The 239397-nt window shown below is 38.4% G+C and overlaps 2 protein-coding genes across 8 annotated transcripts; both read left to right on the top strand.

Annotated features, from left to right (window-relative positions):
* Positions 1 to 13850: 13850 nt before the first annotated feature.
* CPB2 (carboxypeptidase B2) lies at positions 13851 to 66743 on the top strand. Its single transcript, XM_045796790.2, has 11 exons — positions 13851 to 13999; positions 30727 to 30802; positions 32941 to 33065; positions 34581 to 34689; positions 38129 to 38230; positions 40503 to 40607; positions 48960 to 49070; positions 52297 to 52390; positions 57388 to 57590; positions 61523 to 61610; positions 65980 to 66743. The coding sequence occupies exons 1-11, from the start codon at positions 13926 to 13928 to the stop codon at positions 66162 to 66164; spliced, it is 1272 nt and encodes a 423-aa protein (XP_045652746.1). The 5' UTR covers positions 13851 to 13925; the 3' UTR covers positions 66165 to 66743.
* Positions 66744 to 66921: 178 nt separating this feature from the next.
* Positions 66922 to 164420, top strand: ZC3H13 (zinc finger CCCH-type containing 13). 7 transcript variants are annotated; one of them, XM_087865135.1, is made up of 20 exons: positions 66922 to 67272; positions 72954 to 73076; positions 73389 to 73498; positions 76085 to 76196; positions 91348 to 91456; positions 101430 to 101569; positions 102386 to 102546; positions 108067 to 108264; positions 128251 to 128561; positions 131013 to 131477; positions 138118 to 138309; positions 142324 to 142407; positions 142756 to 143311; positions 146320 to 146423; positions 146767 to 147957; positions 148717 to 149238; positions 151639 to 151791; positions 152830 to 153030; positions 158418 to 158581; positions 163570 to 164420. In XM_087865135.1, exons 2-20 carry the CDS (start codon positions 72960 to 72962, stop codon positions 163738 to 163740), a joined length of 5061 nt encoding a protein of 1686 aa, XP_087721261.1. In that variant the 5' UTR covers positions 66922 to 67272; positions 72954 to 72959; the 3' UTR covers positions 163741 to 164420. The 7 variants fall into 7 exon arrangements, with proteins under 7 accessions (XP_087721261.1, XP_087721264.1, XP_087721263.1 ...); XM_087865138.1 differs by having other exon boundaries at positions 72951 to 73076; positions 142324 to 142377; XM_087865137.1 differs by having other exon boundaries at positions 72951 to 73076; positions 151642 to 151791.
* Positions 164421 to 239397: the final 74977 nt, after the last annotated feature.

Genomic DNA, 239397 nt, shown 5'->3' with positions numbered 1-239397 from the left:
GAAACAGTCTAAGGAGAAATATTTTAGCTAAAAACGGAAGAATAAGCTGGCGTTAGACAACTTGAGCCCAGTTGTGAACAAAAACCAGATGTGGGGATTGGTGCAAGATGGCTTCTAGAGCGATTAGAGATGGAATCTTTATGGCTAGCGGTAACTGATGTCTGCCGTCTAGCCTGGGTGTCCTCACTTGGGCCGGCAGGGGGCACGGTGGGGGAGGAACATGGGGAGAATGCTGAGGAATTTCGCACCTGCCAGCATCCTCTCAGGTGGGCCGCTGTGATGGAGAAAGGTCTATTCAGCACCGTTACGTCCTGACCAGCAGACGATCCACACACCCACAGGCCTGCTAGGAAACTGGGTTTTTGTGCTCACACCATGAGTCCCAGCTTCACCAGCAGCTTCTTTCTGGAACCGGCTCTTTCCTAGCCTGAACATTCCTGCAGCTTCCACATGTAGGAGGTAGCTGCCTTCTCTACCTATCAAGAGGCTACAAATCTTAAGTGTTCCTTTTTGTACAGGACTACATTGATACATCACCTAACAGAAAGACCGACCAGGTATGGGAGAGCAGAAACAGGTGCTCTCAAGGAAAGAAAATTAAAGCTCTTGGAGAAGAGAAGGCTAATGGCAATCTAATCATGATATTCTTCTAAATTTGAAAGTTTGTTACGTTATAAATAGTCAATCCAAGAATGGCATCAGAAATTCAAATTACACCAAAGGGGCTACAGTGGATAGGCCACCTTCCCACCTCTGTGTGGAGATGTGCTTTGAAGCCAGCTCCTATCACCTCACTGGAGCCAACTTTGTGAGCCCATTGTTAAATCATCGTGAGCTTGAAATTGGCCACAATGGAGGTATTTACACCACAGCTATGATCAAACTTTACACGTAGGGTTTTCTTCTTATACCCAGAGAGTTGGTTTATCAACCCACCACTCCCCCTGCCCCATCCCCAGTTGCCCTCCTGGTCAGCAGCCACTGTTATAATTCCTTTTATATCCTTCTAGAAATATTTTATGCACATAATACACACATAGACTTTTTTTTTTATTACAAATATTAGCATTCCATACCCATCATTTCGCATCTCACTTTTTTTACTTAACACTGTATCTCGGTGATTGTTCCATGTTGATACATATAGACCTGCCTCTGTCCTTTTAGTAGGGTATAGTATTTTATTATCTAGGTATCCCAAACTGCATTTAACTAGGGGCTTATAAATAGATATTTAGGCTGTTTGTTTCCCTCAGCAAATAAGGTCACAGTGAATAATACTATATCCACTTTTTGTGCACAGAATGTTCATTTTAATTTGACATATTTATCAAGTTTCTGCTCTATCAAAGGTATTAACATCGGATAGTAAAAACGTAGATCCTCCCTTAAGTTCTTTCAAATTATGACAAAATAGACCCTCGAGCTGATGCCAACTTCTCCATGTAATGCCTGTAGAAGCCTACTGATCCAGCAAGGAGATAATGGGTGCACACATGCACACACAAAACATAATAAAAATCAGAATGTGATAAATGCTATAACAAATTCATAAATAAAATATGGGAGCTTAGGGGAAAATAATTCTGAATGAAGGGCTACATTGGCAGTTCAGTTGGCAGAAGAACTGAGCTCCAAGGAATGTGAAGGCAGGAACCATGCCTTACACACGTCGAAATCCCCCACAATGCCAAGCACTTTTCTGGACTTTCAATAACATTTTAAACATTGCTAAACGTAATAAGCATTTTAAAAATGGGTTCGTTTTAAACATAAATAAGTGTTCCTGACCATGAGAAATGCCAGAGAGAGGTGGGGAAATGTGGTGAAACAGACTTACCTACCAAGATTTTAGAACGGAAGGGATTCCTGTGTGTCTGGAAATTATGACATTCGAGTCTGTCTGATGCAATGTGTTGGACTAGATGAGCTTTTAAAGTCTCAGCCAACTGAGTGATTTCATCCACCTACACACACACACACACACACACACACACACACACACACACACACACACACTATCTAGTCTGTCTCTGGAAGCAGAACTGTGGTCTTGATCGTAAAAACTACATAGACTCAGCCTGCGGTACACAAGCCTGATTCGGACAGATGCTTGATGCATGACAGACATTTCCCTGGATGGCTCCCGTTCCAACCTTCTTTACAGTTACTGTGCCTGTTGTCACACAGCAGCTGCTGAGGCATTATGGACTTTTGTTCTCTGTCTACCCCAGTGACCCAATACACTTGGATTAAATGCTGGCAGCATTCTCCGTGAACTTGACGTCTTGCCCAGCACATTCCTGCAAGCCTCATGATCCAGAAACCAGAGCTGATGCTCATGACAAGTTAGCATTGACTCTTGTGAAATCTAGTTATTTTGACAGTTTCCTAATAAAATTCCAGAAATAAAGGCAGCTGCCAAAGACTACACTTTACTCAGTGTCCTGTCTCCCCATTTCTGAAAGACAAGAGTTTGCCATCTGAATTTGTGCATGAGTGACAAAAAAATAAAAAAGGAAAGAAAATTATGTAAATGTTTTCTCATATATGTATTCTGCATATATTTAATACCCACCTTTGTCAAGCACAAAAACATAGATAATCTAGTCAATACCCACTATCTCAACATTAACAACTTGGGCAGGTTGATAAAATGGCAATAATTTTTGTAATCTGGTATGTCAAAATTGGGGATTTCCATTTAAATAGGTATTTGGGTTAAGAGAGCTATCATATGTCATTTTTGGGATAGAGCTTTTAGAGGATTAGAATGCATGCAAATATTTAATTATAAAGCTATGTGTAATGCTCAAAGGTAAACTCAAAATGGGTGAAAGACCTAAATGTGAGATAGGAATCCGTCAAAATCCTAGAGGAGAACACAGGCAGCAACGTCTTTGACCTCGGCCACAGCAACTTTCTTGCTAGACCTACGTCCAAAAGCAAGGGAAACAAAAGCAAAAATAAACTATTGGGACTTCATCAAGATAAAAAGCTTTTGCACAACAAAGGAAACAGTCAACAAAACTAAAAGGCAACGGAGAGAATGGGAGAAGATATTTGCAAATGACATATCGATAAAGGGCTAGTATCCAAGATCTATAAAGGACTTATCAAACTCAACACCCCCCAAAAAAAATAATCCAGCCAAGAAATGGGCAGAAGACATGAACAGACATCCAAATGGCCAACGGACACATGAAAAATTGTTCCACATCACCTGGCATCAGGGAAATACAAATCAAATCCACAATGAGATACTACCTCACACCAGTCAGAATGGCTAAAATTAACAAGAGAGGAAACAACAAATATTGGTGAGGATGCAGAGAAAGGGGAACCCTCTTCCACTGTTGCTGGGAATGCAAGCTGGTACAGCCACTCTGGAAAACAGTATGGAGGTTCCTCAAGAAATTAAAAATAGAACTACCCTATGACCCAGCAATTGCTCTACTAGGTATTTATTTCAAAGATACAAATATAGTGATCCGAAGGGGGACCTGCACACCAATATTTACAGCAGCAACATCCATAACAGCCAAAATATGGAAAGAGCCCAGATGTCCATCGACAGATGAATGGATAAAGAAGATGTGGTATAGATATACAATGGACTATTACCCAACCATCAGAAAGGATGAATACTTATCATTTACATCAACGGGATGGAACTGGAGGGTATTATGCTGAGCAAAATAAGTCAATCAGAGAAAGACAATTATATGGTTTCACTCTTATGTGGAATATAAGAAACAGTGCAGAGTAACATAGGGGAAGGGAGGGAAAACTGAATGGGAAGTCATCAGAGAGGGAGATAAACCATGAGAGACTCTTAATGCTAGGAAACAAAGTGAGGGTTGCTGGAGGGGAGGGGGTGGGGGGTGGGGCAATTGGGTGATGGGCATTAAGGAGGGCTCGTGATGTGATGAGCACTGGGTGTTATACGCAACTGATGAATTACTGAACCTACATCTGAAACTAATGATATACTATATGTGGCTAATTGAAGTTAAATAAAAATTAATAAAGCTATGTGTAATGTAATGTAAAAGTTGATAATTTGGTAGGCATTCCTGGACTTGGCTATCCCAAGGGCCCAATGATGAGTCCCCAATACTCAAACTTTCTGTTCTAAGGGTAGTACTCAGGCCAGGGGTACCTGGACTCTGGTTAGCCCTTGCCACAGACCTATTAAATTAGAATCTGCGGTTAATAAGATTCTCAGTTAATTCATGTGCACATTAAAGTTTGAGAAACACTGTCCTAAAAGAATAGAAGCCTTCTTAAAAGACTTACAGTTGATAGGAGGTTAATTTAACCAGCTTCACTTAAGAATCCCCTGGGGAGCTTGTTAAAACACAAATCTCCCAGATCCCACTGCAAGATTCGGTGCCTATAGAGGCGGTGGTCCTGGGAGTCTGCATTTTCCACAAATACCCTAGGGGGGTCCATGACTCACAGACTGCACTTGGAGCACTGGTCCAGAGCAGCTATTCTCAACGCTGGCTGCACATTGAAATTACCTCAGGGCCTTTAAAAAAAAAATGCTGATGTCTATACCCCTCCCTCCAAGATTCTGATATAATTGATGTGATGGTGCAGCCAGATATTTAAAAGATCTCCAAATAACTCCAATATGGGGTCAAGTTTGAGAAACACAGGTCTATAGCTTGGCGTACTCTTCTAAGGGCATGGCTGGGTGAAGCATGTTAGAAAGTTGGGAGACCAATACAAGGTATGATGATTTATTTTTTAAGATTTTATTTATTTGAGAGAGAGAAAGAGCAGGGAGAAGGGAAAGGGAGAAGCAGGCTCCCTACTGAGCAGGGTGCCCCCAATGCAGGGCTCGATCCCAGGAGATCCCAGGACCCTGAGATCATGACCCGAGCCGAAGGCAGACGCTTAACCAACTGAGCCACCCAGGCGCCCCAAGGGATGATGATTTAGAAAGGGGGAATGAAGAGATGGAAATTTCCAAAGACAAACCTTGCTCTGTTCACAATTTAACCATCCAGTCAAAATGCATTTGCCTGTCTGGGTGCCCGTTAAGCCCCTCGGTGCCCCGGTCTCAGGCTCTTGCTAGCCAAAACAAGGGAATCAAAACCTGAGGTACAGTTTTCTGCCTTCATAACTCAAATCCCTCTCTTCAGTGGCTTTGGAGATGGTATCATCCTTTCTTCCCTTTAGAAAGGTTTGTCCAGATATGCCAAACCTTTGTGCAAATTATAAAAATGCTTCACTCTTCATGAATAAACATGAGAGCTAATGTGTGGAGAGAAAAAACATTTATCAATTAAGTGTCTTCAAAACCTCCCAAGATTATGCAGCTTTAATGGCTGAGTGATTTTGAAAGGAAAACTTGTAAATTGAGCTGTACCTGAACTCATAATAAAAAGCCATTGAATTAATTGACTCTTTTAGTGCTCACCTAACAATAAGCCTGAGCTGTATATCCACGTGAGGCCAGCTGAGATCACTGTGGCATTTACCCTGATTCTCAGGCTCCTCCAGATGAGAGAAAGGCAAAGCAGACCAGTCCTCACAGGGGAAATTCACTTCTTATGCAGTCTTAACAAAGGCGGAGGGTTAGGGCTCTTGAAGAAGCACTTGCCATATTATTTTTGCCACCTAATGTTCCGAAATGGCTGGAGAACAAATATATAAATTAGATGGGTCCCAGGGGACATGATTCAATTAAATATATCCCCCAGAACTAGATTGGCTTCTGGGTAGGCAACTCATCACCTCACTCTTCTGGGAGCATCAGAGGAAGAGGACGAGCTGTACCCAAGGTCACGATGAGCTAGATAAAGCTCCGGGCATAGAACATGTTGGCCCCCACCAACCCCTTCCTGGTTTATCTTTTTAATATAAGTGGGGCATTTTGAGCACCTGTTTCTGCCAGTTACTTTCACATGTTATCCTACTGAATCCTTAACAACAGCCTTCTGATGTAGGTTATTATTAATCTCATTTTTCGGAAGAGAAAACTGCACCTCTGGGAGATTAAGAGATTTGCCTGTGATCTTAGGGTGGGTCCATCTGATCAAACTTTGTATTCTTTTCATTCTTCACAAGAGGTGCCAAGATCAGAAATCTCAAGGAGAGATGCAGAACAGGGAAAAAAACTTGTCTCCATTTTTTTCTTTTTTCTCTCCTTCCTTTCTTCCTTCCTTCCTCCCTCTCTCCCTCCCTCCCTGTTTCCCTTCATCTCTTTCTTTCTTCTTCTTTCTTTTTCTTTCTTTCTTTCTTTCTTTCTTTCTTTCTTTCTTTCTTTCTTTCTTTCTTTCTTTCTTTCATTATGAGTAAAATTGCTAGAAATAAAATTGCTCAACTTTTTGAATATTCAGCTGCTATGAACATTCAGGTGTTTGCGTAGACATTGCTTCCTTTCACTTGGGTAAATAGCCAGGAATTGAATTTCTGGGACATATATAGTAAGTATGTTTAACTTTATAAGAAATTGCCAAACTTTTTCAAAATGGCTATACCATTTTGCATTCCCACGAGCAATGTAGGAGAGTTCAAGGTGTTCCACATCCTTACTATTACTTCATATTTTTTGTCTTTTTCATTTAGTAAACTCCAGGGAATATATAGCCTGTGATCCAGTAGGGAACTCCAGAGGTGAGTAGTGACATATCACTGTGGTTTTAATTTGCATTTACTCAATAATTAATGATGTTTCGGAAAATGTCTGTTTAATCTGCCCATTAAAAACATTTTTATTGTCTTATTCTTGATTTACAAGTGTTCTTTATATGCATCAGATACAAGTCCCTTACCCAATATGTTTTGAAAATATTTTCTTTCAGTTCATGGCTTGTCCTTTAATTTTGTTAAAGGTGTCTTTTGAAAAACAAGTACTTTTAATTTTGATGAAGTCCAGTTTTTCAAGTTTTTCTTTTGTGATTTGCGTTCTTTTATGCTCTAACTAAAATACCTTTGCCTGACCCAAGTTCTTCAGGTTCGGCCATAAGAAGCCCCTGCAGGAAAACAAAGGAAAAGAAGAAAGTGAGGTCAGAATTATTTTTCTTCTAGTTTCTTCCCTGCAAGAGTAGGAATGACCATTTGAGTCTCTCATTGAGAAGTCACAGTTCCTGTCTGTTAACCCTCTGCATATGGCTCTATTCGCAGGTTCTTATCCTTTCTGTGCCTTGTTGTTACGAGTCTTGGCATACTCAATGATCTTTTGTAATATCCCTTACCCTGCCCACATCAGTGTAAACAATACTTTTATTAAACTCCCCACAAATTATCCAAATTGAGTGTACCATCCTGCAATATTCACCAGGAAGTTTTCTTAGGTTCCACAAAACATTCAGACTCACAAAACCTTCACCAGCCTCATTTAGTACCATTTATTCTGAGATGTATAAGATAGAAACAAAGCCTGACACAAGGCAATGTCAGAAGGTCCTGTTGCATTTGAGTAGTTCTTGGAGCTGTCCCTGAAACACTCTACACAGCTTCCCAGGCTCCCCAAATGACGTTTTGGATGTGAAAGGAATGAGATTTATATCCGGCAGGTGTAAGAATCACCCTGGCTTAGAAGCCCCATGCTCCCAATAGCCAAACTTCAGTAACAGTTTCACAGGCCTAGATTCCTGGGTCCCTGTAGAGACATGCCCAGAAACAAAAGTCACCACATTCACAGAAGCCTAAGTCTAGGATGTCCCAATCAGCTCATTTATGGTGTCTCCTAGCCCAGATACAATTTACCCAGCAGGGGTTATTTCTACTATAAACAATATTACCTTAAACTTAGTTGACATTTTACCTTCATCAAGTTCTTAGGGGAACAGAGTGAGAAAGATAAGTGAAAGTCACATTTTCATGCAGAAACATCTGTTCCCCACTGGATCACAGGCTATATATTCTCTGTGTGTCCTTTTGTGTAAACTATCGTAGAAAAATTGTAGTATGCTAAAATCTTCCTTATGTTTTTATGCATTTTTTGCTTGTATTTCTATCACGTTTCGCTTTACATTTTAATGGTATTTTTCAACTCATAAAGTTTAATGACTGTTGTGTATTAATTATACCTGTTATCGATCCCAGTTGATCTTTGTCCTCTTTAAGGCTTTTGTGTTGATTGAACTTGGGTTGTCTGATTTCAACACTATCACCTTTAAAAAATTAATAAACTATTTTTAGAGCAGTTCTAGGTTTACAGAAAATTGAAAACGCAGAGTTCCCACATACCCCTCCCTCACCACACAGTTTCCCTTATTATTTCCATCTTAATGGAGTTCAATTTGTTACCATTAATGAATCAATATTGATACATTATTATTAACTCAAATCTATAGTTTACACTAGGGTTCACTCTTTGTGTTGTACATTCTATGGATTTTAACAATCATGATGACATGTGTCCATCATTATAGTATCATACGGAAGAGTTTCACTGCCCTAAAAACCCTCTGTGTTCCACCTGTGCAACCTCCTTTCTTCCCCTCAGCCTGGTGCAACCACTGACCTTACTGTATCCAGCTTTGCCTTTTCCAGAATGTCATACAGTACGCAGCCTTTTCAGATTGGCTTCTTCCACTTAGCAACATGCTTTTCAATTTCCTCCATGTCTTTCTGTGGCTTGATAGCTCATCACTTTTTATTGCTCCACACTAGCTTTTGTTTCTGTTTTGTTGATGTCTCATTCTACGTATTTCTTATTTTTAGCTCTCCTAAATCGTTTTACTTTAGGTGTAAACATTATAAAAAGTGTAGAGTGGCTACCCGCTACTGGGGGAGAGGCAGGAGATCTGAGAGCTCTCTCCTATGCTGCTGAAGGCTGAGAGCAGAGAGGAGAATTGAGGGCAAATCCTGAGGCAATGAGACCCCAATCCCTGCTAAAGAGAAGGATTTGCTCCTGTTTTTAAGTAATTTGAGACTGTGGTAAATAAAATCTAATGAAAATAACAGCAAAGCCCAAACCCAGCTCAACTGCAGCCTAGACTGACTCAATCCTTCACACCAGTGGCATGAAGAAGAAAGTATATGACCTATTCTGGGCATAAGTATTATTTACTTTAGTCTATACTATCAATTTATACATAATATCTCACATTCAATAAAAAACTATAAGCAAGTGAAAAAGCAAGAACATGTGACCTTACTTTAAGAGAGGAAATGGTTAAAAGAACCAGATGCAGAAATTGCCCATGAACAACATGCACGAGCAACAGTGAAAAGAAAATTCAAAAAAAAATCTGAATACAAGGGTCAGATATGAAAAACGTGATGTGGAAATGAAGAATTACTTCAATGGACTTATCAGCAAACTGCAATAGTAGGGAATGAATAAGTGAACTTGAAGCCAGATCAATAGAAAGTGTCCAAGCCAAAACACAAAGAGAAAAAATAGTTAAGAAATGTAACATAGAACTTTTCTAGTTATTATTGCTGTTAAAAAAATCACTGTGAAATTAATGGTATAGGTTCACACTTCCACAATCAATTGACTTTATGTACAAAAAAATCGACAAAGTGATTCCACGGGGAAAAGAAAATCTTTAATAAGTGGTGTTAGAAAAACTGTGCCATAAGAACTAAAGAACCTCAATCCCTGCCTCGTACCACACACAAAAGTCAAATTGAGATGGATGATAAACCTAAAAGTCAAGGCCAAAACAATAAAGTTTCAAGAAGAATAGTTTCATGACTTTGAATTAGTCAAAATTTCTTTGAAAAAGACACAGAAGTACCAACCGTCAAAGAAAAATTGATTAATTGGACTTACCAAAATGAAAAATGTCTGCTCTTCAAAAGACACAATAAAAAGTCAGCGAGCCACCAAGTGGCAAAAAATATTCACAAGACATATATCTGACCAAGGAGCTCTATCCAGAGTATATAAAGAAGTCATGCAAGTTATGATAAAAAGTTATGACAGAAAGAGAAACCACTGAATTTTCCAAAATGGTCAAAAGAATCTAACAGATATTTCCCAGAGGAAGATATATTCATAATACTTCTACCTGACAAAGGACTGATGTCCAGAATATAAGTAACTCCTACAAACCGATAGTAAGACTCAGGCAAATGATTTGAACACATGCACACACACACACACACACACACACGCACACAGCCAAGAAGCACAAAAAGGTTCTCAACATCATTAGTCATCATAGAAACATAAATTAGGGACACCTGGGTGGCTCAGTTGGTTGAGTGAGCTGAAGTCTCACTTTGCCTTTGGCTTAGGTCATGATCTCAGGGTCCTGGGATCAAGCCCTGCTCAGTAGGGAGCCTGCTTCTCCCTCTCCCTTTGTCCCTCTCACACCCCCCACTCTTGTTCAGGCTTATGCTCTCTCTCAAATAAATAAATAAATAAATAAATAAATAAATAAATAAATAAAATCTTAAAAAAAAAAAAAAACCAAAAACATGCTGAGCAAAAGAAACCTGACACAAAGGAGTACACACTATAAAGCCATAGACTGAATGTTTATGTCCTCCCCATCCCTCACTCATGTGTTGAAGCCTAATCCCCAGTATGGTGGTATTTGGATGGAGCCTTTGGGAGGTGATTAGATCATAATGGTAGATCTCTTGTGAATGGGATTACTGCCCTTATAAAACAGACCCCATCGAGCTCTCTCACTTTCTTTCTGCCATGTGAGAATATGGCAAGAAGTCAGCCATCTATGAACCAGGGAGTGGATTCTCACCAGACACTCAATCTGTGCCTGATCTTAGACTTTCCGCTTTCCAGAACTTAAAGACATAAATGTTTGTTGTTTAAGCCATTCAGTCTACGGTATTTTGGCTGCAACACCCTGAACTCACTAGGACAATATATGATTCCATGTAGTTCTAAAACAAGCAAAATTAATTTATGGTGATAAAATCAGAACAGTGGTTGCTCGAACAGAGGGGAAATTGGGGGGAATATGAAAGAACTTTCTGGAACAATGGAAATTTTCTATACCTTGATAGGGGTGTGGGTTACTCAAGTATATCTATTTTTCAAGACTAATCTGCTCATACACATAAATCTGTGCATTTCAATATATGTACCTCAATTTTAAAAAGATAGTGTTCACTGCTGCCTAGGACTGGTTTATAAGTATCTGTTGGTCTGTAGGAGACAGAGAAGTAACTAAGACAGGAGTGACTAAGCCAGTAACTAAGTTAAGTCATCCCAACTGGTGACTAGATCTTTGAAAACCATGATATTATCGTGGTGTAGAAACTCCAAAAACCAGTTTAAGACAGCGTTCTGGTTCGGAAACCAAGGGGCTGCTTGGAGGCATGTGCAGAATGGAGAAAAGTAAGCATAGAAGGAGAAAGGCAGGAAAGGAAAACAAAAGACTTCAAAATGCGTCTGCCAACGAAGCTTCCAAATCACAGAAGAAATCAAATGCTTAGAGAAGCAGTCAACAAAATCAATATTCAGAGCATGAATTCATCTCAAATACAATTAATCCTTTAGAGCAAGTCTAACACAGACATTAAAATAGGTATTCTAAGGATTCTCAGCAAGAGTTCTGAAGGAACCACATCTATTAAAAATTAAACAACAAAATGCTTAAAAATGAAATTTAAAAATACTGATATAAAAGCAGAATGGGGGCACCTGGGTGGCTCAGTTGGTTAAGGAGCTGACTTCAGCTCAGGTCATGATCTCAGGGTCCTGGGATGGAGCCCCACATAGGGCTTCCTGCTCAGCAGGGGGTCTGCTTCTCCCTCTCCGTCTCCCTCTGCTTCTCCCCCAACTTATGATCTTATTCTCTCTCTCTAATAAGTAAATAAAATCTTTTAAAAAATAAAAGAGAAATGGATAAATGTGAAAAAAGGCAATTGTAAAACTTGGAAAAGATTCGTAAAGTTATTGAAATTAAAAAGAAACACACACAGGTCAGTTGACTATGTAGTTTAAACTAGATACAAAGAATGAATTTGTGAATTTGAAAGTGGTACTGAGAAACTCTTGCCCAGGATTCAGCATACAGAGACAGACTATGATTTTTTAAAAACTTGAAAAAACAGTTACAAAACATGGAGGGTAGATCAAGGAACTCCAAAGGGAGCCCCTAAAAAGCACTAGCAGATAATAGCTGAAGAAATAATAAAATGGTTTTCCCAAGTTGAAGAAATATCTAAATCCTCAGATCAAAATTACATTCCGTGTACCAAGCTAGATAATAAAAAATAAATTTACATCTAGACAAGAGTAATTGATCTGAAGAGTATTAAAGGTAGAGATAATCCCATATGCCTTAAAAGTCACAAGTAGAAAGAACAGCTCATCTGCAGGGGAACAAGACGTAACAGCAGATTCCTACCTTACCACAGTAGATGCCAAAAGACAATGGAAGAGCTGTCCCACGAGAATGTGACATTTGGCTAAGCTAGTCTGAAAGTCAGGGCAGAAGGAAGTTCTTGTCAGACAGACAGAGCACAATAGAATCTACCACCAATAGATCTTCACTAAGGCAACTTTTCAAAGATTGCTTCAGCAAGAAGAAATGTAAACCCGGAGAGGAGACATAGGATACACCTCAACAGGGAGCACAAGAATTGATAAAATTTGTCAGTAAACTTCCACTGTTGACTGTTATTTTAAAGTTACTTTTTGTGTTTTAAAAAAAACAAGGTAGAAGTCCTTGGGTTAGTTTATCCTGTCTCCCTTTCTGTGTAGTTATGTCGCTCATTAAAAACACCATTCAGTTCATGTGCTTTTGCTTGTATTTATTTTATTTACTTCTTTGTTTTGAGTGAGTGAAAAAATAATGTGGTTCTAAAATTCTGTTGTATTTTCAAATTCCGAAGTATTCAAAAACGTTTACTCAAAAAAGTGTTCCTTCTCCCATCTCTTCTACCCTGTTCTTATTCCTGTATCTTTTCCACTCAGTTTTCTACCTACCCGCTGTGGGTAACTACAGTCTAATGGATTTCTGGTCTATTCTTCCTATGTATCTTTCTCTAAAAGTGATCAGATACACATTCTATTCTTTTTCTTCTTCCTTCTTATACAAGAGTTCATTTCAGTGGAGTCACCTTAATCCATTAAATATGTTTTAATAGTTTTGAATCTCAGAGAGAGAAGTTTGAAATCTCAATCCTTTCCTTCTCAGAGGTCCATTGTAGGAAGGTTGTTTTATTTTGCAAATTTGCCTGCCCTGACCTCAAGAACATTCAAATGCATTGACCAGTGGGAATTTAGGGGTAATACCTGGGTTTCATCCATTTACAGAGGTAAGCTGTGGCCTCACACCAGACAAAATGTTATAAGTAAGATGCTACCTTCAGAATGACATGTGATGAGCTTTGATTTAGATAATGGCTCTTATGGTGACCTTTCCTAAATAAACATGATTCAAAACAACCTGATTTTTTTTTATTGCTCAGAGAACTCCCTAGGACATAATATTCCTATTCTCTTACAGGTGGACCCGTCACTTCATATGAACATGGAAAAATTTCTGTAAATGAAGATTCTGTAATCCTCCACACAAGCTCTCCTTCTGAGCCTTGTAAGAGCCACAAAGTTGAGAAACTCACCTTCTATGTTTTCGTCTAGGTTGAAAATGTTGAAAAAGACAGAGACAAAGGAAGACCTCTTTAGTACTCCACTGGACACCTCCCTCAGCATGGGTTACGCGCCATTAGTCAATACCTTAGGGCTATTTTTCTTCAACAAACCAGACACATTTCCGCAACATTACTATACTTTTATTCCCGGCCTCATCTTCCCTGAGGAGTTAAATATTTTCTAGATAGTCGAAAGTAAGAATGATTCCCATCATACTTTATTTTTTAAGGGTGAAAATAGAAGCTTGGTCAATTGATCGCAGAAATGACAGGGAACATGCCATTATATTTTAACCAGTGTGTAAAGAAGGCTCTTATGTAACCAGCCATCCAGGCGCTTCTCCCCAGAGAATTCTGTTTTTCAGCAAATTGCTGTTGGGATGAAGCTTTACAGCTGTGGAGTCCTTGTAGCCATCTTCCTCTTGTGTGAGCAGCATGTCTTCGCTTTTCAGAGGTAACCCGATAGAATCTTAAGTGGTGGGGGGCCATTTTCCTCACTTGTTTGCCCCACGTGGAATCTAGTCGGTGCACTAACCTGGGGAGCAAAATGTAAAAGTTTGAAGGTCAGCTCTTTCAGGAACTTTCCATGTTGCCCTGACAAATAGTACATTTCAGTGTAATAGGATCTCACTAGAACTAGGGTCTTTTTTTCCTTTTCTGGCTCTATTTTGATTACTGACAGAAAGCTGGAGGAAATGTATATTCAGTGGCTAGGGCGATGAAAGAAATAGAAGCTTTTATAAAAATAATTATTTATACTCTAACACATCACATGATTTACATTTTTTGTCTTCACACACGAAATATATTAACTGGATAATGTGTATTAACTATGAATAATACAACTGTGAGTAACTGAATAGTTTCCTCTTGTACATAGAACATAGGAAGGGAAGAAGGTAAAGGTATGGAACAGGAGGTTTAGGTTATGCACGAGTATTTACATGGGGTATGAAAGGAAGGATAGTTGTGTTATAAAGAACACATATATGAATGTAGCTAATTCTTATTTTGCTTACTTGAGTGATTCCCTGGAGATTGCTTACTATACACCACTTAGAAGAATACAAATGAACTCGTGTTCTAACACATTTAATATATGGCAAATGGTCCCAGGCTATGTGTAATATTGTAATGTATTAACTAGTGAACTCGTAGAGTTTTAAAATTGATATTATTTCCTTTGGAATTATCTTATTTTTTCCCCTTTGTTTTGCTTCCGTGATTCTTTTTTTTCTCCAATTATTTCCAAGACAAATGCCTCTCCCCATTTAGTGAATAGTAAAGAGAGGAAAGACATACAGGGACAGGAAAATTCTATCAAAAATACTTATCTCGGTGCCTGGGTGGCTCAGTTGGTTAAGCGTCTGCTTTTGGCTCAGGTCATGATCTCGGGGTCCTGGGATCGAGTCCTGTGTGGAGCTCCCTGCTAGCGGGGGAGCCTGCTTCTCTCTCTCCCTCTGACCCTCCCTCCCCTCCCGTTTGTGCTCGCTCTCACTATATCTCTCCCTCCCTCTCTCTTTCAAATAAATAAATAAAATCTGTAAAAAAAAAAAAAACAACTTTTTCTGAGTCAGAAAAGGCCATGGGTCAGCATTTAAGAAAACGGAGCTTGACTTGAGAGCCTGATGCTGTATTTGTACATATCGATTCTTTTTTGTTCACTATGATTATCAAGTGTCATGCAACAAAATCCATCACCAAATAATGATTGTTATTGAATTGACATGAGAGTCAAATTGCTGGAATAATTGGTGACCTATAGGTCTCTGTGTTTTCAATAAATAAGATAACTGTAATTTCTAAGGTACTTGCCAATTCTAATATCCCACAACTTGGTGATTGGCTTTAATTAAAGGTAGGGGAGAGGTAAGGAGGAAAACTGTTATCAACATGTCCAGCTGGGTACTGTAGACAGTGGCAGTGTCATCCACAGAGAGGGGAAAGGGAGGGGACACATGGTTATTTAACACCTATGTTACCTCATGCACTGGGCCTGGCACTTAGAAATGTCATCTCATTAAATGCCTACAATCCTGGGGCTCCTGGGTAGCTCAGTCGTTAAGCATCTGCCTTCGGCTCAGGGCCTGATCCCAGGGTCCTGGGATCGAGTCCCACATGCTTCTTCCTCTCCCACTCCCCCTGCTTGTGTTCCCTCTCTCGCTGGCTGTCTCTCTCTCTCTGTCAAATAAATAAATAAAATCTTTAATAAATAAATAAATAAATACATAAATGCCTACAATCCTACGCCTTAGGAATCTTGATGGCGACATCTTACAGAGAAGGAAACTGAGCCCTAGGAAGGATAAATCATTTGCCCCAAATCAAACAGTAAGTGTAGAGTTTGAATTCAAACCCATGTTCGCCTCATTTCAACTCGTTTCTCCGAATCTCATTGCCTCAAAAATCTAGAAATTAGGAAGAGCCCTAATTTGATGGAGGTCAGATTTAGTCACAGTGAGTTTGCAGAGAAGACAGGTGATCCAGAGCGCTGCCTGGGAGAGGGACGGGCTGGAAGTTCAGTGTCAGGGTCACACCTGCAGTGGGTCTTTGGTGGCATGGCTCCTGCCCCTTGGCAGCTGGTGGCTGCAGAGCGTGGCAGGCTCACCCACACGCCACTGCCTGGATCATAATGAACTGAACTCCTAGATAAGAATCCTTAGCAAGATACTTCAAAAGCTTTACCATGTCCCTTCAAAATGAGAAGGCATATAACAGTTTAGTGGAACTAAGTAGTCGAATAAAGAATTTACACACACACACACACACACAAAACAGCAAAGAAACGAGAATATTCCTTCAGGCACAGCTTTTCTTACTATTTCTTGCTTCAGCTTATACTTTGGAATCTGATCGATATCTATGCTTGAAGAGAGGAACGAGACTATGACTGTATTTTCACCAATCACATGGTATTGAAAATATTGTCTGTGTGTATTGGGGAAGGGAGAGCGGCAGCTTTGTGGGCAGATTCATATCTGATTCCTCCCTCCCATTCCTCCACTAGAAAAAACATTCCAAACTCTTCTTTCTGTGAGTAAAAAAAAAAAAAAAAAAATATATATATATATATATATATATATATATATATATATATATATATATATATATTACCAACTGTTTCTGAGCTCTGCTTTCCCAGGAACAAGCTATCACCGATGCTAAAAGGGAAATCTAATTTCATTCAGGGTGAGAGACTTTGATGAATTATTTCTGGGGGCAAGAATCCAACCCTTTCTAAAAAGAGCTTACGGTCTGTCTTCTCCCTAAAGCTGTTCTCTGTTATTGTTTTCTTGTCGTGATCATTTTCCTAATAACACTTTGTATCCAGGCAATGTCTGACTGGCTGCTTTCTAGGTGCATTTTGATACATCTCATCAGCGAAATGCCCCGGAACGAGAACCGGAAAAAATTTTAAAGGCATTAATACCATATGCCAAAGAGAAAAGCAGCCAAACAAACAAACAAAAACAAAAACAGGTCTCCGTAGTCACTTGCTGTTAAAGGCCAAATAATGTAAAGGGCAAAAATAAAATCCTAGCAAGCACCTTGTAAACAAGACATTAACTGGATCGTGCTCTGATGACCTACGTGCAGGCTGTCAGGGAGGCTGTTTACTGGAAACAGGGAAGTGGGGGGAAAGTACAAAGAAAAGAAGGAAAAAGACTTGGGAGAGTGGGGGATGGTTGAGGAGAGAGGGCTTCTGAATTATTAATAGACCACAGGACTTGTTCCTTCTGTCAAGTTCATATACTGTCTGCCGCCTGGAGATCCCCTGCTTCTCTCTTACTTAGCTTCCCCTGATATATTATTTTCATCTTAAAGAACAGGGCGCTGGTGGCCTTAAAACACTGTCATGCGTAAAGAAAACGTGTGGCCTCGAGCGGTGTTCCAGTGTTCAGGGGCATCTTGCCAGTTTTTCAAATAGTATAAACCGTAGCAGGGGACAGAGCTTGATGAAAATAATCATGTTCTTAGAGGGGAGGCAAGAGGAAATGCTGTCTAGTGTTAAAATCCCGGGATTTGCAGACAGCCCCAGAGCTGCGACTTCTTAGTTATGCGGGCTTGGACAATGTCCGTGTCCTCTTTGAACCTCAGTTTATTTTTTGTGTAAAATGTCTGCTGTTATTTCATTGTGCTTATACTTTTCATTCGATATTTGGTGCAAGGCTATTTTTTTTTTAAAGATTTTATTTATTTATTTGACAGAGAGACAGCCAGCGAGAGAGGAAACACAAGCAGGGGGAGTGGGAGAGGAAGAAGCAGGCTTATAGCAGAGGAGCCTGATGTGGGGCTCGATTCCAGAATGCCAGGATCACGACCTGAGCCAAAGGCAGAGGCTTAACGACTGCGCCATCCAGGCGCCCCAAGACTTTTTTTTTTTTTTAATTTTCAACTGGCTGTTGGTTAAATCCTCTAACTGTATCACTTCAGAGATGCGATCAAAACATTTCTTTATTTTCTTGTCTCCCTTTGCCCCATTGCATTCCATGTGGTAGAGTAATCTTTCTCTGCCCCACATGGAAAGTGTGCAAATTCTGACTTTTTTTTTAGTCCACTCTTAAGTAACTGATAATTTCGGGGTCGTGTTAACATGCAAACAATCTCGATTTAGAAACTAGAATATTGGGTCCATTCAAGATATTATTCAAATTTCAGTCTTTACAGGGAAACCACCCCTCACCCCTCTCCACACACACGCCTCTTTTTCTCATTTGCCTTTTTCTTGGGTTTTAACTTTTTTTTTTTTTTTTTAAGATTTTATTTATTTATTTGACAGAGAGAGAGACAGCCAGTGAGAGAGGAAACACAAGCAGGGGGAGTGGGAGAGGAAGAAGCAGGCTCTCAGCAGAGGAACCTGATGCGGGGCTCGATCCCAGGACCCCGGGACCACGCCCTGAGCTGAAGGCAGACGCTTAACGACTGAGCCACCCAGGCGCCCCTTGGGTTTTAACTTTTTAGGAATTTTTCAGATTCCTTTGCTGAGGAATTCTCCAGACCAGAGATAGTTGCGTCTCTTGTTAGGTGGCCATTTGTGACTCCATGTTTCACCGCTGGGAATCTTGCATTCACCCCCACGTTCTTGCCCCTGTAGGTGGCGCTGTCAGCGTCTGAGTTATAACTATGGCCTATGAAGTAGTTCTTTTGATTTATATACTGCCCAACCAACTGGAGACCAGCCACATGCATGTTTAGCTTCCTTGGGAAAAAGCCAGGCACCAGTCTTTGTGTCTCTAAACTTGAGGAAACATGTTCAGACTCTCCCATTACCCCTTGGAAGTCCTCCCTACTGGTGGGGATGAGGGAAGTAACACCCCCAAACTTAATCCCCTTTGGGAGCAAGGGTACTGACAGAACTGTAACAACGTGTTTCAAAGAAATATTGTCACAAATCTTCTCCCTTTCTCCACTCTGACCACTTTTCATAGCCTCTTTCTGATAAAGTAAGGGGGCATCGTGTCAGGAAACTGATTTTCAGAAACTGTGTAAATTCTACATAAGGAGACCTGACTGACCCTCATTCCATTTCCTAATTCTATTGTGTTGGCACTTGGGCTAAACAGGTGGAGACAGGAAGAGTCCAGCTCACCACAGTTGGAATGTGGACACATTAATATATTTTATGGTGCATTTTTACCATCATCATTTTAGTCCTCCACATTTCCCAATGTATTTTTCTATGTTTCCTTAAATTTTTTCTCCTTAAGAAATAGGACCCTTGGAATAACACATTTTTTTACCTTTACTTTTTCTTTTTTTTCTCTTTTCTGTTGACTAGCTTTGGTCAAATACATTAGAAAAATGCCCTTATCTTCTAGTCAACACAACACTTCCCTTATGTGGGATTGAAATTTAGCCTGTTTGGATAATGTAAAGCAAGGGAGTATCACAGAATGCCTAAATTTATCATCTGTGTACCAAATGTATTCTTCGCTGACAGCTTAACTGTGTGAACGCAGCCTTCGATATCCTCCTGATGGTCAAGGTCACTTACCCCTTCCAGCATAACTCCTCTCCTTTCTGATCATCTTTTGGGACGAGGAGACGGAAATGACTGGGTAGCAGCAACAGCTGTCAGTTTAATAAAACTCTTGCCATGACTCCTGTGGGAGCTTTTCTCTTCTGGGAACCAGAACTTTAAATTTATAGAGCCATATTTATAGATTGCAAGTACAAATTCCCCTAATTCACCTGGAATGGTGGTGAGTAAAGCCACCTCAGCTTGGTTCCTGGAACCATGAGCCATGTGTTCTAACTTGTGGAGACACCACACCATGTAATGATTATTGATTTAAGACTGCATCCTGGAAGATGTTGCTCCTTTCCAAGCTAGCACCTCAGCTAATCCATTCTAATCGCTTCATGAGGCTTGCAGCTCCTGGGTGGTGTGGTATGTGATAGGCTCAGTGGATCCCACAGTAACGTGCCCATTGTGCACCTCCCTTGTTGTAAAGTGGATCCCTTAATCCGATACGGTGTTAGGTGAAATCCTGTGTGGATCAAACACTATATAAGTCCTTGAATGGTAACACTAGTTGAGGCCCTGCAGGTAGAAGAGGCAAATCCAGACCCAGAGTGGAAGGGGACCAAAGTGGCAATTTCTCGGGTGCCTGGTCTCTTCGTGGAATGGTGCTGATTAAAGGGCTTGGTTTTGGTTTCTGTTGCTGTCAAGTTGGACATTTGGCAGCAACAGTTGCTCTATCAATCTTGGTGGGTAGGAACCCATCCTGTTGAGCCATGAAAATTACGTCCTTGCCATCATGGCTATTCTGCTCATGGGCCCTTTGTGCCAGCACTGGGGTGACTGTTGACAGAGGCTGGCTGACATCAACTGCCTAATCATGATGTTTACCTAGTTAGTGCCTATTGTTTGGTGGGTGCTTTCTGTTAGGTGTTACAATGTGATACAAAGATCTCCACACTTTATTCCCACTTCCCTAGTCCTCCAGGAAGCAGGCACCAAGATGGAATTAGACATGGAAGACATGTATTGAGAAAAATGCTTGAGAGGAAAAAATAAGGAGGGGACAAGAAGAGGCTCTGGGGAGAGACATAAGACTGCAATGCTGATTTAATCCTTGTGGAGGAAAAAAGGAAGGAAGGAGGGTGGAAGGTCTTAGATGTAGTGCAATTCTAAGAAAGATTTTGCAAAGTTGATAAGGTGGTTCTTGGCCAATGTCATCCACCAGAAGGGCCCCCCATCTTTCAGTAATGAGCCTGCCTTGTTATCCCCACCATGCTCAGTTATTAGCTGGAAGCAGCCAGTGAATAATATGGCCTTAGCACTAACATAGGGACAGAATTCAAGCACAGCTTCCATCAATTACGTGTCTTGCAGTTGGAGATCTTAGAGGTGTGTTCTCATGGCTGCTACACTCCTGCATTAGCTGCTCATAAGGGACCTCCACATGCGGCATGTGTCAGTATGAGTTGAGAGGAAGCGCCACCTGCTCATGCACCTCACTTGTCTCCTCAGATCCTACCTGTGCCTGATCCCAGATGTACCACTCTGCTTAATGATGGAGTTCTGGTTGGCCTGCCCAACCTCATGACACGACAAGTGTATTAGTTTCCTCTTGCTACTGTAACAAATTAGCACAAGTCGGGTCTTAAAACGGCACAAATTTATTATCTTACATTTCCGTAGTTTAAATATTAAAAATGGGTCTCACTGGGCTGAAATCAAAGTGTCAGTCACCACTGTGTTTTTTCCCTAGAGGCTTTGAGGGGAAAATCCCTTCCTTGCTTTTTCCAGTTTCTAGAGGCCACCTTCATTCTTTGGCTTGCAACTCCACCCTTTATCTTCAAAGCCAGTGAAGGCAGGTTGAGTCCTTTTTGCACTGAATCACTCTGAACTATTCTTAGGCCAAATCTCCCTCTGCCTCTCTCTCTCTGTCTCCCTTCTCCACTTTTGGGGATCTTTGCAATATCATTGGGCTTACTCAGATAATCCAACATAATCATCCCATCTCAAAATACATAACTATATTCGCAAAGTCACTTTTACCATGTAAGGCAACAGGTTCACAGGTTCTAGGGATTAGGACATGGACATTTTAGGAGCCATCATTCTGTCTACCATAGTGAGTATGACAAAACCCAGCTCATGATGGGTGAGACTGGCTCCATGACCACTTGTTACCCACGGACAGGCATTCCATTTCTACCAGGGCCCAATACCATGTCAGGAACTGGTTTTTTTGAAAGGTGTATGATTCTTCTTTGCAGATGTCATGGCCTTGCTGTAGGTGTCTACATTGTGATTCTCCTATTGGGACATGCCAAAACCTCTAAGTGGCATCTTTTCCCACAACAGATGCCTCCAATCCTGTATGGCCTGCCAAGCCATATGGCCCAAGTGTCAGGCCTCTTGTACCACAGCCTGAACCTTTCTTCTCTGGGCCTCTCCATCACAGTTTATGATAGTCTTTCATGTCACCCAATAAATGGGTTGAAGCAGTATTTCCAAGTGAGGTATATTCCGAACCCAGGAGACTTACCAGGAACTAGGCTCCTTTCTTCATCAGGAGAGATAGAAGTTCTGTCCTTTATTTTAGAGGGAATTTTCCAGCCTATCCCAGATCACTAGACCTTTAAATTTCTCTAGTATAACAGTACCCTGAATCTTTATAGTATTACCCCCGGCACACACACACACACACACACACACACACACACAGACACACACACAACCTTGGGAGCACATGTGCCTTACCAAGACCTCCGGCACACCTGGTGTTTCTTGTTCATTTGATCCAAGATTCACAATATGCCCTTGATATAGTAGCTTGGGATATCCAGACAGGCTCATTAGTGGAGAAATTAATTCAAGTTGAAGCAAGATTCTAGCTATATATGGGAGACTATACCAAGTGGATGTGAATTGTTTGTGATTTTTTTTCTGATAGAGACAACCAGCTCAATAGATGAATACTGTATACCTAAGCCTCTGCCCAGCCAAGACCACACTGAGCACAGTGGCTACAATTTGCTCCTCTTTGGTAGAGTCTGATTGTACACTGCCATGCACTAGGACCCATCTTGTTTTTGTGAAAGCCAGACTAATGAATTTAAAGTGGAAACCACCATCCTCGCATCTTTAGGTCTTTAAGGGTGGCATAATATCTGCCATTTTCCCCAGAATGCTTTGGTTTGTTTGGTTTTTTTCCCTTCTCCTGGCTGAGGGTGAAGAGGCACAGTTTCACCTTTTGGCTTTTCCCACTATGATAGCTCTTTTACAGGCAAGGAACTGATGAGTGGGTCCTACCAATTACCAAGTATGTCCATGTCAGTTTTACATTTGGGGACCAGGGAAATGATCATGGAGTGGGGGTCCATGGACCCAGTGCCTCCACCAAGAGTTGGACCTAGACTAGGATTCCAGACTTCCAGGTGTCAATGTCAGCTTGGACCCTGCATCCAAAAGACCTCAGAATGATTGAGTATTCTCCCTTTCTCCAGTGTGCAGAGTTCCTGAGTACATTTTCATAGGTTTCTTTGGGGAGGGACAGAGGAAGTCATGATCATATACCCTTTCTATAAGGTCGCAGGGTCTTTCCTGGTGGGGACTTGCCTCCCCACTTCAGGAAAAAGATTCTGGGTCTAGGAACTGGGTCTAAGAAACTGTATCTGGAAACTGGGCAGTGGATTGTAACTCTTGATGGGGATAGCTGTCCTTAGCTTCTCTCATATTCATCCTTAATTTATTTTGATTGTAAAGATTGAGCAATACTTTTGTTGGCTGCCATTTATCTTGCCCCTGAGAACTCTATGTTCTCTTAACTACCTCTATAGCTTTCTATGGGTCATGTTCTTCTGGACCCAACTTGTCAAGGATGATTAAACATTGCCACCTGGCTTCTATTATACAATGATTTCATCACCCCCATTGCTATCAGGGTTCTGTAATGTCATCTCTTACTTTCAGCCCTCAGAATCTACTCCCACCTCTCCTCCTAACTGGTAGCTAGGGTTAAGTCATGACATAATCTGGCTGTACAAGTGCTGAGTATGTTAACAAAGGAGAGGGACTATATCCTTAGAGAGGTGCACTCGCCCAAGATACAGGATTTGACATTCTAGTTAGATCCTTGGGAGGTGGTGCTAATTGCTGCTATGATGTTTTTTGGAAGCTTGGAGAAAACAGTGGCCTACATTTAGTGAACTAGAAATGTCAGAGCTATTATGGCAGATGGTGAAAGAAAAAAAAATTTCTAGAACAGGACATGTTAGAATGAAAATACTATGAAATACTAGAAATTCACTCTACTCCCCTGATGGGCTCAGAGAACATTTGAAAACAACAAGGAATATTCTAGCAAAAGGGTCTTCAGCAGTATAAGAAGTTTGGCAGTGGCTTTTTCACAGTAAGAGTAACTTTTTAATAGTTTTTCCCCTGATTAAATAAGAGTTCTTTTTGGTTAATTAGTAATGTGGGAAGGCATAAAATTGGGGAGAAAAACACTGAAATTTCATCACCCCCTGAGAAAACATCACTAACATTTTGGTAATCATTCTTTCCTGTGTTTCTTTATACATTTATATACACCCTTGTGTAATTATACATTCATTGAATATCTGATCTCCTATTGGAACTTCTTCCCCCACTTCTCTCACCCACCCAGTCTTTCAATTGCCATCCCCCACCATCCAAATCAATGTTAACTATGTGCTGCTTATTCATTCATCACTTTTCTCCTGCATTTAACACATGTAATTTTCCTTTTTCTTTCTAATTTATTTTTCTCTCAAAAATGGGGTAATATTTTATAGACTTCTCCATATCTTGCTTCTTTAGAACGTCTTGTAAATCTCCCACAAGTTAACTTTTCGAAACCTAACTCATTCTTTATAATGACTACAAAACATTCCAGAATGTGCAGACATTACTATCTTTCAACAACTCTGTTACTGAGAAGCATTCGTGTGATTTCCAGGTATTGTTACTATTAATGGTCCTGCAGCACCTCCGCTGGAACATACTTCCTCAAGTACCGATTGAATAGCATACACTAAAACTCTACCAGGGATTGACGTAAAATTTCCCAGTCTCTTTTTCCTGTGAGCCAGTCTTTTCCCCCTTCTGAAAATCAAGTCTCCATAGGCTTATTTCCAGAATTTAAATCTTTTAATCAGGATTTCTTAAATAAAACCACCCTCCACTCTGCTGTCAGTTATTCTTATAAATCACAAGAAATGTCTTTTTCCTAACTCCTAACTGCCTACAAGATAAAGACCAGATTTCTCAATGTGCATTCAAAACCTTCTCTAGACAAGGACTAAAACAAGTTTTCCAGTTAATTTCTGTTTAGCAACCATCCTATCCTACACTTGGCAACAAGGAACAGCTTGCTATTTCCCCAGCAGTGCCTTTTTGTCTCCTGCCACAGGGCCTTTCCATACTCTACTTTACCCAAACATCTCTTCCATAAAGCCTTTGCTAATAATGACAGGCATACGTTGTCATAACCTCTTTTGTACTTCCAGAGCTCTTGTTACATTTTTTAAGTAAAAATTTTATTTGGAATATTTTTAGATTTACAGAAAAGTCACAAGATATTACAGAAAGTTCCTGAATACTCTTTCACTCAGTTTCCCCTACTGTTAGTGTCTTATATTACCATGTTATATTTGTCAAAACTAAAAATCCAACATTGTTAACACTATTACTATTACCTAACCTCCAGACTTTATTTGGATTTCATCAGTTTTTCCCCTAATGTCCTTTTTCTGTTTCAGGATCTAATCTAGGATACAATGTTATATCTAATCATCATATTGCTGATATTCAATTTATTAAGTACATTGTGAGATATATCTGTATCTGTATCTATATCTATATCTATCTATCTATATATAGAATGAATTCATTCCAGTTTTTTATTTATTTCTGGCAGGAGCGTAAACCTAGTCCTTGTTTCTCCATCTTGACTAAAAGCAAAATCTAAGATTTGTTTTGTTCTTGTTTTGTTTTAGTTTTTGAGAGAGAGAGAGAGAGAGAGAGAGAGCATGAGCAGGGGGAGTGAGGGGCAGAGGGAGAGAGAGAATCTCAAGCAGGCTCCATGCCCAGTGCAGAGCCTGATGCGAGGATCAATCCCACAACCCTGAGATCATGACCTGAGCCAAAATCAAAGAGTTGGATGCTCAACCAACTGAGCCACCCAGGCACCCCAAAGTCTAAGATTAGTTTTATTTTTTTTTAATTTTTAAAAAAGATTTTATTTATTTATTTATTTATTTGAGAGAGAGAGAGAGAGAGAGGGACAGCATGAGCAGGGGCAAGGAACAGTGGAAGAGGGAGAAGCAGGCCCCCCAGCTGAGCAGGGATCCCAATGTGGAGCTCGGTCCCAGGACCCTGAGATCATGACCTGAGCCCAAGGCAGACTCTTAACTTGCTGAACCACCCAACACCTGCTAAGATTAGGAAAGAGCAAAACATTTTCTTTGTAATTAAAAAAATATGTTTATCCCACATTTCAAAGATAATATTTGTCTAAAAATATAAGAAAAACTTCTTTAAGTTAAAAAATGGTCTCCCTCTGGCAAATGCCACCAATATAACCTAATTTTAACTTACATAAAATAGTTACTCAGAAGTAGACTAGAAATTTAAGAATGCCATTGCTGTTAACAGATTCCACATATATCTATAATTCCTCACCTCACTGCTTCCATTCTCTATTTATCCAAATCTCTCTCACCTGCAAAAATGGATAGAAAGCTGCAAGGATGAGAAAATTTATTAAGAAATTCTTTCCTTTCTGATTAGGTGGTATGTAAAAATAAAGTCAATCCATATTGATTCACACTAATCTATTGCCTTGGCTCTGCAAGAATTGCTAAGCATCCCTTAGGGCCCTAGCAAGCATTATAAGGTAGAAAGAAATACGACAAAGCAAAGGTGAGAAAACAAATTAAACCAGGTGTCATCTTAAAAAAGAATCTATTGATGTAATTCATCACATTAAGAGATGAAACTAGAAAACCCTGTGCTCATCTCATAAAAACATATGATAAAATCCACATCCATTCCTCATAAAAACTCATAGCAGAGAGTAGAAAGAAATTTCTCTACCCTGATAAAAGGCACCTACAAAACCCTGCCACAAGCATTCTGATGGTGAAACATTACAAACTTTTTCTTAAAAATTATGCATCATGCATTTTATTTCCACTTCCATTCAACACTGTATGGCAGGTCCTAGTCAATACAGTCAGGCAAGAAAAAAAATTCCACAAGCATTGAAATGAAAGAAGCAAAATTTAGTATGTGCAATTGTAATGATTTCTTGTAAAGAAAAAAAAATCTACATTGAAATGATCGAAACTACCAAGGGACCTGGATAGAAAATTAATATCTAAAAATTTATTTCATTTCTATACCTCAACAAGGAAGAACTAAGAGATGGAATACTAAAAATCACTATTTATAAAAGAAAAAAGAAATTTGCTAGAATAAATATAATAAAAATATTCAATATTTGTATGGATAAAATTATAAAACTTTTTTGAAGGTTATTAAAGAATGCCTAAACTGGTAGACAAATCTGTTGTATTAATGACATGGAGACTCAGAATCAGGAGAATGTCAATTCTCCCAAATTATTGATTTATAATAATACTAATCAAAATCCAAACTTTTTCATGGAACATAAAGAGCTGATTTTTAAAATTTAAATTCAATTAATTAGCATATAATGTATTATTTGTTTCACGAGTACAGGTCTGTGATTCATCAGTCTTACACAACACACAGCAATCACCACAACACATACCCTCCCCAATGTCTATCACTCAGCCACCCCATCCCCCCACCCTCCTCCCCTCCAGCAACCTTCAGTTTATTTCCTAAGATTAAGAGTCTCTTATGGTTTGTCTCCCTCTCTGGTTTCATCTTGTTTCATTTTTTCCTCTTTGATTTTTAAAATTTATTTGGAAAAGCAAAATGTCAAACCAAGAAAATCTCTAAAAAGAACTAGATGAGGGAGAGGGGAAGCAGGAGCTTGTCCTGTAGGTTGTTAAGTTTAATATGAAGCTACAATCACACGGAAGAATGGTATCGGCCCAAGGATAGACAAGTAAATCCATGGAACATAAAAGAGATCCAAGAAATAGACCGCACCACATCAATAAGGGTAATCCTTGATTATGCTGTATAACTAATGCTTCCTGAAATAGCTTTACTTGCCACAACAAGGCTTTTTTTCTCACTCCCTTCACCAATTGATGAAACCATTCGGCTCTCCCTCATCCTCTCCTCCAACTTGGAGATCTGGGCTGCCTCCCTATTGCAACTCCTTGGGGTTCTTTTCCTTCCAGCTCCGGGGTAAGAGAGCACATAGCACATAAAGACTCCCACCTGCTCCTAACTGTGGCACATCGCTCCCTCACACATTCCCATTGTTGAGAACTCAGGCACGTGGTCTCAACACAACCATGTGGAAGGCTGGGAAATGCAGTTTTTTGTGTATCCCCAGAAACGAAAACTGATGTGATGAACCAGCATTGTCTCTACCAAAGAGTATGAAAACTTATACATGGCAGAATTGGCATAGCTGATCTCTGGGGAAAGTATTAATGATTAACAAATGAGGCTAAGAAGAAAAAAAGGAACTCAAGTCTTTCTTTACACTCAAGTCTTTCTTTACACAAATGATTTTCAATTAGATTTAAAAACTTAAATAATAAAAACAAAAGACAAAACTAAAAGACAACCTACTGAATAGGAGAAGATATTTGCAAATGACATATCTGATAAAGGGTCAGTATCAGAAACATATAAAGAGCTTATACAACTCAACACCAAAAAACATAGAAACCCAAAGAAACCCCCCAAATAATCCAATTAAAAATGGCTGAAGACATGAACAGACATTTCTCCAAAGAAGATATACAGACACTTGAAAAAATGTTCAACATCACTCATCATCAGGGAAATGTAAATCAAAACCACAATGAGATAACACCTCACACCTGTCAGAGTGGTTAAAATAAAAAACATAATAACAACAAGTGTTGGTGAGGATATGGTAAAAAAGGAACACTCGTGTGCTATTGGTGGGAATGCAAACTGGTGCAGCCACTGTGGAAAACAGTACATAGGTTCCTCAAAAAATTAAGAATAAAATTACCATATGATCCAGTAATCCCACTATGTATTTACCCAAAGAATACGAAAACATTAATTCTAAAAGATGTATGCACCCTTAAGTTTACTGCAGCATTATTTACAATAGCCAAATTATGGAAGCAGCCCAAGTGTCCCTCAATAGATAAAAGGATAAAGAAGATATTGTGTGTGTATACACACACACACACACACACACACACACTATGTATATTATATATATAATATACATACTATATACAGAATACAATATACAATGGAAAAATTTTTTAGACATAAAAAAGAATCCAATCTTGCCGTCTACAACAACATGAATCGATCTAAAGAGTATAATGCTAAGTGAAATAAGTCAATCAGAAGGACAAATACCGTAGATTTCATTCATATGTAGAACTTAAACAAATGAACAAAGGAAGAAAAGAGAGTGAGAAAAACCAAGAAACAGACTCTTAACCATAGAGAATAAACTGACGGTTATCAAAGCAGAAGTGGGAGAGGGAATGGGTTAAAGAGCTGAAGTGAATTAAGAATACATTTATCATGACGAGCGCCGAGTAATATATAGAATTGTTGAATCACTGTATTATACACTTGAAACTAATACAACACTGTATGTTAACGATACTGAAATTTAAATTAAAAAAAGAAGAAAGACAAAAGAAATATAAGAGAATATCTTTAAGACCTAGGGATTGGGAAAGAGTTCTTAACACACAGTAAAGCACAAACCTAGAAGGAAATGATGGATAAAAATACATCATAAAGACAGAGAAAAGAGAAACAAACTGGTACAAAATATTTTCAATACACTTAACTGACGAAGGGTTAGTATCCAGATTATAAAAAGAAATTCTACTAGTCGATTGTCACAAAAAATAATTGAATGGAAATAATTGCACTTCATTAGTAAGTCAGAAAATTAAAATTAAAATTGCATTAAAGATTCCATTGCAATTCAAACATTCAATTGGAAAATTAAAAAGTCAGGCAGCATCAAGTGATAGCAAGGAGGAGGAGCGATAGGAAATCATTTCCACTACTGCTGAAATTATAAACTGGTGTAAAAAGTTTGAGAAATAATTTGGTACTATTCTATAAAATTAAAATGTGTGTACCTCCAAGAAATAGCAATTCCACTTGTAGACAAATTCCAGCACATGTAGACTATGGCTACATTCCTCAACACAGATGATAAACTTGAAAATACAATGTTGAGTGAGAAAAATAAGATCTAGAAGGATACATATAGTACACCATTTTTATAGAGTTAAATCAAGCAAATCTAAGGGTATCTTAAGAATGTACACATTCAAGGGGCCCCTGGGTGGCACAGCGGTTGAGCGTCTGCCTTTGGCTCAGGGTGTGATCCCGGCGTTATGGGATCGAGCCCCACATCAGGCTCCTCCGCTATGAGCCTGCTTCTTCCTCTCCCACTCCCCCTGCTTGTGTTCCCTCTCTCGCTGGCTGTCTCTATCTCTGTCAAATAAATAAATAAAATCTTAAAAAAAAAAAGAATCTACACATTCAAGAATCCATACATCTATTTAAGAATCCATACTATTGAGGAAAAGTAAGGGAATAAGCAAAGTGCAAATGTAGGGTAGTGGATACCTTTGGGGATGGGGCAGGGACACAGAATGGGGACAAGGCCACAAGGAGCTGCAAGGACACCTAATAACGTTGGGTTTCTTAAGTGGCGTAATGGGTTCCCAGGCATTTGTTTCATTATGTAATCAGTGAATGTTAACATAAATATTCCCTCATGCATCAAATATTTAATTTTTAAAATTAAACACACCCAGGCATGCACAGGCACACAGAGGAGAAGAAGGAAAGAAGGACTCCCATTCAAGAGAGTTAGTGATTTGGCAGGTGCTCAGGAGCAGAAAGAATGAGAAAGTATATGTTCTCTTTTGAACACTCAGTCTGTAGCAAGATCCTCTTACGATTTAGTTTGTTTCCTTTTCACAATTCCCTAGGAGCCCCTCCCAGTATAATTCATCTCATTTTCACTTTTTTATTTAGCATCAAAATTCTGTTTTATTTTTTTCCAGTGGCCAGGTTTTATCTGCTATTCCTAGAACCTCCAGGCAAGTTCACATTCTGCAGAATCTTACTACAACATACGAGGTAATTTCTCCTTCCTTTATCTTTACAGGTGACCCTGGAATAACACTGGTTTGAACTGTGGGGATCCACTTACACACAGTTGTTTGTTGGTTGGTTGGTTGGTTTTGAGATATACAGTATAAGTACTGTAAACGTATTTCCCTTAGATTTTCTTAATAACATTTTCTTTTCCCTAGTTTATTTTATTATAAGAATACAGTATATAATACATATAACCCATGAAATACATGTTCATCAGCTGTTTATGGTATCAGTAAGGCTCCAGGTAACAGTGGGCTATTGGTAGTTAAGTTTTGGGGAAGTCAAGAGTTATATGCAGATTTTCAACTGCATGGGAGTTGGCGCCCCTAACCCCCACGGTCCTGAAGGATCAGCTGTACATTAGCTTCACTAGGTGTAAATTTTGTTCACCATGTTCTCTCATATGTTGTCTGAATTACATACAGCTGGTATAACCCCCCCCCTTTTTTTTTTTGAGATAGAGTGAGAACAAGCAGAGGGGAGGGGAGGGGAGGGGCAGAGGTAGAGAATCTTAAGCAGACTCCATGCCCAGCAAGGAGCATGATGGAAGGCTCGATCTCACGACCCTGAGATCACAACCTGAGCCAAAGTCAAGAGTCGGACCCTTAAACTGACTGAGCCACCCAGGCGCCCTTAAACCCCTTTCCTTATAGCCTACTCCCCCTTCCCATCATCACATGATTTTGCTGGTTGCTAAAATCAAAACTTCTTCATTTGTGCCATTGACTTATCAGCCAATTTCATAATAATAGTACTTTGGGAATGAAAGTTTGTACTTACAAAGATGTTGTGATAACAGAAGTCCAATAGAACTTTGCTTATAGAACAATGGTTTGTAAAAGGAATAAGTATCAAAACCACAAGGGAACATTTATTAAAATCTTCATGCCTGGGACCCATCTCCTCCGAATGCTTAAGGTGTAGAAAGCTGACCAGAGATATAAAATGTCATGGTAGAAAACTGATGGCTCCCTATTTGTCAGTGAAGGTTCTTTAAGAAGCAGACATCAAAACCAGATTAAAGATGCCAGGGATGGACTAGGGGGGGATGCTTGTGATGGATGAAGAGGAGGAAACTAGAGATGGTAGGGGGCACTTTCAGACCATGATGCAGCTCTGACGCTTGAGCAAAAAATGGAGACTCTCTAGCCTGAGGGCAGTTCTGATGAAGGTTTGGCTAGACCAGTGGTGAGTCCTTAAGCCAAAGCCACCTGGAAGAAGGAACCCATATCTTGCAGAAATCGGCCTGCAAGAATATGCCCTCGGTGCTCAGTCAGTGGCTGACTGCAGCCCTGGGGCAGCTCGGCCTCAGTCTCTAGTGGATCAAGAGGGGCAGGGGCTGGGAAGGCCCTTCAACTATGCTCCTCTGAACAGGAGAAATGGGTGGTGAGTTTTCATGGCCACCTCCCGACGGCAGAGGCCATACCACCAGAGGAAGCATCAGAGTTCTTGTTCTGCCACTTCCTACGTGTATGATTTTAGACAAATTGGCTATGAGCATTCACTTCTTCATTATTTCCAATGAAATAATAACAGTGAAAATAATAACACCTGCCTAGCCTGTAACAAAGTGTAATTATAATGGTCAAAGGAAATGGGTATGAAAGTGCTTGGAAAAAGCCTGGTAAAATAGAAAAAAAAATGTAAATATTATTGGAAGGCGTTGCCCAAAGTCCATAATTAGATTAAAGAAAAGGAATACCAACAGGATAATAATATCAAGACATGGAATTTTTATTAAAGAATATCAACACTTAATTAACTTTCTGTCAGACAGAATTTCATTTCTCCTTTACACATCTGACATACACAGCCAGCTTTATAGTTGGGTCATAAATATATTCATTCACTCATTTATTCTTGTCTCGCCAAATATCTTTGGAGTGCCTTGTATGGCCCAGGCCCTCTTTAGCAACTGCAGTTGCAGCGAAGAATAAAACAAGCCCCCTGCAAAATAAATGTTTACACTGCCACATGTGTGAATGGTGACTGGTGACCAGCGGCCAGGAAATGTCTTTTTCGTTTCTCCTATCGACACAACCTGTGGCTTTAGCCACAGATGAGAATGATGTGAACAACTGTTTCTGTTGTCATTTTTTTCCCCTTTGAAAATGCAGATTGTTCTCTGGCAGCCAGTAACCCCTGAACTTATTAAGAAGCAGAAAGAAGTCCATTTTTTTGTGAATGCGTCTGATGCAAACAGTGTGAAAGCCCATTTACATGACAGCGCGATCCTATTCAGGTAGGCACCATTCAATGTTTACTGAGTAACCCTTATAAGCACCTTTGATGCATTTTATGAGCAGACGGTGTAATTGCTTCCTGGAAAAATAAACACTTCTTTTGAACATGGCAACATGGAAATCTCTGAAGTGGGTTGGTGATGAAGCCCAAGTGACTCGCTCTGCGACCTTCGACAATTGGTTTAACCTCTCATGACCTAGGTCCCTTATATGAAAATGCCTCAGACTCAGGGATCTGGCGAGCCTCTTAGAGTTCCTCCTTATTCCTTCCTCTACTCTGTGCCTAGACCTGGGGAGCAAAATTGTCATTCTCCTTAGTAGGTTTTGTGGTATCTCTTGAAAAAGCAGCTGCTAAAGGGTATTTTGCTTCCTTCCTTGCTTCACAAGGCAGTGAACTTTCCTCAATGTCTGGCCCTGAACTAAACATTGTATCAGAGTCAACTTCTGTTCATACTCCATGTCCCCTCCCTCTTGGACTCTCCTGTCCAATGTCTCCTTCCGGCATCCACTGCCCAAGAGCCGGTCTTCCTCCGGCTACCCTAGCACCTCCTGGAAACCATGCTCCCTTCTGCGTATCAATGGGCAGCCTTTGGATAATACACTATGATAATTATTAATGATATGTTATAGGTGTTTACTGACTTCCAGGAGCTGTGCTGAGCCTTTCGATACATTGCTTCATTTAACTCTACTTTAACTCTGTGGGATAGATACTATCCTCATTATGCAGACGGAAAAATGTTTCATATACACAAAGGAATTTCACAAGATCATAGCACATAGAAGGTAGCAGAGTTAAGAGTTGAACTCAGATACTTCAGATGTCAAAGCCTTGGCTTCTCATCTGTTGGCCTAAAAAAAATGGAAAATGATATTAAAATAATAGCTAACTTTCAAACTGTTCATCCTGTGTGAAGGAACAGCTTAATTCAGTTAAAACGTTTGCCTAGTTAACAAGGTGGTACTTCTCAAGAGAATTAAACAAGATGACTTGCCGGTACCTTCCCTTTCCCTGTGCTTCTGTTTCTCTAGAGATTTGATCATCTTTGGCTATGCAGCTATCTGGTATAGGTCAATGATTGTCAAAATGAAAAACAAAAAGTAAAGGCTTTCTGCTTCTCCTCCGTCCTTAACTGAAAACAGAATAATAACAACTGGATTTAAGATAATAACTCTGGATTTAAGAAAGTTGTCCATTAAACTATATGTTAAAGACACTGATGAATCACAATCAAGGAATGTTGGTAATGGTGGGAAAAGGGTGAGTTTTTGGAGGCCCTCAAAACATACGGGATAGGAGCCACTTTCTCTCCAGCACCCACGTGGGCTCCACCAGAAGACTGGTGAATTTCAGCTTACTACAATGTTCGGGGTTATTGTTTACACCTTGATGAACTTTTGCTTGTTAGATTTCTCCATGATTTTTCCCCATGCTCACCTGTTGTGCCTGCAGTGGGCAATGGGAAAATAGAAGTCCTATTTGGAAATCGGCTCTCCCTCTGTTTTGTCCCCAGAATCTTGGTGGAAGAAGTGAGAGATCTTATCCAAGAGCAAACTCTCAATGACACGGTCATCCCCCGGACTTCCTCCTCATACTACGAACGGTATCACCCACTAAATGAAGTAAGCCATTACGTTTCTCTCCAAAATTACTGTTTTCATTTAATTAGCATTGCCATTTCAACCATGGGATATTATTAAAGAAACATAAGTAGTGGAAGAGGGTAAAAAAAAAAATCACGATTAGGTTGATTATATGGCGTTAACTTATCCTCTTGTAGATCTCTTCCCTGAGAAGATTGCATCATATTTAGTAAACTGTCTCTGAGCAGGCTGTCTGTCCACAGCTGTGAGTATCTCCCACTGTTAGGAGTAATACTGCGTGCTAAGGAATCACAGGAAATAAAAAGTAGGGCCTTCATAATGAAACTGCCACAAAAAAATTAACAATCTAATTAATCATGTCTCTCTGGACCACTACCCTGATTGTACTCTTACTGAATAATGGCAACATTATCTCACTGAATTAAAGGAATTTATTCGCTTATATTTAGTACACTGCAAACATTTTATTCCCCTTAGGAGTAATCTATTTAAACTAATAGTAATAATAATAACACCACCTGTATTTTATTCTTTCACCACCTGTACCTTAATCAAAAAGTTGATTTTTTTTTCTATCAATACTTACAGGTTCTAATTTTCCTAGAGGGAACCTGAAAAAGATACTGGGGCTCAGTTGACTGGAGTAAGCTTTCATGTGATACTCTAAGAACCATATCCCCATATTTGTTAGTTGAAAGGGTAAACTCTTTGGAGGACTTTCTTTTTTTATATAGTATCCTCCAAGTAATAAAAATCCCTCGATACCTTTTTTTCTTTCATGGAGTATGCTGCTCTGTTGCTTAATAGAAGTATTTTTATCATCTTTGGCTAGGTGCCCAGAAACTGTTAAGGACCATATCCATATTTTTAAGACATCTAAGACTTAAGAAGTAAGAATCAATTTTCTATTTAATCTTCAAAAGCATTTGTTCCAGGGCGCCTGGGTGGCACAGTGGTTGAGCGTCTGCCTTCAGCTCAGGGTGTGATCCCGGCGTTATGGGATCGAGCCCCACATCAGGCTCCTCCGCTATGAGCCTGCTTCTTCCTCTCCCACTCCCCCTGCTTGTGTTCCCTCTCTCGCTGGCTGTCTCTATCTCTGTCGAATAAATAAATAAAATCTTAAAAAAAAAAAAAAAAGCATCTGTTCCTTTCCAGTTAGTTAAACCAGAACTCAGCCTGCTTCTAGAATCAATGTGCCTGGCTGATTGATGCGGAGCTTAAAATTGCATCCTGCTCCTTTTTCTCTCCTCCCTTGTCTCTATTCTGCTGAGACCTCTTCCCTCCAGTGTCCATCACCAGCTGTGCAGAAACAAACTTGATGCCCAGCAGTTGAGAACCTCGGTCGGTGTGATTTGCAAAATGGGCAAGATAAATGTGTCACTGCTGTGTTGAATTTGGTGGAAAGGGGGGGGGTGTCTTAAGAAGAAGTACTTTTAAATATTTTTGAAATATTTTTTCATTATTTTGTTCAAGGTTACTTTTTCTTACCTTCTCTCCAGGACAGAGCTGGAAAGACACAGGAGGGGGAAGAAAAAAAAAAAAAAAGACATGACTGTGTTAGTCCTCCGTAACAAGGTGTCACAGACTGGGCAACTTAGACCCCAGAAATGTATTCTCTCAGAGCTCTGGAGGCTGGAAGTGTGCAGTCAAGTTGACAGCAGGCTGGGTTTCTCCTGAGGCGTCTTTCCTTGACTTGCAGATGGCTGTCTTCTCGCTGTGTCCTCCCATGCCCTTCTCTCTGTGTGCACATCCCTGGTTTTTCTGTGTATGTTTATGTCCTAATCTCCACTTGTTATGAGGATACCAGTCAGGTTGGATTAGGGCCAACACTAACAGCCTCATGTTAACATAATTACCTCTTTAAAGGCTCTATCTTCAAATACAGTCACATTCTAAGCTACAGGGGGTTAGAGCTTCAATATGTGAATTTGGAGGGGAACACAATTCAGTTTGTAACAATGACATTGCAGAATACATTTTGGACCTCTCCTCCCTCCCACCCTCAATCCTTAGGTTTCTTGCTCTCAGAAAATTCCACCAAGTCCTCCCTTCCCCTTCAGCATTGATCTCTCCTTCAGCCCTCACCTCAAGGTCACCTGGTGGGCAAGAGGGGTTCTTTTGTCATTGATTCTTGCTAGGAAGTCTTAATCCACTGTAGGGAGAAAAACAAATAACAAAATATATATATATATATACTTCTTAAAACAAATAGCCAAAGAAGAGAGTCATTAAGGATGTTACCTTCATTACCCCAGATTAGATTATGAAATGAATCAAGCTTTCTGTAAAGTAGCCTTCATTCAACACAGCCTCCACAGTTGAAGGAAATCTACTGAACCATTAATACTGTGACACAAGATAATCTCATGTCGTAGTTCTCTCAGATGTACTCATGCCTTAGAAGAGTAACGTGGTAAACAGAGGCCCAATGAGGAAACCTCTGATGGTTGGATGCCCAGCACCTCAGACACTGACAGCATTGGTATTTGGTGACAGGTAGGCCTTCCCAAGAGCATCTTAATTCTCAGCACTGGACAACCACTCACCCTGGTGATACTACTCTCAGAGGATCTGTGGGCAAATGGTGCTCTAGTTTCCATCAGCTAGGATTGCTGTTTGAAATTACCTCTTGATAAGGTCCCAGAGATAAGGCTAAGGGTTGGTCATTCCCATTTCAGAAGGTATAAAAGTACAAATATGGCCCCTGAGAAGTTGGTCTCCATTAAAACATGACTGAATTCCATCATTCAAACCCTGCTTTGAAGTGGACACTAGCCTAAAGTCAGGGCCAGGAGGTTTTGTTTTTTCCTTCCATTGTAATCTTGATAGAATCACCAGTACCACCAGACTTCTGGCCCGGAGAAAGGTTCTAAATCAAACTTCTCAGACAAAGAAAATATTTTTCCTCCAAACCTTCTGAGGGGAAGTTTATTGCCTTCTCTCATTTTACACTTCTTGTTGTGACTACACAGGTCTCTAGTGGGAAACAATGGCACTGATATTTATCCTGTACAAAGATAGTGCCCAGCACTTCCTTAGGTCACTCTTGAAAAGTGAATATTAAAAAAAAAAAGAAAGAAAGAAAGTCCCATAGAAATGTGAACTCAGGAATGAATGGTAAAGAGGATTTCACACACGGAGGCAGACGATTCAATGTGATGAACCTTTAAAAATAACTTTCAAGAAATATACTCTAAAGATTAATTTTCCCTGCTTTGTCATAAATTTCTTAGTACTTTTCTACTCTTTCTCTAAACCTTGATACTTTTGAGAACTTTAATTTTATTGATTTTCCTAAATAGCAGAAGAAACACTGGCCACGACTGCTTTGGTTCCTCACTCTTTGTGCAAAGGTTTTAAAGGGATCCCCTTGCCTTGAAGAAGTTGTCTGCTTCCTTTGGCCAAGAAAATGCTTTGAACTTGCTCTGTGACTAACTGTTGGTTTCTGATTTGACAGATCTATTTTTGGATGGACGCTATAACTGAGAACCGTCCTGATTTGCTTGAAAAAATCCACATTGGATCCTCATATGAGAAGTACCCACTTTATGTTTTAAAGGTGTGTTGTGGGGAGAATTATTGATCTCTCAACTTTGGAGAATGTATTAATTCTCCACTGCTGCTTATTGTAACTTGGATTTTTTTTTCCTTTGAGCTATGAAAATATTTGCATTACATGTGTTTCTCAATTTTAATATTTAGCTCCTTGGGGATTGGTTATTGCTTTTGTATTCTTTCCTTTACTAATGCAGTGCTGTTGTGAGAGTGAAAACCTTATTTTTAGAATCTACTCTGTCTTTGTTTATGGGACATAGATAAGCTATTTAACCTTCCTGAACTTTGGCGGCTACCTTCATAGAAGGAGGGGAGCCATCTGGATTATTTTTCAAGTACTTTATTTACTTACTACCACCACCACCACCTCTGACTGGCTTACATGGGGGGGGGGAATGGAGAGGAATCTGTTGTTAGACAAACACTGATACTGATGTAGTTTTTGGAACCAAAGAAACAGTGAACAACCAAACCAGGGACGGGTAGGAACCAGGGCTGTGTTGGGCCCTTGGCAATAGGGCTGAAATGATAGCTTCTGCCACAATCCGTGTCCATTTGGCTATTTATTTTTAGTTGAGTAAATTGGCCTTAGTTAAGATATGTGAATATGGCCAAAGAAAGAATTTTCGGGAGCCATGAAACCATACTAATTCCTGTTGTTAATTTCTAGTTCTGCATTTCTTTTTTTTTTAGCAGTTCCCCCCGCCCCCTCCCAATAATTAGAAAGAAGTTCTAAAAAAATAAGTAAGCATCAGAAAAATACATTTGATTTAATAACATTTAATTTACATATAGTTTTCCAACATTATCTATCTAAATTGTGAGCAGTGATGCTCTTAGTCATCCAAAGATAAGATTTTGAGTTGGGGTTTCTGGGTTTTCATCTGTTTTGACAAGAACCTGCAGTGCAAACTCAAGGTAGACATATGAAACATAGGGTCCTCTTGACAGCTGAGTTGGTCCATCAAATTGGATCCATGCAATTGTGGTCTACCCACCCTTGACATTTGCTTTCAGCCATATTGTATGTACTCTTCAGAACTTGTGTTTCTGGGACTCAGATTTACACATTGGAAGATCATGCTTCCTGTGTGCCTTAGTCTCAGTCTTACTTGACCAAGGACGTACACATGATGGGAGTCTCTGGGGTTCCTTCATCTTTCCAGTGTCAGGACCGGTACCAAGAGAGTTTGCTTGGCACCATTAGACAAAAAATTGAGTCAGGCGACTAGTCCAGACAACTCAAGATTTTCTTTTAAATTGAGTAAATTAAATCAGCCAGACAGTTCTCCTCTGTGTATTATTTCATTCTTTGAAGCTAATGCCCTTTGACTTTCTCCCTTGCTTTCTTACTGGATTATCACCAGCTCCAGATTAGTTAAGAACAAACTTCCTTGAGGGCTGGAGAATGACAATACAAATTTAACGCTCTCCTTTTCTTGTTTGGGAATTTCAACTCCACATATTTGTTTAATTTTATAACACTCTTCTCCCTCCCTTCCATACCCTAATTGTGTTGACTAACTTTTTTTTTTTTTAAAGATTTTTTATGTGTTGACTAACTTTTAAAAGCAAAGGAACCATGATTCATTTTGTTTGGAGGTGTTTTTGAGGACACTCTGGAGACTCCAAAGTCTATCACTAAGGACAGATTAGGAGTTCTTATTCCAGAATTGGCAGCTTGCATTAGCTCCCCACACCATGAATCAGAACAAGGCTTCTGTCCCCAGACTTGGTGGTAATAAGTTTGTGTGGACTTAGATGTGTGCTTCTTTCTATGTGAAATGGGGAAATAGTCTATACCTAAAAAGTATGCACCCTAGGGAAAACGGTGAGGGAACCCAAGTTTATTTTCAGCACCACTGGCTTCCCCTCCCCAAACCTTTCTTTGTTCTGGTCTCCTATAGAAAGCTGCCCACGCTACATATACCTACTTACCTCACAAAGTGTCAAGATACAGCCTGAAGTACTAGTGCTCTGGTCTTTAATTCTACACTTCCACATGCAGCTCTGGTATGACTAAGTAATTGTGGAGGAACAAAGGGGGCTCTAAATCAAAAGTCCTGAGTGCAAACCTCAGTCCTGACTCTCACCAGCTATGTGACCTTAACTAGCATCTTTTAATCTCACCAGCTTTTAACGTCCCTTGAAAACCCTCAAAGGAATGCAGAGAATAAAGTGTGTTTCACAGATTTGTTGCAAGAATTAAATATAAGCAGTAGATAAATGGAAGTATTATCCCGAAGCTTCTTGTTATTGTTGGTTTCTTTGGACAGGTTTCTAAAAAAGGACAAACAGCCAAAAATGCCATATGGATCGACTGTGGAATCCATGCCAGAGAATGGATCTCTCCTGCTTTCTGCTTGTGGTTCATAAACCATGTAAGTATTTACATTCTCTTAAGCCAGAGTTTCTCAATGTGTGGCCTAAGTCAACATGTGCAGAATTGACTGGACTGTTTATTAAATGCATTTTCCCAGGTCACTTCCTAGAATTCTCAAACTCTCTGGTGGGGAGGTTTGGTATTCTACAATTTTCATAAGCTACCTGGGTGACTTCTGGGCATATTAAGTTTGAGAACCATAACTTCAAGCATTTAAATCACCCTAAAGATTGTCCTTTTCCTTCCTATGTTTCTGGCTAAGGCTAAATGCTGGAAAATAAACAAGAAATATTTTGCAATTGTAATGTGTTTACTAAGGGCCATAGTCTGCCCTTGGAAATTGAACATGAAGTACAACATTACAGAGCAGATCATATTTTCTCATATGTTATAATGGGGGACTTTGTCCCTGAAGAAGGTCTTGGCAGCAAAAAAAATCCATATATAAGACAAAGAGTATGGCATAAAAATAAAAATTATAATGACTATAAACCTCTATAATAAATGAAAGCATAAAAATTATGCTTCAGGTCCTATAAAATGGGCATAAATGTTCTCTATTGATTTATACAAAGAGCCTTTACCACTGGAAGAATAACTTAAAATACATGTCCTTCTGATAATGGTTCTTGTCCCTGTGTTCACAGGTATACAACTATACAAAACAGATTTGTTTTAAAAAATTAAAAGATAGTCACTTAGATTGATCTGTCTTAACAAATGAGGTACATCAAAGGTAAAAACATTTCTGCCGTTGCTGGGTCTTGTCAAATACAACATCTCTACCTACCTTCTCCTGCCTTGCCATCTGCTCTCCCCTCGATGGGAGCCGCAGCATCCCTGAGCCTTCTGCCAAGTTCCCAACCACCACCGCTACTACCTTGACCAAATGAGGATAGTTCTTAACTGACTGGATCCTTAACACATCCCAGCCATTTGATGATCCTTCCTCAAGTTGGGTAGTTTTTCATTTTAGGTAATGAATGGAGTACCAGTTACTAGAGAAAGAAAGGTGCAAAGCAAACAAGAATGAACACTTCTTTTTCATTCCATCACTGAACCTGGAAAGGGCCAGAAAGAAACTCTAATTCATATTGACTCTAGTTCATATTGGTGAGGTTGTCCTTACTTGCCATCCTTCTCAAATTGACCCCTCTTCTCTCTTATTACACATGCTCTCCTCTACCCTGCCCACATGCTGAATCTTTGCAAGATTAAATTATTTATTCCACAAATATTTATAAATTGCCTATGACTTTCCAGACTCAAGATACCATGGGAAACAAAATCCAGCTCAAAAACCTTACCGTCAAGTATTTTGTCCCAACAAAAATTTGAAAAATTTGTAGCCCAAAGCAACACAGTTGATAAACTCTTTTTTTTAAAAAGATTTTATTTATTTATTTGACAGAGATACAGACAGCTAGCGAGAGAGGGAACACAAGCAGGGGGAGTGGGAGAGGAAGAAGCAGGCTCATAGCGGAGGAGCCTGATGTGGGGCTTGATCCCACACTGAGATCACGCCCTGAGCTGAAGGCAGACGCTCAACCGCTGTGCCACCCAGGCGCCCCTCTTTTTAATGGACATTTAAGAAGCTCCATCCTTGCCTGCCTAAAACTAATTTAGATCATTTTTCACAATGATTCAAACAACTGTAGAAGGAAAAATTAAAGATTTAGCTTTAAAAATTTTGTGTGGGTAGATTTTGTATTTACAAAGAAAAGAACCCAAAGATGAATTGAAGTCTTAGTTTTTTAAGTCTCTGTAAAGTAAACCTACACCATTCCTTTGTTTCTCCATTCCTCTTATACGACCACACACGCAACACTTCTGACAACAGATACATGGGGACTTTCCCCCACATGACTCAATTCGGTGATACCAGCTGTGTGTCCTACAATTTAACTCAATTCTGACGCTGTCTACATGGATATTTAGTCAGATCCCACTGGGTAAGGGCTCAGTCCCGCAAGACTGCCCCCCTCACACTTCAGATGCCAGTTGAAAGTCCAGTTGTTATCTGTGCTTCTGACTGATCAGCTACAAATCAAAGGTTCCCATGACCTCCTCCTTAGGTTTGATTAATTTGCTAGAGCAGCTCACAGAACTCAGAGAAACAGTTTACTTACTATTTACCAGTTTATTATGAAAAGAATATGATAAAGCATGTAGATGAACCTCTAGGTGGAAGAGATGTCTGGGGCAAGGTATGTGGGAAGAGGTGTGGAGCTTTCCCGCCCTCTCCAGATGAGCCACTCTCCCAGCACTTCCACACGTTCATGAACCCAGAATCTCCATGAACCCCATATGTTTGGGATTTTTAAAGAGGCTTCATCATGTTGGTTGGATCATTAACTGTATTTCTAACCCCTCTCCCCTTCCTGGAGAATAGAGTTGGGGCTAATAGTTCCAAGTTCCTGGCTTGGTCTTTCTGTTGACTAGCCTCCTTCCAGGATCCCACAAAGAGTCACCTCATAGAACAAAAGATACTGCTATCACCCAGAAAATTCCAAGGGATTTAAAAGTTCAGTGTCAGGAACTGATGTCAAAGACCAAATACTAGCCCAAAAGATGCCCTTATTGCTATTATCATTTAGGAAATTACAAGGTCTGTGCCAGGAACCAGAGGGGGCGTGGGGCAAAGACCAACATATCTACATATTTCTAGCCACAGTCTCTCACTCTCTTCTCCAACTCAATATGGTGCAGTCTCAGCTTAGGGGAAACCCATTACTCTACACTTTGGGGACCCTGAGGCCAGTCATTTCTTTCTGTACCTCTCATTCATCCTGTAGAGGCCAAATTTAGATCCCTTCTACTAGTGCAAAGGCAGGGGCCGAGGCTGGCTTGTGCATGACTGCATCACCAGGACCAAACTCAGCACGGGGTCTACACATCACTGGAGCCCAAGGAACGTGTTGGGCACCACACCTTGCTCAGTACTTTGCCAACTGGCATTTCTCAGTGCCAACCTCCCTCTGAACCTCTGACCCGGAGAACTCTCATGTAGCTGCACACAAAGTTGGCACCCTGCAACTTCAGGGCCTCCACAGAATTCCTTCTGCTGCCCCTTACCTTAGCTGACACGTGACTTGTGAAGGACACTGCTTCATAGAAGCTCCGTCAAGGAGAAGGGCTGTTCTTTCATATCTCCACATCCTGAAGGATCAGAGGAGTGGAATGTTCTCCTCTCCTAATACATGTGTCCTCTACTTCCCAAAAGTTTGCATGAGGCCATTTCACTTTTATGAAAGACTTACATTCATATGGGAATGGCTTTCTTCATAAAAGCAAAAAAAAGTCCTTCAGATTTCTTTCAGTTAGCAAAAACAAGTACTAATGTAAAAGTGTTTGGGAAGTGGTGGATACTTTTCATTTTATGCCATTTTGGCGTACAGAAAGGTTTCATAGGCACGGTCTGCTTTTGGATAGTGTGGGAAACCTGTACTGCTATTACCTTTTTCTCCAAAGTCCTGATCTGATCTGGCTGAATCAACCTTGTCTTTTTTTTTAATAATATTTATTTTGTTATATTAGTCACCATACAGTACATCCCCAGTTCTTGACAATGTTCCATGATTCATTACTTGCATATAACACCCAGTGCACCATGCAATATGTGCCCTCCTTAATACCCATCACCGGCCTATCCCAATCCTGCACCCTCCTCCCCTCTGAAGCCCTCAGCTTGTTTCCCAGAGTCCACAGTCTCTCATAGTTCATTCCCCCTTCTGTTTACCCCCCCTTCATTCTTCCCTTCCTTCTCCTACCGATCTTCCTATTTCTTATGTTCCATAAATGAGTGAAACCATATGATAATTGTCTTTCTCTGCTTGACTTATTTCACTTAGCATAATCTCCTCCAGTCCCGTCCATGTTGCTGCAAATGTTGTGTAATCATTCTTTCTGATGGCTGAGTAATATTCCATTGTATATATGGACCACATCTTCTTAATCCAGTCATCCGTTGAATGGACAAGGCAGGAAACAACAAATGTTGGAGAGGATGTGGAGAAAGGGGAACCCTCTTACGCTGTTGGTGGGAATGCAAGTTGGTACAGCCACTTTGGAAAACAGTGTGGATGTCCCTTAAAAAGTTAAAAATTGAGCTACCCTATGATCCAGCAATTGCACTACAGGGTATTTACCCCAAAGATACAGACGTAGTGAAGAGAAGGGCCATATGCACCCCAATGTTCATAGCAGCTCGTCCACAATAGCTAAATCGTGGAAGGAGCTGAGATGAACCAACCTTGTCTTTTCTTTTTACTGCCATCTAATGGCCTCCAGATAATTCCCTGGAACCTGGCTCATGGTTCTTTATTCCTCTCCAATTCTTGCCCTTATTCTGAGTGAATTCAAAGTCCATATGTGAGGTCCATCTGAGGAATCATCTCAGCAACTTGAACTCTACATCACCAAACCTAACCTCAACTCTATTTTAGTAAATTTCCCCCATGGCCATCCTCTTGATCTCAAAATAACCGAGGACAGTAACCAGGAACAATAGGAGGAGTCACTTAACAGTCTGACCACTTAATTTCCTCTCCTTCTACCTCTGCCATTCCTCACACCTGTTCATTGCCCATTCACCCGTATCCTGAATGTCTTGTCCCCTTGATGTGCTCTTCAGGAGTTCTAACCCTAAACACCCCACAGAATTCACTGTCCTTCTTCTGAGCCACCTTGTACATCCTGGTTTTATTATCATACTTGTAACATTGAATTGTTGCTCTTTCCTTTCTAACTTAACACTTTCATCAGCTTGTTAGGGACAAAGATCATCTCTAAAGTCTGTTTTTGTTATTGTGACCCATAATTCAGTATATTATTTGGTCCACAGAACCAGCATTCAACATCCTCTTGTTATATTTAAGATTTAAATTAATGCTTCAACTTTAGGCTCAAATACAACTCTGGGGTCCAGAAAGTACCTGCCATTGTGCTTAATGTTTTATTGTCATTGTAGAAAACCTGGGACTTACAGCTCTTTGCTGTATTTCTAGTGGTAATGAGGGTAATGGTTTATTTGAAATCTTCCATTCATAGCATCTTATATGCTTTTTTGTACTAATTTATTCATCAAATGGCTACTGGTTAATTTGTTGGTAGGCATTGTTGTTGTTGTTGTTGTTGTTGTTGTTTAGGGCCATGATAAAGACAAACCTTTGGCATACCCCAGAAAAAGACTGGTGAGTAATCATCTGCCACAGGTCAAGCTGCTAGGAATCAGACAAGCCTTTATCTCCCATCCCCTAATCTCTCACTCTTGTACAGTCCTCTCTCTAGTCTCATCTTTCTTCTCTCATTTTTATTACTAGGACAGTGATTTCAACTATGTTACTTGTTGGTAAATCATTCCTTCAACAAATATTTACTTGTTGTCATTTGTGTGTCAGGCATAATTTCTTCAGCCATCTACCTCATTAAGAGTGATATAAAACCATGACTGTAAACATTTATAAAATACCATGAAAACTCATTGGATAACACAGGTTTGGAGAACCCCATGCTACACAAATCACAAATTAATGGGTAAAGAATTATTAGATTCATAAGCATGTTCAAGTTTGGTTGAAAATGTTATTTTAAAAAAAATCATGTCTTTAAAACACAGGTGATATACCAAGTCAGAATTATAAGGCTTATAAAATTTTAGACATTGTATTACCTCAATGATATGATTATATATCTATATTATATGCTTTTGAAGTTTAAATGGCTGGATAAATATCAAATCTGAAAATGTCTTAATGAGTAATAACATTATTCACAAAGTTAATTGAGAACATTTCTTTTATTTCTCTTTATCTATGTAATTCTGCCTTAATCTGCACAATACTTGGAAAAGAACACAAGTTTGCCCAATTACCAAGTACCCAATCTTACCCTTAGCCAAACAGGAAAATACCCAAAGTCCTGAGGATGCTATAAAATTACCTAGCTCATCCATTCAGGTCACCCTCTCATTTGGGTCCACATCTCTTCTTATAGATAGGCATTGAGAAGTCCCCCTAATGCACAATTTCCCTCTGTCTTTCTTTTTTCTAAACTTCTCCACTGAGGTCCTGGTTTCATCCACTTTTTCTCTTCAGATCACCAATTCCCTCTTATTCTGGACCCTCATCTTCTTTAAATGCACCCAAACAAGCTCACCACTAGTCCAGATGGTGTCTTTGTGAAGTACCAAGAAAGACATCCTATGCTGGAACAACTGGATAGCCACATGCAAAAGAATGAACTTGGACCCCTACCTCATGCCACAAATATTAACTCAAAGTGGGTCAGAGGCCTACACTTAAAAACCAAAATTATAAAATTTTCAGAAGAAAACTTAGAAGTAGTAAATCTTTGTGACTTTAGATTAGGTAATTATTTGTTAGATATGACACCAAAAGCAAAAGCAACAAAAGAAAAAAGAGATGAATAGACCTTTACCAAAATTAAAAACCTTAGTGCTTTTCAAAATAAAGTGAAAAGACAACCCACAGAATGGGGGAAATTTATATGATAAGAGACTTTTATCCAAAATATAGAAAGAACTTTTACAAATAAACAATAAAATGACAAATAATCCAATTTTGAATTGGGCAAAATATCTGAAAAGACAACTCTCCAGAGAAGATATACAAATGGGCAATAAGCACATGAAAAGATGTTCAATATCATCAGTCATTAGGGAAATGCAAATTAAAACCACAACGAGATACCACTTCAGACCCACAAGGATGGCTAACATTTCAAAAGGATAATAATAAGTGTTAGTAAGGATATGGAAAAATTGGAACCCTTATCCATCGCTGTTGGGATTGTAAAATAATTCAGCCATGATTTTGCAGTTTGACAACTTCTTGAAAGCTTAAGCATAGGATTACCATATGACTCAGCAATTCCACTACTAGGTATACACCCAAGAAAAGTAGACACATCTGTTTACAAATGTTGATGGCATCATTATTTATAATAGCCAAAAAGTATGCCCATCAATGTATGAGTAGACAGAATAGCGTGGTATATCCTTATAATTGAATATCATTCAGCAATGAAAAGGAATGAAGTACTGACTCATGCTACAAAATGGATGAATCATGCAAACAATATGCTCGTGATAGAAGCCAGAGATAAAAGGCCACATATTTTATGATTCCATTTATATGAAATATCTAGAATGGGTAAATTCACAGAGACAGAAAGATGATTAGTGATTGTCAGGGGTGAGTGTGGGGATGGGTGAAAGAGGAATAACTCAATGGGTAAGGATTTGAGGGGGTGCTGATGAAGATGTTTTGAAGTCAGATAGTGGTGATAGTTGTACAACTCTGTGAAAATACTAAAAAAAATTTACTGAGTTGCACACTTTAAAATGGTGAATTTCTTTTTTATGTGAATTGTATCTTAATAAAGCTGTTAAAGGAAAAAGGGGCACCTGGGTGACTCAGTCGGTTAAATGACTCTTGATATTAACTCAGGTCTTGATCTCAAGGTTGTGAGTTCAAGCCTTGCCTTGGGCTCCACAAGAAATTCTTTTTTTTTTTTTTAAGATTTTTATTTATTCAACAGAGAGAGAGAGACAGGCAGTGAGAGGGAACACAAGCAGGGGAAGTGGGAGAGGAAGAAGCAGGCTCCCAGCAGAAGAGCCGACGTGGGGCTTGATCCCAGAACGCCAGGATCATGCCCTGAGCCAAAGGCAGACGCTTAACGACTGAGCCACCCAGGCGCCCCTCCACAAGAAATTCTTGTTGGGCTCTGATAGATGATCCACATTAGCTCTGGAATTTCTTATCCAAAAAGCAGGTCTCCAAACAGAAGGAGTGAGTGAGGGTTGGAATGCATGTTTCATAGATTTATTGAAAGAATTAAAATTAAAAATTTAGCTCCCCAGGTTATAGGGACAATGTAGAAACTACTTAGTCATATCTGGGCATAAGACAAGGTTAGTTTAAACTATGATTGATATGGATTATTGAAAAAAGAGTGAAATTGTATCTAGGTTTTGTTTCTTTAAATCTCTGAAGTGAGCTGTATTGCTTTCATAAAGAATTCTTTTGTTTCTTGAAGAAAATTTTAGAAAATATATGGTTCTATTTTCTGCCTTCATTAAATAAGAAGACCATTTGTTCCATGTCCAAGGCATTTGCCTCCATTTGGCAGGACAGCGCCCTAAGTTCAGACTTCTCAAGGAATTAATACTCTTCCTGAACGTTAAATCCACAAATCTAAATGTTCCAAATGACTTCTTAACACACACACACACACACACACACACACACACACACACACGTAAAAGAAACAGACTAAGTTTAGAAGGACTTAAAAGAGCTATTACAAACATTTTTGGTTTAATTTGTAGGTAACTAAACCACGTGGGGAAGAAACGTCATACACTGAACTTCTGAGGCATGTGGATTTCTATGTGATGCCAGTAGTTAATGTGGATGGTTATGACTTCACGTGGAAAAAGGTAGGTAAAGGCAAAGAAAACAAAATGTACCCTATTTGGGGATACAGGATGCACCGGCTGAATTATTCATAGAATCTTGTATAGTGGCACAATGGTTGTTTAAAAAATATATGTATTTAAATTCTTATTATGGAAAAGTTGAAACATGTGAATGGAAATCATTGCACAGTAGACTCCTTTGTACATATCACACAACTTCATCAATAATCAGTTCATGGCCAGGGGTGCCTGGGTGGTGTAGTTGGTTAAGGGGCTGACTCTTGGTTTTGGCACAGGTTCTGATCTCAGGATCATGAGATTGAGCCCTGCATCAGGCTCTGCATTCATTGTGGAGTCTGCTTAAGACTCTCCCTCTGCTCCTCCCCCTGCGTAGTCTCTCTCTTTCTCTCTATCTTTCAAAAATAAATAAATAAATCTTTAAAAAAATAATTTTATTTTTATATTTCATGGCCAATGCTTTCTCATATATATTTCCAAACCAATTCTATCTCATTGTATAATTTTGAAGCAAACCTCAGACACCATTATCATTTCATCAATAAATATTTCAGAATGCATCTCTGAAAGAGAGCTTTAAAAAAATGGTACAATTGTACCTAAAAATTAACAATACTTAATATCATAAAATTTATATTTAAATTTGCAATTGTTTCATAACTTAAAAAATTTTTTTCTTTGATTCAGGATCCAATTAAAGCCAATATATTGTGATTGGTTTAGATGTGTTTTAATTCTATTTTAATTCATAGATTCTCCTGCCATCTCTCTCTTTCTCTCTCTCTCAATTTTTTCTTTGCAATTTATTCGTTGAAGAAAAGTTTTCCCATTGTCTGGATTTGCTAATTGCATTGCCACGTTGCAATTTCACATTCCTCTATCCTCTGCATTTTCTAAAACTGAAATTCAGTTTGAAGAGGATAAACCAGATTCAGGTTTGACTTTTTTGGCAGGACTACTTCATTGTGATTCTTTGCTCTGCATAATGTCTGGTTGTGTTTCCTTTTGTGATGTTAGCTGCCATCAACACACAATGCCTAGATCCATCCATTCTTACTAGGAATCCTTTGAATAGCATTTTGATTTATAAAATCATAAATTGCAAGATTTAGAAAAACATCCTAACTGCACTTGCATTCTGGTAGAATTGCATTCTAACTGATACGTGAATTTAAGCCTTAGAACCCTTTAATTTAGTGATGAGCATCTAAGTATGAGTAAGTTTCCTGGTCAATCTCATCTATACTGGAAACCATTATCAATACTATTTCTATCCCATCAACATCATGATTCAGGAAAATAACTCAAGCAATGTAAGTGCAGTCCTTTCTAATGTAACGAGGAGCACATAAAACGTAATTGAGCATATGTAAGTTCAGAAAAGCCTCCTTCAGCAGCATGTGTAAACACAAAGGAGAATGAGAGTAATCAGAGTGATTGGAAACATATAGGATTAAACAGAAATTGTTTTATGGAGGAGGTAATTTTTGCAGAAGAAATGGGAATGGTGAAGGGGGTTGGCTGAAAAAAATCATCCCAAGTGAAAGGAATACTGTGAATATAAGTTTGTAGGGAAGAGTGAGCAAATCCGGACCTAAATAAGTGAGAAATCCCTAGCATAGTACATAACACAAATTCGTGTTCAGTGAATGATCATATTGGGGCACCTGGGTGGCTAAGTAATTAAGTGTCTGACTCTTGATTTTGGCTCAGGTCATGATCTCAGGGTCATGAGATCAAGCCCCACTTCCAGCTCCATGCTCAGTGGGGAATCTACTTGAGATTCTCTCTCTCTCCCTCTGGCTCTCCCTCTCTCCACTCTCTCTCAAATAAATAAATAAATACATAAATAATGATATTCACAGATTGATATTACAATAATTTATTCTTTCACTGGATCCCGGTAGAATTCAGCCACCCTTTATATAGTGCTACTCCCCCACTATCCTTTGTATCTTAACACTGTCAGTTAGTTCTTGCAGTTTGAGAACCTAATTTCTCCAGGGCAATTCTTGCTACTAAACCACAGGCCAGGGGTTGGAAGCAGCCTGGGAAACTTTCCAGAAGGGTTGGTGAGAGCAGGGGAAAAGGTACCACTTCATCCCAACCCCAGGATTTAAACAAAGTCTGTGCAACTGTTTACATGATCAAATTTCCCAGTTTTCCCCAAGAATCCACTGGGGGAATTTGCTTTATGTTTACAAATGAGGATTGAATCAGTGCGATCAAAGGAACCATCAGGCTATAGGTGTCTTCACAGCTCTACCTGTTGAAGATTTTTTAAAAACTTATTATTATGTTATGAAAATCACCATACAGTACTTCATTAGTTCCCAATGTAGTGCTCCATGTTTCATCATTGGCGCACAACACCCAGTGCTCCTTGCAACACGTGCCCTCCTTAATACCCATCACCAGGCTAAACCATCCCCCCCACCTCCCCTCTAAAACCCTCAGTTTGTTTCCCAGAATCCACAGTCTCTCATGGTTCATCTCCCACTCTGATTTCCCCCCCTTCATTCTTCCCTTCCTTCTCCTAATGACCTCCATGCTATTCCTTATGATCCACATATAGGTGAAAACACACGATAATTGTCTTTCTTGGCTTGACTTATTTCACTTAACATAATCCCCTCCAGTACCATCCATGTCGATGCAAAGAAGACATACAAATGGCTAACAGACACATGAAAAAATGTTCAACATCATTAGCCATTAGGGAAATTCAAAGCAAAACCACATTGAGATACCACCTCACACCAGTCAGAATGGCAAAAATTAATAAGGCAGGAAATTCCTGAAGCTTTTAAATGAGAGAGTTGAATTCAATCTAAAGAGAGCATTGAAACTTATGACTCATAGTTTTAATTTTAGTTGAAACACAAAGTTATTTTACTTTTCTCAGAAGGAATTAAAATTAGAGCAAACAAGATTAAAGAAAACCAATAAACAGCCTGGCAAAACCAAATGAAATTTCTGTTGGTATAGATCAAAGCTGATCAAATATTACCATTCCCTTTGGTTCAGACTGAAATAGTTTTGAGCGAATGTAATTGAGACCTGGATAGAAACAAGGGCTGTGAGAAAAGAATGCTGGGAAGATCGTGACAGGTGTAGTGATGGGTTTGCAGGAGAGACACACAACCTTGACCACTTAGGCTCTAGAAGTAGTGTCTCTGCTTGAACTAGGAACATGGCCATCCCGGTTATCAGTATTTTGTTTCTTTAGAATCGAATGTGGAGGAAGAACCGGTCCTTTCATGAAAATAATCACTGCATTGGAACAGACCTGAACAGGAACTTTGCTTCCAAACATTGGTGTGGTAGGTTATTTGCTTCATTTCCAGCAATGTTTATTCATTTAAAAAGGGATATTCATAAAGAAAGGCTCATAATTCAAAGTAATTAGAGGGGAGGCCTATTTGAATCAGTAAATAACTTAATGAACTTTTTAGTTAAATGCGACACTCTGCATACACACAGCTCACCTAAACCTCTCTGCCCTGCCATTTCATCTTTTTTTAAAAAAAAAAAAGGAAATTGAGCCAGTTCCTTAAGGCCCCTTCTAGTTTCAAAATTCTAAAATTCCACTTCTCTAGAATAATGAGGAAGTGACTGTTAAAAATCCTACCTCAGAGAACAAATAACATTCATCATTAGGGTATCAAAGTAGGATTGGGGGTGGGTACCTCTCCTTTTTAATTCCATAGGAAAAAGTTCACTTCGACAACATTCAAAACCATTTTCTTTGGTTTTCACTATTTACTTACCACGATTCTTTTTCTTTTATGAATGTCATAAACTTATGTCTAGCATAGTGGGAGCTTATCACTCATTGATTTGAATGAGTTAAAGTACTCAGTGAATATTGATTTTGGCATTCAAGAATATCATCTGCTCTCGTAGAGGTAGGTGATGGTTCGCATTCCCTCCATTGCATTTCATAGTTACTACATTTACAGAAACAGCTATAAAACAAAACTAAACCTAATTATGATCTTGAATCATCTTTGTTTTTGGAATTGGTACACGTAGCTCTGTGATTGAAAGCGATTAAAGCCACAAAAACCCACTTCTGACCACTCCTTTGCCCTACACAATGCTATGTACATGATTGCACATATTCCCTTTTTAAAAAAGAAGGGAAGTTTTGTGATTTTGAACATTTCATCATTATCTCAGAGTCCACATGAAAACTTCACAACAGAGTCCTTACCTTATTTCCTTGATTCTTTCCTCCTCTAGGTTAGAAACTCCATGAGGGAAGGGACCATTATCCATTACCTAGAGCAATGCCTGGCACACGCAGCGTTCCCAGAACTTATTTAAATGCGTATAGGAATGAATTAGTTGTTCTAAGAGAGCTGCAGATATAATAAGCAAGCAGAGGAAGGAGCAGTTAATCCTGCCTCAGGCTCACTCCTTTTGTGATTAAGGGAATCACTTAGTGGTTTCTTGGTGAGAGCCATTCTTAAGATTGTCCAATAAAAGTGCCCACTGAGGCCCAGAGACTCTGCAGCAGTGGTAACTGGGCAGGGAGTCAGAGAAGCAGCAGCAAATATAAAGTAGGTCTGAACAGAGTTGATGGTTACTAAGTGCTGAACTGTTTACATAGGTCTCCACCTAGGTTTCATGATCTATGTATTCTGAATGGAGATTCCCAGACTTAAAGGTTAATCCCATGCTTAAGAGCATGGACCTAGGAAGTGGAAGAGCTGGGATATAAAGCCAGACTGACTGACTCCAAAGTTCCTGCCATTCTTCTATGAGAATCACCCCTGTATTATAAATTCTCATATGTAACTTCTTATTTTATCTTCATGCTCTTTTGGTGCTGTTTTACTTAATATTTTTTATGGTGAAGTCTGTATTACCCAATTTGAATAGCCAAGACATCAAATATATTCTGTTATTGCCATCAAGACATATGGTAGGCCCTCTGAGGTATGGCACTATCTATTACAGATCACAAGAGTTAGAAACAGAAACAGAAGCAGCAAATGTATAGACAAAAGAGAGCGCCAAATAAAACAAAAAATTGGAAGAACTTTTTTTTTTTTGTCCAGTGCCCCAGTATCTCTTTAGTACAATGTGAGCAAGCCAGTGCAAAAGAATTAAATCTTATCTCCTCCTTGTCCCTGTAACTAGAACATGCCTTTATGATACTTTTTTAAGAATCTAAAAGAACACCTTACTTATTAACAGGAATTGGCATATCAAGGCTGTTTAATTTCATGTTCATTTTCCCCTTCCTTTGTATTAAAATTGTGTGTGTGTGTGTGTCTATGTGTGTGTGTGTTGAAAATGGGAATGGGGTGAAGTTGCTCAGGCTGCCATAACAAAATGCCACAGGCTGAGTGGCTTCAACAAGGGAAGTTTATTTCTTGCAAATCTGAAGGTTGGAAGCTCAAGATGAAGGTGTCAGTAGGGTGGGTTTGTCCTGAGGCCTCTGCCCTTGGCTGATGGCCACCTTCTCACTGTGTCCACACATGGCCTTTTCTCTGTGTGCACATCCCTGTTCTCTCTCTCTCTCTATCTTCTTAAAAGGACACCCCCCATATTAGATCAGGGTCCCACCTTTATGACTTCCTTAAACCTTAATGACCTCCTTAAAGGCCCTCTCTCCAAACATAGTACATTGTGCATTAGGGCTTCAACATATGAATTTTGGGGAGACAGAATTCAGTCTATAACAGGGAGCATGTTATGAGGACCTCTGATCTCAAACTTCCTAAGATAGATGCACTTATTTTCTAAACTGTTTAGGTAAACTACAAAGTTTTTAAAACCAGTGTACAGTGGAAAATCCTTTATTTCTTTTCCTAGGAGACTGTAGTGTCTTTTCATCATTTTTTATGGTGCTAAAATATATATAACATAAAATTTGCCATTTTTAAGTGTACACTTCAGTGCATTGAGTCATTAAGCACATTCACAGTCTGGAAAGCCATCACTAATATCCATTTCCAAAACTCATCATCCCAAACAGAAATTCTGTGACCGTTAAGCAATGTCTTCTCATTCCCACCCCCACCCCGCTGCAGCCCCTAGTATTTTCTACTCTACTTTCAGCTTTTATGAATTTTGCTATACTAGGCCTATAGATCAGAGAATGCTTGAGCTTGAAGGGACCCAGTAGACTAAGTGTTTCTTGGTACAAAAGAAGCACCTTCAGCGAAGAGAGATGAAGTAGCTTGCCCAGCCGAATGTGCCTGTTTCATGGCAAAGCAGATCTCAGACTCGAGTTTTCTGACTCTCCGCGAGTCTTCCTACCAAAATACTTGAAATCTCCAGAATGGCAGTTACAGAATGACAATCTGAGGCTGCACTGTCTTTGTCTACTGCAGTAGTCACTAGTGGTCGTTGAGCATTGAAATGTGGCTTGTCTGAGTTGAGATGCGCAGTGAGTGTAAAATACACACCAGATTTCAAAGACTTGGCATGAGAAAAGTAACATAAAATAGGTCATGAATAATTTTTATATTGATTACATTTGAAATGGTAGTACTTTGTACATATTGGGTTAAATAAAGTGTATTATTAAAATAGGTTCACCTGTTTCTTTAAAAAAATGATTGAAAACTTCAACTTGTGACATGTTGCATGTTTCTATGGAAGAGCTCTGGTCTGAGGATTCATGTTAGGATACCACCTCCTCCCTCATCTCTTTCATGTCCTCTCCTGTCTCTACTCCTAACGTATAGTCTCTGTTCTCAGGAGCTATATATCAGGGGGAAAAGGGCAGGAGTAATCAAAGGGGATGAAACTATCAAAATGGCTCATTTGATCACATTATTGGTTAAAAGTTAATACAAATGAAATACTTGGAGAGGCCTTGGATGTTTAGCACAACATTTTCTTGTAGGGAAAAGAATGTTTCATAAACATTAGGCTGTTTCTATTGCAAATAAAAGGAAGAAAGCAGAGCAAGCTTAAGTGAGGCAGGCAGGCCCTGGAAGGCTAACAGAGTAGCCCATGGAACCCGAGGACAAGGGTGCAGCCGAGCCTCAGATACAGTCTGGAGCTGGGCCTCAGCACTGCAGTGGGCTCTGTGAGTCCTTTCTCTCCCCATTCATCACTGTGAAGCACACTGGATTTTTTTTTATTCCAATCCGTATGATGACGATGATGATGACAAAAAGGAGAAACAGTAGTCACTGAACACTTAGTATAGACAAGGCACCATGCAAAGCACTTCATATTCATTAGCTCATTGAATCCTCATTAAATATATAATTTTCCCATGATTAAAAAATCAAGGTATAGGTAGGTTTACAACATTTTACCTAAGGCCATACAGCAATTAAATGGCAGTGCCAAGATTAGAATCAAGTGATTAGATGACTAACAATATGCCTATGCCTCTTAGCCTCTTGTTGTAAAGGACCATTACTGCCAAGAATGTTCACTTTCCATTTCCTGAAATAGCAGTATTTCATTCATAGGGTTGCATGAGGATTAAATGAGATACTGCGTGTAAATCCTAGAGTTCGTGTCAGCTGGTGATGTTATTGGTGTCGTTTTCTTTGTTCTAGAGAGCGGTAGACTGACACCAGACTCTTCATCTCAATTTCAAGTTATCAGTGGAGGGAGTCAGATTGACAGAACTTAAGTTAAGGACCCAGTTCAGGATGAATCAACTGTTCCCAGCAGGGAATAATGTTTGGGGTCAGAGATGGCTGCCTGGGGCTCTACCCTTGTGTATTAAGGAAGAAAGGTGAAGTGTTGGGAGCCAGGCTACCATCAGAAGTGATGTATACTACAATCTCTCAAAAGGATAAATAAATATTATGCTGGCCTCCAATATCACCATCTTATTTTATTTACCAGATTTCTTTATTTAGCAAGTTAGAAGTAGCACTGAAGACTGACTTCCATATTCTGAATTCCCAAATGAGACTTTTCTTTTATAGGCTATATTGATTAGTAACTTTTAAACTACAAACACCAGAAAAACCAAACTCACAAAGGATTAAAGAAAATGGAATTTCTAAAAAAAAAAAAAAAATGGGGTTTCTTTCTCTCACATAGCCACAAGTTTGGAGGCAGGGCTGGCTGGCCTCTCTGAGATTTCCTTAACCACTTTCACAAAGGGTGCAAGATGGCTGCCTCCAGGCAGCAGCTGTTGGGGTGTTTGCTATGAGGGCATATAAATATTTACTTCAAAAGAAATAGAAATATGTGCTTTGCAGAGTTCTAGCTAATCCATTTCTCTAAAAATGTTGCACCATAGACATTCGGAGAAGGCACTGTCAGGGAAATCACAAATTGCAATAGCATATATAACCCCTTTAATCCCACTCTATCAATTTCACTTCAGGGGAAGGTGCATCGAGTTTCTCATGCTCGGAAACCTACTGTGGCCTTTACCCTGAATCAGAACCAGAAGTGCAGGCGATGGCTAATTTCTTGAGAAAAAACATCAACCACATTAAGGCTTACATCAGTATGCATTCATACTCCCAGCATATAGTGTTTCCATATTCCTATAATCGAAGCAAAAGCAAAGACCATGAGGAACTGGTAAGTGCTACTTAATTATTTTTTTCGATTGGCATTTCAGAAATAAAATAATACCTAGCTCAAGAATCAAAAACTATGGGGAAAAAATTTCTCCTTTGGCAGACAGATGGAAAGATGCTTTGTATTTTGGTCTCACTCTTCTGAGAGTCACTCTGGGTCAGGGTTCCCTGAGGGTATGTAAAGAATAGGTCCTACCCTGTGGATGTGAACTTTAGTCCAGCAGATGGGTCCCTACGAAAATGTCAGACACATTGCTTGAAGGTCAGGGTTGAACTGTTCCACATGGAGCTGATCTACATATAAAACTATAAAAGCAAGTACAAGAGTCTCTGGAATTGTGCGTCTGCTTTGTGATAACTAGCTTTCTACAACAGCCTGGCATAGATCAAGTCCTGGCACGCATCGGGAATTGTGTACACACTGACTTCCTAACCCCCAGGGGTTCGGTCCTATTAAAAGCACCTTAATGTCAACATTGGAGCAAGAGTCCCCCTCACCCCTTTTTGGAACGTAGTAGAAGACACAGGAAGTTCAAAGAGGACTCATATAATCTGCTAACCCCTCACTACTTTTTGGTCCCAGATGTTCTATGTTTGGGTTGATGACAAAGAATGCAAGAGTTCTTGATGGATTGTAGCTAGGATTGGCCAACTTCTTACCCCAGTTGCTTTCCGGACATGGGAAGTGTTATGGTGACAGTCTGACTCTTGCTCAAGGTCTGATCTCTGTGTAGTGGTTTGTTTCTTACCGATTCCATTTGTTCTGGTTCTCTTTTTTTCTTCTTTTCTTTCTTCTTTTATTTTAACTTTTACTTATTTGTTTTTGTTATTGAAGTATAGTTGACATACAATGTTATATGAGTTTCAGATGTACAACATAATAATTCCACAATTCTATACATCATGCTCACCACAGTAAGTGTAGTTACCATCTGTCACCATATAACAATTACAATATTATGACTATATTCCCTATGATGCACTTTTTATTCCATGACTTATTTATTTTATAACTGGAAGTTTGTACCTCTTAATTCCCTTCACATATTTCATCCATCCTCCCAACCCCCCACCCCCAGCATCCACCAGTTTCCTCTCTGTATTTATGATTCTGTTTCTGTATTTTTGTTTGTTCATTTGCTTTGTTTTTTAGATTCCACATATAAGTGTAATCATATGGTATTTGTCTTTCTCTAACTTATTTCACTTAGCATAATACCCTCTAGGTCCACCCATGTTGTTGAAAATGCAAGATCTCATTCTATTTTGTGGCTGAATAATATTTTATTACACATATATACACCCCACATCTTCTTTATCCATTCATCTATCAACAGATACCTGAGTTGTTTCCATAACTTGGCTATTGTAAATAATGCTGCAGTAAACAGAGGGGTCACATATCTTTTCAAATGAGTGTTTTCATTTGCTTTGGGTAAATACCCAGTAGTGGAATTACTGGATCACATGATATTTTTAGTTTCAGTTTTTTGAGGAGCCCCCGTACTATTTTCCATAGTGGTCACACCAATTTACATTCCTACCAAACAGTCCACAAGAGTTTTGTTTTGTCCACATCCACGCCAACAACCGTTATTTCTTGTATTTTTGATACTAGCCATTCTGACAGGTATAAGGTGATATCTCGTTGTGGTTTTGACATGCATTTCCCTGATGTTTGGTGATGTTGAGCATCTTTTCATGTGTCTGTTCGCTGTCTGCATGCCTTCTTTGGAAAAATGTCTATTCAGGTTCTCTGCCTATGTTTTAGGTAGATTATTTGTGGATTTGGGTTTTGTTTTGTTTTTGTTTTTGTTTCGTTGTTTTGGTATTAATGTGTATGTCCTGGTTCTCTTACAGGAATAAACTATAGCCACATTAGGGGCTAGCAGTTACTGATGACAAATAGAAGATTATTTGCATTTTCTGAAAACAGCTCATTTAGAACATAAACATACTTGATACTTGCTTTCTTTCTTCTTCTCAAAGGAAAACTTTAAAGGAAACCTCCTTTATTGGTGTTATCCTTGAAGAAATGAAAGGCTATTTATCCTGATTTGGAAATAGAATGAGCCTGATTTCCCTTATTTTTGGATTACTGTTATCACAAGCAATTGTTAAGAGTTATTTTGTGTAAAATATTATGTTTGGGGGACATTAAAAGAAACATTAGGTGGGACCCTGCCCTTTAAGAGAACATGATATGGTTAGGGAGCTCAGCCATCAGCAAATGTTACAAATAGCTATATTCTAAGTGCAGTACTACTAAATCAGTGGTGCAGATGGTAGATCTTCTGACTAGGATAGCAGGGGGTGGCCTTGTTAACTTGATTCAGAAGGAAATGCTAGGAAAGCTAGGGGATAAAGTCCTTGCTCTTCAGGAATTTATCATCTATTAAGGGGTGACATACTGTAAAGAAAAAAAAATAATAATAAAAGGCTATTGACAACAAAGAACAGATACATTTTCAGCCAGAAATGGAAAAATAGGAAATCTAGAGGCAGACAGGTAAGGGAGGACATTGAAAGCGGAGGAAATATGTTCCCCACAGGAAGTGTGTTTAGGTGTGGGGGGTGTGTTCAAGTGTGTGTGGGTGTGAAACTGGAGGGTGACACCATCAGAAAGTAGATGTGGTCAGCTTGTTTGAATGTCAGAATGAATTTGTATTTCATTCTGTAGACAGTGGGGTTCCACTAAAACTTTTTTGAACGAAGCAATGCTACAATGTAATATGCACTGATATTCCTCTGGGTTCTTTAAGAGAGTGTCAATGAGTACTAGCATCAACCTCATAAAAGATGATAAGCTAGAACCAAATGTAGTAGAATAAGGTATTTATTTATTAGCCTATCCCATACTGGGCACATGATCCTTTTTACTTGATGAGTCTTTAGGAGTTATTAGACATTTTACACAAGAAGACAATAGTCTGTGAGAAGGAAATGATTCATAGGTATATATAGTATTTAGAGAAGTTGCATTTGAAGTTTGGTGATAATTTTGGAGCGCCTGGGTGACTCAGTTGGTTAAGTGTCCAACTCTTGATTTTGGCTCAGGTCGTGATCTCAGGTTGTCATATTGAGCCTGTTGTCAGGCTCTGCACTCAGTGCTGAGGCTGTTCCAATATTCTCCCTCTCCCTCTGCTCCTCCCCCTCCAAATTAATTAATTAATTAATTTAATTCTCTAAAAAAATAAAGTTTGATGATAATTTTGTGTAGGAATAGGGTAATCCCAGGCTGTTGGCCTTTGAGATACAGTTGTACTTCATTTTATATAATAAGTGAATTCCTGAAGACCAAAAAGCATGTGTGAATTATTTTTCCTTCAAGTTAAATAAAATTTTCAATGTATTAGAAGAGTCTATGTTTAAAGCCACCCAAATGTGATTTCCATAAAGCAAAAAATAATTTTTAAAGTTTATTTATTCTTCTTACTGTGTGGATTTTCCACATGTACGTTTTTTCTTTCTAGCTCTACTGGTCTGTAATTGATGTGTAACATTGTATAAGTTTGAGGTGTACAATGTGATGAATTGGTACACTTACACATTGTGAAATGATCACCACAATAAGGTTCATTAACACATCCATCACCTTACATAATTACAACTTTTTCTTTTGTGGTGAGAACATTTAAAATCTATTCACTCAGCAACTTTCAAGTATATGAAATAGTGGTGTTAACTATAGTCTCTATGCTGTGTGTTAGGTCCCTGAAACTTATTTATCTTATAACTGGAAATTTATATCTCATGACGAACATCTTTCCATCTCATTCACATCCCAAGCACCTGGCAACCACCATTCTACTTTCTATTTCTTCCTATACACAGTTTGATTCAATTAACATATGATTGTTTTATTAAGAAACTTCTACCTGTCCTACTTCAAAGCTGCACATTAACTGAAATTCCGTATTCTATTGATTTCAGTCCCTAGTGGCCAGTGCAGCAGCCCGTGCTATTGAGAATATTAATAAAAATACCAGATATACTCATGGCAGCGGTTCAGAAACTTTATGTAAGTATTTCTTCTTAAGATCTTGGAGAACTGTGAGGTACTAAAGAAATCTGTGTGTTTGGTTTTTCTGTGTGGGTTTAATTTTTCTAAATGGAATCTTTAAACAAGGTCACATGTAAAATAGTTGGATTACAACAATCAGAAATGGAAGTGTAATAGCCATGAGAGCACTGAACAAGGCTATATTAATAAATGAATACACTCAAAAGAAGCCAAAATTATATTTAAGAAATCATATTCATTTGTTGAAGGGCATCTCGGTTCCTTCCACGATTTAGCTATTGTGGACAATGCTGCTATGAACATTGGGGCCCTTCAACAGATGACTGGATTAAGAAGTTGTGGTCCATATATACAATGGAATATTACTCAGCTATCAGAAAGAACGAGTTCTCAACATTTGCTGCAACATGGACAGCACTGGAGGAGATAATGCAAAGTGAAATAAGTCAAGCAGAGAAAGACAATTATCATATGATTTCTCTCATCTATGGAACATAAGAACTAGGAAGATCGGTAGGGGAAGAAAGGGATAAAGAAAGGGGGGTAATCAGAAGGGGGAATGAAGCATGAGAGACTATGGACTCTGAGAAACAAACTGAGGGCTTCAGTGGGGAGGGGGGTGGGGGAATGGGATAGGCTGGTGATGGGTAGTAAGGAGGGCACGTATTACATGGTGCACTGGGTGTTATACGCAACTAATGAATCATTGAACTTTACATAAAAAACCAGGGATGTACTGTATGGTGACTAACATAATATAATAAAAAAACATTAAAAAAAAGAAAAAATAATAAATCATGTTCATTGCCTTAGAGCAGAAATTATAGAATTGGCATCACACTGGTTGAGTGAAACAGGAGAGGTCATAAAGCGTCAAAAGAATGTGTAAGATGTCCAGCGCTCCCATTCAAAGTTGTTCCCTATACAAATCTAGGGACCCCTATTTGCATTAGATGCTTTGAGATAACAGGCTGTGCCTACTGAAGCACACTATATCGTTAAATGTCTTTAGTTTGTATCACACCGATGATAGCCTGTATGTGGCAAACTCTTAAGAAATATTTTTAAATTTAACTTCTGCTAGCAGATATTTATCAAAGGACTCTTTTTACCCATATGGGGATGACAGACAATGAGTTTTTTCTTTTGAAGCTGGAGGAGGAGATGGCAAAAGAGGAACAGAAAATAAACATGTAACCAAGTGTCAGCAAACTGTGACCCATAGGCCAAATTCAGCCGCTTGTCTTGTATAACCTGTGAGATAAGAATGGTTCTCCCATTTTTAAAAGATTTTATGTATTTACTTATTTATTTTAGAGAGAGTGTGCAAGTGGGAGGAGGGGCAGAGGGAGAGACAGAGAATGCCAAGCAGAGTCCATACCTAGTGGAGCCTGATGAGGGGCTGGATCTCACAACCTTGAGATCATGACCTAATCAGAAATCAAAAGTCTGATGCTTAACTGACTGAGGCACCGAGACACTCCAGTTTTTCCATTTTTTAAAAGGTTGGAAAAAAAAAGATTTTGTGACACATTAAAATTATATGAAATTCAAATTTCAGTATCCAAAGATAAAGTTTTATTTGAACAGAGTCATACCCATTTATTCATGTGTTGTCTCTGACAGCTTTCATGGTAGTAGGGTCAAGTAGTTGTGACATACTCTGTTGCCTACAAAGCCTAAAATACTTACTATCCAGTCTTTTGGAGAAAAAGTTTGCCAATCTCTGATGTAGACAACAAAAGAGTCAAATACAGTATAATCCCATTGAGAAGTGAAGAAAATAAAACAGGCTTACGGGTTTGAGGACTCCAGGAGAGAGGGGCTACTTAGCTAAAGTGGCCTAGGAGGGTCTTTCTCTGTAGATGACACTTCTGGGAAACCTACCTGATGAGTGTCTGCCAAACAGTGGTGTAGGGGGAAAAACAGGGACAGAAAATGGCTTGTGACAAGGCCCTGAGACAATATTCAAAGCCCCAAAGTTTTCTTTAACAGGTATGATCTACAGGCATATAAAAACACATTCATCTTAATAATCACATTCATATTATTTTCAATAAATTGCTTGAGCACAAGATGCCCTATTAATAGAAAGTCCAGACTCTTCCTCTTTCTCCTCAACAGCCCCCAAATGTCTCAGAACAAAGTGGGGCCAGATTGGTCCACGTGGTATCTCTGTCTCTTGGTATCACTGGCCCACAGCTGCCTTTGCTGACCCAGGTCCTTGCTCTGTCAGAGAGGGACCCCACAGCTTCCTTTCACAATTTAGAGCTTTCTTGATTCTCATCCTTTTCTCTACCATTGCTCCTCAAAGTATAACCACAGTGTCTCAGGGCTGGAGGAACTTACAAAGCAACTTTCTGGTGTGATGAAATCAGTCTATCTCTACACATTCATTCATTCAGTCAGTATATATCCGTGAGAATGTGTTCATAAGAATGCGAAAATGGCTGGAAGAAGAAATGCCAAATACTGATAGTGGTTGTCAGAAATATTTGCTGAATAACTTATTTGATCCACAGCTGAGGGATATTTTCAATATTATAAACAGTGCTTTGGTAAACAACTTTGCAGTTAACTCAAGTATAGGCATTAGAAAGAGGCAAAAATGATGACTTTATTATATGATTGTCTACCTGGAAAACAGTAGAAATCAACCAAAAATATTAGTAACAATCAAAAGTTGAGTAAGGGGGCTATGAACTAAATATACAGAAATCTAAAGCTCTCTTATATACCAAAAATAATCAGGTAGATAATAAAATGGTACCTACTGCCCCTCTTTATGTACATATATGTAAGTTTCACACATATATACATACCAATACATATATGTGGATTCATTGTTAATGTATATATGTGTGTACACATACAAATCGATATATTTATGTGAATAACCTAGAAAATTTTACTGGTGTACATAAAAGAGGATAAATAAAAGGAGAAAGTTACCATAGTTTTCAGTGGGAAAGCAAAACAAAAATGTGTCAGTAGTGCTAAATTAATCTGTATATTTAACGCAATCGCAATGAACAGTTAAATGACTGAATTCATTTGAAAGAATGAATTTGGTAGAAGAGCTTGTAAAATTTTCTGAAAGACGAGACTAATAAGAGAGAATTTGCCTCAACCAGGTATTAAGGCACATTATAAACTTATAGTAATGCAGACTGTGGAGCTGAGCCAGGAAAAGATAGATCAACAGAAGGGAATAGTGGAAACAGAAAGACACTTAAGTATATAAGGGCATCTAGTATCTCATAAAGGAGGCATTTCTAAGAATGTTAGTTATTCAATTAATAGGGTTGGAAAACCCAACAAGCTACTCAGAAAAAGAAATTAATTGATTTACTAGCATATATTTCTCTAAAATAAATCCTAGATAGATAAAATATTTTAATATAAACACTCTGCCATAAACCAAGTTGAAAGCTAAATAACCAAATAAGAAAAAAAATTCACATATTACACAAGCCTAATAACACTAATGTTGCTATTATAAACAATTTATAAAATCAATTGAGTAGAAAAATGAGCAAAAACAACTGGTAAAAAATGTAAAGATGGACAATAAAGATACCAAATAAAATGTTCAACTCAGTGGTAATCAAAGAAAGAAAATAAGATGATTCAATATTATTTTTCATCCATAAAATCACCAGAAATGCATAATTCCTGTGCATGGTATGGGAGGAGGACGTGGACATATTCATACCCTGCCATATGGAGATGTAACTTGGTTCAATTCTTTTTCAGGTTATTTGGGAACATGTAGCATCATTGTAAAAAATACTTATTCTTAGGCTAGTGAATCTACTTCTAGGGAAGAATATTCTAAAGAAACAAAGAAGCAATTAGTAAAAACAAGAAAGATCATTGTAAAGTTGTTTATATTAACTAGAAATTAGAAAAAAAAGTCTTAAGTTCTCCAAGTAAATAATTATTGAACTTATTATACCCAGCTTTACAATGTAGTGCTATGAGATCATGAAAAATGATAACGTAGACTTGAAGTCATTGATACATAAAGCTGTTCAGATAGATTATGTTTAGAAATATTACAAAACTGCATGTATAGGATGATCTTATTCACGTAGGGAAAATTTAAGTATGTTAAAGCATGCACTGAGGAAAAAGTAACACTGAAATGTTAATGGTGATTATTACTCCTTGGCAGAAATATGGGTAATTTTTATTTTCTTCCTTAACCTGTTTTTTTTTCATCTCCATTTTCTACCAGAAACTTAGATTACTTAATAATCAGAAAAAGCTGAGCTATTTTTATTTTTAGGGGAAAAAAATCCATTTTGTTAGTTATCTTAAAACATCTGTATTTCAAAAAGTAATTTCTTTTTTCTTCTTGTAGACCTAGCTCCTGGAGGTTCAGATGACTGGATCTATGACTTGGGCATAAAATATTCGTTTACAATTGAACTTCGAGATAAAGGCAGATACGGATTCTTGCTGCCAGAGCGTTACATCCAACCCACTTGTAGAGAAGCTCTCGCCGCTATCTCTGAAATAGTTGGGCATGTCATCAAGAATGTTTAACGCCCTTCATTTTTTCACTTTTCTCTCATATTCTAATTTACTGGTTCCAACAAGACTGAATCATTGTACCCGTTCTTCTAAAATTTTATCAGTAGTTTTGAGAAAAGGTTTTCCTGTTCCTTGCTTTTGTCAAAGAACAAAATAAATGCTACCTTAAAATTAAGGCAGAAAAGGGCCCACATTTCTTTTTCCTTTTTAAAAAATTTGTAAGAGGCTAGATACGAATTTTGATTCAGGATGTTTGACTACCCACGTCAAGCAATTTTAATAACTAGGTTCTTTTGGATCATTGGACCGCAAAAGGAAAGGTGGTTACAAGTACATTAAAGATTTCTGCTCCAAACTTTCAATGAACTGCTTGCGCCTTTAAAAACACAACCGTGTGTCCTTTGCTCCACCGTAATAAGCGATGGCCCCTGTAAGCGGAGGAGTGTCAAAAACACAACAAACACCACCTGTCACTGCTCACTAGCAAATGAACGAATGGCTGTAGTTATTTTCAACAACAGATGTGGCATTTACAACACCTGTTTATTGTAAGAGATTATGTAATAAAAGGAGTAAACTCTTTCTCTTAAATTCACTTTTTATTGGAAATTTTGGCTCTCCCTGCTTTATAGAATGCACCCCAAGGATTTGATGATTTCCACTGCACTCCTACGAGCCGACGTTACGCCCAGGGGCGTGTCTCCGAGGGGGCGGTGCCTGCGCGCTGACGACTAATCTGGGGGCCGGAAGCTGCCTCGGTCCGCTGGGAATCTGGGCAAACATTTGACTTCCGGCGGCATTTTGAGTCGGTCCTCGTAGCGGCCTGGTAGTGTTTTCGTTGCCTTTTCTTGCTCTCTAGTCTCTCTTCGTTCTTTTTCGTCCTACATCTCAGTCTCACTCGACCCTAGATAAGCGGCAGGCGGGTTCTGCTTCTCAGCTTCCCCGGGGGCCTCTCGCTAGCGAAGGGCCGGTTCCCGGGAGCCGCGCGCGCACCTCCTTCTCCTCGCCGTCGTCTTCCCGGGGCCAGGCGCGGGGACAGAGAGTCGCCTCCCCCGCTCCTCGGAGCGGTGGCGGCGGTAGCGCCTCCGGACTGAGCTTGCGATAGGAGCTCGGGGAGGAGGTAAGCTTGAATTTTGTGAATTGGTGTGGGTATCAGTGTAAAGGCGTTGGACGGACTCGGCATGGGGAGGCCCCGGGTTGTCCTCCATCCCCTCTTGGGTCACACCAGTTTTTTTTTAACTCTCCTTGAGCATCCCACCCTTAATTCTGCAATTGCTCCCGGGGCTCAGGCTTCGCTTCTCGCTCTTGTTCTGATTCCGGCGAGTTTAAGAGGACGGGTGGATTCAGACAAAAGACTGTGCTGGGTCCCTACCAAAAAGGCTTGGGAACCCTTGCGCAGTACTCGCATTTGTGTTCGCTGGACGGGGGCAGGAATATGGTCTTAGATTCAGAGGTTCCCTCTTTACGTATTCCAGACCTTCAGGAAAAATTATCTTGCTGTTGGTTGTATTTGGTTTTGCTTATTTCCCGACAGTGATAATTCAACGACTCGGGTCCTGGAGCTTGAGGAGTGCTACTTTATCTTTACATTCCCTAGGTAGTTACTTTTGGCAACTGTCAGAAACTGGGGAAGGTGGAGTGAAAGGAGAGGGTGTGCAGTTTGGCATTATCTCTTTCTAAATAGGTTAAAATTATGTGGCTGGAAAATTGATCAGAGTTGATATTACTTGAATGATATTGGTGGGATCTTGTTTGAGGAGCGTAGTGTCTTAAGCTATTCGGTTATATTGCGAAGTTTTCAGATAATTTGAACTACTCTGAAAATTATAGGCGTATACTATCTCTTCAGGTTTTTGGTTTTTTTGAAGAAATAATTTTAAAAGTTTGGAAAATATCTTCACACCTCAACTTTTCAGGGTCCATGATACTGTTGCAGTTAATCTAAATGTTTATGCAGTATAATCCATGCATGTGTATATGGTGCCAGTTAGGGGAGTCTAGTTTTGTAATATTTGAAATTAATGGCTTTAGTACCTAAGAGAATATTTTTAAGAGTATTGCGGACATAATCTGTAGATTTTCAAATAATTTCCAAATTCTTAATGAAATATTTAGATTATAAGATGACAATTTAAACAAGAGGCTACTAAGATGCAGGTGTGTAGCAATTCGTGTCTGTAAAAATAGTTGCAACATGAAACTTAGACTTTTACTGTGTGGATCTGGTAGGATCCAATTTTATCAAGTGCATGCCTCTTACTGGCTTTCTAATTCTTGCTGTTTCAAAATGAATATTGATTGCATATTTAAGTTATGCAAATCAATCCAATTTTCATATTGGTAAATTAATACTAAAATTCATCAAGTGGATGCTATTTTCACTTCTGTACAGGTTATTAGCATGTTAATAAGTTGTCAGTGTTAATTTGTATTACGGTATGCATTGGCAGTTAAATATAGAAATCAAAATTGTTTAATTGACATTTGAAGAGTTGGTTTTCAGTGGATGTTAGTCTTCCCAACCTTCCCCAACCCCATTCTCCATTTCATACACAGTTGGAGCTATTTTAGTAGATAGTTAGTAACAGCTGTAGGTTAACTGGTGTTGCTATTTAAAGTATCTTTATTCTTTTTGGTAGTCTGCATGTTGCAGTTCTGTTTATTTCACTTTATGGTAGTTGCTAGCATTGGCTCTTTTCTGTGCATAGTCTTTTTAACAAATTATTTTTTTCTGCACAGTGCTGCAGTATTGCCATGCTCATTTTAGTTAGTCAATTTAGTTCTGTTAATTCTGTTTGGAATTAAATTTGGAATTGTTTTAGTCTATCTGTAAGCAACCTGCAAGATTGTTTTAGAAAGTTATTTTTAAAAAAATTCTCCCAGACTATGCATCAAATAAACTTAATGTTTTTCTTTCAAAAATATGAAATATAAATAGGAAGAGACCTTATTTTTAATATAAACCTTTTAATTTTAGAACTTCAGTGGATAAGAATTTATTCTACCAGTTAGTAAATTTATGTAGTTTTTATTGTTTAATTACTTGACAGTTTCCTAATATTATTCTGCAACTTACCCAGATTAATATATGCTTTCATTTGTGCTAGGGGAAGATGAGGCCTCAAAAAGATGTAATTATGGATTAAAATGAGGATACTAGAATTGATATATGTTTTATTGACAAGATTTTAGTAATTAGGCTTCAGGAATCATTGATCATTTGTATGTTTCCCCTTTCTTAGCCATATTTATAAGGTGTATCTTTGAGTACATTGTGATATTTGTAAGTTTTGGGGAGAGAAAGGGGACTGTTCCCATTTATTAAGACGATCTTTTGTTATATTTTACTAGATTCAAACTCTTTGCCCCCTGTTTTTCAATTGAAAATGTATCATAAAAACCTTGATATTTATTTACTCTGCAAATGGAGGGGAGAAATAGGAAAATAACTCCATAGACTTTCACCGGTGGTGAAATGTTGGTGTTTGGGAAAGACATGATAATGTGGGTGAAAGTGTAATGACAACTTGAAATCAAAGATTAATTTGAAAACAAAACTGGAGGGAAAAGATTTAAAGTCTCTGAGGTAGGGAAGACTTTGATATTTACATTTCTATTTTATTGTTTCTAACTTTTCTCACATACTTTGAAGCATTTGCTTATTGAAGCCTGTTTAGATATTAATTGAAAAAGGTTTTTATCCCCACTCAGTCCAATCTATATTTTATTATATTGTGGTATTTATTTGCCTTTGAGGGCTCAAATTTTTAGATTAAAAATTCTAATTAAGTCATTTTAGTTGGTCACATACTTAATATACAGTATTATATAAAAGTAAATGCTTTTCTGGTGTATTGTAGATTATGTGTATATATTTAGACAAGTAGGATTTAAAATATTATATTTTGTATCCTTTATAAGCATAAAGCATTTTATCTATGTCAGTCATATTATTCAGTAATAATATTTCGAAAACTTACTATTGCTGACTACTATTTGAAGTTCCTAGATAGATGATCAGAAGAATTCCTCTTCCTTTCAATTAGAAGACTTCAAGTCATACTTTTTCCCTTTTGTCTTAGATTTTTTTATTCCTGTCTATGACCTCCCTATAACATAGACCTGGTACTCAAAGTCAGTGCAATTTTAGGAGGAAGCCTGACACTGTTGGATTCTGAGAATATGACTTTTACTTTGCTGTTTTTCCCTAAGTTGGAGGACTCAAAGTAGCTAAAAGTAAAATTCCAGTGATAATAACTGTGTAGATGAATCTTGATGTCACATGTACAAGCAACTTTGTCTCTGTGGGAAGGTACTTTTTTAGTGGCAGGAATATATACAAGGAGGAGTATAAGATTCCATCATCAGTCCTCACTTGTTTGTCTTTGACATAGTCCTCCAAACCTTTTGAAATCTTCAAAGTTTACGTTAGTGATCTAGGATTGGAGAGAAGCCATGGTTTTCAGTGGTAGGTCAGGGGAGTAGTGGACTGCTGATCTAAGCAACAGATTATAGAGCAGGAAGAGAAACAGTGGAGTTAATACCTGGAGCCCGCAGAAAAAACAAGAAAGGAGATGCTAGATGACCAGTGTTCAGGTATAATAATAAATAGCTGTTGCCCAAATTGTGGAAAGCACTACCATTAATTTTTTTGGAAGAGGGTGTGTTGGGAGTGGCAGCATGCTGCGGCTGTATAGGAGTTTGGGGAGCAGAACTATTTCCATTGATAGTAGAGGGAAATATGTAAGGATAGGGTTAGTTGTCTTGAGACAGCATGAGGCGATGGTGTGCCTGTTTTCTAAGTTCTAAATAACTAATAAGAGCTAATAAGGAACTTTTAGAACTCATTCAATTTTAACTTTATTAATAAATGTTTAAAAAATTGAATTAGTGAATGAAGGTTACAATGTACATCTCTATATTAATATTTATAGTAACATAATGAGACTTGACCATTTGTTTTTGTTCTAAACTTGCCCTATTTTTTGTGACATGTTCACTTTTTATGGACTCCTTGCTCAAATATAAATTGTAAAAAAGTGGTTTTCTCAGTTAAGCAAAGCTCTACATTTTCTAGAAGATCTTTTCTCAGTTCCATTTATCTTGGCCTTCCGTTCTATAAAGAACTTTTCAGTTCAGTAAATCAAATGGACATGTGAAATTTTACCAAATTTTACTCTGTAAGTTCACATTTGGGCTGAGAATGAAATCAAAGATTATCTTATAATACTAACTGTTGTATGTAGGGTTGGCTGTATAGTTCCTTATTTGGAGAACAGTTGATACTTATGTGGTTTTATGTTGCAGCAAACTCTTACTCATTAATGTGTCACTCTACACTAATTTTTAAAAATTTGTAAAGTTACTTTCCAATTTCTCTGAATCACTAAAAATTAATTACTAAAATGTTTGTATTTTATATTAAAGAATAAGAATATACATTTTTTTCCTATTTAAAACTACCATATTGTATCATTTTTATTTTCCTCTTGGTTCATTATCTGTTCATTTGTCAAATGTTGTCCTTACTCCTAGGATTCTTTTAAAAATGTGACCTGAGAAGAAGTATCTAACTAAACCAGATATTGTTTATAATTTTTTAAAACTTTTGATTTGGTACTATCAAGACTTAATTTCCTTTCAAGTGATATGTTTTTATTTTGAAACCGCTTTAAAGAGCTTCTTGAATTTGTGAATTTTATGGAGACCAGTTCTGTACCAGATGGAACTTTTACTTCTTTAGCAACCATTCATTCTAGTAACTTTTGACTATTGATAAGATTTCAACTAATTGGACTATATGAAATATGATTTGGTTTAGTCCCCCCCCCCTTAGGCAGTTCCTACCCAGTTCCCACAGTGATGTACTAATTTTTTCTAGATCTATAACTTAATGTTTTTTTCTAACATATATCATAAATACTGATATCTGATGTTTTCATTTCCAGTTGAATCACCTGATTATATACTTGGATTTGTTTTGTTATGGTTTTAGTTTTAAATATTTTATTTACTTTTGTAAAATATTCTTACAATTTGTCTTTCTTGTTTCTAATAATGGTTAGATAGCCTGTTCATCACTTTTAGCATCTTTGACTTTTATGTCAATGTAGTATAAATTATAGAAACATCTTGGCTTCTAGTTCTGTAGCCTGTCCTATTTTGAAAGAAAGTCATTTTGTCAACATTGAATTTTCTTTATATTATTGAAAATAAATGTCCTTGATTAGATTGTTCTTTTTTAAGCTCTGTTAAGATAGAGAAAATATTTAAATAGTTTGTATTTTTCTCCCAAGCTGATTTTTGGAATATACCTAATGTCACAAACTGTATAAAGCATAATTTCTACTATCAATAAAATTCTCACCTGATTTTATTTTCCAATTCTCTTTGACATGGCTTTCTTTTCCAGTTAACTACGTTATGGGGAATAGCACAACTTTTCCTTAAAAGATAGTTAGCTAAATTTTGAAACTTAGAAACTGAACATTTTGTAGTTGTTTTCTGAGGTTGGATGTACTATGAAAACTGTGTGAGTAGAATCTTATTCCTTCACACTGCAGAAGAGGAAAAATTCTAGCCAACAGATTTCAGCGTTGTTATGAGCTCACTAATGTGGCGTGCCTTAGAAGATACCTTCTGTTTACCTGTGACCTCTCCTATGCCTTTTTCTTCCTGAGAAAAGTTCCCCATAATTTTACAGTGTTATCTACAGCTTTATCTACGTGTAAGTTATGGGCTCAGTTAATTTAAAACTGAAGAATTTTACAGTTTTGCCTCTCTCTTTTTTGGTTAAAGTAGTACAAAATGTCAAAAATTAGAAGGAAGGTCACAGTGGAAAATACCAAGACCATATCTGATAGCACATCCCGAAGACCCAGTGTATTTGAGAGGCTTGGACCCAGCACTGGCAGTACAGCAGAGGTGAGTTGTCACTAGATCAGTCACAGGGGTTGTCTTATAATCCTGTTCTTGAATACTGATTTGTATCATAAAGGCGCATAGGTTGTTGTATTGTAGGAATGTTCAGTAAATTTTTGAAACTGAGTTTCATAAAGGAGTGAAAAGGGTAATAATTTTTATGGGTTTTTTTTCCTGATGTTTTTATTGTTTGGGGAATGAATAATGTATCTCAAGGTAGCTGGAATTTTGGTAGCATTTGTTTTAATTTTGTCCCACTAGCATCTTTTTTCCAGAAATAAATATGAAATTTACATAGTCATATCTGTCTCTTAGACACAGTGCCGTAACTGGCTGAAGACTGGCAACTGCCTCTATGGAAACACATGTAGATTCGTACATGGCCCTTCACCCCGTGGTAAAGGTTATAGCAGCAATTATAGAAGGTAAATTAAGAACTTTGAATTGTTCATATACTATTAGAAGATGGCTTTTGTAATTTATTTAGTATAAAAATCTGAAATACAAGCATATATTTGATCAGATATTTCTCTTTTGGTGGTGGTCTTATCAATAGTCAAAGATTAACAAGATCTTTTTAGTTGTTCATTTCAAGATTAATAAAATGTACACTTTAAAATTATTTGCTCAGTATTTACTGTTTTTCCAATAGATTTTTTTATAATATATGTATGACTTACTTTTTCCACCCCCAGGTATGTGCTAAAATGGCTTAAGATAGCAGAATTTCATGGATTTACTTTTACTGGGGAAAGACTGTTTTTAACTCTTAAAAAATTAAAATTTAACAAATATAATTTTAGCTTTCTAAGATGTTTAAATTCAGATCTTAATGACATAAGACAATCTGCTGCAAGCTCTGTACATTAAAATACATTCACCAGATCCCTTATCACAATGTATTAATGTAAATGAAAACAGGTACTTATATGTAGATAAAGAAGGTACTACTACCTATTTAGGACATCTTTTTGCCTTTAATAAAGGCAAAGCTAAATGTAACTTTCCTAATAAAGACCTTTAATTTTTATTTTGGTTCAGTTCATGATGATTATATTATGGTGTTTAAATATGTAACATATGTAAAGTTTGTCACAAAAACAGTTTAAACTTGATTGGTAAACAAGTAGTTAACCGAGTCCTAAAATTGGATGTGCTGATTGCTTTGGTAACAGCAGTAGTATAAAACTGAACATTAGCATTTGCAGATTTTTTTTAAATGGGTGAATTTGTGTGTGTGTTGTGTGTGTGTATAGATTTTGAAACTTAATAGAATTTAAAATTCAGACCTTTAACTGACTTCCTGTTCACTTAAACGTACATTTTAGTTTACTTGTGATGCTGAATACTGTTTTATTTGTATTTAGATTGTCATCTATGCCTTCTGTTAATGTGGAAAAACCAGTTCTTAACATGCGTTTAATTATCTGTATAAATATACACTTAGGTAAAGTGTTTCAATAATTTTAATGTTTTGTTCATATTATTACCACACTTTTAACACATGCTTTAATTCATCTGTGAAATTAATTGTCAACCGACACAAAATTTTTATACAAGAGGTAATTTTGAGGAAAATGGGCAGAGAAATTTGTCTAAAATGGGAAAAAATAGTGTCATTACTAGACTTAGAATACAGGATTTTTTTTGTTCTCTTGTGCATGTTTTTCCATTTGATAACCCCCTTTGGATTTGTCTTTTTTTTTCCTTTGTAGGGAAGAAAATACAGTTCATAATGTGATGCAAAGATGGAAAGAAAAACTGTATTTCAGAAATGCTTAGTCACAAAATATTTAAGTCATTATTGAGCACTCATTGTATGTAGAGCACTCTGTTAGGCGCTCCTTAGGGTCGAAACAAGTTCTTAATAAATTGTCTTATTATATAAAGGAAACCACGACACAAAAGATGTACATGTCATCATAATTATAATTTAAAGCATTTAAGTACTGGTTTTTAATAGGTTCCACTTTCAAGGTCAGATTTAACTATTAAAACATTTAATATAGTCCTATAAAATGTACATACAGGTATTAATGAGATCCTTTAAAGTGAATTAACTGAAATTATTTTCTTCATTAATCATGTGACTTGTATTGATTGATAAAAGAATTGATTTGATTGATAACTATTACTTGAAATAGATGGAAACATATATTTGATTTGTTTATATCCTTAAAAAATATATACAGTATTTTTTGGTGGCCAGTGAGGGACATACCACTCCTTAACTTCTATTGCCCTTTTTAAAAGGTCCTCTAGGAATATTGTTTAAAGGAAATGTGTTTTCTCACTAATGGTGTAAAAATAATTGGATAGCCATCTGTCACATTTTCAGGATGAATTATGAAAGCTTACGAATGTTGACTATAAATATGTATGATTTTACCTAATTAAAAAGAAATCCACTGCCGAAGTCTTGCTTTGAATCCTTTGACTATTTTCTATTCTGAAATAATTTCAAATTTTAAGAAAAGTTATAAGAATAACACAAAACTCCTCTGTGTCCCGTGATTCCTAAGATGGGTAATTCTCAGTTGTAGATGTTATCTCGAGCCACATATGTGTATGCGTGATAATACTGTTGCTTCTTGATTAATTTTACAACATTGTGGTTTAAAACTATCTTCCTACTTCTTACTTTCAAATATAACTAATACCTTTATGTGATTTTTAGAAAAACAAATTAAGCTGTTAATTATAAATTCCTTTTTCTTGGCTCACATACAGTTTCTTATTCATATCATCAGTACCTGCCACCCCGTGGAATTTTATTGTGTACATTTCTGATTGTAATGGGGAGAAAACTTGTAAGTGATGCTCATATTTTTTATATATTAATATTTAAGCTGAAGCAAATTGTTTTTCTGAACATTAGGAGCCATGAACAGAAAAATTTTGTTGAGATTCATGAGGTATTTCTGTAAATATATTCTTATAAATGTTATATAAATATAGATTTTTGTTGTTTTGTTTTGTTTTTTGTTTTGTTTTTGTTTTTTGGTTCAAAGGTCACCAGAAAGACCTACAGGGGATCTTAGAGAAAGAATGAAGAACAAGCGCCAAGATGTGGACACTGAGTCCCAGAAACGAAATACAGAGGAGTCATCCTCACCTGTTAGGGTAGGAATGAATTTCCCAAAACAGTTAAATTTCAGTAGTGATTTATTACTTATGTTCCATTTAAAATATTATCTTGTGTGCTAAATATATGGTAGGTGTGTAATATCACATTATAATGTTTTATATGGATATAATGTAATTTAGAGAAAAAAAGTCCTCTGGGAAAACTGATAATTCTCTGAATCAGTTCTTGGTGGTAGTTAAGATGAAGGGAATTGGTTCACAGAGCTCAAGCTGAACTTCATAGGATTTCTGTATCTTGGTGGGCATCATGAGTATCTAAAAGTATTCTTAAATTTTTAGAATTCAGCCAGCCATCATATCTGGCTTGTTTCCAAGAAAGATTGAAGTGGGCTACAGTAGAACAGTGAGAAATTAAAACAATGAAAGCAAGGCATGGTGGTGACAGAAACCGAACTAGAGACCTTAGGTGAAGGAAAGCTCATGTGACCACAAAATTTAATGGTGAATTTCTTGGCAATGAAGCCAAAAGAGAAATATATTTTATGATGTAGCTTATTGAATAAAAGAAAACATCAGTGTATCAGTGTTTCAGATATGGAAATCTCATCCTGAGCTAGTGTTTTTAAAGAAATTTATGTATATGTGTTTGTAACAGATTTATTGGGGTATAATCCACGTTATTGGGGTATAATCCACGTACCATGCAATTCGTCCATTTAAAGCGTACCTTTTGGTGGCTTTTTGTATATTCCCAGAGTCATGCAACCATCACCATAATCAGTTTTAGAGCATTTTCATTATCGTAAAAAAAAAAAAAACAAACCAACAACCAAAAAAGCCCTGTACCCCTTTAATGGTTATACCTGTATTATCTAACTGACCACCAGCCCCAGGCAATCACTGTGCCACTTACTATCACTGTACATTTGCCTGTTCTGGATGTTTCATATAAGTGCAGTCATGCAATATGTGGCTTTGTTTTTGACTTGTGTCTTTTACCTACTATAGTGTTTTCAAGGTTCATGAAAGATTATTAGGATATATAATATTTTATGCCTTGTTTTTGCCAGATATTCCATTGTATTAATATATCACGTTTTGTTCATTCATTAATTGGTGAACATTTGGGTTGTTTCCACTTTTTGGCTTTTATGTATAATGCTTCTGTGAACATCCATAAACAGTTTTTTGAGTGACATATATTTTCGTTTCTCTTGGGTTTATATCTAGAAGTAGAATTGCTGAGTCATACACTAACTCTATGTTTAATTTTTTGAGAAACTGCTAGGTTGTTTTCCAAAGCAACTACACTATTTTACATTCTTGCCAGCAGTGCGTGAGGTTTTCAGTTCTCTACATCTTTGTCAGCATTTGCTATTATTGAACTCTTTGATTAGAGCCATCTTAATGGGTGGTAATCTCATTATAGTTTTTGCATTTCCCTGATGGCTAATGATACTGAAATCATTGATATTGAACAATAAGATGTGCCTATTGGCCATCTGCATATCTTCTCTGGAGACATGTCTTTTCAGATCTTTGCCTGTTTTTTAATTTGGGTTGTCTTTTTTGTTGATTTATAACAACTCTCTCTATATTTTAGATACAAATTCCTTATTTATGATTTGCAAAAATTTTCTTCCATTTTGTGGGTTGTCTTTTTATGTTTTTGATGATGTCCTTTAAAGCACAAATGTTTTTAGTTTGATGAAATACAGTTTATCTGTTTTTGTTGTTGTTTGTGCTTTAGGTGTCTTATCTAAGAAACCATTGCCTAATTCAGGGTCACAAAGATTCATGCCTTGTTTTCTTCAAAGAATCTTTGAGCTTTAGCTTTAGCTTTGATCCCTTTTGAGTTAATTTTTATTTATGGTCCAGCCTTATTCTTTTTCATGTGGATGTCTTACTTGTCTCATATTATAATCTTTTTATTAAAATTCTTGAATTGTTTAAAGAGAAACTTTTCTGATAATTTAAGCTACATAGAAACTTGCTTATGACTATTTTTTTTTGATCCTTGATAAAAAAGTTGCTTTATAGTTTTACATTATAGTTTGTAGAGATTTAAATTCAGGAACCTAAAGTATGGGGCGCCTGGGTGGCTCAGTTGTTAAGCGTCTGCCTTCGGCTCAGGTCATGATCCCAGGGTCCTGGGATTGAGCCCCTCATTGGGCTCCCCGCTCAGCGGGAAGCCTGCTTCTCCCTCTCCCACTCCCCCTGCTTGTGTTCCCTCTCTGACTGTGTCTCTCTCTGTCAAATAAATAAAATCTTAAAAAGAAAATAAATAAAATAAATTCAGGAACCTGAAGTAATACACTTTTAAGTATGTATTTTTCTAATGTCTGATGATACATAATACTGCTTTAGAAATCTCAGATAGTAGTTCTTAGCTAGAGGTATGTACGTATCACAATTCTTTTGGAGGAGAAAGAGTCTTTTGCAAAATACATGCTGATACTCTACCCCTGATCTACTGAATTAGAATTTCTGGGTAGGGGCTGAGCATTTGTATTGTATTTTGAAATAACCAATTACTCAGAATAAAGAATGAAATCCATGATGTGCTGGTAATGTTTAACAACGACTCGGGGAAAAAAGCCATGCTTTGTAGGATTTGCCAGTTTCTTTGGCATAGATTCTGCCATCATGGTCAGTTTCAAGTTAGCAAAGTGGTATCAATGAATACAGAGTTGGGAAGAGATGACTCATTTCACACCATCATATAGTATTTTTCACACATACACACATATATGTACATATATATACACACACACTCGTGTATAATAAATGTAATTAATCTCGAGTAAAATGTACTGAAATATTTAGGAAGTGAGTTTTGAATAACAGTTACCTTTGTTTTTATTATTTGTGTAATTGTTAGCTTATAGCATTTAATTTTTAATCATAGCTGTGTTTAACAATGACTTCTACAGTTCCTAAAAATTTAACCAAGAGTTGGCTCTTGTGAGTCAGTGTGAATTGGCTCTAGCATACCATTAAATGGACTGTAGTTCAAAAGGCAAATGTCTAGAATTCATATTCTGAAGACATTATTTTAGGAATTGTTTTTTAATTCTGCTGTCATTTTCCTTATCTGTAAATGGAGGCTATAGCTCTATCAGTGTTTTGCTGTGAAGAAAATATATGTAAAACAAGTAACATGAGTGGCTAATCCATGATGACTATTTAATAAATGGCACGTACAGTATGAGAATAGCTCTTGGCCTTTCCTCTCTAATGTACGTTGGTGTTAGGCTCTTAATAGGAGATGAACATCTGCATTGGAGATTTAGGTTGTTAACAGATATCTAAATCTAAGTGTGTTGCCAATCATAAAGGTTTATATGTTCAGCATATCAATTTAGTAGACAGCAGAGTTGGAATTTCATCAAGAAATTTAAAGCCTGCTTCTTACTTTCCCTAGATGAGAAAGCCCTCAAAGGTGCTGAGTGTCATGCATACCTATGGGTCATAGTCACAAGAGTGATCAGGTTTTAGGAAATTCCCTATCCAAACTTAGAGAAAACTGTTAATAAGCTACGATACCAGGGTATTAATTATTTTGAGTGATCTATCTGACAGGATAACAAATGCTGATCATCTGTGATACATTCCTGCTGCAACACAGATGTCTGTTGATCTTTATGTAATGAATTTATGGAAAAGTCAGATTTAGTTTAGGTAGGGGCAGCCATAGATTAGATAACATAGCATAGCTAAGATAGGTCAAGATACAAACTAACTGTCATTCTACCCTTTCTCTGCCACTGAATTCAACTCCAGTGTGTCTGAGTTATGAGGTTGATAACCTGTGATCTTGTGGGGAGACAAATTCATAAATAGATACATTGTAATTCTATAGAGTATGATAGTGTGACAGAGAGAGATGAGCAAAACACACAGTGGAAGGAATAAATAACTGCCCGGGGAACCAGAGAACATTTCACAGAGGAAAATGACATTTGCACTGAGTGTTGGAAGCATAGGTGGGATGGAAGAGGGGTTGGTGAAAGTTTAGAAAGAGGAGAAAACCAACACAGTTACAATAAGGAGTTTTAAAGGACTAGTGAGTTTGAGAAACTGTGAAGCTCTGTGCCTAACATACAGAAATTATAGCATGTGAATTTGAGGTGAGGGCTGAAGAGGTAGTTAGACCAGATTGTGAATAATCTTAATGTGTCAGTCAGGGCTTGGCAAGAGAAAAGAGATTTGTATGCCAGGAATCTATTCTTGTTCACAGATTCACCTCCAGACCCTGGATCTAGTAAGTTCACTTAGTGAATAAATGAAAAGTGATTCTGATGTGTAGCCAGTGTTGAGAACCCCTGGTGGCCTAGGGTCTGTGCTCCAGTGGGGCTGTTAAACACTTAAAATGTGGCTAGTTTGAATTGAGATGTACCGTAAGTATAAAATACATACTGAATTTCAAAGACTTAATATGTAAAATAAAAGCCAAATCTATCATTAATAATTTTTATGTTTATATGTTAGAATGACAATATTTTGGATATACAGGGTTAAAAAAAATATTACCAGAATTTTAATTTTCCCTGTTTCTTTTCCTTTTAACATCAGAACAATAAAATCCCAAATTACATATGTGTTGTATTATATTTCTGTTGTAAAAGGCTGGTCTGGACAATCTGAACCAAATTTAATACAGTGGAACTAAATTCAACACAAAATCCTGAGGTAGAGTCAGTAGGATTTGATGACCAAAAGAATGAGTGGAGGGGACATGTTAAGCCTAACTAAGCTTTCCATGCCATTAAGATGGAGAAGAGAACAAGTTGTATTGTGGCCCCTTTTGTATATTAGGCACATATCATGGACAACTAATTTTTGGCACTACTTTTAGTACTTGTATGGACACTAATGTGCCATTATAGTTCCTGTTGACATTCAGTTGCATTATCTTATGTTTAACAGTTCCAGAACAACAATTAACAATAATATCACTAATAATAGGATCGCTGAGAACAGTTTAAGATTTCTTTGTAGTTCTTAGGGCATATCTCATTAGGGAAATATCTGTGAAATCTATTAGGGATATAAAATCAAATTATTGTATGTCAAGTCACTTGAAACAGTTCTTCTCTGAGGTTAAACCACAAAATTGTATAATAGTTGGGTTTGGGTGGCTTTCTTTATTTTTGATTTTTGTTTTAGGGTTTCTTCTTTCTTTTTGATTTTTGGGGCTTGAACTCATGACCCTGAGATCAAAATCAAGAGATTGCACCTGAGCTGAAATCACGAGGTAGATATTTAACTGATTGACCCACCCAGGCACCCCTTCATTTTGTTTTTTAATCATAAAACATTTACATGGCTGCAAAGTTAAATCTCCAAAACAGGTTGTATTCAGAAGTCTACCTTTTATCTCTTGATTGCTCTGTCCTATTCTCTATAGGTAACTACTCTTACTAGTTTTTGGATTCTCCTGCCACTTTAAACAGATACACATGCACACACACAAAGATGCAAATATACATATACATGTATGTATATAGGTACATATACAAATTAGTGTTTATGTAGGGGTATTTCTGCTTTCGTGTACATTTTCTTGATCTTGCTGTTTTTACTTATTACTGTATCTAGGAAACTGTTCCATAGCAATATGTAGAAGTATTTCTTGTGCTTTTTTACATTTGCATAGTACTTCATTGTGTGAATGTACTGCACATGGTTTAACTTGTGTTCTCCTGGCAGACATTTAGGTTATTTCAGTCTTAGTACCACAAATAGAACTGCAGTGAATAGCTTTGTGCACTTGTGTTTTTGTTTTGGGAGTTTTGTTTTTGTTTTTTAACGAGTCTCAGGGAAAGATAAATCTGTCGAATGGAACTGCTGTGTCAAGGCTAAATTTCCTGTGTAATTTTGCTGAATAATGACAATTCTTGTTCATAGCCATACCATTTTGCATTGTTGCCAGCAGCATGTGACAGTGCCTATTTCTCCTCTGCTTTGTTAGCATATGTGGTCAGATTTTTGAAGTTTTGCCAATTTGACCAGAAAAAATTGTGTTTGTATAATTTTTATTTATGGTTCTCTTATGAGTGAAGTTGGACATCTTCCTATATTTAAGAACCTGTTTTCTGTGAATTCTGTTCATATTTCCTGCCCATTTTTCCTTTTTTTTTTTTTTTTTTTTTGGTAGTTCTTTATTTTTAGAATATCTTGTAGGGATAGAATATCTTGTAGGGACCGTTTATGATATCAGGTGCTGGTAATTTCCTCATTTTTTCATTTTTCTAATACTTTATTTTTTTAGTTTAGGTAAATAGCAGAATCGATCAGAATGTACAAAGATTTCCCATATCCTTCCTACCTCCACACACTCACAACCTCCCGTACTCTGAACATCCTGAACTAAAGTGGTACATCTCTTAAAACTGATGAACTTATATTGACACATCATGATCACTCAAAGTCCATAGTTTATATTAGGGTTTACTCTTGATATTGTACATTCTATGGGGTTGGACTAATGTATAATGACATGTGTTCACCATTATAGTATCACACAGAGTAGTTTCACTGCCCTTAAAAAGTCTTTGTGCCTATTCATCGTTCTTTCCGCCTATCTCCTGGTAACCACTGTTTCTTTTACTGTTTCCAGAGCTTAGCCTTTTCCAGTAGGTTGACTTTTTAGATTGGCTTCTTTCACTTAGTAATATGAATGTAAGGTTCTCCCAGCTCTGTTTATGGCTTGATAGTTCATTTCTTTTTAACAGTGAATAATATTTCATTATCTGGATATACCACCGTTTATTTTTCTATTCATCTTTTGAAGGACATCTTGGTAGCTTCCAAGTTTTGGCAATTACGAATAAAGGTGCTATAAACATCCTTGTGCAGGTTTTGTGTAGACACAAGTTTTCAACTCATTTGGGTAAATACCACAGAATGCCATTGTAGGACTGAATGGTATGAGGATGTTTAGTTTCCCAAGTTTTGGTTTATCTACTTGACGAAGTTCCCCTCTATTTCTAGTTTGCTAAGAGTTTTTATCACGCATTTTTTTATTATTCCAGTTTCTCTCATTAGCATATTGGTTTGCTTATTTTTACTTTTTTTAGTGGTTGCACTAGAGTTTGCAGTGTAAGTTTACAACTAATTGAAGTCTCCTTTCAAATGACACTGTAGTGCTTCACAGGTAGTCCAAGTACTGTATAATAACAAAATTTACAAATTCTTTGCTCAGGAATATCATAAGCGATATTGGGATTTTCTGCTCTTAAAGGTTTGGTAGACTTCCCATGTGAGACCATCTGAATCTGGTACTGTTTTATGAAAAGTTCTTTAACTATTTTTTATATGGAAATTAACTGGACTTTTGACTTTGTGAAATCAATTTTGTCAAACTGTATTTTTCTAAAAAATAATCCCTCTGGGTTTTTAAACTGCGTAGAGTTGTGTGAAGAAATCTCATGTTTTTCCTTATTTTTCTGTTCTGATGCCTGTTTTTACTTTATTATATCTGATTTTGGATACTTGTGCTTTTCTCCTTTTTCGTGATTAGGTTAGCCAGTGGAGGTTTTGTTGTTGTTTTGTTTGTTTGGTTTTTTGTTTTTTGGTTTGTTTGTTTTTTCTAAGAGTTAGCTTTTGGATTTGTGGATTAGTTCTTTCTCTTTTGTAACATACTCATTTGTTTTTCTTTTATTCTTTCTTTGGTTTACTGTATTCCTTTGTTGAATTGGTTGAGCATTTATTTTTATTTGATTTATATTAGTATTTAATGCTTTTAACTTTGATAAATGGTTTAGCTGAATTTATGGATCTTATATGTCATGTTTTCATTATCATTATTTTCAAGAAATTCTCCTTTTTAGGTTAGGATTTCACCCAATAATCTTTTAATTGAATGTTTTAAAATTTTCAGGTTGAAGAGCTTTTTGTTATGTTTGTGTGTTATTTTGATTAAAAATAACTTCTGTGTTATTACTCTTTTTGTTTTTTTTTTAACTTTAGTGAGATTTTCTTTGTGACTTAAGATATAGTCAGTTTATCTGAATTTTCCCTGTGTGCTTGAAAAGAAGTATTTTCTATTTTTTTAGTTTTCAGGTTCTAGAGTATATCTAAAACATCTATTATTTTGATCTTCTGTATTTTTAATATCTTTGTCTACTTGATCTCTTGGTTTGAGAGGATCTTGTTGAAGTATCTCAGTGGTATGTCTCTTGTCTAGTTTTATCTACATCTCTTGTACTTTCTGCACTTTACTGCTATATTGAGTGCTCAGATACAGAGTAATAACTGTTCTCTTTTCATTATAATTTTTTTAATGCAGTGTTTAGAGATAACTTGAGTTTGGTTATCTGTTGAATGTACTTTGAAGAATACAGTCTTATTTGTGGCTCTCCTTATTATGAAACAAGATAATACAATTTTTGTGATCACTTCATAAAATCTCCATTAACCCTATAAGGGGAGTTTTCTTCAGTAGTTGTAAACAAATTATACTACAGTTTTCCCAGTATAGATCTACATTTCTTTATTCTCTGTGTTTTTATAATATTGAAAGGATCTGAAATTATACATCTGTGAATAATTTAAAATTTTAAAATGTCTGATTGTATCTGTTTAATAGCTATAGACTGAGCTGAGTTTTTGGGCTAATGTTTGGGCCAAAAATCAATGAACCATTGTTCATTTTTTAATACCCTTCATCAGAAGTGTCCAGTTGAAAAGTTTTGAAAATATTAAGGTGAGAACCATTATCTCAATAGTAGTTTTTTCCAGTTGTTAATAGCTTTCATATGATATGTGGTAGTAAATTACAGGCAAGAAAAATTTGGATTAACATTAATTCTAGAGTTTCTGACAGAAAATTAAGAATTCACTAATGATGTTAGTGTTTTGTGAAACTAAGTATATTTTTAGAGTAATAGGGTTTGGAATCTTTTTTTTTTAAGATTTTATTTATTTATTTTAGAGATAAAGAGAGAGGGAGAAGGGGGGAGGAGCAGTGGGGGAGAAAAAAGCAGACTCCGTGGTGAGCACAGAGCCTGACATAGGGCTTGATACCACGACCCGGAGATCATGACCTGAGCCGAAATCAAGAGTTGGATGATTAACCAACTGAGCCACCCAGGTGCCCCTGGAATCATTATTCTTTAAAAATAAAAGGTATGAAAAAAACCCCAAAATCCTTTGTATAAAGCATCGAGTGTTTAAAAACTTGATATTCTTTAATATAACAGAATTATTTCTATGATTGATAATAGATTTAGGCTAGTAATGGACAAATTTACACAGTTGTTTTAAAGTGAATATTAGTACAAGGGGAGAATTTCTTTGGTATATATATAATTGAGTCATTCTTTGACTAAGTGTTCTGTGATAATTTTTATCTATGAGTCTCAAAGTTTCTCCGAGTAATTTTGGAAAGATGTAAGGAAATGTAATGAGATTATATGGGATAAATGGAAAAGGTAGTTGAAGTAGATTTTTTCCCCCTTCCCATCTTCTTTGTCTCATCTAATACATAATAATACTATTCCCTGTCATTAACAATAGAACAAACTTGTGTTAGGGATAAACAGACTTTATTTTAGGAACAAAACGTCAGTTGCACTAGTATGGCCTAGAGTGGCTTGATCTGACCAGTGGTTGTGGATAAGTCCAAGGGGGACATAATTGGCTATACTTCAAACAAGAGGCGGAGTCTCATGTGATTGCTAAAGAATTGTTAATCTTGTTAAGAATTGTTAGTCTTGGGGTGCCTGGGTGGCTCAATCTGTTAAGTGCCTGCCTTCGGCTCAGGTCATGATCTCAGGGTTCCTGCTCGGCGGGGACTGCTTCTCCCTCTCTCTCTCCTCTTCTTGTGTGCTCATTCTCTCTCTCTCTAATAAAATCTTAAAAAAAAAAAAAAAAAAGAATTGCTGGTATTAACTTTCCCTTTCAGCACTATTATGGTCTGTATACTTTGAGGGCCCTCCCAGTGCAGTAGTACTAGATCCTGGATAAGTGAGAGCAGATACATTTTAAATGTATTGCTGCTTTCTCAAAAATGCAAAACAGCAGCAAAAACAAAGAAACACGAACAGGGAATCGAAACCAAGGATTAAGTAGCAAACCTGAAAGCTAGTGGTGACCTTGAAACTTTTACTAGTGTTAGAGTTGGTCAGAGACTAAGCCTTTGGTCCATCTGTGGAGAGAGAGTTGTTGAATTGAAACATGGAGCTGAAGAACTTAATCCAGAATACAACACATAAAGATGGGGTCATAGGAAATGTTGAAGAGATTCAAAAATGTGAGGGAAATACTTAGAAAATTGAATGTACCTCTAATTGGAACTCCAGGAAAAAATAGATCGTAGGAGAATTAATATTGAAAGAAATAGTGCTGCGAATTTTCCATAATTGATGAGACAAAGCTACAGATAGCACAGTATATACCAAATAGAATATTATTATGCAACTGCAAAATACCAGAGTTAGAGAAAATATTAGAAATACCCCCCCAAAAGAGGCAAGTCATCCTACAAAGGAGCAACAGAATGACCTCAATAGCAATGGAAGCCAAGAGACAGTGAGATTAATATTTCCAGAGTGCTAAGATAAATCTGTCAACCCATAGCTGTATGCCCAGCGAAATTATTTTTCAAGAATGAGGATATAATACATTTTCAAATAAAATTGAGAGTGTTGAGTACTAGGAGACCTTCACTAAATAGAGAATCTCTAAAAAGATACATATCAGGAAGATAGCAAATGACCTTAGAAGGAGGATCTGAAATGTGAATAGGAAAGGTGAACAGAGAAAATGTTTACTAGGTTGGACAGTCTGTTTTGTTACGGCCTTTGAAGTTGTCAGAAGTGTGGCCTTATACTTTGAAGAGGTGTGGTATGGTACCAAAAGTGTAGTGTAAATTGCTTTGAACTCCCCAGAATCCGTTCCATCACTTTTTCATTTTGTAGCTGCATTGTGTTTTGGGGGAATTGACCTCGGTTCACTGCTGGGGCCTGATTAGTTTAATTCAGTCAAAATAATCCCATTCCCCTTGCTAATTCAGTTGATTCAGGAACCAGGCCTAAGTCATTTTGTCTGTGACCATTACCTTGGTATTAGTTCCTGGTTTAGATGTAGTCATGTGACTGAAGTTGGCCTACTCAAACTGCAGGAAAGAATTCTTGTTTCATGATTGAGGGAGAGGCCCACTGGGAGAACCTAGATTGCTTCTTATTATGGTAAAAGAAATATGCCTCAACGTGAAGTCAACAGTAGGAATAGCAGAGCTGTCAGAAAGGAAAAACACCAGAAAGTTTGATCTCTGAAGATTTCAGCGTGTTACTAAATCACCCAGCCCTGAAGTTTGCGCTATTTTATGTGAGATTGTAGTTCATATTTGTAGTTTATAAGCTTCTAGTATCTTATTTAAGCTCTACCCAAAACTTATCCTGCAAAACAAGTTAGACTTCATTAATACAAGTGTAATTTCAGTTCTACACCAGAAGTAGAAGCCATATGCTGTATACTGCTCTGACAAGACTAGATTAATTTTAGTTATTACCTTTTATTGAAGTACATTGGCAAAGTAGTGAGTCCAGGGAAAATGACAGAGTGAGGAAGAGTGTGAAAATCTCAAAATGTTAATGTATGATCAATGTGAGCCATCTCTTTGGCCTTGTATAAGAAGATGCTGAAGAGACTTAGTAACGCCGGTGTTCACATATTTAAAGGGCTATCCTGTGAAAGAAGTATTAGATTTATTTTTACATGATTTAGACGTCAGAACTGATTTAGTCAGGAGGAATTCTGGAGAGGTGTAAGAGAGTTGTAATCAGTATAAGAAAGAATGTTTTAATACTTAGAGCTGTCTGAAAATGGGGACAAAGGGATGCAGCAGTGAGGAGCTATCAGTGCAGATGCAGGGAATAAATTATTTTTCTGAAAATCTTCTCACAGGACTTTCATAACTACATAGTATTAAAAAAATTCTACATAAGGCAGGAGGAGGTTGAATTATATTATTTACAAAGACCCCTAGCATTTTATTATTCTAGTTGCTAATCCAATTATTGTAATATTGGTTTTCAACTCTTAACCTCAATACTTCTTTTTAGATCAAATTCTTGGTAATACCCCCTTACTATTGTATAAAAACAAAATTCATAATGAATATTATCTGTCCCTACATATAATGTTTAAGTAATAAATGTGAATGTAATATAAAATGAAAATAACTTAAAGTCCACCATCATTTATTGCATTTCTGAAATCTAAGAAATTTTTGAAACCAAACATTTTTCCTAAGTAAGGCATAGATTTATTCGACAGCAAAACCTAATTTTAACTGACATGAAGCTAATGATAGTCTTTATACAATTGGTGAATTCGTGTTTTGCTGCAAAAATATTCATATGTTTGATAACAGGTTGCTGCTCCAGACCCTGCTGGTGGTGTTACTTAATATACTTTGAAGTCCACAAAAATTCTTAATTCTTAAAATATCTCATCCCAACAGTATTGGCTGAAATATTTTAGTTCATTAACAAGTACTTCAACATACACATGTTCTGGGACGGCTAAGTTAGGATGCATAATAAAGTAATCAAACAGCTGCACATCTGATGATAGGTTTGCATTTAAAAGAAATAAGACGGACAAGCTACTCTGTTCAAGAGGTGAGAGAGCAGGCCATGCTGTGCTGCATGGGACAGGGAATACCAGACCCTGTTTATTTGAATATGGTAAAAGAAAGGGAGAAATAACTGACAAAGGAATAGCATATCTAACCAAATTATGCCTAAACACTTTTGAATTGGAAAAAAATGGGGAAATGTGACATTTTAAAAAAATGATCTGAGCCTTCTTAATAATTGTTATCAAAATAATTCCTATATTTTGATAATGACAAAGTATTAGAAAAAATATATCTTCTAACTTGAATGAGATTCCATTATTATTGAAGCCTGCATTCAGTCTCTAATACTTAATAACAGAAGTCATATATGATCTCTGAGGACAATGTCAGAGTCATATTAAAAGACAATAGCCTTTAAAAAAAAAAAAAAAAAAGAGGGACGCCTGGGTGGCTTAGTCAGTTAAGCATCTGCCTTCATCTTAGGTCATGATCCCAGGGTCCTGGGACCAAGTCCCCCATCGGGCTCCTTGCTCAGTGGGGAGCCTGCTTCTCCCTCTGCCTGCAGCCTCCCTGCTTGAGCTCTCTCTCCCTCTCTCTGACAAATAAATAAAATCTTTAAAAAAGAAAAAAAGACATTAGCAGCTCAAAAATTACATAATTTTATTACATAGGGTGAATATTTTAAAATATTTATGTAAGTTATTAATGAAATTTATTAAGATGATTACATTTTTGGTTCTAAATCTTAAAAATATTCTGTTACACACTTGCAGATTATTTTGTTTATTTTGCAGTATCAGCACTATGGCTCTGAAACCCTTTTCAACTAAATTAGTATTTGGATAGTACATGATATATTTTTTTAAGATTTTATTTATTTATTTGACAGAGAGAGACAGCTAGCGAGAGAGGAAACACAAGCAGGGGGAGTGGGAGAGGAAGAAGCAGGCCCCCAGTGGAGGAGCCTGATGTGGGGCTCGATCCCAGAATGCCGGGATCACGCCCTGAGCCAAAGGCAGACGCTTAAGGACTAAGCCACCCAGGTGCCCCCATGATATTTTAAGTAGGAAACACGGAATATATTTTTCAATAATTTGGAGATAACTTTCTATAAATTTTTGATATAACTTGTACTGATTTATATTTATAGTGAGTTTAATCCACAGAACATTTAAAAGTTGCGTGGGGGGCATCTGGGTGGCTTAGTTAAGTGTGCAACTCTTGATCTCAGCTCAGATCTTGATCTCAGGGTCCTGAGTTCAAGCCCCACATTAGACTCCACACTGGGTGTGGAGCAAAAAAAAAAAAAAAAAGTGGCATGGGATATAGAATAGTTGATCACTGATGCTCTTTAGAGTATAGTTTAAGAATAAAAATAGATCGTGTTCCTTTTTTTCCTTTTGTTTTATGTATAAATAGGATCCTTCCTTCCTTCCTTTTTTCCTTCTTCCTCCCTCCCTCCCTCCCTCCCTCTCTTTCTGTCTTTTGACCTCTTACCATTTTTCCACGGCTGGTTGTACTCTTGTAGAATCTTTTATAATGACTTTTGTCCGCCTTTATTGTCTTAACAGCAACCATATATGTCATTTAACAAGTGATACAGCATGACTTTATACTTAAATATATAAAATTAGGGGCAATTATAATATATTCTAGAGTTCTTTAAAAAGAAGACTTCAAAGAGAAATTAATTTGTGTTTTAAGCAGCCCCATTTTATGTTTGGTGATGCTCAGAAAACTTTCAGCAATTAACGTCTTTTGTATGTTAGTTTCTTTCATAGGCGGGATTTAAAGCGTTAATAAAAGTGAGACACTGTGGTAGGAAGGTAACAGTTCCATTACACTGGTTACTTTATTTTCTTACCAGTTTGTAAAATATTGTTTGGAGTTTTTCTATAATAAGATATTTAATTACATGTTACCAGCTGAATTACTATTGTCCTGTTTTGTCTATAGGATACTGTTAAACTTGGAATGTAGAATTTTCTGTTTTTTAGCTACAGTATAAGGACTAATTTTCTAAGTGTTTTAGCTACCATTTTGGTTTCATCAAAATAGGGAAAAATCTGTTTTGGAAAGCATTTATAAAATTATCCGATGAGTTTGGAATTATCTTTAGGTGTATAGGGAAATGCTATTATATTAGTATATGACAAGTTTTAGATCAGTAATTATTTTTGAGCGTCTACTATGAACAGTGTAGCCGTTTTTTAGTCCTTTTTTAATGTCATGTATCGGTCCTTTTGTTTATTTTATCCATTTTAAACAGTTTTTTCCCCTAGAAACTTAGTAATAGAAACTTGGTATGTTGTAGACTATCCAGTGCTTATTAAATATTTGTATTGTATATTTTTTTTTTGTATTGTATATTTTTAAGTCTCATTTACTCCTTACTTTTACCATGTTGCTGTTCTTTAATAAAATAGTGTTCCCATTGCGTTGCTGCGCTAGAACTTGTCCCTTTTTCTACTTCGTGAATAAGTGATTATCTGCAAAACAGATTAAAAAAAGATGAAGCTAGAAGTATTCTGTATTATAGTAACTATCATAATTTTTTCAAATATAGTAATCTGTATGTATGTATATACTTTTTAGAAAGAATCCTCAAGAGGGAGACATAGGGAAAAGGAAGACATAAAAATCACTAAGGAGAGAACTCCAGAAAGTGAAGAAGAAAATGTAGAATGGGAAACTAATAGAGATGGTGAGTTTCAAAATCTTTATATAGTCAATTTATTGATTATTTACTTTGTAGATTTTTTGGGCTAAAGCACTTTTCAACTGTGATCTCCTTGTTTCAGAATCATCTTATTGCACTGTTTCTACCTTACTGAGTTAGAATACAGAAAATGGCATATGGTAGCAGAACAAAGGCAGAGAAAGCTGATCACACTGCATTTTTCAACTTCCTCATCCTTTTTTCCCCCTAGAACTATATTGGGCAGCGTCACAGTCCTTTGAAATTGTACTACTTTTCTAAGTTTTTTTAGTTCCTCAATACCAAGGTTAAAAAACTTAAGTCTAAATTTTGTTTGTTTCACATTAAATATTAAAATGAGATTTTTAAATCTTAAGGATCTGGGAAAATTATTTCCAAGAAATTTTGTAGACTTTCATCTTTCAGAAGAAATTCAGTTTGGATAATTAAGACCAGGGATTTGTTGATGAAAAATAGCAAAATCATCTTTGCATCATTGTCTTAACAAATTAGCATTTATTTTCCACACCATGAATGTTCTCTCTTCTTCACTTCTATGACCTTCTGAAGGTGAGCACTGCTACCAAGTATAGAGAAAGAGAACTCATATTTGTTGAATGCTTAAGGTGTGCTGGGCATTTTAATATAGTTAATGTAATTATGTAATTACCTTATTAATTCAGTAGCTTTGTTATTCTACTTACAGATGACAAAACTAAAGAGTGTAAGAATTTAAGCAACTTCCTTAGCAGTAAACTGAAAACTTAGACCAGGGATTAAAAAAACAATAGCTTGTGGACCAGCTACCGGTTTTTGCAAATAGTTTTGTTGGAACACAGCCATGCCCATTTGGTTACATATTTTTTGTAGCTGCTTTTCAGCTACAGTGGATGAATAGACATCTGTGAGAGCCAAGAGCCTGTAAGTCTAAAATATTTACTGTTACATTTAAGAACAGTTTCTGAGGACTTATACTCTGATATGTGAAAAGTGTGCTAAATGCCTCTCCAGTAATTTGAACATCAGTATTTTTTAAGGAAATCCATTCCATCTTCAGATAGTGTTGTCTTTATTTTATTTTTTTTTAAAGATTTTATTTATTTATTTGACAGAGATAGAGACAGCCAGCGAGAGAGGGAACACAAGCAGGGGGAGTGGGAGAGGAAGAAGCAGGCTCATAGCAGAGGAGCCTGATTTGGGGCTCGATCCCATAACGCCGGGATCACGCCCTGAGCCGAAGGCAGATGCTTAACGACTGCGCCACCCAAGCGCCCCTAGATAGTGTTGTCTTTAAAACTTACTCCTAAAAATAGATAAGAAACTTCCCTACGATTAGTTTATTGGGATTTCATAAGCCAATTTCATACCTCCTACAAAATAGCAGTAGAAGCAGCTATAATGTCCCATTACAATGGTAGTAGTTAATATACTGAAATAAAATATTACAAACCTTGACTGTTAATGGTTGGATGGTGAACTTTTCCTGAGTATGAAAGGATTAACTCAACACACTCAGCATTCTTTTCATTTTAGTTATTTGTGGATAAAAAACACTCTGAAATGTACTGGATACTTCTTATCTTTAAAAACAAAAATTTCTCTGTTTCCATTTAAAAGGTTTGGAAAAGCCTAAGACAGTTCTCTCCTTGTTTTCATAATAGCTATTTCAAACCCTCTCCTTAAATCTCCCAGTGAACCCTTCATTCGTAGTTTCTGTCTGCTGTTTACTACACAGAAACGATACAACTCACCATCCACTAACTCCCTCAACTTCCTGCTACCATAGTTCCAAATTAGTCTTCTTTTCCCACCTGAACTTCACTATTTCCCTTTCGTTCTATGTAAGAAGCCTCCCTTCTACTGTGTAAGGTTGTATTTCCCTGTATTCTGGATCCGATTTCCTCCCCCTTCTGCAGTCTTGTTCATTGAGCATACGTTCTCTTTTACATCTTTAACATCCATCTGGATACTTTTTCTCTTCTCTCCATGTGACTTTCAGCCATAACCCTGCTTATCCCCACTTTACAACTAAATTCCTGAAGTAGTTCTGTACCTTACTGTCTTTACTTTTTCACCTCAATACTTACTCAGTTTTCTGACCCATGTCTTCACTAAACTGCTCTTCAAAGTTTCTGATAACTTCCTCTTTGCTAAATAAATGGAGACTTACTGTCTCTCTTCTATAATCTCTCTGCAGCATTTGAGAGCCTCTGTCTTCTAGAAGCACTTTCCCCTTGGATTTCATCTATCTATCTATTCCTCTTTAGGTTTTCTGTCTTCCTTTGAAGCCCTTCAGTCTTCTACAGAGGTTCCTTTTATTTTTATCTCTCTCTTAAATGTTGATTCCCAAGGCTTTGCTCTAGACTGCCATCTTTAAAAAAAACTGAAGTGATTTTATTACAAGAGGCTTTTATATACAAAATTACTTTAAAAGGTGAGTAGATGCCTTTTATATAGTTTTACATAAAAAATATACACATGGCTGTTTATTACAGTTTCTCTTGATTAGAACTCAAAGGTTTTGATTATTTGTCTCTACATATTAAAAATATGCTTAAAGGAATATTGATGCATGGATTCAGCCATTTCAATCCCCAGATAATGAGACTGTGAACTAGTTTAATAGGCTTTCCTTTTACATTTTCAATCTAAAGTAAATAGCAATTTTAGCTAGACTCAGAAGAAATTGCTCTATACCAATATTTCTCAAACTTTTTGGTCTTAGGACACTTTCCACTTTTTTTTTTTAAATTATTATGTTCAGCTAGCCACTGTATAGTACATCATTGGTTTTTGATGTAGTGTTCAGTGATTCATTAGTTACGTATAACACCCAGTGCTCATCACAGCACATGCCTTCCTTATTAATACCCATCACCCAATTACTCCATCTCCTCACCCCCCTCCCCTCTGAAACCCTCAGTTTGTTTCCCGGGGTCCATATTCTCCCATGGTTTGTCTCCCTCTCTGATTTCTACCCCTTCAGATTTCCTTCCTTTCCCCTGTGGTCCTCAGTGCTATTGCTTATGTTCCACATATGAGTGAAACCATATGGTAATTGTCTTTCTCTGCTTGATTTACTTCATTTAGCATAATCCCCTCCAGTTCCATCCATGTCAATGCAAACACTTTTTAAAAGGATCCCAGACAGCTTTTTTTTTTTTTTTTTTTTTAAGATTCATTTATTTGAGAGAGGGAGAAGAGAAAGAGAGGGCGCAAGTAGGGGGAAAGGGGAGAGGGAGAGAGTCTTAAGGAGACTCTGTGATGAGTGTGGAACCCAACGTAGGGCTCAGTCTGTGCCACCCTGAGGTCAGGACCTGAGCCAAAACCAAGAGTCAGATGCGTAATCGACTGTGCCACACAGGCACCCCCCCGCCCAAAGAACTTTTGACCTGGTAGATTATCTGTTTCAGTTCTTACCATATTAGACATTGAATCTGGGAATTTTAAAAATATTTACTTATGAATTTAACAATGATAATAATAGGGGCATCTGGGTGGCTCAGTCGTTAAGCGTCTGCCTTCGGCTCGGGGTGTGATCCCGGAGTTCTGGGATCGAGCCCCACATCGGGCTCTTCCACTGGAAACCTGCTTCTTCCTCTCCCACTCCCCCTGCTTGTGTTCCCTCTCTCGCTGGGGCTGTCTCTCTCTCTGTCAAATAAATAAATAAAATCTTTAAAAAACAAACAAACAATGACAATAATAAACCCATCATATACATTTACAAAAAATAGATGTGTTTTGCAAATTAAAAATAAAAATTACAAGGAGGATTAGTGTTTTACAGGTTTTTGTAAATCTTTTTAACATCTGACTTAATAGAAGACATGTAGATTTTCATATCTGCTTCTGCATTCAGACTGTTAATGATATTGCATATCATATGACTTCTGGAAAACTCCACTATATACTCAGGAAAGAATAATAAACCAGTCAAATAATGTAGTATTATAGAAATATTTTTGATCTTCTAAAACTCCCAGAATTGTCTTGGGTTCCCAGGAGTCCTCAGACCACTCTTTGAGAACCACTCGTTTCTTGTAGTGGCTTGTGCTTCCAGTTGTTTTCCCTTTGCCTAGCCACCTTTTCTCAATTTTAATTTTTCCTTCCAGATGAAATCGTGCTTTTAGGGCATCATTAGCATCTATGTATTAATGATTCCAATATCTATCTAGAGCTCTCAATTAAGGCATCTATCAACTGGATATCTCCATCTGCATTCCCATCTTAAGAGTACCGCTTTCCTACTAGGTCCCCCAAAGCCTGGGAATCATTACTTTATACTCTGTCCCCTCAACCTAGACATTTATAGAGTTCTGACATTTCTACGTACTGAATATCTTTTAGAACCATCTATTTTTTACCTAACTACTAATATTTTGGTTACTAAAATACTTGCTTATTGCCTTCAAATATATTTTACCAGAATAACCTACCTTGAGGTAGGTTAATCTTGTCTCCTAATTCATTTTCCACTTGAAAGTTAGAATAATCTTAAAATAAATTTTTTTACCATAGTATACATTCAGAAGAGTGCAAGATTCGTGTGTGCAACTCGTTCAGTTTTTACAAACAGAACAGACTTGTATAACCAGCACCCAAATCAGTAAATAGAAAATTAATAGTATCCCATAAGCCCCCTTGTGCTCCCTTTCTAGTCACTACCTCCCAACCCCCACCTCCCAGAGGTAACTACTGCCCTGATTTCTACCATCAGTGATTAGTTTTGTCTGTTTTTGAGCTATGTATAAATGGAATCTATAGCAGTACTCTTTTTATGTTTAGCTTCTTTTATTGACAATACATTTTCGAGATTAAACTGTATTATTTACTGCACATTGTTGTAGTTCATTATTATTGCTATATCGAATTTCATTGTATGAATATACCATAATTTATCCGTTCTACTGTTGATAAACATTTGAGTAATTTCCAATTTTGAGCTATTATGAATAAAGTGCTATATTACTATTCTTAATCATATCTTTTGCTAAACATGTACCCATTTCTCTTCAGTTTATGCCTGGGAGTAGGATTGCTGGGCCATGGAATTTGCATATGTTCATCTTTAGTAGATAATTTAAAAATGGTTGTTGTTTTTTATATGGTATTTTTTTGTTTGTATTTTTCGTCTTAGCCATTCCGGAGATGTGTGCTGATATCCTATTGTGGTTTCAGTGTGCATTTCCCTAATGACTAATAAAGTTGAGAACTTTTTCACATTTATTGACTACTATATAATCTGTTTTGTAAACTGTATGTTCCAGACTTGCCTATTCTGTTGTATTACCTGTTTTTAATTGTTGAGAATTCCTTTTATATTTTGGGTATAAGATCTTCATCAGATTATGTATTCCAAATATCTTCTTCCAGTCTGAGTTGCAGAATGCTCTTACGAAAGAATAAATTGCTTCACTTCATTCCTCTTTTTAAAATTCAGTTTTCCCGGGCTTCCTGGGTGGCTCAGTTGTTTGAGCGCCCAACTCTTGGTTTTGGCACAGGTTGTGATCTCAGGGTCATGGGATGGAGCTGCACATTGGTCTCTGCACTCAGTGGGAGTTTGCTTGAGGTTCTCTCTCCCTCTTCCACCTCCTCTGCCCCTCCCCCTCCTGGTGCATGTGCAAACACGCTCTCTCTCTGTCTCAAATAAATAAATAAAATCTTTAAAAAAAAATTTGGATTTCCCATTTCCTTCAGGATCAAGTACAAATTCTTATTGTACAAAACTTTTCATTATCTGGTTGCTTCCTATATTTCCAACCCCTCACCCCCAAGTCTGTGTTTTTTATTTGGTTACTTAAACTTCCTCTTATTTATTTATCATAGGGACTAGTGCAGTGACATAAAACACAAAAGTATCTTTGGAGGAGAAGAGAAAATATATGAACATAGTTTGGTAATCTTAGAGGTGGATACATTCTTCTGAAGTAAGGCATAAAACCCAGAGGCCTTATTTGAGTACATAAAGATTTAATTTTCCATATAACGTAATTTAATAATTAAAGGATCACCATAAGAAAATATTTGGCATGTGTAACGTGTAAACATATGGGAAAAACACTATATAAACATATAACCAACTTCCGCAAATATAAGAAAAAGATAGTCCAGTTGAAAAATGGGCAAAAAACAAAAATAGGTAATTCATAGAGGAAATAGAAGTGGTCAATAAATGCTCAGGCTCAATACAGAAGAAAGCCAATGAATATAAAAAGGTAGCATTTTTCACCCATCAGATTGATAAAAATGAAAAATACTAATATTATGAAGTGGGAGTTTCCATTGGTAAAGCTATTTTGGAATGCAGTTTGGCAATATTAAAATAAAATTATGCTTATCTTTGATCCAGCAAATCTAGTTTAAGAAATCCGGCCTAAAGAAATAACTTGCACTTGTGAATCAGTGAAGCTGTCAGAATGTTCACTGAAGTCTTGTTTATAGAGCAAAACATTGAAAACAAACTGAACGTGTGTCAGAAGGAAACTGGTTAAATAAATTACAATACGTTCGTATCATGAAATGCATTATAGATGTTAAAATGAAAATGGTTGATCTTTATGCATGACATGGAAAGGTATTTCTTTTTTTAAAGAATTTATTTTAGAGAGAGAGTGAGTGCAAGTGGTGGGAGGGGCAGAGGGAGAGAGAGAATCTCAAGCAACTCTGCACTGAGCCTGGAGCCCGACGTGGGCTCTATCCCTGGACCCTGAGATCATGACCTGAGCTGAAATCAAGAGTTGGCTGCTTAACCAGCTGAGCCACCCAGGCGCCCCTGGAAAGTTATTTCTATAGGTCAGTGTGTGTAGTTTTGGTCCCATTATTTTAAAGAGTGTGATTATAAAGGTTTATTTTTATGCATACAACACTACACGAGGAACAGTGTTACCACTGGAGTAAGGATGGCAGTGGGAGGAGTGTAAGGGAATTTCACATTTTACCTTGTGTACTTAAGAAAGAAGACTGTTTATTTATATTTTATTTATTCATTTGAGAGACAGAGAGAGCACAAGCAGGGGGAGAGGGAGAGGGAAGCAGACTGCCTGCTGAGCTGGGAGCCTGACATGGGGCTCGATCCCAGGACCTGGAGTTCATGACCTGAGCCAAAGGCAGACGCCTTAACATCTGAGCCACCCAAGAGCCATAAGACTTAAGACTTTTAATAGTGAGAATGTATATGTTAAAGACAAAAGGAAATATTTAAATAAATAAAGTCTTTAATCCATATACATATACTTTTTATATATCTGTGATTATTTGCATAAAATGGATTATTGGAAGTAAAATTGTTATATTAAAGGATATGAATATTCTTAAGGCTTTTACCCATGTTGCCAAATTACTTTCCAAGATAGATGTGCTAGTTTACATTGTTACCTTCAGAGAACATACCTTTGCTAATACCTAATATTATAACTAGAAAAAATAACTCTTTAATACATGAAAAAGCTGTATTTATCAGTCATTTGCATTTTTTTCTTTTTGTGAATTGCCTGTTTGTGTCCTTGCTCATTCTCCTTTGAATCAGTATGAACTCTCTATATATATATAGAATGTTGGGGCGCCTGGGTGGCTCAGTCGGTTTAAGCGTCTGCCTTCAGCTCAGGTCATGATCCCAGGGTCCTGGGATCCAGCGCCACATTGGACTCCCTGCTCCGTGGGGGGATCTGCTTCTCCCTCTCCCTCTGCCTGCTGCTCTCCCTGCTTGTGCTTGCTCGCTCTCTAATACATAAATGAAATCTTAAAAAAAAAAAAAGAATGTCAACCTTATGTATTGTATGTATTTTTCTATTATATATGTTCTTAAAAATATCTGCCTTATAAAATATGCCATTCTGATTATATTTAATACTTTTCTAATGACTTAGACTGATCATCTATATGAGTCAGTTTTTATTAGGCAATTTTGATAATCTCAAGCTATAAGGTATGAAAGACATCTTCTAAATTTATTAAATGGTTTCAGACTTATTTCTGTTTTGAGTTCCATTTTATGTTTGTACCTTCTCATTTTTCTTTTTTTATCAGGAGACTATCAGTTGCATCATGCCTATTTTGTAGCTCATCTCTTATAGGCGAGGAAAACTTCCTTTTGTTTATGATAGATAGCCATACAATAAGAATAAGTAGTGTCTGAGTGAGGACTTGAAAGCTTTTCCTCTAAGCAAAATATAATAGTTATAATGCATTGATTTTAACTGTTCAAGACTTACCCCCTTGTGGTTTAGTTGGGGACTGAAGGACTGAAACCCAGCTTCTCATTTTTTACGTGTGTTCTGTATTGGTAATATTTCCAGGTAGCACTTTTTAGAGGGGCGCAAGACATTATTGATAATACTTTAAAAATGCTGTAAATCATTCTTTGCAATTAATTATTCTTTCCTTTGTTTTATACATATTTAGTATTTAGTTATAGAATTTTTATCTGTTACTAATTTAAGAATATCATCAAACTGAATCTTTGAACCCTATTATTCACTGATATAAGGTATCAGAATACATAATAATACTGAAGATAGCCATTATTTATTTAATTAAATCCTCTGGCACCTGGATGGCTCAGTTGGTTAAGTGTCTGCCTTCGGCTCAGGTTATGATCTTAGGGTCCTAGGATAGAGCCCACTGTCAGGCTCCCTTCTCAGCAGGGATTCTGCTTCTCCCTCTGCTTCTGCCCCTCCCTCCTGCTTGTGTGCTCTCAAATAAATAAAATCTTTTAAAAAAAATACAGTATATCTAATCATTTTATCTAGTAAGAGCTTTATGTCCTTAAATATTTAGTGATTGCTTTCTGACTGAAAAATGTGATTTAGTCTGACATATTTGCAGAAAAATTGTCATCATCTTCTGATATTAAATGAGTAATCAATTTAGTTACACAGTTAAAGGCTATATAGCTATCCTCTCAGTTCCCAAGCATATAAATGGATAGTTGGCATTATAATGTGTTTGGTCTGTCTGTGCACGACAGTGATGTTCATTTTCTTGTGCTTTAAACAGTCAAGTAGGACTACCTATCTTTGTTGTTTTTTAGTTCTTCATTTTCTTTCTTTCCCCCGGGGTAAGGAATGGTGATCTTCAGTGCTTAAAGTATGATTTGAGAAGGCACTTCAGTTCCTAAGCAGTCAAACCAGCATTGTCATGTGTTAGGATAGGAGTCACTGAAATTCCTTCCTCTAGGCGTCTTGGCATTATAGCAACTGAGGGTGAGAGGTTGGGTGGCAGTGCCAGTAGCCACTGAAAACTTCTGCTTATTGCGGTGAAATAGCTCTGCACACCACTCTTTCTTTCTTCCTTTTTTTTTTTTTTCCTTTAACCAGCCATCACATTTTTTTCATTGGAAAAGGTAAATGGAAATAAAGGCATGATATCAGATCCGTTGAGGAGATGGGCAGTTCTAATCTAAGGAACTAGTACAAATCACTTATGATGGAAATGCTACAGATCCTTCAGACATTAGCTCATGTACACATTAGTATTAAAATTACCAAACTTTAGTTTTAGATACAAATCAGTGTGTCACTGATAAAAAAAAAGAATATGGAAGCAATGTAGGACACCTCATGTAACCTTCATTTCATACTAATGAATCTTTAAGAAAGTTAAGGAAATAATGAAATCACATCGTATTGAGGATGAAGTAGTGAAGGTTTTGGTATCTTTAATATTTATAATTTACATGTGAGTTTTTAATTGTATCTTTTAAAAATCCCATCTCCTAACCAAAATCCCAACCCCCAGGCAACTCAAAACCACTTTCAGAAAACCCTAGAATCTTAAAAATGTTTGGCTTTTCATTAAGAAATCAACCATATTGATTTTAATCTTTTATAGAAACAATATATTTCTTTTATCTTTGAGAAGTGTGTTATTCTAATGAAAGAATCTACCATTTTAATTTGTATAAAAAATGGAAAAAAATTCTCTAATTTTTGGTATAGGTAATTGATAGTTTCTGACAAGTAATGTAATTTTTATTTTAAAGATTCTGACAATGGAGATATTAATTATGATTATGTTCATGAGTTGTCATTGGAAATGAAGCGTCAGAAGATACAGAGGGAATTAATGAAGCTAGAACAAGAAAACATGGACAAGAGGGAAGAAATTATTATTAAAAAGGAGGTATGGTATTTACTGAAATACATGTTAATAATTAGCATCAGTGTGGCTATTGATCAGAGACTTCATTAGCTGCTTGCTCTATCTTAAATTGTGTTAGGATATTGATAACACTGATTAAATTATTGTATATCGGGGCGCCTGGGTGGCACAGCGGTTAAGCATCTGCCTTTGGCTCAGGGCGTGATCCCGGCGTTATGGGATCGAGCCCCACATCAGGCTCCTCTGCTATGAGCCTGCTTCTTCCTCTCCCACTCCCCCTGCTTGTGTTCCCTCTCTTGCTGGCTGTCTCTGTCTCTGTCGAATAAATAAATAAAATCTTTAAAAAAAAATTATTGTATATCAACTACATATATGTCAGTCATTTAATCTTCACATTACTCTTGGATAAATATGAAATGTTTTTGCTTTTGGACAAGTGAAAAACTGAGGTGGTGTTGCGTAGAGTCACCAGCTAATGTTAAATAGGATTTGAATCTAGTATGTCTTCTTTTAAGGCCTAAGCTATTTCTAGAATACTTGTTTATTTTCTAAAGAGTGGACATACAACTTTTTTGAATATAATTTGTGATTTTTCTGAGGAAATTTTGAAGTTTTATAGTTTTAATCTGCTTAATTGATAATAGTGTTATGTTAGGGTGGTTAATTATATTGGTTAAAAGCATGTGTTTAGGAGTCAGATTAATACATGGTATCTATAATAGAGCTTAGTATTTCATCTGAGGTTTGGTATGTTTTAGAAACACCTACCTTGTTCTCTGATTATAACAGCCATGATTGAAGGAGTTTCTGAATTGACTTACTGAATTCTTTTAAAAGGTTTCACCAGAAGTGATTAGATCAAAATTATCTCCATCACCTTCTCTAAGAAAATCAAGCAAATCTCCAAAGCGAAAATCAAGCCCTAAGTCATCATCTTCAGCAAGCAAGAAAGACAGGAAGACAGCTGCAGTATCCTCACCCTTATTGGACCAGCAGAGGTCAGTAGGATGGTAAATAATGCCAGGATGAAATAGTTTTTTCTGAATTGATACTCAAAAGAATTAGTAGATTACAGAAGGGTACTTATAATATGTTCACTATTTAACATAAATTTTTCTTCTAAAAAAAGGCATAAAAAGTTTCAATTTAAAAGAAAACTATACAGAACAATAAAACAGATATCTGTGTCCCACCTACATATACTTCAGAGCTTTTTATTTTTTTAGGAATAGAACATAATACATATATATCCTGTCCTTCCTTCTTGAATTTGTTGTTTTTGATACTTGTGCATGTGTGTTTATACTTTCATATGTATTATTTGTATCTATTTAATCTTAATACTTTATTAAAGCTTTGCTTCTGCAACTTTCTTTTTTACTTAACATTTTTTATATTTACATTGATGTATGTAGCCTTTTTTTCATTTGGGTACTTATACTATATTTACTTTTCTGTTGAACATTCAAGTTATTTTCAGTTTTTTGTTATTACAAGTTATACACAGTGAACGTTCTTGTCTCCCTGTGCATGTGGTTATGAGATTAGATTCTTTATAGCCTGTACATAGCAGTACGAAATATTAGAATTATTCCAGTAGCCAGTTGAGGAAATAAAAATAGAAATGGGAAAATATGATTACATTGAGGGACTAAGAATAAGACCAAAAGACACTTTCCCACTTAATGTCACTCTGTACAATTTAAATTTTGTTTTAATTAAAGCACATATACTAATTTTCTTCAAGAAAAAACGTAAACTAACCTCTTCCCAACATGTGACCAGTTGGCAAACTCTGTCTGAACCCATAAGGAAACTTATATCTGTCTTCTTCCTTTTAGTTTCTAGAGGCTTTAACCCTGTTTCAGACTCCAAGTATCTTCTACCTAGATTATTATATCCTACTAAGTGTATTTATTTTATCCAATGTCCATTCCCCTACACACATAAACATTTATTCAGCAACCCCAACCCATTCATTTTACAGATGTGAGAGAAATCTTGAGAGAACAATTCCAATTAATTTACTAGGCCATTGAAAAACTCAATGGATTTCCATTCTGTTGAATAGAATTCAGGTTCTACTTTTTTAAAGATTTTATTTATTAATAAGAGAGAGTGAGTGTGCATGTGCATGCATGTATGAGTGGGGGGAGGAGCAGAGGGAGAGAGATAAGGAGACTCCCCACTGAGCAGGGAGCCGGATTCAGGGCTCAATCCATGAGAGGCTCAGTCCAAGGACCCTGAATTCATAACCTGAGCTGAAGTCAGAGGCTTAACTGACAGAGCCACCCTGGTGCCCTAAAATTTAGATTCTTTAAATTATATTTATACCTTGATCTTTTCAGTCTTGTTAATACTTTTGTCCAGTTGTCCTCCTACCCTCTTCCACCTTTAGTTCTTGAGTGTCTAGCTCAAATTCTGTCTTTCCATTAAGTTTTTCCATTTCTCTTTATTGAGCATAATTTCTATTCCTTTTGTATATCAGATTTTATTTATACCTCCCTCTTAATATTAATTACTGTTTGCATTATATTTTATCTGTGGCATACATTTATTAGAACTCTATTAAATTTAAGTTCCTTGAAGATTGGGATCTTGATGGTTCATTGTTTTTTCTCCCCACTGCACCTACTTTGCATAGAGCTTTGCATTGTTATAAGACATTCTGTAAAGTTAACTTGATCCTCTCCTTTGCTCCTGGGATTGAGTAAAGGTTGCAAAGAAATATGGAAGAAGTGAACTATAGAGGATGCAGTCCACTCCATTTATTCTTGTTCTTTATCCTCTTGGCTGAACAATTAAATAACTATCCCTCAGTTCCATCCATTTCCAGGAAAAACAAAAAAACAATAACAAAAAACCAGCATACCAGAAATATCCTTCTTTTGTTTTCTTATCCTTCCTATTTATAAAATCTTTGAAATTTAATGTCTTTGTAGAAAGTTTTGTTAACTGTTTAGATGAAGGGTTAGTTTCATCTTGTTCTTTTTCATATAGTCTTTTACTGCTTTAATAGTAACTCATTTATTCTCTTAGTATTTAGCAGGAATAATTACTCACCTTAATTTAACTACTATATTTCTTGTATTCTAAGATGTTACTGACTTCAAGATGCACCATTAATTTAATAATTAAAGTGGAAGGGCCTGGAAAACAGTACATTAGAGGCACAAAGAAAACATTGAATTGAGTATAGCATTTCTTTAGCCCTGCAGTTTACATTGTGTAGTGTGTGTCAGATCATCAACTCCTGGTCTCATTGCTGAATCTACTGTAAGCTGTTTGAAGGCATATTAAGCAAAAAGTAAGGATTAGAATTTCAGTTAAAATTCAGTAGGGTGTTGTAGCAATGCCAGTAAGTCACCTGAGGTGACAATCAGGTCAGTAGACTCCTTGGTCTTACATTGTTATCTTATTGAGTAGGCAGCGTAATTACAGACACATTGAAACTCCTACTTCTCCCTGAAAGCTGGCAGTTTTCTTTGATGTTCATTGTGAGATCTATCCTGGTAGCAAGCTTTAGGCTAATATGTGAGATACAGTGTGGCTTAGATACATCACCAAATGTATTATCTGTTCTGTCAATCTACATTGCTTCTTAGTTTTTATTAAGTAAATTTTTCTTTATAGCTCTTTGTACACAGATGTACAAAGTAGGTCAAAAGCTGTTCAAAGGAAGTACTTTGAGGAGAGAGAAGGAAAGGATCTAAAAATGGTAGAAGTAGATAATTGAGCTCGGTGTCACAAATAGGAAGTAGACTCTGTGCCACCAAAGAATGATCAGTTGACTTAAAAAAATATTGAAAGATCTTGATGACTTCAGAATGTGCAAAACGAGTTTTGACCTCTGTAGTTGGAAGGTACTTTAAAACCCTATATTGTAACATAATTGTGATTTCCAACTACATATATATTTGAAGATAATGTGAAGATATTCTGTACCTCAGTGAGCATATTGGTGTAATCCTGGTTGTTGTAATAGCTTAATCCCAAAATGTAAGTTTAACTCTACAGAAGTTTATTTCTCACTGAAGTAAAATCAAAATGGGTGTTTCTGATTGGTACGTTGCTCTGTTATACACAGAGATTCAGTAACAGGCTCCTTGTGACATGGCTCCACTTGGGTTTTGGGGGCACCAGAAAATGGAATGTGCAAAGAAAAAAATTAATTGGAGTATTGCTCTTATTTGGATGAACAGTTTACAATTGCCTGGAGTATGAGAGTCTTTTCTTAGTTAGGCCTGGAACTGGTGTATATGACCTCTACTCACGTTTTGTGGCCAGAACTTGGTCACTTGGCCATACCTGATTTTAAAAAAGTCTGGACATTATGGTTCAACAGTGTGCCAAAGACAAAATTTAGTAAATACCTAACTAGTCTCTGTCATAGAAAGTAATGTGAAAGTACAGTTTGTATCAAGAATTCCTCTGTTATTTTATCTTTAAAATAATTTTTTGATAGATAGTAACTGTTTTTGTCTTTTAAGTGGAAAATATTCAGAAATGTAGGCATTTGTCACTTATCTGTTAGATACATTAAAAGTTTGTGTTATCTCATAAATATGTAATGAGAGATGTGGCTAGTATGGTTCGTAGCAGAAGACAAAGGTGAAAAATAGGTTTGATTATATTTTAGTAAATTTCTGACTTGCAACGTAGCTAATCCTATCTATGATAATAAGAAATAGGGATAAGGACTAAGAGAGTTAAATTTTCTGAATGCCCACTGGTCCGTTGATTTTTTTTATCTTTTTTAAATTTTACCAGCAGTTTTGAGGAAGGTGCTGTCCATTACCTTTTCATAGCTAAGGAATCATGGGATTAGAGACCTCAAGGTTATAGGACGTAAGTTCTAGGATATAGACTTAGGTCATCATTTATAAAAACTAATAGTGAAATGAGTAGCTGGTGAACCAGATATATGAAAAGAGAGAGCTGCTTCAAAACTCAGCACCAGACTAAACAGTGTTGGAGAAAACAACAGATTTAGATAATAAATTCATAATTTTAGTACAATTTGAGAGACTAATTGTTTTGACATGAGACCAGTTGACAGAAAAATTAAAGCAATCTGTGAACAAAAATATTTTGGGAGAAAAACAATTTTTAAGAAACTGAAAAGAGCAGAATAATGAGATTGCCAAATTTGGAACAAGTAGAATGAGTGCTTAGTGAATTTGAAGACATATTTGGGACACTGGAAAGCAAAAGGAGAGATGGAAATAATAGAAAAATAAGACATGGTGGAGAGATCAGTAGATGCAGTAACTATAATAAAGCTAACCAGAGAGACTTCGGCCATTTGGAGAATTGATGAAAAAAATTTTTTTAAAAATTGAACTGAAAGGCTTAAGGTTTTGGATTGAAATGGCTTACTGAGTTCTAGAGAAGGTTTAAAAAAAAAAAAATCTAGATATATCTTGGTGTGCATTGTTTAATTTCCAAGGAAGAATGTCTTACAATCATCCCAGCTGAAAAACTGGGTAACATGCATGGGGAAAAAGAAATGGACTCTCTTTGTATTTTTCATCTGCAACACTAAATGTTATAAAATATTATAACAACATTTGTAGAGCTCTGAGGGAAAAAGATAGTAACACCAAGATGCTGTATCAGTCAAGTGACTGTGCAGATATGAGGTAAAAACAGACAATTTTGGATATATAAGAGATCAAAGTTATACCATTTGGATAAAATTATTTAAAGTGTCAAATTAAAGAGGATACTCTACACCCAGTAATCACTTCTAGGTAGATTAAATGTGAAAGGTAAAATTCCCAATTTTGGAGGGTGTTTTTGTAATCTTAGTATTGAGAAAGATTTCTTAAACAAGACTCAAAGATTTAAATGAATGTTTACTAGCAGTGTTTAGGATTTCATTTTTAGATGATGTAATTTTGCATTCTTTATCATAAAAATGGAGGCCACCTAAAAAATTTACCAATCTGAAACTGTTTAAAGAAGTTATGGAGCGTATCTCTTCGATGAAATATTATACAGTGTATAAAAATAATTATCTACATGTGGTTTTTTTTTGTCATAGAAAAGATACCCATGCTGTGTTTAGTACATAGACTTTTATAAAACATAATAGTATTGGGGGAGGGAGAAGAGACATAGAAAAACTGGGGGCATATATCCAAGTTGTTAACAAGGGTTATCCTTGGGTAGTGGAATTATACATGATTTTTATTTTCTTCATCTACTTTTCTATATAAGCTTAAACAAATTCAGTTCATGCAATTGTCTTGTTATTCTTTTTCTGAAAGAATCTCTTCCTACTCCACCGCTATTTTTCTCAGAAACCTACCCTTTAAAATTATATATGACAAGTGAAATTAATTATTTGCTCATTTGTGTCTGTTTTTTCCTGGATATTGATTACTAATTAATAAAATAGCAAAAGGTGAGGAATGCTACCATTTTTTAAATGTGCTTTGTTAAAATGAAAAAAATACCCATTTGACCTTCCAAAAGTATTTGGACCTCTAATGATAGCTTTGTATTACCTTCAGGAATTCAAAAGGCAACCAGAGTAAAAAGAAAGGACCTCGAACTCCTAGTCCTCCCCCTCCTATACAGGAAGATATTGTTCTGGGGAAAAAATATAAAGAGAAGTACAAAGTAAAAGACAGAATAGAAGAAAAACCAAGAGATGGAAAAGACAGAGGACGAGATTTTGAAAGACAAAGGGAAAAAAGAGACAAGCCAAGGTAAGTAGGATTGTATGTTTTTAACCTTTTGTAGAATCTAAAATACTCACTTTTCAGAAGCTTTTTTAGACATTACTGTAGTAGATTTTTTAGTATTTTAAAACTCTGTGTATGTGTATTTAGTAATTCCCGTGTTGAGTTAGGGATGATTCAGTAAACATTACCTTAAACATCATAAAATAATGAAATTTTTTATCTTGTTTTTAAGTGTACAGTTTAGTAATGTTAAGTATATTCATATTGTCATGAAACAGATCTCCAGAACTTTTTCATCTTGCATATCTGAAATACATCTGAATATCCCCAGCCTCTACTAACCACCATTCTACTTTCTATGAATTTGACTACTTTTAGATACCTCAAATAAATAGAACCATTTTGTTTTTTTGTGACTGGTTTATTTCACTTTGGATAATGTCTTCAGGATTCATCCATGTTGTAGCATGTGACAGGATTGACTTGTTTTTTAAAGCTGAATGATATTCCACTGTCTCTGTATCCATTCCCCTGTTGGACATATGGGTTACTTCCACTTCTTGGCTATTACGAATAGTGCTGTGATAAGCATAGATGTGTAAATATCTCTTCAAGACTCTTCTTTTGATACTTTTGGATGTATACTCAGAAGTGGAATTGCTGGATCATATGATAGTTTTGTTTTTAATTTTTGAGGAAATTTCTTACTGTTTTCCATACCAGTTGCCTTGTTTTACAATCCCACCAACAGTCTACAAGGGTTTCAATTTCTGCACATCCTCACCAACACTTGTTACTTTGTTTTTTTTGGACAGTAGTCATCCTAATTGGTGTGACGTGATATCCCATTATGGTTTTGATTTGGTGTTTCACTGATGATTGGTGATGTTGAGCATCTTTTCATATGTTTGTTGGCCATCTGTATATTATCTTTGGAAAAATGTCTATTTAATTCTCTACCCAACTTTTAATTGAATTATTTGATTTTGTTCCTGAGTTTTAGGAATCTGTTATATATTCTGGATATCATCCCCAAATCAGATACCTGATTTGTATTTTCTCCCTTTTCATAGGTTGCCTTTTCATTTACTCTGTTGATAATGTCCTTGATGCACAAAAGGTTTTCGGTTTGTTGTGATACCATTTGTCTATCTTTGTTATTGTTGCCTGTACTTTTGGTGTCATTTCCAAAATATCATTGCCATCTCCAGTGTTATAAAGATTTTCCCCTGTGCTTTTTTTGTGTGGGAATTTTACAGTTTCAGATCTTACACTTAGATTTTTAATCCCTGTGCAGTTAGTTTTTGTACATGGTGTAAGATAAGGGTCCAACTTCATTTTTTTGCCTGTAGATAACCAGTTTTCCCAGCACTGTTTTAGAAAAGACTGTCTTTTCCCCATTGAGTGTGGTCTTGGCACCCTTGTTGAAGATCATATGGCCAGTTGTGCAAGCATTTATTTCTGGACCCTCTATAGTACTCCACTGGTCTGTTTGTCTTTATGCCAGTACCACACTGTTTTGATTACTTAGCTTTCTAATACATTTTGAAATGAGGAAGTGTGAGTTCTCTCACTTCATTCTTCTATATGAAAATTATTTTGGCTTATTTACATGTCCCTTGGAATTCTGTATCAATTTTTGAATGAATTTTTGTATTTCTACAAAAAATGCCATGGGATTTCAATCGCAATTGTGTCAAATCTGTAGGTCACTTTTAATGGTACGGACATCTTAACAGTATTAAGTCTTCTAATCCATGAGCGTGGAATGTCTTTCCACTTATTTGTGTTTTCTTTAATTTCTTCCAGTGATGTTTTGTAGTTCAGTGTACAAGTTTTTGAACTCCTTGGTTAGGTTTATTCCTAAGTGTTATGTTCTTTTTTTATGCCACTGTAACTGGAATTGTTTTCATAATTTCTTTTTCAGGTTGTTCATTGTTCGCATATAGAAACAACTAATTTTTGTGTGTTGATTTTGTGTCCTGCAATTTGGCTGAATTTATTCTGATAGACCCCGTGCACACATGCATGCATGTGACCTGCAGAGTTTTCTGTATATAAGATCCTGCCATCTTTGAATGGAGATAATTTTACTTCTTCCTTTGCAATTTGAATGCTTTTCATTTCTTTTTCTTGCCTCTTTGCTCTGGCTAGAGCTTCTAATACCATGTTGAAGAGAAGAGAAGAGAAGAAAGCAAGCATCCTCACTTTGTTCCTGATCTTAGAAGTTTTCAGTCTTTCACCATGGAGTATGATGTTTGCTGTGGACTTTTCATAAGTTGCTCTGTTATGTTGAGATAGCGTCTTTCTATTCTTAGTTTATTGAGTGTTTTTACCGTGAAAAAGTGTTAAGTTTTGTCAAATGTTTTTTCTGCATTTATTGAGATGATCATGTGACTTTCTTAATTCTTGAACCATTCTTGCATTCCAGGAATTAATCCCACTTTGTCATGGTGTGTAATCCTTTTAATGTGTTGTTCAATTTGATCTGCTTGTACTTTGTTGAGAACTTTTACATTAGTATTCATCAGGAATATTTGTCTAGTTTTCTTGCAGTGTTTTTGTCTGGCTTTGATATCAGAGCCTCATAGGATAAACTTGGAAGTATTCTCTCCTCCTTAGTATTTTTGGAAGAATTCCAGAGGATTAGTGTTAATTCCTTTAAATGTTTGATAGAATTCATCAGTGAAACCATGTGATCCTAAGGTTTCCTTTTTTGGGAAATTTTAGATTACTAATTTAATCTCCTTACTCATTATTGGTCTGTTCAGATTTACTGTTTCTTAAATGAGTCAGTCTAGGTAGGTTGTGTGCCTAGGAATTTATCCATTATTTCTAGGTTATTCAGTTTGTTGATATACAGTTTTTCATAGTATTCTCTTATAATCCTTTTTATTTCTGTGGTATCAGTTGTATTGACCCCACTTTCCTGATTTTAGTTATTTGAATCTTTTTTTTTTTTTTCATCTAGCTAAGGATTTGTCTCTTTTGTTGATCTTTTCAAAAATCCAACTTAGTTTGGCTGATTTTTTCTGTTGGTTTTCTGTTCTCTGTTTTGATCTCTGCTCTAATCTTTATTATTTCCTTCTACTAGCTTTGGATTTTGTTTGTTCTTTTTGCTGTTTTTTGAGGTGTCAAATTAGGCTGTTGATTTGAGATCTTTCTTATTTTTAATGTACACATTTATAATTATAAAATTATTTTTAGCACTGCTTTCGCTGCATCTCATAAGTTTTGTATGTTTTCATTTTCATTTGTTTCGAGGTATTTTCTAATTTTCCTTGTGACGTCTTCTTTGACTCATTAAGAGTGTGTTGTTTAATTTCCATATATTTGAGGATTAAATGGCATAATGCTTAAAAAATAAAGTACTCAAGTATATTCTTTATTTTCCTACTTTAATAATAAATTTGCAGTATAATAATATTTAAAAATGCCTTTCTGTTTGCATGTTTTTCACTTGAGCAAATTGATTTCTGTTTTTCTCCATTGTGATCAGAAAAGATACTTTGTATGATTTCAGTCTTCTTGAATTTGTTAAGACTTGTTTCATGGCCTGAAACGTGGTCTGTCCTGGAGAATATTCCGTGTGCACTTGAGAAGGATGCATATTCTACTACAGTTGGGTGGATTGTTCTTTATATGTCTGTCAGATCCAGTTGATCTGTAGTGTTGTTCATATCCTCTGTTTCCTTATTGTTTTTCTGTCAGCTAATCAACATTAACTTGTTGGTATAAATGGAATTATATAAAAAAGCCAGCCATTGAAAGAGCTGAGACCCTTCTGAAAATCTTTTCCTTTTAAAATTAATAGTGTTTCAAAATTTAGAGTTAAGTCACTGCATTAACTAATTTAGATTCTATGTATTTTAATAAATTCTTTGTCATAGCCAATTTTTCCTCTGTTCTAACAATAGTACTTATTAAGATCTATTTTCAAAACTGAGAAATTATAAATTCTTGATTTTTAAAATTCATTTATTTAGTGCTACTTAAGAGCAAATTTTTTTTTTAAAAATTAACTTGAAGGTAATATTTTTGTGGTTCATAAGATTTATGAAATGCTTACAGATTTAATAGGAATGCTTTTTCCCTATTCATTTTTTAAAATTAGTTTTCAGATTTATCCTTTAATGAAATTAGTATTTCCTCAAGAAAAAATGTAAAGAAAATGTATAGAGGTCTCTCAGTCTTTTATTGTGGAGTTACAGTGTATTGGAAAAGGCACAAGCCTTGAAGTTATACAAATAGGAACTTGTATCTTGGCTCTGCCAATTACATGATGTAAGACCCTGAATACGTTCTTTGTTTTCTCTGAACCTCTATTTCTTCAACTATAAAATATGCATGATACTGCCTCACAGAGTTGAGGTGAGGATTAAATGAGATAATGCTTTAAAAACTAAGCAAGTACTTAATAAATATACTCTGTCTTCCTACTTTAATGATAAATTACAGTGTAGTGATATTTAAAAGTGTCTTTCCATTTGCAGGTTTTCACTTAAACTACATAGGTAATAGAATGTAGCCATAAAGGTGTTCTTTTATTTCTGATACTTATGCAGTATCAGATTTAGAATCAGCTGTTAGTAATAAGGACTCAATGTGGGGGGCTTAAGTACATAAAGCAATAGTTTCCAGACTTTGCTGCACCTTGGAATATGCCTGGGAATCTTCAAAAGGTATTAATACCTGATTTCAGTCCCCAGGTATTCTTATTTAATTAATATGAGGAGCAGCCTTGGTGTCCATAGTTTTAAAAGCTCATTGGGTGATTCTAATGTTCATCAAAGTTTAGAAACCATAAATTGGGGTTTATTCTCTCATATAAAGAAGCTCGGAGGGAGACAGTCCAGGACCTATACACTGTTCATTCCACAGTCATTGGTGATCCAAGTACTGTCTATCTGCCTTGTGCATGCTTCCTTTTTCTTTTCTTTTGTTTTATTTTTAAAGATTTTATATTTTTGTTTGAGAGAGGAAAGTGAGGGGACCCGGGGATAGTGCATGTGCACAAGCAGAGGGACCAGCAGAGGGAGAGGGAGAAGCAGATTCCCCACTGAGCCGAGAGCCAGACACAGATCCCAGGATCCTTGGATCATGACCTGAGCCAAAGACAGACGCTTAACCGAGTGAGCCACCCAGGCGCCCCATGCTTCCTTTTTAAGGGTTATCCCATGGTTTAATATGAAGACTGATGACTTAAGACATTCCATCCATATTCCAGGCAGCAGAAAAATTATGAAGAGAAGAAAGCCTTAATTTTCCTGGAAGTCCCAAGCACTATTTCCTGTTAGGTCTATTGGCTAGAAGTTAGTCACATGGCTACATCTAGCTATGAGCGTGTCTTAGAAATGTAATCCTTTAAAAAAAGAAAGAAAAAGAAAAAGAAAGAAAGAAAGAAAGAAAGAAAGAAAGAAAGAAAGAAAGAAAGAAAGAAAGAAAGAAAGAAAAAGGAGGAAAGAAAGAAATGTAATCCTTTAGCTGAGCAGGTAACTGACCCAAATAAAACTGGTTTTACTAAAAAGCAAGGAGAGAATGGGTATGGGATAGCTCATGGCAGTCTCTTCTATACTCACAAGATACCATTTCTGTTCATGTTATTAAGTAATAACATGCTATTAGATTGAAAGAAGTGTTACCTGCCACTTTATCTGGAAAGCCTTGTGAACTGGTATTTGTAATATTATTGAGGTTAATTACTTACCTAGTAAGCAGTTAACATAGCTTTATAATTAAAAGTTCAACAAAACCCAGTCTTCGTCTGAAAAATAGATTCTGATGATAAGCTTAGTCCTTTCTTTGTCTTGGTAAGAGATCTTTTCTTACTTAGATGAATCATTTTTTTTCTCTCCCCCTCTGGTGACTTGACTTAGAAGAACCAGGATGATTCTGTGAACCGTTGCTAGGACCTAGCAACATTGTGCCTTATTGGAGCAATAACGGAATGGTTAAGTGGAGCACCCACAATTCTCAAACATATTTTCCTAAAATATATTCTGTATTTTATTCAATCTAGTAGGTATGTTTTTAAAAATGACATGTAAATCAGATATAAATTATGTTAAATGTTCTTACTGATTTACATTTTAAGGAGTCTTTATTCTTTAATGATTCTTGGTATTTTCAATTTGTTATTTTAACCCAGAAATTTCTGAGAGGTGATTTTTAACATATGTCTGTGGATACTTCACCATTAAAATAGTTACATGTTTTGTATTAGGAAGAACTGGGTATTGTTTAGGTTGATTTCTTCATTTTGCAGTGTTTCTTCCTAGCTGCCTCCACCAGGAACAACATTGGTATGCCTAGGACTTACCTGTTACTTAGTATATAGAAAAATCTGACCTTGGTTTATTTTGTTTCTCTAACAAATTGAAGCAGCAGAACTAAGAGTACTGGAGAATGCATGGGTAACTGACTGGAGTTCTGAAGCCATATTTGACATGGTTGAAAAGGGACATTTTGATTTAGGAGGAGTTAATTTGATTTCCAGGGTTTTTTTTTTTTTTTTTTTAAAGATTTTATTTATTTATTTGACAGAGATAGAGACAGCCAGCGAGAAAGGAAACACAAGCAGGGGGAGTGGGAGAGGAAGAAGCAGGCTCCCAGCGGAGGAGCCTGATGTGGGGCTCGATCCCAGAACGCCGGGATCACGCCCTGAGCCGAAGGCAGATGCTTAACCGCTGTGCCACCCAGGCGCCCCCCCCCCTTTTTTTTTTTTGAGGTGGATCTCTCATTTTAATATATCCCCATTACTTTGAAGGAGAACTTAATAATTCTAAAACCAAATACTGTATTAAGAATCATCGTGATGCTTTCAGATTGGTGGGGTATGTAATTAAAGGCTAAATTCATTTTGGAGAAAATTGCCCTTTAAAATTAATTTAGATGTTATAGTGGGCTTGTATTCAGAATATTTTGGTTATTAGGATGTTATGTGCTAAGGTAAAAATATGCGAATTCATTTTATTCAGTTATTGGGTATAGGGTAAGCATTGTTCTAAAAGCTGGTGATACAGCAGTGAACAAAAATGTTCTCGGAAGCTTTGTTACTATAGGTAGAAGTAATATAGTAATCACGTGTATGGAAAACAGTTTTTCTCTGAATATGGATTTTCTTTCTTTTTTTTTTTTCCCAAGTAAAACTTACAAGGCCTATTGGATGTAGGGGATTACTTACATTTCTTAAGGATTGTTCCCTATTTAGTTATACAAGAGGATGCATACGTGTAGGACAGATGATGCAACAAAACCATACGATCCTATGGCTTAAGTCCCTCTCCCTGTCTTTTGTGTCTCAATTTCATAACTTTCTAGATCAGGGGCTCCTAACCTGAGATTTATTGGTAGATTTCAGGGGATCTGCAAATTTCTTGATTTGTGGGTAAAATATTGCCTGTGTGTGTTTTGGTGAGAGGGAAGGTACCCATTTCCTCCCAGAAACAATCATGATATTCTCCCTCTATTTGTCACTCATCCGTCATTGAGAATTTGAGTACCTCCGCCCACACCTTCATTGGCCACATCAACTTTGTGAAGAATATACTCTCAGAATATTTGTTAATTTAATAGCACTAAGTTCTGTCATGTTTTGAAGTGAAACAGTGTCTTCCCACTTGGCTGGTAGACTTTACTGAGCTATGATTTATTTATGCAACATTGATCAAAACCTGAATACCACTTGTTTACCCAAGGAAAAAAAAAGCCTTATGGGTTTTATCACTCTACTTTTAGAAAATGTAGCAATTTCCCATTACATTTTTGTAAAGTAAACTTTTCATGACTCGTTCTGTACAGAAAATAGTAAAATCTTGATTACCCGGAACTCAGCTAAATCATTTTTATTCTGTAATTTGTTTTAGAAAAGGTGCAAGTCACAGGAAAATTAAGTTCAAATTAGGTATTTAGTCAGAAAATCACTTGTGAAGGGAATGTTTTGTGGCAGTGTTCCTAACCTGTTACATCTAGATAATCCTGAAGTGGAATTTGCGGTGGTATTTCAGTGGACCTGTAATAATCTTCTTCATTAGTGAAAATCCATATTCTGTATGCTTTGTTGAATTAGGAAAGTGAACCAAGTTACTAGTGTACTGTAAGAACAAAGGCTTAAACAAACACAAACTTTCTGGATAGTAGTTAACCAGAGGAGTTAGCTAGCAATTGTGTATAGCTCATTCTGCTGGACATTTGGTAAATATGGTTTTATTGATGGATGGTGTATGTTTTAATCAAAATGCTAGTATGCAGAATTTTGTGGTTAAATGAGAAGATAATATTGAGAGCATAGCTAATCACTTAAAAAAAAAACCACTTCATTATAATTACCTGAATATAGAAATCTACTTACTTCTTAATAGTACAAATGCCTGCATGATGAGTCTTACCCAGCTTTGAAAGACAGATGTGATCATTCAAAATTTGTTGGCTTTGACTTCAATTTAGGAGAATGAGCAAATCACCATCAATGTGACAGTCTTATTTCTTTTCAATTATTGCACACATTTATCAAAATAATTAAATCAGAATGTTTCAGACCTTTGATGAAGAATATTATTTATTGGATTTATTCAGTATTTACCATTCATGTACATGTATCATGGTCTGGATTGGCAAATCTCACCCTGTGGCAATGAGCCACAGGACAAGGAAGAATTCATTTGTGCACCAAGCATTTTCTATAGACTGAGTTATGGTTTCTTAAGTAAATGTGTACTGATGTTGCTGGACTGTATATAGAGGATGGACAAATGTTACATTAACATTATTATTTTGGAACATTTCATACACATAGAAATACAATAGTATAATGATCCTTTTATATCCATCTTTTTCATGTATACCGCTATACACCTCCCCTCCTCCAGTATTATTTTGAAGCAAATCCCAGACATCTTAATATTTCACCCATATGTATTTTAGAATACATCTCCAGGAGAGAAATACATTTAAAAATACACAATCACCACACCCAATATCACACCTAAAAGGAAAAAAGGAGAATAGTATAACTTTAAAATATAAATTTTAAAAGTATTGATGATTTTAATATGTTTTATAGCATTTTCCTAATTAATGGGTATTAACACAAATAATATAATGAAGGATATAAAATGGGACCTTTGTGTTCAGGTTGGTAATTGCTTATCTGAAGCATTAATCTTTTTTTCTGCATTTAATCAAGCCCTGTGTGTAGACCTAAAAAGTGTTTTCGATTTAGGCTAGGGATATAAAATTAAGGCACATAAAGAAATATGTAACATAGCTGAATATATTCTGTAATATGCTAAATTTATGGTAGACTTGTGTTAAAGATGAGTTTGTTTTATTTATTTACGTTTTTTTAAGTAAGCTCTATGCTCAACGTGGGGAACTCATGACCCTGAGATCAAGAGTCACATGCTGTACTGACTGAGCCATTCAGTTGCACCAAAAATGAAAGAGTTTTATAAATATCAAAAAAACTAAGTCACATTGGGGGAAAATAAGCAATTTCACGATTAGTCCAATTGATCAAATCTTGGGCTGTCTTTCATGGATGTGATATTGGGAAAATTTGTTGAGCTCACTAGAGGACTTCCTGTTTTGCAGCCAAATCTGGAATGGTATTTATGTCCCTAAAAATTGTACTTTTACCTTTTGTCCAACACGCTTGGTGAAATTAGAGACTTGAGAGGGAAGTGTTCTCAAATAGTTTCAGAGAGGTTTTTCAGCATCAGGAGGTGGTTGGGAAGTTTGGTCCTGTTCCAATAATTGCTACTATCAGAAGTGTATACCATGGTAAATGGAGGCTGGAAATTCAATCCAGTAAAAATGTGGGGCTGCCTTTTATGTAGTGAGATTAATGAAAGACCCCAAATTTGCACAAGCAAAATCCATCCCAGTCTGGCTGTGGTTTGATGCCATCTGGTGGTAATTGTTTCACTAACAGTTAAATGACCTAAAACTGGATAGGATTTTCAGAACAGTGGCAAGGATTTCAAGAATCTCCCTTATTTGGTTACCCATTTTGTTGGCCTGAACTGAGGAGATGTTATGTCTAGGAAATCAGTCCAGAGCCTTGAGAACTGTTTGTTACCTCCCTCCTTCCGCAGACTGGATTTCTGCTGTTTCTTGGTATGGTCCTCTATGTGTCATCACCTCCCCTCCACCCCATCCCATCCCAGGAGAAAGTAATAGCTTTAACTTGCTCCACCAGGTAGAGGATGGGAGCCAGTTGTCTTAATTCATGTTACACTGGTGTGTGTTGTTTCTGCGTTTTATTTCATTTGGAATACTGACTCTCTCACTGCTAAAGCTTAAAAACAATCTTCTCATGTGTGCCAGGGATACCATGTACTTGTGTCTTCTGATTTTCAGTTACAATGGTGGGTACAGTTTTTAGCTCACTAAGTCACGTGATTGAGCAACTCTGTGTAACCAGATTCTGAAAAATTCTATCGTAAATCTAGATTAAAATAATAGTTACAGATGTGTTGATTTAAGGCTTATCTTAATCTAATAGTTACGGATGTGTTGATTTAAGGCTTATCTTAATAGTCTTTGTTCTTAAATTGAGGTTTTTGAAATTCATTTCTGTGTAAATGCAAAAATAAAATTGAGTCAGAATCATTAGTACTTGGATTAGATTTACTTGTATTATGTAGAATTGATTAGTTTGCTTGAATCAAATTTGTTTTACAAGTACCATTATATATTTATGAGGAGACATCTTTCAAAAAATTTCTACAGACAAAAGTATTCTCCTGTTTTGGTAGATTGTTCACTTAGAAATCATTCCCCTTCCAGGGAATATTTATTACTTGCTTCAAAGGGACAGCAAACTCTAGGTTTAAAAGAAATCATCACACAGAAGCATTTTCTTTCTCCATCTTACATACTTATTTAGACAGGTAAGATATTGCTAGATTAATTTTTTTTATTGTATTCTTGACACAACATTAATTTAGCTTCAGGGGTACAACCTAGTGATTCAGCTTCTTTATACATTATGCTGTGCTCACAAGTGTAGCTACCATCTGTCACCACACAACGCTGTTACAGTACCATTGACTATATTCCCTATGCTGTGCCTTTTATCCCTGTGACTTTTTCATTCCATAACTGGAAGCCTTTATCTCCCACTCACCTTCACCCATTTTCACTATCTCCCCCTCCATCCCCTCTGACAATCATCAGTTTGTTCTCTATATTTATGGGTTTGTTTCTGCTTTTTGGTTGTTTATTCATTTTTGGTTTGTTTTTGTTTTTTTAGATTCTGCATATAAGTGAAATTGTGTGGTATTCATCTTTTTTTCAGTCTAATTTTGCTTAGCATATTACCTTCTAGGTCCATCCATGTTGTTGCTAGTGGCAACATCTCATTCTTTTTTTATGACTGAATACTATTCCATTGCATATATAAACCACATCTTCTTTATCTGTTTATCTGTTGATGGACACTTAGGCTGCTTCCATATCTTGGCTATTGTAAATAATGCTGTAATAGATACAGGAGTGCATATATCTTTTCAAATTAGTGTTTTTGTTTTCTTTTCGTAGATACCCAGTAGTGGAATTACTGCATCATATGGCATTTATATTTTTAATTTTTGGGAGGAACCTCCATAGTGCTTTCCACAGTGACTGCACCAATTTGCATTCCCATCAGCAGTGCATGAGGCTTCGTTTTGTCCACATCCTCACCAACACTTGTTATTTCTTGTTTTTTGATTCTGGCCATTCTGACAGGTGTAAGGTGACTGGTTTTGATTTGCATTTATCTGATGATTAGTGATGTTAAGCATCTTTTCATGTGTCTGTTGGCCATCTGTATGCATACTTTGGAAAAATGTCTAAGTCCTCTGCCCCTTTTCAATTGGATTACTTGTTTTGGGGGGGGATTTTTTGTTTGTTTTTTGTTTTCGTTTTTTGTTATGAAGTTGCATAAGCTTTTTATATATTTGGGTAAAAACCCCTTACCAGATATATCGTTTGCAAGTATCTTCTCCCATCCAGTAGATTGCCTTTTTGTCTTATTGATGGTTTTCTTAGCTGTGCAAAAAGCTTTTATTTTGGTGTAGTCCCAATAGTTTATTTTGCTTTTGTTTCCCTTGCCTGAGGAGATATATCTAAGAAAATGTTGTTAAGGCCAATGTCAGAAAAATTACGGCCTGTGGTTTTTTTCTAGGAGTTTTATGGTTTCAGGTCTTTAATCCATTTTGAGTTTGTTTTTGTGTATGGTGGAAGAAAGTGGTCCAGTTCCATTCTTTTGCATGTGACTGTAGTTTTCCCAGCACCACTTATTGAAGAGACTCTCTTTTCCCCAGTGTATATTCTTGCCTCTTTTGTCATAGATTAATTGACCATATAATTGTGGACTTACTGCTGGGCTGTTTATTCTGTTTTTTTGATCATGTATCTGTTTTTGTTCCAGGACCATACTGTTTTGATCACTATAGCTTTGTAGTGTATCTTGAAATCTGGAATTGTGATACCTCCAGCTTTGTTTTTTGTTTTGTTTTTTTCCTCAAGATTGCCTTGGCAATTCAGGGTCTTTTGGGGATCCATACAACTTTAGGATTATGCGTTCTAGTTCAGTGAAAAATGCTGTTGGTGTTTTGATAGAGATTATTTTGAATTTGTAGATTGCCATTTGAACAATATTAATTCTTCCATGAGCATAGTATGTCCTTCCATTTGTTTATGTTATCTTCAGTTTCTGTCGCCAGTGTTTTCAGACTACAGGTCTTTCACCTCCTTGGTTAAGCTTATTCCTTATTATTTTATTGTTTTTGGTGCAATTGTAAATGGAATTGTTCTCCTAATTTTTCTTTCTGCTATTTTGTTAATTAGCGTATAGAAATGCAATCATTTTCTGTGTAGTAATTTTATACCCTGCAACTTTGCTGAATCCATGTATTCTAATAGTTTCTTGGTGGAGTCTTTAGGGCTTTCTGTGTATAGTATCATGTCATCTACAAAAAGTGACATTTTATTTTCTTCCTTACCAATTAAATGCCTTTAATTTCTCTTTTTTAAATTTAAATTTTTTAATTTTAATTTTTTTTAAATTTAAATTCAATTAATTAACATATAATGTGTTATTGGTTTCAGAGGTACAGGTCTGTGATTCATCAGTCTTATAAAATACCCAGTACATCGCGTGCCCTCCTTAATGTCCATCATCCAGTTACCCCATCCCTCCACCCCTGCCCCTCCAGCAACCCTCAGTTTGTTTCCTATGATTAAGAGTCTCTTTTGGTTTATCTCCCTCTCTGGTTTCATCTAGTTTTATTTTTTCTTCTCTTTCCCTATGATCTTCTGTTTTGTTTCTTAAATTCCACATATCAGTGAGATCATATGATAATTGTCTTTCTCTGACTGACTTACGTTGCTTAGCATAATACCCTCTGGTTCCATCCACGTCGTTGCAAATGTCAAGATTTCATTTTTTGTTGGCCGAGTAATATTCCTGTGTGTGTGTGTGTGTGTGTGTGTGTGTGTGTGTGTGTGTGTGTGAATACACCACCACATCTTCTTTATCCATTCATGTGTCGTTGGACATCTGGGCTCTTTCCATAGTTTGGCTATTATGGACATTGCTGCTGTAAACATTGAGGTGCAGGTGCCCCTTCAGATCACTATGTTTGTATCTTTGGGGTAAATACCTGGTAGTGTAATTGCTGGGCCATAGGGTAGCTCTATTTTCAACTTTTTGAGGAACCTCCACACTGTTTTCTGGAGTGGCTGCAGCAGCTTGCACTCCCACCAACAGTATAAGAGGGTTCCCCTTTCTCCACATCCTTGCCAACATCTGTCATTTCCTTGTTAATTTTAGCCATTCTGACTGGTTTGAGGTGGTATCTCATTGTGGTTTTGATTTATATTTCCCTGATGCCAAGTGATGTGGAGCATTTTTTTCATGTGTCTGTTGGCCATTTGTATGTCGTCTTTGGAGAAATGTCTGTTCATGTCTTCCGCCCATTTCTTAATTGGATTACTTGTTCTTTGGGTGTTGTTTAATAAATTCTTTATAGATTTTGTATACTAGCCCTTTATCTGATATGTCATTTGCAAATATCTTCTCCCATTCCGTTGGTTGTCTTTTGGTTTTGTCAGCTGTTTCCTTTGCTGTCCAAAAGCTGTCCCAGTAGTTCATTTTTGCCTTTGTTTACTTTGCCTTTGGAGACATGTCTAGCAAGAAGTTGCTATGGCCAAGGTCAAAGATGTTGCTGCCTGTGTTCTCCTCTAGGATTTTGATGGATTCCTGTCTCATATTTAGGTCTTTCATCCATTTTGAGTTTATCTTTGTGTATGGTGTAAGGAGATGGTCCAGTTTCATTCTTCTGTATGTGGCTGTCCAATTTTCCCAGCACCATTTATTGAAGAGACTGTCTTTTTTCCATTGGATATTCTTTCCTGCTTTGTCGAAGATTAGTTGACTGTAGAGTTGAGGGTCCATTTCTGAGTTCTCTGTTCTGTTCCGTTGATCTATGTGTCTGATTTTGTGCCAGTACCATACTGTCTTGATGATTACAGCTCTCTAATAGAGCTTGAAGTCCTAAATTGTGATGCCACAAGTTTTGGTTTTCTTTTTCAACATTCCTTTGGCTATTTGGGGTCTGTTCTGGTTCCGTACAAATTTTAGGATTATTTGTTCCAGCTCTATGAAAAAGTTGGTGGTATTTTGATAGGGATTGCATTGAATGTGTACATTGCTCTAGGTAGCATAGACATTTTCACAGTATTTGTTCTTTCAGTCCATGAGCATGGAACATTTTTTCCGTTTCTTTGTGTCTTCCTCAATTTCTTTCATGAGTATTATATAGTTTTCTGAGTACAGATCCTTCGCCTCTCTGGTTAGGTTTATTTGTATGTTTCTTATGGTTTTGGGTGCAATTGTAAATGGGATCGACTCCTTAATTTCTCTTTCTTCTGTCTCATTATTAGTGTATAGAAATGCAGCTGATTTCTGTGCATTGATTTTATATTCTGCCACTTGGCTGAATTCCTGTATGAGTTCTAGCAATTTTTGGGTGGAATCTTTTGGATTTTCCACAAAGAGTATCATGTCATCTGCAAAGAGTGAGAGTTTGACTACTTCTTTGCTGATTCAGATGCCTTGTATTTCTTTTTGTTGTCTGATTGCTGAGGCTAGGTGTTCTAGTACTATGTTGAACAGCAGTGATGATGGTGGACATCCCTGCTATATTCCTGACCTTCGGGGAAAAGCTCTCAGTTTTTTTCCCCATTGGGAATGATATTTGCTGTGGGCTTTTCATAGATGGCTTTTATGATATTGAGGTATATTCCCTCTATCCCTACACTGTGAAGAGTTTTAATCAAGAAAAGATGCTATACTTTGCCAAATGCTTTTTCTGCATCTGTTGAGAGGATCATATGGTTCTTGTCCTTTCTTTTATTAATGTGGTGGATCACGTTGATTGATTTGCCAATGTTGAACCACCCTTTCAATAAATCCCACTTGGTCGTGGTGAATAACCCTTTTGATGTACTGTTGGATCCTATTGGCTGGTATTTTGGTGAGAATTTTTGCATCCATGTTCATCAGGGATATTGGTCTGTACTTCTCCTTTTTGGTGGGGTCTTTGTCTGGTTTTGGGATCAAGGTAATGCTGGCCTCATAGAGAGAGTTTGGAAGTTTTCTGAATGCCTTTAATTTCTTTTTCTTTTCTGACTGTTGCAGCTAGGACTTCCAGTACTATGTTGAATATTAGTGATGAAAGTGGATAATCTTGCCTTGTTCCTAATCTTAGAGAAAAAGCTCTATTTTTCACCACTGAATCTGTTGTTGGTGGTGGTGGTGGTGTTAATTGTGGGTTTGTCATGTGTGACTTTTATTGTGTTGAGGTATGCTCTTTCTAAAGCCACTTTGTTGAGAATTTTTATCATAAATGGATGTTGACTTTTGTCAGTACTTTTTCTGTATCTGTTGAGGTGATCATAATGATTTTTATCCTTTGAGATCATGCTAGATTTTGAATGACATGTCCCTGCCTAAAACTCTCCAGTGATTTTTCTTCATGCTTTTATAATAAAATCTGGGGGAAAAAAAAAAAAGAATAAAGTCCAGGCTTTACATGACTTCACATCATCTGCCTACTCCCTGGTCTTCTCTTATGTAACTCTTCACTTACGAATTGTAGTTACCCTTGTCTTCTTAATGTTGTTCTCATATATTGTGATTCCTCCTGCCTCCTTTGTGGTTGCTGAACCCTCTGCACAGTAAGTTCTTTCCCTAGATTGTCAGCTCTTGTCTCAAATTTCATCTTCTCAGTAAAGGCTGTTTCCTTCCAAGCATCCTAAAATTGTCCCCCTGACTTTATTTTTTTGGACCTAATAGTTTCTATTTCATTACCCTGTTTTTATAGACTTTGTTGCATTAACTAACTGAAATTGCTTTGCTTTCTTGGTGGTGGTCTACTCTTAGACCATGTAGTTAAGACAGACTGGTTTTCAGTCCTCGGTCTCAGTTATCTTAGGGTTGTTGTCATAAAGATGAGATGAGTTAATACATGTACAGTATTAAAACAATGGCATGCACAAAGTAACAATATATGACGTGTTACCTGCTACTGTTATTGATATTATCATTATTATTGTTATTATGTTAGTGGTTTTGCCTGTCTTCTTTATTTCTGTATTCCCAGTGCCAAAAATAATGCTTGGAGCATAAAAGGTGCTCACTTAATATTTGCTCAATAAATTAAAATGACTTACTTTTTTATATAAGCATATGTTTCTTATGTAAAATAATAAAGCCTAAATATTTCTGTGTGTGAAATCTGTATCATGTTATATTGCATTTTACCACTGGAAATAGTTGATTTTGATAGTGTGCATAGCCCATTTTTTTTTTTTTTAAAGTATACTTTGCATGATGATTTTAAAGGTGAGTTATAAATGTTAGTTACATTATGAAGGCATATTTTTGTATTTGAGAAACAGAAACCATTTACTGAAAGAAAAATTGGTATTAGTAATTTTAAGAAAGTCTGGGGTAAGCGTATTGGTTTGTAGGTGAAATTATTGTATCTTGAATGAGAGTTTTTCTTTTTAAACTTTTTAACCTTTCACATGTTTTCCCCAAATGAAATATACCCAGAATATTCTCATCCCACATTTTGTCCTAATTATAGTAGCATTAAAAAACTTTTGATTAGAATTAAGTCAGGCTGAAGATTGGCTTTCCCTGTGCTATAAGTCACAGTGCTCTTGCTGACGGTATACAGATTTCTTCTTTAAGGTATTGACCTTCTCTTCATGCAATAATAAACTCTTTTCTTTGAGTGTCAAATGTCACCTCTTTTTTCTCCTCAGACAAGAAACCAGGCAATTCTAAAGCCTAAGAATAATCTAAAATTACTGCTGCAATAGTTTTTTATGTAACTTTAATATACCTCTGCAATAGTCTAAAAGCCAGAGTACTAATAATTTTGGTCAGATTTCAAGACAGTTTTATTTTCTTCCTTTTCTATGTATAGAATGAACATAGACCCAGGTCCAGTTATGCTGACATCCATAATTTGATGCATCTTGTTTCGGTAACAGATCCTCTCTTTTCACTATCCTTTAGTCATCAGACCTTTAAAAGAATAATAACAGGAAAATAAAGATGCTCTCTTAGCCAGCTTGTGCCGCTATTACAAAATACCATAGACTGGAATGGCTTAAACAACAGACATTCATTTCTCACAGCTATAGAGGCTGGAAAGTCCAAGGTCAAGGTTCCAGCAGATGTGGTTCCTGGTTCATAAATAGTTGTCTTCTCACTGTGTCCTCACATGGTGGGGAGAGAGTAAGCTCTGGTCTCTTCCTTTTCTTGTAAGGATAGTAATCTCATGGGAGCCCCACCCTCAGGACCTCACCTGACCAATTTTTCCAGAATGCCTCCACCTTCAAATACTACCACGTTGGGGGGTTGTATAAATTTGGGAGGACACAGTCTATAACAGATGCTTTTAAATTAAACCGTTTAATTTTTTTTTTTTCTTGAAGGATGGGTAAGAAGAAAAATACTGAAACTGTAACTTGACAAAGCATTGGTCCTCTACCTTAATTTGACAGGTTGATTATCCTAAGCTTGAACTGAAATTTTTACTCCATGCTATTGACACCATATTTGCATAGAAATGTGATTGAACTATACTGTGTTTTTTAAAGATAGTATTATGAATTATTTTATTTTTTAAGTTCTGTGAACTAATCACCAAAGAAGGGGTATTGCAGACTTTCTTGAAACAATTTTTAGTATGCACAATAAATAAAACTAACCAAAATGTCCGTTCAGTGGAGAGCCACATTTTTTCTTTATCAATTTAGAGATTTCCAAATTGACTAGAACCTGATGAAATTGCGATTGGAACGTACCAAACAATAATCATTCTAATTCTCAATCTTGCAGTATTTTTCTGTTCAGTAAGATGCATTTGAATGACCATTGATCATAGTTGGTTTTCCAAATTTGGGTAAGACCCTATGAGCATTTCTACTCATACCTGTAAGTAAATACATTTCTATTAAGAGTCACTTAAATTATAGTGGCTTGTGGCTAATTTTTTTTATGAAAAGGAAATAATTTTTACGAAAAGTGTGAAGGTTTGGTGGAATTACTGAAACTAGAATGTTTAGGTGAATGTGATGTTCTAATTAGCTGTTTTAGTCAACTGTTATCCAGAAGGTGTTTTTGTTTATTTGCTAAAATCCTTGTTCTGCAAAATTCTTTTCAATATATTGGAATCACTTCCCTGAATCAGTAACATATATTTTATGTATTTGGCGCTTTTATTGATAAAACGTCCACTGAGGCATCATTTATAAACAACATAGTTCTCAACAAAGGGTCATTTTGCCTTCCTGGGGACATTTGGCAATGTCAGGAGTAATTTTTTGTTGTTAGGTACGGGGGTGAGAGGGAGCGTGGTACTGGCTTCTGGTGGGTAGAAGCCAGGGATGCTGCCAAACATGCTATGATGTACAGGACAGCCCCCAGTACAATTACTGAATACAAAACGTCAGGACCACCAAGATTGAGAAACTGAGAAATAGTGATTTTGCCACCATTGCAGATACTAAAAATTATTTATCATAGGCACTGAAGGTAATTCTAAAATACCTGGACTAGGACTCCAGAATGTTTTTGAACAAACATCTAGTCTTCAGAATGAGGAATAGGATACTAATCTGGATATGTGGTGTCTGGAGTGTTATTTTTTAAACCTTAGTCCTATTTCTTTTTAGTTATTGCACAAATGTGTGTATTCCAGCTTTCCGTCACACACACATTTTGCATATTCAGTATAAACCAGGGCCCGGGATTTAACAGACTGTAGGAGTGATTCACATGTGCTTTGTCTGGTTTTAAGTTGTTTCTCTGGAAGCAGTGAAAGAAGGTGATTCGAAGGGAGTAGAAGAAGCCTTCCTCAAACCAAGACTCGTGAACTTAATCTGCGCTGGCCAAAAGTGAAGGCTGGTTATTTAAGATAAGGACAGTATAGACAGTATGTCCTTTCCTTAACCGTAGCATTCTTTCCCCCATCCTAAATCTCGACCTAGGCAGTGCGGACTTCAGGTTTGGCTTAGCTGATGGTGACTTTTCCCTTTTCCCAGAGCCTTGAATTACAGGCATTCTCACAGGCACTTTCTATTTAGATCTTACTAATGTGTTTTCTCTTTAGCCTCTTGTGGTTTCCTGCCTCCAAGTACCTATTCACACTGTCAGAGATTATCTCTGATAAGAGCGAATTCCGTACTTTAACTGAGGGTAATAGTCTCTCTATTTGTGCTCAAGGAGAGTGCTCCTTGGAGCCAAAGCTTGGGAGCAAGGCAGTGCGTATCTCATCTAGAACTGTGGCCTCAGGCTGACTTAAAATCAATCAGATCTTTAAAAATTAACTTCTTATTATACAGCATTGTGAATTGAAATTTGTCCTGGAATTATGATTCACACTTTTAGCTCTAACTTTAGTGTTCATTTTTTTTTTTTTTCATCGTTGCTTTTCTTTACAGGTCAGCTTCCCCAGTAGGACAGCATCATTCTCCTATATCTTCTAGACATCACTCATCTTCCTCACAATCAGGATCATCTATTCAAAGACATTCTCCTTCTCCTCGTCGAAAAAGAACTCCTTCACCTTCTTATCAGAGGACAATAACTCCACCTTTACGACGCTCTGCTTCTCCTTATCCTTCACATTCTCTGTCTTCTCCTCAGAGAAAGCAAAGTCCCCCAAGACATCGCTCTCCAATGCGAGAAAAAGGGAGGCATGACCATGAACGAACTTCACAGTCTCATGATAGGCGTCATGAAAGAAGGGAAGGTATGCACTGTACTTTATCTTGATTTCTTTAGAGTTAAGTATTTTCTTTATTAAAGAACCGGACATTCAGATTTATTGTCATAATAAGGGAAAGAAGAAAATTGTGCTGTATTAAGTCTTCTGTAACAGAGAAGAGGGCAGTAAGAGGTGCTTTTAATGACACAGGAACATAAATTATTAAATGTACATAAGTGGGCATTTTTATGTATACCGAGGTAGTGCTTTCTTCAGTTAAGATGTTTCATGTGAATACGTTCAAGTTCTAGAAATTTTTGGCTATCTGATTCTTAAAGCATCCCTCTAATTGCTTAGTTGATTCTTTAAAAAAAAGAAGTGAAGGAAAGAAATGGTCGGTGTAAACCACGTGATCAGTTTTCTTGGTGTAACTCAAGAAAGAAGGAAACTTGCAAAGCAGTTTTCCTTTCTGTATCCCTGAGAATTAAGTTAACTTTGGATTTGCTACTCCTCATTCAAGCTGAGATGCTATTATTATCTTGCGGTACAGTCCAGTAGCTCTCATCTCTTTCTGTACTCCTTATCCAAGCTTCTTATCCTTATATATTTTAAGTTTTTTTTCCTAACTTCTGAGTTGGTGTTTAAACATAATGAATACTCAAATACTTCCTTGCGTGTTGAATTTAGTTGTTCTCTTCCTATCAACAGTGCAATAATTAATCAAGTTCTTTTATTCAAGAAAATGATGAATGCCCAGGTAGGGACCAGAGAGAGCATCTGTTGTATAGAATTATTTCTTGTGTACCTCTTTGGAACCAGAACAGCACAGCAGTATTTATGGAACATTGGTAAGATAGGAAAATTCTCTGAGCACCTGTCTATTAATTTTAATAAGATATTTAACTAGAGTCGACAGGAATATAGTGTACATTTAATGACTACTTATTGGATGAAAACTCTTTAGTGAGTTTGATGTCTGCTTTGAAATAATAATGAGGGGAAATAGTATGCAGTTGAGTCTTACAAGAATTTTTTTTGTGCTAAGAGTGGCCTGTGTTACAGGAAGAATCCATTTAATAATAAACCATATGTGTTTAGTTTCTTTGTAAAGTAGATGTTTCTTTAACTTTCCGTATAAAAGATGTAGCAGATGTTTGTTCCTCTATTTAGATGTCATCTTCTGAAATAAGAATAATTTTAGTGGAAGAATGGGGAGGTAGGTAAAGAACAAAATATAGTAACTAGATTTGAAAAGACAGATGGAATCATGAAAAGGATCTGGTACTGAGTGAACGTATTTTTAGGCACAGTTGGCATTAGAGGAGGACTAGAAGTCATAGATGAGCACAGAAAGGGATGGAAACCTATCAAATCCTTGCTTACTGCCTCTGTTCTTAAAGGGCATTTGTGGATAGAAGCATCTGGACAATGTAATTAGCTGGAGAGATGAGTTATTTTGAAAATCTAGGGGGTCTTGTGGATGGATAGGTGTTTGGGTGCTTGAGAAAGTCTGTAGGCCTAGCCACCTGGGACAAAGAGAAAAGAAGGTAAATTTACAATAGGCATATGGCTCTTGGGCATACGGCTGCTATATTGCTAAAATAGCCTCAGATCTTGAGGTAGTCCAGAGTGTCGAGCAACACATAAAGGAATCTGATTTAAAAACAAGGCAGTATTTGTTTTCTGAGTTTCTCTTGTTAGTCCTTTGACTTCATATCAGATTTATGCTCTAATCAATTTATGCCCGTTCTAGGCAGATCTAAAGAATAGTTTCTGTTCTTTGCAAATTCCATTAGGTATGGGGTTGCCTAAGGTATTTAGGCTCTGGACCTCTTATTTCTTCATTTAGACAATGACATGGTTGAATTAAGTAATCAGTGAGTTTCATTTCAGCTTTTTAAAAACTGAAGTTCCTTTCTTATTTTTCTATGAAGTGTTAGAAAATGCTTTAAGGAGAGAAAACTTTAGAGACAGGAGTGATTCCAGTAAACAGCTCAAGAAAAGAGAGGGTGAATAACAAAATCTCTTTGCCAACCAGCTTACTAACTGTCGGCCACTCTTAAGTGCTTCAAGTACATTTGAGGTTGTCCTGGATGGTCTTGTTTGGCCTGATACTTGGTAGAGATGGCTAAAGTCACTGTGTACCTCTGGATCTACAAGTAGTTTTTAAAAAATAAGCCATCCGTGATAGGAGATCAATTTATTTGTTTCAGTTGTTTAAGGTAAGTATGGGTAAGTTGGGGCTTGGGAAGATCCTAATCAAAGTTTACCTAAATCAAGAACATAGTTATCCAAGTGTTAATAAAATTACCTTTGGAATTGTAGCTTATGGATGGTTTTGATTTTCTTATTGCCCATGTTTTCTTTTTTTATTTTCTGCAAAAAACGTGAATTACCATTTTTAAAAAAATTTTAAGCTCTATATTTATGTGTATTGTCTAGTTTCTCAAAATTTTGTGAAAGGAATTCTAGTTGATTTCCAAACTTGAATTACAGAGACGAGAAGCAAAAGGGATAGAGAAAAGGACACAAGAGAAGAACGAGAGTATGAACAAGATCAGAGCTCTTCTAGAGACCACAGAGATGACAGAGAACCTCGAGATGGTCGGGATCGAAGAGATGCCAGAGACACTAGAGACCGACGGGAACTAAGGGACTCCAGAGACATTCGGGACTCTAGAGAGATGAGAGATTATAGCAGAGATAACAAAGAGAGCCGTGATCCCAGAGATTCTCGGTCTGCTCGTGATACCCATGACTACAGGGACCGTGAAAGTCGAGATACTCATCGAAAGGAGGATACCTATCAAGAAGAATCCCGAAGTTATGGCAGAAACCATTTAAGAGAAGAAAGTTCTCGTACTGAAATAAGGAATGATGCCAGAAATGAGTCTCGAAGTGAAATTAGGAATGACCGGATGGGCAGAAGTAGGGGAAGAGGTCCAGAATTACCTGAAAAGGGTAAGGTTTTTGACTTGTCAGTGAACTGTATCTTGTATGCTTATATAGAAATTATTAAATCTTTTAAGGTTTCTTTTCTAAATATATTCTTTTTTACATTCATTATCATCATTTTGTCAAAGTAATTTTCAGTTAATTGAATTTCCCTATAAATTCCAAATAGGAATTGTTAAATTCCTAGGATTTAGGAATTTGCTAAAGTAGCAAAAGATAAGTGGGTCCTGATTAAGATCCCCTGGTAAATTATATAGTCATGCTTACCCTCTTGAGTAGTGTGGAACACTAAGAAAATTCCTGTCAAGCAAAAAAAGTAGAGTCAAAAAATAATTTCTACTAAACAGGTACATATATGATAAAATGATTATTAAAGTGGAATTAAAGTGGTGGCCTTTCAAAACTAACAGTATCAGAAATGACTGCGTATTCCTCAGTATACTTGTGCTTGCTTCAAACCACTTGAGAATCTTGAGCCATTTTTCTTCTTTACCAACACCCACTAACTACCTACCTAAATGTATTTGTCTCCAGACTGCTTGGGCTAGATTAGTTTTGACCTCTATTCCTCTCCCCTCTTTTCTCCCCTCCCCTAAAATACTGCTGCAGATTTCTGAACATTCATTATTTCTATTGGTCTTTTGGTATATCTTGGTCAATATTATAGCTTCATATTAAGCTGAAGGCCTCTTATCTTCTCCTTCATAGTTGTCTTGGCCTTTCTTGGCCCTTTGCTTTTTCATATACATTTTTAAAATGAGTTGTGTTTTCTTTTTAATGTCATGAAAAACTTGGATTTTTATTTCAAATGCATTAAATTTATGAATTTATAACTTTTTCTATTAAGGTCATATACGTATTTTATTCCTGGTTACCCAGCATTTTTGGTGGTCTTGTCAGTGGCACTTAAAAATTTTTTTTCTCTCTTCTTAATAATGAATTTACATGGTTCAAAATTTCAAAAGAAAGAATATGTTGTGATGTGAAAAGCCTTGCCTTTATCCCTGACCTCATTCATTTTTTTGCCAATTTAGTCTGTATCCTTCCCAGAAATTCTACACAAGCAGATTTGTATGTCTACTCATATACCCATCTGATTTTACAAACATAATTTTTTAAAAACTGTATATTACTCTATACCTTGCTGTTTTCACTTAAAAAAGACCTTGGAGATCATCCCATATCAGTCAACTTGATAAACAGCTATCCTCTTCTTTATGGTGCACATTGTCTGTTGTAGGAATTACTAAAAAGTTTTAAGTTTTTATTTAAATTCCAGTTAATATACAGTGTAATCTTAGTTTCAGAGGTACAGTATAGTGACTCAACATGTCCATACAACACCCATTGCTCATCACAGGTGCCTTCTTTTATCCCCAATACCTATTCAACCCATATCCCCACCCACCTCCCCTCTGATAACCTTCAGTTTGTTTTCTGTAGGTAAGAGTCTGTTTCTTGCTTTGCCTCTCTTTCTCTTTTTTTTTAACTTTGTTTCTTAAATTCCACATATGAGTGAAAATATACATTATTTGTCTTTCTCTGACTATTTTGCTTAGCATAATACTCCAGCTCCATCCGTGTTCTTGCAAATGGCAAGATTTCATTCTTTTTTATGGCTGAGTAATACTCTATTGTGTTCTTATACCACATCTTTTTTGTCTGTTCATCAGTCATTGGACACTTGGGCTATTACCATAATTTGGCTATCATAGATAGTGCTGTTATAAATATCGGGGTGCATGTATCCTTTCGAATTAATAGTTCTGTGTTCTTTGAGTAAATACCTAGTAGTGCAATTACTGGATTGTAGGGTAGTTCTATTTTTAATTTTTTGAGGAACCTTCATACTGTTCTCTGGAGTGGCTGCACCAGTTTGCATTCCCACCACAATAGTGCAGGAGGGTTCCCCTTTCTCCACATCCTTGCCAGCACCTATTGTTTCTTGTGTTGTTGATTTTAGCCATTCTGACAGGTGTGAAGTGATAACTCATTGTAGTTTTGATTTTGTGTTTCCTTGATGATGAGCGTTGATGAGCATTTTTTCATGTGTCTGTTGGCCATCTGTATGTCTTCCTTGGAGAAATGTCTGTTCATGTCTTCTGCCCATTTTATAATTGGATTATTTGTTTTGTAATCCCTATCAAAATACCAAACCTTTTTGCACAGAGCTAGAACAAAAAATTTAAAGTTAGTACAGTAGTTCTTCCTTATCTTTAGGGGGTGTGTTCCAGGATGCTGAATGGATGCCTAAAACCTCAGATAATACTGAACTCTCTATATACTAGGTCTTTTCCTGTACATACACACCTATAATAAAGTTTAATTTATAAATTAAGCACAGTAAGAAATTAACAGTAACCAATAATAAAATAAAGCAATGATAATAATATACTGCAGTGAAAATTATGTGAATGTGGTCTTTCTCAAAATATCTTACTGTGCTGTACTCACCCTTATGATGAAGTGAGATGATAGAATGCCTACGTGATGAGATGAAAGCAAAGTGAATGATGTAGGCATTGTGACGTAACATTAGGCTACCATTAACCTTCTGATGATATGTAGGAAGGAGGATCATCTGCTTCTGGACCCCAGTTGACTGTGGGTAACTGAAATCACAGAAGGTGAAGCCACAGATAGGGAAGACTACTATCGTATATTGATAGATGTGTAGGTATTCCGGTCTTTGTTTTCGAACAGTGCTTCAGTGAATAACTGGGTATCACTAAATAATATCTTTTTAAAGTATTTTATTTTCTACCGCTCACTGTTGGTGTATGGAAACGATAATTGATATTTGTATATTAATCTTACATTGCTATGTTGCTGTATTTTTGTAGATCTAATTAGATTCTCTTAAACATTTATGTCTGGTAACAGATTTGGCTCTTTTCTGATTATTGTTTATTTACTGTCGATAACCTGCTGATCATCTTTCAATATAGTGTTGAATATAAGTGGTATAATGGGCTTCTTTGCTCTGTTTCAGATTTTAAAGTGTGATTGTTGGCATTTTACCATTAAGCATGGTGCTTGTAGATTTTTAGCAGATTTTTTTTTATTGTGTTACAGATGTCCCCTAATTCCCCAACTTAGTTAACAGCTCTCTCCTGACCATTTTTTCTGTATCTTGAGAAGGTCACAGTTGGTCTCTTTAACCTTTTTACTTACGTTATGTATTTATTTAAAATTCAGAGCTTATCCTCGCATTTTTAAGATAAATGGAATTTTTTCACTTTTTTAAAGTTCTAGATTAGGTTAACATTTGATGTTGAATTAAACATCTGTGTTTTCAGTTGAGATTACATATAATTAGTGGCATGATGGTAAATATTTAACAATGGACTCTACCATAAGTCCCGACTTTTAGCTTTTGCCAATTTCCGTGGTATAAGTACTCTTGCCATAGCAGATTCTGTGCTACTGACATGAGCAGAGATGCGCACAATTGGCTCTTTCAAGCCAGTGTGAACTGGTTCTAGGATGCCACTGCATAGTTCATTTTTTATGTTGTTTTTGTTTGGTTTGGGGATCAAAGTTATACTAGACATACAAAATGGGTAGTGTCGCTTCCTTTTTTCCTCTGGAACAATTTGTATATGATCAGTTATCTATTATTTGACAATTTAACAACATTGTCTGTTAAACCTTGTTTCTTATTTTTCTGATGGTTATAGCTTTTACTACCAATTGAGTTTCTCATAAGAGTTATAGATTTAGATTATTTTAAGTTATAGATTTGGGTTTTTTCTTAAAGCAGTGTGGTAAGTTAGTTTTCTAGGAAATTTGTTTTCAAATTTTTGATACAAAGATGTTCCAAAAATTTTTTTTAAATCTCTATTATATCTGTAATTATATTCCCTTATTTTTCTTGCTCAGTCTTGCCAGAGATTTGTCTGTTTTGAGTCTTTTCAAACAATTAATCTTTGGTTTATATTCTTTTGTATCTCTTTTGTTCTATTAATTCCTACTCTTAGGTTTTACTTTGTTATGAAATGTGTGGTAATTGTATTAGTAACCATTCTAAACACTTTGTAAGTTTTAATATAATTTCTTCCTTGACTCATGAATTAGGTAGAAATAGGATTTTAAATTTCCAGTCATAACTTTTTAAAATAAATCCCCTTCCTTAATTTTAATTGTTGTCAGAGAAGACTTTAAAGTCAACTCTTTGGCATTTGTATTTGTTAAGACTTGGCTGTGGCTCAGAAATTTATATAAATGTTCTTTAATTGTTGGATGCAAAGGGTGTCTCAGATCAAGCTTGTTAACCATGGTTTCAAATCTAAAATTATTTTTAGTCTGCCTTTTCTGATATTACAGAGAAGTGAGTTAAATCTTCCTCTGTCATTGTGAATTTGTCGATTTCATGTAATTTGATCAATTTTTGCTTTGAATATTTTAAGACTTTGCTGTTGGGTATACATAAGGCAAATTATTCCTCTTATCATTGCAGAATGACCCTCTTTATCCCTAATAGTGCTTTTTTTTCTTGAAGGTTATTTTATTAACATTTCTTTTGGTTAATATTTGATAAGTATCTTTTTTCATCCTATTAGCCTTGCTGTATCTTTTTGTTTCAAATGTGACTCTAAACAGCATAGGTTAGACATATGTTAGGCATATGTTGAATCTTATTGTATCTTCTTTGATTCTTAACTTTCAGATTTTTCATCTCTCTCTCTCTCTCTTTTGTTTCCTGGGTATATCCTCAGACATATCTTTTTTTTTTTTTTTTTTTTTACTTATTATCTCTTAGTAGCATCTAAGCTGCTACTTAACTTATTCATTCCTTGATGACTTAACTTATTCATTCCTAAACGTTATATGTAGCTCATTTCTAGTTTTTAAAAAATGTTTTAGATTTCTTCCTTGTGGTCTTTAATTATACAGATATTTTGACCATTAAAATACATTGTTAACAGTATTTAGAATTCTTCTCTAATTCTTTGAATGCTCAAAGCCTATTATGTATAGAGTGTGTATGTGAGTGTGTGTGTAGCTCTGCATTTTTTTAAACCACTTTATTGAGAAGTGATTGACATACAAAAAGCGGCACGTGCAGCTTCTATACATTTAATGTATTCAACCCGATGAGCTTGGAGATAAGTATACGCTCATGAATCCGTCTCTGCTATCTATGCCATTTACATATCCATCGCCTGCAAAAGTTTCCTTTTGCTCCCTCTTTACTATTTTATATGTGTCTAATGAGCACACTTAATATAACATCTACCCTCTTATCAGATTTTTGACTTTCCAGTACAGTATTACTAACTGTAGGCACTATGCCTTACTGTAGAACTCTAATCATCTTATACAACTGAAACTTTGTACCCTTTGACTAATACCTCTCCGTTTCCTTCTACCTCCAGCCCTTGGCTATTAACATTCTACTCTCTAATAAGAGTTTGACTCTTTTAGATTCCACATATAAGTGGTACCATGTACTATTTGTCTTTCTGTGTGTGACCTATCTCACTCAGCGTGATGTCCTCCAGGTTCATCTATGTTGTCTCAAGTGGCAGGATTTCCTTTTTTTTTTTTTTAAGGATGAATAATATTCCATTATATTTATATACCACATTTTCTTTTCCATTTGTCTAGCAGAGGCTATTTAAGTTGCTTCCGTGTCTTGGCTATTGTAAATAATGCTGCAGTGAACATGAGATATCTCTTCCAGATCCTGATTTCAATTCCTTTGGATATACACCAAAAAGTGGGATTACTGGATCATATGTGGTTCTATTTTTCATTTTTTTTTTTTGAGGAACCTCTGTACTGTTTTCCAGTAGTGGCTGTGTAGCATGCATTACCATTACCACAATGAAGATACTCAGCTGTGTATCACAAGACTCCCTGTATTACCCCTTTGTAGCTGTATTCAAATCTCCTCTTTTGTCCCTAACCCCTGGCAACCACTAATATGTCCTCCATCTTATAATTGTTATTTCACAAATGTTAGGTAATGGAATCATGCTGTATATATCCTATTGAGATTGGCTCTTTCCCTCAGCATAATTTCCTTGAGGTTCATTCAAGTTGTTACATGTATTAATAGTTTGTTCCTTGTAGTATTCCATGGTCCGGGGATACCACAGTTTAACCATTCACCATTGAAAGACATTTGGGTACTTTCCAGGTTTTAGCTTTTACAAATAAAGCTACTATGAACATTCATTTCCCACATTTTTTAATGAAAATTTTCAGGCACCACTTACTGTCAACAAAGTACCTTCGTTCTGTATTGGAATGTTTTTGCTATAAATTGTAATCAAAGCAATAATATATATCCACTTTTTCCTTATTTTAATGATATTTCTGTGAATTTAATATGAACAGATAGTTTTCATTCTTTGTTTTGTTGGGTTTTGGGTTAACTGAAATGAGTCTTTTAGTTTATGATTCCATTAAGACTTTTTATTGATAGAAAAAAACTGGGACTTAGCTTACCCAAGTCATTAGACAACTTGCGTGTTCTGATCCAACATTTAATATTCTTTTCGACAATGATAACCATACTTTGAAACACTAGCACACCTTCTTTATCTGTATGTTTTTTTGGGAAGGAAGATTATGACTGATGAAACTTGTTTAATAAAGTGTATGTGTTTAAACATTTGTGTGAATATCCTTTGTTTAGGAAGTCGAGGCACAAGAGGTTCTCAAATTGATAGTCACAGTAGTAGTAGCAACTATCATGACAGCTGGGAAACTCGAAGTAGCTATCCTGAAAGAGACAGATATCCTGAAAGAGACAACAGAGACCAAGCAAGGGATTCTTCCTTTGAGAGAAGACATGGAGAGAGAGACCGTCGTGACAACAGAGAGAGAGGTTTGTCAAATCGCATGTTATTCAATAATGGCCAATAGTGATTGGGGGAATTGTCTTTTAAAAACCATTATCAATTTACTTTTTAATACATCTTTTAAGCTTTTCGCTTGTTGACCCATTTGAAAATATTCTGTTTACTCATAAAATCTTACTTGTTTACTAAATTTAAGAGAGAGTATGTAAATAGCTAGCTGCCAGAGTACGTATTTGGCAAAGGAGTGGGTACTGAGGTGTAGTAAGTACTTGCGTACCACAGGAACCTAGGTGCCCTACCTTATGTCTCTCACCTTAACCAAATAAGCTTACAATCCTTTAAAGAATGTAGATGCTTGGGTGCCTATTCTAGGCATTTCTGATTCAGGAGATACTTTCTCACCTGAGTATCCTGGCCACTCACTCGCTAGCCATGATAATAAACAGGGTCTTGTAAGGGCTGTCAGAAAAACAAAGGAAAAAAATTGATGATGGTTGGGTTGGGGGTGGTTTGAGGAAACATTTTATGCATGTTCCTTCTTGAGAGTTTGCAGTACTTGCTTTTGCTAATTTTATATTCTTGTATATCTTAAGCTAAACATTTTTGGTTACTGTATTAGATTCTGCCCTATTTGATTTACTCTCTTAAATCAGTTTTGAAGCAGGATTATTCAAAGTCATTGAAGAAGGGTTTATAAGTACTTTCTTCAAGAAGCTTTTATTGTTCATGTGTATTAGGGCCTTTAAACTCTTTAAGATCTTATGATGGTCTTACTAACTTTGGCTGGTTACTGAAGTAAGGTTTGCTATAATGCTGAGATTAATATAGTATGAAACTTGATTGAGTAGGAAATTGAATATGTTTCATAGTAGGCTGAATCACAAAGGTAATAGTGTATGTTAATATGGACAGTAATGAGAGAAGGAAGTAGCTAAGACACCATGTACTTTGGGAGTATAGATGAGATCAGACTTGGTTGAATTTGTTAGGGTAAGCCTAATGCATTTGGGTTAAAAGGTGTGTATGATTTCCTTAGTTACAGATAAGGCTGGAGTTTATGTGTTGTGTGTTGATATATCTTCCCTAATGCTGATTCACCTCTCCTTAATCTAACACTATGTCCTCATAATGCTATGCTTTTTTAAAACCTCTTTTCTCACTTTTTCCCCCCTAGTTGAATATCCTAGCTCAGGTTTTTTCATCTTATTCCTGAATTCAGTACTAACATTTGGTTTTAGTCTTATATTTAGTTCTCAACCATACATGTATTAAGTTTCTGGGAACTTTGATAGTTGCTTTTTATATATTCCCAGACTTAATATTGTAAAAGATATTAATATTGTAAAAGTTATTAAGTTTGGGACTATATATGAAATATCCTTTAAAATCCTTTTATCTTTATAATATCCCTGTGAGTGTAGGTATGACAAGAGAATTCACATTTCATAACTTAGGAGAGTTGGACTAGGAGAAGGTTAGTGATTTTTCCACTATTAGAGAGAAGTAAGTTCCAGAGCTGGAATTCAAACTCAGATCTTCTGACTGCAAGTTCTGTCCTCTTTTTGTTTTACTTTAATATAACTACTTCAATAAATATCAGTTGTATGATTGAAATAGGACTATATATTTGAGGTTACTGATACATTCCACAGTGTTTACTGAGTGCTCATGCACTTTGCTAGGTTCTTGAAGTACAGTAGTTCTTGTGCTTATCGATCTTAATGGGAGGGAAGATACTTCTTCCCCTTACACCCAAAAAGAGAAATGACTATTGAATGCAATCAAGGAACAAAGAACGTGCCCAGATAGAAATAAAGGATAAGAGAGGGACCTACTTAAGATAGATTATGTATGCAAAATTTGAGGAGATGACATTTATACAGAAGCATAAATGCAAGAGAAGAAGCTAGCATTGCAAAGATTGAGGGTAAAAACATTCCATGCAGAGGGTAGAGTATTGCCAATTCCCTGAGATAGGAAATAATATGTCCTAGAGTTTGGAAGAAGACCAGTGTGACCTGAGCATGGTGAGCAATAGGAAGATGGATAGAGGTTGAGGGTAGAGATGTGCCCAGGCACCTTGTTCTGTGCTCAGGAATTTCAGTCTTCCCTTTAGTTCTTCACAGGCTGATTAGGGTACACAGAGACAATTGGAGTGTGATGAATGCTACTACTGTATGAAGTTCTATGAGAGGAGCAGAGTTCTGAGATCAGGAAAGCTTCCCTAAAGAGTTTGCTAGAAGGAACAGTGGAAGAAACACTTTGCAGGGAGAAGGTATAGCATGTGCAGCCATGCAGGACTAAAAGAAATATATACTTTGGAATAGTAATGAATTGTGGTCTTGGGAGTAGAGATATGCCATAATTGGTAGGGAAGGAAAAAAACTGGGAAAAAGGGTTGATGAGAGACTATAGGCCAGGTTCTAAATAGCCTAATAAACCAGGCTAAATTTTTTAATTCAGTTTCCTTTTCACTGCGTACAGGGCAACTGCTTTTAAGCAACTGGAAAAAAAATAGAGTTTTCTTGGAAAAAGTATAAGTCTGGTGAAGGACTGAAGACAAGGATACCAACCAGTTATACTGTTGATGACATAGACATCTAAGAAGAGGCAATCAGAGTCTGTTAATAATATTAACTGTAGGGATAGAGAGAGGAAATAGAATAAAGGAATATTTTGAGAGTGAAACTGATGGATAACTCAGAGGTTTCCAGCTTTCATGAATGGGTATGTCATTCAGTAACATAAGGAAATAACATGAAGAGAAGAGCATCTTTGAAGAACTTATTTTGGGGAAAAGATAGAAAAAATAGTTTAAACACATTAAAGTGATGTTCTTATATCCTCTCCATTTTCTTTGAAGTAAGAGACATTGTCTTTTTGGTTGGGGAAAATAGAATTTTTATCTGTCAAAAAAAAAGAGTGAGTAAAATAGCTTATTCCCTGACATTGCTGTAATCCGAAATTTCAAGTATGAATTACTACAAGTTGCAGTATTGAATTTCAGGTTGTTTTGTAATCATTGTGACATTAGCATGACTCCTAAACCAGGAACTCAAACAATCTAAGACCATAAATATGTAGCATTTGGGGAATCAAAAGTGGACAATAACCATTTTAAATTAAATTGGTTTCAGCAAGTGTAAAAAAGGATTTAAGAGAATTGACTTCTAGTCCTGAAGTCCTAATAAATCTGCCATCTCTGTGGCTTTGGCCGGTCATCTTCTGGACCATAATTTCTGTGTTTTTAAGAAACAAGGGGCTGGACAAGGTTTGGTTTTGTTTTAGCTTTAAAATTCTATGAACTTTTGTATCGCTATGTAACTGCTAAAGAGTAAATATGCAAAAGTCTTGCCTTTTTCATCTGTGATGAGATAGGAAATTCAAATTACTGTATTTCCTTCCCTGGAAATATCCTGAAGTTATTCTGCTTAATAAGTTGATGTTAGATATTCCACTTGAAAACCTGTTGACCATATTGTAGTATGACCTTTATGACTAACCCATAAACATTATTACATAATACAAAAATAGAAACATCACACAGTAGCCTAGATCCTACCACAGGGAACTACTTTCAAAAATGGCTAGCTCTGTGGTAAAGTTAATGCCATTTTCTTATACATTTTTTTGGTCCCAGACTAATTTCCTGCTCAACTGGGCATATGGGCAGCATGTATTCATTTTCTCTATGTTTATATGATTCATGTATTGAAAAAAACATATTTATATAAAATGTGATGAGATTATCAGTTAACATTTTTAAGAAAACAGCTCTTCATCTGAGTGATGTTATATGATTAATTAAAACTTATAAATATCACTAATATGAAACACTTTACATTTGATTACTTCAAAATTGCTAAGCATCAGTACCCTTGATAGTCTAGTTTATGATAAATTGATATTGCAGCAACAATTATTGACAGGTGTTTTGTTCTCCTAGATTTTCCTCACATAATAGCTGCACTTTGATGTATATATATTTTGGCCTGAAATTAGAGGTGTGACTTACGAGGGAAATTTTTTTTTTCCTTCAGCTCCTATGTTCTACACCTCCTGCTGCCCCTATCCTTTGCCACCAGTGTTCTCAGGTCCTGCTGGGGGGACAGAGAAGATCAGAGGTGAAGGGTAGAGATGGCAGAAAGTGGGGTTGGAGCAGTGGGCTGGAGGTAGGGTAGGGAGCATGCAGAGAAAGATCAAAGGTGGATCAGTGGGAGGCGGGAGGGGGGTTGGTGGGGAGCAGAAAACATGCTAGTAAGAGGGCAAATAAAGCTTACCTTTAAAAAATTTTTTTGTAAACATCTAGGGGTGATTATTTGGATGATTAACTTAAAAGTAAATATAGTACCTGACTTATATTTGCTGCCAGTGTGACCCTATACACAGATAAAGTTTAAGATTTGCCGTACTGTCTTACCAATAGGTTATCTGTCAAATTAATCACTGACAAAACTTGATTTTCATTGTAGATCAAAGACCAAGCTCACCAATTCGACATCAGGGAAGGAATGACGAGCTTGAGCGTGATGAAAGAAGAGAGGAACGAAGAGTAGACAGAGTGGAGGATAGAAGAGATGAAAGGGCTAGAGAAAGAGAGAGGGAGCGAGAGCGAGACAGAGAGCGTGAGAGGGAGAGGGAGCGTGAGCGGGATCGGGAAAGAGAGAAGGAAAGAGAGCTGGAAAGAGAGCGCGCTAGGGAGCGGGAGAGAGAAAGAGAAAAAGAGAGGGACCGTGAAAGAGAGCGCGATCGTGACCATGATCGAGAGAGGGAGAGAGAGAGGGAGCGAGATAGGGAAAAAGAGCGGGAGAGAGAGAGAGAAGAGCGGGAGCGAGAGAGAGAGCGAGAGCGGGAGAGGGAACGAGAGCGAGAGCGGGAACGAGAGAGAGCGAGAGAAAGGGATAAAGAACGGGAGCGTCAGAGGGATTGGGAAGACAAAGACAAAGGACGAGATGACCGCCGAGAAAAGCGGGAAGATACCAGAGAAGACCGGAATCCCAGAGATGGACACGATGAGAGAAAGTCAAAGTAAGAATGAGAATGAATCAGTTTTTTGAAGTTACATTTCAGTAAAGTGTTCAAAAAGTTTCATTTAATGCTTTGTAGTGTGCCCTTAATGTCCTGATAGTTCTTTCTCCTCTCTACATTTTCCTGTATTTTGTTATATATATTTGGTGTTTAAAGTCTTTTGAATTGTCTAGGAACAAAAAAACACTTTCTCATTCTATTTCTGTAGCCATGGATATGATTAATCATTCTTGTTTACCGTGCCATTTTTGATGACATACTGGCTTATTCAACTTCTGTAGGCTTGTTAAGGAATCCAGCTAAAAGTGATAGAACCAATAAACTTGTATCTCATCATATCCGCTTTACAACTAGTTAATGGAGTTGACCAGTCACCAAGAGATATTGCCTGTGCTATTCCTGGTAATCCTTCCTGAGTTTTGTGTTCTTACAAGTCTGGATTCACTAGCCTCAGCGCCAGAAGCATTCACAGTGTCTTAAAACTGAAGGAAGCCCTACAACCCCTGCATGGTTAGAAGATGATGAGAGGAGTTGTCCTCTCTTGAGCTGTGGAATTATAGTATGTTACTGGGATCCAAAGGTGTATTCTTATTATTTCAAATATCTGAGGACAGTTTCGATTTTTCTTTCTTGTTTTCCCTTCTGTCTTTTTTTTTTTTTTTTTTAAGCCAAAAATAATTTATTTGCTCAGGTACTGGGAAGTCCATGGTTGGTGTTCATTTGTTCTGATGTGACTGTATTCAGACTTTCATACGAAGTATTGGGAATGCTCTCTCTCCATCTCTCCATTGTTTTCTTCTGTGTGAGTTCCAGTCTCAGAAAGGTTTTCTCCACATGATGGCTAAGATGGCCCAGGCATATGCTGATCATCTTCACAGCCCTCTCTGTATGTTTGGGCTCTCATTAGTTGAGGAGTAGACAAGGGAGCTAAGTCAATCACTGTAGCCATGAGAATTTTGGACTCATTGGTCAATTTTGCGGTTTTATGGACATAAAGCCAACTTCATTGTAATTAACTGCCTTTTTTTTTAAGTTTGCTAAAACAAACTGTGGAAATAATTTATATATTCAATTCCTTTGCTTCTGCCTCCACCTCATTTGAATCATGGTGACTGTAGCTCCCTGCTTAAAGTTTCTTTTTTCATCATTGCTATTGTAGATTATGGTTATGGACAAAGAACATAGCACAGAAGTGGAGGCTTCTTCTGTTAGGTCTTGACTTCCCTTCAGTCTGCAGCCAGGGTTCTGTAGTTCACCCACTGGCTTCCCTTTCCCCACGTTTAAAAAAAAATCTTACATTAACATAAAATTCAGATAATGGCATTAACACATGTAGGCACACAATACATATTATTTCTCTTCTCTGACCTCCTTAAGCTAAGATTAAAATTCTGAAATCTTTGTTTTTTATCATTATCCAGTCCTGTGCTTTGATTTTATTTTTCCATGATTCTGATCTCTGCTTACAGTGGCAGAGTTTATTCTGGTTCTTTGTAGCTGGACAATCCAAACATTACAAGGACCCCAGAAACTTGGGAGTCAAAAAGCTCTATAACAATAACTAGCTGTCTGAGATATTTTTATCAATTATATTGTCATCTCAGTAGTTGAATTTATCCAGAACTGTTTTAACTCCTATTATGTAGAAGGTTTTATTTGCTGAATTGCCATACTATGTATTTTACTCTTAATTTTGTTTCTGTAGCTATTTCCTTGAAGTTAAAGTTCTTTTTTGTATATTTTAATTATTTATTCTGGTATATCAATTATCTATTGCTGTGTATCAAACCACACAAAAAGTTAGTAGTTTAAAACAACCACCATTTATCTGCTCATAATTCTGTAGATTAGCACTATTGGCTGGGCTCAGCAGAGCGGTTCTGCTGCTCTTACTTGGAATTACTCTTGTGTCCATTCTGTCCAGCAGTTTAGCTGGGTCTGGATGACCCAGAAATGGCCCCGCTTTTATGTCTGGCATTTGGTACTGGCTGTTGGTTAGGGCATCTCTTTTCTCCTCCACGTGAACTTTCAACTCCAGGTAGTCTAAACTGTACATATAATGATGGAAACATACCCAGAGGGCAAAAGCAGAAGTTGTGTTTCCTCTTGAGTCCTGACTTTCCAAACTTACACTGTGTTCTTTGACCACACCCCCTTGTCATAACAAGTCAGTTGGGCAAGCCCAGATTCAAAGAGTGGAGAGCTAGACGGCCTAATGATGAAGAGCTTTGGCTAGGGAATTGTTTGAGCTGGGCCTGCAAGTTGTCATACTAATCTCTTTTTCACCTGTTTACTCGTCTGTGTAAATGAGCTGTCAAGGAGGTAGGTGTGATGCAGTATTTTTGCCACTTTTGACTATAGTATTTATAAACAATGTTAATTTTTAAAAAAGTGACCAAAATTTAATGAAAAAATAGGAAAATACTAGAATAATTTAAATACCAGAGATATAAATGACTAGTCCTTTAATGTTTAACAAGAAATACAGTGAACATATGAATTATTTTATTAACTTGGCACAAAGCAAGTGACTTAATTCTTAGAAGAGGGAAGGAAACAGTTTTTCCAGTATACCCACAACATGACTGGCACTGGGCTTATGATATAACTAATTTAAATTCATGTCTTTTTGACTCCAAAGCAAGTACTAAATTTTCTCAGTTGGCTCCCCAACATAAAGTATTTCTTTAGCATAAAAATGTAAAATTAATAAGTTTTAGTAGAGGGTGCATCAATATATTAATGCCTCTGTTGTATGTTACCATCTTGTAGTAGTTAAATCTGGTGATTTAACAAAGAAAGATCTGTTGCTGTGTATTTTAAGTCCATAATTGTGTGTCTTAACAAATGAAGTGAAGAATTTTATTAAAGATGCTGAATACCTTTTGTATGATATAGCTCTGACAATATTGCTCTTACAATTTTATATTCTAGTTAAATAATACTAAGAACTAGTAAATCGCTTTTTCATCCTCTGGAAGTTTATAAATTATATTTGTCCAACTTAGGAAACGGTATAGAAATGAAGGGAGTCCTAGCCCTCGTCAGTCACCTAAGCGCCGGCGAGAACATTCCCCCGACAGTGATGCGTACAACAGCGGAGATGATAAAAGTAAGCAGAATCTGTTTTCTGTGCTTTTCTATCCACGTTCCTTTATAACCATGAGACCATTCTTTGGCATTAGTAGAAAATGATGAAGTAGATTTAAAATTTTTCTTGCTCTGCTGCCTCTGAATATCTCATGTGACTGAAGTATATGCTAGAAATACAGTGACTTTATCGTACTGGCACTGTCATCTCCTATTATTTGTAATAAAGCCATGTTTTGAGTGAAATTATTGCCATTTTTAAAGTTTTAAAATGGAAAGTGAGAGGTTGGGTTATTATTATTTCTGTGTAACATGCCATGTTGTTTACCTGGTGAAAGTGTGATTACTTTCATCTTTTTGTATAGATGAAAAACATAGACTCTTGAGCCAGGTTGTACGACCTCAAGAGTCTCGTTCTCTCAGTCCATCACACCTTACAGAAGACAGGCAGGGTAGATGGAAAGAGGAAGATCGTAAACTAGAAAGAAAAGAGAGTTCAAGGCGCTATGAAGAGCAAGAGCTCAAAGAGAAAGTCTCTTCTGTAGATAAGCAGAGAGAACAGACAGAAATCATGGAAAGCTCAAGAACTCGTGCACAAGACATGATAGGACACCACCCGTCTGATGATCGAGACACATCTGATCGGGCTCACGATGAGAACAAGAAAAAAGCAAAAATTCAAAAGAAGCCTATTAAGAAAAAGAAAGAGGATGATGTTGGGATAGAGAGGGGTAACACAGAGACAGCATCTGAAGATGGTCAAGTATTTTCACCGAAAAAAGGACAGAAGAAGAAAAGTATTGAAAAAAAACGTAAAAAATCCAAAGGTGATTCTGATATTTCTGATGAAGAAGCAGCCCTGCAGAATAAGAAGAAGAGAGGCCCACGGACTCCCCCTATAACAACCAAAGAGGAACTGGTTGAAATTTCCAATGGTAAGGATGGCAGTCTAGAGGATTCTCAGAAAAAAGAAGATACCGCGTTCAGTGACTGGTCCGATGAGGATGTGCCTGACCGTGCGGAGGGGGCAGAAGCGGAGCACACCGCCACGGCTGCGACTCCCGGAAGGACTCCTTCTCCGTCTTCTCTTCCTCCTCCCCCTCCTCCTGCGGCCACTGCTGCCGGTACCACTGCCCCTGCTGCTCTTGCCACGTCCGCCACCTTCAGCACATCTACCGCCGCCATCGCCTCCTCTGCCACGCCCACCAGCACCGCCAGTGAAGACTCACATAGAAAATGCCATAGAACACGAGCGGAGAAAGTAGAGGCACCTCACGTTACTATAGAAGACGCACCACATCGCAAGCCAGTGGATCAAAAGAGGAGTAGCAGCCTTGGGAGCAATCGGAGTAATCGTAGTCATACATCTGGTCGTCTCCGTTCCCCATCCAACGATTCTGCCCATCGAAGTGGAGATGACCAGAGTGGTCGAAAGAGAGTACTGCATAGTGGCTCAAGAGATAGAGAGAAAACAAAAAGTCTGGAAATCACAGGAGAGAGAAAATCTAGGATTGATCAGTTAAAGCGTGGAGAACCCAGTCGAAGTACTTCTTCAGGTAATAAAATTGAATTATAATCTAGCCAAGTGTTTCCTGTCTTAGTATATTTTATACAGTTTTATATTTTATACAAATTATAAAGTAAATGCTAAATCGGTTATGATATACAGTGCCTTAAAGTATAAGGAACTTAAAAGCTTAGCCATGCCGCCAAAATGTTAACCATTAATACCAGCATGGTAATAGAGATACTTTGACACCCATCAGTTTAATATCAGGATGTTAGTACGTTATCTTGGTGGAAGGGCTTATGTATTCAAGTCCCTTATTGCCTAAAATTTTAACCTTCCTGCTCTTCTTCCTGCAGCCAGTGCTTTTTCCTTTGACCAGAGAAAAAAAGGTAGGGTATATAGGAAGAGATCAGATAATGAAGTGATCCATTCTATTAATGCTTACCCATTTTTTATGTATGTATTTCTTGGAAGATATTTTGTGGTTATAGTGGAAATAAACACGTTTCCTTGTCTTTTACATATTTTAATTAGCACTTTAATGGAGACAGATCAGTTTTTCCTTAAAATGAGTTCCTTGAATAATTGGGAATATAGAAACATCAAATTGTAAGCTTTAAAGGACCCTATAATGAAGCATTTTCTTTTTCTTTCTTCCTATTGAAGTATAGTTGACATAGAATGGATTAGTTTGAGGTGTTGTATAGCACAGTGATTTGACTTACGCTGTGCTCACCACAAGTGCAGCAACAATGAAACACTTTTTTATCTTCTCATGTGTTAACTCTTTGTATATTTATTTTAGATCGCCAGGACTCAAGGAGCCATAGCTCGAGAAGAAGTTCTCCTGAATCAGATCGACAGGTCCATTCAAGATCCGGGTCATTTGATAGCAGAGATAGGCTTCAAGAACGTGATCGATATGAGCATGATAGAGAGCGGGACAGAGAGAGGAGAGATACAAGACAGAGAGAATGGGACCGCGATGCCGAGAAAGATTGGCCACGGAACAGGGACCGAGATAGATTGCGGGAACGCGAGAGAGAACGAGACAAAAGGAGAGATTTGGACAGGGAAAGAGAGAGACTAATTCCTGATTCTCTGGAAAGAGACAGGGACAGAGACAGAGACAGAACTTTTGAGAGTTCTTCTCAAATGGAGTCTGTTAAACGCAGTGAAGCAAAACTGGAAAGTGAACATGAAAGAGACCTAGAAGGCACTTCCCGAGACTCTCTTGCTTTGGATAAAGAAAAAGTGGATAAAGATCTAGGATCTGTGCAGGGATTTGAAGATCTAAACAAAGCTGAGAGAACCGAGAGTGTGGAAGGTGAGTGCCACACGTTTTTGTCTGTTACCCTGCTCCATTCTTTTTCAGATTATATAGAAACAAAATATTTTCTTACGAAGGTGTTCTGATGATGCATAAGGAAAAGCCCTATGATATTTCAAGAACATGGTTCCCTGATTGGAACTATCAGGGTAGACTTGGTTCAAATTAGCCTAAATGAAGTAAAAGAAACGTAAATGCAGTGTCTGTAGATGTTAAAAAATAGTTATCATCCCCTTTTCTTAGATATTAAAAAAAATCACATAAATGGAAGCTATTTCTTGGTTCAGAGATGGACTAAATAACTATTAGTGATCCTGTGTTCTGGGACAGTCGAGAACAAATACATGAAACAATACATGTTTCCTGAAGCTGCATTCCCCTCTGGCCCACTCAGAGCCAGCCTCATGTGGGGAACATCATTCTCCACTGCCCCACTCTTTCTTCACCCCCAGGCTGCACCACAGACTGACTCACACCTCTGAATTCTCTGAAGGCACTACACTCCAGCTGTCTTTGTATTCTCTCTTCCCACTGCCTGGTAGATGTTTGCCCTTTTAGCTTCTCTTACTCGGACGTCAACTCCCAGGCTGTGCATCATTTCCTGTATGAAGCCTTCTCTGCTAAAGGGACTGTTTCAGGTTGCCGTAGCCCCTTGTCGGTATCGCTTTTATAGCATCCCCACACTGTCTCACAATTATTTTTCCATGGTTTTCTCCCCACTATACGGTACTCCTTTGTTAGGGACCATAGCTTTTCATTTCTTTATCATCAAGATAAAGACTTTAGCAAGGACACAGTAAATGGTTAATGAAAATATGTTCTGCCTGTGCATACATACCCCACATCTTATTCTTTGGTGAATTATAAGCTAGCCTAACAATAGTAATGGCTCCCCTGGAATTCTTCTGGAAATTCTGCCTCCTTGGGATTGTCCAGTTCTGGTACCAATGCTTATACCATTGTTCTGATATAACCTCTCCATTTTAAGCCCTCAAGAGACTTCTGGGATACCTCTATGTAAGTGGCAATTTTTTACTGTTCTTTTTATTTGCTGTATTGTAACATTGGGCCTGGAGTAAAATTCACATTCTTTTGGAACTATAAACATCTTTACCATTTCTTGGTTGTCTGATTAGATATGTTCCAGTACACCATCTGTTATATATTTTTTCTACTTGACAGAAACATTTCTATCTCAGTGTTCTTCACATTACATTTTCATCTCAATTTTGAGTATAAATAGCCTCGCATCATGAGTCATATTACTAATGGAGGTACAACCTTGGGGTATAATTGAATATAATTGAACTAATCATTATAACTCTCTTGTGACTGGAGTCAGTGCCCCTCATCCCTAAAATATATCATTCACTGGTTGTGATCACAGATAACATGGCATAGAAATTTATAGGTGAATTACCTAATGTGAGATGAAAAATTTTATTCACCTAAAGTAGGAAAATGAGTTGGATAAACTTGAAAAAATAAAAATCCTATCATCTGCATTTATGTTTAGACATATATTTGTATAATGAAGTCATTAAAATTCGTTACCTTAGAAGTGAATTGGGGGAGGCATAAGGGGATTATTATAGAATTTAATAGAATAGAAAATTACAGGATGACTAGAAACATCTCATAGTTTGCTACAGATTTATACCTGTAAAGCACAGTGTTGCATTTTGATAACTAGTGTCGTAAACTCAGTAAAGTGTGTGGCTAACTGCTGATTAGATATATTAAACATACTCTGTAGTTTTAGGGTAATTTTAAGTACACAACTAACTCACCAGGTGACAAAGCTTAGCCTTTGTGGTTGAGAAAGATTGGTAAGATAAGTAAAATGTATGCTTGTGGTACCAAGAAAATATTTTTAAATTATATTACAACTTTCTTTTTAAAATTGTGTTGGGATAGGAAAGATGAATTGGAGGTAAAGAGATGATTAATGGCAGTTTTACATTTTTACCTCACTGCTGTAAAGATCTTCATATCATGAGCTGAATGTTATGAACTAAGATTTAAGTTTCAAATAAATGTTAATAATTTTGCAAGTCTTTTAAGTTAATGAGTTTATTTAGGTAAAGAAATTACTGCATCCTTTTGGAGTTAGTAAATTTGGATTTACTTGAAGTTTTATTATAAAAAATAAACACACAACATTAAGTTAGTGGTACCTTTTGTCATATAAATTGTTTTGATATTGTTCATACTATGTTCTTGCCATTAAAATTAAATTCATTTTATTTTTTGAATTGTCAAGTATTTTGAATAATTAAGAAATGTAGCCTTTTCTAAGGAAAAATATACTTTTCAGATATTTTTAGTGTTTCCTCTTTGGTTTCACTTAGCTGTCCCTTAGCTGTGCTCTTTGACATGAAATTAATCTTTCCAAAGCAGGAGATGACGAATCCAAGTTGGATGATGCACATTCTTTAGGATCTGGTGCTGGAGAAGGATATGAGCCGATCAGTGACGATGAACTAGATGAAATTCTAGCAGGTGATGCTGAAAAGAGGGAAGACCAACAGGATGAGGAGAAGATGCCAGGTAATCATTTATAAGGGTGGTCGAACATAAAAGTTATCTGATTTATGGTATTAAGGTATTTTTTTTTGTCCCTTTCATGCTGTGCAAATTAATGAAAGGCAGTTAGAATTTTTCCCTTTATATTTAAGACTGAAAGGCCAATAAAATGAAAATTATATGTTCTGCTCATTTTTAAGTTGACATTGTCCATAAATTGGAAAGGGTCCCATTTAAAATAGCAAAATTCTAAGATTTCCATTCTGCAGGTTAAGATTCATATTATGTGACCTGGAATCTAACCAAATACTGATTGCCTAGCAACGTTCTAGATGGTAGATATATGGTACAGAGCTTCAGAATTGTGGTGCTACAAGCCAGCTTTTGAAACAATCATTCAATCATTGAAATTATATTTAAACAGTATCTATATACCTCTATCAGTTTGCTGAACTCAGGAATTATTTTCCCTTGTAGTATACTTTATGCATTGCCAGAGCTGCTTCTAGTGACTGCACCATGAAGCAGCACCCATTGATGTTCCTGTTGAATCATCCCAAATAGTCTGATTGTTAGTAAATTTTTTAAAAATCATTGTGAGGGTCTTTGCTTTGGCTGTGTAAATTTTTATTTTGACTTAATTTTTTGTATTTCATAATTTTTTCTACTAATGTATTAGTATGTATGATATCTTTTTTATCAAATGCCATTAGGTACATCTAAATAGAACATTACTTTGTTAATTTTTTCAATTGTTCCTTGTCAATGGATGGATGATTTGTTCTCAGTATTAAGAGCCAGTGCCCGAGTTATTTGTAGGAATGCGTTTGGGTTTTCGTTTGCTTGCCTGTTTTCTTTTGGTGACTTTTTTTTATTGAAAAGGTCCTTAGATTCTAATTATTAGTCTTTATAGGAAAGCTTTCATTTTAAGAATAGGACGTTTTTGGTTCAAAGCACTTGTTATTTAATGCGGTCTGCGTTTTGCAATTTCTGTTTCTCTAAAGATAACAAGAATGCTATTTCTTGGTGTAAAAAAAAAATCCTGTTCTTAACTTTCTACAGATCCATTAGATGTGATAGATGTGGATTGGTCTGGTCTTATGCCAAAGCACCCAAAAGAACCACGAGAGCCTGGGGCTGCACTGTTAAAATTCACACCTGGAGCTGTTATGCTAAGAGTTGGGATTTCTAAAAAGTTGGCAGGTTCTGAACTCTTTACCAAAGTCAAAGAAACATGTCAGAGACTTTTAGAAAAACCCAAAGGTAAGTCCATTCTTTGTGCAATGTCTGCTGTAACTGTTAATTAAGATGCCTTTGCAAAGGGTGTGGTTCGTTCTCATGTAGCACTTACCATATAGGAACTTTTTTTTTTGAGGAATCACGTATGTTTTTTATTTAAATCTTCTTTGAAATTTTAAAAAGGAATTTTGACCATGAAAATTAAAGCCCACAGAAAAGTTACGAAAATACCACAAATGATCTTTCTTACCATACTCACTTTTTAACAGGTAAGTTCAAATGTCAGAGCCCTCAGTGGTGTTCCCAAAACTAAACAAAGCAGAGCCCGAGAGTGGACTAGATATTTTTCATACCTAAGTGAACTGGGTGTCTTGGCAACCCATTCCCCTGGGAAATGCAGAGTTCTACCCAAATGCAAATGTGTAGGTTTAAGCCTTTAACAAAGGGATAAAAACTTAGAACTTGGTGTCAAGGCCAGATGGTCTGGATTCCTCAACAGGTTCACTAGTTATTAGGTGTTATTTAATCCCTCTGTGTTAGTGTCACCATCTGTAAGCTGGGAATAATTAGACCATCAATTTCATAAGATCGTTAGGAGAGGAGCAAATGAGGTATTTTAAGTAAAATACTTAGAACAATTCCTGACATGTAGTGACACTCAATAAATATTGACTGCTACTGTTTCGTTTGAAAATATTTTATCACATTGATTTTAGACCTTTTGGCAACAACTTTTCACTGTTCTGCAGTTTTTTCTATTTTCTGGAATATTCTTTTATGCATTTTTTTTCTGTTTTATCTGATTCCTACTTTATTAATGGGAGGGGGATGACTGGGTGGTAAAAAGGAAAGGAGATAAAATATTAAAGCAGCATTTAATTTTCTATCGTGTTTGTGAGAATAAAGTTGAAAGATTAAGCTTTTTACTAAAATTGAAAAAAATTGTCTTATTGTTCCATGAGGTTTTTTCAGCTGTTAGCATAAGCAGTAAACACTCTTTGTTTTGACATGTCCCAATGAACATAGAATGTATGTGCATGAAACAAATTATAATTGTGAATGTATATTAACTTGACAAATGACCAATCTCTTGGGTTCCTGCTCCACTCTTTCTGCCTTGTTTGGTTGGCTCTGTGACCTTAAGCAAATAACTCCTGTGATTATAAAATGGAGCAAAACCCCTAAGGTCTTACCCACCTCTGAAGCTATTTGCTCTTATGACTTTGCTAACTGTAGAAATGCACTGTGGCCCTAACTTGATGACATACAGTTGTAAAAGGGGGTTAATCGTTGCTTACCAATCAGATCTCTCCTGTTTTTTTGCTATGCTAGCTTTATTAGAGAACGAGAGAACTGATACATGATGCTGAATATAAGTTTCGAAAGGAATGGGACTTTGTTTACTGCTGTGTCCATTGTCTAATGATCTTAGACATTCTTACTAATTATGCTATTGCCTAGAAGAGAACCCGACGGACAGTAGGTGTACAATAGGTATTTGTAAAATAATTGGTAGTGATTTTTTCTATCCCATTTAGTCTGTTTCAGTGCCCCAATACTGAAGAAAGTATATCCCTACGCTATATGTAATTTTTAAAAAAATTCTAAGATTGAAAACTGAAACCTTTACATGTATACTGAAATTTAAATTGCTTTTGTCTAGGTTTTCTGTGTGTAGTGTGATAGATTAGATTAAAAACAAACAAGTACAGGGGCTCCTGGCTGTCCTAATTGGTAGAGCCTGCAACTCTTGATCTCAGGGTCATGAGTTCAAGCCTCATGTTGGGCGAAGACTTAAAAAAAAAAAAAAAGGTACAACTAAAACAGTCTCTTGAATAATTAGGTGGTAGTCATTTCAAAACCACAAACTGGAAGTTTAACCATGTTATACTTTCTAGGGACATGTGTAAGTGTTTTGTATTTCTGTTTTAGAAGCAGAAAATAAGGATTTCAATAAAGAAATTTGTCATAATGACCAATTTTCAAGGAAAAAGATGGGCTCAGTGCACATTTCTTCTGTATTATAGTGGAATGGTAGTTAATATTTCAGGGTTTTTTAGTTTTTTTGTGACTATCATTGATTGGCTCAACACGTTTATGTCTGAATCACCTAAGGAACAGCTTTTTTTCTGCTTAGGTGTGCTGGTCCAGGCGTGGACATTCTGGTGGTAGGACCCTGGCACTGTATTTCACAGAGCTCCTCAGAGAATTCTGATAGACCCCAACATTTGCAAACTGGTTTAGAGTTTTTTCCTTATATTTATTTACCCTTTTCTTCTTTCTGTACCTATTGGCAGGTATCTAAACCTGTTGACTAGATACATCATATGAGACTAGTTTCTTGTTAATTATCTGATCTCACTATACTTGCAGTTCAGGAAATGAAAATGAAATATGCGGTTCCATTCATTCTCAAATGTGTCTGTTTTGTTTTTGCTAGGTGTTACTATTTTCCTTTCTGGACTGTAACGGTAACGTGTTTGATCATGTCATAGAAGCAGTATCTGGTACCTTTGGTACTTCTGGCTAGCTTGTAGAATGCTAGCTTTGAAATTACGACTCTGTTACATATATTTGGATTACTAACTGGCCCTATTCTGATATTTTGACTTTTTAACCCAATGTCTTTATTTTCCGCTAAACTTTATAAAAATAGAAGAATTGAGATACTTGTTTTCTCCCTGTCTGCATGTTAGGACTTAAAACTGATTTTAATATGTTGTTTTTATAGAGACCAAATCTAGGATAAAATTTGCAGGTTGTCTAACACCTAATCACTTTCCTGATTTTTTTTTTTAGAGGTTCCACAATGCAGCTGTATTACTGCATTTGAATCTTGCTATAATAAAGTACTGAAATCTAATCTAGAACTTTATGTAATAGTCAATGGTAGGCAGTATGCTGAATTGGACTTCACCAATTCTAAATGAACTTTTCTTCCCAGTCATGAACAGCAAAGTCTAAATTCTTTCTCCCTAGGCTGTTTGTCTTACATCTTAAAGAGGCTATCTGAATATTTAACTTTTGTTTGAGACTAGCAACATATAACTAGATATTCAAGACTTTCAGAGGATATAGTGCCTTTAAAATTTTTGCACTGAAGTATGGTTGGCACTGTGTTTCAGTTGTGCAGCATAGCAATTCAGCAACTCTGTTCACCACAAGTATGGTTGGCATTGTGTTTCAGTTGTGCAGCATAGCAATTCAGCAACTCTGTTCACCACAAGTGTAGCTGCCGTCTGTCACCATGTGCTGTTACAGTACCATTCACTGTCTCACCTATGCTCTACCTTTTATCTTCTGTAGTCTCTTCGTTCCGTAACTGGAAGCTTGTACCTCCCGCTTACCCTTCGTCCATTTTGCTCATCGCCCAACCTTTTCCCCTCTGGCCACCATGAGTTTGTATTAATTTGTCTATGGCTTTGTAGTAGATCTTGATATTTGGAATCGTGATCCCTCCAGCCTTGTTCTTTTTCCCCCACGATAGTTCTGGCTGTTTGGGCCCTTATGTGGCTCCATACAAATTCTAGGATTTGTTCTAGTTCTGTGAACGTTATTGGTATTTTGATAGCAGTTGCACTGAGTCTGTCCCGGAGGTTGCTTTGGTAGAGTATGGACTATCTTAAGACCGTCCTTTGGAACCATGAGCATGCTGTGTTTTTGCATTTGCTTGTGTCTTCAGTTTGCTTCATCAGTGTTTCATAGTTCTCAGGGTACAGCTCTTTCACCTCCTTGGTTAAGTTTATTCCTAGTTATTTTATTGTTTCTGGTGCAATTGTAAATGGAATTGTTTTCTTAATTTCTTGTCTGCAACTTTGTCATTAGTGTATAGAAATGCAACTGATTTCTGGACGTTAATTTTGTGTCCTGCAACTTTACTGAAAGCATTTATTACCTCTAGGAATTTATTACCTCTAGGTAGAGTCTTCAGGGCTTTCTGTGTATTATGTCATTTGCAAACAGTGGCAGTTTTACTTCTTCCTACCAATTTGGACACCTTATTTCTGTGGCTAGGACTCCCAGTACAGTGCTGAATAAAAGTGGCAAGAGTGGACATCCTTGTCCTACTCCTGATCTTAGAGGGGATGCTTTCAGTTTGTCACAATTGAGTATGAGGTTAGCTTTGGGTTTGTCATGGATGGCCTTTTTATGTTCCCACTAAACCCACTTTTTGGAGAGTGTTTATCATGAACAGATGTTGAATTTTCTCAAATACTTTTTCTTCACCAACGAGGTAATAGGATTTTTATCCTTAGTTTTGTTACTGAACCATCCTTGCATCCCCAGAATAAATCCCATTTGATCGTGGTGAAAGATCCTTTTATATTGTCAGCTGTGGTTTTTTTTAAATATTTTGTTGAGAATTTTTACGTCTGTGTTCACCAGACATATTGGCCTGTGGTTTTCTTATTCTGTGATGTCTTTGTGTGGCTTTGGTATCAGGGTAATGCTGGCCTCATAGAATGTGTTTGGAAGACTTCCCTTCTATTTCGGGGGGGGGGGGAACAGTTTGAGGTGAATGGGTATTAATTTATTACCTTTTCTTCAAGCGTTTGATAGAATTCACCCCTGAATCCCATCTGCTTCTGAACTTTTGTTGGGAGCTTTTGATTACCCGTTCAGTTTTGTTAACTAGCAATCAGTCTGTTCAGATTCTATTTTTTTGATTCCGTTTTGGAAGACTATTATGTTTCTAGGAATTTATCTGCTTCTAGGTCGTCCAATTTGTTGGCATATAATTTTTCATACTACTCTTCTTCTAATCCTTTGTATTTCTCTGGCATTGGTTGTTACTTCTCTCATTTCTATTAAATTTGTGTTTTCTTGATGAGTCTTGCTAAAGATTAATTTTCTTTTTAGAGAACCAGCTCTTGGTTTCATTGATCTGTTCTATTTTTTTTATTCTCTGTCATTTCTTCTCATTTCCTTCCTCTACTCACCTTGGGCTTTGTTCTTGTACTTTCTAGTTCCTTTAGGTCTAAGGTTAGATTGAGATTTTTCTTGGTTCTTGAGGTAGGCCTATATTGCTGTACGTTTCCCTCTGGAATCTGCTTTTGCTGTGTCCCCAAGACATTGGACTACTGTTTTTATTATCTCCATGTGTTTGTTTTCGTTTTTCATTTCTTTGTTTTTAGTGGCATGTTGTTTAGCCTCCACGTTTTTTTTCCCCTTATAATTTCTAGTTTTATACTCTTGTATAAAGATCTGAAAAGATGCAGGATATGATTTCAATCCTCTTAAATTTATTGAGACTTGTTTTGTGGCCTATAAGTATATTGCCTTTAATATAAAATAATTTTCACCAATGTTATGGGAACTTTGATAAAGTATAGACTATGTGGAATGTTGAAGCAGCCAGTAACACTTTCCTGTCTTAGGAAAACTTAATGCCTGTTTGTTTTTATTGAAAGATGCAGACAGTCTTTTTGAACATGAATTGGGGGCTCTCAACATGGCTGCCTTACTACGAAAAGAAGAGCGAGCAAGTCTTCTTAGTAATCTTGGACCATGTTGTAAAGCGTTATGCTTCAGACGGGATTCAGCAATCCGGAAGCAGCTTGTTAAAAATGAGAAGGTACTGTTGTTTCCTTGGGGAAAAAAAAGCAAAGTATATGCATTGTATGAATGATTGGCATTTTTTTTTTTTAATTTGATTGCTTTAAGGTGAGATGCAGGTCTCATTATCTGCTTTTATGAGCTCGGTTTCCTAGTCTTTTACAGATGTAAAAGGAAGAATTCTATTTATAATAGTATTGATGAACATTCGTGAGTAGCAATTTGTTATTCAAAATTAGATGCATCAAGAGTTTAAAGTATCTTTCTGTGAAATATTTTCATTTGTAAAAAGTTTCTCAAGGTAAATTTCTAGTATGTTTCATTATCTAGACATTATCTAGACAAAAAAAAAATTTTTCCAGATACAGGGTGATAAGGGTATTTGTGAGAAGAAATAGTGTTTATGAGAATGTACCAAGTCAGAAGAAAGGGAAATAAATACAAGTGATAATATTTAAGCTTTTTCTTAAAGGGAATTGAAACAAGAGAAATAGAAATTAAGATTTGGGAGAGATCCGATCATGAGAAATTGAAAATGTCTTAACTTTAAAAAGCCTAAGAGAGTTGATTTTAAAAGATTAGGGAAATATTCATTAGCTTTTTACCTGGGGACATTTAAGAAAACATTGCTAGCAGAAAATGTACTTCATTAAAGAAAAAGTCATGAAATAGCAAGGGATGAACTCAACTCTAAAGATTAAAGTCTGGAAACAGATACAAGGCATAGGAGGCTTTTAAAGTCTTCCCTGATTAAAGGGCCGGCTCAGAACTACTCTTGACAGAATTGCTACATTCTTCTTTGCACTCCCATTTCATATACTTCGTATACTACTTAGTTCTCTTCATTCTGTTGCCTAAGTGCCCATTGCTCCTTGCAGCTTTTCTCCATTGGAGATTTTTCCAAGAGAATTAAAGCCGCGATAGCCCTAATAAGCATGTATGTAAGGAATCACCTTCTCTCTTATGTATCTGGAGTGGTACTCTCTCTTATGTATCTGGAGTGGTACTACTGCCATCCTCAGTATCGAATTTGAAAAATAATCCAGCACATCATTTTCTCTTGGCTCAAGTAGGGGACTTCAGTTGAGAAAGGCTGCACATTTTGAAGTCTCACCAGAATCCTGCCCCCTTTTTATAAAAAATACTTTGTGGTTCTTCCTCTAATATGCCATAGTGCTTCTCAAAAATTGTGACAACCAAAAATACCCTTGTAAAATTCTCCTTGAGAACCGTTGTCAGAACCTTATAATCCTTTAGTACAGGGCACAGACCATTAACTAGCACGTGACACGTTATAAAAAGTTACAGTGGCACAGTATAAATGTCTTAAATGACCCATCTGAAGAAAGCATTGTGAGCTTTCTGATTGCTCAGTGTTAAAAATATTTGCACAAAAGCTGAAGAGACAACTGAAGAAAACTTTCAGATGCTAGAGAATCTCATGAAAAACGCTAAGAAAAATAAAACCTTTAAAATCTATAACTATAAAGGAAAAGTACAGAATAGGACCATTCATTGAGGAAAGTGGTACTTCTTATTGGATGATGAAAAAAAGTGAAAGATGGTAAACTCATATTGGCATTGTCTTTAAATAATGATTTTTAAAATATATAAATTATACTATATCTCAGAAGAGCTCGGTGAAGGATACGAAGAGAACACGTGGCTGCTTTAAATGAGTTTAACTCTCATTTGGCATTACAGTGTTGCAATTATATACAGCACCTGGAGCAAGCAAACGGAACGAAAGAATACCAAAAATAAATAGGAAAACAGAAGTAGTAAAACCCAAAATTTGGTTCTAAAGAGATGAAAAATATTGATAATCCCCTACAAGTCTCACAGATATTATAAACAACTCTGCACATAAGTTTAGAAGAAATGCATCAGTTGCTCTAAAAGCCACAAGCACCAAAACTTCTCAAGAATAGATAACCTGAATAGTCCAATGTCTGTTTCCTTTGGTTTTGTTTTTATTGTCGGAAAAGAATTCTCCACTCTCAGATGGTTCCACTGGCAGAATCTACCAAACATTTAGGCTAGAAATAACACCAGTTCTACATAATTTCTTCCAGAAAATTGAAGGGACAGGAATACTTCCCACCTCATTGTATGAGGCCAGCGGTACTTGGATATCAAAACCAGATAAAGACATCACAAGAAAACTACAGATCAATATCTCTCATGAACATAGACATAAAAAAGTCCTCAAAAGTTGGAAATCAAATCCAGCAATATATAAAAAGGACTACACCACGATCAAGTACCATTTGTCCTGTGAATGAAAGGCTGGTTTAATATTCTAAAATCATTCAGTGTAATCTACATAGTAATAGACCAAAAAGAAAAAAATACTTCATCAGATCAATCGATGCAGAAAAAACATCTGATAAAATTCAGCATTCCTTTACAATTAGAATTCTTAGCAAGCTGGAATTTTAGAGTCTTTTCCTTTTTAAAGGGCATCTACAAAAACCTATAGCTAACATCATATGTAATGGTAAAAGTTTGAAAGATTTCCTGGAAAGATCAGGAACAAGGCAAGGATGTCTGTTCTCACTACCCTACTCTGCATTTTATTGGAAGTTCTAGCCAGTTCAGTAAGGAAATAAAAGGCATACAGATTGGAAAGGAAGAAGTAAAACTGCACAGACAACATGATTGCCTATGTAAAAGTTTCAAGGAATTTACCAGAAATACTCTAAGTTTAACGAGGCCACAGGCTACAAAGCAGGCAAAACCAATTGTATTTCCATACACTAATCGTATACAGAAGTACCTGGGAATTGAAATGAAGGGGGAAATGTTTACCTTGGCTCCCCCCAAAAGGGTACTTAGGTATAAATCTGACAAAGCACGCACAGGATCTACGTGCCAAGAACTATAAAACACTGATTAAAAAATCAAAGATGACCTACATAATGGAGAGATGCATCATGTTCATGGATTGAAAGACTCAATATAGTTAAGATGAGCGTTCTCCCCAAATGGATCTACACATTTAACACAATGCAGCAAAATCCAAGCAGGTTTTATTTTGTTTTTTTTTGTGTTTTTTTTGTAGATACAGACAAAATGATTCTTAAGTCTACATGGAAAGTCGAAGCAACAAGAATACACTAATTTTTTAAAAAGATGAGTAAAGTTACCGACTCACAGTACCCAGTTTCAAGACTTACTATAAGTTAACAATACTCAAGATAATGTGGGACTGGCGCCAGGGAGGAGACACTTAGATCAATGGAACAGAGTCCAGAAATAAACCCACACAAATATGACTGGTCAGCTGGGGGGGGGGATTAAAAAACGGGGTGTGTTTAAACTTTTTATTTTGTGATACTTGATCTTCATCAAAATTTTAAAGTTCTATGAAAGAGACAGAGTGAAAAGACAAGTATATTGGGAGAAAATATTTGGAATCACTTTTTGGAAAAAGGACTTGTATCTAGAGTATATAAAGAACTCTCAAAAATTAACAAAAAAAAAATTAAAGTAGGCAATCCAGTTTTTTTAAATGGGCAAGACTTGAATGGACAATTCACCAAAGAGGATAAATGGATATGGATAAGCACATGAAAAGGTGTTTTAACAGTATTAACCACTAGAGAATGCAGATTAAAACTTTAACGAGCAACATTTGTGAATCTGTTATAATAGCTAAAAACCAAACAACGGAACCCCCGTGGTGAGGGTGCAGAGCAGTTGAAACGGCCACGTGCTGCTGGTGGGAATGCAAAATGGTGCGGCCACTTTGGAAAACGGCTCGGTTGTTTCTTGTAAAGTTAAATATATACTCACTATATGACCCAGTAATCCCGTTGCTTAGCTCTTTACCTTAGAAAAACGAGAACTTACGTTCATATAAAAACCTGTCCACAAAAGCTTATAGCAGGTCTTCTCATAATCTCCCCAAACCAAAAACCCCAGCAGTGTTCTGTACATAGCTCACCGGTAAACTGGGGCACATCCGTTTAATGGATTACTGATTTGTAATAAAAAATAACCAGACTGTCAGTACTATCAATGACACGGATTAATCTCAAGAGCCTGTCTTAGAAATCATACAGTATACAGTCCCATTTGGTGTTCTGGAAAAGGCAAAACAATTAGAGAGACCCTATCATTGGTTGCCAGGGGTTAGAGTTGGGCAGAGGGTGTGAATACAAAAAAGGACAGCAAAGGGAGTTTTCCGAATGATGAAACTTCTCTGATTGTGGTTATGGTTACGTGAATCAATACCTAAGGCTAAACTCACAGAACTACACGTAGAAAGTCTGTTTACTGTATCACAACATATATATTTTTTTAATGTAGATGTGATCAAGGAACCACTGTTCCTTTAAAGATCCTAGAAAGAAGAGAAATGGTACAATGCTCGAGATGGTCAAAACTCACCTAATTTCATTTATGAACATAGTTGGAGAACATTTAACAGAATTTTAGGACAATTTCCAAAAATGCTAATGTAGCTTTAAGTTACAATAATAGAGATACACATTCTAGCAGAAGGGAGGAAGTAGTTTCTCAGTATACTGCAATGGTCAGCTGTCTTCTAGAGAATTTGTTTACTTCTCGAGCCCGCATTTTATGGGACAGTAACAGACCAGAAAGGAGTGTGGAGTGGTCGGTGCTTCTCTTCAGAGGACCGAAAGGTTGTCATGGAAGAGGACAATTGAATTAATGTGCAGCTCTAAAGAAGAGATTTTATTCCCACATGTTCAGCACTGTGCAGTGACTGTTGTTTGCCTTGTCATTGGAAATAAAAGCTAGTTGATGACCGGTCAGGGATTGCTGAAGATTCCTACTGTAAGCAAGAGATAGGAAGAGTGCGTTTTTTGAGATTCCTTGAACCTAAAAACATTTCTTAGTTTTGCTTTTAAATATCTATCCCACATTAATTTTTCTTACAGCTTTGATATTTTTGTTAGAGGTTAACCTGCCTGTCTTTGCTACTGTTAGCTAGTAACCTTCATCTTTTAACATTTGTTTTTGTTTTCGTCTAATCAGGGCACAGTGAAGCAAGCTTACACGAATGCCCCAGTGGTAGACAACGAATTGCTGCGCTTGAGTCTTCGGTTATTTAAAAAGAAGACTGCTTGTCATGCCCCAGGACACGAGAAGGCTGACGAGAATAAACTCCCACAGCCCAGCGTCCAGCAGGAACTGTGTGTGTCTTAGGACCGAGTTCCAGTGACATTTTTGGCACTGTGTTCCTTCGGGATTGCATATTCTTTTTCAGAGTTCTTCGGTGTGACAAACGTCATTCAGGACAAAGGCAGAAAAGATTAATGAGCCGCGGTAGAAGGGTGAAGAACAACTTTGATCTAAAGTTTAAAGACAGTAGTTTTGGCTAACTTAACAATTTTACGTAAATTTTTACACAGTACTTGATACTCATGCAAAATAATGTGAAAACATCTAGATTTAGCAGTTTAATTTGTACATTTTGTTAAAACTGAAGATTTCAGAAAACGGTTGCCACTGCTCTTGCAGCCTCTATTTCTTATGAAATGGAGCCACTGACTTAGGTCTTGGACCGTCCCTGCAGAAGTGATTCTGTTCAGAGTCCGTGTTCGCCGACGAACGCGCACACTGCGGTTTTGTCCTGCACGGAACTCTCGAAAGCGGATGCTGGTCCTGCATGCTGTGTTTGTGGGCAGACCTCCAGCCGGAGGGAGCCGAAGTCCTTTTTTCCTTTCTGAAGTTCTAAAGAAAATTACTAATGGGTCTTTGTTTTTTGTTTTTTTAGATATATGTGCATTGACATGTATATTAGACATGTTTGGATTCTCAGTGGTTTTGTTACCAGAGACTGTCTACTGTTTTTATTTTTAATAAATGTACCTTTCCTTTCCTTGTTCTAGATTCACTTTGCTCTTCATTGATCTTATTCCTGATGTTCTCAGACATTTGTCATCAACGTTACGTTTCATACTTCAAATATTTTACTGCTCAGTAACGCAACAGGAGTTGAGGAATATACTTCGAATACAGCTCAGTAATACTTGAAACAAACCAGGAGTTAACAAACCTTTTGTCGTCAGAGATTTAAAATCCATTGCTATCTTTTTCAGAGCTATAGCTTTTGATTACACGGAACTGTCTAGCCTATAATATGTAAAATGACTTTTTTAAATTACGATACTTGTTTTATTCTGTGTGTAGATATGTAACTCATGAAGTGGACCCTTGAAGGATTTGAAAAGGAATCCAAGCTGAACAGTTTGGGGGCCCACAGTGGTAATAATAAAGGAAACCAATCAAAACTAAAATTTTTTTCATTGGCTCTCACAGGTTTTTTGTTAAAACTGTAATCCTGCATTACCTGGGTCGTTAGTTTTGTATCCTCTAAAGGTAACAACGGTACTGATGTAAAAGTTCTGTTCAAGAAACATTCACTGTCTACTTAATTTGTATAACTGACCCAGCAAAGGAAATGGTCTTATTTTCAAATGACTTTGAAAGTGTATGAGAAAATGCAAGTGGGGGCGGTGGGGGCGGGGGATGGGAAGCGGGGGAATGTAACCAGACTTTCCTGGTGTCTGTTTCCTTTTCCAATTGGTAGATAAAGAAGAAAAAAAAATTAATGACCCTGGAGAAGAAATACCCTTTAAAAAACAGCTTCCTAATTATAGTAGATAATATTTGCTGTAGCACAAGCATTTAAAGTCCTAGAACTTCTAATCCTATTTCCCAGAATTGTGAAACAAAAGTAATGGTTTTCCTGTTTTGTCCACTGACTTTAGGAATGTTTCACAAGTTATTCATTTACAGAATGAAAACTGTACTTAAATTTGCCACATAATCAAATTTGTTGCCTTTTCAGGTTTGTTAGGTTATGGAAGAAAATTGCAGAGCTATTCCTCTGAACATTGAGTCACAGTATTCAAAGCTTGATGTTCCCAGTGGGAACATACTATTAGGCCTCAATTTTTTTTTTTAATCCAAACATTCTACGTATTGCTAATCATATACCCATAAAGTTCTTTAAAGCAAATCTTACTGAGTTTTCCATAAAAGCTCTTGGGCCATAATTAAAGTCTCAGTGCAACCCAATATTCCTGAAAACATCTGCTAGTCTACACAGTTATGTGCTAGTGCGGTTGGAAGTGTGCTGCCCCATAACGGCACAGCTGGACTCCAGCTGCTGGTGATAAAGCGTTGGCAAAAGTAGGTCTGCGATCCAGACTAAACGCGCGTTGGCAGAGACCACGGAGTCACTTGTGGATTTGTTCGGCAGCTCTCCTCACCTTCTCATAGAGGGTTGTATTAACGGATAACTTTTTCACAAGAAGTTTGTAACTCTACCCGACTCGTAACTTAATACGCTGAAAAATCTAACGTGTCACTTGTCTTCATTCTGTGCTGTAACCGCATGTTACCCGCCTCATCCGACCCCAGGACTACATTGCGATTTTATGACTTATCAACTTGAAATCTTGCACCATTGGCAGAATATCCCACATGATTTGTTACTGTCCGTTGGGTAGAGATTAGGGTATATGTCACCCGTGTGCTGAGGGATACCTTCGAGTCTCGGGAAGAAGAGCCAGCAACTGAACCTCAACTTGTTAGTTTAAAAGGTGTGTGGTTCCCACTTCAAGATGGTGATAAAAGGCAGATTCTGAACTCACTCTCCTCCCACAGACACACTAGATCTACAGCTACGTACAGAACAATTTTCTCTGGGGCGGGGCGGGGGGGACCCAAAACCAAAAATAGCTGACTCCTCCTACACATTGGGCAAAAAAGAAAAAATCCACAACGAAGCAAGTAGAGGCTGAAATAAACCCCCTCCTCGGGCTGGAGACCCACAATCAGGAGGGAACTCACAACCCTGAGCCTTGCCCTGAGGAGTGAAGAATTTGAACCCCACACCCTGCGCCTGGCTTTTAGGAGATGCACCTGAGAGACAAGCCCCAAAAGTGTCTAGCTTTGAAAGACAACGGGGCTTTCATCCACAAGACCCCCCATAAGGGTCATGGACTTCCCCATCCCAGGACCCACTGTAGAGGCAACTGTGGGAAAAGCATCCAGACCTTATGCAAAAGAGCCTTGACATTATCGCAAAGCATTGACCTAATTTAAAACACATCTAGGGGCCTATGGAAATACCCTCCCCAAACGGAGACCCATGGGTACCACTTTGTACCATTCCTCTGCCTTGTCCCAGCTCGCTGGTATCTCCTAGGAAAGAATTTGTACACTCATCTGGCACCCCAGCTTTTGTGGCTGCTGCTCAGAGGATACCTCTTAATTGCTTGGCTCTGGTGGCCAGTGGGGCTTATTGTGGGTCCTACAGGGTTGTTAGAGATCCTATAATCTGAGTTACTAACTGGCTACCCACCCCAGAGCATAGCAGTGAGGCAACAGACAACACCTAGTCTTTCTGTGAAAGTGGCCTATTGGCCTTATCTTCATAGCTGTGGCCTAAGGGGCAGGCTTCTAACTAAACACATTTAAGGGCCAACTGTAATCCTTGGCAGAGACCTGGGGTAGGGGGTTGGGGGAACGCTGTGTTGATAAGGCTCTTCCACTACCGCTCTCTGGACTACAGGTATCTCCCAGAGAGGAGCTTGTACATATGTCTGGTGCCCTGGTTTTTGTGGTGGGATCCAGGGAAGCCCTTTGATTGCCTGGCTCAGCCAGCCAGTGAGACTCTCCGGTCCTACAGCGCTGTAACAAACGGAGAAACCGATCTCGGCTGGCTACGACCCACCCCCAGCGTGCAGCACAGAGACAGCAGTCTGGAACACATGCCAAGTCTTTCTGTGAAAAAGGCCTATTTGCTTGTCTTGGAGCTTCAGTCCAAGGGACAGGCTTCTGGTGTGGTGCACATCTAGGGGCCTACGGTACTCTCTGGGGATGGAGACCTGTGGTTGCCACTCGTGCACCCTACCTTTCCCTTGCTCCAAATTGTGGGTGCCTCTGAAAAAGCAGCGTGTGTACACATCTGCTGCGCGAAGCACATCCATTTACAGCCTGGCTTCGGGGGCCGGGAGGCTTGTGTTTACAGGTTCAACGAGACTCTAGCAAAGAAACGGTTCTTTACCTGGCTATCACCCCAGGGGTCAGTGCAGAGGGAGTAGATAGAAATCCGCATCTCCCAGTCTTCTCCAGAAAGAGGTATATTTACATATTTTAAGAGCCTCTGCCTGAGGGTCTGGTTCCCAATCAGCCTAAATCTAAGTGCTGCTAAGATCCCACCATGTGGGACACTGACCGGTCTTGGAATACCCTCAACTACTGGGAACCACTAAAAACAAAGTAGACTGCTTAGAAAGTCACAAAGCTTTGAGAGACAACTGAGCCAGAGCAGGGCTGAACGGTAGGTTTCATCTACACGAGACCACTCCTTCGAGATTGGGAGGGGCGACTTTTACAGAGAGTCAAGGAGAGTGAAGGAACAGAAGGACATGTTCCCAATGAAAGAACAAGTAAACCCTCAGGAAGAGAACTTAAGGAAAGGGAGATCAGTGATTTCCCCTCTGACAGAGTTCAAACTAATGGCCATACAGATACTGAGCTCAGGAGAATGGACAAAAAATTAAAAATTTCAACAAAGAGATAGAAAATGTAAGAAAGTTGCAAACAGAAGTCTCAGATCTGAAGAATAACTGAAATAAAAAATACAATAGAGGGGTTCAACAGCAGTCTAGATGGAGAAGAAAGGAGCAGTCAAAGTCCAGGCAGTAAAACTCACCCAGTAAGAGCAGCAAAAAGAGTTAAGACAGCTTTAGGGATTTATGGAACAACAGCAACCAAACCAAGATTCATATTATAGAGGTCCCAGAGAAGAGAAAAAAGGGGCAGAAAACTTTTTTGACAAAATGACAGCTGAAAGTCTCCCTAACCTGGGGAAGGAAACAGACATCCAGATTCAGAAATCCCAGAGAGTTCCAAAAAGGAATCCAAAGAGAGCCACACTGAGACACGTTATAATTAAAGTGCCAAAGTTAAAGACAAGGAAAGATTCTTAAGAAAAAGCATGTATAAGGAACCCACACAAGTTTATCAGCAGATTTTTCAGCAGGAATTTTGCAGGCCAGAAGAAATTGGCACAATATATTCAAAGTAATGAAAGAAAAAAAACAAAAAACACTGTCAACCAAGAATACCCAACAGGGGGTTCTGGCCCAAAATGGTGACATAAGACCCTGAACTCATCAAATTACACCTATTTGTAGAGCAATTACTCTTGAAGACCAGAGGGCCAACTGAAGAGCTTCTGCACAACAAAAGAGAGAATAGTGAAAGAGGACAGCAAGAGAGGTGGGGATGTGGTAACGAAGGGAATCCCCACCCCCAATGCTGCAAACTGCAGTGGAGAGGGAAAGTACTGAGGGATGGGGAACAGATTCCTTTGTCCTTGGGCAAGAAAAAAGCCATGGTTTAAAAGAGCATTTCACATATAAAAGAGCCAGTCCTAGAACCCCACCAAACAGGGAGCTGCTAGAAATCTCTCTGGGTGGGAGCCACTGACAGACACAATCTACGATCTCCTCCACCTCGAAAGCACAGACCAGCGTACAGTCCAGGCACCCTAAACAGCCTGCCTCCTCAGGGAGCCCCAGGCCCTTCGCTCACACCAGCCTCAGCCATTCCAAGGCAGCCACAGGGTGGTGCACACTGGGACAGCCCTGGTTAGTGCTCACTGTAGCTCCAGTCTTTGCGTCAAGGTGACACAGGTGCAAAGCACCATGAAAGACTCCAGGCCCACACCACTTCACTTTCAGACAGCTTGCTAGGGCACCTCTGGTGCAGAGTGCTCCAGAACCTCCCGACTGACCTCTGTTTTGGAACCAGCTCCTGCACAGAGTGCCCTGGGAAACCCTGACCCATGCCTGCATCAGCTCCAGCCACTCTGCAAGAGCACTCCCTACATGGCACATTCTGGAACACCCCCACCTGCGCTGGCCTCTGTTCCAGTCAAGTGGCCAGGGTACCCCCTGACTGAGTACCCCAGGACACTTCAGCTTGCACCCAGTTCAGCTTCAGCTGTACTGCCATGTTACCCTCACTGTGGAGAGTCCCAGGACAATGTGGCTTGCAACCATTTCAGCTTCAGCTGTCCTGTCAGGGCACATTTTGCATGGGGAGCCCAGGGACCACAGAGGCTTGCACCCACTTTGGCTTTAGCTGTTCTGCACCCAGTGCATGAAGAGCCCTGGGACCCCCAATCCACACTGCCCACAGCTCCAACCAGCACAAGTCACCCAGCACAGTCTACATAGGGGATGCCCATATATAAAACCATTCCCACAAGTCTAGGAGAAGTAGCTATTCTACCTAATCCATAGAAGAACACAGAAAGTCAAGCAAAATGGTGAGACAGAGGAATATGCTCCAAAAGAATGAACAAGAATGAAAGGAAACAAAGGTAATTAACATGCCTAATAAAGAACTTAAAGTAATGATCATAAAGATTCTTATCAAAGCTAGAGAGAGGAGTAGAAAAACTCAGACCTTTGAGAAAAAGATAGAAAATATAAAAAAGAACCAATCAGAACTGAAGAATAACTGAAATGAAAAAATACACTAGAGGGAATCAAGAGATTAGCAGATGCAGAAGAATGTTATCAGTGATCTGTAAGACGGGGTAATGAAAACACTACAGCTGAACACAAAAAGAAAAAAGAATTTTAAAAGTTAGGATAGGCTAAGGGATCTCTTGGACAACATCAAGCAAATATTCACATATTAGGGGTCCCAGAAGAAGGAGGGATAGAAAGGGGCAGAAAATGTATTTAAAGAAATAATAGTAAAGATTTCCTAACCTAGGGAAGGAAATAGATATCCGGGTTCAAGATGTTCAGAGTTCCAAACAAGATGAACCCAAGGAGGTCCACACCACAAGACATAATAATTCAAATGTCCAAAGTTAAAGATAGAGCATTTTAAAAGCAGCAAGAGAGAAACAAAAGTTATGCATAAGGGATACCCTATAAGGCTATTAGCTGATTTTTCAGCATGAACTTAGCAGGGAGTGGCATGATATATTCAAAGTGATGAAAGGAAAAAAACCTACAACCAAAAATATGTGGCAAGGGTAGCATTCAGATTTGAGGGAGAGAGAAGAGTTTTCCAGACAAACGAAAGATAAAGGAGTTAATCACCACTACAGCAGCCTTAGAAGAAATGTTAAAGGGACTTAGGTGGAAAAGAAATGACCATAATTAGACATAAAAGTTATGAATAAAAAGATGTAAAATATGACAGCATACACATAAAATGTGGAATTTTTTTAAAGATTTTTTAAGAATGTGTTTGAATTATATGACCATCAGCTTAATATAGGCTGCTGTATACTTAGGGTGTTATATATGAGCCTTATGGTAACCACAAACCCAAACCTGTAATGGATACACAAAAAAAGAGAAAGAAAGCCACGCATAACACTGAAGAAAATCATCAATCACAAAGAGCAAGAGGAAAAAAACAGAGGAAAACTACAAAAACAATGAGAAAACAAGTAACAAAATGGCAATAAGTACCTATCTATCAATAATTATTTTAAATGTAAATGGTCTAAATGCTCCAATTAAAAGATGTTGGATGGATGGGATGCCTGGGTGGCTCAGTCAGTTAAGCATCGAACTCTTGATCTCAGCTCAGTTCTTGATCTCAGGGTCGAGAGTTCAAGGCCCATATTGGGCTCCGCAATGGATGTGGAGCTACTTAAAACAACAACAAACAAACAAACAAACATGTAGGGTGGAGGAATAGATTAAAAAAAAAAAAAAAAAGGACCAGTTTATATGTTCCCTACAAGAGACTCACCTCAGACCTAAAGACACATACAGACTGAAGGTGAAGGGATGGAGAAGCATCTACCATGCAAATAGAAGTGGGGAGGGGGGGAAGCCGAGGTAGCAATATTTATATCAGACAAAATAGACCTTAAGAGAAAGATCGTTGTAGGAAACAAAGAATGGCATTACACAATGATAAAGGGGTCAATCTAACAAGAGGATATAACAATTGTAAATATCTATGCAACCAACATTGGAGGACCTAAAAACATAAAGCTAATATTAACAGAGATAAAGAGGGAACTTGATGGTAATAAAATAATAGTAAAGGACTTGAACACCCCACTTACATCAATGGATATATCATCCAGGCCAACAATAAGGAAACAGTATCTTTGAATGAAACATTAGACTAGATGGACATAATAGACATATAAAGAACATTCCATCCAAAAACAACAGAATATATACTTTTCAATTGCATATAGAACATTTTCCAGAATAGATCACATGTAAAACATGCCTCAATAATTTTAAGAAGATGAAGATCATACCATGCATTTTCCCCCAACCACATTGGTATGAAACTAGAAATCAATCACAGGAAAAAAATTTGAAAACACACACATATGGAGTCTGAGCAACATGACAAATAAACAACCAATGGATCAATGGAGCAATCAAAGAAATTAAAAAACTACATGGAGACTAATGAAAATGAAAACATTATTGTCCATAATCCTTGGGATGCAGTGAAAGCAGTTCTAAAAGAAAAATATATAGCAAAACAAGCCTACCTTAAGAAACAAGAAAAAGCTCAAACAATCTAACCCTACACCCAAAGGAACTAGAAGAAGAAAACAAAGGTCAAGGTGAGAGAAGGAAGCATAACAAAGATAAGAGTAGATATAAATAAGAGAGATTTTTAAAAATAGAAAAAAATCATTTTAACCAAGAACTGGTTCTTTAACAGATAAACACAACTGACAAACCCTTAGCCAGATTAAGAAAAAAATGAAAGGATCCAAATAAATAAAATCAGAAATGAGAGAGGAGAAGGAACAACTGACACCACAGAAATACAAAGCATTACATGAGAATACTATAAAAAATTATAGGCCAACAAATTGGACAACCTAGAAGAAATGGATACATTTCTGGAAATATATAGTCTTTCAAAATGGAAGCAGGAAGAAATTGATCTGAACAGATCAATTACTAGTAACAAAATAGAATTGGTAATCAAAAAACTACCAAAACATAAAAGTCCAGAATCAGATGGATTCACAGCTGAAGTCTATCAAGCATTTAAAGAATTACTATATTTCTCAAACTATTCCAAAGTATAAAAGAGGAGAGAACACTTCCAAATAGATTGTATGAGGCCAGCTTACCGTGATACCAAAACCAAAAGCACCACAAAACAAGAAAACCACAGGCCAATATCCCTGATGAACATAGATGCCAAATCCTCAACAAACTTTAGCAAACCACATTCAACAGTATGTTAAAATGATCATTCCCCATGGTCAAGTGGGATTTATTCTGAAGATGCAAGTATGGTTTGATATTTGCAAATCAATAAGCATAATACACCACATTAAAAAAAAAGAGGGAATGAAATTATATGATCATCTCAATAGATACAGAAAAAGATTTGATAAAATTTAACATCTCTTCATGATAAAAACTCTCAACAAAGTAGGTTTAGAGAGAACATACCTCAACATTAAAAGGGCCATATGTGACAAACCCACAATTAACATCAGACTCAATGGTGAAAAACTGACAACTTTTCCCCTAAGGAACAAGACAAGGATATTCACTCTTACCAATTTTATTCAACATAGTATTGGAAGTCCCAAGCCACAGCAATCAGACAAGAAAAAAAAATAAAAGGTGCCCAAATTGGTAGAAAGAAGTAAAATTGCCACTGTTCGCAGATGACTTGATACTATACATAAAAAAAACCCTCAAGTCTCCACCAAAAATCTATAGGAAATACTACATGAATTCAGTGAAGTTGCAGGATACAAAATACCCTGAAATCAGTTGTGCTTCTATACATTAATAATAAAGTAGCAGAAAGAGACATTAAGAAAACAATTTACAATTGCACCAAAACAATAAAATACCTAGGAATATATTTGACCAAAATATGGGGCAAGGTTAAGATGGCAGAGGAGTAGGGGACCCCTTTTTCAGCCGGTCCCCTGAGTCGAGCTGGATACGTACTGGACCAGCCTGAACATCCACGGAATCAGGCTGAAACGCAGGAAGATGCATCTGGATCTCTACAAATGAACATCTCCAGCGCTGAGTATTGAGGTACGAAGCGGGGACCCGGGAAACTGCGCACAGATATTGGAAGATAAACGGAAGGGGGAGGGAGCCGCCGCGTTTGGGTGCCGGGAAGCGGTAGCCACCTGCACGGGGGAGCGGGCGGACTCACGGACAGCACCCGCGAGACAGCAGACTGAGACCGGTGAGCCAGGATCGCACGCCACCAGACTTCTCATGGAGCTCCGGTGCACTCACTGGAACCAGACTGAGACTGGGAGCTCCGGAGTGCGCAGGGGCGGCTGGCGGTGTTAGAAACACAAAGGACAGAGACACACTGGCCCTGGAAGTGAGGGCTGGGACGCTGGGTGTGGGGCACACATCCCGGGACGCTGCAGGGTTGAGCAGCACCAACAGAAACAGAGTTAAAGTGGCCAGAACATCAGTGGAAAACGGTCCGCAATCCCTCTGTTCTGAGACAGAGGCTGAGATTCGGCCACTGCTGCTCTGACGCTCAGAAGAGGCACAGCAGACTGCCAGGGAAAGCCGCCAGAGAACAAAAGCCTGGAAATACCGGCTCACAGTGTGCCCATGGAGGCTCTACCCAAACAGGGTTGCCTGAGTATCAGCGCGGCAGGCCCCTCCCCCAGAAGGCAGGCTGAAAAATCAAGAAGCCCATATCCCTAAGATCCCTATAAAACAAGTGTGCACGGCCTGGGTCCCGGTCAATAGTTTGGGCTCTGGACAACCCCGCAACCTCTCCTCATCAGAATGGCGAGAAGGAGAAATCCCCCCCCCCAGCAAAGAAAAGACAATGAGTCTGTGGCCTCTGCCACAGAACTAATGGATATGGATGTAACCAAATTATCAGAAATGGAATTCAGAGTAACAATGGTCAAGATGATGTGTAGACTTGAAAAAAGTATTAACGAAAATGTTAATGAGAATATAGAATCTCTAAGGGCGGAAATGAGAGTGAATTTTGGCAGAAATTAAAAATTCTATGAGCCAAATACAGTCAAAACTAGAGGCTCTGACGGCCAGGGTGAATGAGGCAGAAGAAAGTATCAGCGAATTGGAGGATGGGTTAGTAGAAGAAAAAGCTAAAATAGAATCTGGACTCAAAAAAATCCATGCTCAAGAATGTAGGTTACGGGAGATTACTGACTCAATGAAACGTTCCAATATCAGAATCATTGGCATCCCCGAGGGGGTGGAGAAAAACAGAGGTCTAGAAGAGATATTTGAACAAATCGTAGCTGAAAACTTCCCTAATCTAGCAAAGGAAACCAACATTCGTGACCAAGAGGCAGAGAGGACCCCTCCCAAGCTCAACCATGACAAACCTACGCCATGTCACATCATAGTGCAATTTGCAAATATTAGATCCAAGGATACAGTATTGAAAGCGGCCAGGGCAAAGAAATTTCTCATGTACCAAGGCAAAGGTATCAGAATTACGTCAGACCTGTCTACACGGAGCTGGAATGAGAGAAAGGGTTGGGGGGCATTTTTAAAGCTCTTTCAGAGAAAAACATGCAGCCAAGGATCCTCTATCCAGCAAGGCTGTCGTTCAGAATGGATGGAGAAGTAAAGACCTTCCAGAATCGCCAGTCATTGACCAATTTCGTAACCACGAAACCAGCCCTACAGGAGATATTAAGGGGGGTTCTATAAAGGTAAAAATGCCCCAAGAGTGATACAGAACAGAAAGTCACAATCTATAGAAACAAAGTCTTTACTTGCAACATGGCATCATTAAAATCATCTCTCTCAATAATCAGTCTCAATGTAAATGGCCTAAATGCTCCCATAATGCCAAAGGGCTGCAGATTGGATCAAAGACATAACCCATCCATTTGCTGTCTACAAGAGACTCATTTTGAACCTAAAGATACATTCAGACTGAAAGTAAAGGGATGGAATACCATCTTTCACACCAATGGACCTCAAAAGAAAGCTGGGGTAGCAATTCTCATATCAGACAGATTGGATTTTAAACTAAAGACTATAGTTAGAGACACAGAAGGGCACTATATTATTCTTAAAGGATGTATCTAACAAGTGGATATGACAATTATAAATATATATGCCCCCACCAGGGGAGCAGCAAGATACACAAGCCAACTCTTAACCAGAATAAAGAGACATATAGATAAAAATACGTTAATAGTAGGGGACCTCAACACTCCACTATCAGCAATAGACAGAGCACCGGAGCAGAAAACCAACATAGAAACAAGAGCTTTGAATGCCATACTCAATGAGTTGGACCTCATAGATATATATAGAACACTACACCCCAGAACCAAAGAATACTCTTTCTACTCTAATGCCCATGGAACATTCTCAAGAATAGACCATATTCTGGGACACAAAACAGGTCTCAACTGATACCAAAAGACTGAAATTATCCCCTGCATATTCTCAGACCACAACGCTCTGAAATTGGAACTCAACCACAAGGAAAAATTTGGAAGAAACTCAAACACTTGGAGACTAAGAACCATCCTGCTCAGGAATGACTCAATAAACCAGGAAATCAAAAATCAATTTAAACAATTTATGGAGACTAACGAGAATGAAAACACAATGGTCCAAAACCTATGGGATATGGCAAAGGCAGTCCTAAGGCGGAAATACATAGCCATCCAAGCCTCACTCGAAAGAATAGAAAAATCTAAAATGCAGTTTTTATATTCTCACCTCAAGAAGCTGGAACAGCAACAGAGGGACAGACCTAATCCAATCACGAGGAAGCAGCTGACCAAGATTAGAGCAGAAATCAATGAATTAGAAACCAGAAGTACAGTAGAGCAGATCAACAGGACTAGAAGCTGGTTCTTTGAGAGAATCAATAAAATTGACAAACCGCTGGCAAGACTTATCCAAAAGAATAGAAAAAGGACCCAAATTAATAAAATTATGAATGAAAAAGGAGAGGTCACGACCAACACCAATGAAATTGGAAGGATTATTAGAAACTTTTATCAACAGCTATATACCAATAAATTAGGCAATTTGGAAGAGATGGAGGCCTTCCTGGAAACCTATAAACTACCAAGACTGAAACAGGAAGAAATTGATTTTTTAAACAGGCCAATTAATTATGAGGAGATTGAGTCAGTGATAAACAACCTTCCAAATAACAAAACTCCAGGCCCGGATGGTTTTCCTGGGGAATTCTACCAAACCTTCAAAGAAGAAATAATACCTATTCTCCTAAAGCTATTTCAAAAAATAGAAACAGAAGGAAAGCTACCAAACTCATTCTATGAGGTCAATATTACCTTGATCCCCAAACCAGGCAAAAACCCCCTCAAAAAGGAGAATTACAGACCGATTTCCCTAATGAATATGGACGCCAAAATCCTCAACAAGATCCTGGCTAATAGAATCCAACAGTACATTAAAAGGATGATCCATCATGACCAAGTGGGATTCATCCCTGGGACGCAAGGGTGGTTCAACATTCGCAAATCTATCAGCGTGATACACCATATCAACAAGAAAAGACTCAGGAACCATATGATCCTCTCAACTGATGCAGAAAAAGCATTTGACAAAATACAGCATCCTTTCCTGATTAAAACCCTTCAGAGTGTAGGAATAGAGGGTTCATTTCTCAATCTCATAAAAGCCAAATATGAAAAGCCTACAGCAAATATTATTCTCAATGGGGAAAAGCTGGAAGCCTTTCCCTTAAGATCAGGAACACGACAAGGATGCCGACTCTCGCCACTATTATTCAACACAGTACTAGAAGTCCTTGTAACAGCAATCAGACAACAAAAAGGGATAAAAGGTATCCAAATCAGCAAAGAAGAAGTCAAAATGTCTCTCTTCACAGACGACATGATACTCTATATGGAAAACCCAAAAGAATCCACTCCCAAACTATTAGAAGTTATAGAGCAATTCAGTAATGTGGCGGGATATAAAATCAATGCTCAGAAATCAGTTGCATTTCTATACACGAATAATGAGACTGAAGAAAGAGAAATTAGGGAATCCATCCCATTTACAATAGCACCAAAAACCATACGTTACCTTGGAATTAACTTAACCAGAGATGTAAAGGACCTATATTCTAGAAACTATAAATCACTCTTAAAAAGACATTGAAGAAGACACAAAAAGATGGAAAAATATTCCATGCTTACGGATCGGAAGAATTAACAAAGTTAAAATGTCCATGCTACCCAGAGCAATCTACACTTTCAATGCTATCCCGATCAAAATACCGAGGACATTTTTCAAAGAACTGGAACAAACAGCCCTTAAATTTGTGTGGAACCAGAAAAGGCCCCGAATCTCCAAGGAACTGTTGAAAAGGAAAAACAAAGCTGGGGGCATCACAATGCTGGATTTCGAGCTGTACTACAAAGCTGTGATCACAAAGACAGCATGGTACTGGCACAAAAACAGACACATAGACCAATGGAACAGAATAGAGAGCCCAGAAATGGACCCTCGGCTCTTTGGGCAACTAATCTTTGATAAAGCAGGAAAAAACATCTGGTGGAAAAAAGACAGTCTCTTCAATAAATGGTGCTGGGAAAATTGGACAACTACATGCAAAAGAATGAAACTTGACCACTCTCTCACACCATACACAAAGATAAACTCCAAATGGATGAAAGACCTCGATGTGAGACAGGAATCCATCAAAATCCTAGAGGAGAACATAGGCAGCAACCTCTACGACATCGGCCAAAGCAACCTTTTTCTTGACACATCTCCAAAGGCAAGAGAAACAAAAGATAAAATGAATTTGTGGGACTTCATCAAGATAAAAAGCTTCTGCACAGCCAAGGAAACCGTCAAAAAAACGAAGAGGCAGTCCACGGAATGGGAGAAGATATTTGCCAATGACACTACAGATAAAAGACTGGTATCCAAGATCTACAAAGAACTTCTCAAACTCAATACATGAAAAACAAATAAACAAATCAAAAAATGGGCAGAAGATATGAACAGACACTTTTCCAATGAAGACATACAAATGGCTAACAGACACATGAAAAAAATGTTCAAAATCATTAGCCATCAGGGAAATTCAAATCAAAACCACACTGAGATACCACCTTATGCCAGTTAGAATGGCAAAAATAGACAAGGCCAGAAAAAACAATTGTTGGAGAGGATGTGGAGAAAGGGGATCCCTCCTACATTGTTGGTGGGAATGCAAGTTGGTACAGCCACTCTGGAAAACAGTGTGGAGGTCCCTTAAAAAGTTAAAAATTGAGCTACCCTATGACCCAGCCATTGCACTACTGGGTATTTACCCCAAAGATACAGACGTAGTGAAGAGAAGGGCCAAATGCACCCCAGTTCATAGCAGCATTGTCCACAATAGCCAAATCGTGGAAGGAACCGAGATGCCCTTCAACAGATGACTGGATTAAGAAGTTGTGGTCCATATATACAATGGAATATTATTCAGCTATCAGAAAGAACGAGTTCTCAACATTTGCTACAACATGGACAGCACTGGAGGAGATAATGCTAAGTGAAATAAGTCAAGCAGAGAAAGACAATTATATGATTTCTCTCATCTATGGGACATAAGGACTAGGAAGATCGGTAGAGGAAGAAAGGGATAAAGAAAGGGGGGGTAATCAGAAGAGGGAATGAAGCATGAGAGACTATGGACTATGAGAAACAAACTGAGGGCCTCAGAGGGGAGGGGGTTGGGGGAATGGGATAGACTGGTGATGGGTAGTAAGGAGGGCACATATTGCGTGGTGCACTGGGTGTTATACGCAACTAATGAATCATCGAACTTTACATCGGAAACCGGGGATGTACTGTATGGTGACTAACATAATAAAAAACCATTAAAATAAAAAAAAATATGAAAGACCTGTAAGCTAAAAACTATGAAATATTGATGATAAAAATTGAAAATGACACAAATAAATGGAAAGACGTACATGCTCATGGATTGAAATAATATTGTTAACATGTCCATACTATGCAAAGCAATCTGTAGATTCAATGCAATCCTATCAAAATACCAACATTTTTCACTGAACTAGAATGAACAATCCTAAAATTTGCATGGAACCATAAAAGACCCCAATTAGCTAAAGCAATCTTGAGAAATAAGAACAAAGCTGGGGGTACCACAATCCCAGATTTCAAGATGTATTACAAAGCTGTAGTAATCAAAATAGTATGGTCCTTACACCTGACACTGATATAACACCATATGTTAACTACCCCAGAATTAAAATTAAAAACTTAATAAAAAAAAACACAGTATAGTCCTGGAACAAAAATAGACACATGATCAATAGAACAGAATAAACTGCCCAGAAATAAACCCACAATTATATGGTCAATTACTGTATGACAAAGGAAGAAAGAATATACACCGGGGAAAAGGCAGCCTCTTCAAGAAATGGTGCTGGGAAAACTGGACAGCCACATGCAAAAGAATGAGACTGGACCACTTGGTTTACAACACCCACGAAAATAAACTCAAAATCAACTATAGACCTAAATGTGAGACCTGAAACCATAAAACTCCTAGAAGAGAACACAGGCAGTAAATTCTTTGACATCAGCCATAGCAACATTTTTCTAGATATGTCTCCTCAGGCAAGGGAAACAAAAGCAAAAATAAACTATTGAGACTACATAAAAATTAAAAGCTTCTGTACAGTGAAGGAAACCATCAACAACAAAAAGGCAACCTACTGAATGGGAGAAGATATTTGCAAATAATATATCCAATAATGGGTTAGTATCCAAAATATATGAAGAACTTACACAACTCAACACCAAAAAAAGAAAATCTGATTAAAAAATGGGGAGAGGTCTTCTGAATCCACATCCCATGTAGCCACTATTAAACCACAGCCTGGATCCATGATCTCTAATTTATATAAACAGTGCTGCAAGTCGGTAGACACAAAAACATCCAGGTTACACCCCAATTACAACAGACCAGTCTATTAATTTTCAGGCTTATCAAACAGGCTCTTTCCTCCCAATAGAAAAGAAAGTAGCTGAAAACTTGGACTCATTAGTGCATTTCCAGAGTTGGACAGCAGTGCTGCTGCCAGGATGCAAGCCAAACTCATGTCCCTAACACCCGAGGCGCTGGTGACCTTGCAGGGAGACCTGCCACCCGCAAAAAGCACCCTGGTTCTGCAGGACTTTCCCCGGGGCGAAAAGAAGCTCAACAGGGCTGGGTGTGGCAGGTAAGGGGTAGCCGGACACCTAAACATTGCTGTGGAAATCCTTGTTAACCTAAGACTCAAATTTTATGGTTTTGTGATATTTCACGGGGAGCCAAGCCCCAACTGGATTTAAAAGGATTGGATAAGAAAATTCAGATGGTCAGAGGGCACTGAATCAACCTTAGGGGATGAGCCATTTAAAAGCCATTTAAAAGCCTCTCTTTCCCCCTGACCAATGAGATCATTGCTAATCATCCCTTATATTCATTTTTTAAAATTCTGTCATCTTACTTTCCCTTAATTTAAAGAGTCTTTTCCCCAATTTGCCTTAAACGTAAACTTTTACATATGGGCACTCTCCACCTCCCAGGCCAGTGACCCCTCAGGTCATTCCATACAGTCTGTTTATCTCTTACTGTATATATAACTCTGCTGTAGGAAGGAAGAAAAGGCCCTGGAGAAACAAAGAGGGAGAATTAAAAGACTCTACCAGACCTGAGCCTGATGCGTTTTCTCCACGCCTTGCGTTAATAAGCGTGAGAAAGAGAAAAGAGAATCAGCCCCTCCCCTCAAAGCATCCTCGAGGTGGGTAGACAGGCTGCTATTCCAAGTGGACATGAACCTATGCTTTTAAGGGACGGGGTGGGCTGCTGTGTGATTTCCATCCTGCTGAGGAAGATCGGTAGGGGAAGAAAGGGATAAAGAAAGGGGGGTAATCAGAAGGGGGAATGAAGCATGAGAGACTACGGACTCTGAGAAACAAACTGAGGACCTCAGAGGGGAGGGGGGTGGGGGAATGGGATAGACCGGTGATGGGTAGTAGGGAGGGCACGTATTGCATGGTGCACTGGGGTGTTCTACGTGACTAAGGAATCATCGAACTTTACGTCGGAAACTGGGGATGTACTGTATGGTGACTAACATAATATAATAAAAAAACATTTTAAAAAAAATGGGCAGAGGACCTGCATAGACATTTTTCCAAAGAAGACCTACAGATGGCCAACCGAAATTTGAAATGATGTTCAACATCACTAATCAAGGAAATGTAAACCAAAACCACAATGAGATAGCACCTCACACCTGTCAGAATGGCTAACATAAATAAGACAAGAAATAACAAGTGTTGGTGAGGATGTGGAGAAAAAGAAACCCCACGCACTGTTGTTGGGGATGCAAATTGGGGCAGCCACTGTGGAAAACAGTATGGAGCTTCCTCAAAAAAATAAAAATATAAATACTACATGATATAGTAATTTACCCAAAGAAAATAAAAACTCAAAAAGATATATGCACACCTATGTTTACTACAGCATTATTTATGATAGCCAGCATACGGCTACACCCTAAGTGTCCAGTGGTAGGTGAAGGGGTAAGGAAGATGTGGTGTGTGTGTATACATACATACGATGGACTATTTCTCAGTCAAAAAAAGAATGAGATCATACTATTTGCAGCAACATGGATGGACCTAGAGGGTATTATGCTAAGTCTTTCTCAGTCTGACTTATTTCACTAATACCAAATAATGTCATTCATAAGTAGAACTTAAAAAAAAAAAAATTGTGCTCGCTTTGGCAGCACATATACTAAAAAAAAAAAAAAAAAAAAAAAAAAAGCAAACAGAAAGCAAAATCAGACCTGTAATTATAGAGAACAAACTGATGGTTGCCAGAGGGTAGAGGGATGGGCAAAATGGATGAAGGGGAGTAGGAGATACAGGCTTCCACAAGAATGAATAAATCACAGGAATGAAAGCACCACGCAGGGAATATAGTGAATGAAATAGCACCGTGTGGTGACAGATGGTAGCTACACTTGTGGTGAGCACAATATAATGTACAGAGAAGGCGAATAACTGTTGTGCATCTGAAACTAAAGGAACATTTTGTGTCAATTATACTAACGAAAAAAATTTTTTAAGAGTACTCTACCAGCAAAATTTCTTTTTTAGAATTGAAGAAGAGGTAGAGTTTTCCAGACAAGCAAAAGCTAAAGTTGTTCATCACCCCTGGACTGCCCTGCCGAGAAATATTAAAGGTACTTCTTCCAGCTGATATGAAAGGGTACTGATTAGTAACAGGAAAACCTTTGAAAGTAAAATCTCATTGGTTAAAGTAAACCTATAGTAAAATTCAGAACAACCCAATGTTGTTAAGGTGATGTGTTAATCACTTATAAAGCTAGTGTGAAGATTAAAAGACAAAACTATATAATATATACTACATGGTCTATGTAACTATAATAATTAACAGATATACAAAATAAAAAGAAGCAAATTGTGACATCAAAACGATATGTTGGGGGGTGGGGAGAGTTAAAATGTAGAGCTTAAGAAAGAATTTGGCGTAAGTTGTTATCAACTTAAATAGGCTATTATAAATATGTCATTTTATGTAAGCCTCAAAGTAACCACAAAGCAAAAACTTAACACAAAAGGTAAAGAGAAAGGAATCTAAGTATACCACTACAAAAAATCATCAAATCAGAAAGAGAGCAAGAAAAAGGAACAAAGGAATTACAAAACAGCCAGAAATCAATTAACAAAATGGCAATAAATCTGTACCTATAAATTACTAAGTGTAAATGGACTAGGTTCTCTGGTCAAAAGACGGAGTGTCTGTGTGGATAAAAAATAAACAAGACCCATTTATATGCTACCTATAAGAAACTTACTTCAGATATATGGACACATAGACTGACAGTAAAGAAATGAAAAAAAGATATTCCATGCAAACGAAAACCAAAAGAAAGCTGGGGTAGATATACTTATCAGGCAGAATAGACTTGAAGACAAAGACTGTAATAAGACACAAAGAAGTTCATTATGTAATAATGAAGAGTTCAATCCAACAAGAAGCTATAACATATATAAATATTTATGCAACTGACAGAGGAGCACCTAAATATAGAGAGCAAATAGTAACGGACCTAAAGGGGAGAAACAGGCAGCAATACAATAATAGTAGAGGACTTAATACCCCACTTTCATCAATGGGTGGATCATTCAGACAGAAAAATCAATGAGAAAATACTGCCCTTAAATAACATGTTAGACCAGATGGACTTAACAGATATATACAGGACATTCCATTCATAAGCAACAAAATACACATTTTTCTCAAGCACACGTGGAACATTCATCAGGATAAATCATGTTAGGCCACAAAACAAGTGTTAATATGTTTCAAATTAAAATCTTATCGAGCATGCTTTCTGTCTACAATGTTATAAAATTAAAAATCAATTACAAGAGAAAACTGGGAAATTGAAAGTATGTGGAGAATAAACAACATGTTACTGAACAACCAATGACTCAAAAAAGAAATCAAAAGGGAAATTTAAAAATACCTTGGGATGAATGAAAATGGAAATACAACATACCCAAACTATGGGATGCAGCAAAGGGGTTCTAAGGAGGATGTTCATAGTGATAAAACCCTATACTAACAAGCAAGAAAGATCTCAGATAAAAACCAGACTTTACACATCAAGGAACAAGAAAAAAAAACAAACCCCAAAGCTAGGAAAAGAAAGGAAATAACAAATATCAGAGCTGAAATCAATGAAATAGAGACTAAAAAGACAATAGAAAATATCAATAAAACTAAGAACTGGTTTTTTCAAGAAAAAAAAAATAAACTTTTATCTCACCTCACAAGAAAAAAAGAGAAGACTCAAATAAAATCAGAAATGAAAGAGGATACATCACAATTGATATCACAGAAATACAAAGGATTATGACACTACCTGAATAATTATTCTCCAACAAACTGGAAAACCTAGAGGAAATTGATAAGTTCCTAGAAACATATAACCTACCAAAACCGAGTCATGAAAAAATAGGAAATCTCAACACATTGATTACCTAGTAAGGAGATTGAATAGGTAATCAAAAAAACTTCACCAATCCAAAGTCCAGGACCAGATGGCTTCGCTGGCAAATTCTACCAACATTTAAAGGAAAATTAATACCAATCCTTCTCAAACTCTTCCTAAAAATGATTAGGGAACACTTCCAAACTCATGAGACCATCATTACCCATATACCAAAACCAGAAAAGGACACCACAAGAAAAGAAAATTACAGGCCAATACCCCTGATGAACATAGATGCAAAAATCCTTAACCAAATATTAGCAAACCAAATTCAACAATACATTAAAAGGATTATATGCCATGACCAAATGGGGTTTATTCCAGAGATGCAAGGACAAACCAACATCTACAAATCAATGCACCACATTTACAAAACGAAGGATAAAATTCCTGTGATAATCTCAATAGATGCAGAAAAAGCATTGGCCAAATTTAACATCCACTCATGATAAAAACTCTCAACAATGTGGGTATAGAAGGAACATACCTCAACATCATAAAAGCCACATATGACAAACCCACAGGTATCATCGCACTCAGTGGCAAAAAGCTAAATACTTTTCTTCTAAGATCAGAACTTGACAAGGATGCCCACTCTTGCCACTTTTATTTAACATGGTATTGGGAGTCTTAGCAAGAGCAATTAGGCAAGAGAAAAATAAAAGTCATCCAACTTGAAAGAAGTAAAACTCTTTTTACTTCTTGCAGAGAATACATTATAGATAGACAACCCTAACTCCACCAAAAAATTGTTAGAACTTATAAATGAATTCAGTCAAGTTGTGGGATACAAAATCAATATATAAAAATCTGGTGAGTTTCTACACACTAATAATAAACTACCAGAAAGAGAAATTAAGAAAACAATTCCACTTATAACTGCATCAGAAGGAACTACTTAGGAATATACTTAACCAAGGAGGTGAAAGATCTGCACACAGAAAACTATAGACATTGATGACAGAAACTCAATAAGAAATAAATGGAAAGATACCCCACATGGAATGACAGATTTATTATTGTTAAAATGTCCATACTACACAAAGCAATCTACAGATTCAAGGCAACCCTTATCAAAATTCCAATGTTACTTTTCACAGAAATAGAGCCTAGGTCGTAAAAGGTCGTAAAAGGCACGGTAGCCTCTTACTTGTCCTCTTAGATCACTTGCTACGGATAAGCCAGCTGTCACACCCCAAGAACATTTTGAAATACTCTGGAGAAGTCCATGTGCTGAGAAACCAAGGCTTTCTGTTAACAGCCATGTGAATACACCGGTGATCTTGGAAGTGGATCCTCCAGTCCCAGTCAGGCCTTCAAGCCTTCTAATTCTTTAGTTTAGGTCTGGTTTTGTTTTAAATTGGATTTCTTCTTCCATCAGAAGAGATAAAGGATATAGCATTGAAATCACACTATTTACATCTGTTTATTATCTTCTGAGAGTTGAGATTTAAAGATTACTAGAACATAACTTGGACGTTTTTCAATTTGTATCTCCTAATCATTCCAGATAAACTCTAATGGGCAGAATTCTTCAGTAGGTGCTGCTCTATCTAAGAAAACTTTGGATCAAATAACAAAAGTCTATTCAAATTAAATGAGATAAGCATGTAAAATTGCTGTGTAGACTGTAAAGTACTATACAAATGCAAGATAACTGCAGCTATCATTTTCATCTCACCAATTCTTTACAGAGTAGTATTAAGGGCTGAATTGTGTCTCCCCCCTGCCCCAAATTCACATGTTGAAATCCCAATCCCCAGTATCTCAGGATATAATGTATTTGGAGATGAGGTCTTTAAAGAGATGATTAAGTTATAATGATACCATTAGAGTGGGATCTTAATCCAATATGACTGGTGTTCTTATTGGAAGAGGAAGAGGTACCGGGGTGCACCTGCACCAAGGAATAACCATGTAGAGGCAGCAAGAAGGATGACCATCTGCCCATCAAGGAGAGAGACCTCAAAGAAAGTCAACCCTACTGGTACCTTGATCCTTGACTCTCACCCTCCAGAACTGTGAGAAAATAAATTTGTTTTTAAGCTACTCAGTGTGTGGTATCTTGTTATGGCAGCAATATTCATTTATAGCAAATGAATACTGTGATTTTTAGTGCTGTCATTTCTCCAATCTGTACATTTTAGCAGCCACAGTTCAAGTATTCGTTCACATTATTTTAATACTTAAGGAATTGGGCTTTTTATTAAGCATTGCATTCAATAACCTTTAAATGTACGACCGATGTATCTACAATTACTCAAACCCAACAGTTCCTTCTTGCATAACCAAGAAATTAGGGCAAAACACTCTATGACATATATAGGACACATTCTTAGCACTCGCAGGTAGGGAATGGGAAATGATGACTTATTTCTGATCTCTAATGTGATAAAAAGCATCAGGAAAATTATATGAAAATGATTAAGAAGAATGATTCTGATTTTAAAGCATATTAGGTTTAGAAACTAACAAAAACATCAAAATGACACCAAAACACCCATTTATCCTAAATCCTAGATCTCATCATTTCTTGATTTGGACCATTCAACATTCTCCTGACTGCTGCTTGTTATTCAGACACTCTCTCTCAGCCCTATCTTCCTAATCCATTCTGCACACTGACACCAGAATAATCTTTCTAAATTATCCTAAAATACAGACATGATTGACCTGGTTTCTAGCTGGGGTCCTGCCACTGTCAAGTAAATAAACTTAAGCAAATCACTTAATCTGAGTGTCATTTTCTTAATCTATAAAGTAAGGGAATTGGGTTGTAGGTTGTTTTAAATTTCCAGGACTTTCTCTGTCACTCCTGCACTTAAAAAAAAAAAATCTGTAAATGCTTTCATTTTCTATGGAACACAGTCCAAGCAGAGAGCTTGGTCTGTGAACACCTTCACAATTTCACCCCAACCTACCTTTAGGCATCTCCTTCCCATCACAATTTATCTCTCTTCTTAAACCTAATAGATCTCCGTGGCTCGTCGGCTTGTTCATGCTCTGTGGGACTTGGCATCTTGGGTATTGTGTCTACCTTTGTGTGTCTAGTGTAGGACCCTGATGGGGTCTAAACACACTACCCCAAAACAGGACACCTTGATGTACTGAACACTTTAAACTGAAGGAATTTGAGAAACGGCAGATGCAGGAAGATCTTGCTGACCTTCCCTCATCTCTTCCCTTTGAAATACAGCATAAGATCCTTGGATGAGAGGTGTCCCTCCCTATCTTCAAGATGGAGGGATGCAGAGAAGAATCTAAAGAAACAGGTCTTGCAAAGATGCCCCCCCCTTTATTACATTTAGCTCCTACCCTTTTTGTCCTATCTTATTTTCCCATAACTTCCCGTCTTCATCGAACCTAGCAAAACAAAACAAAACAAAAACACCAACACTCAAGTTTAATGGTTTCTTCAAGTCTTTATGTTCTTATGAAGGCTCCCATGTCACATAAAATTTATATTAAATAAATGTGAATGCTTTTCTCCTATCAATCTGTCGTTTGAATTTCCAGAGTCAGTCAGGGATCCCAAGAGGGTTGAGGAAAACTTCTTCCTACAGCACACTGCCAGACGCATAAGTGATTTCGTAACTTTGGATGTTGTTTCTTCTGCGCTGAATCCCACCTGCCTGCTCCTCACTCCAATTCCCGCTTTATATTATATTAAATCTATATTTATCCTTCAGATACAGTTCAAATGCTACTTCTTTGATGAAACTTTTCTCATTTTGAATTAACTTTCCTCTCTACACTTTGTTTTTTGTCTCTCATCGTGTGACCCTACTGTACACTGTATTATTATGGTCTCAATTAGGTCACTTCTGTAGTTGCATTCTAGTTGGCTGGATATGTATGCAACCAACTGGTTTCCCAGACTATGAACAACTGGAATCCAGAGACCGTTTTTAAATGAACTTTTTAATACCCATTTCTTTCTAGCACTGTGAACTTTCCCCTTGAACATGGTGCTAAATTAATTAAACAAGGAAGCCATTAGACCGAGGTGATTCTAATGCCTTAGGAGCCTTCCTAAGCAAACCAAAACCTACTTGAAAAGCCCCAAGGTTAAGAAATCAAAACCTAAGGACAACTAATCACTAACTGCCAACTAGGCTTTCCCAAATAATGCTTTGCTTCCACCTCTTCTCTAGAAAAGTCTTGGCCCTGGTGCAGTGCTCTTTAACTATTATTGCCCAATTCCAATCTTTTTGCTCAAATAAACTTTTAAGATTTTCAAACAGGCTTCAGTTTATCTTTTAGCAAAAGTGAACACTCAAATGTTGGCTGAATCTGGTTGTGGAATAAGTGAAATTTGCCTACTTGGTCATAAAATGTATGGATATCCTTCCCTTTGCATTTATTCCTTCAAGTACGGACAGGAGTTTTGTGATAGAATTGTTAGAATTGGCCAGGTTCCAGTTCTGTTCACTTAAAACTTTCATCCATGTAGTGTAGCTTTTTTGCATATTAACATGTAAATACAGGTAATAAAGATTTCTTAGACCTCATTAATTTTTACTCTCCATTCCCAGACTGCAGTTCTCTGCACTATTTTTCCATGTCAATTAAGTGTCATTTGTAGTGATGGGGGGGGGGGGGAAACGGACAAAATTATTAAAAATAACCCAAAAATTATTTTAAAAGGGAAGTTATAACAGTTTTTACACTGTGGCAGCAATCCCATCTCTGTTGTTATCTCCATTCTTGCCCTCCAGCCCCCCCGTGGATAAATGCCAGTTCTTCCCATCTGCACTGCCGTCTCCTGTGTAATATTTATGAATTCATTACAGCTGTTCCAAATCATCGAGGACAACTGCAGGCAGCGCTAGGCTGGGTTAAAGCTGGCACTGCGGTTAACCAGTGGCCTAGAACACCCACCACATGGATTTAGCTTTGGGAAGTTAACTAGCAAACCTGTTAACCACTGCTGAGCAGCGTGAGAGATTATCGCTTAATTAACCTTTGTTTCGTGCTAATAAGGATGTTAAATAGGTTCACCCTTGAATTTGATTGTTCATAGAGAATATAAACTCCCTAAAGGGCAAATGTGGACAGACTTCCTATTAAAGTAAGCCATCCAACCAAGAAGCTCTTTTAGTCATTTTGAGGCTAAAGGGGCTAGTGGGTAATTTCATAATAAGTTGATGACATTTCTAGTGGCTATATGTGAGATATTATTACCGTCTCTCCTGACGATCTTTGCCTGTCTCTTTGGAAAGAATCTCATATTACAATCCTTAAATAGATATTGGCTTTTATTTTCAATCAGACTCCCAGGGTATGGCATAAATTAAACTCCTAGCACTTATCTTTAACAAGCAGACTTTGGCGAAGATGGGAAATAGCACTGCCAGTGGTGTCACTGTTCAATCAAGAATCCATTAGGTTAAAAAAAAAAAAAATTCTATCCAAAACTTCACATAATTAAACCAGAGGAAGATCATGTTGGACAGGTTTCTTTCTTTCTTTTCTTTCTTTCTAACTGGGAGAGTCCAGTTTACTTCCCACTGGCTTGTCATGTGGGGTTCATGCATGGGCAGGAGAGACCATGTCCCCAGACCTCAGTGGGTCGTGGCTCATACTGGCACTCCACGGACACTAGTCACTAGTTAATCCCTGGTGTGTCCCAGGACCTTGGTGCTGGCCTTCCTTTCCCTGTGAAATATGAAATAGACCCAATATTCACAGAAACATGAGAGGACTCCGCTTGGGTGGGGTATGCGCAGGGAAGGAGACTTTATAAGCACAGGTAAAGTAGAGATAATCTATCTTTGAAGTGGCTGATAATTGCTGGCCATTAACACCATTCTCCTGTTTCCACCACCCATACTCCAAGAACCATCTGTGTGGAAATTTCTTTCCTCTTTATCTCTCTGTGTGGGAAGAGAAAATTCCTCTATTTATGATACATAGGATGGGTAGGAGGCATTTCCTTGATCTTGAATGTGTTTTATATACATAAATTGAAAGTTACTTCAATTATGAAAATGTTTTTTCCTGCTGTGGGTGCATATTGTTGAGTAAGCCTTTTTGGAATTTTAACTGTGAAAACAGCTTAAATACGGAGAATTGAAATGAACCTGCAGAGCATAAGTAATAACTGATTTTAATGACTTTCACAATGAGTTCATAAAATACATTAAAACATAAGTTTAAATAATGAGCCTTCTGAAATCTAAGTACATAACATACTTAAAGCTGTAATTAGCTTAAGCTGGCTTAATATTTATTCAGTTGGAAACAGTTTTTAAACATTAAAAATTGTGAACCAAAAACATCTATGTTGAATCAAAGACTTTAACTTAATCTTATCCACAAGTAGGCTGAAATCATATTTTTATTTGAACGAAAATCCCAAATGCCAGGGACTTTATGGATAACACTGAAATGTAGCTCTGTATTATTTCATAACTCAGATCTCATGTCCTATACATGAAGCGGTTGTCTTAGAGGCACACCGTATCTAATACTTAGCATTATTATGTATTAAAATAGACTAGAGAAGTGAAAGTTAACTATTGGTGTCAAGTGTTATTCTTTCTTGTATTTCTGTAATTATAGTCATTTTATATAATTCTCTGTATTTGGCTTATAATGTTGAGCTTTACCTGAACCTTGCCCTTTTGTGTTACAAAAACGGCTTACTACACAGAACCACCCTTCCCCACAAATTTGGGCAAGACTCATAGATGAACCCTTGTTTATCTAGGATGTGGCCAGACATACACTCTCCAAATTCGCATTCTTTGTCTCTTAAGTGAGTAGCTGGGCAGTTTGTCCCCACTACCAATCTGTACTAAATATCCACTAATTTAACTTGACCAGACTTCAGTCAGGCTCCTCTCCTCCCCACCCCCTGGATCTTGACCCATCCTTCAGATTAAAGAACAAGGAGCCATTCCTCCTCATATCCCCTCCTGAGAATCAGCCTACTGCCAGAAAAATCATTTCCTGGTCAACTCCAGTCACATAGCCATTAATCCCCTTGCCTACTCTTGTCTTTTCTAGCTTGTTTGCTCTTCCCTATGAAAGAAGAACTCTCTTTTGCCCCACCTTTGAGATGCTTGCAAATCTAATGATTGGGCCATTCTCCCTACTACCATAGTCGCTCTGCTCTAATTGCAATAGTCCTTTTGCAAGTTTACAAAACCCTTTCTCCTGTATTATCACATTTTTATCCCCCTTATGGCCTGCTGTGACCAGTGAGGGAGGCATTCCAGATATGAGGAACGGGATGCGCATAAAGATTTGCCCAAGGCCAGTGGTGAAGCTAAGCGTTTCCTCTTCTCAGGCACACAGCAATCCTATGCTTTCCAACCCTCTTGACATGCAGAACTGATTCATGTCACTTTCAGGCCTACCACCCACTAACTCCCATGAGAACCTCCATACTCTCTTTGTTCAGCAGCTGTCTGGACCCAAGAGAGAATCCAGCAGGAGACGCTGAGACCCTACAGAGCTGTGGCTTCACAAACTGAAAGGGCCCAGGTCCCCAAGTCACTGCTCAGGGGAAAGCCAGTTGACCAGTGTGTTAAACTGCTGAGATCTGAGTCATCACAGTGGTATACCTACCTTGGCTAATAGAGAAGTTCGGTATATGGGTGAACAGAAACTCCTCCTCCTGGTCTAAGCGAAAAAGAATTTATCAAAGAATGTGAAAAAGCCAGAGAACAAGTTTGAAGTCTATACAATCAGGAGTAGGGCGCAAACCGCACTGCAGGATCACTCCTGTCTGTACCCCCCAGACATGGACCCTACAGCTTGTCCTGGATGTGGAGGGCCTAGGATGCCGCCACTAGGAACCCTGGTACTGCTGCCTCCCCCAGCAGCACGGAGACTGTGTGACAGCTGCTTCACCCTTCTCTGCTGAATGAGCTTCAGGCAGAAGCGCTGAGCCTAGTCACGTATCTGGCCCCAGCCACAACAGGACCCTGGGAGAGTGAATTTCTTCTACTTTGGGGGAAACACAGATTTACTGGGCAGAGAATTCCCAAACATAGGAAGGATATTCAAGGATGTGAGAGAAAAGAATGCAAATATCCAAGATAGTCAAAATTCACTTTTGCTCATCAAAGGTGGCATTGTTGTCAATAAACACTAATTACTCTCACCTCCAGAGGCATGGGGAGAGGAACTAACACTGGATGAACGACTGCTATGTGCCAGGCAAGTTCCCAAGTTACAGGTTCTTCATAAACCTGTAAGAAAGCTATCAGCACCTCCGTTTTCTCATGAAGAAAGGAAGGTACAAAACAATCACCTGATTGCCCAAGGTCAAACAGCTCATCAGGCTTCACAGCACATTTTCAATTACTATGCCATCAAATCTTCACGTATGCAATATGCTTCCACCAAAGAGAGACCAGTGTTGTAAAGAGAAATCCAAATTTTAAAAGGATTCATTTCTGTGAAATTGTCATTCAGATTCTGAAGTTAGTCTTTTCTTCCCTGTCTTGTCCCCAAAACCTCTTTTTCCCCCCTCACTCACCCTCTACAGTTCTCCCCTTTACTCCAAATTTCCAGCTGCCTCTCTTTTCTGTGCTTGCAGAATTTCACCCTCAACTGTTATCAGCTAATCCTCAATAAGGTATTAGCTGATAATTTATTGATCCTGTGAGAATCATAAAGTCATTGACCCAAATATTTACTTAGTGCCCAATTAAGTACCAAGCAGTATTGCAGATGCTGAGAATAAAATGTTGACAAAGACAAACTCCCTATCCAGATAAAGCTTACAATCCAGCAGTGTCAACAGATGAACAAATAAAACAATCATAAAATATATTTTTACAAAATAAGTACTATGATGAACATTAAAGCCAGGTGGAGAGCAGGGGTGCTATCTTAGATAAAGTGGTAACCTCTCTGAAGATTAGATAGTAGTGTGTACTTCCAAGAAGAAGTATCTACTGTCTAGACATCTTTTTGTGATGTTAGCAGCCACTGACAATTACTGTCCACATCCACTGTTTTATTACATAATGTGAAATGGTAATAGTCTAATTCTATCATTCTTCCTCCAAACTAGAAGCTTTCCAAAAGAGGAACTTTTCCTCATCAATTCTTTGGTTGTCATGAGGTGCAATTCATACAGAAAAGGCAAGATAAGTACTTATTTTTTCCATCTATTTACCAGTCACTTCCACAGGCAATGGAGTGGTTTTGTTTTTTTTTTTTAATTTAGAACTCATGGATTTACACAAATTTGATCTGCTTCAATCCACTACAGATATTATTCTTATTGATACCCCAGTTATACCATCTCTGGCCAATGAAAATCTTTTCAAATTGGCTCCTAAACTTTTTTGACACAACTCTTTAAAGTTTCCTTATTTTCTAGTATAAGAAGATATCTCAGAATTTTTTTGTACATTTGTTGCCAAGACCTGGAATCAGCCATTTCTCCAAAGATTCTTGTTTCTTTTAGTGGGGAATGATATTTATAGATCATGATCTTGTCTCTGGGCTCTCAATGGACAGATCTAGGAAATGCATGTATTTCTTTGAAAAGGTTATAACACATTATGAGTTCATGCTGATATTTAGAATTCAATTCAGAATTAAAGTTTTTCACGAAATCTCTTCAATCTTACATCAGTATCTTCTTTATTTCACATTAAAAATTCTTTTACCTTCCACTCTTGCCACTTTTATTCAACATAGTACTGGAAGTCCTAGCTGGAGCACTTAGGCAAGAAAAAGAAATAAAAGGCATCCAAATTGGAAAAAAGGGGTGCCTGATGGCTCAAGTCAGTTACGCATCCAACTCTTGATTTTGGCTCAGGTTTGTCAGACTGAGCCCCATGTTGGGTTCCATGCTGGGTGTGGAGCCTGCTAAAGATCCTCTCTGTTCCTCTCCCTCTACCCCCCTCCCCACTGAAAAATTGGAAAACGGTCTCCGTTTGCAGATGACATAATATTATACATAGAAAACCCTAAACTTATAAAAAAAAAAAAACCTGTTAGGACTAATTTAAAAATTTAGTAAAATTGTAGGGTACAAAATCAATATACAAAAATATGTTGCATTTCTGTACATTAATAATAAACTCTCAGAAAGAAATTAAGAAAACAATCCCATTTACAATTATATCAAAAAGAATAATATGCCTAGGAATAAATTTAACCAAAGAAGTGAAAGACCTATACACTGAAAACTATAAAACATCCATGAAAAAATTGAAGACACAAACAAATGGAAAGATATTCCATACTTAGGGATTGGAAGAAATAATACTGTTGAACTGTCCATACTACCCAAAGCAATCTCAGATTCAGTGCAATCTCTATCAAAATGCCAATGGCATTGTTCACAGAAATAGAGTAAGAAAACCCTAAAATGTGTATGGAACCACAAAAGACTCTAAATAGCCAAAGCAATCTTGAGAAAGAAGAACACAGTAATCAAACTATTTTGCAAAGCTATAGCAATCAAAGAGTACGGTACTGAGTCCCAGTCCAACATGACAACATAGGAAGACCCTGAACTCATCTCATCCATGGATGCACCAAATCTCTACCTATCTACAGAGTAATTCCTCCTGAAGAAGAACTGAAGACTGTATGAAAACTCTGCACAACAAAAGACCATATCAATAACGGCAAGAGGTGGAAACAAGGTAATAAAGAGAACCCCCACCTCCAACTTTGAACTGCAGTGGGGAGGGCTAGTACTGAGAGACCGTGAGCAGACTCACCTGCCCTGGGACATGGGGGGGAAAAGCTATAGTTTAAAAGAGCAACTAGAAAAAAAAAAATCCAGCCTTAGATCTCCACCAAATGGGAAGTGGAAGCTCCTGGAACTCTAGGTTGGTGGGGTTGGCAAGTGCCACAATTAACATTCACCTTCCACCTAGATAGTGCATGCAGATAGGAGAGGGTTCCAGGCTCCCTAGCAGGCTTGCTGCCTCAGTGAGCCCCGGGGCTCTAGCTCACACCAGCCCCATATGCCCTGAAACATAGGGGAAAAGCTGCAGCTTAAAAAAACAACTACTATATAAAGGAAACTGTCCTAGAACTCCACCAGTGAGAGAACTGCTGGAACTCTGAGTAGGAGGCGCTGGTGAGCACCATGATTCACCTTCACCCTCTACCTTGATAACTTGGATGGGAGCAAGCTCCCGGCACCACAGCCTGCCTGCCTCCTCAGTGAGCCCTGGGCCCTTCGCCCACAAAAACTCTAGCCATCCCATCAAGGCAGCCCCAGTACAGCACACACCAGGACACACCAGGTCAATGTTCATTACAGCCCCACTTGCGGCACCAAGGCGACATAGGTACAAAGCACCTGGAACTCTCCAGACCTGTACCACTTCAGCTCCAGATGGCTTACTAAGGCATTCCAGGTGCAAAGCACTCTGAGACCTCTTGGTTCATATCTGCTTCAATCCAGCTACCCTGCCAAGGTGCCCCTCACTTCGTGGAGCACCCAAGGAATCCTCAGCCTGTGCCAACCTTGGCTCCGGTTGCCCCACCAGGGCACACCCTGATCCACCCAGGCACCTCTTGTTCCAAGCACCCCAAGACTCATCAGTTTGCATTCGCTTCAGCTTCAGCTGTCCTCGCAGCGTGAGCCCTGTGCAGAGAGCCCCAGGACTAATGTGGTTCGTGTTCACTTTAGCTACAACTTCCCTGCCAGGGGGCCTTCTGCGCAGAATGTCCCAGGACCCATCAGCCTGTGCCCCACCTCACATTCAGCAATCCCACCAAAGTTCCCCTGGAACAGAGCACCCCAGCAACCCCTGGATGGCCCCTCACCTTGTTTCCAGCCATCTTGCCAGGTTGCCTTCTACAGGAAGAGCCCCAGGACACTAGCTTACCCTCACGTTAGTTTGAGCTGTCCTGCCAGGGTACCCTCTGTGCAGAGAGCTCCAGGACTGCCCTGACCCATGCCCACTTCAGCTCTGGCCACCCCACCAGGGAAGCCCCAGCCCATGCCGGACACAGCTCCAGCCAGCCAGCCAAATTCACCAGTCACACATAGTCTACCCAGGTAACAACCATATACAAGACCACTCCTTCCAGTTTAGGAGAAGTAGCTGTTTCACCTAATTCATAGAAACAAACACAAAGTCAAGCAGAATGGGGAGACAGGGAATATGCTCCAAAATGAAAAAGGCAAAATCCCAGAAAAAGAACTAAATGAAATAGAAGTAAGCTACATACATGATAAAGAGTTTACAGCAATGCGAGTAATGATGCACACCAGACTGAAGAGTGGAAGAAGTCAGTGGGACCTTCAATACAGAGATGGAAAATATGAAAAAGAATCAATCAGATATAAAGAATATAATAGTTGAAATGAAAAATATACCAGAGGGAATCAACAGATTAGCAGATTCAGAAGAACAGATCAATGATCTGTAAGACAGGATAATGGAAAGCACCCAAGCTGAACAGCAAAAAGAAAAAAAGAATTCAAAAAATGAGGATTGGTTACAGGATCTCCTGGACCATGTCAAATGAACAAACATTTACATTATAGGGATCCGGAAGGAAAAGAGAGAGCAAGGGCAGAGGACTTATTTGAAGAAATAATTGCTGGGGCACCTGGGTAGCACAGTCAGTTGGGCATCTGACTCGTGATTTTGGCTCAGGTCATGATCTCAATGTTATGAGATTGAGCCCAGCATCCAGCTGTGCACGGGGCATGGAGCCTGCTTGGGATTCTCTCTCTTTCTCTCCTTCTCTCCCTCCCCTGCTCACAAGTGCACTCTCTTGTCTCTAAAAAAAAAAAAAAAACAAAACAAAAAACAAAAAACAAAACAAAAAACCAAGAAGAAAAGAAAAAAAATAATAAATAATTGCTTAATACTTCCCTAACCTGGAGAAAGAAACAGACACCCAGTTTCAGGAAACACAGAGAGTTCCCAACAAGATAAACTCAAGAAGGTCTACAACATGACATATAATAATAAAAATGTCAAAGATTAAAGATAAAGAGATACTTTTTAAAAAGTAGCTAAAGAGAAGCAAAAGTTACATACAAGGGAAACCCCACAAGGCAATCAGGTGATTTTTTTTCAGCAGAAACATTTCAAGCCAGAAGGCAGTGGCATGACATATTTAAAGAGTTGAAAGAAAAAAAGACTACAACCAATAGTCCTCTACCTGGCAAGATTATCATTCAGATTTGAAGGAGAGACAGAGTTTCCAAGACAAATAGAAGGTAAAGGAGTTTATCACCACTAAACCAGCATTATAAGAAATGTTAAAGAGAATTCTTCAAGTAGAAAAGGCCATAATTAAAAGAAAACTAAGAATAAAAAGCTATAAAAGATATAAAATGTGACAACATACACATAAAACATGGAGGAGTAAAAAAAAAAATCCTGTAAGAATGTGGTTGAACTTAAATGACCATCAACCTAATACAGACGGCTATAGACTTAGGGTGTTATATATGAACCTCATGGTAACCGGAAATCCAAAGCCTATACACAAAATATGAAAAGAAAGCCAAACATAACACCGTAGCAACTAATCAATCACAATGAAAGAGAACAAGAAAGGAACAGAGAAGAACTACAAAAACAACCAGAAAACAAATAGCAAAACGACAATAAGTACATACCTATCAATAATTATTTTAAACGTAAATGGCCTAAATGCTCTAGTCAAAAGACATAGAAGGCGGGATAAATTTAAAAAAACAAGATCCCTCTATATGCTATCTATTGCCTATAAGAAACTCATCTCAGACCTAAAGACACATACAGACTGAGAACGAAGGATGGAAAAAGATATTTTATGCAAATAGGAGCAAAAAGAAAAGAAAAGAAAGAAAATAGCCAGGATAGCAATACTTCTATCAGACCAAGTAGATTTTATTTATTTTTGGGAGGGGTTTATATGTTGGTTTTTTAAAATTTTTAAAATTTTATTAAACTCAATTAATTAACATATAGTGTATTATTAGTTTCAGAGGTAGAGTTCAGTGACTCATCAGTTGCATGTAACACCCAGTGCTCATTACATCACATGCCTTCTCCCCTCCAGGAACCCTCAGTTTGTTTCCTAGAGTTAAGAGACTCTTATGGTTTGTCTCCCTCTCTGATTTCATGTTATTTTATTTTTCCCTCCCTTCCCCTATGATCCTCTATTTCTTAAATTCCACATGAGTGAAATCATATGGTATTTGTCTTTAACTTATTTCACTTAGCATAATACCCTCTAGTTCCATCCATGTCATTGAAAATGGTAAGATTTCATTTGTTTTAATCGAGTAATATTCCATCATATATATACACACACACACACACACACACGCGCCACATCTTCTTTATCCGTTCATCTGTCGATGGACATCTGGGCTCTTTCCATAGTTTGGCTATTGTGGACATTGCTGCCATAAACATTGGGGTGCAGGTGCCCCTTCAAATCACTATGTTTGTAGCCTTTTGGTAAACACCTAGTAGTGCAATTGCTGGGTCATAGGGTAGCTCTATTTTTAACTATTGAGGAACCTCCACACTTTTCCAGAGTGGCTGTGCCAGCTTACATTCCCACCATTAGTTTAAGAGGGTTCCCCTTTCTCTGCATCCTTGACAACATTTCTTGTTAATCTGTTAATTAACTAACTTGTTAATTTTAGCCATTCTGACAAGTGTGAGATGGTATTTCATTGTGATTTTGATCTGTATTTCCCTGATGCCGAGTGATATTGAGCATTTTTTCCTGTGTCTGTTGGTCACCTGTATCACACAAAGTAGACTTTAAAAGAAAGACTATAACAAGAGACAAAGAGCAATATGTAATGATAAAAGGATAAGATATAAAAATTTAAATACTGGACCACCTAACTATATAAAGCAAATATTAACAGATATAGAGGGAGAAATTGATAGTAATATAATAATAATAGCAGGGGCATTAACACCCTATTTACACTAATGATGGATCATCAGGCAGAAAATCATAAGGAAACAGTGTCTTTGAAAAACACATTAGACTAGATGGGCTTAACAGATATATGCAGAACATTCCTCCCCAAACAACAGAATACACATTCTTTTCAAGTGCACATAGAATATTCTCCAGGCTTGATCAAATGTTAGGCCACAAAACAAGTCTCAATAAATTTAAGACAATTGAAATCATGAAATTATATCGAGTCTTTTCCAACCACAATGGTATGAAACTAAAAATCAAACACAACAGAAAAGAATTTTTAAACATCAAACATGTGGAGACTAAACATGCCACCAAGTATTTTGTTGGGTCAACAAAAAAAATCAAAGAGGAAATAAACACATGGAGACAAATGAAAACAAAAACACAATTGTCCAAAGTCCTTGAGATGCAGCTAAAGCAGTTCTAAGAAGTAAATTTATAGCAATACAGACCTACCTCAAGAAACAAGGAACACCTCAAATAAACAATTTCACCTTATATATAAAGGAACTAGAAAAAGAAGAACAAAGCCCAAGGTTAGCAGAAGGAAAGAAATAATAAAGATTAGAGCAGAAATAAATGAAATTGAGACTTTAAAATTAAAAAAAAAAAAACATGAAAAAAACTTCAGTACGATCCTGAGACAAAAACAGACATGCAGATCAATGGAACACAATAGAGAGCCCAGAAATAAACCCATCATTACATGGTCAGTTAATCTCCGACAAAGGAGGCAAGACTATACACTGGGGAAAAGACAGTAAGTGGTGCTGGTGATGGAAAAGCCGCATGCAAAAGAATGAATCTGGACCACTTTCTTATAACATACACAAAAATAAACTCAAAATGGATTAAAGATGTAAATGTGAGATCTGAAACTATAAAACTCCTAGAAGAAAACACAGGCAGTAATTTCTCTGGCATCGGCTGTAGAAACATTTCCTTAGATTTGTCTCCTGAGGCAAGCGAAACAAAAGCAAAAATAATGAGACGACACCATAATTAAAAGCTTTTGCACAGTGAAGGAAACAATCAAGAAAAAGAAAAGGCAACCTATTGAATAGAAAAAGATATTTGCAAATGATATATCCAATAAGGGGTAAATATCCAAAATATATAAATAATGTCTATAACTCAATACCAAAAAAACCAAATAATCCAATTAGAAATGGGCACATGATCTGAACAGACATTTCTCTAAAGAAGGTATCCGGATGGCCAACAGATACACGAGAAGACACTCCACATCACTCATCAGCAGCAAAACACAAATCAAAACCGCAACAAGATATTACACCTGTCAGAATGGCTATGATAAAAAACACAAGAAATAACCGTGTTGGTGAGAATGTGGAGAAAAAGAAACCCTGTGCACTGTTGATGGGAATGCAAACTGGTGCAGCCACTGAGGAAAACAAGATGGAGTTTCCCTTAAAATTAAAAATACCATAGGATCCCATGGGGCGCCTGGGTAACGCAGTAGTTAAGCGTCTGCCTTCGGCTCAGGGCGTGATCCCAGCGTTCCGGGATCGAGCCCCACATCAGGCTCCTCTGCTGGGAGCCTGCTTCTTCCTCTCCCACTCCCCTGCTGTGTTCCCTCTCTCGCTGGCTGTCTGTCACATAAATAAATAAAATCTTTAAAAAAAAAAATACCATAGGATCCTGTAACTCTGGTACTGGATATTTACCCCAAGAAAATGAAAACAGTAATTCAAAAAGATATAATCACCCCTATGTTTATTGTAGCACTTATAAAAGCCAAGATATGGAGGCAACCTGTGTCCATCATAGATGGATGGAGAAAGAGGTTGTGGTGTATATACAATGGAATGTTACACAGTCATGGAAAAGGATGAGATTGTGCCATTTGTAACAACAGGGGGGGACCTCAAGGGTATTATGCTAAGTCAAGTCAGACTGAGAAAGACAAATATCATACAATTTCACTTCTATGTAGAATCTAAAATAGAAAACAAAGAGCAGACCCATAATAGAACAAACTGATGGTTGCCAGGGGTTGGAGTGGGGGGATGAGGAGCAAAATGGGTGAAGGGGACTGGAGGACACTGGCTTCCAGTTAGGAATAAATAAGTCACAGGGATAAAAGGTACGGCATAGGGAATATAGTCAATGGTATTGTAATTGGGTTTTATGCGGACTAATGGTAGGTACACTTGTGAGCAGGGCATAATGTACAGTACTTGGTGAATCACTATGTTGTGCAGCTGAAACTATTGTAACATTGTGTGTCAACAGTACTCCCCCCCCCCCAAAAAAAACAAAAACAAAAAAACAACACACCAGTATGGTAGTGGCACAAAAACAGACACACAGATCAATGGAACTAAATAGAGAGCCAGAAATAAACCTAGGCATATATGGTCAATTAAATTACAACAAAACAGCCAAGAATATACAATGGTGAAAGGATAGTTTTTTCAATAAATGGTGCTAGGAAAACTAGACAGTCACATGCAAAAGAATGAAACTGGACCCCCATCTTATATCATACACAAAAATCAACTCAAAATGGATTAAAAACTTGAACAAATGTCAGACCTGAAACCTTAAAACTCCTATAAGAAAACATAAGCAGTAAGCTCCTTGACATTGGTCCTGGCAATAATCTTTTTGGGGATTTGACATCAGAAGCAAAGGTAAGAAAACAAAAATAAAGAAGCAGGATTATATCAAACTAAAAAGCTTCTATATAGCAAAAGAAGCTATCAACAACACGAAAAGGTAACCTATAGAATGAGAGAAAATATTTGCAAATCATACATCTGATAAGAAGTTACTATTCAAGGCATAAAAAGAATTCAGACAACTCAATAGCAAAAAAAAAAGCAATGAAATTTTTAAAAATGGGCAGAGAATCTGAGCACCCTACAGACACACGAAAAGGTGCTTAACATTAATCATCAGGAAATGCAAACCAAACCACAACAAGGTATCACCTGACACCTGTTAAAATGACTATTACCAAACAGGAAAGAAATAACACGTGTTGGCAGGAATGTCAAGAAAAGGGAACCCTTGTGCACTGTTGTTGGGAATGTACCTGGTTCAGCCACTCTGGAAAACAGTATGGAGTTTCCTCAAAACATTAAAAACAACTGCCTATGATCTAGCGATTCCATTCTGGGTATTTGTCCATAGGTGAAAAAATAACTATCTCAGATACCGGTACCCCCGTGTTCACTGCAGCATTATTTACAATAGCCAAGATGTGGAAATGACCCAAGTGTCCCTTGGAGAATGAATGGATAAAGAAAATGTAGTGTATATACACAGTGGAATAGGATTCAATGAAATATGAATCATAAAAGGAAGGAAATCCTATCATTTGCAACAATGGGTGGATCTTGAGGGCATTACGCTAAGTGAAATAAGTCAGACAGAGAAAAACAAATACTATACAATCTTACTTATATGTGGAATCTTAAAAAAAAAAAAACCTTAACTCACAGATACAGAGAACAGATCAGTGGTTGCCAGAGGCATGTGGTGGGGGTGGGGCAAATAAGTGAAGTGGTCGAAAGATACACACTTCCAGGTAGAAGATAAGTAAGTCTTGAGGCTAGAATATTCAGCATGATGACCGTAGTTAATACCTTATTGTTGTAAGGTTGTAAATCTTCAAAGTGCTCCTCGCCAGAAAAAAAAAAATTGGAACTACATGTAATGAAAGATGCCAACTAAACATATAGCAATCATTTCACACTATATACAAATAGTGAATCATTATGTTGTACCTTTGAAACTAATCCAATGCTATAGGTCAATTATATCTCAAAAAAAATTCTGCTTCTCATCACCAGCATAACTACTGACTTGAAGAGTAACCACAACAGCTCACATAATGACCTCAGAACAAGGATACCTACACCACTACCAACAGCAGGACTAAAACTGCTTTGCGGTGATTCCCGCCCCCCCCCCCCCCGCCCCTTGTAGCCTTTTAATGTCAACCTAGCTGAATCTGTTTCAGATACTACTTTTGAGTACAGCATACTTTTAAAATTTTGCTTTGCTGGTCAGTCTGAAAACCTTTTTATTTTTCCAGGTGAGTTAAGCCTGTTTTACTGATACAGATGATACACTTCATCTCTTATTCTTTTATTATGTGGCTTCCTGTTGTAGTTATTCTCTTGAATATACTTTTTGTGTTCAGGAAGGTTTGTGTTTTTATCCAAAATTTAGCTTTATATTAACATTACTTAATATCCTCAGTCCCATTTTTTGGAATACTATCAATTCTCTACTTTGAGCAATCCTGACAGTAACAAGAAATCTCTTCTTGCCCCTCCTTTCCATATCCTCCAGTGTTTAATTTATTATTATTTTCCCATAGTTAATATTACAAATCTACCAAGAAGTTTCTCTACCTTCTCTAAACTCTCCATATTTGGTGGTTGAGCTCATATGTACTGTTGTTTGTTTTTTTGGTTTTTTTTTTTTAAGATTTTATTTATTTGACAGAGAGAGACACAGTCAGAGAGGGAACACAAGCAGGGGGAGTGGGAGAGGGAGAAGCAGGCTTCCTGCTGAGCAGGGAGCCCGATGTGGGACTCGATCCCAGGACCCTGGGATCATGACCCGAGCCGAAGGCAGATGCTTAATGACGAGCCACTCAGGCGCCCCTCATATGTACTGTTACTACACGATCTCCCATATTTGCATCAGTTACATTAGTTCTATAGGTAAATCCATAAAGTTTGCCTCCAGTCCCTGTGCCTCTGTCTCCCCCTCATTTGACTGAAGCTTGCCCTCAAATGTATACCTCAGGAAGGGTCCATGGGAAGAGTATTCCCTAATTTCTAATATGTTCATAACAATTCATCCAAGGGCATTATACTGGAAGGTGAGTTTGTCTAGATACACCGTCCTTGGCTTATATTTTCTTTCCTTGGGTATTTTAAATTTACTATTCCTTACCTTCTGACATAATGCATTGCAGTTCAAAAGTCTGATTCTAGTGTTATCTTCCTTCCTTTAAAAATGACTTGATTGCCAGTCTCTGGTCAGTATATAATTTTGAACATAACACTTTGCCTTGGTAGTCCGACAGACCGAGGTTAAATCCTTATTCCTTACGATAGCCATATGGTTCCCGCGACGTTACTTAAACTTTTCGTATCTCAGCTATAAAGTGGGGCTGAAACTGGCACGGGAGAGAATTCTGAGGACTGGACTAGGTAATGTTGATAAACAACTCCAGCCCCTCTAGTGAAGCCAGCTGTCGCGACAGGTTTCCTTGCAGTAGGACTTCCCGGTACGGAGGCAGAATCTGAAGGCTGATGTTTTAGGAGCCACAGGAACACAATAGTCAACAACAGTGACTCATATTTCAGTGACTTTGTAAAATGCTTTTGCGACAAAAGCATCTTTAGAGAGCATCTAGCTTAGGGGCGCCTGGGAGGCTGTGTTGGTTAAACACCCAACTCTTGATTTCAGCTCAGGTCACAATCTCAGGGTGGTGAGATCAAGCCCCACATCAGGCTCTGTGATGGGTGAGGAGCCTGCCTAGGATTCTCTCCCTCCCTCTCCCTCTGCTTCCAGAAAGAAAGGGAAGGAAGGGGAAGAAAGGAAGGGGAAGAAAGGGAAAGGGAAAGGGAAAGAAAAGAAAAGAAAAGAAAAGAAAAGAAAAGAAAAGAAAAGAAAAGAAAAGAAAAGAGAAAGAAAGAAAGAAGCATCTAATATTAATATTGAAAAAAATTGGCAAATCTACCCCCCCTTTTTTTTAGTTCCTGTTTTTCACTAGGATTTGTTCTTTGTTTTGTTTTTTGCATTGATGCTTTCAACTTTTGCCCTCTCCCACTCAGGAGAGACATCACACTTAGTCCCTTGAGTTCTTTAAATAATGCTTATCAAATGATCAATATTTAGCCAGCCGTATCAGTTCTTTGGACAGACCCATTAACTAATGAAAACACCCTATTAGCATGAAGAGTGGTCCACCATCCAAGAGAGATTTGTTTGCTAGATTCTATCTCTCTGCCATCATTTCTTACCAGCTATCTAAATTTCCAATCAACAAGGCGCGTGGCTGGATGCGCCTTAAGGATGTATTTCCATTATTCAGAACAAGAATAATTTCCAAATGTGTTTCTGGCATCGTACGGGAAAGATGGCAGGCATCTAGGAACCAAGAGCTGTCACTGATGGCTTGACAGAGCGTCAGACTTGCTGCATGAAATAGTCTGAGGAACAGTCCTGGCCTTTTGGAAGCCAAAGCTGGAAAAGCGGAAAGGCAAAACGCTTGATCCCAGATGGATGTGGCAGTCCTTCCGTCCACTCCATTTTCTCTCTCTCCCCAAACGACCTTCATTGAAAGTTCTCACTGGAGCTGATCTTCCGAACCATGAAGACACAGACTTGGCTCATGGGCTGCAGGTGTACTGGGGCTAAGTGGCTTTTCCGTATACCTACTCCCATGCTCGTGTAGGAATAAGCCCGCACGCCTGCCCCAGCCCGTAGGTGAGCCCTACATCATGGGCAGATGGACCTGGTTTTGATAAATGAAGCCTTTGCATCTCCTTTCATTATCCAAGGAGCATCACTGGGTTCACTGCTCCTTCTTGAAACACTCATTGCCCTGTCTTTTATACACACAGCTAGAAGTTAAAGAAATGCTCTGTCAAATGGAGTTTCTGACATTAAGGGACCTCAACAAGGATCTCTTTTCGGTGAATGGGATGAATGGGGCAGACACAACCCCCCTCAGACTCGCACTGTCCCTGGGATTAGACTCCTGGTTCCTTCACCTCCAGGAAGGCCCAGATATGTGATTTTTTAAAATTTTATTTTAAAGGTTATTTGAGACAGAAAGGGAAACAGTACAAGCACAAGCAAGGGGTCAGGGAAGGGCAGAGGGAGAGCGAGAGAGAATTTCCAGCCGACTCCCCACTGAGCAGATGCCAGGCTTGATCCCAGGTCCCTGAGATCATGACCCGAGCCAAAATCAAGAGTCGGTCGCTTAACAAACTGAGCTCCCAGGTGCCCCCCAGATATGTGATTTTAGAATTTTCCCTCATCACCAGCTTCTGCTGAATTTTTCATGGAATTCTTTCCCACTGATTCTCACACAGGGACAGCCTGATACTTGAGACATTCCTAAGCACTGTCAGTGTAAAGGAAATGAAAAGCCCGCTCCTGAGGGCTCAGTTGTAGATTGAGGGGTCTGGGCTGCAGACGTGGGACAGCCAGTGTCCTGCAACTTTACCAGGACCAGCCCTTCTCCCAACGCCACCTCCAGAACCAGGACAGCCTGTCGTGCATTTCCAGCCTCACTGCGATTATATGCATACGTTAGACACATCTGTGAAAACCCTGCATGCTTGGATTTCTATTTCAAGATGAAAAATGAGAGAAGAAAATGGGCTGGACAGTGGCTTTTGTGGGGAACTGGGAAGAGAAAAACTGAAGAGATTGGATAGGCAGTGAGAATAAGAATTTTTTAAAAATTGAAAGTGAGGAAGATAGAGAGGAGGAGACGCTAAATGGGGGATGAGCCGGGAGGAGGTGAGAGAACGTGTGCTTTGGAAAGCAATGCGCACTGACAGATTTAAGTCGGTAAAGGTATCGTCAGGGTACAAAATAAGCCAAAATGGTCATTTATTGCATTCACTGAGACAGTAACTTTGGGTAAGGGACTCTGGAATCCCGACTTCCCATCTATGCTGGTGTCAGGAGAGGCTCTCACCCCAGACTCTGCCAAAGCTACTCAAGTCTCAACTGGACACCTGCTGAGGTTTACTTTACAAGTAAACCAGTATCTTTTTACATCTGGAGGTGGAGACAGCAAGTTATCCTATGTGAAAAATTTCCATAGTAGCTTTCTTAATTAATAAGCTTAAAGAGTACCATTGAAGCTTCTGGGTTTTTAATGTTTTTGTTGTTGTTCATGGTGTAGTAGAGAGTGCCCTTCTTTGGCATACAGAGTTCTGGGGTGTGGCTGACTAGGAAGCTGCATAGAAAAACTAAGGGTCTCCTGGGAGTCCAGGGACAGCCCCCCAACCTCCTCTTTCTGATCCTTGAAATTAGGAAACCCTGGCCACATAAACCGCAGTTCTGACCATGCTCTGCCGACTCAAGGGGACACCACTGACATTGAGCAACCATTGTAGACTACTAGTGAAAGTAGACCCAGGACTCCCAAAAAGGGATTGCTCTTATTTCCACCCCCACACAACTACCATTCTTCTGACCTCCCCCTGCCCCGCACACTTTTCATTTCAGCAACGAGGAACCCCTTCAACTATCTGACCTGGGACTTGAATCCTATTCCTCCTGCTTTCTCAGGAAACTTCCACTGCTCATTTACCCCTTGTTTCCTTCCCTCAAACTTCTGATGCCTCCAGCACCTTCCCTCATCCTTCCTCTCAGCCCATGAATGGGTCCTAGTCCGTGTGGGCGGCTGGACCAAGTCACCGCAGACTGGATGGTTTAAGCAACAGAAATTTGTCGCCTCACGATTCTGGAGGCTGAGGAGCACAAGATCAAGACCCTGGCAGATCCGGTGTCTGAGGAAGGCCCCTTCCTGGTTTGTTGGCAGCCGCCTTCTCCTTGGTGGTCGGCAGAGAGAGGGCACGAGCTTCGCATTCCTCCTCATCAGGGCACTCACTCATCCCATTCACCAGGGCTCCACCCCAACGGCCCCACCCCCTCCCAAAGGCCCGTCCTAACACCGTCACTCTGGGGGTTAGGTTTCAATATGACTTTTGGGGGGCAGGTCACACCCAGTTATAACAGCCTGCCTCCCATTTTACTGAGAAAATGCAGCAACAGATGAAAACTTCCATGAGCTCCTCACTGGTCCCTGCCAAGACCACCACCTGTGTTTGCCTGGACTTACATGGTGGCTTCCCCGCCTCTAATCCTCCCAGTAAGCCCCACCCCACCCCTGCTGCCAGAATCATTCTTTCCACACACAATTCTGATGTCATTTTCTGCCTAAAAGTCTCCAATGGTTCTCCACAGCTCACAGGGAAAACTCAGTATTTGACTTAATATCCTAGGCTCTCATGCTTTGGCCCTTGCCATCCTTAATATCCTAAGGATGACTTCCCTCTGGCCCTTCCTCTGCTCTCCCCTAAATGCTTCACACAGCCTCCTTCACAGTCTCTATGGTGGTTTCCCATGTGCCACCCCTCTGCCAGTCATCACGGCCCTGCTACTCCATCTAAATAATGCCTGTTCTTCAGAGTGCACCACACCCAAGAAGTCTTCTGAGGTCACTCTACCTCTGCCCAATTTTTTAGACTCCAATTTTCTGTGCTATCAGAGCATCTGTGATGCGTCTGACATGTTTAGCTTAAGCGTGGGAGGATGAGCAATGAAGTGTGGAGGGTCCATGAGTTAGGTAAAGATAGACCTTTTTGATCGGTTGGACAGGGGGCTTGGTAGTGCGTAAGCAGCTCACACACTGCTGCATATCCCTGGGTGAGGACAGATATAAAGAGGGTAAGAAGGGCGGGTCTAGGAAGCTTGAGAGGGATACACACTGCATTCGAGGCTCACTTTCACTTTGGGGGTTCAGGGGAAGCTGGGCTAGGCCCCAGGAATCTTTGTGCTGGACTAGAAGCAGGAGATGCCCTATGTGGGTTTGCCCGCAAGAGGCGGGCAGCTCTGGACACAGAACTTGGGAGGTTCAGGTACAGCTGAATCCAGGAACTGGAGTAAGGCCATCAGGGTCTTCTCTTCCTCTCCTTCACTCTCTCTCCAGCACCCCACCCACTCCTGCCATCTGGGGTCTTGCAGGAGAGAAGTCTTCAGAAGCCCCAGGCTCACATAACTTGGCTATCTCAATAGAAAAGAAACGCCTCTCCCCTGAAGTCCACAAGGAGGAAGAAACCGACTTAAGCAATATTTCCAACATGCTTGCGTCTTACCTGATTCTATTTAGGACTAATTCATTCAAAACCCGATTGCTTGAACATCTACACTCTGTGGCAGGCACAGGATACAGCAATAAGGAGAAAGAGCAAAGGGAAGAAGTTAAGTGACTTCAGGATGGGCTAGGGAAGGAGTAATTCACTGTTCCCATTTTGGCGGCACTCACAAGCTTATGTCTGAAACTCAGGGATTCCAAGCAGCTGTGACTAAGTGCACTGGGGAACATCAGTCCACCAATGCCTCCTTGGTAAGGGGGAAAGCCAGAAACAAAGCTTTTTTTTAAATGGACAAATCAAAACGCCAATGAGATAGCACCTCATACCTGTCAGAATTGCTAAAATTAACAACACAAGAAACAGCAGGCAATGGTGAGGATGCGGAGAAAGGGGAACGCTCTTGCACTGTTGGTGGGAATGCAAACTGGTGCAGCCACTCTGGAGAACAGTGTGGAGGTTCCACAAAAAGTTACAAACAGAACTACCCTATGATCCAGCAGTCACACTAGGTATTTACTCAGAGGATACAAAAACACTGATTCAAAGAGATACATGCACCCTGACGTTTATAGCAACACTGTCAACAATAGCCAAACTATGGGAACAGCCCAAGTGTCCATCAAGTGATGAACCGATAAAGAAGATGTGATATATAGACACAATGGAATATTATTTATCCATAGAAAGAATGAAATCTTGCCATTTGCAATGACTTGGATGGAGCTAGAGAGTATTAAGTCAGTCAGAGAAAGACAAATACCATAGGATTTCACTCATGTAGATTTTAAGAAACAGAACAAATGAGCAAAGGGGAAAAAAGAGAGGCAAACCAAGAAACAGATTCTTAACTACAGAGAAGACACTGCTGGTTCCCAGAGGGCAGGTGGGTGGCTGGGGATGAGGGAAAGAGGTGATGGGGATTAAAGAGTGCACTTGTGATGAGCAGAGGGTAACATATGGAAGTGCTGAATCACTATATTGCACACCTGAAACTAATATCACACTGTACATTAACTGAAATTTAAATAAAGACTTTAAAAAATGGGCATTTCTCCCAATAGCTAAAGAAACAGGGAAACCCTAAGAATCCAAAGCACAATGACTATGAACACTGGCTGGTGCCCAGAGAGCATGGCCACCCTGAGCAGATGTTCCAAAGGGAGGCCCAGTACGCAGTTCCATGAATGGGGTGGGTTGGGGCAGGTCGCTGGGCTTTATTTCCCTGAGGACCTGAGGGCCCTTCTATGGAAGACCTTTTATTCAGACATAATTTAAGATTTGAAAGAAGGTGTAAAAAACTCAGAGCATCCCTGTGGACCCTTCACCCAGCTTTTTCTCAATGATAACCTCTCACACAGCCATAACACATTTCCAAAACGAGGAAGCGGACGCTAGCCCAACACTGCTGATTCAGGTGTAGGGGTTATTCAGCTTTCACCATTTCAAATATGCACCTGTGCACACCTGCACGCCATGGTGCTAGGAAATGTCAGCACACAGATCGATTTCTGTAACTGCCACTCCAATCAGGACGTGGAGCTGTGATAAGACACTTCTGAATGTGAATATCTTGAATGTCAATCCTGAAACAGATCCCAGCAGAGAGAGGGAGGACATGGGGCCCCCATGCCTCCACCACACCTACCCTCCAGCCAGCGAGGAGCACTGAGGAGACTTAAGGGGGTGGGGGTTGGCTGGGAGGAGGGGGGTCATTTCCAACAAATACTGGGAGGCACCAGCCTCGCTGTAAAACAGGAGGGCAAACACTGAAAGCGAGGCCACAATTCCTCCGCTTGGCAGCGGGGGAGAGGGACTTCATCAACAATCAACACCAGGGGCTCCTGGGTGGCACAGCGGTTAAGCATCTGCCTTCGGCTCAGGGCGTGATCCCGGCGATCTGGGATCGAGCCCCACATCAGGCTCTTCCGCTATGAGCCTGCTTCTTCCCCTCCCACTCCCCCTGCTTGTGTTCCCTCTCTCGCTGGTTGTCTCTATCTCTGTCGAATAAATAAAATAAAAAAAAAAAAAACAAAAAAAAAAACAATCAACACCAAAGGCAGGAAAGGTGACCCCAGGCCCCACGCCTGGAGGCTGTAATGGCTGCCAGGGAGATGCCGGAAGTCCCCACCAGCCCCTCCCAGCTGGGCTCAGGAGGAACACTCAGGGCATTAGCAATGCACATTCAGAGTTAACTTTTTCCTCAAATGTCCCCCTGCCAAATTCTAGGGCCAAATTACAAGAGTCAAACGACAATGTGGAAGTTGGGCACTCTCTGGAGCTTTGCTGAAAACCCTGGAGGCTGCTAAGGGCTTTTCTCCTCCTTCCTTAGAGCAGGGAAGTTAAAAACCCTAGAAGTCTTTCTTTTGTGAAGGAAACCGTTTTTCTTCCAAAGTACTGACGAAGTATAATCACTTTCCTTCACAAAAATTGGCTGAATTCTCAAGCCCATACTAGGGCATTGCAGCAAACGGTTTAAAGAAAGCCCCGGAGGCCTTAGGGGAGAAGTGACATCATGGAGGAAGAGGGAGCTCATGGTCGGGGCTCTAGCAGGGGCTGGGTGGTCAAGGTGACATCTATTCCCAGGGTCCACCCCAAGGTGAAGGTGTGGCCCCATCTGTTCCTAAACAGGGTAGAGCAGACAGATGCAAGGGAGTGGGCCCAGAGAGGTCACACATGGAATCTCCTCTCATTGCTGGCAATAATGGGGACATCTTTGTTCTGATTTTCCTCCCCCGCGCTCAGAGGAAGTGTTGGGACCGCATGAAAGTAGCCAAGAGCTCAGTTGTGGCACTTAGGGACTTAACATTTGGACATGCTAGGCACCCTGTCTGGTCTCAGCCACAGCTCTTCTCGAGGGCCTCTGGTCTAAGTAGGAAGCCACCTTGATTACCCGCCCCCTCCAGAGGTCTGGGCGCAAACATCCAGAGGACAGTGCTTTAGACAGTTGAACTGTAAGCTCCCTGAAGAAGTCGTTACTAGCCACTATAGACACCATCACCTCCATCACCCAAGGCTCTGAGGAGGAGACCAGTGGTGAAGGGGTGGCGTTTGTCACGTCTTTACTGCAGGTCATGCACTATGCGAGGTGCTGTGTCCATTACACCAGGAAATTCTAATAAAGTGGCAATGGGGCTCTCACCCCCATTTTCTACCTGAGCAAATGGCGGAGAAGGTTCCTGCAGCAACAGAGCAAGGGAAACAGAACCGGAGCCTGGGTTGGCCTGTCTCCGGGGTCTGCCTGTAGTCTGCTGCTGGGGGATAGTCCCTGGTAAGCCACTCTACGTCCTCAGATGGGACACCAGGGGTGAGTGGGGCTTGTGAGTGCGTGCACCAGCCAAGGGCACGCAGACTAAACATTCAGATCTTCCACTCGGGCCTCCATTCCAGTCAGAGAAGTTTCTTTCCAGCCTTGCTCTGTGCCCCCACGGTGCCCACTTCCCTCCCCATTCTCCCGGTCTTCCTCTCCTCCTCTAAGTGCCCAGATTCCCAGCAACCTTCAGATTTGATCTATGGAACATCTCCAAAGAAGATTCCCACTGACATTGAGCATGCCGCGGTGTGGAGCTCAGCAAAGGGGGGAAATTAACAGGCATTTACATTCTAAAATTAATGACGAGAGGTCAGAGTCTTGAAAACATCTGTTTCCAGCATTTTCAAGGGGGCCTTCAATTTGCAGGCAGCACTGAGCCATGTGGTTATCGGCAATTAGAGGTGACTCCACACAGCTCCGTGACCCGTGATCCGGAGCAGAGAGCTGGATGCGGGGATTCAGCAGCCGCACGCACTGGGCTTCGCTGCGCGCTCTGCCGCGGCTCAGGGTCCTGGCCCTGGGTGGAGGCTTCCATGCTCTTGCCTGGGAAACCCAAGTCTAAGTTCTGGAAACTGAGGACTCAAGAAAGAAGTCATTGGGCCGAAGAAGGGAACTTAACACTTTCTGGAGTCGCACTTCTCCAGTGTGACAGCTCCCAGCCACGTGCAGCTGTGAAGCATCTGAAATGCGTCGGGTCTGAGTAGAGATAGGCTTTCAGTGTAAAACACATACTGAATTTCAAAGACTGTGTATGGGGCGGAAAAAGCAGCTTTTTAGATTATGTTGTTCAAATATCAGTATCTTGGCTATGTTGCATTAAATAAAATGTATCATGAAGGTCAATGTCAATTGTTCCATTTTACTTCTTTCCAACGTAGTTGCTACAGAATTTAAAGTTACATACGGGGCTCACATTTCTGTAAGCCACTATTGCTCTAGAATTTCTGTAGCTTGGTGTTTTGGGGCGAGGGGGGCTCTTATCACGCCTAGAGTACCTTTTAGAAATTTTAGAGGACTCTGGTGTCACGCTGATCGCAAGAGAAGCTCCTGGCACATAGTGTGCTGGGCAGGAGGCATGTGGAGAGTCCCACGATGACCAAGGGCGGTGTGGTGCAACACAACGGTTATCCCGTGACCCGTGTCATGAGGGTCCCGACAGACAGGAGAGAGGTGAAAAATTGCTTATCTTGATCTGAGCCTCAACTAAACCCCATTTTATATATAAACATGAGGTTTGGGGGTTCGATTTTTTTTCCCCCACCACAAACTAGAGTTTCCAAGGACACAGCCGCTGTGTAAATCAAGGGAAGATTGCACTTTGTTTCCCTGGAACATTACCAAATGTTGTTCATCACTTTAGAAATTCACAGCACTGTTGGCAATGTTGCTCATGGTATTTGAGTTGCCAACATAACCCACAACCACCACCGCCAGGCACCATCACTTCCCCTCCCCCAGAGGTGTAAATCCTGCCTACTTCCCTATACTATGCCTTCTAGGACAGTTGTGGTTTTGAGCGTATATGAAAATGCATAGCATTTTATTTAAATTACTTTCTTTTTGGGGCACCTGGGTGGCTCAGGTGGTTAAGCGTCTGCCTTTGGCTCAGGTCATGATCCCAGAGTCCCGGGTTGGAGCCCCACATTGGTCTGCCTGCTCAGTGGACAGCCTGCTTCTCCCTCTCTCTCTGCTGCTCCCCTTGCTTATGCTCTGTCGAATAAATAAAATCTTTAAAAAATACTTTCCCTTTGTTCCTTCTATATTACAATTATGACTTTACACTGGTTTTTAAAAAATACGTGTGTAGGTAAATTATACTACCAAAAAGGGGGTCTTACAAATCTCCCCCCGCCCCAAAAAAGGCACGTTGCATCTGACAGAATTACAAACCATCACTTGAGCATGTTCATGCCCTCTCTTGACAGAGACAGGTAGAGTCTTACCTCTTAAACACCTTCTCATTCTTTAGATTTCAGATACAGCGGCCCTTCCTCAAAACAGTCAAAATGTCACCTGCTGTATGCTCCCCTGCACTCTGTACTTCCCATCATCCCTCCTTCAGCCCATGGACAGTAACTGTGCATGGACTGTGGGCCCCAGGAGTGGAGGATCTGTGTACCTTTGGGCTGTCACTGTACAGCCAGTGCCCAGCATAGGGCCAAGCATGCTAGTACATGCTGGACGCTGAGTAAGTGAATTATGGAGAGGTGGCAGAGCTGGGATCTAGAGAGGTGGAGGGCGACTAGGACTGTGGGCCAGCAGCATGGTAGGTATGGTTGGCAATTCCCTGGGAGCCCAACATCTTGGATGTTGGTGTAATAGCCCTGAGCACATAGCATAATGCACTTTGGCATTAGGTGGGTTTGGATTCGAGTCCTAGTTCACTACTCACTACCTTGGTCATCTTAGGAAAGCTCATTGACCTCTCTGAGGGAGTAATAAGGTACTTTCCCCATTTGTTGGGGGACTTGCAAAATGCTTGGGAATGTAATACATAATATAATAGCAGGTGAGTAAGTGCCACCTGCTGTTCTTGTTATCACGACTCTTCCATAGAGGCTGGATGCAGCTTTCACAGAAGCCCGCTTGCCCCCGCGTCCGTACCCACCTCCTGTGGGGAAGTTCTACAATTCCGTAGCAAAACCCAAAAATAACCAGATTTAAAAATGGGCAAAGAATCTGAATAGATATTTCTTTAAAAAAGACATACGAACGACCAGCAGGTATGTGGAAAGGTGTTCAACATCACTTAACAGTGAGCAAATCACATGAAGCCACAATCACAATGGGATCTTACCTCCCACCAGGGGGGCGGCTGCTTTATAGAAAGAGAAGAAGTTGAGGATGTGGAGAATAGGAGACCTTCGTGCACTCCTGGGAGGAATGTAAACTGACGCAGCCACTGGGGAAAACAGTATGGAGGTTCCTCAAAGATTAAAACAAAACAAAACAAAAAACCAACTACCATATGACTCAGCAATCATAGTCCTGGGTATATGCCCAAAGGAACTGAAATCGGGATTGTAAGGAGATAATCTGCACTCCCAGATGTATTACCGCATTATTCACAATAGCCAAGACTTGGAAGCAACCTAAACGTTCACAGATGGATGAATGGATAAAGAAAATGTGGTATCTACATGCGATGGAATATTATTCAGCCTTAAAAATGAAGGAAATCTGACATTTGCAACAACATGGATGAACCTGGAAGGACGTTATGCTGAGTGAAGTCAGACACAAAAAGAACAGATACTACATGCTACCTCTTATATGAGCAATCCAAAACAGTCAAACTTATAGAAACAGGGAGTGGAATGGTATTTTCCAAGGGCTGGGGAGGAGGGATAAATGGGGAGGCATTAGTCAAAGGATTCAAAGTTTCAGTATGTACCAGATCAACGAGACTCGTAAATCCCAGAGATCTACTATCCCACACAGTGCCTAGAGTTAAGAATACCGTATTGTGTACTCAACACTTTGGTAAGATGGTAGATCTTATGTTAAGTACTCTGATCACACACAAATAGGGTGGAAGGAAAATTTGGAGGCCATCAATATATTTACGGTATGGATTATGGTGATGGTTATTGGACCTCCAAACTCATCCACTAATCTTCAAACACATTCAATGTGTCAGCTTTTTGTATATCAACCATACCTCAATAAGGTGTTTTTTTTTTAATTAAAAGTAACAAAGACCAGTTCACCAAAAAAAAAAAAAAAAAAAAAAAAAAAAGTTAACCTCACCCAAAAACAACCCCACAGAAAAACCCACAATAATGTTTGACCAAATATTTGGGCACCCTAGGGCTCAAACTGACACAGAAAATTAATCATCACGGTTTATGTGAACGTGTCCCCACTCACCTGCGAGCCCCATGAGAGCTAGGGCTGGTGTTTTTTATCTCTGAATCGGAGGGCGGAGCACAGCCAATCTCATTGACGGACTACAGGAACGGCCGTTCTGGCCCCGATCGGAGAGCTCACATTTCTAGGTAAGAAAATGCTACCTCCCCACTGACAACTGTTTTACAATTCTTCCTTCATCCAAAGTCATTAATTTGTAGGTCTAACAGGAAGCCTCGAACTGGTCACGCTGAAACATAAGCCCATTAAGTCTGGTATGATGCTCAGTGGAGAGAGAGCAGTTGATCATGCTTCCCCAGTATGATCAGCGTCACCTCCAGCAAAGGAGGACAATAGATCTTCAAGGCTCTTCTTGCAGCCTGCCCTTGTGCATCCAAGATCACCACCCCTTCCAGGTGGACAAGAGTCCACTCATGGACACATGTATACCAAGGAGAAGGGGACTAAGATTTCTCAAATAATTAAGGACCCCATACTATATGGATAGTATCTAATTTAATCATCACAACAGCCATAAGTATTATTCTTTATGTTTGACAGTTTCAGAGAAGTGACTTGGATTTTGGTTAAGTAACTGTTGAACCTCTATATGGCGGCACTGGGACTCAGATCCGGGTCTGCCTGGTGCTGTCTCTCCACGACTCCGTGCTGCCTTCCTCCCTTAGAGGCAGTGGGATCGTCACTGCCGTCTACGAGGGAAACGAGCAGGATTGCCTGGCAAAGTCCGGGGACTCTCTCTCCAGGTCCTCTGCAATGTGCGGGCTGATACAGGAGGCTCCTCTTTCCCCAGCAGAGGGATCGAGCCAAACGCCCCCAAGGTCTCCAGATGTGGGCAGCTGACTGTCCCAACCATGGCTATACCCAGCTGCTGCCACAGCTCAGATCATTTGATGCCCAAACGAGGACTGTTTTGGCCCTAAGCTTCAAGCCCACCGTCACACCTACTCCGCAGAAAAGGAGAGCCTTCTCCCTGGGAAGAGGCTCTTCTGCGGGCCAGCATGCCCTGCTCGCCTGAGCGTCCCTGTCCGGGGCTGTCGGGGGGCCCAGGCCGCACAGCTGCTGGCTGTCCTGTCGAAGGTTCTTCTCTGTACCTGTGGGGTCTGCTGGGGTTCACCTGAGCCTGCTGTGCGGCCTCTCCTCATCATCTTTACTTCGAGATGGCACTTTGCAGTCTACTTTCCCATGCAGATCTTACTTCGTCTGCTAAATCAGGAGTTGGCAAACTGCCGCCAGTGGGCCAAATCCCGCTCCCTGTTTTTCCTACTGGAACATACCCAACTCCACCCTTTCATGGTGTGTCTATGGCTGCTTTCCCTAAAATGGCCCAGTCAAGTAGTGGCTGCCAAGACCATTATAGTCCACAAAGCTTAGAATATTAACTATTGGTCTCTTTATTAAAAAAAAAAAAAAAAAAGTTTGCCAGCCTGCTGTAAACAATCCCAGGGGGCAAATGCAATTACTATCCTTTCCTAGTTATAGGTTTAAAAAATAGATAACAACCAAGTTGCTTGGAAAGCCTAAATGGTTTCGTAAGGACACAGAACCAGTTGACAGAGCCAAACTGAAAGCCAAATTCGTATTTAAGAGACGGGAATATAAGAAAGGTTCGCACCAGGGAGTGAATCTCCAGGAATGCCTTCCAGGCCCAGTGACCTTGTCTTGGTGAAAAGAAAAGGAGCAGCAAGTTTCTGTTCTTTAAAACATGGTAGACAGTCAATACCTTCTTAGCCCACGGATCAAGAAAACCAGCCTTGAGCATGAGGCTGCTGGGTCTGAAATGCCAGCCAAAAGGGCGTGGAATATTCAAAGTTGATATTTTATTTACTTTTCATTTCCTAATTCAAAAAGCAAACAAAACCCACACAACCCCTAGGTATACAAGAAATAAATGCAAGAAAGGTGCATGTGGGGAAGGAAGCCATGAGTTCTTCTGGTGTGGCCAGGGAAGCAAAGCTTCCAGGGGTGACTTTTCCCACTCAGGATTCTCTCCTTCCTCTGGCCCAGCTCCTCACCACACGCAGAATTTGAATGGCAAAGGCAGCCATACTCAGAATCCTCAATTCCCCACGCTGTCTAGAACCGAGATGGGTCTCAAGTGCTGTTCTCGTGTTGATTCAGGTTTATAATGTAGAGACTTGGAGCCTGTTGTCTCTGATAAGAACTTCTTTCCTAATGACATTTAATAACAGCCACACACCATCTCCTTATAGTTCCATCCAGGACAGCCTCCCCCTCCCCAGTCATCCTGGTGAGTTTAGAATGGTCTGGGGGTGGATGGCGAAGAGCCCACAGGGGACTTTGTTCTCAGTCTTGGACACCAGGGGCCTGTGGAGTTTCAAGCAGGTGGGCCCAACTTGTGTAGACAGAGGGGCCTTGCCGGGGAGCCAGCCTAGTCCTATAGCAAACATATGAAGCAGGAGCGCCTTGCAAGAGGAAAAAAAAAAAAAAAAAAAAAAGGAAGGCAAGGCGTGGGCTACCAGGTGAAGCTAATCAGGAAGGTAGAAGGGAGGAGGCTACCAACAGGAGTCAGCTTTCCTGGGCAGGTGAGTGGTTGCATCTGCAAAAGGCTCCTCCTGGCTGGTGCAGTGTGCAGCCTGTGCAACCATATGTAGCAGCCCTAAGAAGCACCAACTTGACTCAAAAACCTCCAGAAATAGATTTTGGAAATATAAGATCAAATCAAGCTTAATATATATAAATATATGGCTTTGTATAAGAAAGATAGAAGCAGAATAAAAATAAAAGAAACACCTCTGGGCTCTGTGGGCTGAGCTGCATTATTAATGATCATGGCCTTGCCTGGGAGACAGCCATCTAATAGGGGTTTTAAGGAGTCATTTTGCATGAGCAGGTCAAAGGCAGGAGAGAGGCAGCTTTCTCCCTGGCGCCAGTGGTTCCTCTCCTCTCAACCAGAACCCAGAGATGGGCCTGTGTTTTCCCAGCCAGACCCATTCTTTACCTTCACGTCAATATTTTTCCATCAATTTCTTTCTAATACCCTTAAAAACCAGCTGTTATGTGCTGTAGCCAATTTCTTGCAGAATTTAAGGAAATTATACACAGGGCTTGCTGGGAGACAGGGGGGCAATGGTTCTCAAACTTGCGGTGGCCAGAATGCCCCAGAGAGCTGGGGAACTCACTGATGACTGCGCCCCAACCCCAGTTGCAGATTCAGTAGTTTTTTGTGTGGGGCCAAAACAGTTTGCCTTTCTAACACATTCCCAGGTCCTATCGATGCTGCCCGTCCAGGGACCACACTCTGAGAATGCCTGGACCATAAGCCAGGAGGTTAACCAAGTTAACCCCTGTGACCAGGAGCAAATGACTCCAATTCTCTGACCTATTTCAGCAGCTAGAAAATGTTGTTCTGCCAGGGATTAAACTAGTTAATCATACACATAGAGCCCAGCCCACAGACTGCAGTAAGAAGCCATTGCCTCTCTGAGCCTCCTTTGAAAAGACAGGATAAGGGGGAGGGGAGGGAAGGGGAGGGAAAGGGAGGGCAGGGGCAGGGGCCAGACAGGCGGGCCTGGGGACACCTCAGCCCCATCCCTGCAGGGCAGGCACTGGCTGTCCCATCACAGCACAGCCTGCTAACCAACCGCCCACAGAGGGTCTCATTGCTGCCTTCCCACCCCCCAGGAACAGGAAGTAAAGGGAGGGGACAGCTAACATGACTCCTTATCCACAAGGCACTGCCCCATCTGCCGTCTCCTTTGGTCTTCTCCACACCCTGGTGAGTTAGGCCTTATCCGACGCAGAAACCCAAGGCCCAGAAAGGTCGAGGGACCCCCACCCCCACGGCCAGGCAGTCACGGGCTCCAGAGTGGCAGCTCCATCAGGCACCTTCTTAGCGCCACTGGCCAACACCTCAGCTAGATTCTCTTCCCCTTTCTTCTTCTAGAGTCAAGAGTCAGGGGCCATGTTTGTGGGCTCTTTCTGGGAAAGTGGCCCTGGCAGAAGGGTGGCTGAGGGTCACCCTCTCCGTTAAAGAGGTCAGGGGACATCCTAGGCCAGTAGCTTCTCCAGCACCCTGAAGAAGGCTAAAGCGACTGCGTAGGGTGGGCTCCTGATGGTGCACTAGGCCTGGAGTGGCAGGGCTCTGCTCCCCGAGCGCTCATGGAACAGGGTAGCAAGGCTAGCCTGAAGGCATTCAGGCACACCCAGGGACAGCTGTGCAGAGGCTCAATCTTGGTGTCAGGAGAGATGGGGGTGGAGGTGATGGCTGTGGGGCCAGGGAGGCTGGAGAGCCTGTCTCAGGTTCACATTGTATCATCCCCTGGCCACCACCTGTTATGGAAGCCTGTCTCTAGTAAGCGGTGCATGCATGTGAGGGGCAAGGTGGCAGCAAAATCCAGAACCTTCTCACTCCAGGCCACCCGGTTCCATCAAGGACTCGTCCTGCTCTGTCTCCCTTCTTCCTGTCTTGCCAGTGCTTGGACTGATGACTACCTGTCATTTGCCCTCCCTCCCATGAACTGGTCCAAGACCCATGGCACAGGCTGGGCCCCTGACTCCCAGGTACACTCTCCTACCTTCAACTTTATTTGATGCACCCAGAGTGGGTAAGGCCACCAGAACACTGGGAAAGCCCTGTGGATGTTCCCACATCCATGCGGGCACCCTGCCTGTAGGTCCTGACCAACTGCCTTTCTGTTCGGGCAAAGTGTTTTCTTGATCCTGTTTGCTTTCCAATCTGATTTCAAACCAAGTAACATCATCAGAGGGACTTGTAATGCCCACAGCCCACAGGCTGTCATCGGGAATCGCTTTCTGCCCCAGTCAACCCAAAGTGTGATTCCCAGGAACATTGTAAATTGCAGCTGGGTGACGGCTAAACACAGCACAAACATGTCACAGACCTCATAAACTCCGTGAGAGTGATGGAAACAAGACTGAAAAGTTAGTATGTCATACACACATCTCTGGCTGGTCTGTTTTTCTGATTCAACCATTTTTATGCTTTTATCAGCACTAGATAATCTCCAGCCACTACGTGGTCCTTCTGGGATTGTAAATGTCTTTGAAAGGAACATTTGCCATGCAGAACTTCCCTTACGTATCAGAAGAGCTTGAAGGTGATTCTTGACGGGATTTGAAATATGCTAAAAGGCACTCCCTGTCCCAAACCTTCTTCCTTGCCTGCCAATTCCCACAATTAAAGGCACATATTTGATAAGTCAATCAGAGAAAGACAATTATCATATGATCTCGCTGATATGCGGAATTTAAGAAACAAGGCAGAGGATCATAGGGGAAGAGAGAAAAAAATAAGATGAAACCAGAGAGGGAGACAAACCATAAGAGACTTTTAGTCATAGGAAACAAACAGGGGGTTGCTCAAGGGGTGGGGGGGGTGGAGGGATGGGGTAACTGGGTGATGGGCATTAAGGAGGGCACATGATGTAATGAGTACTGGGTGTTATATAAGACTGATGAATCACTGACCTGTACCTCTGAAACCAATACTACATTATGTTAATTGAATTTAAATTAAAAAAATTTAAAAACAAGATAAAGGCACTTATTTGGGATAGGACCTTGAATTCCAAAGGCATCTTCTTAAAATTCAATGACATCACCCAAAACAGGTAGAAAGCTGACCAACCAGCACACAGCCCTCCCTGAATCTCCCCTTCCCATTTTTCCCTCAAATACTGAGTGACCACCATATGATTACCTCAGATGTTCTTAAACGAGGGTCCCAGACATGGGCTTCAGTGGTTCCAAGACAAGGGTTGTCTGTTAGTTTAGTGCAAGTGTCATGCACACATAGATCTCTAGAGAGAGGCTTCTAACTCTCATTGTATTCCAAGGAGGTCTAGGACTCGCCAAAGGTAAGTCTCATTAAATTTACTGTAGTAATGTGACCAATTTAGAAGGTGGGTCCAGGTCCTTCAAAAAGAGAGACAAGGGGGCACCTGGGTAGCGCAGTCGTTAAAGCGTCTGCCTTCGGCTCAGGGCGTGATCCTGGCATTCCGGGATCGAGTCCCACATCGGGCTCCTCCGCTGGGAGCCTGCTTCTTCCTCTCTCACTCGCCTGCTGTGTTCCCTCTCTCGCTGGCTGTCTCTCTGTCACATAAATAAATAAAAATAAAAAGAGAGACAAGGACCAGGTGACCCATGAGGAAGGGGCTCTATGCTCTGTTGCCAAGAAGGGCAAACCAGTGGGAAGGCCAAAGAGCAGACGCTGGGGAAGGTCACATTTGAACTTCTTTGATTATGCCTAAGATGACCACTTCTCACCCCTCCTCCTCTCCCTCCCTCCAACTATACATACTCAGCAGAGCAATATATAATTAAACACATACAACAGGTACTGCGCTTAGTCCTACACATATTAGCTTATTTAATCCACACAACGTTTTGAGATCCATTCTATTGTTGCTTCATTCTACAGAAGGTAAAACTGAGGCTTGAGTGATTGGCAGGTCTTCCAGCAAACAAGCAAACTGCAAAACCGGGCTCAGGCCACCTTACTCCAGAATCCATGCTTAACCATGATGTCAGTGGTTCCTAAACTTAGGTGGGCATCAAAATCACCCAGAGGGCTAGTGAGAACTCCGATTTCTGGGCTCCGCCCACCCTAGAATTTGATTAAGCAGATCTGGAGTGAGGTCCAAGAATTGGCATTTCTAACAAGTTCCCAGATGCTACTGCTGCTCTGGGGGACCCTCCCACCACGGTGAAGCTAACGACTCTTTGCACAGACTCCTCCCAAGGCCCCTGGAGGGATCCTAAAAATGAATTTATAAGATCACCTGTTTTTGAAAAATTTACTTGTATGTTATTTTCTTAAGGCAGGTCCTTAAAATTGAATTTGCTTTGGGGCCCCCAAATCCCAGATTTGCCCCAGACCCTGGGGTCTTTCTTCAGTTACATTTCTCCTATTTTTATCTCCGACCTGGATCAAGTTACAGTCCCCGCCAGGAGCCATAGTTACCCCCACCCTAACCAGCCAGGGTTTCATGAAGTTCCTCAGTCCGTCAGGATATATTCACTGACGCCACCTGCGGGTTTTAGATAAAGACAGGTCTAAAGTAGCTTCATGCATTAAAGTGACTGTCTTGGCCATCAAGACGTCCTGGCGGAAGTCTGAGGATTTTAAGGGATCTCTCTCTCTCTCCCTCTCTCTCTCTCTCACACACACACACACACACACACACACACACCCCTGCAGGAAGGAAGGAAAGACAGGGAGGCCCCTTCTGACACCTGGCCCAGCAGTGAGAGCGTCCTCCTCTTTGGTACAGGAGAAGGCCAGAGGGAATGAGGGTCCCTCACATCTGCTGCTTCAAATCTACCTGGAGAGAACTCAACACCACCCTGAATGCCTGTGAGCATAGTGTTTGGGAAACAGGAAACAGACAAAGAAATAAAACCTTAACCTTTTCTATGGGGACTAGACGATGCTGTAGGAGCTTGGGTTACCCCCTCCCCATTCCTGCCACTCAGAAGGCTGTAGGCCAGCGCTGTCCAATATAGAAACACAACAGGAGCCACAGATGTTAAGTTTCATTTTCGGGGCACCTGGGTGACACACAGGGCGCCTGGGTGGCACAGCGGTTAAGCATCTGCCTTCGGCTCAGGGCGTGATCCCAGCGTTATGGGATCGAGCCCCACATCAGGCTCCTCCGCTATAAGCCTGCTTCTTCCTCTCCCACTCCCCCTGCTTGTGTTCCCTCTCTCGCTGGCTGTCTCTATGTCTGTCGAATAAATAAATAAAATCTTTAAAAAAAAAAAAGTTTCATTTTCTAGTAGCCACGTTAAAGGGCCAGTGACAGGTAAAATTTTAATATATTTAATAAATTCAACATTTTATCACAACACCTAATCAATATAAAAACTATTAATGAGATCTTTTATATTCTCTTTCTCACCCATAGTAAGTCTTAGAAACCTGGTGTGTCTTTATACTTACTGCACATGTCAGTTCAGATATTAAATTTTCATTGGGCAAAGTAAAATGCGGTCCTAACAATAATTTTGTGTTTAATGGGAAAATATTTTCTATTGCTTCCATTTTTAAATTTGTATGAAATTAAAACTTCACATCCTCAGCCACACATGGCTAGTGTTGGAAGCACAGCTCAAGGATGAAACAAATGGATTTCCCGGGCCTCCTGGAATGAGAATTTCTATGCTGCTGAGACAGTGGTAGTAATAATAGTTGTCTGGAGACATCCCAGGGAAGGGGAGGAGGGATTTTAGAATTTGGAGAAAAGCAAAGAGAAAAATCAAAATGGTGAGGATTCCTATAAGAATCACATATCTATCTCTACAATAATTCCTTGTCTCAGCAATTATACATTAGTGTGTTGTATGGCCGGTTGTTTTAGAATGGGACTCCTGTACTAAACCGTAAGCTCCATGAGGGCAGGACATGTGTCTCTCACTCACCGTTACAGCTCTTGAGCCTAGTATGGGGCCTGTTGTCGTAACTCCCAGCATGTTGAAACAGTCACACTAAATCTTAGAAAGACACGTGGGGTAAACAGGATCCTGCCCGTGCATAAACAATCGGCCCCAGAAGAGTTATCATCATAGCAAGACTGGCAAAATCAGCACATAGCCTACAGTTCAGCTAAAAACAGGGAACTACCAAACTGGGCTGAATGCCTCCCATTTGGCAAGTGAAGTAATTTGAGTTACTGGTCGTAACGGTGACCTTGTAAGTCTTAAATCCCCACAGAACCTGATGGGTTTCTCTTACCCATAACCCAGAAGTCATGCTCCTTCCCACTCAGGCCCTGTTCTCTGGGTCTTTCCTCTTTCGTTTCCTCCAGTTACAGGGAAATCATGGCCAAGCAGGTCAGATTTTTAGTGAGCCCTGGGGAAGGGCCACTTCCCAGTGGTGGGTTTTGTTTGCAATTTTAGGAGCAAAGGACAGAAACTGAATCTGACTTCCTTAAACACAAAGGGGGTTCTCTGCAAAAAGCATCCCAGGGAACCCTGGACAAGAATAGAACTAGGGTCACACAACCTTGCCTGGTCTTTCTGTCCATCCACACTGGCTGCCTCTCCATTCCGAGCCAAGTGTCAGTAAACACCCTGCGCCACCATAATCAAGCTCTAGGGCTGCAGGTTTCAACCACCAGAGCTCCCTCCCAGAGGCTGGCACAACTCCCTCAAGTCCAAAGATTCCAGAATCCCGCAATGGGGCCTCTTTGGTCTGGCTTGCCCAGGGGCCCTGCCCTAGATAAATCAATGTGGCTAGGCCTGGGAAACGATACACTAATATAAAGGATGGTGAGGAGACTCTTCCTTGCTATAGATTTGAGTCCAGCTCTAGTAAAAAGAAAAGAAAAAAAAAAAAGAGAGGTGTTTGTATTCCCACTCGGTCCCCTCTGGAGCATATCCAAGAGACCACAAGCTGGCCCACCATCACACCAGGCGGGCCTTTTCCGGCCCGTTTAACATAACCGGCAGGAGAGAGAGGAGCAGTCATCTGAGTTTTAGACCTTGTGTGGAGGGATAGGAGAGGGGTGCTTTTTTACCCTCAAGCCAAGAGAGAAGGAGAAGCACTCTGGAGTAGTACATTGGCAAGGAGGGGAGCCTGGCAGGCAGGGCCAGCTTCGTGGGTCTGAGGGTTGTGTGGTCCCTTAGGAAGATCACGGACTTGGAGAGAAGACAAGGTGGGCTATGAAAATGCCTGTGAGACTAGAAGTTTCAAAGGGGGCTGGAATTAACTAAGATCTAAAGTGACCTAAAAGTTATAGGGTCCAGCCTAGATGCTCTGACGGCATCTTCGATGCAGTTGGGGTGCAGGAAGCATCACAGAGCCCAGCTGGGGCAGAGCTCTGCATATACAGATGGCTGAGCTGAGGTCATGACCTTGACCTTGCAGCACCATGGCATCCATGATGAAGGGGTCCTGGCAGACCCACCAGACATGCCCACACCAGGAGAGGGTGTGCTTCAGCACCATGTCCCAGACTTGGGCTCACAGGCCCACAACCCAAGTTCTAGAGCCCTGCTTCCCTGGAGTCCTACTGCCACAGGGGAATGTGTGCTCCCTGAGACCCAGCTTCCCACTGTACAGTCTGGGTCTCTACGTTGAGGAGGAATCTACGGAGCACACCGGCTTACTGCCCAGCACAGTGCCTGGCTACTGGGTCATTTGAGGGCAGGGGCTCTCCAACTTCAGCTCCAGCACTGGAACCTCCTACAGCAGGACTTGTTCACACACACACACACACACACACACACACACACACACACACACACTCAGTCGGGCCCCACAGCTGGTGTTTCCATTCTGGGTGGAGCCTGAGATTTTACATTCTAACACATTTCCAGGGGACCACACTTTGAGAACCATCATGTTCAGTGTTGACTCTGGCCCCGAGAGCCACGCCAGCCACCAGAAGTGGTGAGAGGTGCTGACAGAGGCACTGGGTGGGTCAGTGGTTCTTCGGGCCTCAGGCTGGTACACCTAGTGGGTAGGCAACTGGGCATGAACTTCATCTCCCTCTCCCAACCCCTGCCCGAATCCAGGGCTCCAGCCCTTTTCTCCTCCGATGGGGGCTGCAAGGTCTGTCTGTAGGTAACAGCTGGGGTGGACTCAAGAGGTTGACCAAGAGGCATCTGCTGAGACCTGGTAGGATTCCTTTCTGCCTCCACATCCTCCCAGTTTTAAGTAACATGTAACAGCAAGGTTGTCGCTATCTGAACAATGTCTTCTCAGCCTCCCATAGGCTTGTTTATAATGTGGTCAAATATACGTATCATGAAACTTACCATTCCAACCATTTTTAAGTATACAACTTAGTGGTGTTAAGCACATCTCCGCTGTTGTACAACCATCACCACTACCTAATTCCAGGGCTTTTTCATCCCAAACAGATATTCTGTACCCAATAAACACCCCTCCAGCTGCCAGGAACCTCTAATCTATCCTCTAGTTCTATGAATTGGTTATTCTAGGGGCCTCATACAAGTGGAATCACACTACATTTGTCCTTTTGTGTCATTTCACTTGGCATGCTCTCCAGGTTCATCCATGCTGCAGCGTGCATCAGAATTGCCTCCCTTGTTAAAGACCAGTAATATTCCATTGGACGGACAGACCACATTTTGTTCATCCATTCATCTGTTCATGGGCATTTGGATTGTTTCCACCTTTGGGCTGTCGTGAATTATGCTGCTATGAACACCGTTGTACAAGTGTTGGAGTCCCTGCTTTCAATTCTTTTGAGTATATGCCCAGAAGTGAAGTTACTGGAGTATATGGCAATTCTATGCTTAATTTGCTGAGGAACTGCTGTACTGTTTTCCACGGACTTTGAATTTAATCTTCTACCTCAGAACTGTTCATCAGAAACAGGGATGCTGAAAACCTCACCAGTACCCTCCAAAAGGCATTTGAGTCAGCCTCTGCCAAGAGGCTTATGGCCCTGAACCTCTGTGTAAGAGGCTTAACTGACCTCCACACTTGCCTATGCAGAAATCTAACACTGGCAGGACCTCAGAGCGGCTGTGACCCCACCCCTCACTCTATGAGGTGAGCAGGCTGTGTCATCAAGAGAGGTGAGGCTGCCACTTGGCTTTACTGGCTCCTCACTCCTCAGAGCTCAGTCCGAATGCCACCTCCTCAAAGACCCCAGCCACCCCGTCCCCCTCGTCACTCTCTAGCCTTGTTTTATATTCTGCACACTATAGTCTAGAAGTATCTCGCTCATTTGCCTGTTTTTTCTCGGTCTCCTCCAAATAGACGTGAGGGCAGAGTGCCAGTATCCCTACTTTTAGAAAGTCTGCGTGACACTATGCTTTTACCAAAGACCTATGTTCCTACCTGTCTCCAGGAACCGATAGCCAAAGAGGATTTTCACTTTTAAGAGAAAAGGTACAAAGTAAAACCGGCGTTCAGCATTTTTCAGCCAGCCATTACAGACGCAGCACACGCCCTGAGCATCAAGAGCGGCACCCCCAGCACCTTCTCCAGGACCACACTCAACATCTCGGCAGCCTGCTGCCATCAGCTTCGAACGGTGGTTGTGAGTATATGCGCTTTATCCCAATTTGTTGCGTACATTCATTGGCAAGATGTATTCTAAGGTTTCACAAAAGCGTAAGAGGTGATTTTTTGGGTCTGGGAATACTCAAAATTGTTTCCATATAAATTAATGATAATTGCTTCTTTATGCCATTGGTTTACAAAAGGTTTCATAGGAACACTATGCTTTCGGATAGTGGGGGAGTCCTGTACCTTTTCTGTCTTCACCACGGCAAACCCGCAGCATCTATAATTGTACCCGGCATGTTGCAGGCACTCAGGTATTTCTGCTGAATGAAATATAAATACCTTATTAAAATGTATATATAACTGATATTGGCAAGAGAAATATTCTGAGACATTCACAATTCTCTCAAGTACATACTCTCTCTCAAAAGAAGACAAGTTAAAAACAAACAAACAAACCAAAACCACACTGAGATGCTCCCTAAGTGACTGACTGCAGCTATCAGAGCTCAAATGTTAATCCACAGATGCGAGGTCCCTGCCCTTCCACAGGTCTGAGATGCATAGGAAAGGACTAATATTCCATTAGGGAGTCAAGGTCTTTGATTGTGATCACACTGATAATTTTCTTTCCATTAAGATGTTGAAGCATTGTGGCTGTTCTAGAGAGGACAGTAACACTTTTTAAGTAATAATCTCTCCTGGTATAAAAATGGTGAAGGTAATAAGACAAAGGAGGGGAGAAAAAAGAGGGGCTTGGCCTCTAGTCCCATCTGTATATGCAATTGGCGTTGCTGTCTCTGGTTCCGAAGTTTTCATAGGAACACCGCATGGACCACAGCAGAATTTCCAGGAATGCTAGAAGTTGTTTTATTATTTTTAGATCCACTGAGTGAAAATTGAACAGAGCAAGGTGAGAACGTGTCCCGAGCCTGAATCAGAGCTAATTAGGGTGGGCAGGGAGGCAAGACCATGAGCAATACGACACAGACTTCTAAGTTCAAGACAAAATTTCTGATTGTGGTTTGGTGCTTTCCTCCCCTTCCCTGTAGTCCCCACAGCCTATACAGGACACACACTGCCTGGCCTTTCTCTGAGCTGCTTGTCTTCCACCAGGCTCAGCTATCTGCCTCTCCTGTGGTGGCAGTGGGACTGAGTGGGAAGAGGAAGGGGCAAGGGACCCAGCCCAGAGGTGGTCAGTTGGCAGGACCAGGGTGTTGCCTTAGAGGGGTTATACCCAGTGCCCCCAGGTCCCACCTATCATACCTCCTTTCTCAGTCGGGTCTGTCCTCTCAACTCCTCTTCACCAAGCTGTATTCTCCCCTCCTCCTCCTCCTCATGAATCTCTCTACCTGACTGATGTCATTATCCTCCCTCTGTGACTCACTGACTTCTATTTATCACAGGTCTAAGAACTCATATGTCCATCTAAGATGGGCCTAACTTCTTTGAGAACAGCGTCTGCCTCTTCTGCTTCCTCATAAGTCCTTCCTTATTTAATAAGGACAATGGGTGAAGATTAGGGGATGGGAGCCCATGAAGAGCAGCATCAGAGGAGCTTAAGGGGGAGGGAAGCAACCAGAGAGGTCATGGATGATCAGAGCAATGGAGAATTAAGGATGTTGATGGAGAGAGGAAGAGGAGACAGACAACAGAACTATGCAGAGACAGGAAGAGAGAGGAGGAGAAGGCACCAAAAGGGAACTTTTGGATTCAAGAATTAAGAGATCGCCAGAGAAACTGGAGAGTTCCTTAGCATAGTTGCAAGGAAAACTAGCTTAAAAAACATTAAGTAAATGAAGGGCAGTACTCAGTGTTGGTAAGACGTCCTTTCAAGCCCTGCTCAAATATAAATTGATGTGACTTGTAGTGAGAGCTTTAAAAATTATTCTAGGCATGGCATATAGGCAAGTTTTATTTCTAGGCATGGCATATAGACAAAGATAAGCATAAGAACTTTATCACAACACTACTTATAATCGAAGTGAAAGAAGAAATATTAGTCATTACCATCATTATATTTACAAAGTATAATCACCTAGGATTACAATGTCACGTTTAATCAAACTTCAGAATACATATCAACTGGAGTTAAATTTTGTAAAATAAAAAATTGGGCTGGATCTTTTCATCCATCCATCCATCTACTATTTTTGTATCTAGCCCCACAGATTAAAAGACTAAAAAGGAAACCTGCTAGAACATTAGTAGTCAGCGGATATATCTGCATTTTGGGTTTATGGATAATTTTCATTTTCTTTTTAAATATTTTATGTATTTTCCAAATTTCTGTAGTAAGTATGAGTCATGCTTATAATCAAGGAAACAGAAAAGGTTGCTTTTAAAATAGAATGAGCCTGTGGTGAGGAAGTAGAACCAAGGATTAAAGATGGTTTTATAAGAAGTTCAGAAGAAGTGAGAGGGTTTTGGTTCAAGATAGTAACATAGGAATCTTCTGAACTCACCTCCTCCCAAGGACACACAGCATCTATAACTACATATGGGACAATTTCCTCTGAAAGAAATCTAGAAACTAGCTGAGAGACTCCTATACCTGAAAGAAATCTAGAAGTTAGCTGAGAGACTCCTATACACTAGGCAAATGAGGAAAATCCCACAGTGAAATGGTTAGGAGAGGCTGAGAAACAATCTCACCATAAAGCCCATACCCAACATGGTAACTTGCAACTAGGAAGGAACTGACAACTCCCAGCTTCTTCCAGAGGAGTAAAGATATGGTGTCCAAACTTTTAAGACTTTCACCTGGGAGATGGGCTCCCAAAACATCTAGCTTTGAATGCCAGTGGGGCTTATCCAGAAGACCCACTAGGCTACAGAGAACTAAGAGATCTTAAAGGGGTCACGTGGGCTCCCACACACTCACCATGGCTAACCCCTCAGGGCCTAGTGGAAAGGCAGGAGACTAAAATAAATCCAGTCTTTCCATGAAAGGGACCTATTTGTTTATCTTAAAAGCTTTGGACTGAGAATAAGGTGACTAATTTAACATATATCTAGGGGATGACTGCAACACTTTCCAGAGACCAGGGATGCTAGAAGGCACTATCTTTGGGTTCTCCCTCTGCCTTGCTCTATGTTATTGAGATCTTCGAGAAAGGAGTTTATGCACATGTCTGACATTCTGGGTTTTGCAGTTACCACCAGGGGACACTCTAATTGCCTGGCTCTGGTGGCTAATGAGGCTTATGTTCATGGGTCCCACAGGGTTAGAACAGAGAAACAGTACTTAACCAGTGATTCTCCCAGGACATAGCACAGAGGCAGCAAACAAAAATACCCACCTCCCAGCCTTCCCTTGAAAGAGCTGTATGTATACTTAACAAGCTGTTGCCGGAGGATCTAGTTTATAGTCAGCCTGCATCTAGATGTTGACTGAGACTTCTCTCCTTTAGGACACTACCAGATCTTGGCATCCCCTCAACTACTGGGATCCACTAAGAACAGAGAAGGCTGCTTAGTTGATCACAAAGATTTGAGAGAGAACCAAGAGGTAGGGCATGGTTGAATGATTAGATTCATCTACGGAAGACCATTTCGTCAAGACTGGGAGAAATGGCTGTTTTATCTATGTATAGAAACCAACACAAAGTCAAGGAAAAGGAAAAAACAAAAAAACAAAAACAACCAGGAATATGATCCTAACAAAAGAGTAAGATAAAACCTCAGAAAAAAATATAAGATTTATTTATTTTAGAGAGGGGAGGCAGAGGGAGAGAGAGAATGCTGAGGCAGGCTCCCTGCTGAGTGTGGAGCGTGACACAGGGCTCAATCCCAGGACCCCAAGATCATGACCCAAGCCAAAATCAAGATTTGGCCACTTAATCAACCAAACCACCCAGGTACCCCCTCAGAAAAAGATTTTAATGAAATGGAGATATAGTAATTTGCCTGAAAAAGAGTTCAAAATAATTGACTAAAGATGTCCCATAAGGTAGTAAAACAACGCATAAAAAGTTAGAATTTCAACAAAGAGAATCTTAAAAAAAGTAGCATACTGAAATCATAGAGCTGAAGAATAAAAAAAAAACCAATAAAAAATTCAACAGCAGACTAGATAAAGTGGAAGAGAGGATTGGCAAATGGAAAAACAAGGCAATGGAATTCATCCAATCAGAGGAGCAGAAAAGAGAATGAAAAACTGGGGTTCTGGTCCGTGACAGTCAAGTAGGAAGACTTTGAATTCACCTCTTCCATAGTATACATCAAATTACACCTATTAATATGATACGAACACTACAAAAACAATAAAACAGATCAATGAAACCAGGAGCTGGTTCTTTGCAAAGATCAACAAAATTTATAAACCTTTAGCCACACTTATGGGGGAAAAAAGAGACTCAAAATCACAAATGAAAGAGGACAAATAACAACAACATAGAAATACAAACAATTATGAGAATATTATGAAAACCTATATGCCAACAAATTAGACAATCTAGGATTAATTTCCTAGAAACGTATAACCTGATTGAATCAGTAATCAAAAAAACTCCCAACAAACAAAAGTTCAGAACCAGACAGTTTCACAGGCAAATTCTACCAAACATTTAAGGAAGAGTTAATACCTATTCTCGAACTATTCCCAAAAAATGCAAGAGGAAGGAATACCTCCAAATTCATTCTATGAGGCCGGTCTCCCTCTAATACCAAAACCAAATAAAGACGCCACAAAAAAAGAGAACTACAGGCCAATATCTCTCATGAACATAAAATCCTCAACAAAATACTAGCAAACCCAAATCCAACAATACATTTAAAAAAATCATTCACCACAACCAAGTCGGATTTACTTTTGGGATGCAAAGGTAGTTCAATACCCACAAATCAATGTGATACATCACATAAAAAAGAGAAAGGGTAAAAACCATATGATCATTTCAATAGACAGAAAAAGCATTTAACAAAGTACAACATACATTCACGGTAAAAGCTCCCAACAAAGTAAGTTTAAAGGGAACATACCTCAACATAATAAAGGCTATATATGAAAGATCCACAGCAAACATCATACTCAGTGGGGAAAAACAGAGCTTTTCTCCTAAGGGCAGGAACAAGACAAGGATGTCCACTCTCACCACTTTTATTCAACAGAGTACTAGAAGTCCTAGCCATAGCAATCAGACAACAAAAAAATGCAAGGCATCCAAATTGGTAAAGAAGTAGTAAAACTTTCACTATTTGCAGATGACATGATACTATATATAGAAAACCCTAAAGACTCCACCAAAAACTACTAGAACTGATAAATGATTCAGTGAAGTCACAGGATAAAAAAAAACAAAAAACAACAAAACAAAAACGAAAACGATGTGCAGAAATCTCTTGCATGTCTATACAATGAAGTAGAAGAGAAATTAAGAAAATAATTCCATTAACAAATGCACCAAAAATAATAAGATACCTAGGAATAAACCTAAACAAAGAGGAATGGAAGAAGGTATTGACAAATGACATATCCAATAAAGGGTTAGTGTCCAAAATATATGAAGAACTTATACAACTCAACGCCAAAAAGAAAAAACACAAAACAAAAAAACCTCCCAAATAATCCAATTTTAAAAATGGGCAGAAGACATGAACAGACATTTCTCTAAAGAAGACATACAGATGGCTAATAGACCCATGAAAAGATGCTCTACATCACTCATCATCAGGGAAATAGAAATTAAAACCACAATGAGGTATCAGCTCACACCTGTCAGAATGGCTAAAATCAACAACACAAGAAACAAGAAGTGTTGGTGAGGATGTGGAGAAATAGGAACCCTTGTGCATTGTTGGTGGGAATGCAAACTGGTGTAGCTCCTGTGGAAAACAAGGGGAATTTCCTCAAAAAATTAAAAATAGAACTACCCTATAATCTGGTAATTGCACTACTGGATATAATTCCAAGATGCAAAAATGTTTATAACAGCATTATTTACAATAGCCAAAATATGGAAGCAGCCCAAGTGTCCATCAATAGATGAATGGATAAAGAAGATGTGGGGTGTATACATACACACACACACACACACACACACAGAGAGGAATATTACTCAGCCATAAAAAGGAATGAAAGCTTGCCATTTGCAATGACATGGATGGAGATAGTATCATGCTAAGTGAAATAAGTCAGAGAAAGACAAATATACCATGATTTTGCTCATATGTGGAACTTAAGAAATGAAATGAAACAAAAAGAGCAAAGGGAAAAAAAGACAAACCAAGAAACAGACTCTTATCTATAGAGAACAAACTGATGGTTACCAGAAGGAGATGGGGGGCAGGATGAGTAAAATAGGTGATGGGGATTAAGGAATGCACTTATTGTGATGAACACTGGATGATGTATGGAATTGTTGAATCACTACATTGTACACCTGAAACTAATATAACCTGGAGAAAAGGGGTGCTGGAACAGCTACTGAACAACCCAAGATAGAGAGAACACCAAGAGACAGACATGGTAACAAAGGAACCCCCATCCCTGACTCTGAATGGCAGTGGGGAGGAAAAGTAATGAGGGCCTGAGAACAAATTCCTCTGTCCTTTTGCACAGAAAAAAAAAAAAAAAAACAAAACCAGAGTTTAAAAAGAGTGACTAGCATATAAAAGAGACAATGCTAGTACTCTGCCAAGTGATAGAAGAGCCATGAGAAAGTGCTCTAGTTCCAAGTGGCCAGAGAATGTCATGGTTTATGTTCCCACTCCACCTTAAAAGACTAAACTGGAGCAGAGCCTGGACACCACAACAGGTGTATCCAGTTGCTACTGCGAGCTTGCAACCCAGGATTCGTAAACCAGACCAATCCCAGTCATGCTGGAACACAGAAAAAGCCAGGATTTAAACAGGCTGAGGAGCTGTGGGAATGCTCTTTTCCTGAATCTACCCTAAAGTCTAGACTAGAACATGGTCTTGCTCACAGTAAGCTTGTGACATCAGTGAGCCTAGAGTCCTTAAGTCCACACCAGCCTCTGTGGTGCTGGGGTTCAGAAAATAAGCCATGGATTTTTCAGGTTTTGTTTTGTCTTGTTTTTAATTAAAATTTCAATTTTTTTTTCTAATTTGTCTTTTCTTGTTTTGCTTTAATTTTTGCTCTTTTTGGTTTTGATTTTTTAATTTTATTATTTTTGTTATCTTTTTTTTTTCTAAAAGCCATGGTTTAAAAGAGTAACTAGCATGTATAGCCACAGCTTCAGCCAACCAGCAGAAGTCACCAAGCACACACAGTCTACGCGGAGGACACTATACAAAGACCACTCTTTCAAGTGCAGAAGGAGCCATTCTACCTAATCCATAGAAATAAGCACAGAAAGTCAAGCAAAATGGAGAGACAGAAGAATATGCTCTGAAAGAAAGAACAAGAAAAAAAACTCATTAAAAAAACTAAACTAAATGACAGAGAGATAAGTAATATGCCTGAAAAAGAATTTAAGTAATGATCGTAAAGATACTCACTGGACTGGAAAAAAGAGTGGAAGAGGTCAGTGAGAACTTCAATAAGGAGACAGAAAATATTAAGAACCAATGAGAATTGAAGAATGCAGTAACTGAAATAAAAAACACTAGAGGAAATAAACAGTATATTAGAGGACGCAGAAAAATGTATCAATGATTTAGAAGACAGGGAAATGGAAAGCACACAAGCTGAACAGCAAAAAGAGGGGAAAAAAAAAAACCCCAAGGATACATGAAGAGATCTCTTAGACAACATCAAGTGAACAAACATTCTCATTCTAGGGGTTCCAAGAAGGAGAGAGAGAATGGCATAGAAAACTTATTTGAAGAAATAATAATTGAAAACTTCCCCAACCTAGGGAAAGAAATAGACATCCAGGTCCAAGAATCAGAGTTCCAAAAAACAGAGATGCAAGGAGATCCACACCATGGCACATAATAATTAAAATGTCAAAGGTTAAAGATAAAGAGAATCTTAAAAGCAGCAAGAGAGAGACAAAAAGTTACCTTCAAAGGAGGACCTATAGGCAATCAGCTTATTTTCAGCAGAAATTTTGCAGGCCAGGAGAGAGTGGCATGATATATTCAAAGTGCTGAAAGGAAAAAAACCTACAACCAAGAATACTCTACCCAGCGAGGTAGATTTGAAGGTAATATTGAGAGTTTCCTAGACAAACAAAAGATAAAGCAATTTATCACTATTAAACTAGCCTTACAAGAAATGTTAAAGGTACTTAAGTAGAAAAGAAATGGCTATAATTGGGCATACAGAAATTATGAATAAAAAGATGCAAAATATGACAACATATACATAAACGTGGAGAAGGGAATTAAACGGGAAGAGAGGAGGGAAGTTTCTTTTTTTTTTTTTTGAGTATGTTTGTACTGTGAGGGTAGTGGGAGGAATGGGCAAAATGGGTGGACAGGAGAGGATGATATAGGCTTCTAGTACTGGAATGACTAAGTCATGGGAATGAAGGGCACGGCATATGGAATACAGTCAATGATACTGTAATAGCAATGTAACAGGAGAGATGGTAGCTACATTTGTGAGCAAAGCATAATGTATAAACTTGTCAAATCAGTAAGTTTTACACCTGAAACTAATGTAACATTGTGTGTCAATTATACTAAAAGAAAAATGGTGACAGCTTAAGAGACTTATGGAACAACATAAAGAGATAAATGGTCCCAGAGGGAGAAGAGAGCTTATTTGAAGAAGTAATGGCTGAAAACTTCTTCACCTGGAGAAAACATCCAGATCCAGGAATCCCAGAGAATTCCAAACAAGATAAATCCAACAGACCCTTATCAAGACACATTATAATTGTCAAAAGTTAAAGACAAGGAGAGAATCTTAAAAACAAGAGAAAAACTATTTGTTGGCTACAAAGAAACTGTCATAAGACTATTAGATTTTTCAACAGAAACTTTGCAGACCAGAAACGAGTGGCATGATGTATTCAAAGTTCTGAAAGTTCAAGAATAGTCTACCCAGCAAAACTGTCCTTCAGAATTGGAGACAAAAAGTTTTCCAAAGAGGCAAAAGCTAAAGGAGCTAACACTGGACCAGCCTTACACAAAATGTTAAAGGGACTTAAAGGCACTTCTTTAAGCTCAAATGAAGGGTGCTAATTAGTAACAGGAAAACATATAAAAGTATAAATATCATTGGTTTTAAGTAAATATATACTTAAATTCAGAATAGCCTAATGTAATGATGGTGGACAAGTCACTTATAAATTCAGTATGAAGGTTAAGACAAATATAGTGAAAATAACCACAACAATTTGTTAATGGATACCCACGATAAAAGATGTAAATTGTGACATCAAAGACAAAATGTGGGGAGGAGGGGAGAAAATAACAATGTTGAGCTTTCGGGGCACCTGGGTGGCTCAGGGCGTGATCCCAGCGTTCTGGGATTGAGCCCCACGTTGGGCTCCTCCCCTGGGGGCCTGCTTCTTCCTCTCCCACTCCCCCTGCTTGTGTTCCCTCTCTTGCTGTCTCTCTCTCTGTCAAATAAATAAATAAAATCTTTAAAAAAAAATGTTGAGCTTTAGAATGCACTCAAACTTAAGTTATTATCAACTTTAAATAGACTGTTATACCTCTAAGATGTTTTATATAAGCCTCATGGTAACCACAAAACAAAAACCTATAGCAGATATATGAAAGAGAAAGAAATCTAAGCATACCACTACAGAAAAATCATCAAATCTCAAAGGAAGAGAAGAAAACAAAAGAATTACAAACAAGACAGAAAACAATTAACAAAATGTCAATAGTAAGTCCTCACCTATCAATAATTACTTTAAATGTAAATAGACAAAATTCTCCAATCAAAAGACAGTAAGTGGCTGAATGGATAAAAAGCAGGATCCAATTACATGTCATCTACAAGAGACTCACCTCAGCTTTAAACTACATGCTGTCCACAAGAGACACACACAAAGTGAAGGGATGGAAAAAGTTATTTCAAGCAAATGGAAAGCAAAAGAAAGCTGAGATAACCATACTTCTATCTGATAAAATAGATATTAAGACAAAGAAGGTCATTATGTAATGATAAAGTGGTTAATCCAAAAAGAGGATGTAACATTTGTAAATATTTCTGCAACCAACATAGAAGCACCTAAATAATAACACACTTAGAGGAAGAAACGGACAGCAATATAATAATAGTAGGGGACTTTAATACCTCACTTTCATCAATGGATAGATCATCCAGATAGACGATCAATAAGCAAACACTAGACTTAAACAACATGTTAGACAGATGAACTTAACAGATATTTACAGAACTTTCGGTCCAAGGGAGCAGAACATATATTCTTTTCAAGTACATATGGAACATGCATCAGGACAGATCATATATTAGGCCACAAAACAAGTCAATTAATTTAAGGAGACTGGAATCACATCAAGCATCTTCCACACCACCCCCAACACAATGGTATGAGACTAGTAATCAATTACAAGAAAAAACTGGAATATTTGCAAATATATGGAGATTAAATAACATGCTACTAAACAACCAATGGGTCAAAGAAAAAAAGAAAAAAATATCTTGAGACAAATGGAAATAGAAATACAACATTCCAAAACCTATGGGATGCAGCAAAAGCAGTTCTAAAAGGGAAGTCCACAGTGATAAAAGCCTACATTAAGAAACAAGAAGGGGAGTGTCAGGGTGGTTTAGTTAAGCATCCAAGTCTTTCAGCTCAGGTCATGATCTCAGGGTCCTGGGATCAAGCCCCAAATCGGGCTCCCTGCTCAGCAGGGAGTCTCCTGGTCTCCCTTTCCCTTTGCCCCTCCTCCTGCTTGCACTTTCTCTCTCTC

The sequence above is a fragment of the Ursus americanus genome, chromosome 10 (assembly GCF_024610735.1).
Source record: "Ursus americanus isolate L20-20 chromosome 10, mUrsAme1.1.p, whole genome shotgun sequence".
Classification (NCBI taxonomy): domain Eukaryota; kingdom Metazoa; phylum Chordata; class Mammalia; order Carnivora; family Ursidae; genus Ursus; species Ursus americanus.
The sequence above is the reverse complement of the archived record's forward strand: the minus strand, read 5'-3'. Positions and strand labels throughout refer to the sequence as shown.

Excerpts from the sequence above, each read along its gene's own strand:
- ZC3H13 (XM_087865135.1), top strand. The coding sequence starts at position 72,960 with ATGTCAAAAATTAGAAGGAAGGTCACAGTGGAAAATACCAAGACCATA. Across the intron at positions 91,457-101,429 it reads ATGGGAAACTAATAGAGATG|ATTCTGACAATGGAGATATT; the intron begins GTGAGTTTCAAA and ends TTTATTTTAAAG. Across the intron at positions 101,570-102,385 it reads AAATTATTATTAAAAAGGAG|GTTTCACCAGAAGTGATTAG; the intron begins GTATGGTATTTA and ends TTCTTTTAAAAG.
- CPB2 (XM_045796790.2), top strand. The coding sequence starts at position 13,926 with ATGAAGCTTTACAGCTGTGGAGTCCTTGTAGCCATCTTCCTCTTGTGT. Across the intron at positions 14,000-30,726 it reads CATGTCTTCGCTTTTCAGAG|TGGCCAGGTTTTATCTGCTA; the intron begins GTAACCCGATAG and ends ATTTTTTTCCAG. Across the intron at positions 40,608-48,959 it reads GCTTGTGGTTCATAAACCAT|GTAACTAAACCACGTGGGGA; the intron begins GTAAGTATTTAC and ends TTTAATTTGTAG.